General features: G+C 33.7%; 10 protein-coding genes and 1 long non-coding RNA gene across 19 annotated transcripts; 5 read left to right on the top strand and 6 right to left on the bottom strand.

The window, feature by feature from the left end:
* Window positions 1-4255: 4255 nt before the first annotated feature.
* Window positions 4256-5575, bottom strand: LOC113397066 (uncharacterized). The gene is made up of 2 exons (XR_010309438.1): window positions 5432-5575; window positions 4256-4788 (listed from the first exon to the last, which is right to left on the bottom strand). It is a non-coding gene; the product is annotated as an uncharacterized LOC113397066 (long non-coding RNA).
* A 4473-nt stretch (window positions 5576-10048) lies between these two features.
* Window positions 10049-44753, top strand: Bruce (BIR repeat containing ubiquitin-conjugating enzyme). The gene is made up of 59 exons (XM_026635216.2): window positions 10049-10283; window positions 10516-10700; window positions 13390-13518; window positions 13598-13833; window positions 14446-14647; window positions 15423-15660; window positions 15903-18627; window positions 18885-19339; window positions 19603-19787; window positions 19929-20063; window positions 20299-20448; window positions 20738-20896; window positions 21053-21201; window positions 21468-21816; window positions 21907-22103; window positions 24520-24738; window positions 24865-25042; window positions 25170-25403; window positions 25539-25667; window positions 25803-25947; window positions 26163-26249; window positions 26438-26579; window positions 26659-26920; window positions 26998-27161; window positions 27233-27308; window positions 27379-27507; window positions 27612-27876; window positions 28034-28296; window positions 28925-29072; window positions 29569-29652; window positions 30409-30534; window positions 30776-30915; window positions 31327-31489; window positions 31745-31963; window positions 32050-32302; window positions 32442-32677; window positions 33019-33218; window positions 33391-33526; window positions 33615-33699; window positions 33803-33984; window positions 34088-34189; window positions 34492-34642; window positions 34749-34891; window positions 35013-35225; window positions 35357-35620; window positions 35823-35969; window positions 36528-36742; window positions 37007-37223; window positions 37694-37911; window positions 38388-38552; window positions 38763-38943; window positions 39161-39323; window positions 39415-39532; window positions 39643-39760; window positions 41161-41378; window positions 41997-42236; window positions 42924-43112; window positions 43203-43337; window positions 43428-44753. The coding sequence occupies exons 1-59, from the start codon at window positions 10106-10108 to the stop codon at window positions 43665-43667; spliced, it is 13374 nt and encodes a 4457-aa protein (XP_026491001.2). The 5' UTR covers window positions 10049-10105; the 3' UTR covers window positions 43668-44753.
* Window positions 44754-45155: 402 nt separating this feature from the next.
* Window positions 45156-131175, bottom strand: LOC113397040 (papilin). Of its 6 annotated transcripts, XM_064217904.1 has the most exons (56): window positions 131106-131175; window positions 130918-131015; window positions 80268-80343; window positions 75040-75218; window positions 74299-74442; window positions 73919-74069; window positions 73382-73505; window positions 72744-72824; window positions 72019-72194; window positions 71535-71667; window positions 70947-71169; window positions 70539-70671; window positions 70234-70413; window positions 69915-70091; window positions 69021-69206; window positions 68511-68646; window positions 68141-68283; window positions 67968-67998; window positions 67831-67887; window positions 67551-67760; window positions 66817-67455; window positions 65821-66348; window positions 65431-65499; window positions 65205-65348; window positions 64389-64599; window positions 64247-64314; window positions 63923-64087; window positions 63199-63372; window positions 62993-63110; window positions 61905-62191; window positions 61253-61429; window positions 60932-61108; window positions 60420-60599; window positions 59525-59695; window positions 58569-58653; window positions 57837-57997; window positions 57106-57342; window positions 56723-56846; window positions 56496-56595; window positions 56126-56324; window positions 55366-55536; window positions 55109-55232; window positions 54764-54878; window positions 54247-54430; window positions 53990-54163; window positions 53638-53820; window positions 52538-52799; window positions 52320-52441; window positions 52044-52235; window positions 51718-51857; window positions 51240-51387; window positions 48091-48516; window positions 47386-47541; window positions 47053-47163; window positions 46392-46488; window positions 45156-46060 (listed from the first exon to the last, which is right to left on the bottom strand). In XM_064217904.1, the coding sequence occupies exons 2-56, from the start codon at window positions 130935-130937 to the stop codon at window positions 45973-45975; spliced, it is 9267 nt and encodes a 3088-aa protein (XP_064073974.1). In that variant the 5' UTR covers window positions 130938-131015; window positions 131106-131175; the 3' UTR covers window positions 45156-45972. The 6 variants fall into 6 exon arrangements, with proteins under 6 accessions (XP_064073974.1, XP_064073975.1, XP_064073976.1 ...); XM_064217905.1 differs by having other exon boundaries at window positions 70539-70659; window positions 130918-131166; XM_064217906.1 differs by lacking the exon at window positions 59525-59695 and having other exon boundaries at window positions 130918-131166.
* Window positions 131176-136133: 4958 nt separating this feature from the next.
* LOC113397084 (uncharacterized) lies at window positions 136134-142011 on the top strand. Its single transcript, XM_026635239.2, has 5 exons — window positions 136134-136367; window positions 137068-137195; window positions 137333-137488; window positions 141358-141433; window positions 141720-142011. Exons 1-5 carry the CDS (start codon window positions 136220-136222, stop codon window positions 141833-141835), a joined length of 624 nt encoding a protein of 207 aa, XP_026491024.1. The 5' UTR covers window positions 136134-136219; the 3' UTR covers window positions 141836-142011.
* A 235-nt stretch (window positions 142012-142246) lies between these two features.
* Window positions 142247-145104, bottom strand: LOC113397030 (uncharacterized). The gene is made up of 4 exons (XM_026635175.2): window positions 144613-145104; window positions 143648-143818; window positions 143351-143483; window positions 142247-142413 (listed from the first exon to the last, which is right to left on the bottom strand). Exons 1-4 carry the CDS (start codon window positions 144887-144889, stop codon window positions 142293-142295), a joined length of 702 nt encoding a protein of 233 aa, XP_026490960.1. The 5' UTR covers window positions 144890-145104; the 3' UTR covers window positions 142247-142292.
* Window positions 145105-146826: 1722 nt separating this feature from the next.
* Window positions 146827-150848, bottom strand: LOC113397051 (tryptophan--tRNA ligase, cytoplasmic). Its single transcript, XM_026635195.2, has 9 exons — window positions 150676-150848; window positions 150437-150551; window positions 150183-150251; window positions 149881-150040; window positions 149232-149414; window positions 148763-148940; window positions 148143-148349; window positions 147464-147595; window positions 146827-147222 (listed from the first exon to the last, which is right to left on the bottom strand). The coding sequence occupies exons 2-9, from the start codon at window positions 150543-150545 to the stop codon at window positions 147055-147057; spliced, it is 1206 nt and encodes a 401-aa protein (XP_026490980.1). The 5' UTR covers window positions 150546-150551; window positions 150676-150848; the 3' UTR covers window positions 146827-147054.
* Window positions 150849-151403: 555 nt separating this feature from the next.
* LOC113397017 (spastin) lies at window positions 151404-174643 on the top strand. Of its 4 annotated transcripts, none has more exons than XM_026635154.2 (11): window positions 151404-152007; window positions 152183-152353; window positions 152594-152761; window positions 165355-165542; window positions 167986-168189; window positions 168378-168492; window positions 168897-169039; window positions 169858-170048; window positions 171870-172069; window positions 172831-173007; window positions 173840-174643. In XM_026635154.2, exons 1-10 carry the CDS (start codon window positions 151545-151547, stop codon window positions 172992-172994), a joined length of 2007 nt encoding a protein of 668 aa, XP_026490939.1. In that variant the 5' UTR covers window positions 151404-151544; the 3' UTR covers window positions 172995-173007; window positions 173840-174643. The 4 variants fall into 4 exon arrangements, with proteins under 4 accessions (XP_026490939.1, XP_026490941.1, XP_026490942.1 ...); XM_026635156.2 differs by having other exon boundaries at window positions 167998-168189; XM_026635157.2 differs by lacking the exon at window positions 152594-152761.
* A 5006-nt stretch (window positions 174644-179649) lies between these two features.
* Window positions 179650-191505, bottom strand: LOC113397018 (odorant receptor Or1-like). The gene is made up of 16 exons (XM_064217918.1): window positions 191141-191505; window positions 190813-190835; window positions 190604-190741; window positions 189014-189182; window positions 188360-188463; window positions 188019-188118; window positions 187457-187561; window positions 187031-187186; window positions 186265-186311; window positions 184077-184214; window positions 183643-183811; window positions 182545-182657; window positions 181634-181733; window positions 180786-180890; window positions 180474-180629; window positions 179650-179786 (listed from the first exon to the last, which is right to left on the bottom strand). The coding sequence occupies exons 1-16, from the start codon at window positions 191495-191497 to the stop codon at window positions 179730-179732; spliced, it is 2037 nt and encodes a 678-aa protein (XP_064073988.1). The 5' UTR covers window positions 191498-191505; the 3' UTR covers window positions 179650-179729.
* A 2212-nt stretch (window positions 191506-193717) lies between these two features.
* On the top strand, window positions 193718-196615 carry LOC113397019 (conserved oligomeric Golgi complex subunit 2). The gene is made up of 6 exons (XM_026635159.2): window positions 193718-193915; window positions 194002-194229; window positions 194349-195195; window positions 195351-195556; window positions 195793-196238; window positions 196326-196615. Exons 1-6 carry the CDS (start codon window positions 193838-193840, stop codon window positions 196597-196599), a joined length of 2079 nt encoding a protein of 692 aa, XP_026490944.2. The 5' UTR covers window positions 193718-193837; the 3' UTR covers window positions 196600-196615.
* A 48-nt stretch (window positions 196616-196663) lies between these two features.
* On the bottom strand, window positions 196664-198855 carry LOC113397020 (DNA polymerase iota). The gene is made up of 2 exons (XM_026635160.2): window positions 198691-198855; window positions 196664-198593 (listed from the first exon to the last, which is right to left on the bottom strand). The coding sequence occupies exons 1-2, from the start codon at window positions 198699-198701 to the stop codon at window positions 196778-196780; spliced, it is 1827 nt and encodes a 608-aa protein (XP_026490945.1). The 5' UTR covers window positions 198702-198855; the 3' UTR covers window positions 196664-196777.
* Window positions 198856-199418: 563 nt separating this feature from the next.
* LOC113397059 (protein phosphatase 1 regulatory subunit 21) lies at window positions 199419-204382 on the top strand. The gene is made up of 9 exons (XM_064217897.1): window positions 199419-199601; window positions 199673-199867; window positions 200376-200513; window positions 200982-201224; window positions 201349-201432; window positions 201807-201960; window positions 202432-202604; window positions 202829-202924; window positions 203332-204382. The coding sequence occupies exons 1-9, from the start codon at window positions 199536-199538 to the stop codon at window positions 203473-203475; spliced, it is 1293 nt and encodes a 430-aa protein (XP_064073967.1). The 5' UTR covers window positions 199419-199535; the 3' UTR covers window positions 203476-204382.
* Window positions 204383-208651: the final 4269 nt, after the last annotated feature.

Here is a 208651-nt window from a genome sequence, read left to right on the forward strand (position 1 = left end):
TATGTAGTAAGTTATATAACGGGTATAAAATTGACGCCGCTTCTAGACCTTCTTGTTAGACCTAAAAATGATTGTAATTGTGTGACATTTTCTGGTTTGGAAACCTCAAAAATGGCCTTGACCTTATCTGGAGATTTCCGCACTCCGTTCTTATCGATGATGTGACGTAAATAACATAGCTCGTGCTTAAAAAATCACATTTTGAAGCTTGTATATAGTTAACCCTGCGTCTTCTAGACGTTGTAATACAGCTGTTAAACGTTGTTTATGCTGTTCCTCATCTCGTCCGGTACATAAGACGTCGTCAAGTAGGCAGAGGCGGCGTAAGGTGTGGGCGGTGTGGGCCACCGCCCACGGCCTCGCGGTGCAAAGGGCCTCGCGTCTGACAGCCGAAAATAATTCAAGTGATTATTTATTTCATATTCCCTTCTTCTTGCACCACCAAAGGGCCTCGCAAAATATACCTTGCCCACATTAAGTTTAGGTCTTGCGCCGCCACTGCAAATAGGAATACTATGCCTTCTAACCCGGATAATAAACATCCCATCTTCGTCGCCACTGTTATATATGTCAAGGAGTAGGACTGCGTCAATTAAACCACGAGGCTAGTTACACACAGATTTAATAGAACGCCCACACGTAAACGCTTAACTTAACTACATATATAACAAATACAAAATTAAAGTTTAGTGACTGGGATGCTATTGGTAACAGGCAGTCCTCATACTTACGGCATATTAGGTTCTCGAAATACGCGACGTAAATCGAAACGATTTAAGTCGAGACATATTTTTCAGAATATCAGTCGAGACATTCAAAATTAAAAAGATAACTGAATTTATAACAAAGTATATCCATACCTTATTATCTAACTTAACATTATAAAGTAAGAAATAATTATATAATTATGTACTTATGAAATTGCAAGTTATTTCTGGTATTTGAATGTTATTAGTTTTAATACTAATGATAAAACTTTAATAATTAAAATATGTAATGAGAAATAATAAATTAAACTTTTGGCTTAAGAGGACTACATGAGCTAAACGCAAGTTGTATAATACATAAAAGTTTATGATCCAATGCAGTAAACAAAATAAAAAATATATGATAATCTTCAGGATATATGCTAGTTAGATAGTGTTTTGAAAACGTGATATAATTAATTTGATACGATACAAAAAATCACAAAGTTACCTCTAAAAAAATCTTTTAACGAATAAAAACTATTCATACTTTCATACTAATATCCATACTTATATACTTATTTATACTTATTAATATAATAAATGCGAAAGTAACTCTGTCTGTCTGTCTGTCAGTCTCGCTTTCACGCCAAAACTACTGGACCGATTTAAATGAAATTTGGTACACAAATAGTCTAGAGCCCACTAAAACTATAATCGGGTTTCCACCATGCCGTCGAGTGGTGAGGCAACGGGATCGCCAATGGTATACAATCGCGGCCCCACCAGCGGCAGAACGGCTGAATACATGGAACGCGCGCCTAGTGCGCGCATTCCCCCTCATCCTCTATGTTGGAATGTGACGAATTCCCCCGAGTCCGCCACTGGAGGCTGGGCGTCACCGAAGCTGACACCCTGCGGCGGATAAGATGGTTGGCTCCGCCGCTGACCGCCGGTGCAAAACACCTGGGAGGCTTGAGTAGCGAGCCCTCCCACTCCCTCCTAGCCAACGAGGCCACTCACATGATCCGCCCTGCCGAATCAGAGACGTACCAGGAGCAGCCCCGCGGCATCCCTCCGCGCCAGTCTTAGCCGCGGCCGACGAGCAAGCTCAAGCCGGCCCCGTTGCCCAGGGTATACCACCAGGTGACTGACATGTACCCCACATATAATACATCCACAACATCTCGTCACAGTTACAAGTATTTTAAAACGTCATTTTTTGGACTACTAGATATTTTCCGTTTCCCATCCCTAGCCCGTCTGTCAAAAAGATCAAGCTATCTTGTATGGGGTATAATTTATATACAAGCTAACCAAACTAATCTAAATATATCCAGTCTAAGCGGAACCCTATTTAGTATGTCTGACTACATCAATAAGAGCTCAACTTAAATTCTGAATCTTCAAATCTACATTTATTTTAACTTTGTGTCCAACTTAATAATCATCACGGTTTAATAGACTACAGTTAACCAATGTTTCAACCAAATCAATTTGACGATATTATTTTTTTAATAAATATTTAGATGTTGGTTTTTTTTTTTTAAATTTAATATATCTGTTTTCTTTGTGAACCGATATTATTAAAACAAACAATCACTAGGCTATATGTTACCCCAAGGTTACTACAGCACACCCGTGAAAACCGAATCCAAATCGGTTAAGCCGTTTCCGACATTATTGGTAACAAACGAACAGATAAACAGACAAACATTTTAAAAATAATATTTATGTGATCTATTGCGTAAATAAATACCCCCTGTAATATACCAATAAGGTTAAAACTAAATGTCTATTTTTTTTGTATAAAAAATATAAATCATAATAATGTTTAATCGAATCAGTTTTATTTCATAATCATTTTCCATTATGATTGATCTTACTTCGCTCTGTTTGGCGCCAACTATTAGTCAGCCATTAGTGCAAAGGCTTGCCGGTTTTTTCGATTGAGTAAGTGTGTGCGTGCAATTTTCAAGGAAACTTAGCTCTTGTAGTCTTGTAGTAAAGATTTGGCGAAAAAGCCAAATCAGTGGTACGATCCATGGCATCCGTACTAGTAAATGTTTTCAATGAGGGCAAGAAGTGTAACCGACTGAGGGTCGACAAAGCCCTCATGAACGACTTCGGAGCTATAGTAATGGCGTCACGGTTTTCCGGAGCAGGTGAGGCTGTCCTCATTGTAGATATCCACTAGTTGACTTATATCATCGCGTACGCCACTCGCGAGGTCTACCGTAACATTTTCTCCGCTAGCTCCATCATTCACTCCCTCAAAATGGATAGGTTCACTGATGCCAACATACCATCTGACCAAGCCCGATCCATATATCTGATCTATATGCACGAAGAAAATAAACTCCTGATGGACCAGGGATACGGAAAAAGTGAAGGGTCGCGCATCATGACCATCCACGAATCTCAGGGATAAACCTTCGTCAATGTTATCATAATCCAATCGAAGCAGGAGAGGCTCCGTATTTACGAAAGTGTTCTTCACACAGTTTTGGCTAACACTAGACACACGAACACCGGTACTGAAGCCATCGGCAGATTCATCGGTCGAGCAGTGGGTGCCTCAGAAAGGACCATCCTAGAGCTCAGCCTTAGGTCACAAGTCGTCGTTGCGCCTGCAAAAGTCGCCATGTGGTTTTTTTCTTATTTTTAGATTCTTATGCCGTTTTAATCGTTATTTCTTAAATCTATATTTTTTTTATATAATGTGTAAAAATTGTTGTTATTGTGTGTAAAGAGAAAGTAAATTTATATTAAACAAAGAAAAAATAAATATTATAAATGCATATGAATGCATATTTAAAAAAAAATTAAATCAGTGAGGGCCACGTCTTTCAAGGAGAAAGACGAGCCCCAACTTCAGCGAAGATCTGTTGATACTTAGTAAATAAGAAAATATACCAAAAAAATTGTTCACCTAACTAAAATTAAAAAGTGAAAAAATGCACGGGCAACTGAAACCCTGTGGATGATGTTTAACTAAAAAAAAAAACTATATATAGAGTAAATAGTAACTGAACAAGACTAAGAAGTCAAAATTAATAAGTATACGGTCTTAAATTAAATACTTAAAATACCAAAAATGTTTTCATAATATGATTCGATTTGTATAATATAATGGTTGGTCGGTGGAAATTTAAAAGACAAAGTGGTTACTGTGAGTTAGCCTAAGTAGATAGGTACATAGTATACGTTATAGCAGTTTTTTAGAACTTTAACGAGGAACAATTCAGCCATATAGTATGATCGTAGAACAGGGCGTACGCCCTGGAAGTACGCCCTTTTATAAAATTTTATTGCTTTGTTTTGTTTGAACATTTTTATCAATTACTGTAAAATTGTAACATTAACAAAATAGGTACCTATCATTATATCATTGTCAACATTAAATATGCAACAAATCCAGTTTTAGGTATCTTATTAATCAAAAATAAACAATGTAAAATAAATATTTAAGTGAATATTTTTTAAATATTCTACATGTACAGATACGCCAATACCATAGCGTTACCAAAAAAAGCTGGATAGGTATTGTCAATAAATATTTCAGTCGATAAATTAGAATTTGTTTATTTAAATCACCAAGAATGAGCAAAATATAAGCGAATAAGATATAATCGCTTTAAGTAGTGATAACATATACTATCGTAAATTAATTTTGGAAAGTGTTGTTTCTATTCTATGAGAGAAATGAAATAACAATACTGAGTTATGGGCAGCAGTTGTATACGGGTCAACCTCTGTAGTTCAAAGGATAGCATGTTGGTTTTATGTCTTTGATGTGTTTCCAAGGTACTTCATATATTTCTGAATAACACTCTAACAATTCGACTGGATAATTTATGACACATGGGGGATTCACTGGTTTCATTTGTTTATCGACAATACAATTTGTCGCTGCGGCAAGGAAATTTAGTTTTGTTATCAATCCAGCAACAACTTGGGTCCTTACCCTCTGTACTTTCCACACCTTATAAAGCCGATGAGATCCATTGGTTTCTAAATACTTCTTCAGTGATTTTTCAGACATTACTTTGTAATTAGATTTTAGCGGATCCTGTTCAGTATCGCCGCCTACAGAATGTTCCTGAAATTATATATAATAGAACAATCGTATTATAAAATCTTCCGTTCATCAATGTTTGCGATGTTTATGTAATAATAACTTTTTATTTTTATTTTAAATTCATAATTAAATATAACAACAATGAATAAGTTGATATTAATAAAATTCAAAGGGAAAGGAGGCCTTCGATAAGTTGTGGGATATATAAAAGCTGTTATTTTACACAGCCACTGGCTTGCCACATCCAAAATTTACCATTTCTGGTAATAACTACGAAGAGTACCAAGCAACCCCAGAGTGCGAGGAGGTGACTGACATATGGATCCGTCGTGTTATTGGGTGGGTTACCTACTATAAACAAGTGGTCTTTTCAGCTGAAACACTAGCATCTGTGTACCGATATCGGAAAGGCTGTGGTGACTAATTATTATGCGTCATATTCAATCTATTCTCAAAAATATTTTAATTCGAATTGTTCTTGGGAAGGCGACGGTTCTCGGAGTCATGGGATGCACCGATCGTGATTTCGATGATTTCGTGCGTGACATGTCTACCAAAACTTGATACAATTCATTTTTATACGATCAATATGATAATGTTTTTGAGATAAACTAAGTAGTTTATTTCAAACTATACTAACTATATTTACTTTTACATTGCTTACCCTTCTGTTGTTATTATTCCCCAAACAACAATGAATGAGTAAACATTGAATCAATGCAATAAAGACCCTCATATTAAAATATTATGTGCAAGATGCAATATATAGCGTTATTCGGTCAATGCCCGTTCAAAGAATAAAAAATAATTGAAAGATCTACGACTTATATAGATGGATATTTATGCACAAATAAAAAATACCAATATTCATTAATGCGATAAAAATAATATAAATTTCGTAGGCATATAAACTTAATACAGCAAATTGGTCAGGGTATGATTTGGTCTATTTGGGTACATCTACGTAAGTAATTTACTAATTACTTTTTACGACTTTCACACCACCATAAAAGGAATTGATATGTACAATAGTATAAAATAAAAATAGGATATAGTCATTTCACAAGGATTTCACACAAAATATGATAATTAATATGTTAGGGTTATAGCAATTAGTAAAAATAGTATCTATTTAATAGGCTATCATTGTAGTTCGGCGGGAGGTACAATCATAGAATTATAAAAAAAATACTTTTTTGATATTCAATAATATTCGGTTAAATTTACCTGATGCATAAAATATTTATTTGGCTTCTCTTGTCATTGAGTAGGTACCTATTGGTTTCGCAGGTACTTACCGGTTGCTTCGGTAGGTATCTGCACTGGATAGCGAGGCGGTAGGTGACACCCTGCTGCCACGAGTACGGCGAGCCTTCGGACACGGCTCGTCACACGCTGATGAGTGTGCCGCATGGGGGCCTCAGCCTCATTCCCTGGCGGCCAGTGTAGGCAGAGACCTCTCGCTACCGAGCGTGATAAACGCTATGATCGGCAACGAGAGTTGCTAGAAGGAGATGGTCAGAGGAAAATGTCATGTCGCAGAAAGAGGCAGCGGAGCAGAAGCATGAGAACAGTGCTGCTGACTTGCTTTACCGAAGAAGACCGGGGAGAAGACGTCTGCGCTATGCACACCTTCTCCTCCCGCCATAAGTGATCTGTACCCTGAGAACCCCGAGGATTTGGAGGACCGCAGAGTTTATATATTTGCCAGTATGAGTCTATGCCGGTGGACTCTATAATAATAGTTAGTGGATACTGAAATTAGTATATAAATAAGACAATAACATTGAGAACGACCTATACTCAAAAACATCCTCTTGTGACTGGTGCAGTACCTTGCGGTTTCAGAAGTGCCGATACTCGGCACAAGTGGGTACTTTCAAATATACTATCTGTTTCACACCTCTTGCCCCGACCCCTATCATGCGATAGAGACAGTTGCAATACATGTTGGTAAACACCGACATTTCCTTTTTAAAAATTTTCAACCCCTAAACTTCTACGAAATGATACAATTAGGTCTCATTAGATTTAGTACACTATAATCTAATTGTATACGTTTTTATTTTTTTGTAATTAAACTAAACTGTAGTTTAATTTTAAAAAATACAGTCACATTGGTTATGTACAAACCACTTATCAGATATTCTACCGCCAAACAGTAATACTTAATATTGTTCTATTCCGGTTTAAAGGATAAGTGATGCAGTATAACTGCGGGTACAAGGGACATAACATCTTAGCTCCCAAGGTTGATGGCGCATTGGTATGATGTAAGGAATGGGCATTATTTTTTACAGCGCTTATGGGTGCTGGTGACCATTTTCAGGTGGCCCAAGTACTTATGCAACCTACCTATTACATAAAAAGTCCACAATAAAGATATTTAGATGCTAATAACTTATATCGTACCTACTCAACATATTATTATAATAAAATCTTACGTACTCAGTTCTTCATTATATCTACAACATTACATTTATGAAAATTAGACTATATTTACAGAAGTAAAAACTTTATCGCTTTTTGTGTGTAAAGTTACAGCTTCACAATCCGCTTAACTCTCCGGTCATGTCAGATTTGCCGTCCTAAAAGATTATGAGACTGAGGTAAGAGCGAAACCGTTGCGTTTGTGCACTTACCTGTGCACTAAAATGTTAGATCCTGTGCAGTAAGCTAGTCTCACTTGATTTGTATCTCTATATCATCATCGATACAAAGTTTATTTAGTAGACAAACTTGTATATTTTTTTATTAGATATAGTTCTACTGTAAACGATTTCTTTAGTTACACTGGATTAAGAAACAATATAGAATACAGATAAAATAAATCAATTTTCTATACATATTTTTTTCGGTTAAAAGCATAGCATAACATATAAGTATGAATTTTCTTGAAGGCCATAGATAATAGTAGAAATATAGGATATTATACTAATATATTGTTTTATACTAACAGGTTGTTTTTTGTATGTTTTCTTCGGGCTTAACGCAAAAAGTACTTTTATTTATTTATTTTGATAAAGATTATTTACTTTGTGAAAATGTAACTAGAGTAGTTATAGTTATTGTAAATTGTTTTTTTTTTTTTTAAATCAATATGGTTATGTGAGTTATATATCTAATACAGATTGTTATTGAATTCATTGAGCTGTTTCGGAGAACTACATTTTTATTTATTGTTGTTATGAAAGTTTTGACAGCGTTCGCTTTAAAAGGTCTTGAACCCATGTACAAAATATAACAATATTAAAACACTATTTATAGCGTGTCGGTCATTAAACTATATACTGAAATAATATAAGGAGTTTTTGCTTTAAACTGGAAACAGCCCTTTAAAACATACTTGCACTGATTACAGTGCACAAGTCAACGGCGTACTCGCATTTGAGTAATGCTGCTGTGGTCAAAATGTGGCATCAGGATATTATGATATCGTTATAGTTATTAGTTATTATTTTTCCTTTTAATTTTATTCCTTTGTTATCTAGAACTACTTTTATTCACAAGATATGAATTGAATATTATGGCGAAATTTATCATTCCATAACTTCTGCTCCGATACGATCACTCAGAGTCATTATCGTAGCTAGGGACTGACAGATACTTAACTTTCAGAGGACGTACTTCACAGATACATAGTATACAATTAAAAGATTGTACTTATTTAGGATTGTAGGTTTACTCTACTTACGTTTACTAAATTGAGTAATGGCTGGACTTGAAAAAGGAGGTGGACTGGACTCTTTCAGTCTCTCTTCATCCCTCAGGGGGTAAAACGGGGCTAGGAAATTTGTGTTTTATAAATTTCGCGCGATTTCAGCTAGAAATATGTATAAATATAATAAAATGACATTAATTATTATGTGAATAAATAAATAAAAAAAGTAGTTAATATATAATGTGCAATTTATATATGTGAGATATAATATACATATGTACATAATATATCATCAGCCCTGTCTTCTATATATAGCAAACTCCTCATTCGTACCATCATTGCTATTAGAATTGATGTATTATTTTGTGTTATTTACATCTCACCAAAAACATTTTTCTGTAAAATAGCGTTAAGACGAGTACATATTGCTCACACTGTGAAAAAGTTATCAGATCTTATGGAGAGCCAAGCTACTAACTCTACACGCCCTAACCTAAGACTCTCTAACTCTCATCATTGCGTATAGCGTTCTGCGTGAATTAATGTCTTAAGTTAGGTAACTTAAGACTACAATTGTAGCTACAAACCCTATACTTTGGTCAAAATATGTGATGGCTTGACTACAAACAGACTGGTAAATGGTCCACCTGTTGGTAAGTGGTCACTACTGCCCATAGATATTGGTACCGTAAAAATGTTAACCACTCCTTAGATGGCTAATGCGCCACCATCCTTGGAAACTAAAATATTATGTTCCTTTTGTCTGTAGTTATACTAATTCACTTAAAGGTAAGTATTTGTGATTTAAACTTTGCAGGAAATAATCTAACTATGACGATTTATATAAAAAATAATTTAGTTCTAAATGCTTAAAAACCTAAATGCATACCGTTTGCTTTACTGAATGTAAGAAAGTAAAATTTCAGTTAACTTTAGCCATAGTGATCTAAATGTTACAGACACTACAGTGTTTCTAAGAATCACTCTACACCCAAAACTTCAGTGAAATCCTCATATATCGTCCCTAATAGGGAGACTCAGCTCGTCAGCCTATGCGGTTAGAAAAATTAGACAACTGGCTGATGTTGGCATTGGTCAATTTAGTATACTTTGGATACTTTCAGAGTATTATGTCTTACGGCATTTTGCTTTGGGGTAAACCTAAAGATATCGAAACTGTTTTCATTCTGCAAAATAGAGTTGTTAGGTCTATTTATAATTTTTTGGAATTCGAGACTCTCTTCGGGATTTTTTGATAGTGGATATACTTACAGTTGCTTTACAATATGTTTACAATGATATTACCTATATATATTCACATTAATATAAATCTTTTCGAAACATTGACGATCATTGTATACAAACGAGGAGGAAAGGTAAACTAATAACACCTAGTTTCCAACTTCGCAAAGCTAATTTTCTTGCTAAATTAATAGATGTAATATAATTTAATAAAACTTAAAAATAGCTTTTGTCTCTCACATATTTTTTTTTATTTTCAAGATTTATTTTTAGATTCAAAAAATATTCAAATGTATAATAAAATAATTGTTTATGGTAGCCATAACGTTTAATACAAATTTTAAGTCTGGCCACTTTGTGTAAAATATCTGACATAAAAAAAATATAATTACAAATGGCGTTTACGTAGAATAGACAGATGTGTTCACGGCCACGATGGGCGATGATTCTTTGATATTACGAGAAGATGGTTATATACGTATGATCTTTCCTGTTACTTCATTGACGTATCACAGTAATTTAAACATAATAATAGTGACGACTGATGAAGGCCGTGTACACGTTTTGGATGTTAACTCTGGTGTGATTCTTCAATCCTCTTGTCTATCAGCGGGTAAGCTTTCAATATTTTTTCTGTAATACAATTTCTCAATTGCTGTTTTTAAATACTAGTATTCCATAAGAAACAGATGTATAGGGTTTTGTGCTCGGTCTACCTTAATTATCCGTGCCCTACATTGTCTTACTTTGACAGCTCTCAGTAAACAATTCTGATTATATTGGATTGTTGCTTATCGCAAAACACCGGCTATCGGTGGACTAACGTATTTTCGTTATGTTTTTAGACGATGGGGGAATTTTGGGTGTGGAATACGCCTCAGGAGCCGACAGGGTTTTCGTCTGGGACAGTAGTGGGATCGGCGCCAGGACCGACTACAATGGTGTGTTACTCCTCCACACCGCCTTACAACGACCCCTGTTTTCTTCTCAGCCTGATAGCCATGTCAAAATTGAACTTGTCTTATCTGAGGTTGGTACTCCATTTATTTTAAAGATGCTTAAATTACAAAAAAATTGTCTTAATTTTTAGGTAGTTAGTACATATCCTATAAATTCCATTCAATGTTTAAAAGTGAATCATTTAATTAATCTTATTTATAAAATATTTTAACATTGGATAAAAATTCTATGTTAATATTTAACTGTAGTGCTTTGCAGTAATTCTACAAATATTAAAATGAAATTGTGATCAATCATTTTAGCAATGCGAGCATCAAAGAACAAGATTGCTTGTTACACAAATTATTATTTGCATTTACATAAATGGGAGACAATAAATGAGAATTTTGTCATAAAACTAAATGTTAAAGGTTCTAAGATGTTAATATTTGAAATAAGTTGTAATAGATATTGTATATTTTAATTACATCTTAGACTTTAAACACAGAATATGACTGTTAGCATTCGAATAATTATACATTTGCAATTTTTTTTATGTGCTTATATCAACTCTAGTATAGTATATTGCAAACAGCCTGTGCCCATGTATTGTTTAAATCATTACTTAAGAACTTCAAATGGAGCTTATGAAAGGAGTTTTTAAACATGAATTTGATTTATATTCAAGGATGCGACAAAAGATTATTATTTCAAAATATATATAAAATTTTACTAATTTAAAATATTTGAGTGAAGACTGTATGTCTATCAGCTCTTTCTGAACTGCTATTCCCAGAGCTAATTCAAAACTGTATGTCTACAATTAATCTTGGACCAAATATAGTTTTATTATATATTTTCAAATTATGTCTGTATTGAATAAATTTATTGCTATTGCTGAAGAGGAAATATGTTGATTATCTATTTAAAAAAATATTTTAGAAACTAATTCATATTATTTTATTTATTTGATGATCTCTTAATGCATAGCAATTATAACTTAAGTTTACAATTGATTTTGGTGAAATTTAACAATAAATATTCTTTATTATGTTAATTACTGTTTTTATAACTTAACTCTAATATTGTGAATTGTGAGAAATTATATGCCTATATGTATAGTTTTTAAGGAGCACTACAATAAACTTCAGTTTTAATTGTATTACATGACATTTTCTAGTTATAAGATTTTAAATTAACATGGTTATTTTTTTTTTTATTACTATCAGTATTTACAACGGGATATTTTATTTCACGAGAACAAGTCTCGTGAACAAGACATTCGTAGATTATGTCGAAATATCGAGCTCCACCAAATAAAAATAAAAAACATGAAACATATCCCGTTTTAAATACTGATAGAAATTTTCTAGTTATGTTTTAGTAACAATACTATAAATATTACATGCATTTTTAGTGTTAAAAATATTTTAAACTTTAGTATAAATTAAGTGGGTATTTTAACAAAATGTTATTTTTAATGTGTTTGATAGTTTTTATTTAATTTGTTTCAGCTTTACATTATTTAAAGTCAACTTAAGAGCCCGCGCAGGCCACCGACTTTATATCGGCTGATAGTTTGGTCGGGTTGGCCTGCTAGTACGCTCACCGAGCCAATTAAACAGTTCAATCGGTGATGAGTGCGCCAATCATGTGCATCCAACAGTCGGCCGACTATTCTTTAACTATTTCCTAGTTTCTAACCAACTGTTGAAAACAGTGGTCTCATCGTACCGCACAATGAAAATTAATATATTTTATTATTATGCATAGAATTGTTATTATTGCTCTTATACACCGGAGGAGGAAAATTAAAAAGAGAGCCCGAGAGTATTGGGTGGTTTTATCTTGGGCACTAAGTTCATTCCAATCAGGAACAACAGCTTCACAAACTTCCTCCCACAGTTTTTTCTTTACGTTTATGTCACAGTACCATTTGAGGTTTTTTTTATAAAGTGCAGGGCGTTGTTCGACTTCCTCGATCAAAGTTAATATCGAAGATTCCGCAATAAGTGATTGAGAATTGGGCGACGCCATTTTGCAAAACACTCGCCGCGGTCGACCATTCGCTGTCAAAGCTCGGAGCGAAGTGAACTATCGGCTTAGTCGGCCGACTGAAAAATCGTCGTGTGTGCGCGTGTGGTAGGGAGCCAATACTGATTGTACAGTCGGCCGATAGTTTGCCGATAAATTAGTTTGAATTGAATCGGGAAGCCCATCAAACTTGTTTATCGGCCGATACCAAATCGTCGTAGTGTGCGCACTTGCTTACATCTGCGTACTGATTAAGCAAACGACCAAACTATCGGCCGATAAGAAGTCGTTGGTCTGCGGGGGCTCTAATTGATCATGTAGATTATAATAGAGCTTGGATTTTGTTATTGTTAATTAAATTGTATTTGATTATTACATGAATATGCTTAATGAAAACAGTAAATACTGAAATTTATGCAAATTTATTATTGCAATATGACGATACATATGTGTGTAAGAGTTAACTACTTGAGAAAAGTATTGTTTGATATGGAGAGTTAGTCAATATGGTTGTGTCAGAATTTTAATGCATGTGTCCTGATTCCTATTTTGTTTACATTGATAGCTGAACATGAAATTATAAACACAAATGATAGACACTATGAGTGATTGGTGTTTTCCAAGACTTGAAGTTGTGATGTTGTGTATGTTGTGAATAGGCCTATTGAGATCATTTCTTATTTGTAACACATAACATGGTGATCCAATCACATTTAAATGTTAAAAGTATATGCTATTAATTGCAGGCTGTACTCCTCTACCAGTGTGTTCAAAGCCTGGACGCACATTCCATCGAGGGATTAACAGATTTTATAAAGGAACTCAAAAATGCACTAGACTCAAAACCAGTTAGAAAAGGCGTCAAAGCTCAAAAAGTATATTATAAAATTTATTTAAAACTTTTTAAAAATATATCTGTCTTTTACATAGTACTAAATATTAATATGATTGCAGTGGAGCACAGTCACAATGACTCTTTCACAATCAACTCTACGTCTGGTAATGTTTGGTGTGGTCCAAGAATTGAAAGGGCTAAGCAGGCGAGTACCAGCACTCGCTATTGCATCTGCTGTGGGCCAACGGGCTAATGAGCTCATGCCATGTACAAGAGATGAAGAGTCTAGGGCCTTGATGTACTCTGAGGCCGAAAGGAAGGAGACCTTTAAGAGGTGGCCACATATGGACTACAAGTTTGTATTCTGTATTATTTTTAATTTTTTGTATTTATTTCTACATAATACAAGTGAATCACATGTGTTGTGATTCTTAAATAATTCTTGTTTTTTACGGTTAAATGCAAAATGTCTGCTTTGTTAATCTAGTGGCTAGATATTAGGTCACAGATCTCAAGGTCCAGGGATGAAACACCCCAACCCGGGCTGATGAAAGGTTTTGTGTTTTTCAGTTGAAAAATTCTCAGTATTCCCAGGGTTTAGAAGTCATTGGTCCTGCGCTTGAACTTTTTCCGGTATTGTCCAATTTGCCGTCACATAGAATTATGAGAATGAGGAAATAGAGGGTGCGCCCGTGTTTGCACGCACACCTATGCTCTCTAATATGTCCTGCGTAGTTTCGGTCTCCCTTGGTATTGGCTACCGTAGCTGAAATGGTTCAAACCGACATCATAGGCAAATTATCATCAATTTGAACCTCTTCAGACTTTTTATAATAAACTTTATAATCATAAAACTAAAATTAATTTTGAAAAAAAAAGATAATTGTATTTCATATTTTATTTAAGTCAGTCAGTCATTCACAGGCTTGCTCGAGTAAGACCATAATTTAACCTGTATTAAATATAGATGGGCACTACCGGCACGGATGGCGCAGGCGGGCTTCTACCACCAGCCGTCCCCCAGCGGCGACGACCGCGCCATGTGCTTCACGTGCATGGTGTGCCTCGTGTGCTGGGAGAAGTCGGACGAGCCGTGGGTGGAGCACGAGCGACATTCGCCGAACTGCCCCTTCGTCCGCGGCGAGTACACGCACAACGTGCCGATATCGGTGAGTCGGAATATTTTATTTTATTAATGATCAGATCTTCAGGTACAGCCCTCCGTATTCGTGGGCAGTGCAGTTTTGTTGGATTAACGAGCTCCGAATAATTGGTATTGCTGGAGGACTGGTTCGCTATTATTATGAGAAGCTTGAATGCTCGATGATATTAATTTAAAATAGCTTGGCCGTTTTTACTTTGGAGGAACCTCTCACTTTTAATAATAAAGTTTTATTTAGTTTATACCCAAGTATTATAATATTCAACGTTACTGTGTGATTTATTTAAAGGCATGTAATATTCTATACTTAAGTTTTTCTTCTTTAATGATTTTTGTGTTAAATCGTGACAAGTATAGTACTTTAATATTTTATTCTGTTTCCCGTATAGCGGTTTTAAGTTAGTTAATGCGGCTGATCCATATTTTTATTACGAATAAATGATTTAACTATTTTATTTAGGATACAATGTGTTATTTTATGTAGTGTTGATGTAAGTTTTATTAGGACTTTTTCAAGTTTCTAAGTCAATTTATCAATATTGCGAGAGGTTTTTTTAAAAGTTGAACGCTGCATTCATTCGTTATGTACTGTGAGAGGTGTAAAATCTATATTTTTATTTTTTTCCTGCGCGTTTCATAAATCATTTTCATTTGGGTCTAAATAAATCCAGGTCCCTTTGAGTGTCCTTTATAATGTTATTGGGAATTGATTTGTGGAAGCAGTGGTAGCTAGAAACAGTATTATTAATTTAACAAATATTTGTTGTTTTTTTTTTGTGTAGATCACAAATGCAACAGCCTGTGCCGTTCCATGCCCTAACGTCCGTATTGTCTCAAAAGGAAACACAGGCGATTTAATAGCAACGGGAACAGTGGAAGGCAAAGTTAATGTTTGGAAATTCGACTGCGGTCTCAAACTTGTCAAGTTCATTCACCTCTCGCCATATGACTCCATCTTCAGTGGCATCTTGACCACAGATTGCAATAAAGTGTGGTCAGCGAGTTTAGAAAAGGACACTTGTAAGTAACTTTTATATTATTTTATTTATAGGATTCTTTTTTCCGTGTCTAATCTTTGGTTTTTGTCTTATATTATTAAATTTTATTCAGACCATACTTAACTTAAATATGTTCACAGAAAATTCTAATAGCTTGAAACTTGCTTTGAAAAACTTTATACTGATGTATGGATAGTTTTTTTAAATCGTATTTAAGTTATGAATTATGTCTGACGTTTTAAAATTTTTTTTCATTTGTTTTAGCCAACTACGGCATTGAACTTACGGCTATGGCGTTCGTTGGGATGACTTCACAACAGGAGGTTTACCCTCAAGCACAAAACACAGAAAGCACAGAGAAAGAGGCAACTACCAATAAAGCTAAGCCATCTTTAATCTGTGCAGTCACGATCACGCGAACAAATACCACACCCACGAACCAACCTATCAAGGAGGACTCGAGTAAAGCACTCTTCGATTCAGGAGCTCCGGATCGGTCCAAAGAAAGTATTCAGGCCATGAATGACGAGAACGAGGCGAAGAGTAACCTAGCGTCTACAAATAAAATGTTATTCTTGTTAACATATGACATTCACAGCTCCCTAGCTGGATCAATAACAACAGTAGTTCACACGTCAAATAGTAGCGGCAATTCAAAACCGGGGGGTAGTAAGAAAGTCTGCCTAGTAACAAGATCAGATTATGACGATCTTTGCCTTCAGTATTCAGATGAGGACACAGAACTTCCATCACAGTTCACGAACAGCTTAAAATGTATAGATGAACAAATAAGTAATATAATAAATTTGAACGCGTCATCCAGTAAAGAAGATTGTAAGATATGGGAGCCGAAGAAAATTAATTTTAATAAACATTACAAAGTATTACCTCCGCCTCCGCCAACAGCCCTCTTACCTGAGATACCGGAATCAGGGCAAGCTAGTGTCAAGGACGTCGTAAGCAAAATTTCACAACTTAAAAGTTGGAAAAGTGGACATTTGGAATCTGTGGGTACTAAAATCGTTGACCAGACAGATGCTGTTCATGGAGATCCAATAACTCAATACCTAAACATGACTGGAAATGGACCCTTGGAGATATCAGATTTGAAATGGTATGACGGTGGAGAGGGGACGGAAAAAGTTAAAGTGATGAATTTCGGAGAAGTCAAGGTCGGGGCTCAAACGGTCGTTAGTCATAGTAACAATGACGGGTTTGATAGTGATCCACCTCAAGAAGAGGCAGTGACGCAGGGAATAGCTGTTCAGTGCTTAAGTCTTCCATCCAAATTGAATCAAAGAGAAGATTGTAAAGTTACTCATCTGTTGCCAACAGAAGATAAAGAACATTTATTAGTAATCGTATCCAGTATCGATCCCGTTAAAGTCAAAGGCGAAGAGGAAACGGACTGCGATAGTGACTCTAAGATGGACGTTGACGAGGTTTCCGACCAACAAGATAAGACTGACAAATCAGACATTAAAGCTTATTTTATTCTTTATAAAATCAATAATAAGACCTCTATTTTTACATTAGAAGATAATCCTGTATCATTTAAAGAACTACCTTTCAATGAAAGTCCTGTTGATCTTTGTCTCTTGCCGGCTGACAAACATGATCAGTATTCCATCGCCGTGGTCGGTCTTGACGGTGATTTGAGACTCTACGGCTTACCTGACTTCAACATACTCACTGAGAAAAAAGTACCTAAGGGTCAGTTTACGTCAGTCGTATATTGTGCTTCCGTTGAACGCCTCAGTCTCTCGACAAAACATGGCGTTATTTATTTTTATGCATTAAACAATGGCGAGAAAGATTCTGGTAGTGACGGAAACGAAGATGAGTTGGCAAATTTAGACTTTGACATGCTGTCGAAAGCGCCGCGAGACGACGTTTCCGGTCCAGCGTCTCCGCCAGTGATTATAGCAAATAAACCTGAGCTAGATATGACTGATTTGGAAACACTTATGTCTCTCACAGGATTTTACGGTATGAACACTACTGTTCCATACAGTGCTGTAGTACCAGGGTTCTGGTGTGAGCTGTCACCTGCTCAAAGGTCCCGCTCCGAACATCAGAACAATAGGTCATGGCGTCTTCAGAATACATCCTCGACGTGGGACGAACACGTCTTAGAATTGACATTGCCTTACAGTGTATCGTTAGCGCACATTGAGTTCAGCTTCACGTTACATTCGGCGAGCTCTATCAACTTGCCAATAATACAAGTGACGCTATTGAAACAAAACTTGCACGGAATCGGTTACAAAAAGGACGCGTCTTTTGGCCAAAGGTCGGATTCACCTGTATGGTTTCCACCTGTAGACGCAGATATGTCTAATCTCGAGAACCCTATTAACAGTGAGGAATATCTGCAGGCGCATAACGCTGAGATTCTTGCAGGGCCACTCTTTCTATCTTCAGGACTAGATACGACACAACAGTCTGGTACGCTGATACTAACAAGTCCTCGTCTGTATCGAGCAAGAGGAAGAACGTTCTTGATCCACATTAAAACTTTATTTGATCCTGCTAAAGATATGGCTAAGGGTCCTATAAAATCAGGTGAAAGTACATCGAAGAAGTCTAGCTTTATTGGTTGCGATTGGCTCCATCAAATATCTATAACAGTTCGTTCTTGTCCTCATACTGACATACCACTGGAGAGGCAGCAGAGGATAGCGATGCTAGAGTCTAACAGCTTCTTGAATTCACTCTGCGAAATAGCTGTGAGTAAAGCAGATATAGATAAACGAAAAATTGCCCTGGATCTCATTAATTGGGTGATCTCGATTCGGCTTCAGCGTATGCGATTCGCAAAGTCCGAAAAGGCCAAAGACAAGGAAGTCCAGAGTCCGATTGAGACGCAGCAGTTGGAATGTATAGCTGTCATCGAGAAACACACGGATAGTTTAATCAAAAACAGCATTTTGTGCGGGAACAGAAGCTTTGCGAAAAAGTGTGTCAAAATCATGCTGATCACAAGCGAGTAAGTGTTAATATTGTTGAGCTTAACTTTTGTGACATTCCCCTATATTTAAAAGTAATATCTTTTTTCGAAATCAATATCTACACTAATTTCTATATCTTACATTATATCGAATATACGTCTCAGGGAACAAGATACAGTTTTAATAGTTAATTTGGCTCAGCTAAGCAAACCGTTGACGGCCCATAGAAATATTGATTACTAATTATGCTGCGGATGTAATTCTTAATCACGAGCGTCTATTTTCCTGCGAACAGGGGAGTGAAGGAGCTACCGAAACCTTGGAAGTCGATATTCGAGCAGACGCTAATGAGCAGCGTCATAGCTTGCATCCCGCTCGTGGGCGCCTGCGAGTCCCCGGGCGCGCTCAAGTGGCTCATGGCGCTCGCGCAGCACTGCACGTCGCGCGCCTTCGCGCCGGGGCTCGTGGCCAACGCCGTGGCGCTGCTGGAGCGCGCCGCGCGCTGTCTGCGCGCCCGCGCCGACCCCTACCACCACCTGCTGCGCGCCAGGTTCGGCCTGTACGGCCTGCCGCTGGAGCTGCGGCGCTTCGGCGCGGAGGTGCCCGAGCTGTGTCGGGGCGCCGGCGCGGCGCACGCTTCGCCGTGGACGTCGGCCGCCGACGCGCCACCCGGCACCGGCCAGCCCGCGCAGTCCGCACAGCCGCACCACTACCACCTCAAGGATCTGCTCAATTTGCCTCCCGATACAGGTACCACCGTCTCGTTATTTTTGACAATACTTTTTGTACAGTGGCGTTTTCAGTTGGTGCTACCTTCATTATTAACTAAATATTACTTACGTAAGCACTACTTATTATACGTAACGGTAGTATGGTTAACTTTGACTTGAATCAAGTATAGAGTTTCTTCCCTTTGTGTTAATTGCACAATTAGTTACTATAAAAACATAATTTTATCTAACCAAAGGACGATCCAATTAGATTAAATATGAATGACGCCTCGTGTGTCTCAGAGGGCGGCAAGAACGGCGGCGCGTGGAGCGGCGCGGGCGGGTTGGAGGCGGCGGGCGCGGGGCTGGGCGAGGCCACGCCGCTGCACGTGTCGTGCCACCTGGCGTCCGACGGCACCAAGCTGGAGACGGCGGCCGCGCGCCCGCCGCCCGCCGTCGTGGGCGCGCACTCGGCCGACCCGCATCAGGTCAGATTGTATTGCTAACGTGATTTTTGTTTTCGGAGATTTGAAGAGAAATATTTTGGTATCATTATGATATATTTTTGGAGAAGAGCACGGCTCTGCACGAGGAAAAGGTTGTTTATTTATATTATCTTACAATTTCAGCTCTGGACCGTGGTCAAGGAGGGTCAAATGAAACAATTCTCTCAGGACCCAGACTCTTTAGACGACGTCGAGAGTTCTTTGATGGAGTGCGATCCACAAGACAAACAAGAATATACCGATGAAAAATTGTTTAAGGTAATGTAATTTGATTTAAATAAACTAAAACTCAGTAAACATTGACGTTTCCTAAGTTTAATATCTCGAAATGTTACGACAAATATGAAAATTAAATAAAATACATATATAATATTATTATTATACCAGTTATAAAATTGTTTCCCCACATTACCTTCTGTTTTATGAAATTAACATAATGGGATTTTTTAAGAAAATAAAAAAAATATATTTTGATGTTGATGTTTCCGTGCAGGACGGGTCGTCGTGCGCACAGTGCGGCGTGCCGTGGGCCACGCTGGTGACGCGCGCGCCGCAGCACACGCTGGTGGTGGAGCGCATGCACTCGGGCGCGCGGCGCTACATCGTGTTCGACTTCGGCCACCTCGTGCGCCTTACCGACCTGGTAACTACCGCACCCAACTTTGATTTTGATTTGAATGATATGAATGTTAAAGCAGTATATGGCTAAAACCGGACGCTTGACAACCCTACACATGATGAAGCTACTTTTGACTATCTCCATTAATTTGCTTGCGAAAATTACACGGTAGACCAGTCCGTGTGGGTCGGTATTTCAGTACTTCTGCTGGAAATTATATTATATGCGCAAGGGAGGCATTGTCTACGTACATCAAGCCATTGTCTATAGGCTATCCCGTATAGAAGGTTAATTAACTATTAATAATTAACAGATTATCCCAAGTTGTTCTGACCTGGTGACGCTGTGCATCGATATTTGGTCGGTGGGCGAAGAAACCGATTGCGTGAAACTCGCCTTTGCTACTGACATCGCTACCAAGCACCTCGTGCTCACCGATATACAGCCGCCGCCGCTCTGCCGCTATATGAAGGTTTACTCTATTTATATGTAATATATATTGGCATATACCAAAATTTTCTCATATATATGATTGACATGTTATCTTTTATTTTGTTAACAAATAATAGTTCACTTTTAAAATATTATAATACAGAATAAATGCATAAATCAATAATTATCTCAACAGATAACAACAATAGGGCGGTATGGCATGTCGGCCATGAAATGCAAAATTCCTTTAGGCTGGTTTTACGGAGAAATCGCGGAATTTGCTAATGTGCAAGCGTCCATCAATGCGCTCAAGGCGCTCTACGAAGATTTGTCTTGTCGATTTAGGTAAGAAATGCTTAAACATTTTGTTGGTGACCGCTATTTACAATCAATTAGCAAGAGCTAGTTTCAACTTTAGAGACTTTACTTTTAAAATGTCTTAATATGAAAATTAAATGATTACTTATAATATATATAATAACTACTGTAATATGTATTTAGATCGTTACAGAGCAAATTTAATCCATTTTCACATTTTATAATACAGACTTTTTTCAGAAATGTTGTAATTTTTATGTATATTTTGAAATTAAATGTTTTTTTTTTTTTAGATTGGCCACTGGTAAGCTGATGGATTTACTTAATCCATACTTGGACCTTTATAACGGTAACGCGGCTCACATGATGGCTTACCTCAACCAACCTAATGAGTCTGATCCGAAAGTGATCGCCGCTTACCAAGAATGTATGGAACTGCAGCAGCAACTTCACAACTGCACCAATATATTGAAACGATTACAGAATACACCTGAGTTCAACAATAAAGTTTTGGAGGCAATCAAAAAGGGGGTCGTTTCGTCAGAAATGCTATTAGAAAGGGCCGCAACTGATAAGCTTCGAGTAATCATAGAGAATATCATCGACTTGCTATTGTACTTCCTTTTCCAAATGAGTGATGTGGTAAGATACATTTTCATAATTTATATTTTGTTTAACAATCACGTATGTAGTGAATTCGATTTTTATGTAACAACGATGTTGGTATTGCAGCAATACGGCGCAGTGAGCGGCGAGTGGTGCCGCGCCGTGGCGCCGCTGGCGTGGGAGAGCGGCGGCGCGTGCGCGGCGGGCACGGCGGCGCTGCTGGCGCGCGTGTGCGGCGCGTGGCGCTGGTGGGGCGCCCTGCTGGCCGACTCGCTGGCCACCGCCTTCGCACACCGGGACTCGCCGCCGCATCCGCTGGATAGGTGCGGCCTTGCGAGCTTATCCATAATGTTATTTTTTCTTAGAAATACTTAAGAGACTTTTCTTTTCGTTCGTTTAAATCGGTAGTTCCCAAACTTATTTTTCTCGAGGACCACTTTCAAAATTTTACTGGTTTCGGTGGACCCCCAGCTGCTACATTTCTACCACATTCTTAAAGTCACCAAAAATAAAAATTGTGTCGCTTCTGACTTCTGTCCCTATATTCCGATAGGTAAAATAAAAACGAAAAATGGTACATTTTATAACACTTTATTTATTAAAAGAATAGAATTACAAGAAAAAAATAATAAGGTAATAAAGGTTCAGGTCATAATTTCAATTAATGGGAAGGATGTATTTGATGGAGTGTCAGCAAACGATTAATGTTTGGCTTTATTTTTGTGAGCAATAACCGTAAATCGCACCGCTTTTCAATTTCCCAAGAAAAGCCGAAATTATCCCCTTTGTTTTTATTAAATTCAGGCTGTCACCTTGTAACTGCAAGTTAATATCATTAAATTTTTTAAACAAATCTGTCAAATACGCAATGTCTGCTTTAAATTTGATCAAGTTTCCTTTTAAATCTGGATCTCTAATACGGAATCGAAAACAGAGTAAAATCTCGTTAAGCATGCACCTTTCGACAACCAGTGTACTTCAGTATGTAAGAGCAGTCGTGGGAAGTCTTCATCATTTTCGTCGCACAATTGAGCAAATAAACGCGTATTCAATGCATTGCTTCTGATTTTGTTGACAGCTTTTATTACAAAATGAAGAGATTGGTTCAACCTGTCACTTAAATGTTTTTCCACAAGATGTTGTCGGTGGATTACGCAATTAATAGCTGTAAGTCCTGGTATAATTTTTTGAGATGACTTATAAACCCACGATATCGCCCGACCATTGCAGAAGCTCCGTCTGTTGCCATTGAAATCATGTTTGTAAATGAAATTGATACCTATTTTATCAGTATGACACCTTTTTAGATGATCTTCGAGCTTTGATGGTTTCATAGTCATTGCTCAAAACTTCGTTGCATAATAGGCACACGGGCAATTGTTTGTCAGCCACTGATGGAACAAAACCATATTTCAAATAATCGACACTATATTGTCGACATTTTTTCTTTGCTGTAGCCATGTTTCGTGTCAGTTACCTTACCTGTAAAAAAAAAATGTTTTAATAACCAAGATTTTTTCTGAATATAGGTATCACACCGCAGCCTTTGTCATGACGCGGAAATAGAATTACAGCTTGTAAAGGGACCAACTAATAAACCGCTAAGACAAATACAGACCTTTTCACAAAACGGTATCAATTTTAAAGTACCTAATTTACCACTAATTTTTAATAGTACAAATAAAAATTGGTGTACTTAGTATCGAATACTGATCATATTTGTGTGTGAAAAAATAAAAGTCGAAATCCCAAAATTGTCCATAAAAACGATAACTAACATTTCATCAAATCAATGAGTTCACGCACTCCATGTATTTGCGTATTTTTTTGTCTGCGGCTTCATTGTTAAAACGTGACAAACTGGCATCGAAGCTCAAGCCCTGCCCTTTTCCCGTAGCCCGCGCACCGCTCGCTCTTTCCGAAAAGGAATAGTTTTGATAAAATAGTTACTTCAAAATCAATTTAAAATGATTGTGAAATTACTGTTTTATAAAATTAGTAGTTATTTTGCAAGAAAAATTACAAAATTAAATTCGGACTTTTTAGAGAGGTAGTGCTCTCGTGAAAAAACAATAGAATATAACGTGCTGTGTTTGTCTTAAAATCGAAAGAGGACAATTAAAATATCTGTAAGTTACTAAGTTGCCTATCTATACAAACAGTTGTGATCAACCGACTAGTACACGTAAACAAAATACTTGAGTACTATAACAAAAAAAAGGTACGTACTTACTACTTACGGCACTAGCAAACACTGATATAAATTTTCTCACACCTTTTTTTTCAAAATTCCGGAAACAAATAAATGAGTTTGCCTTTGGCATCAAGTATTTATAGTGGTGATCAAGTTCATGTCTGAACAAGCATTAAGCTTTGTCGGGCTGATAGCGCTTTGCAAGTCTGTACACGAAATTGTACGTAATATCGAATACGCAAGTTTGGACAAGTAACAGTCGCTTGCCTTATTAAAATATTATCTGCTTAGTTAGGTACTTAAAACAATGTTGGTAGGTCCTTATAAAAACTATGCTTACATTTTTGCTCTTTACTATCAAAAGCAGATAAATTTTCGTGGACCTCCATTAACATTTTATGGACCCCCATTTTTTATTCACGCCTACGTAGACCCCCAGCAAGTCTCCCGTGGAACCCTGGGGGTCCACCTGGACCACTTTGGGAATCACTGATTTAAATAATCAAATCTCTGATAAACTATTTAAAGTTTTTTTTATTTCGCAGATGTCTAGTGGCAGTGATGTACATGGCTCGAAAGAGTATGTATGCGCACGGCAACAACGGCGGTGGTGTGACACACGCGTTATGCTCGCGTACACTGGAGCTGCTGCGTGGGTCGCGACCTCAGCCGGCGCTTTTGGCGGCGCTGCTGACCGCTATCGCCTCCGTACTAGACGCCGCCGTCGCCGCTACCACGCCACCGCCCACGCAGAGAAATAACCGGTAAGTTTTGCTAATTCAGATATTGGTAACTTTTTAAGAAGAAGTATTCTATTTGTTAAAAGCAATTATAAAGAAGTACTGAATAATTATATATATTTTTTAATATTCTCTGACTATGATTAAAAGGTGGGACTGGGTAGCCGGTGGTAGAGCTCGTCCGACTCCAACAGATAGCACTACACCTTCGCCTCGCGCCGTTGAAGGCAAACTGCATAGGCGCAAGTTGCATAAGAAGCTACTTCATCAGATGCAGGAATTGGAGGCCTCACGCCGAGGAATTCAAGTGGCGCTTGAGGAACAGCAGGTAAGTTTATTAACATAGACCTATATTATCATACAAAGGTCATTTAAAAAAATATTTGAAACTGCGTAATATTAATGTTGTGTCTAAAAAGTATCGATTGCATAATCGAATAAATACATCACTTCAGCGCGCTCGCCTCAGCCTGAAAGCGCGTATGGCAATGATGTGCAAGCGCAGCAGCGGCCCGGAAGGCAGTTCCGGAGCCGGCCCCGGCCTGGCCAGCGCCTGCAACAGTCGGGCGGACGAAGGTGCGCGCCTGCTGAGCCCGGCGCTGGGCGCTGCACTGGCACATGCACTTGTCACGCACATGCTGGCCATGGATTCCACGCTGCTGGCCGACCATCTCCTGCTATGCGCCAAGGTACACGAATTACATTTTATTATAATATTGTTATCATTGTATCATGTCGGATAATCGACCTGCGAATCATTTTGTCGTACGTAAGATATACGTTTTCAGTTAGATAATTCATTTTTCTCATATTCTGGCTTTCAGGTCGTGGGTCGCCTTTGCGCATTGTGTGGCGGTGCAGCGCTGCTGGAGCCTTCGTGTATTTTGGGCCTCGCGCGTCTCGCCGTGACACTTCCGCCCTGGCCGCGTCACGCCGTCACCACTCTGTTACAGGTTAATACCATAGGCAGATATTATATCATATTTTGGTAATATAATATTTATTGTATTACCCCCATTATATCGATTGACCCTAAATACGTCCAATAATTATAATAATGAATATTGATGATGAGTAATCGTTGCCAGGATCTAGTAGAGCACGAGTGCGGCGAGCTGCCGCCCACGCCCAACGAGGAGTGGGGCGGCGCGGGCACGTCGCGCGTAATCCGCGTCGCGCACGACGACGCCAGTTTCGCGAAGACGCCGCCCAAGCGGCTCAGCTCTGTAGCGGGTACTAAGAACCTATATAATATAACATTGCTGTATTGACTGACTTATTGTACTAGTGATCAGTTTGATAATGCGCTTTAAACAAATTTCAATTTTTTTTTTTATGTTGGTAAATATGAGAATTATGAAGGGATATAAAAGCCTATTCGCTAATTTTAATATGTCCGTATTATTTTGTACCTTTGCTAAACTACAACCCCACCACTTTTATTGCAGATGTGTTAGCGGACAGTTTCGGCCTGGCGAAAAGTACAAATTTTACCAAACCTAAAATAAATACCCGAGCTACGCTCGTAGCCTCAAGTAAGAAAAAAAATTTTTGTATAAAAATATCGCGATGATTTTAGTTTGTTAATTCTAACAAGTATTTCATGGCATGATTTACTTTAAAATCTTTCGCTGGTGGATATTGTTACACAAGGTGCATGTTTTTCCAGATTTATTGATAAATATTTTATAAGTTTCTATTGATTTTTTTTTTCGTTTGTCAGGTTTCTTCGAGGACATGGAATGTCAATTGACTCAAGTAGTAGAATCTGATGATTCCGAATCCGAGGACAAACTCGCACAATATTTCTTCGAAGCTGTCAAAAAGGAGACGAGATCGAAACCCGTCGCAGACGGGAGCAATTTGTATGCGGCCTTAATAAACGATCGACATTATGATACATTCGTGGACTCTCCCGAGTTGAACGCAAATGAATCGTTTCAGCCTATCGACGTGCGTGGATGCGCGGCTCGAGAGCGGTGCGGCGGCGGGCGGCGAGGCGTTCGCACAGCGCGTGCTCGTGGCCACGGCCGCCGCGCTGCCGCTGGCGCTGCGTGCGCCTCCCGCGCGCGGCGCGCCCGAGCCCGCGGCGCTGCTCGACGCCGCCTCGCCGCCCGAAGTGCACGACGAGGCGCGCCACAATCCGCCTCTGGCGCACACCCTCTACGATGTCTTCAGGCATCTCGCGTTGGAATTCCATTCTCAGGTACCGTATCCTGTCCGACAAGATTTTCGAACTAAAAATCCATGGCGTGAAGGATACGAATTTCGAATTTGCATCAGATCGACTGCACGCTGATGGAGAACGTGGTGTCGCTGTGGCTGACGCTGAACGGGTCGGCGTGGGGCGGCGCGTGGTCGCTGGGCTCGCTGATGGTGCCGGCCGACGCGCCGCGGGTGCGCCTCGCCTCCGACACCGTCACGGCGCTACTGCGCGCGCTCACGCAGTGAGTATCGAGCCAGCCGCCGCTCTCGATAAGTTGTCGCCGTCGCTCTATTGTTGTATTATCGTTTCCAGATTAGAAAACATATCGTTGAGGTGTTGGGTGCTCTCGATGCAAGCTTTGGCGTGGGTGGCAAGTTTACCATTACTGGTGAGAACGGTTTTGTTCATATGTTTTTATTTGCTCGTGTTTATTTTAATTTTATTATGACATTTTGTAGACTGAGGGCAGCACTCAAACGATGGGACGCGTGATCCTGGAATGCGAATATTTTGTTCCTGCCCTTGTAAAATTCATATCCATTGACGTCACCGCTGATGGAGCGGTTATCTCCTCTGAGCCTTATCTGGTTAGTAAAATTTTACAATATAATATTTTACTTCACTAATATTTTATTTTTTCCACCTTATCCATATTTTACCAGTAAATAATTGTATGAAATACCGCTACCAGGGTGGCGCAAGTATTGGTGCGGGTGCAGGTGCTGCAGCAGCTTTACAGTCGGTTCTCTCTCGAGTGGTGAAAGCACGAGGCGCAGCCGGAGCCCTCGTATCGCTTAAAGTACTTGCAGCGTTGTGGAAACGAGTGCCAAACACTCCGCCCGTATCACATTCTGCACTGGACTTGCACGCTGCACTGCTGCGTGCCGCTCACTCCTTGCTGCCCGCTCTCGCCCCGAAGCACGTCCACCAAGCGCTGCCTCTCATCGAGGCCGTCGGTATGGTCATGATCATCTTATATGCATCCAAGTACAACAATACTAAATTTTCGTTTGCTTTATTTTATCATATTCATCATTTAAATAATCGATTATATTATGTTGTTAAAGGAAGTCATTTTAGTATTCCAAGATGTAATCTCGTTATCGTCTGCAGCGGAACAATGCGGCTGGTGGGTGCGCGAAAGCAGCGGCTGGCGGGCGGAGAACGGCGGCGGCGGCGGCGGCGCGGCGGGCGGCGAGGCGCGCCTGTCGGGGCTGCTGGCCGACGTGCTGGCCGGCAGCACGCGCCGAGCGCCGCTGCGCCGCGCGCTGCTGCAGCAGCTGCTGCACTACGCGCGCAAGCTGCTAGCTCTACCGCTGCCGACGGCGTCTGCCGCCACACCTCCTGCTGCCGCCACGCCCTCCACCAGTCATGCGGTAAGTCTTAAGTCGATAGCAACTACCTATCCTTTTATTTACTGCACCAAATCTTCATTTAGTTTTAATAAGACACTTCATATATAAGTCTTCAGAGATTTATATTTAAGTTTTAAGGAGTCAGATGAATATTCATTGAATATTGACCTTATATTATACAATTTATTCTATAATTACTATAACTTACTCATATTACGAAAATAATTCTCGTGGCTTAGTTTGGCGTATAAACCTTTTCGATGTCATGGCGACTCGATTTTATGTCGCTATTGATAAGTAAAATTATAATGGATTTATGGAGTTGTGTTGTGGTATTATCAATTTACATATTTAACTAAAGGATTTTTTGTCGTACATATTGTAGGTAAAATAAATGTCAATAGCATGCATTATGTAATCATACCTATACATTGATAATATTTTCGAAATAAAGTGTAGTCATTACATCATCAAAGCCCAAATGTATTAAAGCAAACATAATCAGTAAACCAATGTTTAAACGTCAATTAGAGTCGAAAGAGATAAAAAATAGTATTAACATACCATTTCGTTAATGTTCTATTCATTGATCTATTCGTTATTATTAATAATTAGATTAAACGAGTTATGATCAATTTTGCCCAAACAGCCCTCGACCAGCCCCGGCGGTTCAAGTAGCGACATGTCTCAGACGGATGAAAGTAAAGCACAGAACAACGCAGCGCAGGCGGAGGGTACCAACTTGGAAGACGAAAGAAAGCAGCAGGTGCCTAAGATGCCCTGTCTTGCTGATACAGGTAAGAAATTTCATTATACATATGAGACGTATTTAACCCTCATGTTTGACGGTATACATGTGTATAATGTACGTATATGTTTAATAACTAAATAACTAAATGTTTAAAAACGAAAGTCTTCAATCAATGTGTCTAATCTGCCATAAATAAAGGTGAGGAAACATGGACACTAACTCAACTCGCGTGCTATAGTGGCACAAGAACGTTGGTAGATTGGTGTTGTAAGAAATGGTTAATATTTCACGCGATGTGATGGTGACCTCCTACCATCAAGTGGTCTATTTGTCGCCCGACTACTGATGTTATAAAATAAAAAATAATAATAAGAAAACTTGCCTCTACATCAGTATTGCTACAAATCATAATAATAGTTTTGTCTCTCCTCTGGTGCCTAGGTAACAATATAACATATTACGTATCGCAGCTCAAGGCGTAAAATATATTACCGAAGTATACTTAAACTAATCCTAAACTTTATGATTTATTTTATTTTCAGTATTACAACACCACGAAATCATGCAAAAATTCTACAGGACATTATCAATGTGCGACGGAATGAATACGATAATTCTAAACTCAGGTATCACTCAGTATATATATTATATTTTTTACGTTTCGTTTATAAAAATAATAATAATTCGATATCAGTGATGCTGTAATAACACAAGCTGTTACTTCTGAGTAGATAGTCTGAAAATTTTCAGTTGTCTTAAATGTGCCTGTATTGTATAAGATGAGTTCAAAGAAAACTCGATGCATATAAAATGAACAGCTCTTTATTGGACGTGCGTATAGGTTGGGAATTTAAAAGCGTCTGTACAATGACATGGTGAAAAACACGACCTTTTCGTAACAATTACATGTGCATAGCTTGATTATTGTGTGCGTACCGTCTAGAACGGTAACATGTGGTCGCATGCGTATGCAATAGGTGGTAGGTGAATTAGGTTGCTATGCTGTTTATGTCAGGCGCTAACAGCGTCTATTTTTTTCATTATCTATGGCACTATCTTTTCATAAGTTTATAATTAATATTTTAAATTCGATGTTCACGTATTCATGGATATATATTATGACATATATAATAGGTTATTTACTTATAAAATATTTTGAGTGAATCATGATTTTGTAACTGAATTTAATGTTTAACCAAGAGAAATTAATATATAATGCCGAGAATTAAAATTATTATAATATTGTTTTTAATATTCTTTTACTATTTTAATCTGCTCTAGGGATTTTTACATTAAACAGATATTCTTAATTCTATTTTGTAATTTCAGGTTTGTATTAATATCTTAACAATCCATAATAATATTTACTTTTTTTATTACAGGTGTGAACGGCGAGTGTAGTTCCGAACAGTGGTCCCTAAAAGAAGAAGTGTTTTGGTTGGTGGCGCAGCTGCCAGCATTTGCTGCTAACCCTGTGCTGATTCTACCTAGTCTTATGGACTTCCTTAGTGAGTTTCATGCCTAAATAATGTTAGTTCATATTGTACGATGAAAATCTCTGATAATATAAATGAGATGAAACTTTAGACATGCAAAAATAAAAAAATAAAAATAGCTTCATATAAATAAGACATTATAGATCAAAATCTGACATTGCTCATTATAACTAAAATATATTTTAAACTAATAACAATATTATATGTAAGTCGATGTTCCCAGCTTACACAAAAATGTTCAAATTCTGTGCAGGAAAAGAAGAGATGGTAAAGTTATCCCAAGGCATGCAGCAGCTCGTTGTGCGCGTGTTGGACAAACCAGAGGTTCTGGCCGCTTTCGTGGACGCGGGAGGCCTGGAGCTCGCACTGGACAAGCTGTCCGCCTGCCACCAGGTGATTTCCCTGACTTGCCATAATAATAACAGTCGAGATATTCGCAAACGGCGTGACGCTCTTATATGGCAAGTGTGTGCACAAAATGCTAAGCCACTATATATCTATTTTATAAAGAAAAAAAAAATGTTTACTTACAAAGAACCTAATCTATATCAGGCTAGGGAATAAAACCTACTTAATACGTAATGTTAAATTTTTCTCTTATGTTACTTCATATTAATTTATTGTTTTTTTAAATTATAAATTCTTAGTTTGCCGTGACGACCTTATTCTTATACAATAATTTATGACTAAAATATGTCGCCGTCACGAATCAGAAATAGGGAATAGGAAATTATAAATTTTATGTTATATGTTAACGGATGAAATGTATGTTTACTTAAATGTAATAAAAATATCTGCCAAAAGGCCGGGCCGAGCAGCAACCAAGGACTGGTTTCATCTCTCATGAATCATCTTAAACTTCCACCTCAACTGATCAACTTATCGACTCCCGCTTCAGCCGCTAACAAGAAGTCGCAACCGCCTGTTATAGAAACTACTGATGGATTAATTAATATTGCACCTCTTTGTGAGTACTAAGTCACTAAACTTTTGTATACTCTATTTTATATGCTTGACATTTATATTTATTTATATTATAAGTAAACTTGGACGATACTTATGTCGTCCTCCTGAGCAATTTTGGCGACGGGAGTTAAACTCAATGACTAGCCAACTGCGCAGATAAGTATTATGCATTCACAGTTTCGGACGGATGCTTGCACTGAGAATTTGTTGAATCGCATCAGAGGTGGCTCATTTAGAGTATTCGCCGTGTGCGCAGGCACGGTGTCGTGCGGCAACCCCACGGCGCAGGCGGCGGACGTGCTGCTGGGCGGCGGCGGCGGCGCGGGCTCGTGCGCGGCGCGGCGCGTGCGCGCGGCCGCCTGGTCCTACCACTTCTTCAGCGCCGACGACGCGTCGCTGGCGCTCACGCTCACGCTGCCCTACGCCGCCACGCTGCACGAGGTGCACCTGCAGCCGCACCTCACCAGCCTCGCCAGTCAGTACCCGTGTCGTACTCGCGCCGTGGTCGGCGGCGCTGATCGTTTATTGTTCCGATCGTTCAATTGTACTCTGATACTGCAGCTTGCCCGGGGGCGGTGGGCGTGGAAGCGGGATGTGGCGGGACGGTGGCTCCCCTCGGCGCGCCGCAGAGTACGGCCGGCATGACCTTCATCCGACTCGCCCTGGCGCGGCCGTTGGTCGTGACCACGGTTACTCTGCGCCTATATAAGCCACGTGACAGTTCAAACATGGGTCTCTTGCAGCTGCGATTACTTGCTGCTCCCGCCTTCACCACACCCACGGATACGCACCTCGCTGCGCAGGATAATCTCGAGTAAGTTTGATATATTTTTCGACTTATGTTATACACTTTTGATTTTCTTATTTTGACTTTCATCAAGAAATTATACTCAGACTATTTAAAAAAATTAAAATTGTAAGATAAGATAACATTATCCATGGTACTTGTTTAGAAACCGTTGGGCTCGTGTCGTGTGGGCGTGTACTCGCGCCCGTCTGGAGAGCTCCCGCTGGGCGGCACTGGGCAGTGCGGGCGCCGTGAGCGCACTCTGTGCCTGTGTGCTGGCCGGGGGTGCCCAGGCGCAGCATGCTCATCGCGCACTGCTTGCCGCCGCACGCGCCTCGCCTGCTCTGCGCGCACCGCTTCTCACCACTTTACTGCAAATGGATTCGCACGCGCACGCGCATGGTATGTTTGCACAGTGAACAAAAAATTGCTACATTAATTTTAGTAAAACTATGAATCTGAGTTAAGATATTTTAATTGGTAATTTAATATGTGGTGAAAGTCGAAGCTAATTAATAAGCTTATCTTAATCGGAGGTTGCCGATTTTAACCCGTGACAAGTACCATTGAGTGTTTCATATACTCAATTCGTATATAAATATTGCTTGGGATCAGTGGTCAAAAATAATGTTGGTAAAAATCTACCTCATAGTTGAACTGCATAGAGGACAAGCGCCAAATCCTTTTTCTTAATAGAAAAGTCGTTCGGCAATGGGTTGACTGTTTGTTAATATACGCCGCAGCGTTCCAATCTTCGAGCGCAGCTGCGGGCGGCGTCGGCGGCGGAAGCCTCGGCGGGGTGTGCGCGCTCGCCGTAGCGCTGTGTCGCTGGTGCGCGGCGGGCTGCGTGCACGCGTACGTGCAGTGGCTGGCCGAGGCCGCCGAGCGCGCCCTGCGGGACAGCAACCCGCCCTCCGCCGCGCTCGTGCACACGCTCGCCACGGTAACGCTTCTCGCTCGTGCGATGCGCGGCTTTCAAATATTGTAGTAGTATACTATACTCATAGACGAATACTATGATCGAAAATATTTGGAAAAACTAATTCCCATGCAGTCTACCGAAGCAGCTCTATATATCGAAAAGAAGACAATAATAAATATTTTTTGACTCTTAGGTACTATGGACAGCGAAAGAAGAGAGACTTTTAGATGATCTGGAAGAACTTATAACAGACGATTTATTCGAACTCGTGTATACATGGGTTAAGGACGTACCAGAAATGAATTTGCTTAAGAAATCATTAGACGCAGGTATACAATTGATTTATATGAATACCAAGTATACCAGTTTTGATGGGAGCGAATAGATTAAATAGTACTATTTTATTCTTTTTTCCAGTCTTATGCTCAATGTGCTATATAAGGCCTGAATTGTTCCGGCTTTTGTTAGAACAAATGGAAATTCCAATGGATTCAGACGAGAGGTAAAGGAAATATAGAAACATCACAGTCTCCCGTAGTAAAAGACATGCGATCTATCAATAAATCTCTATCACTGATGTCCTACCCTCGAATCGTTCTCGCCAGCATGGAGAGCCAGACCGACGACACGAAGGTGCGGCGGCCGGCGCCGGCGCGCACGGCGGTGGGCGCGGCGCGGCTGCGCGGCTGGCAGCTGCGCACCGTGGCCGCCGCCGCCATGTCGCCCGCCGCCACGCTGGCGCTGCTCAACTGCCCGCTGCCGGCCGCGCTCATGCGCGCCGTCACCGGTGAGTGCGCCTAATATTCTATTGGGTGCCATCATTGCTTTAGATATTTGAATAATACAAATAATTGTGTTTATCTATTGCAACGGCTCGTTTTCGGTTGCAGAATACAGTGAAGCTAAATTAGAATCGATAATGGCGCAGAGTGAGTCTCAGGAGGATGTTAACATGATTGATCCAGGTAGCAGTGAAGATAGTCGATTGAAAGGTATTATCATATAATGCATATTGCTGTCAAAATATAAAAACCATATTTGAATGTGTAACATCCTAAAATAAGGAATCTTAAAAACTATTCTGAATATTTCACATTTAGAAACCGTGTATGAGAAATTTAAAATTCTGTTCATCTTGAAAAGTTTGAGTTAGTCAGATTTATATACATTTGTTGTTTTTTTTTTTTCGTTTATTATTGAATGTTTTTTTATACTTAATAAAGATTTTTTCCTTAAGCTTAGACGTCTATACGGCACTATGAACGACAGTTACTTGAGATATTTCTTTGTACAGATTTGCCGTCGATGCAGAGTATCAGCGAGGTGGTAGAATGGGCGCGGCTGGTGTGTTCGGAACGGCGCGTCAAAGAGTGGCTCGGTGGGTCCGGCTCAGTATTCTGGCGCCCACTGCTGAGGCTGCTGTGTCATCCGCGATCGTACACTGGGTATATCTTCCTAACTGACTTAATTCAGGCTTAATAGACAGGCTAATATAAATAAACATTTGTCATAACTGATTATCTTTGATTTACTTATAAATGAACATTACAGGACTTGGCAAGAGAATGCACAATATGCATTGCTAGAAGAGAATACGATACGGTTGTTCTCCGAGCTAACGGTGTGCCACACTGCCAATCAAAAGCTTTTCGCTTCCACCCTACACAGTATTTTGGAATCCATGCACTGTACCGGTAAGAACAATATCTCTAATCGAGATCGACGACTATATCTATTAGTTTTCGATATCTTTACTCAACGCTAACGAGAAGCTCGGACTCGATGTGTATTTATGAAACGTTACGATATCGGCAGGTCCGGAAGGTCTATCGGGCTTCACGCGCGCCCTGATCCTACGGCTGGTGCTGTCGGGCGAGCGCGCCACGGTGGCGCTGCGCTGGGCGGGCGGCGCGGGCGCGCCCACGCAGACGGGCGCGCCCGCGCACCCGGGCGCCGCCGCGCACGCCACGCTGCACCTGCCGCTGCACACCACCGTGCGCGCGCTGCTACTCGACCACCGCCCGCCCGGTATGCGCATCGACCTCTTATGTTTTCGACTACGTTTTGCATGAAAATTGTAACTGAGGACAGTACGATGTCAGTGAACACTATCGTGATGATTCCGTACCAGGAAAGTCTTTATGCTGTGTTATGTGTAGTGCCCCTATTGGAGGAGGTCCACCGGCTGGTCAGCAGCACCGCAAACGCATCGAGCGCGTGTGGCGCTGGCGCAGTTTTACGCAGTGCGTCCGACACGGCCATCCTCACCGTAGCCGAGGCTTGGGAGCTCTCCCTTGCCGCCGCCAGCGCTTCCAAGGACAAGCGCGTCAAAGATGTTAAGAACATCACGCTCAAACAACAAACTAACAAAAAAAAGCAGACAAAAGCGAATAATGAGAGCAACCCCGTCTCTGTCAGCGGAGGTCAGTGATTTATTTTTAAAGATACAGCAAATCGAACGTGAATTAGTATTATTGCTTAATTATTGTTACTGCAGAACCATACTGGGAGTAAAAAATATTGGTCTAAAATCTAATCCAATATTAAATATGAAATTCATAATCAAGAATCAAATAAAAAAGTAATTATAGATTTTACAAAATTTAATTAGAAAATTCGTTTTAGATTTAATGGAATCGACGGTCCGCGTCCAAGTTGATGGGCTGGAGGGCTATATTCCCACGAACACGACACTGGCTCAGCTTACCGCTGCCGTCCCGCACGTCTTCGGGCCGCACCTCACGCTCAACTTACACATAGCCAGTAATGGAGGTAAAAAAAGACGATTTAAATACAATAAATCACAAGGCTTGTAAATAATTACTAGCTAACTAAATAATAATTAAAAAAAATGTACTAAAACCTAGCTTCTGGCTTTGCAAAGTTAATACATCCTTGTTCAGGCACGGTATTCGTTTCTATAATAAGACTCCATTGTTATTTTTAACTTGCCCTATTAAAAATTATAAATCTCATGCCACAAAAACATTGATAATAGGCATATTACTCAATACAAGATAATATTCATGATAAGAAAGCGTGGACTTATTTTTTGTTGAATTCAAGTCTGATATATATGTACATTTATATCTACTATATTAACATAATATGTAATTAAGATGGTGAAAAGGAGTAACTGCTGAGTTTTTTCTTCGCAAATCTACTTTCTTAACCGATGATAGTTTTACGTTTAATTCAACTCTGTAACATGTCGATGCAAAAGGGCTATTTGTGAGCCTTCTTGAATAAAGAATATACTGTTTCAGTATATAATTGAACCCAAGTGAAATCGTTATAAAGTATTTGTTTTATACAATGATTATTGCTCAGATACTTGGACGGGCCCGATGTGGGAGGGCGGCGGAAGCAGCGACGGGCCCCCGAGCAGCTGCGCGGGCGGCGTGGTGCTGCGCGAGTTCGGCGCGAGCGGCGGGCTGGCGCTGGTGGCGGCGCGTCTGCCGCGCCCGCACGTGGCGCCCGCGCCGCCGCCCGCGCCCGCGCACCACCACGACCTCGACTGGGTGAAGCTGGACGACCCCTACGAGGTGTCTTATCCTTCGTCGCGTCTATAATTTACTCATATTGATGAACTACGATCTGAAACTGACGTGACATTATCATCACTCGTAATTGTCATGGGTAACGGTCGAGAGAAAAGTCCCAATGATCATTTATGAGAGTAAGAGACTAGAGAGTGTACCTCGGTTTGCGCACAAATCAGTGCAATGTTTATCAAATTACCTGTAATTATCGTAGTAGACAGATTAGTATCAATCTTCTTGCCTAACTATTTTAACATTGTTCATCAGGAGATGGTAGAATTGGGTGTGACATCAGCCGGGAACGCTACCACTGGCAACGCCACTGAAGAAACCAGTGGGTGTGCTGGTGTTCCGGCACATGCACTCGTGGCATTGGCATTGCTACTGAAGCTGCCCGGGTACGCAGCCGCTTTGCTGGACGAAGGCGCTCAAGCAGTGCATCTGCTGAGACTGCTCCTCGGTGTCGCACATGATGAGGAAGGCCGTTAGTATAAATTAAAAAGATTTGATATTATAAGGGCCATACTACACTGACAGCGCCTGTAACAACCCACTTAGGTTTCATCCCCATTCCCAGGGATCTCAAGTGAATACATCGGGTCTTTTGCCATTATCAGCACTAATTTCAGAGCGTACAATAAGAACTGAAACATTAATTGTGACAAAGAGCCGTATTTTATTATTTCAAGTGCCTCTCTTATTTTATTATCAAAAATTAATTAATTTGTACCTATGTGCAAAGAACGTTTAAGTGTTAAAATTGATTGCTTAATGGAGGTGACCGTGTTATTCCCGATAAAAATCGTTTTTTATTAAGAATCACACGGTCGGCTCCAGTCCGTTTAATCAGCGTTTATGACGGATTAGCCGTTTTCTCGAATTTTCATAAAGGGATTATGAGACGTTTTTATCTAAAATATTTCAGTATCTATTTAATTGTTGTTGTCGTGTCAGGAAACATAGTGGTGAGCGGCAACAGCAGCGGCAACGGCGGCAACGGCGCTTCGCTGGGCACGCTGCCGTTCCGCGTGGTGGCGCAGCTGCTGGAGGCGGCGCCGCTGTCGTCGCCGGCGGGCCGCGCGCTGCGCGTGGCGCTGCTGCAGCTGGGCGCCGTGCGCCTCGTGCTGGCCTGCCTCGCCGTCTTCACGCACCACCGCCCCGCCAGTGCCCAGGTGCATTTCTGTACTTTAGGATGCTCGTCACCCTTAGACTGGAAGATGTAGACTATTTCAATAGAGATTAGTAATATTTGGAAAGGGGACGAGACATTATTACATTATTACATTAGCAGCCTGTAAATTTCCCACTGCTGGGCTAAAGGCCTCCTCTCCCTTTTGAGGAGAAGGTTTTGGAGCATATTCCACCACGCTGCTCCAATGCGGGTTGGCGGAATACACATGTGGCAGAATTTCGTTGAAATTAGACACATGCAGGTTTCCTCACGATGTTTTCCTTCACCGCCGAGCACGAGATGAATTATAAACACAAATTAAGCACATGAAAATTCAATGGTGCCTGCCTGGGTTTGAACCCGAAATCATGGGTTAAGATGCACGCGTTCTAACCACTGGGCCATCTCGGCTGGGTCGGACGAGACCCGACGGTTAATTTTCAATTTATTGTGATACAATATTTGTCGTGGAAGCAGAACAGTCAAAACTCAAACGGTTCTGGCGGCAAGGAGGAGAAGTCGCAGCTGTACTGGGCCAAGGGCACGGGCTTCGGTACGGGCTCCACGCAGCAGTCGTGGAACGTGGAGCAGGCGCTCGTACGGCAGCGCATCGAGGAGGAACACGTCACGGTGCTCTTGCAGGTAGCTTGTTTATAATATTCTAATTGGTGATTGAATTAAGTCATAAAATTATTATTGAAATGCTTATAAGATTTAATTATCGTATAATTGTCTAATTATTATTTACGAATTAATAAACTATGGATATACGTCAGAATTATCTAACGAAAAACTAAAGATTAGTATAATTTAACTTAATTCTTGTCTCGTCTCTTCGCTATATAATTACAGGTACTAGTTTCATACATGAACCCTTGTGAGAAATGGCCCCCCGAAGAGGGTTCTCAAGAGGAGGAGGACATCGAGGAGAGCGATGAAAGCGAGGCGCACGAATTGCCGTCGGAGTTTATCGACCTCGTGGCTGCCAGCTCGCTCGTGCCCGCTATCTGCTCCTACCTTCGGAACGATTCAGGTAAAAAACTATACTATTGTAGCAGCATGCTAAATGATTCGAATCAAACAGAATTAACATTTAAACAATTACTGTGTGTCTTTCCCATTTTTTTCCGGTGGTAGTGTTTAATTTGACAATCAATATTGCTTCTATATCGAATAAAATATAGAAATTAGATTCGATTCGCTTATTTTTAGAAATGTACGGTAGGCTCAGTATATTATCGTTATCGTAGTGTTGGACATGTCGCGTCACATCCCGCTGTACGTGTGCGTGCTGCGCGCCGTGCGGGCGCTGCGGGCGCTGCGCTGCCGCCGCCTGGCGCCCGCGCTGCGAGCCCTGCCGCGCCTGCTGGCCAGCATGAGCCGCACCACCAACTCCTACGCGACCAAGCTAAGGTGCGGAAGCCGATATCGCTTCCAGCTTATACGTTCTTACCTATACCTGTAATCCGTTCGATTGACTAATTTACCCGGGTTTTTATTCCAGAATGAGTAAAAAGAATATATTCGGAAAGATGACCTACAGCCAAAGATTTAGTACGTCGAGTAATTCAGAACTGTCGGAGGAGGACGAGGGTCTCGCGTTGCTCATTGCCGATATACAGGTATGCGGTGACATATATATTTCGACCGCGACTCATATCGGACTTTCGAAAGATGGCGCTATGTCATCGGAGTGTAAGTGAGCGAGTAAAGTGACCCGAGTTGTGCGCAGGCGACGTCGGCGCTGATGTGCCGCTCGGAGGCCGAGGCGGAGAGCCTGGGCGCGAGACCGCTGCGCGGCGCCACGCGCGAGGCGCGCTACATCGAGCTCATGCGCACCATGCAATTCGGTGAGCACTGCGGCCTGCCTGACACTATTCTTGGAATGTGGCATCGTGCAGGCCCTTCTGGCTACGTGAGAGGGTCTCACGGTTACTCCGTTACCGTTCATCGAAACTTTGCAAGGCTTTCATTTTGAAGGGTGATATAAGCTGATATTATTACAGATACCATTACGTATAACTCTTATTAAAGAGGTACTAGTTACGAGCGCTTATTCCAATTGCCTCTTCCGTACAAATACCGTAGTCGAGCCAATCAATATAAAGCATCGTGATACTAATACATTATTTATTCCGTATATGATTTCGATGTATTTTATTTTCAATTGTTTAGAAAATAAAATAACATACGAATCATAATAATTTACTGAAATAATTATAATATATTGGATATACAGTTCATATATAAGAAATAAAAACTTTGAATAATAAATTAAAATCGATTGTCACTCACAGTAACCGTCGATTTTACGGTGCTTACGATTTCTTCAGTAATTTTGACGTCTAAACTGGTAGTCCAATGAAAATAAAGGTTTAATATAAGTTAAAATAAATACTTCGGATCAAAACTTCTTAGCCGCGTTATGCCTGTACAGAGAGGCAATTTTTGTAGAAAATAGCCACGTGTATGTGTAATGGGAGCACGCGACGACGAGCGATACGTCTTCCTTTTGTGAGCGCTCGGCGTGGTATGCTAGTTTGCGCGATGCGATTCAAAGTTGATTGGTAATTTAAAAAAAAAAATATTAATCTTAATTTAAATATATCTTCTTTCAATAGTTAAAGACTTAAATTTTATAATTGCTTAAATATTGATGTAACGATGTAGTTTTGTAGAAATACCATGAAGTTTGAAGCTTAATATTGTGCATTTAGCCTGGTTTTCATTTCCTTTTTCTCTAAAATTTTGTAGCGATGCTTTTTTTTAATCAAAATATTCTAGAGAAGGTAATTACTCGTTTATGAAGTATTTACAAAAATAACTTTCAACCTTTTTATAGGTGACAGCGTTCAGTTTACAATAAAATGTAGTCATTTTTGAAAACATGCATTTTTAACAAATAATTTGTTAAATAGTAGTTTACTTAGGATTTTTTTCTAAAGATTCTATTAAAAAGAGACTAAACTTTTGTACCGGATTTTTTTTAAGAAACTTGTAGGTCATTTGGCTCACTATCCCTTTCAAAAGTGTCTTGTCGTGGAAACGGCTAATCCGGCATAAGCGCTCCTAACAATTTTTCCCCTGATGAATGAATGATGCTGAAATAAGGTTATTGAGTACCGACGACATACCGACGATAAATATTTATTGTATACCTCGCACTTCTCTCGTTCCTTCCATTCCTCAATTTTATATAATCTTGTAAAGAGTTTGTCGAGCGGCACTGACGCTCCCCTGGTGGCCACAGAGACGTTCGAGATGATGGCGGAGTGCCCCGAGGGCGGCTTCCGGTTCACGGTGCCGTACCACTTCGAGGGCACCGTGCGCGCGGCGGGCGAGCGCGCGCACCCGGCGCGCATGAAGCGCCTCGCGCAGGAGGCCGCCACGCTCGCCACCAGCCTGCCGCTCTCCTACTCCTCGTCCGTCTTCGTGCGCACCGACACCGACCGCCTCGACGTCATGAAGGTCACGCTCTACTCTACTCGTGTCCACGAATAGTCCAGTGCCAAACTCTGACGGAGGGAGAAACTAGAGACATCAATCATTTACGTTTAAAATAAAAGCTTGTTTTTATCGAATTGTAAGCGTACATGCATCGTTTCTAGCATAATGAGTGCTATAAATTGTGAGGAATTTCAGTTAGGATTTTTTTTGTCATCAGCATATTGAATACAAAACCAAGTAGATCTTTAAGGCTGACGATTTTTATTTACTTAAATCGCGATGCATTCCAGCTGTCTAATAGATCATTTCATAATTAATCATTATTTAGTTAAATATGTTAAGCTACATTCAAATTACATACAATGAAAAAAACGTTCATGCGAAACAGATAGTCGGATGACTGGCTGTAATAATCAATTATTAACCTTAACAGTTAAATTATCCAAATCTAAATTACCATGAAGTCCCATTCACTCATCACATATTCTAATGCCAAGCAGCATTGCTTAGTATTTTATGTGTTTCGGTTTGAAGGGTGATCGAATCAGTCTAACGGGGCAGTGGTAACCACTTACCATCAGTGAGCATATTTGCCAGTCATATTTCCGTAAGATATGAAAAAAAGATAAACGATTTTAGGTGCTGATCACCGGTCCATCGGACACGCCGTACGCCAACGGCTGCTTCATACTCGACGTGTACTTCCCGGCGGAGTACCCCGCTGTGCCGATGCTCATCAACCTGGAGACCACGGGCCGACACTCCGTGCGCTTCAACCCGAACCTGTACAACGACGGCAAGGTGTGCCTCTCCGTGCTCAACACGTGGCACGGTCGGCCGGAAGAGAAATGGAATGCACACACTTCTAGCTTTCTCCAGGTACCGCATTACATTACTGTTTTAAAAAATATAAATTGATTCCAATCATTAACTAAATTAGGTACACTTTGTCCTTATTATATATTATAATTCAAAATTTCATGATGATCGGACGAGGAGTCAGAAGTAAAAGCGTAACAAATAAACTCACTTTCGCATCGTTAAAACTTGGTATATATACTTGTGGTACCAAGTAAGCGTCCCTGCCCCGAGAAACGCAATTTTTGCGGAATGAAGACTATTCCTCGATCTTTTGGACCTCCATATTACCTGGAGTTTCCGAAACGCCGATCAAAGTCAGATCAGAAATATATCTCTTTCAAAGTACTAGTACTTCCTATATCTTAAGGAAAGGATTTTCAAACATACGAGATGCATATACCAAAATTGAAACATGTAATAAAATTATACAATATAAACCGCAAACATTGATCAGATAAGTTAACCAAGTTTAAAAGTTCGATGTTCGAAAAAGTGGAATCGAAATTTGCAAAATTGTTCAATTCAATCGCTAGTGTAATAGATAAAATGCCGATATACATCAATATAAATTATGCAATATTTAATGAGTGAGGCTGAGATGAGGCTCTATAATAACTGATTTCATTGCTATTTATCATTAAGTACAATTCAAAATTTAGTTCAAATATACAAACGTATTTCTAGTTATGAATGTATTCCCCGTAGGTACTAGTATCGATTCAATCCCTCATCCTGGTACCGGAGCCCTATTTCAACGAGCCGGGCTACGAGCGCAGTCGCGGCACGCGCGCCGGCAACAGTGCCAGTCTCGAGTACAACTCCAACATCTACCAGGCCTGCGTGCGCTGGGCCATGCTTGACCATCTGCGTTCGCCGGAACCCTGCTTTAAAGAAGTATGTAGTAACTTTTACCATATTCAATCTATATCATTTATTTTGGACGGAAATAAGTTTTCTTAAAATAATAAATTACAATATCTAAAGGTAATCCAAACGCATTTTTGGATGAAACGAAACGAGATAATGCAGACCGTGGCTAACTGGATCACTGAACTGGAGGGTCAGACTGGTGACGAGCGCACACAGCGCAGCATACAGCTCAATCTCATGGCGCTTAAGGTATCACTATGACTGAGTTTATGAAATTATTATCAATTAACTAAATGAGTTAGCCAAATAATTATCAAAATATGACATTGCACTTTAAAGCGTCACTACATGAAACTGCAAGAAGAATTGTCGAGGTTGCCCGTGCCGCCCGGCCTCGAGGAACTGGACGAGCCCTTCCAGCTGCCCGCCGCGCCCGCCTCCCCGCCGCCCGCCGCCCCCGCGCCCGCGGCCCCCGCAGCCGCCGCCCCCGCGCCCGCGCCTCCCTCCCCGCCCGCGCAGCCCTCCTCCGACGAGATAGACCACGACATGGAGAAGATAGTCTCGCAGGTCCTCGATTGAACCGATGGAGCACCTCGGGCCTCTCCCTAGTTTATACGATTACTATGTGTAACCTTGTACAAATAGCTCTGAGTGGACACCGCGCGTCTTCCGGACTACGGGATGCCTACGTTGCGTGCGGACGACAACGCATTTAACTTAGTTTAGACTTTCGATGTCGAACGTACTTTGTTGACCCATTTGTTACTCCGCTCGACGTATGTCGCGTCGTTTGATTTGTTTGTAACGGAATTTCAGTTTTGTATAAATATTTTTTTAGATGTATTACATAGAATTTAGTGGGACCTTTGTTTAGTTTAACATATTGTGATACTATAACGGGCTCACGACCCTGTAAGGTATATAAGGTGAATATTTCCGGCCTCGCGGCTTGACACGCGCATTGTACAGTGGATGAGGTTGTCTACGGCACGCAGCGTGACGTCTCGCTGGAAGTTTCGAAAGCGAACATAGTTTGGTAGGAAACTTTCCTTAATACGGGATGATGCTTATTGTGAGTGCACTAATATATAATTACATATATATAGTGTCGAGTTAATCGTGCTGCCTGCACACATCTGTGTTACCTCTTAAGTGTAAACCAGCATTGTATTCAGACATTACAACTCTGACCTCACGTCTGGACGTGTGTGGTTTCGCCTAAGTGGCGATGTCTATCTGTATGTATATTAAATTATAATTTGATGTATATAAAAACTTTTATTGCGTTTTAATTTTTGTATTTAAGAATATATACGTATCGCGATATACTCTAACGTGGGCGATGCAGCCTACATAACGAAGCTATTGAGCGGAATTATTGTACAGGCCTAGCCGAAACGTTCACATCATTTTACTTGATATTTATTTAGTAAATGAGTTCTGACAATAAAGTTTTATTTTATTGACGTGGTGCTGTACGCACACTTGCGGTCAGTCAGACAGACGACGGACGAAATTGCGAGGTGTGATTGTATATATGAATCATCAGTTCACCACATTGTCTCACTATATTCTAATCGTCAGGTAAGTTGAGTAGGAAGTTTACTTGTTATATACTATTTGACTGTGAAATTCGGGATGTAAATAAAAATTTATGTTATTGCATTTTTTTGTTTTCTTTTTTGTTATTTATTTTTGTTATTTTGTAGTTTTTAATAGAAATAAATGTCTACAGATTAGGGCTCATTAACATTAGTCGATAAGGCGATTTCTATAATACATACCCGCATACCCTTTATATAAGAAAATCCGAAGGTTAAAAAAAATCTCTACATGCATTCGTATTTAAAGTAATGGTAAGTCCTATTGCGCCGCTTGCGTATTGTTCTTGCCTACTAAAATATATGTATTATATATTTTAGTAGCACAATAGTATTTATTTGCGAAGAACTCAAGATAAGCTTTCGTATAATAAATTAAGCCATTTTGATTCCTAACACAATGCTACTTAGGAGTAAGGCTCAAATAATAACTAAGTTAGGAAGGCTTTGCAAGAAAAACCAAGTCACTTGTATACTTTTATTGTAAATATATTTACATTTGTTGATATAAAAATTCACGTACACAAATTATTATGACTCAAAAGTATTCGTAAAAATTACGTTACTATTTTATATTATATTTATTATTATATTCTGAAATAAATAATTATTTATTTTCCAGACTTGATGTATCTGATTCGTTTTATTATTTGTCATAAATTATACAAAAACAATAAAGAGACATTGGTAACGTAAGTTATTACATTTCTCAGCAAAATTATTAGTTTATTTTACTTATATCGAAGGAAATAGTTACCGGTGTAAGAAAAAAAAAAACATTTTTTTATATCAATTTAGTATAATCTATGAGAAAACTAAGTAATTGCGATGTTAAGCCTCTTAACGATAATGGTAATCGTTAATCTTAAAATATTTGTATTTCCATCACAGATGGAATTAACTAATTGTGACATTACAATATTTATTTACACAGATATCATTCTATCTACAAACTATAGTACCTATTTAATCTATTGGTATTTTTTATAAAGTTTTATTTAAAACTCTATGTTTGAAATTTAGATTTTTTTAATATGGCACCACCGAATATTTTTCTTATCCCAACGAAAAAGTATTGTTTATCTAAAATTATAAAGACATTTTAAACTGAAACAATTCATATAAAAATAATTTGAGAAAAAAATATCTATCATTTTTCTTTTTAATTCAGCTTAATTTTTCTCAGCTAAATAATTTTACAAGTAGTTTTATGTAGTAGAATGATTATTTCGACTATCTATTTTTAATGCTAAATTAATAGTTCTAACGAGGCGTGTAGGTAACTACTTCTTCCAAGTCCAGGAGTCCGCCTGCATGCTGAGCTCGCTCGGGTCAAGTTGACCTGCCTCCACACACGACTTGCAGCAAAAACTACGCAGGAAGAATATATCATAAAAATTATATATTTTTAACTAATACAACAATATACATAGACGTATCTTTCAAATTATATACAACATTTAAAAAAGCTCGATAGCCTCGTTGTCCTTAAGCTCAAAACTAAGGCTGGGCGAATACAAATATTGGGTTTTTATGTTGATGCAATCTCAATAAGCAGCCCGGAGTCATAATTTGACAGTATTATTGACAAGTCTTTACGGCTATTTCAATCGATTATATAATATTTCATACATTGAAACAACAGACTATAATTTTAGTAGAGACAGCAATGTATGTAGCAAGCAAGATATGTAGATTATACCCAGAATAATATTTGTGGTGGCAGAATTTGCTCCGGACAATAAGATGACACGTGGCGAAGTATGGGTTATCCTTGCAGTTCGGCGGGATGTACAATCCTAGAATAAAAATTAAATTAAATGGGGTTTTCTTATAAAGCCATTTAATTTGATAAATTTTGGAAAATAACATCAAATTTGTTTAGAACAATATATCTATGTATAGTACACATATCTAAGCATATTAATTATCTAATGCTTAAAAATATTTATTCTACTCTTGATGATGAGCAGAGTACTAGTTTGACTTATGACAACATTATAAATTCTGTTACTGGTACAATAATGATTAAATCGGTTTATAATGTTGTATATGATATTATTAAGAAAACATAGAATAAGAAAAGGCTGCAATTGTCCATGTTTAAATCTTGTTCTATTATATTTGGCAATACGCAAACGCTATCTCCAAGTAGAGTTTATACCCGGACGACTCATTAATAATAATTAATTGGTATATAGTGTAATTACTAATTAGTAGATAAATAGGACAATTACTGAATAGCGATAATAAAACAATATGCAAAGCGCGAGTACACATTTAAGGTATAGCTTAATGTTTTAATTTCGACTATGTTTTCATAACTCAATCATTATACAACGACGGCAAATGTTAAAGTTTACCTTCAACGGTAATGGAGACTGTAGAATAGTGCGAGCTGTAATCGTTAGAAGCATGACATCCGTATACGCCGCTATCGTTCGTATTCGCGTGAAGCACTGTCAGTCGCGCATCTAGAAAAAGTCGCATAATATATTAAATTGTAATTATTGTAATGTCTACATGAATAAATCAGTATTTTAGCTATAAAGCTATAAGGTAAGTAGAAAAATTGTATTAAGTCTGACAACGAATTATTTAAAGAATATTAGAAGAATGTCTAAATATACCTACAACATTTCGGTTGTTAACATTAATTTATAGATTTGAAGTGAGTATATGTATAATTGACTTACCAGTTAGAATGACGCGATCGCTAGAGACGATCGTCATGCCGTCCTTGGTCCAGCGAACGGTTGGTAAGGGGTAGCCATCTACGTCACACGGTAGGTTGATCTCCGCACCCACAGGCACACGTGAGCGCTCCGCAGTCAGTCGAGTGTTCACGGGCACTGTATTTGTGTGTGATGAGATATACAGATAAGTAACACGCGTGATATCCGATGCAATACCAAAAATTTTTTTTAACATTGAATGCCGACTTATAAGTTTAATTTTCAGCGGTATTTATATTGTTTTCTTTTGTCTGCGGATTATATTCGTTTCTGCTAAATAATGATTTTCCAAATATTTGTCGTTAAACATCAAACAACATCGACACTTAAAAGTTACAATTACAATAATCAAAAGTAAACATTCACATAAACACGTGAAAATATTCTCATGATAATAATAATAATTAGGTATTTATAATCAAAGCTCTATAATCACATTTATATAATGAATATATATCTATAATACATGTCGGCGCTGGACATCTATTTGAAGTCATAAGACAAAGTTAAACGCGTCTCTCTGATAAGTCAAAGTTCAAAATCGTTTACAATCTACGTAAACGGCTAATCTGCTCAGAAGATCATGCAAACATGCCACATGCGTCCCAAACCATGCATTACAAAGATTGTAGGCGTGTAAACCCTTAAAGTAAGGGCCGATCTTACCGGTAAACACAGGTATTTCTATATCAGGCACTGTCGGTGTAGTCGTTGCAAGTTGCGGCTCACGAGGCGTCACTACCACCACGTCATCTTCCCGCGGTATCAAGTACGGATGATCTCCGGAACCTTCGGGTTGGTACGCATGAACCACAAAAGCCCAGTCCGCTGGTTTGCCAATTCCATTGTATGCCTGGCAGACGTACTCGCCGAGAGTCTCGACAGTTAGCTTTCGGATCAGGAGCACATAGCCTCGGGCCTCGTAGAGCGGACTACTATAGGGCACCATGGGACCGTTTCGACCTCGGTACCAGTAGATAGCAGGTGCAGGATGTCCGTAGGCGAGACAGCGCACGCTCAGCGGTCGGCCGAGCTCTCCGGCGACCGTGGCGTCGGGTGTACCCGCTATTGCCGCTGGCCTTTCCACCGGATCTAACCACCCCCTTTGTTAGTAACTACTTCTACTGTGGTTTGTGGATGATATTTGATTTAATTTTACAATATTAAGTACCTGTCATTGGCAATGGTTGTGTCGTTTTGAATGAACTATATGTATTTTGTTAACAATAATTAGTAGATGAAGGTCGAGATTTAAAACGTATTGAGAAAATATAGTTATTGTAGATTTAACATCAAATGAGTTTCAATGAGTTCCCGTGTCTTGTTTCATTAAATTATTGTGCTTTGCATCAAAATCATCAAATTATAACAACTTCCACTGCCAATGAAATGCACCAAACACTATTAGTAAATGACCACAGATTTGAAGTAGGCTAGATTAGGCTAGTTGTAGTGAGCCGAGTCAATGAAGAAGATTGATTTTGTCTTGTATCTTATAAAATAAACTAAGACATATAATTCGCATTTGAGTGGATCAAAATATATATTTTACATTACCGTTTCTCTTTTGAAACGACGACGGTTATTGGGCGTTTTGTTTTAACACGGTTAATGTCTAACGAACGCAAAACAATGTTAATTTCATAATAAATATGTTTTACATGTTAATATTAAATAATATTTAGGTTAAAAATTTAACTAGCTATATCGATCGACTTATTTAAATTGTTTAATCTAATTTTAATACATTTATCAAATAATTAATAAAAAAAAGACTACTGAGAGATCTTAACTTGCTTTTGATTTTAATTTTCTCGTGTTATTTTTCCGTCACACATTGACAGACGTATGACGGCTTTGTGTGTGTGTGTATGTTTATGAAAAATAGCAAGCTTAGTTTTCATATTAAGCATACGATATCTTGTCTACACCAAATCTGTGTTTATCAAAAATAATATGAAATGTACTTTCCACAAACTGCACCATCTAATTTAAAAGCGGAAACTAAATAAGATTTAAGTCATCAAGTTTGAAATTTTAGATTTCTTAATTAATTATCTTACTTTTATTTATTTATAATTGAATTAATTTAATAATCATAAAAAATAAATATATCTTCATTCTTAGACGTTACAATTAAATTAAGAAATCCAAAAGTATCAGGCGAGTAAAACCACTGTTAAGAAAAAAAAAACCTATGAGAGTTGCGTGCGCGCACAGCACGGCCAAGCCGGCAATCACTGAGAGCTGTGACAGTATCATCTTTCGAATGCAAGGACACTTCCACTGATACTGAACAGTGAAAATAAACCAACCCGACGGAGACTGACTGCATGTATAGGGTTGCAAACCCTGTTTTCTCAAGAATATTTTAAATTTAAAAAATAATATGTATCGAAACCTTTTTTGACGACAAAGATATCTTTACTAAAAAGGTTAATGATATTTCAGTCATATTTTACTTAAAAATTAAAAAAACAAATAACAAAAATAAAATAATGTAATAATTGCCTACAGTTTATCGCCAAGTGTCAGCCCTAACGAGTACGGAGTTGACAGGCAGTATACTATTTCAAATGTTCGAGGGGCGTTGGTACTGCTGCTGCTTCGATAAGATAAAAGTATGTTGACTGCGAATAATAACGTATATATATGATATAACCAGTATTCAAAATGAAATGTATTAAGTGTTTGGTAATATCAAACTGTAATATCTAAGTTATTAGTGGAACAGCGTGTTAGAATTTTCGGGTAAGGTACATTTACATTTTAGGTACAAGGTATTTGCGTGTACACGTTAAGATGACAGAAATTTAGAAAACTATATGGTTCTTGAGATGACTTCCATGTAAGTTCTCATCGAACATAAGGTTAGATATTATGTTTAATTTCAAAATATTATGTAGAATGTCTAGATTAATAGTTGTAGGTAATAGAAAACGTCTATGTCAAAGGAAAGGTTATCGTAATATTATTTGCTTGTACAAATGTATAAGATTATTTATTTATCTAAAATAAATAGACTAATGAGATCGTCAAGAAAAATAAGTAAGTATGACGAAGTAGATTACGTATATGATGCTAGACATAACGCATCCGCTTCACTAGGCGTTCATTAAATTAGTATAAAATTGTATTATACTAAAAAGTATTCCATGTCAAACTAAACGGCACAATTTGTTGATACCAATTTTTTTTATGGTTCTTCGTCAGAGCTTATTTATTAACAACATCCAAACATGTAAATTTATATATAAATATTACAAATACAAATATATGTAATATTAGTGAAATTAACTTTGTTTGTTCAGCAGGCTTAAAAAAGTTGACGCCAATTACAATTATCTCAATAAATTACAACAATGCATGGGACATTTCCGTCCAATTTTGTTATCTCGTTGAAATTGTGTCAGCTAAAGTGATTGGCATGCGCGTAAATGTCGAAATATTCATATGGTTTACAAGCAAATCAACTTACATTGATAAACGTGTCATAGCTCTCAAAACAGTGCAACAGTTTCGCCGTTGAAAAAGGAATCGATCCAACATTATTACAATAAAGATAGGAAAATGTTAAGGATAGTAAAAGAAAGATCATAAAGCAGGATAGAAAAAGGCGCCAACTATCTACTTTCAACTACCCTTGAATAAAGCTGTTTTTGTATGCTCGTTAGGACGTCCACATTTGTGAAAAATCGGTTTCCCTTAAATTTGTTATATTTGTTTGTGTGATTGCATGATTCCACTTCTCAAATAAGTTCGTCTTCGAGTATACAAAACAGAAGAATTTCCTTTCGAAACAAGCCGCTACTCACCGGCAACCTCGAGGCGTATTTCTTGCGTGGCGCTTCCGATTCCGTTGTCCGCCACGCAAATGTACACGCCCGAGTCGTTGCGATACAACGACACTATCTCCAACGCTCCGTCGGACAGCAGCCTGTACCGACCCATGTCACTCTCGATCTGCGATCATTCATTTGTGTTGTGAATAAGCCGTTAACAATATAAAGCTTATGAAAACAAACCCTATAATTTTTAGATAAAAGGTTTTGAAATCAAAAAAAAAATAGAAACCGAATTATTACGTAAAAATTAGCTGTAGAAAACGTGAACCATAATCGAAGAGTGCGTTCAAACCTATGAAAACTTCGAGAACACGACAAGCGTTGCGCAAGACATTGGTATTAACGGTGTATGGAATACATTATACTTCCTACAGTTCCAATGTCTAAGTGAACACTTATTAGGTGTTCGTGCTCGTCAAGCGAACAAATGGTTTCGTGTAGTACTAACCGTGACAGCTCCTCTACGCCAGGTGATCTTGGGTGGAGGGTTGCCGTGGAACAAGCAGCGAAGCGTTGCCTTGTCGCCCTCGCTTGCCACCAGCTCAGGTTGCGTTTCTTCAACGTTGGCACTCGGTGCTTGCGGTAATTCTACCAGGAATCGAACATTTCAAATCCAGGCTTGTAATAATAATGATGGTAGTTATAGTCATTCTCTCATTAAACTACAGGATTTTTTAACTTATTTAATAACTATTCTATACTAGTATTTGTTAGCTTTATAAAGTTCACTTTGAACTAGATTTCTGTAGTTCCATTACGACATTAGGTACTCACCGGGGGCACGTGTGGTATGGCGAGGCGCGGGGCTGGTGGCAGAGAGTGGCTCGAGGCAGAGTTGGCTGCAGCCACTCGAGCAGCACTTGCCAATGCCTAGGCAGTCCGCATCGTCGTTACATTCTCGTCTGCACTGTCCATCTGCCACCGCAGGTATGACACTTTCCGGTGGACAGGAACCAGTTTTATTCGCTGTTAAAAAAATAATTTAATTAGAAAATGTTATTTATATCATGGAAAATGTTAATATATAATTTGAATTATCTATTGATTTACCGATCCTGCATTCGGCCGCATAACGAGCGTCCTGTGTGATTGGATCTCTGTAAGCTGTCGCTACGCAGCGCTCACCCGCAGGACAGTTCTTGTTTGCGCATGGGTGGTCGATGCATATACATCTGTTGCAAAAATATATTAAGATTTAATTAAAAATTATCTGATATTCATTTTATTTATATTTTTTACCATTAATTATAAATAACACAACGTCGTACCTCTCGCAACCGTCGGGACCGGTAGATCGGTGTATACCGTAGGTGCAACGTAGGCTCTCGCATTCGTGGCGTAATAGCTCGCAGTTAACATCGACGGGCACGCACGAGCAGCGCTCGCAACCTCCAGACGTGCGCGTGCGCTGTACGCCGTATTCGCAGCGCAGTGTCGAGCATTCTTCGTTGTAGCGGTCACAATCTGGCAGAACCTCATTGCCGCCCACATCGGTCTCATGACTGTCGACAGACTCGTTGGGCTCGACCACTGTGGACAAGACGAACTTCAGTCGTCCGGTTCCTGAATACAATCAGTAGTACTAGTAACCAATGAATAATATCCTAAAGTGCATGACTCATAACGCTCATTCAATTGACAAAAAAAAACAAATATTATTCTTCTTATTGCCAAATTTCAAAGTTAAGTATTAAAAATATATATAGACATACATACATATAATACAAGTCTGTGATTTTTTTAAATTATAATTAAACGACACTGAGTAAGAAAGCCGAATGTATATCAAAAAAACTTAATTAGTGGGTTTTCGCAAGTTAGTGTTTTCATGTTTCACGATTGATTGACGGGTTTTCAGTTTTTCACGTTTCTGTCACATTAAATATATTTTGGAAAAGTACAAAATTGATCAGAAGTGCCGAAAAGACTAGAAAAAATATAGTTTTATACGTAATTGTTCGGTCGTAAAGAACTCCCTGATGCTTCGCATAAACGTTAGTCGTGGAAAAACGTTAGGTACTCTTTTTACTTATCCAAGACGCCTTGGATAAGAAAAAAAACAGGGATTATATGCAAACGTACCTTTTGGTAACGACTTGAATAAACCGATTAATTTTAAATTTTATACAAGAAACAAGATGTGCAAATTTCGTGTTATAGAATAAATGTAAGCGTGCAAGCGGTGGGAGATAGCAACAGAAGAATTCGGCGACGACTTCTCACGTCAGTTTACATGCTTAATATTTTAAAAACAAATAAAATTCGATAACGAAAGATATCGCACATACTTAATTATTTTTACACAACAACGACAAAAATACATATTCGGTATGATGCGAGTGCAAAGCGACGATGTGCAGCACTGTACCGGCGGGCGTCCTCTTGCAGAGGAGCGCACACTCTTCGTACGAGAGGAAGTTGTTGTCGTTGCCGCCGCAGCCCGCGTACACGAAGGCCAGGCAGTCCCCGCTGGCGGCGCTGTAGTACCAGCGGCGCGAGGACAGGCCGCAGCCCGCCTCGCCCGACGATACCGCCCGCAGACACGCCGGCTCTGCGCCGCGCCGCGCGTACGCATAGACTAATGTAGTCGACTGCCCAATACTCAGATATGCGACGTGGAAGCCGATTTCGATAGAAGGTTTGTATGGGTGGGGTCAGATCAGAAAATGTGAAGAAATATTGAAGTGAAAGAATCGCAGAGGAACTAAGCATCTACGTACCTGGTCCCGTGCCTCCGCAGACTTCTTCACACTCATCTACGGTGGAGAAGCGATTGGGTCCGCCGAGGCAGCCACCGTATGCATAGTTCAGGCACCGGCCCGATACGGAGTTCCAGTAGACTTTGGTGATTGCGGATATACATGGTCCAGGATCGAGAGGTGAACCACATACGTCTAAGAAAAAATATATAATGAAGTTTAAAAAAAAATATATAAACACTCACTATATATTACACAATAATTTATGTATGACATACCGAGGCCTCTGAATGCACCGCACCTCCTTTCACATTCCTCCTCCGTACGATAACTGTTCGGGTACCGACAAGCACCGAAGTCCCCTGCTAAACATGCTTGAGTCTTCGTGTCGTAGTAATAAATTGTAATGTTTTCGCCGCAAGCTTCCAATGAATGGGGAGTTGCACATTCCAAGTCCGCAGACTACGATAAAATACGAAGCATAACAAAATGTATACCAATTCTGGTAACTGTATTGCATTACAAAAAAAAACTCATTTAATTACTCAAGTAAAAAAAATACAAAACATGAGTGTAGTTTTACACTACACTAAATTTTACGTTATTAAAATTACTGTGAAATGTCAGAAAGTCTAATGCGACATTGACTACAATATTCATAGCTTTTGATACACCCATCAAATTAGTGTATAGAGTAAATAAATTCTGCCTGAATAGTAAGTACTGCAGTAATATACGATTCGTATGAAGTTTTGCATTTTTTTTATTTCATACTAACTTAAATAATACACATACCAGTGTGGTAGGTACAATGTTGGAAATCGTCGGAGTTGTAGTTGCACGGACAGAAGCGACTGTGGTCGTTGAACTCGTTTTGCAACGGCCTTCGCATTCTTCTCGAGTTTCGAACCTTTAGAAAAGAAACAAACATATTTATCTATGTTAAATGTGATTTTCAGATTATTGTTCAAACTTTGATATTAAGTTGTTACAAGGGAATCATATAATATTATTATGAATTTGTGCCATATCTTGAGTTAGAAATAAGATTTCAGAACAAATAAATTGAGCATAAAAATATGCGTCATCATTTGATAATAGAAATCCTTAGAAAATTTAAGTTATTCTTAAATGTCGTACCTATTGTCGTTTCCATTGCAGCCGCCATAAATAAACTGTCCACACTCATCGCGCGCTGAATCGTAGTACCACATGTATAGATTCGCCAAACAGTTGCCAGGCTCTGGATGCTGCCTACAGGGATCTGTTGAAAAACATTTTATAAAACTCAACTCAGTTCAATATGACTCTTGTTTTGGTGAAGATAAATAAACTAAATTCTCTAACTTTATTCAGTACCAATTTTCTCGCTATTGAGATAAATATAAAAAAATTACCTATGTTAGGTCTGCAAACTTGTTCACATTCTGCTATGGTGGAGAAGCGATTCGGACCACCGTGACAGCCACCGTACGTGAACTCCTCGCAGCGTCCTGCCGTGTTGTCGTAGTACACCTTGGCGATGGCCGCGCGGCATGGTCCAGGGTCCACTTGGTACCGACATACATCTGGTAGATATAATTTTGCATATTATATATTATTATGATTAGCGGTGGACACAGAATGCCGCTGATACAGCCAGACTGTTGATACTATTCATTTACCCTACTCATCCAAGCTTTGTGGAATGCTGTTGACATTACATGAAAGAAAGGATTATTATGTTTCTGCCCAAGAAACGATATAATACGTGTGTTATATTTCGTAAATGTTGATAATTTTCTGTATCGAGAATATTTGAAACAGGTGGTATTGTAAAAAATAGGTACCACCCACTCATCAGGTATTCTACCGCCAAACAGCAGTAATCTGTATTGTTTTGAGTGAGCTAGTGTAACTACAGGCACAAGGGACATAACATCTTAGTTCCTAATGTTGGTGGCGCATTGGTTATGTAAGGAATGGTTAATATTTATTTTTATAGCGTCATTGTCTGTGGGTGGTCGTGACCACTTACAATCAGGTGGCCCATTAGCTCGTCCGCCTACTAATATATACATATATATATGTATGTATGCATGTATGTATGTATGCATGTATGTATGTATGCATGTAAGTATGTATGTATGTAAGTATGTATGTAGAAATGATACCCACCGAGATCTCTAAAAGCTCCACAAGATCGCTCGCAGGCCTCTTCTGAACCGAAGACCCCAGTGTGTCTGCATTTTGCACCCGAGCCCTGGTTGTCATGCGCCACACAGGCTCGTTTTCCTAGGTCCAGGAACCAAACCAATCCCTCGCTTCTGCACTCCTCAAGCGTTGGGGACACTTGGCATTCGGTTGGAATGTACTCCTATTAAATAGATTTATACGTCAGTATAACTGAAAACCTAATTGATTCTTTTATTTCTGTTCTGTTTCTTACAATAGATAGGCATCTTAAGATAACATTTTGATTTATGTGGCATAAGTCAAAATTTTTGAAAAACAATTTTTATTATATCTTATAATGTGTTTAGAATACCGGAGCTATGGTTGTAGTCGAAGAAGTAGTCTTCGGGAGAACTTGAGATTTAGGTGGCCCTGATCTGCATCGCCGCTCGCATTCCTCTTGTGTGTTGAATCTATAAAATAATATTTAATTTTTACTTACTTTTCGAATACCGTCTGTAAACATTTTATTTTATAGTTTTGTTACACATATATTTCTTTGACACGTAGAATCAGAATTGTGTCGAAGGAAAGTCTTACCGATTAGCATTGCCTTCACAACCGCCGTAAGTAAACTGGCTACAGGCATCGCTTGCTGCATCGTAGAACCATTGCATTAGTGACTGGTCGCACGGACCCGCCAACATTGGTTGCTGGCAGACATCTGGTAGATCAATGTAGTTATTGTTTAAGAAAAAAATATTTATTTTATTATAAGTGCTTTGAGTTTAAATATGTGGGAGTAATTTCGAATGTATTAATAATGCAGAACAATAAGACCACCAGATCAGGCAAGCTCATGAGAAGGCAAGTACTGGCAAATTGTCCCAAAAGTTGAACAACAGATCTCTAGTGATCTAATAGTCCGACTATCATTCTACTACACATTACAATGATAATATAATATTCCAGTTTATGTTTACCCTGTATGTTCTCGGGGCCATAGCGGTTGTCGAGGATGGGCTGAAGTGTTGTGGTGGTGGCGGGTGCGGGTGCGGGCACACAATAGGAGATGCAGTAATTCTCGTCGGGGAAGTTGTTGCGATTGCCTTCGCAGCCACCGTACTGGAATTGCCTACACGTGCCGGTCGCCGTGTCGAATGCCCAGCGCGTCTGCGGTTGCGTGCACGGCCCCGAATCGATTTCAAAGTAACAGAAGTCTGTAAGGAAATATTAACGGTATTTTTATTTCGTTTCAGATTTTTTTTTCTTTAATGGCAATATCCTAAGTTACCCCTGTATTCAATCGGATACGTGTAAATAGTATTTATTTTCCGTGTCGTAGTATCCACTAGAAAAGAATTATATTTGAAAATTGTTTTGGACTCTAGAGTATTTGACAAAGGTAAAAATCAAACAGTAAAAGATTATTTATCATTTACAAAGCAAGGGCGCCAAATTATATAAAAATCAATCAGTTTATTTATTAAATAAATAAACTTATTACAGAAGTTATTGTCACTACGCCAGGTATGTTGGCTTAAAATGTTTGGCGATAAATTGTGCTGGGAACCAATTCTTATTAAACGTCACATCGATCGATCGATCATTTTGTTCAAATTTCATTAATATTGATCAAAAAATATTAATTTTAAATAATATGGCGAAATTGAAGTCAACAGAAAGTAACCATCGCATGTGTATAATATTATACCTGGTCTTTCGTGTTCATACGGTGAAGGTTGTGATGTTGTTGGTCTTGGTGGACGAAGGGTTGTAATGACCACTTGTTCCATGCAATTGTCCTCACACTCACGTTCTGAATTGAAGTTGTTTTCATTACCTCCGCATCCACCGTAGTAGAACTGACGACATCTAAAATAAATTTTTTTTAGATGAACAATCGATTTCGTCCGGCCAATTTCGGTTACGTTGACCAATCTCATGGGAAACCAACCAACTACATAGGACATATTATATTGCACAAATGTGTGCGCAAACATGAAACGGTCGGAGAGAGTTCAGGCGCAGGACCAACGTCTTTACGTGCTTACCGAGGCACGGTAGTGTACACACAACTTCCAGACTTCAGGGGTTGTTATTGAGAATTTACGACAAAATAACCAAATAGCTTTTTACGTGCCTGACCTGCTAAAATGTTTTGAACGAGAACCTTGGGATCTATGGCCTAATATCAAGCCTTCAGATCAACGAGGCAGATAAGTAAATGAAGATAGTATATATCGTAGATAGTCATATAGATTTAAAGACATGATAAAAATTTGAATGAATTAATTGATACCATTTACTAGAGCTAGACATAAAAACACTAACGTAAATAATAAAAGATTTATAGATATAATTTTTGGATTACAGAAAATATTAGTGATGTATTTTAATAGATGAAATATCTACATAAATTTATTTTTGTACGAAAGTATCTTACCTTCTGTTTTTAGTGTCGTAAAACCATCTCTGTGTATAGTCGGCACAGTCGCCGGTCAAAGCCGGCAGTGTACATGTTTCTTTTTCTGTAACGTTCCGTCTTATTTTAATATACAATACAATATTTGCCATTAAAATGATTGTTAATTACAAATCAAATAAAAAAAATATTTTTTTCAAGTGGTTTTTTTTTTACATTAGCAGCCTGTAAATTTCCCACTGCTGGGCTAAGGCCTCCTCTACCATGAGAAGAATGTTTTGGAGCATATTCCACCACGCTGCTCAGATGCGAGTTGGTGGAATACACATGTGGCAGAATTTCGTTGAAATTAGACACATGTTAATATCCTCACGATGTTTTCCTTCACGCCGAGCACGAGATGAATTATAAACACAAATTAAGCACATGAAAATTCAGTGGTGCCTGCCTGGGTTTGAACCCGAAATCATCGGTTAAGATGCAAGCGTTCTAACCACTGGACCATCTCGGCTCTTCTTTCAAGTATTGGATCGTTATTTTAATGGATTAACTTAAACACACCACATGCGATAAAATTATTTTGAAACTAAATACCTTTGTTAGTGTTAGACATTCATCAGGCAATACAAGGTTAAGATGTTACTTTTCTACTTTCTATTTATTTTATATGCTGAGTAAAGACAAATAGGTCAGTGATAAATAAATACAAATCTTACAGACGTTAGATAAGCTAAACTTTTGATTTTGTTGATTGACTATTTATAGACGTACGAAGTACTCGTATTTCTAAATTGTAAACTCCTGGCATCCTACAGAGACATAATTTATTTAGACAATAACAAATTCTGCTGTGTAAAGTTTAATATAAATATCTGCAGCGTCTCGGTGACAATTACTTAATTTAATGAACACTTAATTCGATATAACTTACCTTTATAAATTATTTAAGTGTTTTTTTTTTATCAAGACGAACTTACCGTAAGCACTTGGACAAGCATCAATACAAGACCGCTCGTCGTTGAAACGATTATCATTTCCACCGCAGCCAGAATAATAGAAGGGTAGGCAGCGGTTTTCGGTGGCACTAAATGACCAGGCGGGATGCTTCTCAGTGCAATTGCCTGCCTCTTTTGGTAGCGAACATGCCTCTGTATCGTGCAACCAGGTTAGTTTATTTTCCCATTGACGTGTCAAAAGATCCTTTGTTCTCTTTATAAATGTTCTTAACTTTAGTCAGTCACGAATAAGGATCACGAGTTTGACATATCAATGAAGAATTATTATACATAATTGGTCAGTACTAACTACTTTAATTAAATACAGTGCAACTACCACCAGATCGATCTAAATGATTTAAGGCTAAAAAACTAAATGAGAACTGATTTTAGCACAAATGTGTCTTACGCCATTTCGAGATTCACAATCCATTTCCAAATCAAATTATACCGATTAGTATTTCATGCTTTTTCGTGTTTCTAAACTATATTATTTATGGATAGCATTGCACGTGGCTTTGATAAAATATTTGGTGTATTTGCAATAATGTATATATATATATATATATAATATATCCATTTAATTAAAATATTCGAAAATATTTGGTTATTCACGAAACAATGAATGCAATAGCGTGGCAATGCTGGCAGTCAGAGTGAACCAAACGTAAATAAGCAAACATCCTTTCCCAAACGATGTACCACCGTAAAATATGTGCCAAAACTATAAAGCAGGTTTAATAAAAAAGTGCTAGATATTTTGAAAATTGTTAGAAATCCCCATAATTAAATGACCACATTTATTTTACGTTCATCATTCGAAGTAACGTAGAAATAAATATTGTAGATAATTTAGCACATGGGTGACAGTACTTACGCTGTGGCGCGCCGGGCGGGTCGCAGCGTAACAAGCAGGCGGCCTCGGAGCTGAAGCGGTTGTCATTACCGCCGCAACCACCCCACACAAACTGCTCGCATCGTCGCCGTTCGCTGTTGAAGCCCCAGCGTTGGAAGTTGCCGGCACATGGGCCGCGTTCGATTTCAAGATTGCATTGGTCTTTCGGGGAAAATATATATTTATTAATATTAATTAAGTATTTTTTATATTATGCATCGTACCTTACCTAACCTAACTTTAACCATCTTGTGGTCTCAGACGATTTTATTTTTACATTTAACGTATATCAATACACTATATTAAAACATGGTGTCCTAATAAATCGGAAGCGGGAAAATACAGCCACTTGCACCAGCAAAAGCATTTGCAAGGAGTGTCAGCGTCTAGTTGTAAAAAAGCTTACCAGAAAAGAAAAGTAATTTCTTGCAGTGTCATAAAAACCCCTTTTTGATTAGATTGATATACTTTGAATTTATATTTATTTTAACTACCTTTACTCCTCTGTGGTTCGCAGCGTTGTTGACAGAGTTCCTGGGAGTCGAAATTGTTGGCATTTCCGAGACAGCCACCGTAAACAAACTGAGAGCATTGTTCGCGAGCAGAGTCATAGTACCAGCGGACGTGGTAACCGGAGCATGCCCCCTTCACTTTCGGTAGATTGCAGGCTTCTGTAGGTGGATCAAATTGAATTACTGTTATGAGCGAACGTAGGCGATTAAAAAAATATTTTTAAGAGACATCAAATTCTTAAACCGAAATTGTGTTTTTTTGATTTTTAATATTTAAAGTAATTAATGATTAAGCAGTCGTACCCTTTGGCTTTGGTCGCACACAAATGTCTTCGCACTCATCATTGTTAACGAATCTGTTTTCATTGCCCTCACAGCCGCCGTACCAAAACCGAGAACAGCCTCCGTATGTCATATCGTAGTACCAATACACGGAGAAGTTTCGGCAAGAACCTCGGTCGCTTGCAAATGCACATGCGGCTGAAAATACAGAATTATTAATATTATATATGTACGAATTACTCGCCCCTAATTTCACAGGTATATAATTAAATAGACATCTTATTACAATCAATGTCGAACAAAGCTGTCTATCTGACCGTACTTTACCATCGCAAAACGCACGCTCGACAAAACTAAAGTACTTGTCCATAATTCAAAAGATTAAATGATTATTTTTAATGTACTTTATTTAAAGTTTCATATCTATGAAACGCTTTTTTTAAAGTATTCAATTTAAGTATAAATTGACAAAAAAACTATAGTTTAAAAACAATTAAACCTATCAACATACTATTTGTAAATATCCATCCTAAGAATATTAGGCTATTATAAAAGTTAAACATTAATCGGAGGAACAGTTTTCAAATGATGAATTTGCTTGTAAATGTTTATTTATTAACTGAGTGAGTAAAATTTTAAAGTTTTTATTCTTACTACGAAAGATATTTATTACCTTGTCGGTTATGGGGAACGTCAGTGCAGTTTAAGAAGTTCTTGCCCTTCGCCTCAGTGATTCCATCAGGGCAACAACCATATTTGCTGTTGGAACAGTCGCAACCATCCATATTGGGACCTCTAGCGGCTGTAATCTCGTCTCCGCAACATCCGTACTTGGACTCACGACATAAACAACCTTGTTGGTTCGGGCCGGTGACGACCGTGACACCATCATCACAGCAACCAAATTGGTATGTGTGGCAGCCACACCCGTCGAATTCGGGACCCTTGGCTTCTGTGTGTCTGTGGGGTTAAGATAATTAATAAAAATAAAATATACAATGTGTTAAGCATTTAATAAAATAAAATAAGATGTATGCTGAGTTTACCTAAAAGTAATTGTTACACATTACCTAAGATAATAAAATTGTAATGCGTCAATTATTTAATATATTTAGACCAATGATTATTGGTGACCTGTTAACTAATAAATAAATGAGACATTAAACGACTTCAATTATTAGTTGTCTTCCACAACTAATAATTTAATGAGAGCTTTAACTAGCCTTTTAAAAATAGTAACGGATTGAGCACATCTTATATCATGTAAAAAAAAAACAATTATGAACTGACAGTACAGAGAAAGATTTAGTATTAAAAATATTTAATGGTGAGTGTGAGGTGAGATAAGATTTTATTTAAATCGAAGGTTTGCTAACCGTGTAAGGTGTAATAAGCAATATTGAAACAGCGTTAAGATAACGAGAAATATTAGTATAGAATAAAATAGATAATATTAATAATTTGATTATTCTTTCTTAAGCCGATTAAAACGCAACAGAACTTTATGCAAAACATGGGAATATCATAGACGTATGACATGCAGACATCTAATATTGCTCCGTTGTAGATCTAATAAATTAATATGCCTGAAATATTTCAACCATTATTCGATAAATAACGTTAGTACAAGAATCGAACGGAATACCTAATATTAATTTTATAATTATTTACGGTTTATTCGCGTAACATTTAAACTTACTTTATTATACGTGAAATTTAAACAGTTGCATATAGTTTATATATGTATGTTTGTTGACTTACCCATCTGGACAGCATCTATATTGAGAGTACTGACAACCACAGCCTTCACCATTCGGTCCTCGTGCGACGGTAATATTGTCCGGGCAGCATCCATAATGGGCATATTCGCAGCCACATCCTATTTTGTAGAAAACATTATGTATTTTTCAAAATACTATCGATAAATAAACATGATAGATACTATTTTGAAAAATATTATGATTTACCTTCCAAATGTGGGCCCTCAGCCGGCTTGTAATTATCAGGACAACACCCGAACGCGTACTGCAAGCAGCAACCCTCATATTCTAATCCATGCGCCGGGGTCTCCCCGTCGGGGCAGCAGCCGTAAGCTGAGGTATTGCAAGACATTACGCAACCTTCCAAATTGATGCCTCGAGCTGAAAATAAGAATATTTGATATTTATATATGTGGGCGGGAAACCAATAATTTAAAAAACCCCGTGTCCGGAAATGATAATTTTAATTATTTTAATAATTTAAAACTATTTGATTATTAAATTAATAATATTTAGTTAATTTTGAGATGTTAAATGAGTCTGAATCATGAGACCCATAAATAGGTTTTATATTGAGTGAATAGTACCGCCACTCAATTTTGTTATAAAAGGCCGAGCGCCCACCGGTATCGAGAGGCTTATTCGAGCCGTCGAAGCGATCGGACCTTCTCAGCTTGGAATAAATCAACGAAGAACATTTCCTGCGTTTTATTTCATAGCTTAGAGGATGGATAGAAATCCAAACCCTGACATTCGTGACGTCAGCAATGCTGACGTCATGTAATTTAAACAACAAGCTGAGACAACCCACTTCGTCATATATATTTTAGAATAAATACTTTTACATTAGTATTTTCCCCCTTCTAAAAGTATTCAGCTCTTCTTAGGAGTTAGTACAACGTTATCCCCTGATGTCAGATGTGGAATTTACCTGTTGAAACACCATCAGGACAGCAACCGAATTCAGAAATACTGCACGGACAACCTTCTCCATTTGGTCCCGAAGCATCCGTCTCGTTGTCATAACAACATCCGAATTCCGAGCCAGCACATCCTCCTTCGGATTCTGTAGTATCTGGTTTTTCAGTCTCTGCAACTTAATTGTTGTATCCATAATTAGTGCTTATAATATTTTGATAAAAAAGTTATCGTTAGCTCTGGTGGAGTTTCAATATTTAAATTAGGTATCCGTTACATTCTTTTAATGTTATGTATTTAGTATGTACAATATTAGACCGCTAATTTAGCTGCTTACCTGTTTCTGGACAGCCTTGTTTGTGTGGACCCTTTGGCTCTGTTTTTTCATCTTTGCAACAACCATATCTGAAGTATCACAATTTTATTAAAAAATAAACATATTAATATTACAATTAATTTATGTTTGTATGATTCCTTACTTCGAATGATGACAGGGTGGCAGTGGTGCCGGACATCCTTGTTGATCGTTACCTTCGGCTGCTGTAATGTTGTCCGATTTACAACATCCATATAAAGTTTCATTACATGGAGTGACTGGACAGCCGGCTGCGCGAAGACCGGCTGCAGGCGACACTCCGTCGGGACAGCAACCAAATTTGGAATCCTTGCAGGTCTCCGGGTTCGGACAACCTTAAAACCATTTATTTTTTAAAGATTTTTGCATAACAGAATTTATCGAATTAAAATTTGAAATAAAAATTTGGAATAACTGTTGTTCATTTATAATTTATAATTGTTGTCTTGTATAGACAGGTTATTGATATATTAAATGAAGAACAGTAATTCCAAGTTATAACTTAAATACGGACATACGCTCATACACGCATCATTCTAGTTTGGACGCTTGGTGTTCCACTATTATAATAATAATCATATTAAACATGCATAAATAAGTAGTAGATATATGTGTATTGTATGTATGTGTATATATGTATATGTGTTTATTTGTACTCGTATATTGAACAAAATATTTATATTTAAATATATATATTTTTTCTCTTTTTTTCTTTAAAATTACTGTCTTCATCTGCCATATCTTTTCACTATAAAGATTAAATGTGTTGTTTGAATTTGTTAATATTTAATTCTTAGACAGGTTCATCATTTTTACTTTGTTATGTATAATGTGACCATCGTTGTTGAGTTTACAATAACTGATATGTACTATTTAAGCTATAAGAAATGATAATTGTAAACTTGTTTGGGAGTAAAAAAAAAAAAAATTTGCAACGCACCTTCATCGAATGGCCCAGCAGCAGGCGTTCTTTTGTCAGGGCAGCAACCAAACTTGCTTCGAATACACTTAGCTTTCTTCTTTTTGGCTTTGCAGCGTTCTTTGTTAGGTGAGCTGACAACAACGGTCGTCCAAGTCCATGATGCTGGAGAAACCAACACAATTATGTGATGAAACAACTTTATGTAATTATTTTATTACTTTATTTATTTTTAATTTATACGCACTCGATTGTTCTGTTGTTGACATGTCTTCCAGGGACGTTGAACTACCAACTGTAGTACTTCCCGTGCTCTCTATAAACAAAGTCATGTTCATTAAAATTTTGAATCATTAGTAGTATTTTTTTAATTTGGTAAGTCCAACTATTTGGGTATATCTGGTATTTAATTTTTTTTTTAAATGAACAATATTATGTTACTTTATTTTGCTGAATTATGTACTACGTACATTATACGTACTATGTACTACATGCTTATATCCATTTTATAAGAAAATAGTAAATTTGTGCAATATGGGAAATTACGAATATACCTATATTTCTAATGAAAATTGTGTCAAAACTAAGTTTGTTTAACTATTTTTTTTTAAATTTAATAATTTGCTATAAAAGTTACCTTCGACGGTGGAACTCTCACTACTACTAACAGATTCAGTAGTTCCTGTCGATTCCACAGTAGTACTTAAATCAGGTGCTTGTGTAGTACTTTCGTCGGTAAACTCTGTTACGGATGATTCAGTGGTTGCCGCATTTTCTGTACTTGATTCAGTACCCTCTGTATTTGATTCAGTACCCTCTGTATTTGATTCAGTACCCTCTGTACTTGAATCAGTACCCTCTGTACTTGATTCAGTACCCTCTGTACTTGATTCAGTACCCTCTGTACTTGATTCAGTACCCTCTGTAGCTGATTCAGTACCCTCTGTACTTGATTCAGTACCCTCTGTAGTGCTTACTTCAGTTGTCTCCAATGTTGAACTTATTGTTGAAACAGTATCAAAGCTAGTTGTAGATTCACTTAATTCTTTATCGGTCGAAGAAGTACTACTTTCGGCTTCTGTAGTTATTGTTGATTTTTCCTCGGTTGTACTGATGCCAGTATCACTAGTGGTTCCTTCAGTCGAAGTAATTTCTATGTCAGAACCTTAATATAAGATATTATTGTTGTAAATAATTGGTTAGCAGTAATCAACAAAAAATAATATACTTATATTCTAAATATAGTATTTGCATTCTGATTAAAGATCTTGTAACAACACAAGCTAGCGACAGAATAGAGACCTGTAAAGTATGTAAATTCCTGCTATAACACTACCAACAAATAGGTAAAGACTCTATTAATGTATTGTCAAGCGTGACTACAAAGAGTATAAAAATATTTCTTCACATCCATCCATGGCTGCCATGAAAATAATTAAAATATTTCTCTTAAGCCACCCATAAAGATGGGATGGCAAGCAGTACTCTTGAATACTAACATTGAGGGAATAGCAACCAAAACGGTAATACATATTAAGAAAACAACAGCAAAATCAGTAACCAATGATTTTTTACACTTATCAATATAAGATTTATTTAGTTATACAATTTAGTATTTCAATTGTGCACTTACTTGAGGTCTCACTGATTATAGTAGTACTACTGTCTGTTGTGCTTATTTCTTCTTCGGTTACATCCGTAGATACCGTATCCGAAGTTTCGGTCTCTCTGTCTGTCGTTATTGTTAAATCTATAACTGACGTAGAACTAGCTTCTGTTGTATCTGTTAAATCAGAAGTTGTTGTTTCAGTAGACCCGGTCTCCTTTTCTATTGTAGTATCGGTAACGGAAATATCTGTAGAATCAGATTCCGTTTCTTTTGTCAAGTCCGTAACTGTAGATTCGGTAGACATTGTCGATTCACTTTCTGTAGTGTCAGATGTTTCAGTACCTTCAGTAGATGTTACTGTCGAGTCGAAAGTTGTAGTTTCCGTAGAATCCTTTTCAGTCGTTTCAGTTGAATCAATATCTTTAGTTGTGGTAGAAATATCAACCGTTGAAACCGAACTAATATCAGTAGTTTCTGTAGAAACTGTAGTTTCTATTGAATCAATCTCAGTAGCTTCTTTTGATTCAGTGCCTGTAACTTCAGTAGATCCTGCTTCAGTTGTTATTGTGATATCGCTAGATTCTGTTGAATATGAACTGACTGTCGTTAAGTCCGAATCGCTCAGCGTGGTCGACTCTGCGGAGTCTGTTGTTATTACTGCTTCTGTAAATTAGGGATATGTTAGTTTATTACTACCAAATATTTACATTTTTATGCGAATTATGTATTCGTATTTTCATTGAGTATACTTTCACTACCTTCAGTCATACTTGTATCTGTTTCATCTTCGATAATTTTTTCTGTACTTGTGGTACTTTCTGATGTATCATCTTTTATTGTTGATTCATCTACAGGAGTAGACTCAGATGAACTTGTGCTTAATATAATCGTACTTTCGGTGAATGTTTCCGTTACATCTGTACTTCCTGTTTCTGATTCTGTAGTACTATCATCATCCTCAGTCTCTCCTAAAACAAACATTATTTGTTATGCCGCATGTTTTATATGTAATATAATACAAAAGCTATGAGTTATTACCTGAGCCGGATCCATAGTATGTATCATATTCACTGGGGGACGTATAACCGGATCCTTCTGTAAAAATGTAAGAAGGGCTTGAGTAACATTTCAACATTAATTATATAATATCTGATTTATTACATTTGTAAACATACCAGTAACTTTATCTCGTCCGAAGTCAGGAACCTGTAATAGAATGGAAGAATTATAAGGTCTCACACTCCATAACGCTTTTTTTTGTCTAAATTAAACTATTTGAGATCCTGTGACTATATAAGATCCTGTACTGTGGCCTAGCCTAGGAGGTCAATATCACGTTACTACTCACCAATGATATACCAATATCTTCAGAGCTAGTTTCGATAGCTTCAGCGTTTTCCTCGGGATATTCTTCCTCTTCCTCAATGCAATCTTCATATTCATAATCGTCCATTATTGGAGTTGATTTTGAATCAAGTGGCAACATTTCATCTATAATGTGTTAAAAAAATAACTTAACTATTTCTAATATCCAAAATATTCGTTTGTATTACAATAAATCAAAAATATAAGTTGTATAAAGCAATTAAACTGCAATTTTTAATATATATTTCTATACCAGTCCATATTATATACGTGGACTAACGTTATTTTACTAATATTAAAATGTAATAATTTTGAGAAATTTGGATGATTTAAATTAGACGCGTGAAACTCACCTATGCCACAAGGATTTGTGTTACAGGATTGACTGGAGTCGAGCACTTCGACTTCGCTACACTCCATAACTTCGCGTCCTCCACTCAGGCACATTACGCGACGGTATTGTTCCCCTCCATCACATTTTTTGGTACACTATCAACAACAAAAATAACTAAGTTCTATTTATTTATTTTTTATAATTTTGTAAACAATTTCATCATCAAGATAAAACTTAGCCTTGCTCACAGTCATTTTTCATTCTGTGAGCGTGAAGTTTTATTAAATAAAAACTCGTTTTATGCTTGTAATAAAAATTTGGTCTATATTTTATCGAGGAATGCATACCAAGATAAAATTATTTAAATAATATAATATTTTAGTTCAATATATATATCAATAATATTTTCATTATGAACCAAAATACTTTAGCTTCTAAATTATTTTTCTCAGACGATTTAGACCAAAAGAAGCAAATTTGCGAATGAGATTTTGAAAATTGCAAAGAAACAAATAATTTACGCTCTCACCTCAGACCAGGGTCCAGCAAACCATTTGGCAGGACATTTTTCCTTTGGCACTTCGCATTCTTTAGTATCTCTGTACTTTGAGCTTGATTCACAGCGGTCGTCGTCCACTTTTGTCACTGCGACTCCATCAAATAATCCACAGAAAACTCGACGAGTTTGGTTCCCTTTTCCGCATTTTGCTGAACACTATGGAAATATTTCGTAATGTTTATAGATAGTTCTACACTATTGAAAATGAGCCAAGGTGGCCTAATTAACACGTGAATCCACACTGAATTTTCATGTGCTTAATTTGTACTTATAATTCATCTCGGGCTCATCGACGGAGAAAACTTCGTCAGAAAATCTCCATGGGTCGAATGAAAATTTGCGACGTATGTGTCCACTAACCCGCATAGTAGCAGCGTGATGGAATAAGCTACAAACCTTCGACCCAAAAGTAAAAGAGGCCCTAGCCCTACAGTGGGACATTTACAGACTCTTACTTTAATTTTATTAAGAATATATAATCTGTATCTTCACTATACATTGACATGACTATATGTATGTATGTATTTATTTTTAATTTTCAATAGCAGCTCGGAGTTTGAAAGTTGCTACTATTAGTCCCGTGCAAAACACGAAAAACTGTTACTCATGTGCGTGAACTCTCTGCGAATAGCTGGATTGTTATACTGGACGCTTGCTATTCTCAGTTAAAAATGGCCACTGCGACCGAAGTCGGTCTGGGAACCATCAACATTACCTAAACGAATGACGTATGGAAGTATTTATAAAACATCAGTATTATTATTTTTCTTTCTTATTTGCGTATAGTTGTTGGTTTAATTAATGAACAAAGAAATAAAATATTTCTTACTAGAAATAAAAATAACAAACACTTATTTTTCTTACCTCGCTCCACTGCGTTGCGTACCACAACGTTTGACAGGCTGGCAATTCGGTACGGTCACAGCTCTCCTCGAGAGTTGGCGGCGTGTGGTATGCACAAAGCTTTGCGTCTACCACCTTGTGGTCCTTGGTAGCGCAGTGTGCAGAACGAGTGCGCATCGTTGACAAACATGTATCACACTAATGAAAGCATACAGATTCAATACATTAATATTATCAAAATGGTTATGTGTTTTGGGTTTTTGAGGTACTTTATTCTATAAGGTTTATCTTGAAATGGATATTTAATGTTTTAATTCTGCAAAGAGTTATGATAACTTACACCAGTCCATTCAGTGAGAACCCAATCAACGCCGTCGCAAGGATGCAATATACATGTCTGTTCTACGATTGGTTTTTCTTCCGTACAGACACTGTCGTCGTATACTTCCACTCGCCCGTTCATTTTTTGGTGGCAAACTACTTGACGTGTCTGTTTGCCCTCTCCGCAAAGTTTGTTACACTAAGTTATAAAAGACATTTGGATTAAAAATTATACGGATTTTTTTTTACATATTCTGATAGAATTATGCGTTAAATGTAATAAAACATATATTTACTTTTGCCATTGTATTAAACTATACTTACAGGTTTCCAGGGTCCGGTAAACCAAGTAGGGCATGTAGCGTTTTTATTACATTCCTGGTAAAGTTCTGGTTTAGGTCCTAGAAGGTCAAAGCACTCTTTATCCGATACTATCGATGGGAACCTGAAAGTTATTCTAAAATTATAAAATAACGTTTAATATTTCGAAACTAAAATATTAAAAAATATATATATTATTTTAGCAAAAACGCAAAAAACACAAAATTCACGCTTATCAGGTCAATAGATAAATTTAAAGGTGGTGAAACTACGAAGCGCAACTAATTTTGTAATAATTTTATATATTAAAACCTTCTTCGAAACTTGTTGTATCTTCTAATATAACTTTTATGTATATTAATTTAGTAGTTTTTTCAGTTACACGTTACAAAATGACAATTTCCTATTTACCCATTTGTGATGATTTTCTCGCAGTGAACTTGTCGCGATCTAGTGCCTCCATCTCCGCAAGGTTTAGAGCATGGACTCCAAGGACCCTCCACCCATCGTGCAGGGCAGGATTCGGTATTACAGCTCTGGTTAGTTGGGGGTTTTAGGCCTTCATCACAAAGAGTGTCATTAACTACTTCTAGTTCTTCGCGTGATCGGCATGTGACTTGGCGAGTTTGATAACCTGATTAAATAAAGTTTTGTTACTTATATAAATCTAAAATACATGAAAAATCTTATTGAAAAAAAAAGAGAATTATCAGTGAGTATTTTATAATTTTAACGAAATACAATTATCATCAATTAATAGGTCCCACTCATCTACATTTTACCGCCAGTAATATTCAGTTGTTGTGTTCCGGTGTGAAGAGTTGGTGAGCTAGTGTAAATTCAGGTACATGGGACATAAGATCTTAGGTCCCAAAGGCGTTTTTTTAAGGAATGGTTAATATTTTCTACGGCGCTGATATCTATGGGCGATGATGACCACTTACCATACGGTGGGCCATGTGCCCGTGTGCTTACATATACCATAAAAACATTGCTCACCTCCACCACAAGATGCACTGCATGCAGAAAACTCTTCATGAACCCAATTATACTGCTGGTTTGGAGGTGGCGCTAGAGCAGAAGGTACGCTGTATTCATAACTAATGCCCACGTTTTGATCTTGCAATAGGAGCTGAAATTTTATGACCATATAATAAGTAGATCATAATTTTTTTCATTTTCATGATCCGCCGAAATTACGGAACATACGAATGACTTTAAAATAAAATATTTATAGTAACTCTGGGTTACCAAGGTATCAAATAATTTGCATGCATATATGTACATATATCACTTACAGTAACGATCGAGCTTTGCTTGACTGTAATAATCATTTTTTATATTTATTTTATTAAGCTTGCGTTATTCAGGCATCTCATTTAAAAACAAAATACTTGAAAGTTAATTTTACTAAACTTTAAATATTTAAGATAAATGATTTTTGAAGGACTGTTACAGGTTATCATCATTTGAGATGTCTCACCGAAAGATAAAGGGGTTCGTTGGTGGGTCCGAGACATCGCAACTTGTCCGGAGCGGCGAAACCTTGCTGGCTGCGCTCGTAATGCCACAGCGCACCCGCGATCATTAAGCTTCGAGGAAAGTCGATGTGGTATTCGCCGTTCAGATAATATACGTTGTCGTATTTCGCTCTTAGCGCTAGAAAAGTTAGAGATAAATTTAAATGGAACCTTAAATCTCAACTCACAAAAAAAGCAAACTTAACTAAAAGTGGTTTAAGATAACAAAAATATTTTACCATTTCTTTTTTTTTTTTTTTTTACAATATGAGATTATTATTTACTATGACAGTCAATAAGAAGGAAAAACAAACTACCACTTTTTATAAAATGCTAATGTGTGTTAGATTGTATCCCTCTACTGCTAAACATTGAAATTTTTAATGTATATAATTAGTAATTGAATCATGCTAATTTGACTCTTGATATAAAAATTAAAGCTAGATGTTATCAAGCCAACCGTAATATACAATTTTAAAACTTGCTATTTAATTTGCAGCACTTTACATAAAATCATTTAAATTTTTTTTACTTTAATTTGAAACATAACAATTTCTAGCGTTTAATCTGTAGTAATGATGGCTTTATTTAAGATTGTTGTGTTTTCGATAGCAGGGTTCCAAAAATAAAAAACATAAAATTTTAAAACCTTTTTCTTATTCAGTGGTTAAATTAATTAATAACTCACCTAAATAATTATTCGATGCCTTCCTCTCCTCTATAAATATATTCGTAGCTCCTTGGGGTATCAGGAGTATGTCGTTATAACCTAAACACGAAACAAAAAAATAAATATAAATGATAACATGCAGGTTTTTCGCTGTTTACATTCCAAATTTAAAAACAATTAATAAAATAATTTACTACGTAAAATATTAACCGAGCATTGTTGGATTTAAACTCAGGCAAGCATCACTCAGACATCACAGCATTTGAATATGCTTAGTTTTAGATCAACACGGTTTTTTCACGGTGCAAAACATTTTTCAACCCACAGACACTCTAAAAGTTATAAAGATTTAAATGTGAAATCCATTGTTCTAATGATTTTTGCAGTCACCGTGTTAAATAATACTCTGCATATTTTTTTTAAAGATATTTCATAACAAGGTCCAATTCATCTCAGAAAATATCCTAAGGAAACCTGGATGTATCGGATGAAATTCGCCACAAGTGCCGTCGCATTCAAGACTCGTCGTGGAATAAGTTCTAAACCTGCTCCTCAAGAGGAGAGGAGACTTTAATAGTGGGAGATTTACTGGCTACTACTTGAGTATCATCATATAAGTGCGGTATGTTTTTTTTAATGTCAAGCGTTTACCGTACCTTTCCTAAAGTCTTGAGAGTCCAGTATGCCGCTGGTAGTGTGACAGTTAGTGCCATTTCCACGACATTGCCGGCATTTGTCTTCGCGCGCGTTTGAGCCTAACATCATATCACAACCGACGGGCTACAAATAAGATGAAATATAATTTTAATAATTTACATGTAGTTTTTACTAATATTATAAATGGGAATGTAACCCTTTCTGTTACCTCTTCACGCTTAAACCGATGAACTTATTTAGATGCAGTTTGGTATGGAGATAGTTTAAGTCCCGGGGAAGGAAAAGGCTATTTTTTTTAATTTATCCTTCGGGGGTAAAGATGGGGGTAACGGTTTATAATTTTTGGCGGGAAAGAGTCGCAGGTTCAGTTAGTAATAAATAAATCTTTTATGGTGTTTTTATAATAACTCTTTAGGGACAATTTAAATATTTTATAAGGTTACAAATAAGTCTCTTCCACAACGCCTTACTCAAAAATTTATAATTAAAAAAAAATGACACTTAGTTTTATATACTAAAGAATTGACAAATCTTACCTGACAAACACCATCTACACACACATCGAAGGACTCGTCGCTACATCGCGTACCGTCGATCACTTTAGTCTTTTGGCGATAGTAAAAACGTTCCCCGCGAGGCATACAGTTAAGCTCGCACGGGTTTGGTCCTTTCGTGTACGGCACCCAGCTGGAAATTTTATGAATGAATTTTATATTTACAAAATTAACCCAAACACTCAAGTTTATTATATAAGAAGTCATGCCAAAAATATAGCATTTGTTCTTAGATTTAAATTATTTCTTCCTTGTAGAGCCGTTCAAAATGTAGGTTCCGAACTAACTACCTTAGTTGAAGAGAGTATATTTGATTAAATAATACTTTATTTATAAAAATAAATTGATTTAAAAAATCTTACTGATATTTCTGGTCCCTGAAGCTCTTGTCATCATATTCAGCGCACTGTTCAGCTCTGAAATCTTTGGAGCCTTCTGGGCAATCTTGTGTTTGACACGAAAAGTACTTCGTGTCGCCCCCCGTGCACTGTGGTCGACCATCTGACCTGAATGAGAAAATATTATTTAGGAAAACAAGCGTTCAAATTAACTTAAAACTTATTTCGCAATGTGTATTTTATTACAAGTATCCATACAAGTATATTACGTATATCCAATACGAGTATATACAAAAAATCTCGAAATATTTTATTTTATAACCACTTCATTGGACCATGTTGTGAGAAAGGTTTTGAGAATGGATGTGGATGGATATAGGGTAGGGGACGACCCAAGAAACGATGGATGGATTGTGTGAAAGACGATATGGTTAGAAAGAATATTACTTGTGAGATGACGTCCGACAAAGAAGTATGGAAGAAGAAGACATGCTGCCCCGACCCCAAGTAAAATTGGGATAAGGGCAGGAGGATGATGATTCATATGAAAGAATTTCAGTTTTTTTTTTCTTTTTTTATATGACTGGGTTTTTCTGCATTGTTTTTCGAATGCTTAGTTATACGTGAATATCATTACTATGCTCCTCTGTTACTCCGTGAAAGAAGAATAATAAGCTGGATTCAATCATTGTTATGTAGTCTGCGTGTAACATAAAATGATGATTGCATTGAGGGAAACCCAAATCGAATCGATTCTAAACTTACGCTATTTCGAGACATATTCTTTTCTGGCTGGCAACACCTCCGCCGCATGTCCGAGAGCATGGGGATACTTCACTCCACTCTCCCCAAGCCCCACGCCCCTCTCCACCAGGTATTATGTATGAAGCTGATAAAAAGAGACCGGCTCCTTGCCTTCTATGTCTGCTGCGGTGTCCATTTACCTATAAAAGTAATTATTTTATTTTATTTTGCGAATATGAGCTTTATTTATTAAGCAAATGAGCAACCTGGTGGTAAGTGATACTTTTGCCTTTACCTATAGATATTGGTATTGTAAGAAATATTAACAATTATTTACAAAAATCTTTATTCAACATGAAAACTAGTATATTTCTTGTTGATTGGTAAAATTCTACCACGAGATCAAAAAGATACACGTCAGACCTGAGAAGAACCGACGAAAGAAACTCAACGTAACATGTGACCATTTATTTTTGAAAAGCAAAATTTTGCAACTTTTTAATTTCCATTAATGTTTTAAGAACCATTGCATTTTTTTGTGAAATGTATTCGTAAGCGTTTACGGCGTCTCGCAGATCAAGTGAGCAAATGCTGATATAGAACTCGTATAAATTAAATCTAAAGTTAGACATTAGAAACAATTGATTAAATTTTCATTATATCATTTCACTAGCTTTTCATGCAATTTAAATGAACTTCAGTTCACTTCTTTGTTATTTAGATGAAAATAAAAGAATTGACCACTAAGCTGATTACGACGATGAAAAGACGTTAACTGTTTGATTAAAAATTTCAAAGCAAAATTTAAAAAACATTACATGAACTTTAAACAATTAAAATTTTTCATTTTCGATTAAATGATATTTATAAGAGTTTAGTGCAATGTTTTAGTATTGCTCTCTCTTTCACTCCTGTATATATACATATGTCTATACTAATGCAGTAGGAATGGTAGGGATGAGTTTCATTTCTTCATTGAGTTAGTTGAATGCAGCTTTAATCCGTCCGATGATTGCGTTCAGCTTTCGAAATGCTATAAACTTATGCCTGTAGAAATATGAAGTGTCCCATTATGTTGGACTGTGTGTATTTTAGGGGTTTCCTGACGTAGCGTTTCCATTTTATCGTAACTAGTAAGTGTTAAGGCCACCGCAGCAAAAACGAAATTCAACGAATGCGCCAATATATTTTTTATGTATTATAAATAAATAAATAACACCTAACGTATCTTATATTGACGCAATATCAGAATGTTTTATTTGGAGCGGTGGCGTTAATACGTAAGTAGTGGATATAAAATAACGTTACGAAAAAAAAAAAAGTAGAAAACCTGATAACATAAACGTTATTAATAAAATTTAATATGAAAATGATCTCTGTAAAAGCCCTTATATTTATAATGCAGATCACCGCGGGAACCATCCGTTCGTCGTGTTAAATGTTATGACGATAAACAACTTGTATGGGCACATTACGGACGCAGCGAGATTGCTGCGCGTAGGCACTTGAGCACGAGTGTTTGCGCATGCGCAACGAGGGCGACATTTTATTTGCTTACCTTAAGAAGTGCAGCACCTGTCCTGGATTAGACAAATTGTTGACAGTAAGATATTTATGTTTAATTTAAAAGAGTTAATGTTAAAGAGTATTGTGAAATTGTTATTAATTATTATTTTGACTAATTGCAAAAGCAATGTTAATACATAAATATATCTATACTATTAAACAAAAATTAAAGTGTTTGTCTGTGTTAACAAAATAACTGCCATTTTTAAAATGGCTAGTCGCAAGTTAGCGTAAAAAAAGTTGTTATTTTTTATTGTTACCTGTCTCTCTATCTTTTTACTTTATGTTTGTCCGATGTAATCTTTATGTTCAATAAAATTACAAATGTAAATAATTAGATTTTATTATCGGAAGCATTCTAAAGACTTTAAAAAATTATAATAACTTAGTATATGTACACATTTATTTAATGTAAAATACAAATAGAAAACTATGAAAATCGCGGGTCAACATTTTTTTCTAATACTTGTTAAATCGTTGAGTGTTTTTTAATAGCATTTATTATGTAAACATTATACAGCTACCACATGATACTCCTTACTAATAAACGTATTAAACGTATATACGCATAATCGCACAATGCCTGTCTTTGTCTGACATATATCAAATTACTGATAAGAGAAAGAGATATTATAGATTATAAACACCGTTTATTAGTAAGGTTATAAATATGGGAATTGAACTATGAGAAAACTTTTCATACAAACAAGACATTCGCCTTAATATGAATATAGTCGGCGGTTAGTGCTATGCTTTAATTTTAAGATAATGTTAGTTTTGTAAACTCTGTAAATAACTTCACTAGTCAGTATTTATTCGATACAAGAACCTATGCCTACAACCTTGTTTTGTTAGATCATCGCTTCTCAAACTCTCATGGTGTAACCCCCTTTATCATAAAAATAATAAATGAAAAGATTTACTTCAAAATTTTTAAGCGCTATTAAAAATCGTCAAAGCTAACATATTATATAAATAATTAATTATTAATTAGAACAACTATCTATTTTATACAAAGATACATATGTAGATTGCCAATGACCACATATATTTTGTGACTGAAATTGGTTAGCCTATGCGCATCGATTGTGTTTATTAAAATATATATAATATACCTACATATTATTGATAAAAAAATAATAATATATAAGCCAACTAAATCACGACGTTTAAGTTAGCAGGACTAAAATAAATTAATATAATAAAAAAATAAAATTAAAAGTGTCATTATAAACATACGTAAACTTAAAGTAATTTAAAAAAAGATATCCATATTGTTTTAAAATGTATTTGAACTGTTTTTAACGTTTATTTTATTATCATTCACTTATGATCTTAACTCGGTTTTTAATTTTAATTTGATGCTCTATAATTGTTACTACACAATTTGCATTTCCTTACCCTTTTGAAATTCAATCAAAATGTATATATTTTTTAATACTGGCTGAAAACAGATTTCATATTTAGATTTAATTGCTTGTTTGATTGGATCAAGAATACGCATTTTTTTTTGTGATTTGTACTGTTTGCATGACAAGTGCTCAAACAATTCATCATGAAAATGAATTCGTGTCAACAACCGTGAACCAAGCATAGACCAAAAATAGTGTGTTAGATGACCTGATACTGTACGTCACGCGGAGCTAACAAACCCATCAATTGTGGCGCCTTCTCATTAAATTTACGAGTTCCCATAGTTTTCTTAATGGTCAGTTAGGGTTATCAAAAATAGTCCATTAAAATAACACTAATATTTTAATTAAAAAAAAAAACATTATATTTGTCTTTATCTTTGCGACGTATGTTAATATTAAATCTTGTTTAACCTTGAAATTATTATGATGGTTTGATGACAATTTCCGACTATAGCCACCATACACAACGGAGATAAGTTAACTGCGCAGGATTTGTGTGGGCAAACACGAGTGCACTTTCAAGTGTACTTTCAAGTAAGTACACTTAATCTTAAAATGTGATGGGACTGCAATCCGACACGACTCTAGGCGTTCAGACGAACACTTTCTAGAGTGTTCAGACGAAACGAACAAACTGTAAGCACTACTCAGCTAACTTGGGTACTCCGGATTACTGATAATTTCAATTTTTATTTTCGAATTTGATATTCGTAAAGTTAGAATATAATAGTTACCATGAAAACAAGAGGAACATCAATCAAATGATTATATTATGATAATTAAAAAAATATATTTTACGCTAAGCTTTTGGCAAAGTTCCAAAGATCTTATTTATATATAAATATATAAAAAAGATATAGGTAGGCAGTATAAATGGGTCTGATGAAATATAAACCATTCCTTACATCACCAGTACACCAGCAATCTTGGGAGCCATGATGTTATGTCCATTGTGCCTGTAATTACACTGGCTCACTCACGCTTCAAACCGGAATACAACAATACTACCTATTGCTGCTTGGCGGTAAAATATTGGATGAGTGGATGGTACCTACCTAGACGAGCTTGCACAAAACCCTACCACCAAATATTGTGCTTGTTCTTAATAAGCCAGAATTTATTGCGAAATGATTAAATACAATTCAAATCAATAGAATTACATCGAACTAACCGAATACGTCTAACAACCTATTGATATAATTTCAAATGGTTTACGACAATCATATACAATAGAAACCGATGGGCAATTTTTATTGTCGCATAGAATGAGAACTTTCAAGTTATATGAGAATTTATTGCGTTCAAAGTCAAGGCCGTGTCGGTCAGTCACGGTGGTCAATGAACCTTGTCGAAATTAGGTATCAAAATCAAAATACAATCACGAGTATGTTCCTACGAGCACTTATAAACCGTTTACAAGGTTAATTTTAACATTGAGATATCATCTGTGTGTAATGTTGATTTAACCGACCGACAAGAAAGTCGGAAGTTACTTTTTTTCATCTAATAAAAAGTAACATGATAGTAATTAATAAAATTATATTTATGTAATATTATAACATAGAAATAATTTCCCACTGATATCTACTAGTATTATAGCTTTGAGTATTATTTTTTAATAACGTTTTAATCTTCTGTTAAGAGAGACGCAAACGTACAGACTTGTATTCACGCAGACGTACACACGATGTAATGAAAGCCTACGTCTCTAGATATCAAACGTCAAACATCAAAACTACGAGTAGGTATGCTGTGTTTTGATTTTTTCGGAACCAGTGTATTGTATACCATGCATACTACACACGTAAGTATAATTCTTATAGCATTTGTGTTTATGGACGAGAGCAGCCACTTGCAAATCCAAATTTCCCATGTGCCAAGAAATATTATATATAAATAAATTAAAGTCTATTAATCGACAGTGAAGTGGAATATAAAATATGGACGTTGCGAGTGCTTTCGGATCGAGTATTCATATAAAGTGTCTGGTGTGGTCGTATCAACAGTATGTACTATTATTGTATTTACTCCGCTGGTTTAAATTAATTTAAAGGGTATCTCCCTTGAATAGTATTGTGTTTATGAAATCAAATGAATTAAATATACAGTGCTGACAATTGCATCATTTTTTTTAGACTTATGAAATATTCACGGTTATAAAGTATGAGTTGATTCATTCTAAATTATATTATTAGATGAAATACTACAAGCATTTCACATCACATTCGACTTTTCTGACAGCATATAAATATCGTATGGTGAACTTACATTGTGCGTGTAGTGATGTCTGGAGGCGGTCCACGTGATACAATTACTTAAAACGATGGCTGCCAAAAGCAACGATCTGTAACAAAATAAAGTTTTGTATATTAACTGTCAGTTTCTTCTTCGGCTATTTAGTATGTAGCAGGTATAATCGTCGTACTTCCTTTTTAATAGTTATTATGACTCGGAAACTCTGAGCTCCTTTCGCCAAACCACATTGTACGTGTAATTTATATTGGCATTATTTGTTAGTTTCGTAGAGCATGGCAATTGAAAAAGTTTCTTCCTTACTTTCTATAAAAGACTGACTGACTTGTTGGTTTAGTGTCGGCCCGGGTTCGATCCCAGGTCGGTTCAATAAAAAGTTACTGGGTTTACAGTTGAAAGTGTATATTCTCCCGTGCCTCGGAGAGCAAGTAAAGTCGTTGGTCCTGCGCGTGAACTACTCATATCGGATTTGCCATCCCGTTCGATACTGAGAGTGCGGGATAGTGCCCCTATTTTTGCGCACATACTAGTGCGTCATAAATTATAGGATATTAGTCCTGTATAGTTAGTTAGTCTCACTTGAGAATGGCTGATGTAGCCGAAATCGGTCGGGAAGACATCATCGTCATATAGGAATAATATTATTTTATACAGATAATATACATCAAAAATGCAAATAGTATTACCGACTGTACTTACTTATTTGACTATATATTTTGTTTCTCATTTATACTGTTTCCTTACGAGTTCTGCCGTGCAAACTATACAAACATTTTAGATTGCAGGTATGTTATATATATGTTAATTTTTATTCTACTTCTATTCTTCAAACTTAAGCCAAAAATGATTACTCATTTAACCAAAAATACATTTATCGTTCTTAAACTGTCAGCATATTAATATAAATTAGTATTAAACAGTCTCAATCTCGGTTTAATCAAAGAAATGTATTATTAATATTATTTTATATAAGTTACCAATTTTGTTAGCTTAATATCGCCGAACAACGGTGCTTTAAACGAAACGAGAAATTGAAGATTATTTGAATGAGATAAACGTCAATATTATCTGTTCTCGAACGTCTGACAACACTTTAGAAATCCAATTACATCGTAATAGTGGACATAAAATTTTAAATCGATATATATCTATCTGTAGTCCTTATCGATTTTGAAATATCGATAGATTATCGATAAAGGATTCTCGATACTTAACTGTAAACCCGTGCCTGTGCTGATGATATCATCATTAGATAGTGGGTTGAGTGATAGACAATCAAATCGTTAAAAAAGGTCTACAAAAATCGCATCAAACAATAGAAAATCTGTTTACATAGATAATGCCATAAAAATTACAAATAGGTTTTATTGTTTTTGCGGAATAAAAAACAACATAAAATGAGTATAGAAGTATATACTTAATGCCAAGTTAATTAAAGTAACACAAATAGGGTTTTAAATCCTTAACGATACATATTGAAAATATTATACGCTTGGTTTGAGACGGTGCTTTTTAAATTTTAAAATCACACACACACAGTCACATAATCGTTCTATTAAGACGGGAAATACAGCGTGAAAGTATTTGATAGTAGACTGCTAGTAGATATCGAAAATACCGAAATATAAGATACTTGTATTCTTCCACATCAAATTGATGAGCTCTTTAGATGCAAGAGTAATTCTGCTTGCGTTAGTTGCTTTCCGAGAGACGGGAATGTGATCCCACCGATGTAGTAGCTAACAATTTAAATACTCATAATATAAATGACACATAATTCACTTGATGCAGAGTATATTATTAACACTGCAGTAAAATGTATTTAACCGAATCTTTCAGCCGTTACGGAGGCCTTGACGCCAACTCTTACGGAAATTCTTCTAATTTATTAATGAATGCGAATTTGTTTCCTTAGTCAGCTCTTACGACATCCACGGATTCGATATATTCTACTGTACTGGCTAAATTTTAACTAGTCATGACTCACACGTATTAATACACAACACTTCATACTTATATTAAACATCCTGGCGATACATAAGGACCTAGGTCATGATTTAGGTAACCTGCATAATTTACATATAATGAATTTGATTGTTAATCGCATCAGCCTGCGACGAATTTTATATATTATTATAAACGATGATGCAATATGATTGACGGACGTCCCATATGATATTAAAATTCAGGTTAAACCGTTACTTCAAAACAATAGTATTAATTACTAGTTGTCGCCCGCGACTTGAATCGCCTTTTAGGGGTTTTTCGTCAGGTGTTACAAAATAGCCTATATCCGTCAATAAATAATAACGAGTTCAAGCTTGCTTCATGCGATCGTAAAAGAGCTATAGACAGACAGACAGTTGCTTTAACATTTATAATAATGTTATAGGTTTGAGTGAATGTAATAATTTTAAATGACTTCAAAGACACGGATACAGTCCAAAAAAATGCGATAATCTTTGCAATAAAATTGATATTCGATCATCAATCTTAAAGGTTTTAAAGTTGGTGACTATATACATAAATGACTCGCCTAAATCCCAATTAAAGGGATTAATTAAAATGTTGAAACCCGACTCGCGTTTAAACTCTATTTTGATACGTGTGTCCGTTAAATGATTGCTGTGCTTAAGTTATTATATAGCCAATGTATTTGCGTATCACTTTCTGACATTTCCAAATCGTTTGCTACATTGAGCTTTGAGTTAGTTCTTACAGGGTATCTCTACTGTTTCAGGAGCCTTCAGTTCACATACATGCACTGAATATTTGAAAATCGAATCGAAAAATTTAATAAATTAATATACGCTTAAATAATAGTTAAATTTAGAATTGTTATACTGAAACGTAACTCTCGTATCAAAAAGTAACGTTGGAAGAAAAAGAAACTATGTAAAGTTTTCCAAATAGCCGGATACTAGAGAATAAAGTTCATTATTCTTAAAATAAAGATTTTTTTTAGTTTTACCTTGAAGCGGTGAATTTCAACATAATTACATAAACAAAGATTGTATGTATATAATTTCAAAGGGAGTTCGTCGTGATAGATGAGCAAAGTTGCCAATAAACACACGGAGGGAACTGATGTTAATAAATGTTTGCATAGCTAAAAATACAGTTTCACCTGTGTAGGTTTAACGGGCCTGAGGTTTGTACGAAACATCGTACATACTTGTATAACGTAAATATTCTGGCAAGAAATAGGAGTTAAGGTACTTTTTTGGATTTGATGTTTGGTTTTCTCGTTCACTTGTTTCACGTGCTTCTATCATAAAACTTATTTTCTGTAACTTTGAAAAGTTTGTTTATGATGCAAAAATATAGAGTAATATCATAGGAGTAAAGAAACTCTACACTTGTGATAATGTTATACAGTTGACTTAATGTATATAATTGGAGGTAGGACTTTGTGCAAGTCCGCCTGGGTGGGTACCACCCACTCATCAGATATAGTGTTCAAGTTTGAAGGGTGAGTAAGTCAGTGTAACTGCTGGTATAATGGATATCACATCTTAGCTGCCAAGGTTGCTGGTTGGTGTGATATAAAGAATGGTTAACATTTCTTGCAGCGCCAACGTCTATGGGAGATGAGGACCACTTACCACCAAGGTGACCCATTTGTCCGTCCTTTACATAAAAATAAAATAACATTTTATTTGAAGAATAATCAATAAAAGTTTTTAATAAAAAAATTTGCTTTCATCATTTTTCAATATTTATTCAAATCTTGTATGGGTACAAATAGTTATATTGATATAAATACACCGGATCCGCCTCTGAGCGAACACTATCAATATTTGTTCTTCATAGTACCCATCTCTGTGTCTACTTTGTTACTTAACAAATGCGTATGGATTTTAAGAGAATAAAGACAGTATTGTATTACACAAGCGTTCAGTAGCTTTAAGATATCTTTTAATTTATTTTAATTATTAGTTTACACAAATAAAAACACAAAGCGTTCTTTACACGCCGAAGTTGCTAGAAAGTTGCGAGATTCTAATTTAACGTTCATTGTTTTTATTATTAAATACTTAATATAAAAATATATTAATCTTAAAAGACAAACATAAATTTAAATAGATTATATTAACTTGATATTTCTGATTAGAAAACTTCATAATACTGTAATTGATATGTGATAATGATTTTAATGCAAAACGTCGTAACGTCTATCGTTTTATTAAACATAACGTCGTAACCAGTTTTTCGCGAATTGTTTCTTAGTATGATATTACAGCGGGAAGATTGAGGCCAAATTTCAAATATCTTTTGGGAGTACGCCGAATTTGTTAATTAATTAAAAAATAAACATGCAACGACTTTAATATGTAATACATATTTTGACAATACACCAAAGACTATATGTAAGTGAAGTGTATGACGGTGCCCTTACAATAATAAATATTTATATGAAGTATTAAATAATCAAGATAAGAGGCTTAGTGTAATGTTAATACTGTATCTATGTAGGATTTTTTGGGCTTCGGATTGTATGTCAATCTGGAAAACATATCGATTGGAAAAGAGATCAAAGAATGTTTTGTTAATATGACACTCGCTGCAACAAGATACACCAAAACAACGCTTTAATTGAATGCCATTGCCGCTGTAATGAACTTGGCATTACAAATGGCAGTTCCGCAGGATGGCAACTCGACACCCGACGTAACGGATCCTACCATCCGACTCGCCTGTCAATTAGCGGGCTCCGGACAAGGGCTGATTTATATACTGTGGGTATTATGATTCATTTTTTATCTTTTTGGTCATTTTACAAAGGAGAGAGAGATAGTGGTTTAGTTTTTATACCGTCTGAATTTTTCATAAGTTAAGTGAAGTTTAGAATATTCTTCAAATGTATATCGAATAATAAAAGACGACGACGTAGATCTGATGATAATATTAACAACGCGATTTCAAATTTGAACAAGAGCCACTGAGAATTCACTTGTCTTTTTTCCGCATGCAATCGACTTCTAAAAAGGAGGTTCTGTATTCGACCCGTATGTTTGCACAAACTTGCATTTGTGATTCAAACCTTCACTTTGATGTAACTGTAATAAAATATTAGGTATGTTTAGTGTGTTAATAGTTCTGTAATGAAAGTGGATTGCATGATTCAACTTCATTATAGTCGAAATTTCATTAAAGTAAATTATAATAAATAAAACTAGCCATTTATTTGTCTTCCTTGTACGTTCTTTGATGTAACAATACTTTATTCTATCAAGGATCGTTTTGTGGACGCGGTAACTATAAAAATGCTTTAAACATCATATTCAAATAGGAAACGATTCAGTTCAAACAAAACGTCTCGAAATGATATCACTTTATTATGACAGTAGGCGTAATAATAGAATATCATAAATTTCATCGGACGACTCACGACTCGCCCGTCGAATACTAATTGTGAATATTGAAAAGGCAACAAGTTGTATTATTTATTATAGCGATGTTTATAATGATACTTTTCTTATTTATTTACATAAGAATTATTTACATCGAAGACTTAACTAAATGTAATATATATACATAAATATGTATGTAAGAGTATTTGTGAGTTTCAATTAGGTATAAAAAGGTATAAAAATTAAATGAAATTTGTTATTTTTAATAATATTTTTCTAATCAATATAATAACTGAACTAAATAGCATATTTATTAAAAGAACATTTAGAAGAAAAAACAGCAAAATGTAGCATTCAAGTAATTAAGATCTGTTAAATTAACATATATAATAATTTTGCATTAGGGAATTTAAAGTTTAAGAAAGAGATTTACTTTCTCTTTAAATTACCTATTGTTGTTTTGTAACCTAAACTTTTTTATTTTTAAAAATAAATCCTAATCTTCATCAAGTATGTTAGTTATATTTTTTATTTCATTTTAGAAACAGTGAATAAGGCGTTTTGGTTAAGAGAAATCAACGAAACGGTTCGTTTTCTTTGGACAACAGAAACTTAAGATTGCCCGTCAAGCGGATAATTACAATAATTTTAAATTCAAAGCGAGGTACGAGTTGGATTCGTGACCTGAAGCTAATTGATCCAGCTAACGAGAAAGGGTTTGAAATATATTAAAGGTATGAACAATCTTGGGTTTTATTGCTATGGTTTATATTAAATGTTAATATCAGTCGTGCTCATTATTTGAACTAACTTAAAAACGCAAATCCAAGAACTTGTTTATACCACACGGATAAATAAACTCCAAACCTCCTCTTTAGGACAGGGGGTGGCTTTCTTCTTCCCTTCTGGATAACTATATTTAAAGTAATATAGTGTATATGTTTAGTAAGTGAAATATAATAAATAGTTGCGGTATCTATTCAGCTCGCGAGCACCGCTTCCGACGGTGACGCCGATGCGTCTGCGCGCGCAGATTAGCAATCGTCGTTAACATATTGTTTGTTCTAAAAATATACACCACGCACTTCTGTTTTATATTCTGTAAAGTAAGTCTTGGTATTTATAACTGTGATTTTAAATTGAATTTTCTATAACTGACGATTCTGTGCATTAAGTATATCGTTGTTACTTCGAGTTTCGTTCGACTATTTTGGAATTGTATCTGTCTAGTATGTGTATGCAGGCTGGCTATCAAGTATTGGCCTTCATGAATTTCTGTTTTGCCTTAAGTAGCAAATGCCTGTTACCCTTTTGTTCCAACTACTTATTATACTTATTAGTTCGTTGTGGTTGTCAATAAACTAATTTAATTAATTAAATATTGACTGACTCGAGATAAACTTATCTAACTAAATCATTAAAATCTATTTAGTTTTTAGTCTATTGTAATATATAATAATATATCCGAATGAAAAATATTTGGTGCGCTTTATGCAAGGCCTGGGTAGGTTGATCACAGAAGCCCAGATTTGCACGATGCGTTGAGTACCCACTCAGTGCTTTGCTCTTGCGTTTGTTCATAATCTATTCTACGTCTAAATATAATTATTTAGTATTGTTACGATCCGGTTTGAAGCGGGAATTAGGTCGATGTTGTGCCTGTATAAGGGAATGAAGTGTTGCTTCCCAAGGTTTTGGGTTAATATTTCATACAGAGACAATGTCTATGGTCTTTAACGGCAACGCCAGTGTCTATGGACGATAGTGATACATAGGTACCTATTACAAATAAATAATAACAATAACTCTTTAGAAGTATTACAATTTTGTCATAGGCTAGTTGTTAAAGTGAAATGTCACACGGTAGATTTTTATATGCTAACATAAAATATCTCCTACATATAGGTTATAATAAATTTAATATCAGTGTAAACGTTTTTGGTATTAAGGCATGACATTAAGTATTTATGATGCATCCATTAGCAGAATATAGTCGACTAATTTATTCAAATAACGGTGTATGATTGCGTAATAGAAAGATTTTTAAGTTTTTCTTGTTCTAATAAATACTAAAACCTAACCTTATATTTATTATAAAATATCTTAAAAATGAAAACATAATAAATGTTATTTGATAGACTCGTAGCGATAAACGTAAAATGTTCTGGATCAGATTTTGACTTTTAAGACCTTTTAAGAGTAAAGCGTAAAAAAGTAAAAAATTATATATTATGATTTGCATTGTTCATTATCAGCCACAGTTTCGCATGGGGCTCACTAGATAATTATATATATAACAGATATTTTGATACGAACATATCCACCGTACATTACAATCATGCCATATTTTCCATGAATAGGTACATACATCGCATGTTCAAGCTCTCAGGCGTCCGATGTTTTTGAGTTTTATTAACAACTAAGACAAATAAAGTTAAGTAAATTTGCACAAAATATTAGTAAATTAAATACCTAAGCCTTACTCGTGAACGTGAACAACGTATCTCGGCAATTTCTAAGTATGAACAGAAAGACGTGTAAGATTAAAAAAGTATCTTAAAAAACTTATTCTTTAACTCCAAATATTTAAATTAAAATCATCCGAGCTTCTAATATATCTTACCAGGGCCACAGATTAATTAAGGAGATACATTTTCGTCATATCTGGCGCCGAATTAACAAGCGCTTATATTTGGTGGTGACAGAATGAGATGTCTCGACAATGTATGTAGGTCTTCCTAACAATTAGAACACTCGCTTGCTCACTTTAAGCTCAAGGATTAAGACTACGTTTTGGACGCACCAATAAATCTAGTAAGACAATTTGAAGCACTTTAATATATCGCGTATTTAATTTCAAATTCACGAAATAAATTTTATCTTTCAAAACTTGTTATTATTCCAGAAAGAGTTTGCCTCAGTACAAAGACGACCGACTGCTTCCTATCAGGTTGCATACCGTGATATTTAATATCTCATTAACATTAAAATTCATCAATTAGTTTTGACAGTTCAGGTAAGTTCTCGACACTAACTATGCATAAAGAGATTTACTGCCGGGATATAAAAAATTGCACGCTTTAATAGTCGGAGAGTTATTAATTCGATGTAACAGTTAATTATTATAATCTGATTAGCGTCAAATATCGATATGAGTCCAACAGTCATGATCGTTGAAATGTCAACAGATTAAAATTGTAATAACAAAAGAAAATTAATTTGTTAATAATATAGTTGTTTCCACCTTGCCTATAGGTTAAAGCATGGCACTCGCGTTTCTTACTGTACGTTGATTTCAACGTAAAGTATCAAGAAGTTAGTTAGTAGTGCTGTAGTTTATTTTTTAAATATATAGACGGACGTGCAAATGGACCACCGTAAAGTAAGGTCACCACTGCCCATGGACATTGGGGTTGAAAGAGATATTAAGCATTCCTTAATTCTCCAGTGCGTAACCAATCTTGGAAACTAAGTTGACAAATCATGAGGTCTTGGGTCTTGTCCGCAAAGCCGTTGGGCCTGCGCCCGATACGAGTATCTTTAGGGTCATGTCCGAGCAAAGGAACAAAGGAGAATGAGTGTCTGTGGCAATAATTGATCTACACAACATAATTATGTGTTCTTATTTTTAATAGACAAACAACTTAAGTTTCGTCGTCCATTCTGAAAAAAAAAAACGTATCGTTGTTTTATTTTATTTAATGTAATTGTTAGTATTTTAAATACACCGCCTTAAATTTCGACGTACGAGTGGTTTCAGCGAGTTAAAATTAGTGACTCAGATAATCAAGGTCTTCGTATGATAATTTTGCAAATCTATGTGATCGTTTTTGTCCACATCACGTAAGTAGAGGCGTCACAATAAAAACCGTTTCGCAGGTTTAAAAGTGTGTGTGTTTTTTTTTATCATGACCGGGGATATATCAGGTGGAGTGGAGTCATATGTCTATATGTCTATGGTATATATCTGATGGTAAGTGGAAGTGGAGTCCAAACGCGAAGACGACTGGTACAGTTAGCTAGAAAGTGCTGCACCAGTCACCCTCGCCATGCCAGCCCGCAAGATGCCTCTTCACGCCTCGTTTGAGGCACCCAGGTTATAAGAGGAGGGGAACACGTGTGCTGGTAAAGAGTTCCATTTTTAAACTGTGAGGAATATAATCGATTTTAACGACTCGTTAATAACTCGAAAATGATCGTTTACTCATGTACAATAACGATACGTTAAATATAGAAATGGTGTACTCGAATACGGAAACCCTGTCCTCAAGCCACTCGATCGCAGCCGTAGTCCGTAGACACTTGTTGAGAGAAAATGTAAATAAATTCTGCCTTGAGTCACGCATCGATCTTCAGATTTAGTTTACTGAGTGCGAAAGTTTTTAGGCTTATTGTTAGTCGTGATTGATGGTATAAAACTAGAATTTTAGTGTTCCTACGCGTTCGCCCACGAGGCTACTAGCGAGGTTAACGGCTCGAATGAGTCGATAGTAGTTCTATGACTTGCCTAGTTTTTAATAAAAAAATTAAATAAAATTAATTTGTAATAAAGAGTACCTTATTGATCCGATTTTTTTGCATTAGATTGTTCGTTTATTGAGGTAGTTTATATGCTTATTCTATGTCAATTACGCAATGGTTTGAGGGCCGCCTAGCGATGTAAAGAGTCGCAGAATCGAACCTGACCTCTTGGACAATTCTCGTACTCAATCCTAACACAAGTGTTAGGATTAAATGGAGGGTAAATAGGAATATTAGTAATTCCTTATAATGGGACATTGCGTTAATATTGAAAAAATATATATATCAACCAATCTGTTAATCACTATCCCAGCAGTGGACAGCCAAGCTGTCAGAACTAACTCTGTCCCTCATTCTTGAAATATTGTAAATTGACTTACGGGGATACGCTATTTTGATCAGTGTATCATTTAAGTAATTATTTAATTATAATTATTACAGTCAAATTCGAATATCACTTTCTCACATTTCACGATCATGTTCTGCGGTGAATTTTGAATTTCAATTATTAGAGAATAGCACTGTCCTCATTGTGTATAAAACAGATAGTTGACTGCGAAAAAACTGTGTATCACGGCTAGTTACTGTATAATATGGTATACGAATAGGAATACGATAAATTGTATACATTTATATAAATTACTATTTGTATTATGAATTGATTATATTCATTAAACAAATTCACAGGAAACGTCTAGATGCTTTTTTTTATAATAATTGCAAATTATGCTAAGTTACATAAAAAACTCCAGTCTATTAACAGATTCTGATAACTGAAGTGTAAATATAAAAGCAGTATTTAAAATTCGTGGAAAATGTTCAAAGCGAACCGCAGCATCTCGATCGTTACGCGGGATCTTTACTCGCATAAACGGTTTTAGCAACAATAAAGCAATGTCCGTTCGAGCCAACGATAATAAGGCGATGACTCGGTACGTTTGACGCCAGCGTAGACCAGGAGCAACGAACTGTTTAGATTATAAATTGTAATACCAGTGACGCCATATGTCATTCGTACAAAAAGTATTGCTATCTAAATGATAAAGTGCATTTAGATACGGCGGCCATAGTTGTTGCGCCAAAGTTAGCGCATGCGCAAAGGACTGACTGTCAATTTATGTGATTTAAATGAATCGATAAATCCAAATGGAATATTTCTGTGAAAAAAAAATTGGAGCATAAATTATTTTCTTGTAGGTTATTTTTTTTTCTTTTCGAAATGTGTACAATATCAGATGTATCTGATGTAATTAAGATTAAAGTACGCATAATTACGCTTATAGTGTAATTTGGTATCGATATAGTAGGCTTGTAAAAATAAGTAGAACACGGAAATAATTTATAAAGAATTGAAAATAATAATTATAAATAGTAAAAAATTAAATTAATTGAGATTTGCAATTAAAATTATTAGATAATTTATCTTAAGGAACTGTACAAATTACAATAATGTGTTATCGTTTAAAATAAATTACATTCATATTTTTCGTTCGTATTTTATTTTCAATCAAAGGTCATAATTAAGTATTAAAATTGCATATGTTAAAGTTTTCTAAAATTGTTATATATTAGCTTAGATTTTAATTGAATAGAAGGCTGTCTCTAATTCGTTCTTCTGTATTCTGTATAATAAAATAGCTGATATAAAAAAATATATAACAGTGATTAGAATACTTGACTCGACTGTTCGGTTGTAGGCGTTGACTATTCAATCGAACGAGAGCTCATTTGTGAATTTGGCATTGACAAAGTAATGTTTTTCATTGTATTAACTGGAAATACGTTAAGGATTATTCATAGAAAGAAACCGTTGATTTCTTAACTACATTCGAATTTCAAATACAATACAAATTCAAAACTAGATTTGAATAATACCTTTACTGAGTTTACTGATTATAATTGCTACAAAGATACAAGTAAGAGTTAATGAAGTTCTGATATATTACAATTTGTATCCATAAACTATATGTTTACCAGAGATAGAAGACGAATTTTAATATAGCTTAAAAATATCTGTAATATTTTTTTTCAATAGTTCCATAGGTAATTCGTAACAAACGTTAACAAATCGTTGAAAGCGACCTAAGATGACAATGCGTGGCTGTAAATTAATTTAATTTTAATCACGTGGGTTGGCTCCTATTGTATTTATTTAACTCTACATATCTGTTTTGTCTATTATTTTGATGTTTATTTTATTCTACCGTAACAAAAGAATTACACAAGATTTTATTTAAATTTAGTTCGCTACTATGTAATAAATAGGTAACAAAATGTGTCTGGGTACAAAACTTCATTAGATTTTTTTTATAACCAGTTGTGCCAAACGGTTTCGTCCTAAACATTTTTTGTTTCAATCTGTTTCACTTGATGACTACTTTTCAACTGCTTGACAGATTAATTGAAGTTACTTTAGTGCTTAGGTTGCAAGCAATATACTTATTCCTATATCTTACTCTAAGAACTACATAAAGATTTTTTTTATTGAGATGTATCTCTACCTTATTTTCTAAATTTATAATATAAGCTTATGAGAAATTCTTGCTTTATAGATTTTATTAAATCACTTTATAATATAGAAAGCCGGACGAGCAAATGATCCACCTGAAGGAAAGTTGTAGCGGCCGCCTATAGACATTGGCGTTATAAAAAATTTAAACATTCCTTATAAGGCCAATGCGCGATGGCGCCAATCAACCTTGGGAGCTAAAATGCTATGTTTCTTGTGCCTGTAGTAACACTCACTCACTATTCAAACCGAAACACAACAATACTTACAATTTGTTTGTCCATAGAATATGTTATGTGTTGGTCATACTCATACATATATGGGTAGCCACAAAGAAACGGGTTTGCACGAAACCCAACAACCATACAAAATTATTTTTATATGATATTTTTTTTAAACAATTTAGAACCTTCATATAAATAAATATATAAAGGTTATCACTCTGCTTTCCTTAAAATATATATTTTTTAACATACTTTTAAAAATACATGATCTGATGACTATGCTAACGAGAGCGTCTTAAAAGGAACTTTCAAATAAGTACATTAATGTAGCACCAATGCAAAACCAGGGCAGATCTTTAGTTTTAGATCAAAGTTCTTTTGACTAGGTTCAATGATTGTGAAGCAAGATGCCCCATTTAGTTCCGTGAAACTATTTAGACGTTTTCTAAATTAGGACTATGAAACATAGTCGGGATGGCTTTAAACTAGTTAAACTATTTAGGTTAAATAAATATCCCTTTAGATTATTGTACCACAAAGCTCTTATAAGACCTAATTTTTTTAAGTAAGAAATTTGCTGTGCATTTCACTTGAGAACCGAATCAGAGAATCATTGTATTCAAGTAAGTTAGTTTAGTTTATAATTAAAATTAGTTAGTTGGTTTTATGAATGTTTTGAATTAAATTTGTGAAAACAAGGGAATTTAAAATAAAATCAAATCATAATATTATTTATTGAAGATAGACCACAGAGACCATAATAATTATATTAGCGTATAGTTATTTAAAGGGTTGTAACTATAGTTCGGTTATTATACTCAAATAACGATTCGTTTCCCTTACGGATAGAAAAATTTTTTTGTTTATATTTACAGTTTTTATCGAAAAAACTGTTACCTACTATCTGTTATTTGTAGCCTTCAGTAGTGTGATTCTGTAAGAATTAACTTCTTATCTCACTCGTGAAATGAGACAACCGACTTTCGGTGTTACGCCATTCTGGTACGTGTGTCCTATAACTTTCATAATGATTACAGTCAAAGTCGCATATTAAATTCCTTCATTTCAGTTTCGTGTTCTACGGTGAGTTTTATCTTATGCAATACCGATCAATGGTAGCTTCTGAATTACGCCTCGTATGTTAACATTTAACCAAATGCGTAAGGCGATTTATAACTGCATATAAGCGTCCTTCAACCCGGGCCGAGTTTGAGTAGTTTACAGCTTCCAAAGTTAGAATTTGGCCGTAAGCTTTGTTAAAAAAATGTATAATGTGTTTTGAAAGTCGAGTTTGAAAGAGATCCAGCATAGAGAATATTTTAAATGTACCGCCGTTTTTTTAAGATAACTTTTATTAACCTTTGATAATTTGAACAATATTAAGAATAAAGGCAAGTATTTTATTATAATATTTACTCGCTAATTGCCATTCTTTCTTTCATTGTACTTCTCTTTACATTTAAAATATGAAAACGTATATACTTACATCACAAATTTTAACAATGTCTTTAACATAACTCTCATTAGTTAGTTATTGATATAAATATTTTGCAATACATATAATAAATATTATCATTTATATATAACACCTCGCCTAATTGCCTCTACTAGGGACGGGAGGGCTTGGTTTGTTTTTTGGCCTGAGGATCCGAATTGCGATTCAACGGGGAAATACTGCTAGCGCTCTTGCCAGCATTCCACGCGGTCGATTATGAATTATAAAGTATTTAACTCTTATTTGTTTATCTTTAAGGACTTAGTGGTAATAATTATTTTATTTTAAAAAAATGTATTGATTAATATATTGTTGATATTTGTGTAAATATTATTTTTTGTTATCGTTTTAAAGTCGTTTTATACTTATATGATTAAGACATAATTGAAAATAATATTTCATATCATTTAACTACTAGTTAAACAAAAAAAACACAGTCCCTGCTTGGGCGCCATTTGAAATAAATATATTTTAGTCACAAGGATTTACTTACATAGCCTAAATATATACAGTATCCTATATGAATATACAATATTATACATATATAATAATATATGTATAATATTTATAGGCTTACCCCGGATAAAATTAAAAACAATTATATAAAAAGCTCGTGATTTAAATGAGATGCTGAAATGTATGCTTTACTCTCGTTTAAAAACCCTGTCTAATTGACATGATCTATGTAGATAGGTCATGGGTGGGATCTAGATAAATTTGAACGCAGTAATCAATTAGTACCGCGCCGTTTTAGTTGACTGGCTCGGACGTCGAACCCGGGATCAAACGGCAGTGTTTTAAGACATTATATTTAATAGTTCGTTGACTTTCAGAAAATTCAAAGTTTAGATCTAGTTAACACTACATTTTGAATGATATCATCTAACAAAAATAAATATTGCTCATAATATTACTTTAGTATTGAGTACATATAGTCCAATAAAGCCCAACTAAAAATATAAAAAAAATAACAATATTTTTTTACCATATAGTAGTTTTACTAAATGAAATCAAAATGAAATTTATTTTATGTTTAACGTTTTGTCCTTTATGTAATATACTCGTAATTCAATGTTATTTATTAATTTGTATTTAAATAATTCATTTGAATCGATAAAACCGATTTGATTAACTGATGTCTCATTGATTTAAATGGACATGACATGCTCTTGTACCCGTATGTATGTATCATAGTATGATGAAATGCTAAATTGAGTTTGTTTATTTATTATGCTTTTAGGTCTCAACTTGTAATCTCCCATCCGATTTTGGATACACAGTATTTGGGCTATAGAAAAGGACATAGAGCTCCTAGAACTAGCTATAATTAAAATCCACTTAAGGTTCACGATATCGTGAAAATTCAACGACGGTCGTGACACTCACGACGCATAAGCAGCTGTTCACACGGACACATTTTTTAAACAAAAATTCTTACAAATGATAAATTTATATTTGGATTTTAGGTAAAATAGAAAGTAATATGATAATGATGACTTTGGTCTCGCCAATGATGGTATATGAGATTGTTGACTTATGATTTAACTATTATAATGATAGACTTTATAATATTGGTTTTTAATTATTGCTTTATAAATAATGCTATTTTTTTCAATATTACTGTAAGAAAACCTTTCGATATTAATGTGTAGATAAATTACACTTAGTAAATAAGAAAACCTACTTACTTTTTATTTAACATGAAATACAAATTTAAAATTTGAAGTTTGATAATCATTCTATGCATATCAATCAGATATCGTTTGTTAATTATAGTTTAATTAATGTTATTAATTTCAAACAAATCCAGCTTGTCGAATTAATCCTGAGCGAATTATGCGACAGCCGTTTCAAATCATCCAATTCTGATACGGAATGCTAATGAAATACATGCTCTCCTAAGCTAAAGTTTTCTATCATGTTACGAAAGTACTCATTATTTAATTTCTGTACTATTTTCTAGCTTATATTTTTTTATTACAGATATATTCTCATCCTCTTTGAATACAACCTTCTCTTCATAATAGAGTCCATTTCGGCTTGACAAAAACTTGATAAATATTGGGCTTGAAATCCTATTCAACTGTTAACATGTCAAGGTAGGGGTCAGCGAGGTCAACGTGATAGAGCCCTATCACCTGTTATTTGGGAGCGTACCTGTGGCAAGATGCCAGCCTAGTACTAGGCTACCAGGAACTATTAGGAGGCTTACCGCACTCACCTGACGCATGCGTTCTACCTGTTCTACCTGTTTATCGTGACCAGTTTATCGAGGTATCCACGGGGTGCAATATCACGCTCATTCTAGTTTCAAAATAATAAGTAGAACGAGACATGAGAGCTCCTACTTAAGTGGTAGGGGTGTTCCTCACGCATGCGCTCTTATACACCTGTTCACAGGCCCATTTGTGTATTTTATGATTGGCACGTGACGGTGCGGTCGTCGTCTAATAAGCAAAGGTTTTGCCCTAAATTGTATCCCGTTAGTGTTTATGTTATTTTACAACTCCACAACAAATACTATGCTACAACTAATACTAACAATGGATTGAGATCCTATATTATGTAGAAATCTATTTAATATTAATTAACTAATTTAATGTTCAAAAGAAAATGGTATATCATGAAGTAGATCTCTTAAGATGTAAAGTTTATTAGTGACAAGCGAATAACTTTATCAGTCAATTCTACGAAAATTAAAAATATTGAGCTGCAAGCTCATTACCTTATAAATATTTGCATTCATATAAGGTTTCAAAAATTTTCAGAATTACACACACACATATAAGTATTGTATGTATTTTTTTTTTAATTTTATTTTAGTGACAAAAGAATCACGCTTGAACGCTCGAGTATAATTTAGCAATTAGACGGTGATTGACCCAAAAACATCGCTACGCAATTAGTCGCGGTATATATATGTATGACTGTAAGCTAATATTTACTACCGGCCATTGTTTGATGTTAAGATATTTTGAAGAAGGTTTGTATTTGACGAGAGATTTCATATTGGAATTTCAAGACTAAACTGCCTTAGGGCTATGCTAGCCTGGTGTCTCAAATGCGTTAACGTGCCTTACTAAAACAAATCGCATCACAAATATGTAATTAATTAATTTATTTATTTTATAAACGATTTATTTTAACTTAATCTTTCCTAATGATTATTTTATATTATTATTATTTATATTTTTATTTCTTGCTCTTATTAGATTCATTTTCATTTTCTGTATTAGTAAATATAATTAACAAAACTATAATTTAAGATATACCTAAAACATGTTATGAATGAAGGAATTTAAGTTTGAAACCAACATGACACATTACTGTCGCAGGATGAAAGAACATCGTGGTTGATCACTTCCTCTCCAGAAGCCCTTCAAGATCGGAAAGGATATTAATGGATTTTTTACTAATCTTTTGAAGTTAGAGTAACCGAAGACAGGTTTTATATTCTACGTCCATATGTCGGGTTATTTTCTTCCTCTTCTACATTCAATACGTATTCATACTTTATATTGTTTTAAAGAATTACAGGTACGTTAAGATTCATATTGTTAATATGGTTTTGCATTTTATATATTAATTCATTGTTTTAATAAAAAAATCCTTTAAGCATTTTCAACATATTAAGATGTCTTGTAGCTTACAGATAAGAGCAATGAATTAAGTAACAAGCACGAGATCAATTTTATTATAAAAACAAAGGAACATATTAAGCAACTAAACACTTAGCGACGCGACACGAAAAGTTACACCATAAGCACATATTAAATAATTTTAGACAATATCATATCTAGCCATTTTAAACAATACCAAATCGTTTGGGAAATTAATTAATTTATGTTAATTTACAATAAAATTACATGTTTTGTTTTCACGTCGAACAACAAAATAGCAATGTGTTTACATTAAATATATGTGTCAACCGATAAAAGTAATAGTGAAGTGAGACCCTGACTCTGCGGACAACGTGGGCGGCGGAAGGGCTATATCGTTCGTCCGCTCCATATCGCGATGTATCATTGTTTGAAGCTACTTCTTCAGTTTTATGTCTTTCTGGTACATTTTTGGCGCAAGCGGGGTTTCAAGTCAATCTCGTTATATTTTTTGTGAATTTGTTTTTCAATTTAACACAGCCAGGTTTCATTTGATATACAAACGCTTTTGAGTCTCTTGTGCAGGGTAAACACTCACTTGATCAGTAAATCTACCGACAAACTTTTGCTTACTTTACCTTACATACTTTTTGCATTACTGTGCTCTGATTTAAAAGGGCGAGTGTCGGTAGGACAATACAAATTACAGGGCGGCACAAAGGATGTGACATCTTAATCTCAGGTTGGTAGCACATAGACAACATAAGGAGTAGGCATATATTTATTGTAATGCCAGTTTAAGAATGTTAACTGAAGTGGATATGGCCAGCCTTTCTATTTGTATTTTAGTTCTAGTTTATTTCTAATTTCCTATGCCGATATCAATACGATCTGGTCCTTTAGAAAAAGGCTTTTATATTTGTCTGGCCTGATCCTTTATAGTTTCTTTAAGAAAAATGTTATAAATATTTAACTGTCTCCCTCAACGTATAAATATAATGTAATGTATGTTCGTATAAACATGGTCGATTTTCTTTGAAAATCATAGATCAACATTCCTTTTTTAACATGATACCGGAATTAATTTAAAAATATCAGTTAGTGAATTTAAAAAAAAGAGTTGTTTCGTGCTAAAGCAATTTTTAGCAATTTTAGAAAATAATATTATACGTCACTTAAAAATAAATTAAGAGTGAATAAAAGTACGTAACAACTATAAAGTAATTATAAATATTTTAGAAAATTCATAAAACGTTTTTTGTAACACTTTAAGAGCGTTCATATTCGTCGTTTAAACGAATTATCTAAAATTCTACATGAGTTTTGTTTAAAAATAAACATGTATAATTAATTAATAATACAAAAATAATAATTTAATCAAAATGTATGCTTTCAAGATGCAACAATGACGCATCTTATAAGCATGCATATTATAAAAACTGGATCTATTTAATTTGAAAGCATTATTAAAATCGCTTTAAAATTGGAGATGGGAGCATAATATAAGATATTAATAAAGTTAAAAAAACGTAGACCCGACACAAAGCAAAGAATTGACTTAGCCTGGATTAAAATGATTTATATCTATAGGTGGAGTGGCTTATAATCCCTGCATCTATGACTAGATATTACCTGAAAGAAAAAAAAGTTATTATTAGTTTATCTGCTTTGAATTAACATCTATCATATGATCTGACATCTTTATAAATTTACTATTAATATTTTAAATGTATGATCATTACAAATTCGTTTAAATATAACTAAAAAATAAATTTATTATATATATATATATATATATATTTTAATTCACAAATAATAAAGTTAAAGTTTTTATCAATCACAGTTATAATTAACTTTTAGATTAATGTTTAATCTAAACATTAAGGAAATACGGTACAAGTAAAGTTTACATTTTAGTTAATTTTGCTGATTAGAATACATTTTTTTATGAAAAGAATAGTTTTTTAGACAATTAGAGTGTGTGTTTTTGCAAAATACTTGTCTGAGACAGGATAAAATACGCGTAATGAGTGATATACAAATAGGATGAAGTCAGTCGTGAAATATCTGACCGGTATAACTGGAAAAAGTGACCTTGTTTGCATGTTTTAAAATGTTTGGCCGTAAATAAACATGAGTGCATGTCACACATCGTCGCCAATCAAGTGATAAAATAACGTAGGAAGACTCACACAAACTTTATTCGGTAAAAGAAAACTTTCGTTTCGAAAATCTTTATAAAATGTTTGCATTGTTGACCACGTGTTATGATAAGCGTATGGATTTAAGAAATCGTTGCGTTTGACGAATGCACGTCATTTATAAAAAGCGCTTTACGGCATAGTGTAGTATAATAATTATTGTAATCACTTTTTAAAATAAAAACAAAAATATGCAATATTTTGCTAGTTCATTATTATGCAATCAAACGAGTATTTTAAAGATAAAAAAAATGTGTGATGATCGAAATTCACTATGAAGTAGAATCTTTACTGTCTAATATATGAATAATTAACAGTATTAATATTTTTTTCACATATCATCAAAATCATATTAACCTAAACTAATTTCAAGAATAATACTGAGCTAAATGTATTTTTTTTTTTTGTAGGATATAGAAACGTAAACGTCTGTATCCCTAAATGTCTACACTTTGTACCTATATGAAATATAATATGATTTTTTTAATTATTACTTAGTACGAGGATTACTTTTAAGCAAATCTTTAAATTAATTTATAATGATATCTAAGATAATTAATATAAATTACAATAAGAAAAACTAAAGCTAATCATTTAACTGTTCAGAGAAAGGCGTTATGTTTATTTTAATTTAATCAATTGGCTCGTCAAAACTCACATCACACCATATTAAGGACGTGGATAATTTATCTACGTGTGTGTTCCCGGGAACAGGATACGTATATGTACGAGTACAGCCTTCTCGCTCTTCCGTAAGCGCGCCATCGACAGCATACGTTCCTGAATGTTTAGAAAAATGGTCGGAATTGTTGTCGATTAAGAGAAATAAAAAACGAATCAAAAAATTTTGTTAGAAATCTAACATTAAACTCATATGTGGGAGGATGTGTTAGAAAAAAACAGCGTTTGCTTAGCAAATTCTAATCTGTACACATACTCGGGAACCAGGATAACATAAGGGAGTAGGAAGTCGTCTCACGTATGCCTCCGTGTGGAACATAACACACGCCATAGGCACACACGCAGCCCATATCCAAGGGGTTGTCATAAATGCCCCCTAACCTACGTCAATCACACACCCGAGGGGGTTCGTGTAGCTACCCTATCTAAGCAAGGGGGAAAGAGATAAAATTACAAGTCGCAGGACATGCGTTAGAGGGAGTTAGATATGTCACTCTGCTTGCGGTGCTTACCAAGACAAGTTCGAGCCTGCGCATCTTAACTTTGCTCTAAGGGTCGCGCCAGTTAACTGTTCATAAGATCTGGCTGCCTGGTAGTTGTTTTCCATTTTAGGACAAAACTTGATAAAAAAGGGCGTTCGGGAGTGGGGAACCCATGGGGATTTTATTAATGACGCCTTGGCGTATAAGGGTGCGTAGGGTTTAGGCTGAGCTGTGTGTAAAGAGTGCGTAAACGTACAATGTAAATGTGTGAGTAAGGAGGAACAAAATCTCATGTTTTATAATTATCGCAAGTATTTTTTTTTATTTATTTTAATCAAATTTGTTTTCATAATCAAATTGAAAGCGCTGAAAAGTTACAAAATAATACACAAAACAAGTTTTATTCAAACAAATTAACTAATAACTTAAAAGAAGAGCTAATTTTGCTACGAAATAGTTTAGTTCTGTTTAAAAATAAGAAAAAAAACCTTGTTATACGTCGACGTTAATTAAATTAACCCATCATAAATGTAATTACAATTATTTTTACGAAACTCATTCACAGTTACCTTGATTTCGTTGAATGTGATTCAAATTAGACAAAAGTATACAACTGTGTCCGATCGAGCACACGCCTCATCTAAAGCTATTGTGAGGCAATGGGGACGAACCAACCGACCGCGAAATACGGCCATTAGATGAACAATTCCACTCGGCCATTAGTACACTTCGAATGACTCTATTTATATGCCTACTACTACTATGCAGATTGAAGTATCGTGTGACACATATTAAATTTACATATCTATTTAAGTTGAATATTGATAACGAAGATAATTTTTTGCTCATAAAAATATTATTTTTTTATAAATATTTATAACAACTAAAAGGAAATTTAAAAAAAATGCATCAGTATAAATTAATTAAATATTTACAAATGATAAAACTTAACTAATCATAACCATGCTTAGTTTTATTGACGTTATAATACATAGGTACAATGTAATATTGACAAATTATGAATCAATCTGGATTGCGTAAAATAATTCAGAAATTAATATCTAATCATATCAAATATTATCAATAATAAATCTTATCGGAATGTTAATGTTTTATATTGATAAAAAAGAATAATATCCAAAAGATACAAACTTTTTTATAACTTCAAAACGTATTGAAAGTTATCGTCTAACTGCACATTGCTCTATTTCCGTTTCTGTTTGAGTATTTTCTGATTCCAATAAATTCCTCCGTGCCCTTGCAATGCTTGATAAAATGCAAAATTAACACTTCATTCTCTCACTTCCGCACCGCATTACTTTTGTGTATTCAAATACATTCCGTTACTGTTCGACGATAAAGCCACTTTAAAATTACGCACATATTTCGTATGGAAAATATTGCCTGAAATATTATTATTTTCATCTGATCATAACGACGACGTCGCGTGAACTAACTAGTTGGTTATTAGTTAATTATTAATTAAATCAAACTTAAGGAAAAGATAAACAATGAACTTATCGACAATAATATTTAAAAAGTCTGTTAATTCTTTATGTATTTTGACTGTATTTATTGTATTTAATATACTTTATAATTATCATTAATAATATTAACAAAAGAACGCAACACACAACAACACTCAGCCAATGTTTTAATCTTCGTGCGTTATTTAGATAACTAGTTGTCGCCTGGCTTCACTCGCAGTTTAAGGTTTGGCTGTCAGGTGTTAGATATAATAAAAGTAGCCTATGTCGTTTCTTGGAGTTCAAGCTTGCTTCATACGATTCAATACTGTTAATATTTTTAGAATTCTTTATTCAATGTTAATATTTTTGTGAAAATTAATAAAGAAAACGATGTCAGTTTTATGACATAAAATTATATATTAAAATAACATTTTTAAATTTTGACAGATGAAGAATATTTTTTAAAATATAAATTCTAAAATAAAAATAAATCAATGCAATGAACCTCCTTCTAAAATTTTGACAAGTTAATAGCAATAAAAATAGTTTTAACTAAACAAATACAATTTCATCAAATTTGGTCCAGTGTTTTGGCCTTGAAAGTACAACAGTTATTTTCGCATTTTTAATATAAGTATAGATATGTGTGCAGCTAGTTCTTGTTGACGTTCATGCATAAAAATTGTATTTTATTGACATAATATTTTCTTTCAAATAGAAAAGAGTAACTTCAGAGTTCCTTGCTAGTTCTTCTCGGTAGAATTTTCATTCCGAACCTGTGGTGGATTTACATTTAAGATAGTTCTGTAAAATAACTATTTAAAAGTGCTTGTAAAAGCCTACCTGAATAACGTATATTTGATTTTGATTATTGTCCTAATTATGGTCAATATTATATACATATATATGCAATCATTTCTAAGTAACTTTTAATATATTCATAATATTATGTTTAATTAGAAGTGGCCCATGTTAATACTGTAACTTAAGGTAATACCTACTTAAATTAATTACTCCATCAACCATCCTTGATTCTCGTTCGAATAAAAAGGGTCATTAAATATTGTACGATTAATTAACATTGTTGTTTTATAACGTAATTTGTATATTTATATATAGTACACATAAAATTATTCACAGAAAACTAATACTAAGTGTTACGTATTTTGTAAATTTTACATTCAACAATTGAATAATTCAAAATGTGGTCAAGTACTACACTTAGCTCCAGAACATCTTAACGTCATGTGTTCATAGCGGTTCATTTGGACCCTGTTTTTTTAAAAAAAACAATATTCAAAATGAAAAGTGAAGTAAATGTTTGAACATAGCTATAGAGTATGTACCAAAAATTTTCTTTAATGTACACGAAAAAAAAACCTTTTTACGTTTTTTAACGCTTTTTAAGTTTTTTTATTTTAAGATAAATAGCTTTGCGATAAATATATATGTACAAATAAGTTAATATCTATATACAAGGTTCATCGTTGTATGCTCTGGGTGCGTTTGACTCAATGTGAACTCAAAAACGTCTCCGCGCGGTCATGTTTACTTAACTGTGCATGTTCATACAACATTGATGTAACTGCAAAAGTTTGAAAAGTAAGTCGGGAATTTTAAAAAAATACCAATTTTTTCAACTTTCAGGTCTAGTTTTAGCAGCGATTAAAGCCGCAACATATAAATATATAAAGTCTTCTGCGGGTGATATATATGTTAACAAAATAAAAATAAAATGGTCTTTCACTTTATGAGCTGTTAGCAATATATCACGCCGAGATATCTTATTATAATAATTAATACGATTCACAAAATTTTAATAAGAGGGTTAAAAAGTCTCCCTTTCGTTGGAATGCCCGACGAACTAGTCCCGAAGGAATGCAGCACTATCCCTTTCATATTATCTGTCCTTTTCTGGCTCGTGGCGGCCTGTCAAAACTGGTTAGCTTTGATTAATGGCTTATTTTTTATACAAAATGTATTCTTCATCTGAGATTTTTGTGTTATGCAATTAACTTTAAATGAGTACGTTACTTATGATTAAAAAGTCGTAGAGACACGTCGGGAGAGGTGTACTAATATTCCCACGGAGATAGAGCTCGCTCAGCTTTTTGAATTAACTTCGTGTTACTTATGTTCGCCTGGTACTTGGGGTAAGAGAGGTATTACGTCATATCCAAGCGCTTGATAAAACTTATCGCTTGATAATCAAATAAAACCTTATTCGTTAGAACTCCGAACATTAAATCTAAAAACAAGTTTATTTATAAGTCATATATAATAATTATTATAATGCAGAACTTCGTTAAGTAGAAGAATTTTATTTATCCTATACTATGTATTTGATTATTTTAATATGGTTTACATTTAAAACAAAACTTGCTAAAGTTATTTTTGAAATTATGCTTAACAACATTTTACCGGCTCGGAGTGTATTTAATATGCTGCACAAATTCCTAAGATAGATGATAAACAAATCTATAAGCAAACTTCCGATCTAGTTAACAATTTAGCGCGCAAACGAGGTTTGTATAAGCAACTATCAAGTGGCGAAGATTCATTCGAACGTGGGCGAAGTAGTGTCTTGAGTGCTGTTAAACAGATATTGTGAAAAAACATATTAACAATTTTTCATAGAAATGCCTTGACAATCGATATATTCGTCGATATGAGAATAACTTCTTACTATTCTTTAACTAGTTGATGAATCTGTTCGATTTTATTTTCTTACTCATAATTTTATAAAAAAAATATCAATATTCTATTTATTTTAAATTATTTTTGCGATTATAACATTTATTGTAAACGACTAAATTATATAGTTTTTAATGATTATAAACGAGATTAATATTCTATGAGTATTGATCTCGTAGTATTCGTATTCGCAAATCGTCTGTTCGATCACGGACCTTTCAGGAACGCATCCTATCAGCTACCGGACATCAATAAAATTAATCCAATTCGATATACGTAGTTCAAATACAATCGTAGCTTATAAGATATATCTGAATATATTCAATTTCAACATTCTAGACATGAAGCTAAGCAGAATATACCTTATGACCTACTTCCAGATACCGTTTACGTAAGGCAGGTTATATGTTTGTTTATGTAAGAAAAAGCTTTGAGCGTCTTACGGAATTCTGCAAGTGAAACACGTGTTTCGTTCTTTTGTTCTGGGAATACACATAAAATATATTCTTTATTGGTTATAATAGTGTTCTGGTTACGAAAAGCGAAACACAATGAAAAAGTATTTAACTGAACAGATATTACGAAAAAAATAGCTTTTTTTATTAAAAACTATGTGTGCTTGGACTGCGTTAAAAGGTTATATTTCTCAATTCAAGATAAGTTGAACGAAAGTCGTATCTGGTGGAGAGCAATAATTAGATCTGCTATGAGTATATTTATCTTTCTTGAAGGCACCGAATTTATACGTAGAAGAGAACACAAATGCTGTAAGAATGTAACTTAACGAAGCGAGTCTTATTAGATATATTGCTAAGAAATGTGTCGCGAGATTAGAAATATATACGTACCCTTAAACCTGATTTACAGACGATAATAATATCACCGTGTCCTTCCCATTTCTAGCTTCACGTACATGCCTACTGTTTGCTAGATTTGATTGTGTTTATTTAAGGTTGCTGTTTAGCTCATAGCACCAAAGTAACCTAACCTATCTCAATAAAAAGCCTATATAATGTGAGATTTTTTTTCAAATCGAACTACTAGGTAGAGTAGTGTTTTAATACACTGGACAAACATATAACTCTACAGTTATAAACAATTAATAAAGGCGGATAGAAGTTCTACATAAAAAATATGCTTAATCAAATATAGATTAAAAGTGAACTAAAAGCAACTTATTTTCCCATGGCTAAGCAAACACCTCCTTTCCTTTTAAAAGGAAAATTGGATCTTATTTCACCGACCACCACGCTACACTCAGCATATTTTCCTGTACCACCGAGCACAAAACGTAAACACAAATTAAGCAAATGTTAACTCAATGCAGCTTGCCCGGATATGAACCCGCGACCTTCAAATAAGCGTCACGCGTTCGCCACGCTGGCTTCTCTTGGCTCTTATGCCAATATCTTAATTGACAATGATTCTGTCTTGCAATGGCCATTATGAAACACATGTATTTTATCTATCACTCGAAGGTTCACTACGACTGACCCTTGGAATACCTTTTAGAGTTGTGCAACAATACCTAATTTTATCAATATTTCGACTAATAACGATTATAGCCCATTAGACATAGAAATTTCGTTGCTCGATTAACGAACACGTGTCGATAAAAAAAAATTAATGCTTCTTTTTTTAGAAGCTTTCTTAATTTCATTATTTTTAATAGTTTTAGATACAAAATCTCACTTTAAAAAGTGCTGTATCGAATATATTTAGATATTTGAAAATTATATTCAAATATATTTTTAAATACCTTATAAAATGGTATGATAAGAAAATGTTTATTGATGAATTATTTTTATATTTATTTTTATTTCGGGATTTTAATGTCCCGAAATTATTCGGAACATTAAAATCCCATTCACGGACCAAATATCCCGTTTGATTGAGAGTAATATTAATCATTTGGAAAAATAAATTCTAAGACAATACCCTAAAGTTTTATTTTATACGTATCCCGAATAGCGGGATCTTTCTTTTGATCAGACACGCCAAAAACGATCTAAGCCGACGAAGGACAAAAGGTCTTTTGCGTTTTTGGTTGTAAATCATATAGATTTTATATCGTAGACACATATTTATGTTATTACATACATTATAATTACTTACCACTTATTAAATAATCTTAATAAAGAATTAATAAGTAATTAACTATTAAAAAAATTAAAATTTAAAAAGTTAGAAAGCAATTTAAGAATTCCTCAGTATCAGAAGTGTGTGTTTTTATACGATATGAATAGCAGTATCCTAACTAATAGATTTTATCAAGCCATACCATATACTATAAAAATAAGACTCTAAAGATCTGTGTAAAGATAAATTATAGAGCACTTACAAAATATTTTACGAATATTTAGGGAAAGCATCGATGCACTCTTCAGCTTTACCCAATTGATTCGTTAAAAGATTGATTATTTTTTGTACACGTACAGTTCTATAATACGTATAAAATACATCTACGTTTATACCTATACTAATATATAAAACTGTAGAGTCTGTCTGTACACTAATTTTTTTTGTCGAATTTCGTCATCATTTTTCGTTTTATGAGGCACTGACATCAGTTTTACCATTTTTGAAATTTTTGTCTGTCTGTCTGTTTGTCCCGCTATAACTCAAGAACGGTTGAAATGATCTTTATAGAAATTGGTATATAGTAAGAACATGTGATTGCGCAAATGATAGGCTATATATAATAGCAAACATTTTAATCATTAATTTTGTATTAATTATCTATATATATAAGCGAAGCGTATTAATTAATACTAGAACTAACAACGAAACGAATGAGCCTGGTCACGTCACAGGGAATCCTAGTGTGAGTTTCAGGAATCAAAGCATTGTATGTAATTTCTAAAACAAAAACAGAAGCGAGCGGGTAACAGCCAGTATATTATATGATTTATAAAATACATGATAATCACGCTTGTAACAAAAACATGTGACATTGTAAAGCGAACTGTTTATATAATATTATTTGATACCAAAACCTCCTCCGAGGCGTTGCATGTTCTTATATAAGTTTTACGCATATTGGTTTAGTATTTGTTTTTCAATTATAAAAAAACGTCCATCCGTTTGTTAGTATAGTAATAATGACATTAAATTCAATATTTAGAATAAACTGCTTATATATAATTTTTTTTTATTTATGTCGTCAAGGTAAAACGTTATCGGGTCTATTATAAAAAACACAACCCAATCCCTCGTCCTTATCTTAAAGAGTATTTATCTTAGTAATTTAATTAGAGAAATTTTCTGAGAATCCCTTCCGAGACGGCCAATTTAAGGGGGCGGTTTCTTATAGAGGTTAATGATAAGCTTTGTTGCCTCAGAGCTCTATTATTGTTATAGAATGTTAAATAATAATTTTAATGACAATAGAAATGTTGTTTTTTTTTTAATTGTCTTGTTGCTAGTTAAAAGTAGAAAGAGATTTTGTAATCAATTGTAGTTGTAGTATTTCTTCTATATCTATAACACGAATATTGTTATATTATAAATGCGAAAGTAAGTCTGTCTGTTACCTCTTCAGACTTAAGCCGCTGGACCGATTTACATGAAATTTCGTTTGGAGATAGTTTGATTACCAAGGAAGGCCATAGGCTACTTTTTTTAATTCACCCATCGAGCGAGTTAAATGGCGTCATAGATCCTGAGGTCCTTGATTTAAAATCGATACGGTTAATAAACAAGTTAGGTGAAATTTGATTTTTCAATCGATATTCATAGAAGCAACTCGTATTCTGAAAGTCAATTGTGTTTCCAATCCCATAACTCGAAACGTACGTAATTTTTTTTGTTTCTGCGCATAAACTTTATCCGGTCGTGTTGTGTGTGTGGACGAACCATTCACTTACCTGTAGATTGGTCACCAAAATCAAATCAGGAAGACACTATCCTTGCTCTAAAATATAATACGAATAAATTGATAAACGGATACGTAGTTGAGTTTTATGACCTCAAAATAAATATCTATATATATAAGAGTAATTCTGTGAAGAAAATAAGATCTCAAAAGTACTAATTGTTATGGATGTAAGGCGCTTAAACATTTATGATATGATAAAACATTTATGGGTATAACAATAGTTATGTTGAGTTAGTAACAAAAGTCTAGGCTGTAAATTCGATTGGTGCCGGCAATGAGCCCCCGGTGTATAACGGCTGTGGTGTAAGATGGAAGATAGAAGCGTTCGTTTTAATTGGCTTATCTTTATTATTTATGATCACAACTAATGAAAGTTTAAAAATAGTCCAGTTCGAGTCGGACTCGTGTCGGGAATGTTCCGTACAATTACGTTCCCGTGGGAATTTAGAGATTTAGGATTTTCGTTTAGATTTTCTTTTAATTTAAGAATACGGTACCGTTTAAGATTTTACGTGTTTTTTATTATTTTAAGCTTTTTATTTCGAAGAACCTGGTGTGAATACTTGGTGTAGGTATATGTTTTTAAATATGTTTTTAAAGCGAGTTTTAAATTCTATTCATCAGCCAAAACTGCCAATGCCAATGCTCATGGAAACATTTTTCTTTTGAATATTATTATTTGCACTTTAAAAGCAACAATTGTTTATATTTACGCTGTACATTTAGAACTGGAGCATCTAATTCTGTGCGAGTACCAAGAATAAAAATATATCGCGTAGATTTAAAAAAAAAAACAGACACGATCAAAGATCAAAAACAAAAGAGTTATAACATATAATTAAATAAGTATATATTTTAAGAGATCCCATGATTCTTTAATCCAACAGCAATTCTATGTATTTTTCATTTATCAAAATAATTTCGCATTGCAAATGCATCAATGCAAAGAATATAATCTAACATCTAATTCAGATTACATAATACTGCACTTGAATTGCGCAAGATGGATGTGAGATCTCTGTTAGCTATGGTCTTCAAAAAAGAATAATGATCAAATTATACTTCTTCCTCCAGTGTTCACATGATTAATCTTACATTTACGTTAACTGTTAACCATAGCCTTAAGAGTTGATGGACTCAATTAATAATTTCATATCTATTTGTAATTTATTTCCGTCTTTTATAAGACTTGTAATAACGGACCGTGGGAGCTTCAGCTAAAAGCAAGCGACTGAAAAGTAATGTTCAATTTTCAATGAACATTTCAAAACAGATAATAAAAGTGCAGCTCATCAAAGGGCTCAATGTACGATAAATAATATGATTATTCAATAAAATTTGTAGATACGTCGGTATATTTAAAAGTACGTCACGGCGTGCAGGCGTCTGTCGGGGTATGGCGCGTCACAGATCATTAAGATAGGAGAGACGTACAAAAAGTCAAAAATGAATTTGGTAGTTGGAATCTTCGGATATTTTGTAACGCGATTGATCGACTGCGGTTTCCTTTGACGTTTATTTCCTCGATCTCGAGATATACTTGAGCTTAGACAGATTGACTTCCAATAAGATTTTACTTTTTATATGTATATACCATTATTAAAAAAAGAAAAAATATTAAAAAGAATATGCATTTTATATTGAAATTATTTTTAGAGTAACTTCTTTTTGTAAAAGAGTATACCTACTTAGACTCTAATTTGGATAAAAGATTTATATTAAAAACAGTGAAGTGAAGAAAGTCATCGTTTTGAAACCTACATGTGTCGTATGGAACTCTGCATCAATGCAATCACCCACGAGCCCATAGCATGGTTACACCATTTAAAAGTCTTTGAAAGAAAAAAAAGTCTTTGACTAGCGGTCGGATATTAAGAAGGACGTTACGTATGTTATATTATTGTAAAGTAAAACCTTTTTTTAATATTGAAATATGACAAGATAGCTAATATATGTTCTTCTTAAAACAAAAAAAAATGTTTGTAGTTTTCTTCTCTGATTAAAAGATCTTTATTCTCATACGAATTACATTCTGTTACTGAGAACACAAAATTTATAACAGTTTAAGTGAGCACACAAAAGTATAAACAATTGTGTTGAAAAAGAATAAGAAATAAATATTTTATTAAAAAAATAAAATTGTGGGTACTGTCAAAACAAATTAAGAGAGGCGACAAACAAAACTTCAAATAAGGTATGACAATCGATTACCTCGTATAATAAAAATATATATAATCTCACGTGACATTGGCGAAATAATCTGTACACAGAATAAAAGCTCCAATTAAAAAAATTAAATTTATAATATATAAGAATAATTATTTATATATTTCACAAAAAATATTCGAACGTTGAATGTACGTTTATCAACGGGAAGTTATATTCAAATACTTAAGTATACTTATTTTTTTCAAGACATGACTAAAACATAAGATACGACGTACGCTTCACGCTAAAATTATTATCCCCCCTCGGATCTTAGATGATCTAAATACTAAATAGGTTTAGTTCTCGTTAATTTGTCCACCACATGTTATGTGATGCATTGTCTTCCGGTCTCTCATGCTTTTTGAAGCATAAGATCAATTCAATTATAACTTTTTATGCTTATGTTAATCATTATTATCATTTCAACATGTAACAGACTCCCGTGGAGATCAAGGAAGACCTATTAAATCTACACGCCATGTTTGAGACCTAATCACAAGTACTAAATGATACTAAATTTAAATAATTTATTGTTTTCGTTATATCGCCTATATTTTACACTAATTATATACTTCAAACTAACTAGTACTGTTTCTCGTAATCCGTCCGCTTCAAATGATTTCTCGCGTCCATTCCAAATGTATACGCCTGTGTTCTAATCCAGGTACCAGACTACATGTATGTCAAATTTAATTACTACCAGTTCAATGGTTTAGCTGTGGACTGGTAACAAATAGACGGACGTACTCTTTTGTTATTGTTTTAATCAGATATACAATAAATCATAACGTTCACCACAACATAAAGTATTACAGAAAAAATATAAAATAATACCTAATTCGATAACTTAGGCGGTAACAAAAATGTAGAATCTGCCTTTGTCTATTTGGATAGGTAATCTTCCATTCTCTATTTAGTTATTCTCTATTCATTATAAAATAATAATAACTTAAGAATTAGGCTAATGCTGGAAACTGTTAGGTAGAGATTTATAATAATATTACCATCAAATAGGTCACCTTTTAGGGGTAATATGAAACAGATAAACAAACATACACGCAACGAGCATTCATATTTTAAGAAATTTGACCCAGATATCTATTTACGCTGCAAACTAAAAAAACGTTGTAATGGTAGACGTTGCATTCACGTGCAGTCGATAAAATACAGATTAATAAATAAATGTAGTTTCATAAGTTCCATTCAAAAAAGTTTTTTGTCATTTTTATATAAGTATTTTAGTTATTGGTACATTCTTTATTTAAAAAATAGCTAGCGATAAAAGGGTTGGATAATATTACTTAGTACCGATGTCTATAGACGGTAGTGACCACTGACCATCACTTATCATTATTAGCTTGCAAGTTTATATGCATGAATATAAATAAAAAATAAAGCTCTAAATCAAATTTCTGTTTCAATATTTCATGAGTCATAAAATGGCGCCTAAAACTAATAAAGTGGGTTGCACTCTATATTTTTTTTTATTGTCTTCGCTCGGCCGCTCGCAAAGGAGCACCCTATTTTAATAAAACTATAAGAAAATAAACAAATCCATCACGTTCATACTGTTAACAGATGCATCCATAACCCAATAAGTATAGAGATTACGAAAATAAATTTGGTAAAACATAAATAAAATCAATGTAAATTATTAGTATTTTCAACAATATGTGTGTGTATTTTAACGTTATATAAAATAATTCATATTTAATGTTAAACCTTTCGTGAGATTGATAGTTGATAATTAAGACTGCTTATATATATACACGAAGTCTTCAAATAATAATAAAGGAGTTATCATGGACAATTAATTTGACCTTTGACACAGATCCAGATCATTTTCTGTTTTATTTTTTCTATATTTTATTTTATATTTCTAGCAGTGTTGCCATAATCTCGAACATTTACTAAAACATATCGCTAACAATAAATACAGTTTTACGTTTTCGTGCACGAGTGTTAATTATTATCATATTGTTAATAACAAGTGGCTTTTATAAGTAGATCAAGATTCTAGACAAACAAGGTCGCTAAAATACAGCGTTACATATGCTTAGTTTTGGAGAACAATGATGTAATAGGATTACGTGGTATGCGTCATGATAGAGGCATCTTTCCAGGGTTGACTATTTTCCTAAAAGTTAATAATACTAACTATATTTTGAAATCAAATCTACTTTCCTTTCAATATTGTAATGCAATAATAATAGGTCAATGACCTTTCAGAACATTACAAATGTGTTTCAATTTATTTTCGTTTTTCATCGAATGTGTACAGGTATTATATAACATTTAATGATAATTATTAAAAGACGATCATTCAAGATATTGAAATGGATTTCGGAATTTTCGAGCCGAGATCGCCTAATAGGAACACTATGAATTAACTTAAGATTGCAGGTTTAAATATAAGTGCTAGTGAGTTTTCGTCAACTTAATAAATAAATTAGGTAATAATTCATTTACTAACTATACTATTACCTAGTAAAGTAAAATAATCTGATATAGCAAAAAGTCCCTTAAGCTTTTATGTATATCGGGTGTCCATAAATATTAAAAAAAAGTTTCTCAGCCATCGCTAGAAGCCTTATATAAATGCGTCTTGGCTTACCAAATCGACATAAATTCACATCGATTACTATTTATATAATGTACAATACATAATGGCAATGTACTATCTTTAAATAAACAATTAAATAGGTCAATTCGTACCTGTTTAGTAGTGTAGTATAATTTATTTGTTTACAATAAATTAAGAAATATTTATGCACGTCGCTCTTAATGCGCATAGACATACGTATAATAAATACGTAACAACTCCGAATGTGTCTTTAACAACGTTATGCTCTCATTCTAGTGAGTTTAAATGTACTAAACAGATTGCATTTAGCACTTTATAATTCGTATAACTTGACATTATAATGTAGCATATGTGTAAGTTTAATAGAAACAAGTTTCTGTATGATATGAATGGCCTTGGACCTTAATAAAATAATAAACATCAAATAAATAAACGCTCTAAATAGATATTTATTTATTTTACAAGCAAATTCCTTCTATATGTTGATGCCCAGACCGATTTCGGATACAGCTGGCATTCTCAAGGTACAAGCCAACTCCGCTAGACATAATAAAGAAATGCAGAAATATGTGCGCAAACTGAATGTAAGTACTGAGTGTACTCTATTCTTCATTCTTATAATCGGATGGAAATCTAACACGACCGAAAAGAGTTCAGACGCGGAACTAACAGTGTCACGCACTTTGCACGTGTCAATACTGTCAGCTTTAAATTCCTGATGCTACTGAGAATTATTCGATAGAAAAACCCTTTTAAATCAGAGAATAAAAGTCTTATTATATTTTTAAAACGTTTTACAAGCTTAGTATCGATCGAAAACCGCTTTACCATTATACCGATAATAACCCAATAAAAGTTGAATTGCTTTTTAACTGTGCACGTATATTTTAAAATTAATATCGTAATAATGATTAAATTATAGTACATTAAATTACCGAAGACATGCTCTGCAACATATTTCATGTAAAAATATTATATAAAAATTTAAAAGATATGTTTTATCTTGTTAAATGTAGAGATAAACTTTATTTTCTATAAACTATACGTGTCAAAGAAATCAAACATAAATATTTTCAGAACAATCGTCACAAATTAAATTTTATATCAGCAAAGTCCGTTGTATTAAATATATTTAGTTCTTTTTCCAAGTACTGTTAAAATTGGGTGTGACAAAGGACTGATCGCTTGGTCTGCTGAATCGTTTACCATTACACTTTAGGTATATAACATTAGAAAACCTTCCATAAATATAAAATCTTCATCGTGATTTTGTATAAATACATATTGCTTTAGAGATTTCTACGAGATTTAGATTAAAAAAAAATGTAGTTACTCATTGAACAAACAGTTAACAAGAATTTTAAACAACGAATTTTTTTACTTTAAAATGCATTTTATACAATCATAATTCTTCATTTTCATTTTGAAGTGGACTCTACGCGTTAATATTATCCCACGATTATCAACTCGTGTTCATCTTTTTACACTAAATATAAACATAAATATAAGACGTTTGATTGCAGTGTAAGTACTCGTACCGTGTATTGTGATGAAACCGCCTCATCAATCTTAACGGGAAGATCTTTAATAAATCCAATAGAAAATATATAAAGGAACATCTTCACTGTAGATCAATGTGTCTTATTATACAAAAATAATATATTTGCTAACATACGGAACTATTGATATATTTTTCTAGTATTATTTATTGTAATTATAAAACCAGTTTATAGTTTGTAAAGGTACTTCAACCATATACATTTTTAATATATATTTTTGTTTATTATCTAAATTTGATATTGTGTTCTTTTAAATAAGGAAACCAACGATGCCTTTTCCCTTGAATGTAATAAAACCTAACTCAACCAAAATCGATTAATTACGATATTTACTTGTAAATTATTTATAATGATGAATGAATAGTCGCCCTAATAATATACTCGTAACATCTGTAGTCCATTTAAGGTGACTGTAACATCAGAATGCATTTTAGAAGCTACGAAAGACGCTGTCTTAATGTTTAACCATTTTAGGTTATAAATCTTTTCACAATTTTGCTATTTTTAGTAACAGTTAGTTAACTTCAAAAGGGTTGCTCCTTGTTAATATAAATCTATGTTTCTTGTTATAGCATGTACTTATATTTACAAAATTAAATCCCGCACTCAAGCACAAACAAATACTTCAACAGGCGTAAGCATGTTGGTACATCACTATATATAAACATAAGCCGGTACATAAATTTTTAAGACCTTTAACAAGAATTATGAAGCTTTTGATAATTCTGATATCCGTGTAGTGTATATCGATAACATAAACAATAAATTAATTAATCGTATGTTGTTATGGAAACCGGCTCGCATCGAATAGTCGATAAATATTAACGAAAGCTTCGCGTGTCTATGTAATCCTGGTACCGATGTTGATATTACCGATATTTGACATTCTCGACGTACCTTATTCGACTATTCTGCGATTTCTTTTTAAACAAAAACATGTTTTTAAATTATCTATATGTTACCTTTTTGAATTTTTAGAAATTTATTTTTTGTCTACATATGAGATATATTTTTGCGGCTTAAATATATATAAGTATAATTGATGAAAAACTATCTAACTTATTTATTTATATCACTTACAATATTTATATTATACTTTGAATATTTTTTGAAAGGATGAATTGTCGATTTATATATACGGTCCAGGATCGGCCTTGCTCTTGCCTAATGAACATGAATGCCTCAGTTCGTGGTCACGAACGAATATATTCACGCAATGAGATTGCTCTAAATAGTTACAAATAAAATATTCTTGGAAAAAATATTTTTCTTCAAAATCTGTTTTAAAATTAAGAAGAATTTCCATGATGAAACTTTGTTTTGTTTACTTTTAGTAATTCGTATTTTATTAAGTACGAAGATTTTTATTTTAAATAAGTAATTTGTATGCTGCCTGCAAGCATCTGTTTTACTATCTATGTATATATTTAAATTAATGCTTAACGCACATGAAATACAATATATTATTAAATAATATAGAAATACCGTTACATTATTGAGTGAGTACAAAACGGAAGTCTGCATTTAAAAATATTTAATGATTGCAATGAAATAAATTTCGATTATTTCTTTTACACGTTTTTACAGCGCTTCCCGTCGCCCCAGATGCGTGAACGCGCGCAACCAAAGTAATCATTTACGAATTATATATGTGTATGCGCATCCATACCGATAGCTAAAACGTTGCAAGGAATTAATTGCACCAAAAATAGTTTGGGTACAAAGTCTTCCGTGTCCATTACCAATGCGCGAAGGAAGGAAGTGAAATGCTCCCGAAAGGACTCATAAAAGGCGAAACATGTTTGACATTCATATTATTTAATACCATCGTCTATCTTGAGAGACAATTTATTAATAAACACTGCTGTTTACGTATAAACATTGTCATTATTTTTTATTTGATTGTATCTTTGATAAAAATCCAAATATTAAAAAGAACTGTTCAAAAATACATTTTCTTACCCGACTACGGCAAAGTATAAAGGAGTGTTATGATTTTGACCTGTGTGTATGGATGTACGCATGTACATCTATTCTCTCATAACTTCTAAACTTATTTAGAATATGCAAAATTAGTTTTGGCAACAAATACTGCCAAAATATTTTTGTCGTGGCACGAACAACACTAAACAATAGCTCATCATTCGGTCAATGTCGTTAGCATAATATATAGCACGTTAATACATAAGACAATGTGTATTTATTCATGTAATCGCATTCGATAGCCATCCTTATATTACACGCGCTTACTACCTACTTAAATTTGTTGAAACCTTTTTGCAGAGGATAGTGCTAACTTTTTTTTTACGGTCCTTCATATGCGTTGCCAAATACATAACTATAATGATATTTTATTAATATACATAATATGTTATTTAATTTAAAATGACGATTCGTAAGTGCTTGTAAAAGTCAATTTGAATAATGTGAATTTTGATTTGATTCAATTTTACATTCTCATATTATAAGAAGAACGGCTTAGTTTGTTAGGCACACCATATTAAAATTGGTTTGAATGAAATAACCACTTTTATGACTATGCTATCGATTAGGAAAACTTAGTACAAATAACCTCGCGGTCGACATCGATATTACTGGTTGTATTACATTTAATACATATAACAATATACATACATCACTATTTTATATAAAAAAAATATCTTGGTACACCTAAATATTCGATGGAATATAAGACTGTTCATATAAAAACAAACAACGCATTTAGCGATAAATTGTACAATAGTTGAAAGAACATACTTAATCTAAATTAGGTATATCATACCTCGTGTATGATTAAATTTCCAATGCTCAATAAATTCAAATCAGCTGCGTTAGTTTTACGAATGAATTCGTAAATTTTGTTCCTAATATTTTCTTTTTAATTACAACCAGTTTCGAGACAGAAACGCTAATTTGACAAACAGCGTCTAACGTCCTAACATCGTGTTTTTCGAAGCAATTACACCTCTTAGAACGGTTCAGTTACAAGTATGTAGGTGAAATGTTGAACCCTTTAGTTACAAAGTTTACGCAACGTGTCTGTTTGGGTATCAATGTTTTGACAGATGCAACATAAAGTTTGAAATATTCACGTTCGAGTTATAGCGAACTATAAATACGAAGGAAACGACCAAAAAATTTTTACGATTGGCCCCTTTTAAAAGTTTGCTTAGTTGCATAATATAGGTACGCAAAATCTAGATGTTCGGTACGATTTGTTTTCTATGAATAATATTTTAAATAGCTTACAAATAATTGTTTATGCATAATTTATTATTAAATTGTGTTTTTATCAAAGTGGAAGATTTATCGTATTATTTCCTACTGTGTTTGTATTTATTTTAGTTAAACAGCGGAAATACGTACAAGGCTAGAACAATGGGTATCTTGTTTTGGTTGATCATTCGTCACAAAGTTTATAATATAATGGTCGGTCGTTGTCTGTCGAGGTGTCCGTCAATCTGTTTCCCAGGATATGACTCAGAGGCGACGACGTGATCATTATTGTAGTATTTTTTTACATTGATGTACTTTAAAATTTCATTCACGACATAATTATGATAGAGAAATGATTTTGAAAATGTTTTATATGCAAAAAACTTTTATATACAAATAATTTTATTTGTATATAAAATCAATGATATTCCCAGGGCATCATATAATAATTAAAACACAACTAGCAAGCAATTCATCGACATTAGCACGCATACCGTTATGACTTTTTAAATATAACGCATTATGGCATGATCGGATATATCTTGTCTCATCTATGAAGGAATCATCTGTGAAATTCTTCTCCCGTGTAATCCTGTGGTTTAGATACTGTTAAATAACATAATTAGTCACTAAGAAGCGGTTGACTTTGGCATGTTAAGCAAACCACAAAAACGGGATAATTTATAACGGGTCTTATTAAGTATTTCTTGATATAATTTTTACACTAAAGAAAAAAATTGTTATCAAATCTGCAATAAGCCATCGTATCAATCGATATTAAATATATTGAGAATTTAATTATGTACGTTAAATAAAAATACGCAACATTGACTATTGAGTTAAAATCTAATGAAGCTAGTGGTATTAGAAGCGCAAGTGTGTGTGTATCACACAAAACGATTGTTGTATGCATGCACATGCATGCACTGCGCATGTGAGCGCGGTGCGGGCGTGCGGTGCTCCAACGCCCGGCAATTACCAGGCCAACAGAACTACAGAGAAGGAAACTAAACGACTTGTCGTAGTGTGAAAGAGATAGACTATTAATCAATGTAGTCGCGTCGCGGTAAAGTTTAAGTGGGAAAGTTAACATCTACGGTGGGTGCAAAAGTTTGCAATCGATAGAAAAACAGAGATGCAAACTTATCTTTGAACTTTTAAAATATCTTAAAAAATTGTTTTATAATTTTGTAAAGTTATAAGACATATTTAATGGTTCATATGATCTATTTTAAAATTTGTACTTCTCACATCAAAATATTTAAAGTACAATTACAAAAATAACAGGAAGCCGTATTTGATTCTATAATTAAGACAAGCAAGTGAATTAGACCTATAAGGGTATCCACATACACTATACTGAATACATGATAAAATAATGGGAGTCATTATATTCTGAAATACACGTGTATACAAATAAACAAGCGCTATTTGTGAAAGCATTATGGTACCGACAAGTTAAACGCAAGCAGACTTTCAAAGGAAAGTTGCATAAATTGTATTCACTGCATGATGTCACGTGTCGTAAAGAATTCTATGTGTTATTGGACTTCCTAGAGTTGTGTATCGTATGAGTCTTAAATTTACTTGGTCATAAAATTATATTTGAACTACAACGTGGATAACAATTAATATTATAAATACAACTAAAACTAGTAATAGTATCCTTGTTTAACTTCTTCATAGATTTTTTTTTTCATTCTACATACATATATCTACTACTATTAATAATTGCAAATTTTTACTCTCAGTAATAATTAAAATGAGGATTTAACATGTAACGTGCTGTACTCTCAAATTCCGTATATCATATTTTTGGCATTAAAAAAGTACCAATCTCTATACAAGTTTTGTGTTCAAAGTCTAAATGAAAAACAAATATTAAAAATGAAAAATATTATTTCTATTGGGAGTTTTTAGCGTTCTTCTAATATTTCTGAACTAAAATTTGCTACAGTTGCAATTGTTTAGGAATGGTAAGTTACTTCCTTCGGTTCAATTCATTTTTGTTTACTAATAATTAAAATTTGATACCTTTTCAATTTTCGACTCGTAGTGAATCCAAAACCAATACCATACACAAGGGATTGCGCAAAATATGGTTTCAAAACTATTTAAAAAAATAATCAAATAGGTAATGACGTTCAAATTAGGGATCCCGGATTTTATTATATAACGAAAGTGGTTTAGTTACTTAAAAATATAATTTTAGACTAGGTCACTCACAACTATTTAACATAATTTTAAGCGACAGATAGAATACTTGACGTGTGTTAAACGAATTTTAAAAATAAAAAATATTACTTCTATCGGGCCTTTTTTTACGTGTGTTACTTATTGTGTGTGTGTGTGTGTGTATGTGTGTGTGTGTGAGTATTTGTTACTTTATGTATTCTAATTTGGCGAAGGTGCATATTATATTTCTAGTTTCAGTGGCGTGTTATGTATTTGTTGTGATACGAGTGCTGGGTATTCTAGATGTGGTGAAAGTGATGATTGGTTGTGGTGATGGAAGATGATCTTAATTTCCAATGATAGCTTCAAATAAAATATTTGATATTTAATGCTCTACCACACTTTGAGCATAGGTTGATTTCAAGGCTACTATTTTTGTTTCAACATGTTCCCAAAATATAGTCAATCTATTTCGAGGTGTGTTCGTTTGAGATTAATTTAATGTATTTATAATACTAGTATTCTTGTCATTGGTCAAAATTAAAAATATTCCTTTTTGAAGCTTTCATATTTTTTCTAATATCCATTGTTGAAAATCGTGGTTGTGGATCTGAATGTGTATATATCGCAGTTTTCTATTATTTACTTTATACCTACTTCCATATTACGATACTTATTATATGAACGTTGGCTGCTAGGCACGTTAAAGTAATTTAAAACACACACTTACTTATAAATATTTTATTACAAACGAAACGCAAAACGTCACTGTCAAACAAAAGAAATATTTTTATTTTTATACGTCATACATTTTTATATATCGCTATAAATCTATTAACATTTCTGTTAATTCATTCGTCCACATAAAAGACATGTTTCTGTTTTCAACCGATGTTTAGCAACTGATCAAGCACACTCAAAATAGGTTACCAACTTTTTTTTTGTGGAGAACTTCTCCAGCTTTAGAACAAAGGACCTTGTAATACATCTTGTAAATGTTACCAGGATATCATAATTATAGTAGAGTCATGCGCCGAGGCGTCGCAAGTCGCAACACCAAAAGCGTAAAAATAATATTATAGACCATCCTTTGCGTGACCTTTTCTCAGACTGCGAAAATTATTTTTTTGTTTGTAATCCCCTATATAAAGGCTACAATAAAGTGGTTCATAGCGATAAAGGGACAGCCTTTGATGTTCAGGGTACGTTAACTTCATCGCGTGACTACTTAGTGATTTAAGTCAAGCTATTTTATTTATAAAAGAGTAAAATAAAATTACGTATGTGTCTTACAGTTCCAACAAATATTTTTATAATAAAGAAATACGTCTTTTTTATATTTTATACTCTATGGTATTCATGCACAAAGAGATCGTTATCGTTACGCTTCAACTTGAATTGACGATAAGTGGAAATTCACTGGCTTATTTTCTTCTTATCTCGTAACTTAAACCTCTAATTACAAACACTTTGTAACAGAAAACTAACCTAAGTTTGTTTTATGTGAACTGCAGCGATAATCATTTTGGCAATATTTCATTTTCCAAGGACCTATAATTATAGAATTTGCTGATCGTTGTGTAATAGCGTACTCGTTTTATGTAATTATTTTAGAAAATAAAGTATTTTAACCTAGACATTTTTTTAGTTTTATCCCTAAACTTTTTATGTAAGAATTATTCTAAATCTTCTACCATTGATTACAGCAGACAAAGCCCATAATTTTCCTAGAACAACAACGAAAAACAGGAAACCCTGCATAGAAGAAAATACATTAGGTTAATAAAATAAATGTCTCTCCTCTCTACTTACTCTCTTCCCAATTCTTTCTTTCCCTCATTTTGCGAGAAATCTTAAACTTTTTCTGACGATAGTACCAGGAAAACAGAATAGCTATGAAGGTTGACGTTCAGAGATTAAGCTTCATTGGTAGCATAGGAATGTCGAGAAATGGAAGAGCCAGGAAGACATCAATGTTTTGTCATAAAACGTAAAGCGGCTTGTCAAAGCGCACGCCTGCTCGTATGCACTCTGCGGGTGATTTAGCGCGCATTGTCGATAAACTGAGGTAGGGTTGTCCCATTATGTCGACTTTAATTAACTAATTCTATTCAAACAACCAAAACATCACAATAGGGCTTTTTTCGATACCTTCTATTATATTATATGATATAAATTAAAATATCGATTGAATTACTTTAAATTAAAATATTGTCAAAACACCTACCTTCGATGAATCGTTTACGTCTTAGTTACACTACTGTTTAAAAATCTATATTTTTATTTGATACACATCATATTACTTAATAATAATGAAATATATTTATCAGATACTCTTTGTATATGCATATATGTAAAAATTGTACTTAAAACAAAATAATAAAAAATTAACACGTTTTAAATTGTGTCACTTTCTCCAAACGTTCGTCCTACAGAGTGCATGTGACCACCCCCCAGACGACACACGTGTTGGCCGGCTGTGTCGAACACACTTTCCCATGTCTAAGTTTGACACTACTCTTCAATTTTAATTATTTCTTAATTGGATTATTAAGTTACATATTTATAGACTGAATAATTATTTCACTCAATTTAATGAAATTATTATTTGTAAAGATTTTATCGTAATTCCTAGGAATTATATTTGCCTTGAAAATTAATTAATAATTTATATATAATAGATCGATTTACATTGATTAGTTATAATTGAGATACGAAATAATTTAGATAGAGTTTTTGTTACTAATAGAACTCCTCTGTTTATTATTAAAATATTTTTCTCGAATCGGTCTCATACATATATTGGAAAGTATAGCTTCAGTAACAAATGGCTTTATCATCATTATCATTTTAAATTAAGTTTCTTGGTTTTGTACATCCAAATCATGATCATATATTTCATGGATCAGAAGTAACGTATTTTGTTTTTTCTTTTATAAACTGAATTTGAATAAGTAAGTAAGTAAAAATATTAATAAACTTATCTAAGAAATATATAAAAACTGTTTGCAATTGATTCCTTCTTATTTTAAAAGGAAACTACGTTTAAAAATATTTTTGTACATACAAGATAATTTTATTTTATTAAATTCATATGTCTCAGAATATCTAGTATTATTTATCTTTTGAAATATGAAATACCAAAAGTTTTTAAACAAAAATATTTGAATATCGAACGTCCATCAATCCAACTTATTATTATTATTGATTCTTTTAATAAAGTTCAATAGATTCATATCTAAATATTAGAATCTTATGAACTCTGTATTTGTCATTCAGGCAATAAAGTTTAGGTTAGTAGTTAAATTTAAGGACTGACGATCATAAAACATATTTTTAAATATAAAAATGCTAATCAATATTGTATAATATGTCGGTGTGGTTATCCGATCTATAGTAAAGTAGAAGCATTCATGGAAATTTATGTACGTAAGTCTCATTTATTATGCATTTAATATTTTAATTTGTTTTTTTTTTAAAACGCACCTTTTTTATTTATATTTTGTCAAAGCTCTGGAAATATCAGTACAAACAGGTTAGAAATATTTGAAAACTTTTTTATGTACGTTAAGTACATACGTAATATTCAATGCTGAAATGCTTTATGTACAACGATCTAATTGAAATACGTTAGTTATTTTCTTCTTGAATTTAAATATTATAAATAAGTTTTTGATACTTCCTTCAGATTGAAATACATAGAATAGAGAAATACACGCTACATCTACCTTCGATACTCAAAGTTATCGAAAATAAAAATAAAAAATACATTTTTATTATTTATAGCAACTTACTTAACAAATAGAAATATTATTTGAGTATATTTAATTAATGTTACATAATTTCAATATACAATTACGTGACGTTAATGCGAGCAACGCCGGACTCAACTGAGTCTGGATTTTTATTGTCTATCTGTCTGTGTATTTTATATCAATAAAATGAAACAAGTTAGTTTACCAACGAAGTGTAACTTATTTTTCGGGTTACGTATGTTCAGATTACAAAACAAAAGACAAGTGGAGCGCCTGGAACATTAAAGTGGAGCAACAATTGTTTTTCTCTTTATCTTGTATTCGCTTAATACAAGATAAAAAGAAAGACAAATTTCCAGTAGACTGTTGCAGTAATTAACTACTTATTAATACATTAATAATTAAAGTAACTGCACTTTTGCAGCATTAAAAACTTTTTCATCTTCATCTAAAATGTTAATTACACTAATAATCAATTATTCAAAACTGATGTTTAAAATCCATGAACCCAAATAACCCATTATCCATGGTATTTAATCCATTAACTCCCACGCAATGCCACACACCCTGTAATGCGCCCACAGGCTATTCCTAATAGTCCAATTTATGTATAAACATTACGAATAGCCTTGACCAAATTAACCTATATTTACACAGTTCTGATTCCCTATTACCTGTGCACTTAGATTAAATATTTCATACATACGTAGTAAATGACATGCTTTATTTCAAAATTTAATGATCAAACAAAACTTATTTTGCGCATTTATAAATAAATATAATGTGATGTATATTATGGAAAATGTCATGTCGATGCATTGCTCTGTAAAAAACAAACATACCATGGTAACCGTACTTTTTTCCGGGATAAAAAGTAACCTATGTGCTATTCCAGACTATAATCGAACTCTGTGCTCTATTATTAAGATCCGTTCAAGCTTTCTGGCGTGACTGAGTATGAAGCACCCATTCATAAAATAATATTATTATAAGGTATATCTATTTTTTTAATATTATTTTAGCAATCTTTAATAACCAGAGATTTTTACACGATGTATACAAAATATAGATAGATATATTAAAAAAAGAAGTCGGTTGCAACGAATCATTTGATTGATCTGTTCAAAAATTTTACATGCAGCAGACGCGGTCCCGTTAAAGTTTTATTACATTATACCTCACACCTAGTTAGTGATTGATATTTTTTAGACGATTTAGAAATGTATGGTGTTTGGAATTCTTATCTATCTTGTAAATCAAAATAATGATTGACTTAAGCGACATTTAATTGGTAAATGTAACATATCAACAGGATGAAGCGTTTTTATTTAACATGTAGTTTTAGGGTAGCGTTTGTGTGATAAAAAAGGCACATATTACCGCAAAAATAAACAAATTACATTTAGGCGGCGAAGTAGATAATTAAAAATAAAATCAAGTGTACCAACCATCATTACAACTCGTGTGACATGTTAAATGAGAGGACTTGATGACGAAAGTAACAGATACATAATTTTTATTATTAAAAAACATAATTTACGTATATTAAGAAAATATTCAAAACTCAAACTAAAATTACTCAGAAATTGATCTTAAAAGATTTTACAAATTGAAAAATACTACGACTACGGGAAACTAATTACTTCGGAGCCTTCTTCGGACTCGCACTTGCTCGTTTTTCTAATTAACAGTTACTGGCAGACTAAAAACTACTAAGCAAAGAAAAAAAATATTAATTTAATTAGAGGTATAGCAAAGAAATATTTTGGATATACTTTTGACATTGATGACTAATTGCCATAAAAATTGAAAATACGTTTAAATGGAATTAACCAAATTTTAATCACAATCGGATGAATGGTTGCGTACGCATAGAGTACAAATATACGTTTTTATTTATTAGAAAAAAAGAAAAAAACAATTTATTTCAATTCTAAATGTTCTGTTGAAATTGTTCTTTTTGAAATTTCATGAACAGATGTGTGAGCATTTTATTTCAACACTTATTTATATACATATAACATATTACGTTAGGTATTAAAATAAATATGTTTTTATCAATCAAATTATAAAATTGTTCCTCATAATTTTAACCACATTATCGAAGTTTTACCAGAAATTGACTCTAATCCTAATTCATGAGCGGTACCGGGAAACGAACCGGAAAACCGTTAGACACATACTTTACTGGTTGTGAGAAAGTTGATTCAGTGCATCCTGAATATTTTTCGAAGAAATTGAAAACCGATTTGAATAAAATAAAAAATAACTATCTTTGAATTTATTTTTAATTTAATTAATTGTTATTCACATAAAATAAAACCAAATAATATAATTATTAATTATTCAAAGTTAAATTATAACTTAAAGTTAGCGAAATAAAAATATTAAAAATGTTTAAAAAATAACACTATCACAAAATATTCACAAACAGGCGGGGTATATCAAGAATATTATTAAACCAACGCTGTGTATGACTCAACGTCTACGCCACGTCTAAAGTCTAGACCTAGGTCTTATTTTGTACCTACAAGTACCAGGGGTACATAAAACGCCGAGAGCTTCACAAGCACTAGATTCGCCTTCAGGCGCTCGATTATACATCTCAGTCTAGGTCTTATTCGTTAGATGAGCGTTTCTTTAAATGTTAGTGCAAACTCATTATTCTAAGATCCCACGGTATTCATTTCTGAGCTAGCCAATTACTATTTGTATTTAGGCCTCTGTTTAGTTAATTTAGCTAAACGTTTGCTTCACTTTAAAACGCCATTTGGTCTAGGTTATACAACAGTCATAAACTATGGTTGAAAAGCATTGTTTGTCGTGAAGAATGACCTAATTCCGCTTAATGAGGGCTCTCGAAATATTTGAAATACTGAGAATAGGGGCTCATAGTGAGTTATTGTTTTACATTTTTTTATTTATAATAAAATGTCTGTAAAAAGAATTATATTTTTGGATATAAATACTAAAATATACTTATGTATTACATTTATTAAAAAATATGTTTTTAGAGATATATACAGATACGGTATAGAAATTTATTTGCAGGGATAAAATGAAATATTATTAAAATGATTTATAGATAGCCCGATCGAGCATTCTTCACTTATTTAGCCACCAAATTGTCTGTATTATTGTTGTAAACATTTTGTATTACTGTTTGGATGTATTAAAAGGGTAAGTAAGATGAAGGTAAAATTGCCGACATAAGGGAACTAATATATTAGCTACCATGATTACAGACGAATTGTCAGTAAAACAGACATAAGATTTTTTAAATATTTCTTGAAGAGTAAGTCGTCGAACGAGCTTTAGCCGAAGGTTAACACTTACCATTTTTGGATATAAATGACTTATTCCTTCTAGCAAAAAATAATCTATAAAACATACGAATTCCATTACATTTATAATACAATTTCAGGCATATTCAACTTTTGATAAAAAATATTATTTCTTAGAATAAAATATACATTTAAATAATATCACAATAAGAAAAACAAAAACATTATAATACTTCGAGTACTTTATATCCTTTTATGTATATGTGTATTCACAGTGAATGATGTTTTACGTACATACGTACGTAATGTAGTCATAACAATGAGTGTATATACATATACCAGATGAGGATACATTTGGTAAAATATTTGTTTCGGTATTTAGGCTTAAAAGATTAAAAAGATAGAATATTAAGTACGCTTCAACTCCAAATAACAACGGCCGGAATTATCAAACTGGACACGCAAAAAAGAAAACTCGCCAAATCTTTAAGCGGAGTTTCAAAGAAATCGCGTGCGCAAAATCCTAACGCTAGCCTCCAAAATCATCCATTGACATTTGTTTTCGTTCAATTAAATTCCCTATTCAAAAGGAGTAGTCGTTAGATTGCTTTAAAGAGTTTTTCATCCCTTATCTAAATCTGCTAACCGTTTAATTATACGAGACTGCAGAACAGAACCGGCAATGAATTTATGCATGAAGCGGTAGGGAATTTCACTCTGTCGGAAGGCGCGGGATAAAAGGAACAATAGGCTTAGTTTTAATCTCGCCTCCTTTTTTTAAGTGGACGGAGATCCAGTTCGCGTGCGGGCGGCCCCCTCCCCGATCTTTCCACCGCAAACGCAGCCGATTGACATGACAGGCGCTCCAATTTGCGAGCTTTTTGGACTCCTTATAACTTAGTCATACTAATTCAAGGAATCTATTATAAATTATATGATATACAATTTTGTTTATCGATAACATCTGATATAATCACTCTTTGATCATCTTTTTGCAAGATTAATTAAAAGAAAATCGAAATCTAGATACTGCTGAGATTAACCAACCAAATACAGTAGGTAGTATTTATCTATATAAGGATATTAAATGAATTATTATAATATACTTAATTTATATCTATTTATTTAACTATATTTTTTTTAAATCATTTCATGGGTGACTAGCGGAAAAATATCATCATACATAATTCTTTTACAAATTCTCCTGCTATATTGTGTTAAATGTCAGCATTTATTTGTATTTTTTTTATCATAATTTATCTTTACATTAGCCGACCATTGGCTATTTCCATAATGCGTTTAAATATGGTAATACAGTAAAATTACTCTCGGCATTATTAAGGGCATGGTTAGTTCATTGACATCTCATTAAATTATTAATCTGGAGTTAGTACAGATTGAAAAAAAATACATTAAAAAAGCATATAATAATAGTCGTAAAGATATACGCCAGTCTTGTTTTAAACAGACTAAAAATATAACGTCTTTATTATTTTTATTAAGCGTACTGTTCTATGTTGTTTAGACGTTTATGTTTTACATAATTTCATTAATATTTACTCGCTGATGCATATTTATTTGGCTATTAAAACAGCACACCATTTAAATATTTAAATTCCTTCGTTATCCATTCTTACTAATAACACATATGTATTTAGTTTTTACCATAGAGACAGTGAGCTACGAGTATTAGGCTTCTTTTACTTATATATAATAAAATTGTATTAGGCTTAAAAAATATTTACTCCGAAATAATTAGTGATTAATTTATATTATTTTCACTCGTCACTGTTGTATATTAACTTTGTATCAATAAGCAAATATGAAACTCAAGTCTTTACGTAATGATGTCCTTAATGGGATGAAAAAAATATCGGAGTCCTTACCATTAAAAAGCTTATTATAAGCACTAATTAGTATAAGAAATCGATGCCATTTTCAAGTGCTTATCATTGAGAAATAAAATTTATATTTATTTCAAATTGAAATATGTAGTTGGGTGACCCACGTGTTTTGAATTTAAATTTCAATAAATTGCAAATTCCAAATGCTAATTGAAACAATATTTTCAATTCATTCCAGCTCAGACATGCGAACATTTTAAGAAAAATAATAATTATGATATATAATAACGTTTCAGTAAGGTGATATACTTGAATAATGATTTATGTTAAATAAATTAACAAACGCCTAACCATTATTTAATAGCAAAAACTTTATCTCCTGTTTGTGGAACGAGAAGAATATTATTTCACAGGAGCTAAAATAATAATATTCAAATTATAGTAAGATAATAACTTTACGTATATCTTTGATAATATTTTTGGTTAAGTTAGTAAATACATATAAAATAATGAAATAGTTATTAATAGAGTTATTTTCAATAAATCGTCGAAATGTATGTAGATATTATAATTTAAGAAAAAAAATGTTATTTAAAGTACACGAGCTTGTTAAAAAAAAACCTTTTCGCATAATTTTATGATTAATAATTCAAATGTTAGTCTTTCGTTATTTTAAAATTAAAATAGGTTTCGTATCGCCTGTTAAAATGTTAAAAGTTTGTTTCAATATTATACAATATTGTTAAATTTTAATATTAGGTACCTATAGACATTATTATACACAAATGCTTTAAATTCTAATAAGATTATTCTTAGGATTTGAAAGAAATCTTTACAAACTAAATCTTTCACAGTTATTTTGCAAGAAGTTTATAGTAAGTATAATATATTATGATCATTTTAAAAATATAAATATTGTAATATTTAAATTTACCTTAAGCTCGATATCCCCATCTTACAGCATGCCCGAAATATCACCTAGAAATCCGCAACTCACAAAACTGACACCACAAGATGGCATACACAGTCTATCTGTACGCAAGAAAAAAAAATTAAGAAATCATCAATAAATTGACAATATTGAATTTTAAAAAAGGAACAATTTGAATTTCCCGCACTCACTCGCAGCGTTATGCGCGAGGTCCACCCAGACGCGGTTGCTTCCACTGGACTGTCAGACAGCCTCCGGCGCGGGCGCAGCGCACGTAAAGCTTAGCGCCCCCACCACGACGCCATTCATGAAAACCGTCGCTCAATGAAGACTTAGAAGCTTCTGCGGGAGCTTTTTGTTCTAAGACCCTTTAATGATGTTTGCATTGTTTAATGAATTTAGTTTTATACATATTGTTTTATAAATTTAATATTATTAATAATTCCATTATTATTCTAACCTCCATAATAATAGGTAATAGTAATAATAAATTATAATTCACCACACCATATTTAGGTAATGATAAGGAATCCTAAAGTGACACAAATACACATTAAAAATTCACATTTTATCGTAGGCATGATAATATGAAATATGTTTTAATAATTATGAAAATTCGCTTAATTTGTTTTTGCGATTTTAAACTGGGTATAGAGATATAATTATTTTATTTATTTATAAAAGTTTTTTGTTGTTCCGTTTTAAATATTTATCATGTATGACGTAAGACGAGTATGAGTGTATAGTTGTATACATAATATTACATATTTTTTTATGTTTAAGTATTCAACTATATTAAAAAAAACAATAAATCAAAATTGAAAGTAGTAATAATCATTTTACGACTATCAATAAAAAATATAGTTACCATTTCTGCGTTTTATGAAACAACTTTCTTTTATTGTGTTTTGTACGTTTAAAAATGGAACGTTTAAATGATCCCAAGATACAAAATCTATTTAATATAAGCGAAGTTTGTAAATTATGTTACAAGCTTGAGACATAATGAGTACTTTTTGAAAACATAAAAAATACGTTTAATTTAAAATCCCAAGATAATTTGAAAAAAGTAACTTTAAGTGCTAGCTTGTTTATATTATTCTACAGTGTCTATTTAGCGATTAACGTCTCCAGAGATTATCATCACAGTCATAAGAAATATGAAAACAAGTCTAAAGCAATAAAAAACCTTTTAAAGCTGCAAACTCATTTTCTTTTTTATAAAGAGATTGTTTCTTGGCTGAAAAAGTTCTACTTCAAAAATACTTACTATACGTATGTATAATTTTATATTAGACTAGCTGTGCCCATGACTTCGCTTCGTTTGAATTTAACTCTTAAAAAAACTTAATTATTATTTTATATATAATTCTAAAATAAAAGTAGCCTATTCCGTATTACATCTGCCAGTGAAAGACACGTCAAACAGACAGACAGACACATAAAAATTGTAAAAAATATTATTTTGGTATATATGTACCGTGTATATGCGTTTAGTAAAAAACGGTTATTTTAATATTACAAACAGACACTCAATTTTTTTTATATGTATAAATATAGCGTTTGTTTAGCCTTTGTTCTATTTTGAAAGACATAATAAATAGTAAAAGCAGGTGTTATAATAAAAGAAAAGAAAATGTTTTTTTAAATACGAATACATTTATTTATTCATTAATATTTTATTAAATACATAAAATAACCAGTATAAAACGTACTCGTCTACAGTTAGCAGAGTATATTGGAACAATCTTGATTTTATAGGATCAGTGTTGAATAAGATGTTAAATTTAAGTAGAAGATTATCTGTTTAAATTCATAACATGTGTTTTAAATATTATACCAGCCCTAGATGTAAACAAGATAGAAATATTGTAAATTTGACAATACAACATTGATAAAAAAAATTGTACAATAATATTAACAAGGTATTTTTTCTAAATTGGTAATTAGTCTAATTTAATAAGTTTGAACTAAGCATACATACCCGGCGGGCCTGCACAAAACCTTGCCACCCGTAAAACTATTTAAAGTAAATAATCCGAATAGCAAATACCATAAAATGATAATTTATTGGTATCACAAATTCTGTCATATTTATGTTTCTGACATATGAATTATAATGCCTGATACGTACCGAGCACGTCAGGGGATGTAGGAGATAAGTGGCCTGCGAGATCATCAAGTCAAAATTACCATTAATTATAAGATACGACTTGGAATATTAATACTGCTTGCAAATAGTAAAACTATGTATATTATTGAATGACTAATATTAAACTGAGACAAATCCAAATACATTAAAGATTAAGAACATCCTTTTATATTCGCAGAAATATGTTCTTTTATACTATTCTGATCATTCCTCTTCTACGTTCTCCTTACTTCATTAATCTAAGGAAAATTAAATTGGGTATTTAAAACGATTTGAGACTAATAATTGTCGTAAGATTTCTTAGTAGAGTGTAGGATTTTTGTCTTTTTCATCAAATATAAGCCGGAATTTCTCTGTTGAAACTGAATAGGTATGCAATTAAAATCGATTTAATGTTTAAATAATCTCGTAAGATACTAAAAATTGGGCAAAATTTCGCAATTTATAACGTTATCTAGGATAGCGAAGTACGGAAGCACTCGCTTTGCGCAACAAACGGATGCGGTGCGCGTGGGCATATCACGCTTACATCCGTCCACGAGTTACTGCGTGCTTACGTTACTATTTGATTTTTTTTATTAGTAACCCAATGATATTTATTCCTAATTATGGTGAAATATACCTAAAGGGAATAACCCAAATCTTTTTTATTCAATTTATACAATACTTACAATATAACGTACCATGTTGCAACAGCTTAATAGAAATTATGTTTCTCGGACAAAACATAGATTATGCTTGTTTCCCATATATGTTAACTTGATAACCAGTTTCGATTGCAGTGCAGCATTTAAATTGTTCCTAACTACGCAGGAAATACTACTGGGACTTTGAGTCTCCTAATCCAACAGGGCGGCAATCTGCTGCGACCGGAACAATTCAGAGTTCAGGCTCCGAAACAACGCATTCACGTACTTTTTCAAGCACTAGAAAAAGCACTGTCATCTATGAAACTTTTGGGGTACTAATGAGAATTTATTGACGGAAAAACCAAATATCTTTTTATTAAATAAACCTCATAATCCGGAGCTTCAATACTCATGGGTACATATATCATACAGGAATAGTCTTATTAAGCTAGCTATTTTTTTTTTAACGGAAACCCTCGGAATATTTGTATCCACTCCTGTGCTGTGCTCTGCTACGTGGCTCAGCAGATTTCTCCTCGAAGTCGAGAGTAAAGCCTCCGTCACTCCCACGAAGCGAGTCCGGCCCTTTTTCAATCGCTTAGCCGTCTTCTTCACGACCGTGGCGGTCACACAGAAAGAAGAGCCTCCAAACAGACTTCTTACGGAGCATAGCCAACATAATTCATCGCAATAAAACTTGACTCATATAAAAACCTTTTTTATATTTTGCAAAGTTAATTGAAGACAAGGACTTTTATATTTTATGGTGTCATTTTTAATTTAATAGCTACGGACAGGATTGTGTTATTTTACAGCCTGGGCTAATTTCGAGAAGTGTACAATGGCATATTTTAAACTGTTTTCACTTATTTAAAGTAATTATAATTTGGTTATAAGCAGATTTATGTAGCAATTAAAACTCCGTCCTGTACTTGCCTAATTAAGTTAACATTTAATATTATCTTCGATACAGAAATTTAAATTGTATTTTTCTTTTTCAACTACTTCTAATATTAGCAATTTAAAGACTTAAAATATTCATTAATAGCAATTTAATATAAAAATTAACATATTATTGTCTTCGATCAGTAGTAGATGGATCAAATGAATTATGATAATTTTATAGCCCTGCTTATAAAGTATCTACTTGAAGTTGATTGCAGATAATGTCATTCGATATATCTTCTGTAATAATAAGAATGACAAGGATGCATTTTGTTATTTATACATTTTCAAATAAGGAAACAATTTATGGTGAGATTTTTTATTGAAGTGTGGAGACCACCTACGCCCCATACCTTGGCACTATAAGAAATATTAACAATCCTTACATCGTCAACACGTTACCTGGGGATATTATGTTGCGTGCTGTTACACTGGTTCACTCAAACTGGAATATAATAATACTAAGTATTGTAGTTCCCTGACGGGTTGGCAGTAAGCTCGTTTACCCTTATCATTAACCATGGATATATGCAGTCGTGGACTTCTGTAGTCTACCCAAACCTTAAATGTGTACTCTCATTAATGTAGGCAACACAAACCTTAGATACAAGTGTTCTCGTATAAGTAATGGTTTTGATTCCGTGTAGCTTTGAAAACACCCGGTAAATCAACAAAGAAATTAAACTTACTTCTTTAATACATTAGTAAGACTGCATTCAATTTTCATTATTATGTAGAGTATAGTAGGGTATATACAGAACGGGTCGAGACGGTTACAATACGAAGCAACTGCGATCTTTTCGCAGGAGCGTTTTGTGTCCTTAATTTTATTAAAATATGGTTTTTCAATCAAATTAATACTCGGATGTGATGGAAAACAACGTATTGATATACAGATTTCAGTACGTTAATTACAGAATTTTCGAATGAAATTAAAGCACGTTTATCCACCGACCCGCACTGAAAGAGCGAGATCGAATCAGCTTTTAATCCATCTCCTTAAAGAAGAGGATACCGTCGCTCAGTAACATAAAAATAAAAATCTGTCCCTCTGAGTTTATATTATCAACGCACAGCTTAAAACATAAAACCTATATACTTGACATTTGGAGAAGACCTTGGTTCTATTACGTAAAGGTGCACTAAGCTGTGCTCTTCTTAAGTCCAACAACCATCATCTTTTATCTGTCATTCCTTTCCAGCTCACCAAGGCAAATAAATATGACCATACGTGTACGTTTTGAGATAAGGCAAAATTATTAGGTTTGACAATTTACATATATTACTAAGTTTTATACGTCGAGTATACCACGTACAAGTTCAATAAAAACCTAAATTATACGTAAATTATCATAACTATAAATATATTTTTTGCGCGTAATCGCAACTATCGCAGTTTTATTATAGATAAATATATATAGATAAATAAAACCTTTTTCATAATCTCAGCTTTACAAAATTCTCTTCTAAATTAAAAAGAAAAATATTCTGTCAAATAATTACTTTACAATAAAAAATTGTGCTGTCTTTTAAATTCTTAGTATTTTTACAATTTCATTTCTTAGAAAAATTGTTAACAATGTGTGAAAATTTAAGCCCGGATCGCATAAGATGCGAGGCATGCCGAACCATTAACCTAGCGAAGCATATAAACCATCCCAAACCAGACATGCAAATCTACGATAAATGTAGTCCAATACAAAAAATAGAATGTTCTCGTGTTACGGGTAATGTTATTTATTAGCTTCTTTTATTTCCTGCATTCCTAGTTACCAAAACTCATTCGACATTCGGATTGTTTTTTTTTTCTTTGTCGTTACCTTTATCTATACGTAATGGGTAAACGATTAATTTGACGGTCTCCATTATATATATAAAATCTACCTATAATAAATTTGAATACTGCATAATGCTTATTTAATGTTCGTTTATCGCATAACATTATAATAATAATAAATTTAAAAAATAAAAACACTACTACTATAATATAATTTAACGAATTATTATATTTTATATATTTAAAACTACAGTAATTTATTATTATCAAAGAGAGGAAAAAATCTCTTGAATAGCTGTAAGAGAATTCCTTGCTAGTAGCACTCTATCTCTTTCTTCCATCTTAACTTGTACGAAAATCCAAGCTATATTGTAACTTACACGTACATTGTACAATCTCCCTCACGTCGCTGTTATCCTAGTCATTATTACAAATTATGTAACAATTCGTGTTCCAAAATTGACTGATTGACTGACACCTTTTTGCCATATTACGTTTAATATCGTAAGGTATTTTAATAAAATACTTATGAAGAATTTTATTTATTTGGTAAAATACATAATTATAGAAATATTATAATATTTTACAGATAAGTTGGGTTAATTATTCTATTTAATATAATTAATTAATTATAAAAAAACTTTATACAGAACTTCCTTTACATCCGACATGCATTAAAGTTTGCACAAAGGAAGAATACAACTTAAGAAAAAGTGGAAAGAAACCAGCATTGCCAAAAATGCCTTATGCACATGGCAAACTAATGTACGCTGTTAAAGTAAGTAACAAAAAATATTAAAAATACAAAAAACTTATGCGGAATCATTTCCCAATTGAAAATAATGAATACCTCCTTAGCATTTCGTAGCTATTAGTAACCATTTAAGTAATAGTGAATTATAACTTCATCCGTAGGCTGGTATCCTGGTAGGCGCTGTTTACTTTACGCATACACAAGGAGTATGGGGCGATCAACGAGACGTAACAGAATGCATTCGACGTTGGCAGGAATACATTCGCAGTATCAACACTAGGCGTCCGCCCACTTTCGACCAGTGTGGTAACGTCATAGTACGTAAAAAATATTATTTGAAAATAAAGTCTACTTATCTAGAGCATAAAATTCAATATACAGCGTGCGCTTAGTTCTGTGTGAGTCTTTGTAGCGACACAATGTTGATAAGTCTACCTGTTTTGAACTCATGTAATCCTAGTATTCATGGTTACGTCACCAGTTGTTTCAGTTTAAAAACCGGCATAGCGTCGTCATAGCAATCCCGCAAACAAGGTTAAAAATAACACTTGATAATTTTATCAATTTTGTCCTTTTAAAACAATATTATGATTATTTTAACTGAAGTATTATTTTTCATGCATTGAATATAAGATAATCTTTAGCTCATGTTACCACCAAGTATTAAATTATTACGTATATTATTAATAATTATGTTAATTAGTGAAAAAATTAAACTAGAGAGTTCCTTGTCGCTTCTCGTAGGTAGACTACTTTCTACTTATTTTGATTTGGTTTCATTTGAAATGGATATCAGTTAAATTTTTTTATATTAACTTTTTAAACCTTACGTATAATTATAGAAACGAAAGAAAGATTTTTAATATAATCTTCGTCCAGGATAAAAAAAAATAATAAGTCCTTGACCTCTGTAGAGCAATATTTGTGCTGATTTTGATAGCCCATTTCCTGGTAAATTGCCAATTTTCCTACTTATTATATAAGTTCAGTATTTGCGTGGTACTAGAGCGTGATCAAGCAATAGTAATAATATATTTAATATTTTAGGGAGAGGGAGAAATGTGCTTAAAAACGTACATAGAGAAATTACTTTAAGGCTGTCATATTTATTTATTACATGTCCATAAAACCTGCCTAATACAAATATAATAATATTATTTTAATTACAAAACGTAATAATATTGGAAGTGACTGAAGGTACCACATTTCGTTGGTACTTTCTGAAAGTTACAGTTTACGGTATGGCCTTCAAAGATATATCCCATGTAATTTTTTTAATTTTATGTTTAAGGAGAAGCAAATTTTAAGGAGATAGTTTTTTTAAATTTAAATACGAAGAAACCAGTTTTACATTCGATGTAATTTAGATTAATTTCCTTTAACGCGTCTTTTCGCACTCGTATATTATTAATTCAGATTATGTATACATACGGTAGAGACGCAAGTCGAATCTTCTAAGATTGCAGTAATCGTTTCTTGTTATTTAAAAATAATGGGTTTATATTACTAAAATACCGTTTGGGTATTTTTATAATATAAGACCTAAAATAACGTGAAAATCGTGATGAGTAGATACAGAATTACTATTGAAATTAATCGACGACGACGAGTTCGTGGAATATATTAACTAAACCAAGGACCATTAACGTTAAAATCCACCTGAATTATCAGTGACCTGAACTGAAGGCAAAATTTAAAGGCAAAGCAACGGCAAAGGGTAAACATGATTATTTGTACAATGAGAAGGAGGAGCGATGAAATGATTGATGTCATGCATTGGCAAGGAAGGAGGTTCACAGTAACACAGTAAAAGCCTGTAAATTTCCCACTGCTGGACTAAGGCCTCTCCCTTTAAGGAGATGGCTTGGAGTATATTCTACCACGCTGCTCCAATGCGGGTTGGTGGATACACATGTGGCAGAATTTCTAATAATCTTAAAATTTAGAAATGTGATTGTAAGAACTGAATAGATCTATACAGAGCAACTAACAATAAAGTCCAAGATTTATATACTTGAGCATAAACAATCACATTGCTCTATATGGCTCTAGCAGACTTATTAATATATTATGGTATTTCAAGCTTCACTAGAATATTCTAATATTACTGTACATTGCTATTGCAATACAATATCATTACAATACGCAAAATTAAAAAAAAAAGTCTTTCTTCAGGCTGACCGAAACTCTCTTGTAAACGTGTTAATCTATTGCTCTTTTTATATTTTGCTCATTATAGATTCTTCTAAATGACTTTTCATTCGAGTAGCATATACTTAGCATAATAAATTCAACTAAAATTAAAATATAAAAATATTCTGAAATAATTCCATATTCCATAAAATTAGTCTTTATTTTTTCTATTACATAATGTATTTAAATATGGAGTATATTTGAAATTATATTTTCATAGAGATAAGATTATAAATTACATTAGAAATTATCTTAAAACATTGTTTAAAAGTAACAAATCTCCGAAATACAAAGTATTAATGACATATCAAAAGAGAATTATAATAACCTCCAAACTACCTATGTTTTCCTAGTACTTTGAATCCCTTTCTGTCCAATGTCGAACTCGTCGTGTACAGTGCTGCCTAGCGTAATACGTCCATCCCCGACTACAAGCCATGGGCCGAATGGCTGAATGATACGACTACTCCCTAGCTCTGTAATCCTAGTATCTAGTAACTCTGTATGACCAACGTTGATATTTCGTATTGTACCAGATACAACTCGATAACGTCCTACCCCAGAAAGAGCGCCTGGGCGAATGGTTTTATAACGTTGTTGAAATTGTTATATTCTACTCGAAACTGCACGTTCATTCTGAATTCCTAGTTGGTACATGCCGCACTGAATCGATGATATTTAACTTTTCGTAGAACATCTCTTGTGATAACAATGTCTCTACATTTTATATGATGCCCTAGTAAGTTCGCGCAGGCTACATACGAGGGACGTCATTCCCTGCATTTGTAGTATTCGTTCACTCCTTACTTGCCTATTACCAGTCGGCTCTATCTATCCTCTTCTTTGTTGTAAACAAAATGATTGTTTATAAATATCGCTTCCAATACTAATCACTTTTTGAAGTGATATTTTCTAAAATATTGTATTAGTATGAATTTTTAAATAATATAAATTTTATTTTGAAGCTTAGAAAATCTACATTTTACCTTGAACATGCAACCTACAAATTTGAATCCAATGCCAGAGCTATAATTTGTACACATACATGCGACGCAAACCCTTGAATACAGGAAGGGACTTCCTTGACGTTGATAACTCCCTAGTATAAATGGGTCATATCATTGACAATGTCGTGCACAAAAAAACCGCAATGTTCGTATTTGCTAAGTTTATTATTTAATTATTACTATTTATAAATTATATGTATTTTTAGATTTACGCAACAGTTTTTTTTTACATTTCGGTGTAGGTTTTAATAATACATGAAAAAATTTGCCGACGGTTTGCATTAATAAATTAATGACAAAAAAAATGTTGAAATAATCAAATCTACATCATCATATCTATTGAAAGGTAGTTAAATAGTTTATAAGTAGTAACTTTATAAGTAATGATTACAAAAATAGTTCATAAGATTATTTGCACTTTAATCTCGTGGCGAGTTTCTAAATAAGAATAGCGAATTTTCGGAGCGGCTTTTCATGGGTGGAATTTCTTCTATTTTACCTTATTTAATTTAATAAAGTATATTATATCAATGTTATATTTTTAGTTTTTTTAATATTTTTTTTATATATCCATTCAGTAGAATCTTTAAGGGGCACTTTTTGGCTCTGCTAATATAGTATGTGTCTGCCTACTACACCGTACTGGGAACGTGTCAGACAAAAAAATAATATCTGTATTAAGAAGATCTGCATATCAGCTTGAAGAACGTACAGATTTCCATTTATTTATTTCCCTTTCCCATTTAAGAACAAAAAATATTTATTAGTTACTGTTAAATAAGTTTGTTAAATATATTTAAATACCTACCAAAACCCTCCTTACAGATAGCTTGATATTGGCAATATATTTTCAATATTATTTTTACATTGACGCTTTTAACCTATTTTACCCTTTAATTCATCTTGCACTTCAATTTTTAAACCATGTGTGCATAAAATAATAAATGAACTTGTTCGTTTTATGCATAAATATATGTTGTTTCCAGAGAAAAGAATCTTCGGAGAGTCTTCTGGCACCACTGTACGCTTTGTACAAAAGTTTTGTTACAACGTGTTTTTCAGGTAAAACAACCCTTATCCCATAATCTTCATTTTAAGGTAAAAACACTCAACTTATTGCAATTCCTTTTTATTTTTCTCATAAGTATTACCTTAATTACATTTTCATTAATTCGCTTTGGAAAGTTTGTTTACGTAAATTAAATAAAAACTCATATTAGATTTTAAGAGGTCAATTGTATAGTTGAAGATGTAGTCAGGCCCAAAAATTGAAAGTATATTTTTCTAAATACGTATTTTTTATTTATAAAAAGTTTATACAAAATATTATAATAATATTATTTTATAGGTGTCGTAAAAGTACCTTTGATAATCAAATGTGCATACATTGATTATCTTAAAGCTCTAGAAAGACGACAGGCTGAACTGGATAAAGAACGAAAAATTAGGAAAAAATCCGGTTGAAAATAAGTGATTTTGTAAGATATAAATGACAATATAATATAAAATATTTTGAAATATGTACGTTTTGCTATGAAATATGTGTAACAATTTTTTAAGATTTTTTTTTAAATATATTATGATAAATGTCGTAACTTGACTATTGTGTAAGAATAAATTTGAATTGAGTTTTGACAGCAGTCTAAAGGATTTTGCTTTTGATATACCACTTGTATTTGTCGGTCGGTTGTTAAAATAATGAATATTTATTTTATTTATCCAAAACTACTAATCACCTTGCCTATGGTCGAAAAAGTTTTCATATCGACTGAGCCGATAAATAAAAAGGAAAACGTCATAAATTACTATTAGTGTATTTTTGTGGATAACTTAATAATTTTTTTTCACTTTTTAAAAATATATTCTAAACAACCATTTTATAAACAATATTTTATTCGAAACGCAAAATAATATCTATTAGTCAAAATCTTTGATGTCTTTGCCTCTCCTCGATGACTTGGGGATCGAAAAAAGTAGAGTTTTCTTCTGGACATCCGCCAGCTAGCATGTATTCTAAATGACGGATATAACATATTGCTATCCTGAAAATATGTAACCTTGATTAAAGTATACAGTTAAAAAATGCGTAATTTTTAGATTGAGAGGCTTACAAAATAAAATTTATCAATCAGCAACTCAAAACAGTCATTTTTAAATTTATATTATTCAAGTGGACAAATGGGTCCCCTGTTGGTAAATAGTCGACACCGCCCGTAGACACATACGAGCTATAAATAATATAAAGTATTCCTTAAATCAGCAATGGGCCTTGGGAACCAAGATGTTATATCTTTTGTGACTGTACCCCCCTTCAAATCGGTGCACAAAAATACTAAATATTACTGTTTGGCTATAGAACATGTGAAGAGTTGGTAGCACCCAGGCGGGCTTGCACGAAGCCCAACCATCAAGTAAAATAATTAAATAAACAACTCCTTAATTAGCGAGGAAAAGTAAAAACTGTATATATGTGTGTATTACTCACAAAATGTACTCTGCTGAAGACCACGACTATAAATCACTTAAAGCTTTCATTATTTTTAATTACCGACTCATACATTTTGTTAAATAAATTTATTTTGTAATGTATACAAATTATGAGTTTTTTTGCCTTAAGTGTAGTAAGTAGCGAGAGCAGATTTTCTTTTTTTATCAATTACTTGGTGGCAGGCCTTGTACAAGCTCGTCTGGGTAGGTACAACCCAATCAACAAGTATTCTGCCGTTGGCAATACCTGGTACATATATACTTGGTATCGTTGTGTTCCGGTTTTAAGTGTGAGTGACCCAGTGTTACTGTTACAGGCACAAGGGACATAACGTCTTGGTTCCCAAGGTTGGTGGCGCATTGGCGATGTTGGTAATGGTTAATATTTCTAACAGCGCCAATGTCTATGTACGTCTACCTATTACATAAAATTAAAAAAAAATGATAATTTAATAAAAAAACCCCCATGAAACCTTTAACAGAGATGCTCACCGAAGACATTCAATTTTAGAGTACTTCTTTTTTGAAGGCTTCGTTATTGGCAACTTTGAACGAAGCAAATCAAATGCGCGATTCATATCTCTCATTCGCGTCCTCTCTCTATCACACGCTGTCTTCTTGTATTCTGTAATGATTTAAAAGTCGAAATAAATTTTGATAAGCAGTTACGTTATAGTATAAATAGTATTTAACAATTCAGTGGTAAATACATATATTCATGAATAACGAAAACAATAGGTAATTGAATGAAAGTACAATGTTTCATAACAGTTCCTTAAATAAACAAACCTTTCTCTAGCTGCATTGCCCGCTCTTTCCAATTCAAAATGGCGTCTTGCTGATCATCAGAAAGTCTACCATTATCGTGCGATTCGTGTGAGAAGTCAATAGAAGATTTAGAACTAGCTGCATCTATCATGTTGACATCCCTGTATTCTTCGTGCTCTATGTATCTTAGACCTAAAATTGTTACAATAATACATTGCGTTCTTAAAAAACATAAATAAATAAGGCATATTATTCAACACATGATTATTGGTGATAAAAAAGCGAGGACCTAATACTTCTTAACTTGCAGGCGGAATATATTATATATAATTGAATTTTACCATCTCAAATGTTGGAAAAGAGTAATCTGATTTACTTGTAACTAGCAAGTTCTTCAAACTTCTTGATAGAATCTATATTCCGAATAGGTGGTAGTTGTGTTAAATGACGAATAAACAGTGCTTGTAAAAGCCTACTGGAATTAAGTATATTTTGATTTTGACTTACAAATTAACACGAAAATAAAAAGACTGAAATCGTTTGTATTACTAAGGACAGTTACTTTTGAATATTTAGAAACGGTGTTATGCAGATTTTTTTAATTGCTGAGATTAGATAACTAAATATTTAAAAAAAATAAGATTCATATTAATAACGAACTCATATTTAATCTGAATCTAAAACGAATTATATTTAGTAAGTATAATATAATATTATACTTCTAAAAATGTGTAAGATTTCAGATCCGTCAGGTGGGTAAAACTAATTTAAAATGTATTTGAACCGCACACATAATAAAAACCTTTAATAATTTGTTTTCATTTTTTCTATTTCAACCTGTATGTGACCAAACGAAATAAACATGAATATTATAATTATAAATGATAAAAAGTTTTAAATTGAAGTCGTAAAACTAAGTGGGGCACATAAAATAGAGTCATCTAACACGAATCTTATATGAATATTAAAGTTAATGCTTTACTTACTTTCATGGGAAGATTGTTCCAATTCATGAGGCCTAAAATACGTAATCCTTCTCGGTTCTGAGTAATCTTCCAAAATATATGACCTGTGATGCGAAATCGTCTTATCATATTTCTTATGAGAAAAAGTGAGTTCTTCTTTGGGCTTATCATCTTGTCTTCCAATTTCAAGAATAACACGATCTTCTGTCTCTCTCTTATCTTCTATTGCCGCCTCCTTAATAACTGTGTAATTCGCTATTAATGGCAACGGCGAGTCTTCGTATGCTTGACTGTACATTTCTTTAACTATCGTTAAACTTTAAAGTAATACAGTCATTGGCAGAAGTGTGAATTAACCGGATTGTTCACAATGCCTGTGGTAGTACATGAGGTGATTGAAGTATAATTTTAATCTATCAAATTATAAGTCTGGGTTTAAAAAATATCACAAATTTCGTCCACCAGTTACCTGTTGTGAGGTGTAACTGTGTCATCCACTCTGCTGTTCTATTGTCATGTATATTCGATCAAAGTCGGTATTGTGTACACAAGTGTTGTGGTACGCTTCTTAGTGTTCAGAAAGGTTTTGTCTTTTCGTATTGTTATGTTTGCTTCGTTCTCACTCTCACACACAAGAATTCTTTATCGTTTTTGTAAACCGATGTCATTTTTAAATTAGTTGTATCAATTATTATTTTTGTAATTGAAAACCTATTTTTTCAGGTATTCTCAATGTTTTTTACTAAGATACAAATGATTTCATTGTTTAATGTTATTTACCTCTAGTAAATATAATTGTTTTTTATTAACTGTTGATAGTCTACCTGTATGTATGCTCTTTGGATAGGCACCACCCATTCGTCAATTATTCTATAGTTTTAAATTTTATAAATAAACAAAGAGTTATTTTATGAAAATAAAACAAAATCAAAATAATTGATTCGTAGTTTATTTCTCTGCAAAAAATAAATTCTTTACGCTTTAACCACAGCCAAATAAACAAGGCCTTACAGAAGTGGACATATATATACATACATACAAAGGAAATTTAGCATGAAATATAATCGGGTTTACATTGTGAATAAGTCATGTTTACATCATTAAGTTATTATTAATTTTAACGCGTATTGTCTCAAATAAAAAAGTATAAAGGCAAATCAATCCAAAGTGCAGGAGGAGCAAAAAACCCGGGCGCCACGCCTCGCCTTACTATCCTCATAATATGGTCAAGTCATGGAACATTGAAATATTTTTGAGCACATGTTATACTCGACAAAGATTATCTGAAGAAAACTATTTAAAAAAAAACTTGTCAAAAAAACCGAAAAATATACACTTAGAAATTTTAGCCTCGATAATAAAAAAATATTTGTTTTAAATTTAACATTACGAATATATAATAGAATAAATTAACTTTTATTAACAAATTATTTATTAATATATAAATTACGATATCGGAAAAAAACTAACAAAAAAGTACATTTTGAATTTTAAATAAAGAATATTATGACATAATACACTCGTTTAATGAAGAACATTATTTTTACAAAAAAAGCAAAGACACAAATAAAAAAAACACATGTTCATATAACAATTTTAAATACTGAGGAATTTAAATGCTCTTTTATGTTATGACAACATATTGAATTTATTAAGTAACATATTTAAATTAGGTGTCCTTAAATAAATATAAGATTATTTTTTATATTCAAAATATATCTTATAATAACTAAGTCTCAGTTTATTTTGATACCGTATTATAGTACAAAAGTATTACGTTAAGTATTAATTTAGAAAAAAATATTGGAACTTGTACTATTAAAATATTTTTGAAAATGTTCGCAAATTATAGTAACAAAGCCGACAGTTTAGTACACCGGGAGCACGCCACACTAAGTTTATTGCTATTGTAAAAAAATTAAAGTTACAAGTAAGCCAGTAAATGCTGGGCTAAGGCCTCTTTCAGCTGCAAATTTTCCAAGAATTTAGAACTGACTCCACCACACCGCACATGCAAATTCCCTTAGGATGTTTTCTTTCATCCCTTAACATTATAAGATAAATAAAATGATGAAAATAGATGAATTTTAAACACAAATTAAGCACGTGAGACTTCAGACCACTGCTTTCTCGGGTTTGAACTGCGAAACATCGGTTAAGATTCATGTCTTCAAACTTCTATTGCACTCTTATTTTTATTATTATAAGGAGAAATTTAAATAAATATTTGTTTGTGATATTGCCGTCTTCTTAATAATAACTCAATATTATATATAAATACCTTTATACAATTATAAGATAAAACTGAGTATTTGTCTTGTGTACCTCCGGTGTACTGAACCTTGAAATGTTATCCACAGAGCAACGCGTTAATAATAGTTTAACAATATCGATTTAATTTATTTATTGAATATTCGGACATTTTTTTAATATGCATTTTGTAATATAAAATCATAAGTTATTTCACAATTGGAAATTTAATTTCCGTATAGCAAAGAATTCTTTCATAACTTCGTCCGTGACCTTGGCCCTTCGCGCTTGATAGTCTTGTATGATGGGTGTGATGGTGTCTATGGCTATTTTCTTCAATTCTCCAGTTAACATTTGACCCGATTCGTATAATTTTTTAATCTGTAAAATAGAAGTAAAATATTGTAACTTTTAAAGAATATGTAAATAATTAATAAAATGATGTAAATGTATTTTTTGTTTTACTTCAAAATATAAAAAAGTAAATATTTAACAATTTTTATAAATAAAGTTTTACACATAAGCCCTTTTAAATTAACCATCACTAACATAAATGTTCCTTTTTTAAAAAAAAAAGTTTCGAGATTTTGTGACATAGCATAATTGTGTTAAAGAATGTTACCTCAGCTAATCTGTCATCATCTTCCAGGAAAAAAGTTAGGTATTTGAATGATATATCTACTTCTGAGTTACCACCCTTCTCTCTGTGCTCCTCGACAGTTGGTTGACCGCCCGAGAAAGCATATTTATTTATCTGTGAAATGCCATTTAAAATTAATAATACTGATTAAATTCTAATTTCATGTAAGATCAATTTCAAAAGTTAATGTTTTAAAATCTGACATTTAATTTGAAACTTTATTACCTACTGTTATATAAGTAAAAGTAAAATTGGAAGATACATACAAATTGAATCAAGAAAAAATAAATTAAAGAAATCAATATATTGTCCTTTTTTTTTTCTCGCTGGAAAAACGCATTACGCGCTTCCCCCACGTGATGGAAGGTGGGGGTTTGTGTAGGGACTCCCCGGAACCCTGGCCGCCGAGTGCGCTCAGGTACGCCGGGTATTACCCACTAAAAAACCAGCGGTACCCTCTCCGTCTTTCGGCGGGCGCCACGGGATTGCTTGCGCATGCTACCGTGACGCCCTGACGAAATATATTTGTCCTACTAAAATATTAATTTTAGTAAAATTCTGTCTTAATAGCGTTTTCGTTACTCAATAACTTTTAATATTTGCTTTTGCGAATGTCAATAAATATATAATATAATAGGATGATGTCATTAGTAAATATTACCTTGTTCTTGATCTGCTTGGGCGTGTCGTTGAGAAAGATGGAGGCGTTGGGGTCGCTGGCGGACATCTTGTGCTGCGCGCCCTGCAGCGCCGGCAGGAACGTGGCGTGCAGCAGCGACGGCTTGGGCAGCTTCAGGCGCGCCGCCACGTCGCGGGTCATGCGGAAGTACGGGTCCTGGTCGATGGCGCACGGGACGAGGCAAGGAACCTGGAATGAGTTCGATTACAGACGCGATTTATAAGACTTTTACTTACATACAGTATGTACCAACTGATGCATAATAATTAATTTATAGTTTAGTTGTAGAAGTGTTCACTTAGTTAATTTCTTCTGTTTGTGGATGATGTTACTAAGGTAATTTCAAATATATAAAATGTTCACTACATGCTTTTAGGGAGCTATGTCTTGGCAACGGTATAAGATCCATCAAATGAATAATATACCAGAATAACATTTTATATCTACCTTTATAGATAACTAACATTGGCCATGTTTGATTTTTAAATAAGATAGAATAAAATAAATGACAAAAAGAATCATGACAACATTAATTTTAAGAATTAATTATAATGGATCGGATCTGGTGTTACAAAAAAAGTATTTAAAATCATGCTACTTACTACTTTATTGCCGAAAATAAAGGGAAATGTTGTTGAGAATGCTGGAGCAGCTTCTATCGAGGGAAAAGTAATTTTTCCGATGATATCAGAGTCCCCAAAACCAAATATACCCTTCACTTGGTTGAAAGTAACACATTTCTGTATTCTTAGCATGTTCTGGTAAAATGCTGGACACTGTCTGAAAAAGATAATGCCACAGTAGAAAAATCTAATTTTAATAATTTAATAATTAATAAAAATTTATTACCTGTTTCAACTTCTAATTTAAAGTAAAAGAAAACGTAATTGATTATTTGTAAATAATTTTACATTTATTTTCTAACCAAACAACATTTGTAACTAAACTATAAGAATTAAGAAAAAAGGATCTTGCGAAACATGCTAGTGGCAACAATGATAAAAAAAATAATAAGCATACCATGTTCCTCCTAAATAAAGATTATTAATATTATTAAACAATTTTACTTACCCAATAAAATCTAGATCATTAAAGATGAAAGTGTTGGAAGGATCAAAACCAACTGCTATAATGTCCTTGGCATTAGAGTGAGCCATTTGCCGAGCATCTTCAACCTTAATATCCCTCCACAGAATTTTCTCATCATCAGTGAGTTGAATAATTAAAGGAACATCAAATACTTCTTGTAACCATCTGTTTAGAAATAATTAACAATTAAAGATTCATACATTGTTCAGATAAAAAAAAGTAAGTGTATCAAAATTAGGAAAGATTTTAAAATTCAATATTGAATAAATAATGGGTAGAATTTAAGAGTGTGAAATAGGGCATGAAAGTTTGTATGGCAGTTTATCATTTTTAAGTTAGAAACATGAAACTATTTTTTTGGGATCCTGATTAAAAATGAGTATATAAATTTTTAAGCGTTTCTGGATATTCTATTCCTAAGGGGGTGAAATACACAGCAATTTGGTATACAATGAGGCCTTAAATTAACATAATACTTTAAGTTAATCTGTAAATATATTCAACTTCCACGCAACAGCAGCAGCTAATACAATATATAATCTACCACACAATTTATAAATAAGCCACTAAAATCAATACCCAAAAAAAAAATATATAAACATATAATATTGGTTTTGATTCAAAAACTTACTTCGTAAACATAAATGGAATCATGTGCCCAATGTGCATACTGTCTGAGGAAGGTCCTCTACCTGTGTATAGGTAGAACTTCTTGCCAGACTCGAAGAGATTCAAAATACTGTGTATATCTCTGTGGGAGAAGAATATGCCTCGCCTTAAAAAGTGATGCGCTGAAAATTGTTTTGAAACTATTTATCACACATGCACTTTGACGAAGCAACCATAAGAATGATTACACAATTTTATCTTCAGATTGACCCTAGTTATCTACCAATGTTACTAATTTATGTAAAAATTACATATGTTATGTACCTCTTTTTCCTGTTACTTTTTCAAATCTCGCAATAACTTCCTCATCAATTTTCTGACTGCCAAATCTTTCTGAAAATAAAAATTTATCACATTATTATTACTTTTTTATTTTTATATATTATAGATAATTAACTTTTTTTAATTTTTTCAGTTTATACTTTTATAAAAAAATAGTCAGTTACTTATTACTTTATTAATATGCTATAAATTAAACTTAACTACATTATCAAAGGAATTATTTATTGAATACTCACTGATCAACTTATCATAATCAATTCCGGTTTGAGATTTCCCAGCTACATTCCATGGATCCACCACATCATCCTCATTAAGAGATAAGTCATTTATCTGCTCCTCTGTCATGGTTAACTACAAGAACAAAATCAGAATAATTTGAAAAAAAAGTTAATAATTTATTTAGGATAATTCACACAGACATATACTATATTTATATATTTGTTATAATTATTCATTAAATTACAATGCGACTTACCTTAATGATAAATTGTACCTAATATTATTGAAATACTTAGTAAATTAATACTAAAAGCGAATTAATGCAATTATATTTCATCAATACTTTCACGAGGTTATCGGCAATTTCTGCCAAAGTTGAAGTTTAAAGTGCCAAATACCCAAATAGTTGATTTGTCAAAAATCAAAATTAATGTCAAAAAGAGACATTTAAAATAATCGAATCTCGTAACTCTATACTCGATATAAAGTGTAAAAAGTTTATTATTTTTTTTTAAATGTTATAAGCGTTAAATTACTAAAATTTTACATTTTCTACGATACCATTAAGTAAACTCATATGTATTCGTCGCTGTTATTTTTTTTACATTTTTAATATGTATAAATTGATGTAAGAATTATTTTAAATATAATTCGTACAGTAGTTATTTAATTTTGTTTTTATGCACTAGAATTCTTTTATGTACCAGAAATGTTTAATTTATACATTATAAAATGCTCTATGAGTGTTTAGATGGAATTGATATACGAGTTGTAAGATTACGAGTTTGAGGTTTACATATTGTCCACTAAAATTATATTTTGTTTCTTTTTTTGCCGAAAAAGTTTGGTAACATAAAACAGAATTTATTTTCTCTTTAAAAAATATATAATTGTAAAACTCGTTACATAAACGTAGTTCATTTTTGATCTAGTAATACTATTTTTGTTTTTTTTTTTACTGCTGACCATTGACCATCGTAATTGTCAAAAATGTCAATAACTCTTCAGTCATCACCATGTACTCTTGCTGTTTTTAGATTAATAAGTAGAATAATAACCGTGCGTGTCTTTGTTATAAAGTATATGGCTATTTGGTGTTAAACCGACGGGACTTAAGTGTTCTTGATGGTTTCCGGTGACGATTTCAATGGTGGTCGTTTACCGCGAAAAACTACTAGGTCGCCGAACCGAAAATCTAAGAAGACTGATGCAGACATAGCGAAGGGATCAGCGTTGCGAAATGACTCGCAACCTTCTGTTCATAAAAGGAATCTTTATGTGGTTTCGTTCCCTATCATTATCCTATTTAATTTACTAAGGTCCATTTTGTATCAGTTATTTATTATTTTCAAATATTTGTACTCGGCGTCGCATCGTTTCATTCATAGGCCTCGTAAAAACGGTGAATGTAATTTAGAAGTGGTTGTAAAAGACGGTATAGTGTCGACTGAGATCGCGCACAGTGAAGAGATGTCGTATATAAACAATGTGGGGCCAGGAGACCCCCTTCTGGCGAAACAAAAACATCATCATAGGAAAGCTTTCGAGTATATATCGAAAGCACTTAAAATTGATGAAGAGAATGAAGGTAAGATACTTAGTAATTTAATGTAGCAAATGCTTTAGACAATTTATTAGAATATTAGTTATTCTAGTTTTGGTTTGCCTTTGATATAATAGTCAGCATTGAAAGGAAGTTAAATGTTAGTTAAGTTATTAGCTATTAGGGTATTAGGTTCAGTATGATTTATTTTTTAATACAGGACAAAAAGAATTAGCTATAGAGCTGTACAAGAAGGGTATATATGAGCTCGAGAGAGGCATAGCAGTGGACTGCTGGGGGGGTCGAGGAGATGCTTGGCAGCGAGCACAGCGCCTCCATGATAAAATGAAAACCAATCTAGGGATGGCGAAGGACCGATTACATTTCCTAGGTAATCATTATATTTATATATATATATATAACTAGTTATTATGTGTTTATTGTAATACACCGCTACCTTTTATTTTATGCCATTATTAGTTAATGTATTATTTAGTTAAATAAATGAACTTGGCTGTTTATTGCATGGTCAGCTTCTTATATATTTTCTGTTGTGATATATATTCATATATCCACACCATACTCGTGTAATATCAACGTTTAATAAAGCAAATGTTGTCCCCCAATGTAGCCAACCTAGTCGCTCTCAGTAAGTTGGGCGTAGAGAGTGAGCCCGACCGGAATGACAAAAAACCTACGGAGTCACCTCTTAAGGGGCGAAGGCAATTAGAGAAGTCCAAGACAACGCTACTAGCACATACAGAAAGTAACAGTGGTCAAACGAAGCCACCAAACGAAGGTAGAATACCACAAATTGTTTTGCTTCGTTTGACATAACCTACTGCAAAGTTTTGAAAATCTCTCACGAGTTTCACATAACCCCCCTGACATGATATAACCAGAAACATTAAATTGAAACAATTGGTACATTTTATTTAAAGCAATGTTTGCATGTGGGTTCACTGTGCTTACAATATATTTTTTCCGCTTTCCGTGTGACACAATTATTAATTTCATTATTTTTAATTAATATATTATATTAATAGTAAGTTCATGACTTTGTAAGATTTTATTTTAAAAACATTGTATATACAAACAAAAGCGTATTGTGTAATGCGAACGGCAATAGAAAATTTCGTGTTAGAAGCTTAATTTCACTCAACTGTTTAACGGATTTCGTCTGAAATGTTTTTAGAGATTTTTTTTAAATTATATATTAGCGTAAAAATTTCTTTTTGATAAAAAAACCGTGGGAATCATTTAAGCACTTAAATAAAGAAATCATTTAATGATAAAAAACGTCTGCGAAATCTAAATTGCTAGCTTTTGTATCTAAAACAAAAGAGATACTCATTGAAATTGCAGATGCGTCATTTTATAGTCGGTTTGGCATGCAGAGTTAGTTGTTTGCAGCCTTGTTTTATGAATGCCAGACGCGTATTGTACGACAATTATTGTTTAACATGGACGAGGAATTGCTACGGTTCCTATCTATATATCTAAACTATATATATTTCTACATAAACTCTTAAACGTTTAAACAACTCTATTTGAACTATGCGTCATAAAATTTTATCAATTAGTATTGTGTGCTGGGGTTAATCAACTTTTGCCAATTGAAAATTATTTCTATCTTACTCAGTTGCATTTACTGCTACGAAACTCAATCGAGCCTTCATGACTTGATAACTTATAACTAATTTACCAATTCATATTTTTATGATATCATGGATTGTTGCAATATACGAACAAGATTGAAAATAGTTTTTCGTTTAAAGCACTTGAGTAATAAATTTTCGATTCTGGATCCCGAATGGTAATTTTATTGCAGGTTGCACTCGATAACTGTCTAAGTTTACAACATTTTAATAAATACAAATGTCTGTGACGAGATACAAAGATAAATTTAAAAGTTAACTTTGAGGGAATCGATTTTTTTTTAAATTTTATATCGATAAAATACAGCAGGAGCATGTCTCTCGATGTATATAATATAATTCGTTAGAGCTTTTATCAACGTATCTAAATATTGTTAATCGAGATAATCGAATTTGAAATTGCGTATACTTCTTAGTAATACTGTCAAAAAAAAACTGAAACTGCTACCAATAATATTCTAACATTAGGATGTTGTTATACTACAGTTCGATAAAGTCGATCCAAACAATAACACAAGTCATCAATTAACAGCTAAAATTAGCCATCTTTGTAACAGTCTAGCTTACTCAAGTTTCAGTCATACGTATCAGTTTACGACTCATATTCTAAGTATAGCGACGGCCCATTTCTCTTTTGCAGAATAAAAAGACCTTTCGGCTATGAAAAGATATTTAGAACATGATTCAACATGGTTTATTCTCGGGTTAAGTATAAGTGGAATTAAAAAAAATTCTATGCGAAACTCATGTTTTCCCCGCGTATTATACGTTTTAAATTAAGAGTCAAGTTTTACGGGTTGAGTATATTAAACTTTACAGGGCGTTTGCTCTTTTATACGTCGTGTTTACCATAATTACGGTGTATATTTTTAATTTTTAACAATGGTATAAATTAAACTTTCTTTTATTGTGTAAAATAATACACAAAAATCTACTTTCCTAATATACTTTAAACACGACTCTCGACGAATTATTATTGTGTACATTGTCTAGTCTCGAGTGGCACGGTTGAAACATCTATATAAATAAAAATGTTGAGTTAACTAATCCCATGATGGGCACAAAATATCGAATCAAAGTAATTAAAGTCCAACAGTTTGTTAATTTCATCACGTACTTTACTATACTTAGTAATTCTGTTATATATTTTTATCGCTATTTTGAGATCACAGGCTTTCTAGTGCTTTGAAAAAAATAACCTATAGCAATATAGGGTCCGGAGAAAGCGATGAAGCGGATACACAGTCGCCTGCTCATTTCCGTTTGACTTGTATTTCCACAATGGGATCACGTTACGGATGGTCAGGCGCCACCCAGCTGGCTCACTTGACGACAACGGTTGCCTGCACATGTACAGGCCCTTTCAATAGTATTTGTATAACAGAACTAAAACTATGAAATCGTTAACGATGAGAATATAGAATCAATTTAATATTATTAAAAATAGTTTTTGTCGAATTTGATGGTTCAGAAATGTGAATTTTATGTTGCGTATTCTGTGTCTTACATACATACATACATACGATTCTATGAAAATATTTCTATAACAGTATCAACTGTGCAATCAATTCAAAGAATTTAACATATTATATTTATACATATAAATGTAGTATTGAAAACAAAACACGTTCGAAAGGTTATATTAGGTACCTATCCATCTATCCATGTTTCCATGAAATCATCACCATCCATCAACGTTTGTTAATATTATGCACATCGTCGGTTAAATATTGAATGACCTGAGGATTTTTTGCTCTATATTTTATTTATTTTTATAATTCATAGAACACGCCCAAAACTACCGTCAATATAATTCTTTTAACTACTCACAAGTGTAGGCTACCTCAAAATACATTTGAAAAACACGGAAACCTTTACGGTTTCGAACTTAACGTCTTACAACATTACAATATACAAGTTAGTTCCTTTATTTAGAGCCTTCGAGATCTTATCGACCAAAATTTAAGTGACCGTTGTCCAATTCGTTTCATAATATAATAAGCCTTTTGCTAAGAAATGTTTTGTTATACAGAAAAACTCCCAACACTATGCTACACTGCCCATAGTCGGCGCTACGTTATTCTTATTTTTTCTCTATGAAAATGGACTTATTATGTTGAGAAAAATAATTTACTCCTTCTTTAGTATCGCTTATAGCCTATAGTATCATGCGGTGTCGTGTTAATGAGCCTAACAAAATTGAAAATTAATAAATTGTTAATAAATTAACCACTATTAATTATACATGATTAGATTTAAGCGTTGGTCATAATTTTGCTCTAATATGATCGCTTATTTGTCCTCTATCGTGTCATCGGGCAAAGGCTGCATAGAATATATATTTTTAACTCAAATATAAACTTTGGGTAAACGAGATGTGTTTCAGTACTTCGACCGAATTTTATCAATACCTACTTTATCCTGTGTGTGTGTGTGTGTGTATTAAAGGATAAAGTTAAGTAAACAGAGGGAATTAAAAGTTTAATTACAGCCACAGAGCATAATATATTTATGTTATACCTAAATTAACAATTTCTCAAACGGAAAGGATAAACGTGCTTTCAATACTAAGTCTAAAAGACTAAGTATCATTGGGTTGCCTTTATACTATGGAATAAAAAAATGCAATCCTGTTAGTTAACGAAACAGTGATAATTAAAGAAGTAACGTAATGTTTGATAAACGAATAATAATATTTACGTGCCTTTTAAAATCGACAAACCGCCATATTATGTTTCACACGACTTCGTATGGCCTGTAACGTTTGGGTAAATTCTACGAATTCAACGATACCTCATTAGAATCGATTCAGGTGTCTAGACATTTTTGCAATGCAATTGAACAATATAATTTCCTATATGCTTTAATAATGCAGGATAGATATTCTTTTGATTTCAAATTTCGAATCAATACAGTACTGCAGGAAGATGTTTCCTTGTTAGTTTTGGTCGATAAGGTCGCGAAGACTCTAAATAATGCTTCTAAATGAAGGTCGGTTAATTACCCAAGTAATCATAAGTCTAAAGAAGAAAAATTCATAAATTGCAAGTTCCAAACACTGGAAAGAACTGTGTGTTTTTCATGTATTTGTAATTTGCCGTTCTATTCTTAATAAAATTGTAAATATTTTAAGGTAACCCAAAAAAATCTCTGAGTCGGTTCCATTGTGCAACAATGTGTATTAATCGCTAAATCCTGAACAGGAGACCTTTGGCCCTTGTAGAAAAACTAGTGCGTGGGTCGCACCTACGCTAGCTCATATACCTAGCTCATCGTAACTACCGGGCCTTCACAAAGTTCTCCCATCGATAAATAACATTCTGCTCGTAAAACTCATATTAATTTGACGAAAATGTTGATCCTTTTTAAGATTATTATTAACGATATAAAGATTGACATATATGTCGTATCTCGCGACTTAATTAACCTTACGGTATTACAAGGCATGTAATAATTTATTATTTTACATTATGTAAAATTGCGTATGAATTCCGTTTTGCATAATATTTTGTCCATTGCCATCGTCTTTAATTATAAAACTGATCAAGTAACACGAGTTTATAGTTAAAAAATGATTAATTCTTTTTGACATTTTAAGAATATGTAATTTTGTATCTGTAGAGGAAACTTGATTCTACAATATTACGGGCCCTATTATATATATTATATATATATTAGCAGGCTGTCTTTAGGGTTTGTTAAACAGTGACATCTCTCTTTCTGTCATTTTGGATTTGAAATGCGAATGAAGAAGACACATCTAGTTTAACTGATGACGTCTTCTTAACCGATTTCAGTCACGGCGACCAATCTCAAAGGAGGCCAACCAACTACATATAAAAATAGTGCACAAGTTTGTGCGCAAACGAATGTGCACTCTCTTTTCTCCCACTCTTATAATCAGATGGGACGGCAAATCCGCCACGACCGGAATTAATTCAGGCGCAGAATAAACGCCCTTACGTGCTTTCTGAGTTACGACAGTGCAAACACTTCAAATTTCCAGACTCCGATCTCTATAACTGAGATTTTTTTGACAGAAAAACTGAATCAAACAACATTTGTAGATAGAACCGTATATGATTACATCTTATATGTTACAAATGACATTTCTTTTTTTTTTTCTTAAATTCCAAAGAGCGTTGTACGGATAAAGGCTTAGCTTTAAAATAATGCTGACTGTCTGGATGAACAAAGGATAAAGTTTAAAGACCCGTCTATGGCTATATGCTTTGATGTTGGGAATCTTGTCTATGAATTCACAATTCGTTATATAAAATTAAACGATTCATTTACCTGTAATATTTATAATGTGATATTGAATGCAACGTTTATATTTGTAATGTTTAAATAGAACGGTTCCAAAGCAAAAACTAATAAGTTTCAACCGTTTCTTTTTTTTTATAATTAAAGTAATTAGTCCGTCTGCAAGCGATACTAGTGGGTCGATTTTTATGAATCACGGTATGGTGAAAGTTAAACGTCATTAAAAGGTTACAGGGGGTATCACCATAAACAAGTCCACGCCTACAAAGTACTGGCAGAACGAATATTTAAACATAGCAACACTATGCTTTTAAAATATTCGTATATTATCTAGATAGTTTCTTAGTTACACTTATGTTGATATATGACGAAAAATTTGTAAAAATTAAAGAGAAATCTATAATTATATTTGTCGTAAAGTAATATATTTTGACTTATATTCACGAACATAATTAAACTGTACTACATTTTAACATTAAATAATACATAGAAATATTTATTGTGAGAATGAGAGATCGTAAAATTAAATCGTTACATTAATTGATATTTATTAACAGTTATTTGATTCTGTTATGATAATGAGTTTAAAAGGTGTGAAGGTCGCAAACTACTACAATTAAGTTTGGTCTTGAATTTGATCTCTGCTCTTGAAAATATCAATTCTGTAGTTCTACGCTATCGAATCTCTGAAAATACCCAAACTTATGTTATATAATATTTTCATTTATTAAGTAATACTCACACAACGCTGTAAGAAATTTCATATCGAGATAAGCCTTTGTACTACAATTCTCTTATATTCAATGTTCCTAAGGATATTATTGGTATATACTATAATTAAATATTAGTATGTTTAATAACAAGTAAGCAATAAGTAATACGAGCTTAGTGTACTAAGGTAACTTATAACGTTGAAGGCAACACTTGCCTTCGCGTCTATTCAATGTAGTTATTTAAATCTGCCATCTACTAATACAGCGTGAATACTCGGACGCGCTAAATTAAACAAATCTAGTTGAAAATTGCGCTCGCTTTGTCCGCTCACCACAAAGAGCTGGAAACAAGCGTATGTGATCGACTTATTTAATATTTTGATTAAAAGACTCGTCTGTATCTACTGCAATTATTTGTTACAGTACTGCTCGAAAATTTTCCTTTAACTTTATGTAACTTATATCGACATATTTGAGTGACGCCTTGACAAGATTATTCCAAGAACTATTTAATAAAGTTATACTGTTTCATATAAAACCTCCAGCCTCATCATTCTGCTGATTGTCCAATGACAAGATGTAATGAATGTTAAACACAATTGTGATGACGTCACAAGACACATGCGTACACACATTTATATAGTTACACAAGCAATTTATTTAATTTACACCTACGAATTTTAATAATGAACTTCATCGATGTAATTTTTTTTAAATTCTAAATTCTGTATACAAATATGATTTCGGTACACAATCAATTGTAACGTTTAAATAATGATTAACATTATATTATTCTAATTCCATTTAGTAGGTTTAAATCAAAGAGCGACTTCACAAACAATTAATGAAATTTTAGTTCCGTATATAATAAAGCTGCCGCGATCTGAATAAAGGATAAATATGAATACAAGTATTATTAAGTCTATGGCATTTCAAACAATAGACTACTAAGACTCGCAATACTTTTTAAATTTTCTGCTTTCGACGATCGTACATTTGAAATCCTTCGCTACAACTTTTTTTATAATTAAAAAATGAATGATAATATGGTGTTATTGTAAATCGAGATTTGAGTAATATCTCAATAATTACGACTTAATATATTGTCGAACGAAAACATAAATCATCGTTGGTGGCTTTTATACTGGTAATTTAGGTCTCGGGCGATTTATTTTTTAATCTTTTAAAATTGAACCAAGGTGTGTCAATTTGCGTCCCAATTTCACAACACTTACGACCGGTCCGTTTTTGCATTATTTGATCGTGCTGTATAGATAACGCCTACGAGGTGACGGAAAGTATATTATTTAAAAATGCTTGTATTGCTTGAATTTGATTCCAAGTGTTTGCTCTACCTATAACTCGACATATAACTATTTTAAAACGGAGAACAAATATTCATTAAATAATAATTTTGAAGATTATTAATATCGATAATATCAAATGTTTATGAATTAATAACTAACATACAAACATAAAATGTATACTAGTTTATCTATCGTTATAGAAATTCTATCAATATGATATTCAAAATACCTCCGTCTGTATCCACGACTAGACGAAGACGTGGACACGATTCATAATAATTTATAAACTTTATGCTGTTAACCGCTCGCTTCGCTGGGCGCAAAAAAAAAATATATAATCATCTTTTTAGCCCACTTATAAAAGGAGGTTATCATTTCGGTTTTATTTTTTTTTAATTTTAAGATCGTCTCCATATCTCGTTCATCATTACGTAAGCTTAAGCTTTGCCAATGTTAAACCGATTGTGATCATCCTTTTTTTTTTAAATAATAATTTATTTTATGAATAAAATTTTGAAATAAATGATTAAGTTAATAAATAATATAAATTTATTAATTTCATTGAAAACTAGAATAAGAGTGAATAATTAGGCGTCGTGTGTTATACGCGATATCTTCGCCGAATCTTTCTTAGTTTTAATGAATGGATTATATAATAGACTGTTAACTGACTAAAAAATCCGAATCCGGATAAGAATGGAAAACTAGCTATGTTTCTGTCTCATATGCAGAGCGAATTTAGTAATGTACACAAGAGTCATTTTTGTTATAATATCTATCAACGTAACTAAAAAATGAATATAATTATAAACAATTTATCAATTTGATAATTATAATGTTACTTATGAATGTCATGTTATAAAATACTTAATTAAATATTATCGTCAATATAATTTTGCCCTTCATTTATTTGGCGTTGTGATGAACTTAATGAAAATACGGAATTTAGTGAACTTTCGCGATGCCTCCTTCAGAATGTCTGCTAGCATTTTCGCTAGTGCTCTCGTACACAATAGACATATCTTTTTCCCTTAATAAAGTCTTAAGGTAGCCACGGATTTGAGGCGGAGTATCTGCCTCCTTCATTACCAGAAAACGGTCCTGGCCTTATTAAATTTATACAAGTAAAATGAACAAACCACGATGATAATTGACAATAATGGCTTGAAAATGAAGATATTTAAGACATTTACCTGACTAAACATTCTCAACTCGTAGGATAATAAGAAGAAGAAAATTTCCTTACCTCGGAAAAACTTGCAGACGGAGTCTCGAGTGAACTTGACAACGTCTCCAACTTGACATGATGGCACTTCAGCGCCCTTACATACGTACTTAAATTCGATGCTTAAACCTCTCACGTGGTTCACGAGGATCGAAGAATACCAAGCTGAACCGGGTATTTCGATGTATAAATCCTTATTGGTTAATTACAGTGTATTTGTACGTTATGTCAAAATGAGGTTGTTAATAAAGTTTCAATAGGTCATAGCTGTGTCTACAGGCCTGGCTGTGTCTCCTAGCGTGTTCAAAGTCATTATTTGGTGTAATGGTTAACCCCATCTTTTTTTAATTAATGATATTATTTTCCACTTAAACCCCAACGATGTCTCTAATACGGAACATAGTGGCCGCAAGAACGTCTTCATATAACGAATCTCCGCCTACGTGCTGATGCCCCGTCCGCAACTCGGCGAAGCTCGCAAGGAAATAATGTATATCCCCCATCCTTCGTCTATGCTATCATATAATACCGGATGCCATCCCCCTGAAAAGATCCTATGTTTTATGCCCCGGGATATGAGTTAATGAGGGCTCCGAAGGGTTAAGATACTATTTATTACACTTCTATTTCAAGTTTAAAACTTGGAGTAATGAGGGAGGGTTGCTTAGGAATATTCGAAAAGCTTTGTTTTCATGATAAAAAAAATATCTTTGAATTTCTAATATTTAAGTCCAACACAGTGCTAACAGCCTTAAATCTACTAGGCTAATAGCATAAACTAAGTACTTCGAAATATTATTAATGATAATTAAAATATTATGTAAAACTAAAAAAAGAGTGACACACTCTCGGCAAACAAAGGTGGAAGTGACTACTAGTAGGCTAAAAAGAAATATTAAAAATAAAATCGTGACTTCGTACCACTAACAGATCGGAAATATCTAAGTCACTAGCACTTTTATTGTGAGGATCGCTCGCTTTTCTATGAGTCGTGAAAAAAAGTCTCAATAAGGCTTTCACCGTAATGCATGTTTGAGTGTAGATTGAAACGTAGCCTACTCTCGATTGCGAGACATTGAAAACTGCGCTACAAAGTTAAGCGCGTGGGAGAACCGCAAGGTCTTAATATACTTATGTAAACCTAATTATATACATTATACACGCATTAAAATTATATGTCTATAATTCTTTGTTATTAATATCTGTTTATACAAAAATGTGATTTTTTTTTAGAGATTTTATAGTCCTTCAAAGTAGAGTTTTATGGGATTTACTAAAAATAAATTAAGTAGTTAATTGCTTGTTTAACCGCTTCGTCTGAATTTTATATTACAAACATTTTGTTTACTATTTTGTGATAGCTTTACATTTAACTCAACACTGCGACGTGACGATTCAAAAGTGCTTCTATGAGCCGACTTGAATAAAGAATATGTCGATTTTTATTTTATATTATAAAAGTAATTATAAAAATGCAAGTACTAAGAAAACAAATGAAACAACTATTTTATGTAGATAATACATTCATAATCGTATCGTAAAATGGTAACCTTGCAAATGGTCATTATAATTTAATATTTCGATTCGCCCTATTTGTTCTGACCGAAATGTTAAACTCGAACGAATCGTCTGAAACAAATTAAGAAATTCCTAATAGCATGAATAAATAAAAGTAAAAGCTACTTTCAACAACAAGTAGAGTGAAGAGTTTACTTGTTTTAGGTAGGAGGGCTTTGTGTAATCCCGTCTGGGTAGGTACCACATAATCATCACTTACTCTACCGGTAAACGGTTCTACGTAGTATTGTTGTGTTCCGGTTTGAAGGGTGAGTGAGTCAGTATCTTTATAGGCACCAGGGAAATGAGGTCTTGAGTTCCCAAGGTTGATGAGATGCTATGGCGACGTGAGGAATAGTTAAAGCATCAATGTCTTTATGCGGGGGTGACCACTCCCAATTAGAAAAAAATGGCTAAAACACATTCTACGGACCTTTCTGGCTTCGTATTTTGTAGGACTGTGGGAAGCCCTTGCCCTTGTCCTACTAGTAAGAATTTAAGAGCATTGTATATTAAATTACTATGACAAAATTATTTTTCAAAATTGTACTTTATTTCTATAACTAGGTAGTTATAGTGATAAGTGAGAAGTCGTGTGAAGTCGGGGTGGCTAGCTAGCCAAAATAAAGGTGCCTTTATAATTTTTCCTTGAATGTTTGTTACATTCAAGGAAAATTCTTGTTTTGGAAAGATAAAATTATCAGCTTTTCTCTAGCTTAAAATGCATTTACATACAAACGTTCCTCTTAAATCACCCTGTATATTGATGAAAACCGCATTAAAATCCGTTGCGTAATTTATAATATCTAAACGTAGGTAAGGTATGGCGGGGAGCGACTTTCATTATACTATAAGAGAAGAGCCTTGCAAAGTTGTTGGAAATAATTTGAAAAAAGTGTATCGTGTTTCTTACAGTACCTAATAATAAAGCACTTCCTCCTTCCTCCACTTCGTATTTAAGAAAAATAATACAAGCAAGTCGCTAAAATAAATATATGGTCTCGTATATTAAAACGGAAAGGTTAGGCTTGTTACTCTACCGTTGGAAGCCATGAAAATTCCTAAAACTAAAACAATTAAACTTTTTAGATATATGTCGTTTGTGTGATGCAAAGATTAACTTTTGTTTCGCCGGTAGTCTTTCTTACCGTGGCCCGTGAGCCACGTTACTGGAACAACTGCAATAAATGTCGGAGTCGGAAATAGAAGTGATCTTGGCTCTGCTAATCTCGCGTACATATTACTAATATTATTTAAAGATGACATTTAAGCTTATTAGAATAACATTATAAAGAATAACAATATATACGCACAGGACGACTGTAGGTAAAGAAACAACATGGAATTAAAGTGATATCATTGGTCGATATCTTGAATAATCTATGAAATTTATTATGAATTCGCGAAATGATTCGCTTTAATTGACTGCGAATATATCAGAAATTTAGAAGTAACATTAAAGTAATTATAAGTATTTATAAATAAAGATACATATATTAATGTGTAGAGCTACTATTTGCATGTTATATGTTAATCTGTGGTTTGTTTTTCCTTCTTCGATTCTACTTTTTAGTAAGAAAATCGTTATGTTACGTTAGTTTAAACATATAAAACTCTAAGTAAAACATACATTAATATATTATTTAGTAATTATGTAATGTCATAGAGTATAAAATAAATTGCATTATATCACATTTGAATAAATGAAGGGAACTATTTTATATATTATTTAACAATATGCTCCGCTACCTAGTCGTATAGTTATGTTGTTAGTCTATGACCTCAATAAATGGACTATCTACTGAAATATTTTTAACAAATCGAACTATCGAACCGAATCTTGATAGTTTAGAGATAAATGCGTTCAAATAAACAACTACAGCTTTTCTACTTCTATATCTTAGATTATTTATGTATTTAGATAGAGTTTCGCACTACATAATAACTAAAACACCGAGCCAACTTTAATATCTTAGTGTGTGTGATAAGTACGCTTAACACTCGAAAAAGGACATACTATTTTAGAAGTGTGCGTGTACTCAGTGGCCAATAGCTGGTCACTATTTTTTCGACGCGTTCTCAGCTTAAACAGTCTATACATATATAAATAATCAAAGATTAGTATTTATATGTCGAATTAGAATGTTGCGAGGATTAAGTGGTTAAAGCACACGCAACACTTTCGTTACTCAGATGTGCGAGAAGGTTGTTAACGTTTATTAAACATTATATTATACTAATACTTTGCCCATAACATTATGTCTAACGCATGCTTCATGCATGTAGAATTAACACATAATCTCACTAATATAATACATAAAATAACATTAATGTGGACCATGTTCTGCTTATAATAAACTTTCTACTCCATTAATATAATTAGACCAAATGTATTCCGACAAAGATCATTCGCTATTTTAATTCTGATCTAATTATATTGATTATAAAGTTATAGAACAGACGGTGAGATAGAAATGCTTTTAAACCAAATCAGCCACTTTTGGAATACAAAATTATTTTTGATATTATTACTGAAAGTTATGTAAAGTCACACCAATGCTACAAACAAAAAGCATGATACCATTTATACTAAACCATTTGTTTAATGTTTTAAATACTTTGTGTGCAGAATCTATTGACACTGTTTTACAAAAAACATCCAACAGTCGCAGGCCGCAAGCTCACTACCGCCGGCCGGCGCTTGCCCAGCGGCGGTGGACCGCTGATGAAGTCTCAAACACTTCCTCGGTCTATGGGACGATCCTCGTCGCAGCCGAACAGCTCCAATGGAGGCTATAGCAGATACCCTGTGAAGCCGGCTTCAACACCACCGGCTGTGAAGCGACAGTTATCCGTAAGTGGTTATGAGAGAAATTGAATATTTATTGAGACAAATTCCTATGATCGTGCGCCGCATTCGAATTTTAGTGACGTCATAACATAGGAAAGTTTTCGACGGGGGTGTTTTCGAGTGATATAAATTATGCATATTTCTAGCGAATATTATCAACGTATTATTACGTATTTCGAACGTAAGCCTTGATAGTAATTAAATTATTGACATAAGTGTATACGTAAGTGAGATCGAAAATAGCCTTATCATCTTATGACATTTTTGGATTGACGGAATAATTTATATAAAGAATAAAATATATCCTCGAAAGTAAACTAGTAATAGTAATTGTCCAATAGAAATAGAAATAGCCTTACGGAAAAAAGGATAGTATTATATATATATATATATATATATATATATATATATATATATATATATATATTTTACTTTTCATGCAAGACTAAAGGATAACGTTACAGTACCTTTTCTATGAAATTCGCATCGGGTTCCTTCCTTCTTTCTAGACAGCTATAAAATGCCACTCATAAATAAATACGACTAGATAGATAGTCGTATTTATTTATTGATGTAACGGTAAATTTCACTTTCTAGATATGAACTGTCTTGCTTGCTAAGATTCGCAAACAAATCCTTATCATTATAAGTCAAATAATAGCGTACGTAATACAAATAACATTACGTACTATGTGTGTAAACCAATTTCAAATATACAGGTTATGTTATCAACAAGATAGTCTTCTGAATATATATGCAAATAGGAAAGTGAAAATAAAACGAAATTTATAATGATTTTTTTCGGTCAGACAACCAGTGACGTATTCCTAAATAAGAAATCGTCCAGGAAGGTTCTAGAATTGTAGATGTTTCTTATTTGATACTGTAGCAAGTTTCGTATATACTGACTGACTGAACTGAAGCGAAAATTTAAGAAAAAATCCTTTGACGCGGCTACTTTTCATTGATTAAAGGCTGTGCTTTTTACTTAAGTGCATTGCTGTGGATATAAAATGTCTAATCTGAGACTTATGCAAAACAGGAAGTTTTGACAGTCTTGCGATGATTATTGTGTCTTGTGGACACGGTGCAATGTTTGCTTGAATATTATAAAATAACAATAGAAAATTCTTCATTTAAAAGAGCGTTTAGCTTCGTGGTGCGCTGTGTTGATCACTTATAACTCAATTTAAATTAATACATTTATATATATGTTCTGGCGAGCCAAGAAAAGATCCATTTTTCAGCATATTCTACAATTATCGCTTTTTTAGCCGAGCACTATTATGCAAAATATTTTCACGGTATGGGGTATCCCATTTTAGTGTTTATAATAAATGTATTGTCCCTGTGGCGACCTTGCCAAGTTGTATAGCGATTGACGAAACCAGTCAGTCGCTATCGAAAAGTGACACACTTTGAAACACCCAACAAAGTTACAGACTTTGTTTTAACCGCTCGAGTTTTACCGTCATCATACATAACAAAGTTAGAGCATGCGAGACTTCAGCTTTGCTGAAATTTCTCATATGTTGTTAACACGGAAATATTAAAGTTTATGTGCATAGGCATTTAAACCAACACAAAGAGAGAAAGAAGGAGGAACTTAACACTAGAAATAGTACATGCTTAAACTCTTAACATCAACCTGCATTGAGATAGCGTGATGATATTCTTTGCAGCAGTTGGCCCAGCTGTGGGAAGTTACTTACAAAAACTTTTTTTTTTTCATATTATTTTAAATATGTCCCTGTGTGTACATAATGGTTTTAATATAATCCGAACTATATATAGATCTATCTATATACAAAATCATTTTCGTCCTGTTTTGCTTTTGGTGCCATCCAACCGTGTGATGATTTATTCAAAGTATTTTTTTTAGAGTGTCTCGTAGTTTTGCTCGCTTAACTACAATATTTTATAGTATTACATGATTAATGTTATTTTTTTTTACATTTATGCGAAAAACCTTATGCATGATATAAAGTTTAAAACAATTTGTGTTATTGTACATTTACATGATAAGCCTTGTATAAAAGGTTTGAAAAAAAGAACCTTCATGAAAATTTTGAATCTGTATTTTTTTTTGTTACCGAATTGGCATGTCATTCATCCTCCATCAACAAATAACATACGAAAAGCTTTAAATAAAACAAATAAAAGCTTACTAAATCATAAACCATTGTAAAATTATTTGTAATAATCAATAATAATATTCTTGGGCTGAAATAGAACTCAGTTCATTTTAGTACAAAATTTTGTACGTGAAGAAAAAATTAAAATCTGTGTTTCTAACACTGTATATAAAATTTCTTAAATGTAGTCTAATTATTACTATTAACAATACTAAATGATTACTAGAGGGAATTTCAATTTTAATTGCTAATCTATCTGCCTCACTAACCATCTCATCACCATTAACAAAAACGACTTTTCTCACGTATAGAGCGCATACCAGGTGCCAGTAAACGGTTCGCCAGTGAGACGAGCCGTAGGGGGAGGCTCTCAGCGCGGGACACCCACTCGGAGCAGAACCCCACAGCCAACGTTGGCGGTACGAGGTGTAGACCCGAAGTTAGTCCAACTAATACTGGACGAGATAGTTGAAGGTGGCCCGAAGGTTCATTGGGAGGACATCGCTGGTCAAGAGGTAAGTCAGAACTTACCAGCATTGGAGAAAAACCTCCTACAAAAATATATTCTGGAGCCCCTTAGCGTACTATTCTTATCAAAAAGAATCCATTTAAAATCATGAGTCACAATTTGCTGCATATCAAAACAATGTATTTTATCCAAAAAATATTTTTGACGACCTTACTTTATTAATAATTATTTTAGGCAGCAAAACAGGCCCTGCAAGAAATGGTAGTGTTGCCATCTCTGAGGCCCGAACTCTTCACGGGACTTAGATCACCGGCTAAAGGGTTGCTACTATTCGGACCTCCTGGAAATGGTAATTTTAAACATAGCACAAACTCGTATTTATGAAAATAGATGACTTACATTTTGTATAACAATAATATCGTATTTTTAAAAAACAATATTCCAAAATGTGTTGCTTTACAGCACAAAATATATAATAATAAAATTTATATTTATATAAATAATCTGAATTATTAAATATAATAATTATTAAGTATTCTATGTCTTTAATGTATTTTTTAATCGCTCAAATATGATGATAATAATTTATTTCAATAGCAAAATAAAGTAAGTAATCGCGTTGTAGAAAAAAATTTATATTTTCTTGTAATTTACCAATTGCGTTTATATTATATAAATAATTTCGTAAATTAAATATTTTATTTAAATATACGACCAAGTTCGGTTCAAATAATTCGTTTGTTCTATCGCCAGGTAAAACGTTGCTAGCCCGATGTGTGGCGGCGGAGTGTTCCGCGACATTCTTCTCGATATCGGCGGCGACCCTCACCAGCAAGTACGTGGGTGACGGGGAGAAGATGGTTCGTGCACTGTTCCAAGTAGCCAGGGAACTACAGGTACGAGAGATTTGAACACTAGTTAATATTTTTTTTTCTATTTCTTTGTAATTCGTTAAAAAACAGTAAACAATAAAAGCTAGCTGAGAACTTGCGACGGATACAATCGGTTAGCACCTCAAAAGTCAACTATATGCTCCATAACATGTATATCTCAAAGTCAAAGTCAAAAATCTTTATTCAATATAAAAGCATTACTTGCTTATTAAGTCAAAATTTTACCACCGTATCGGATACAAGCACCACTTGACAAGGAAATCGGGTTATTTTTTTTTAATATCATATTTTACAATTATTCTTTTCATACAATGAGAGATTTAGTAGTCGAAATCGTAATGTAAGCAAAAACATTTACAAAAAAATATTATCAATAGATAAACTGAAGTAAGAGATGCTATTTTTGATTCTAAAAATACAATACAAAATCTATTTTTATTATTTTTTTGTTTTTTATATTATAGACGAGCATATGGGCCACCTGGTGGTAAGTGGTCACCGCCCATAGACAATAGCGCTGTAAGAAATATTAACCATCAATTACTTCGCCAATGCGCCACCAACCTTGGGAACTAAAATGTTATGTCCCTTGTGCCTATAGTTACACTGGCTCACTAACCCTTAAAACCAGAACACAACAATACTGAATATCTGATGGTGGTACCTACCCAGACGGGCTTGCACAAGGCCCTAGCACTAAGTAAATCTATAAACCTGCAGAATACAACAGCGTTACCAGGTAGTAGACCAACGACTTCCTCGTAGTTGTCGGTTCCCCAGACGTCAAAAGCAAAGTTTAAAGTAGGCCCGTAACACCGCAGCCGGCGATAATCTTCGTGGACGAGGTGGACTCGCTGCTGTGCGAGCGCTCGTCGGGCGAGCACGAGGCGTCTCGTCGCCTGAAGACGGAATTCCTGGTGGAGTTCGACGGGCTGCCGGCCGCCGGCGCCGACCGGCTCATCGTGATGGCGGCCACCAACCGGCCGCAGGAGCTCGACGAGGCCGCGCTCAGGTACTGCATTCTATCCCGCATTCACTCCAGATTCATTCTTCGAATTTTCGTCATTTGAAATCGGAAACTAAAAGAAATATCTAAAATTGCACTTTTACAAGTCTGCTTTCCTAGTCGGAAGAGCCTTTAATTGTCAAAAAATGCGTCCTTATTTTGCGGAAATCGTTGATAGGACCCAAATTCTGATGAGTAATGTTAAACGAAAAAACTAAAAAAAATTATAATTTTTAACAAACTGATTTATTATACTTTATGGTTACTTTGTTGGCACTTTATGGCTATAGTGATAGCGAACAATATACGTATATATGGTGATAATTATTAATTAATTATATTGTACTTCAAAAGCAGCGCCACTACCGTATTATTATTATTATTAGTTATTGCCATATTGAAAATTTATGGCATTGACAATATATTAATAACCACTGTACTATCCATTAGGATATTGACTATTATTTCGATCGATTGATTTCATAATAGGTTTTCATTTTTATGTTTTAGTTTTTAATAAATCGTACTAAGCTTCCAGTAATTATTTTAATGTGATTTCATAAACAACGAAGTTATTTTACTTTTCCTTCCTGCTTTTAAATTATTCAGATCGTGGCCAGCAGCCAACATATAAACATACTTGTTTAAAATTTTATAATACATAATAATTTCGTTTTGATGGAAGATTTTTTTGTCAAATTTAATTTTATGTTTCAACACTTGAGTATATATTTTTTTAAATAACAATCTTTCGGGTGGGTCATGTGCCCCGTCTTGGCTTGGAGGATCGACTTCAAAACCTTTTTTATAAGTGCCTCCATCTCAGTAAGTTCTTCAAGAACTTTTTTGGAAGGAGAATAATTTGCGCATACTGTCAGAGTTAAAGCGTCAATGGCAATTGTTGTTAGTTTTGTTTAAAGATTCCCTCTGGCCGTATCATTCGGCAACTCTAAGTTTATCGTAAGCGCAGTATAACTTATATTATGGATCGTGATTTGACATTTTGAGACAATATGAAAACTTATCATAATTTAAAAAACTTTATCTCAAATGAGTTTATCGCTTTGCAAATTTCATGAAATTTAATATGTTTTGGCGAATCCTAACGAAAAAACGAAATTTAACTGTCTACGTTTATGCTATATAAAAATCTCTAACTTAATACGTTTGTGACGTCAACGAACACCATGTACATCCGACGTTATATTTTTATTATATGTATTTATTTGAAAGGAATATCGAAAGTTGCTACAATCAAGTTTCGACTCGGGTGGTCACTTGAAAAAAAATGTTTTAGTCATCATTGAAAGAATATATTTGCAGTGTCTGACAGTAATGCCATAATTATGATAATTTTATACTTATATAATCATAATTATATCGATTTTTGAGCATAGTGGTCATTTTTATCGAAAGTTATTTTAAGTTTTGTTATGATCATTTCATTGTATTTGCATACTAATCCAGCAGCTTCGTTGCGGTTTTTAATTCACTAGTCGTCAGTCGCGGGTTTGTTCGCGTTTGGGTGGGTCGTCAGGTATTAAGCATAAAAAAATAAATCTATGAGTGAAAGCTTGCGTCATACCAAATTTCATCAAATTCAGTGATTTAGCTATGAAATAGCAACAGACAGACAGACAGAGTTACTACTTCCGTATTTATAATATATATATATATAGTAACATGTTATATTTTTGTAAAATTCTTTAGTACAGAAAACAGAAATATCGAACGTTCAGAAAGACATGGTAATTTAAATAATGTTTGCGGTCGCTCCAACCGTAACGCAAACGCTAACGCTAACTGTAACGCGTCGCGCGCCCGCAGGCGGTTCCCCAAGCGCGTGTACGTGTCGCTGCCGGACGCGCGCACGCGCGGCGCGCTGCTGCGCGGGGTGCTGGCGCGCGGCGCCGCCGCGTCCGAGCTCAGCGACGACGAGCTGGCGCGCCTCGCCGCGCTCACCGACGGCTACTCCGGCAGCGACCTCACCGCGCTGTGCCGCGACGCCGCGCTCGGGCCCATCAGAGGTTTGCTGTTCTCTTCATTGTTACGGTTTCAGGGGAGATCGGCCGACTATGCAGGACAATAGTGCAGGACGTGCGCGCAGACCCAAGTGCGCTATCTAATTCCTCACTCTTAATCCGATGGGGAATGGGGATGGGATGGGATCGGACACTACTGGAAAGAGTTCAGGCGCAGGTCTAACGGCTTTGCGCGCCTACCGAGGCACGGGATGTTATACACTTCCAGCTTCCAGTCTTGGTCGTTTCGGAGATTTTTTTCAACAGAATAACCCAATAAACCTTTGCTCGTCCTATCTGGCTGGAACTTGAACTCATAACCTCGAAATCTGTGGCCTTATATTTGGCCGCTAGACCAACGAGACATTCAACTGCGTCTCTGTACAGTACACGTGAACACCTTCAATCGTATCCAAGGAGAGACCTAGTGCTATTTCGTATTTATCATGTACAAAAGCACACTAATTTCTAAATAGCATCTCTTCCAATCGACATTGGAGTACTGGTAGGATAGTATGAGGTGGTCGATATTTTTTCATAAAAAAGGAGAACCAATGGTGAGACCAAACAATAATTACCGACTAATCTCACTTACTCAACATGCCGAACAGCCTGATATTTAATTTATCTTGTCAAGGTCAAAAACAACTCAAAGGCCATAAGAGCTGAAAAAAGTGTCTCTCATTTATATGATTAAAAATATATTTAACTTTAAAAATATATAATAAATTATATATGGAAGACTAACATTATCCGCCTGGTTACAGAACTGGACCCAGAGGAGGTGAAGTGTCTAGACCTGTCTCTGGTTAGGAGTATAACGTTCCAAGACTTCATGGATGCACTAAAAAGGATCCGGCCGTCCGTGTCGCCGCTCAGTATCGTCGCCTATGAGAAGTGGTCCGTGCAATATGGCGAGCAAGGAGTTTGAACTTTATGTACAGGTAATTAGGTGTATTTAATATAAGCAAGACCGCAGAATCGTGAATATTCCTAATTCCTCCTCCCAGGCATCCCCCTTATTTGACCTTATATACAATTTTAATTAATAATCTCAACCACATCCAAGTAGATCATTATTGTCTCGTATTTTCTTGTTTTCTCTCCATGCGAGATTATAGCTTAAATACTGTTAAGTTATATTTAACTCTGCCGTTTCATAAATTCAAATCATTTGTAAAAAATACATTGGTAAAGGAATCATATTATTCGATACAAGATTATATAGATGATAAAAAAGCGTGGAGTTAATGCTCGTTGACTTCCAGGCAGGAGACATAACATACATATTATATAATTGTATTTAACTAACATGACTGTATTTTTAGATGTTGAAAATGAGTAACTACTGAGTTTCTTGCCGGTTCTTCTCAGTATAATCTACATTCCGAACCGGCGGTAGCTTTACTTAAAATAGTTTGTTAAATGACGATTTAAAAGTGCTTGTAAGAGCCTACTTGAATAAAGTATATTTTGATTTTTTGAAATCCGAGGGATGCTTACCTGGTAATTTTTAATACACGTCTTTGTGTATAATAGACACTAGGTCCAATCATACACGTGACTTTAAACTGTTCTTTAATATTTATTAATGCACTTGTAGTAATGTTTTATTGTCACTATTGTAACATGGAGGACAATTAAATAAAGATTATTATTATTTATATAATAAGTGTTGTTTGTGTCCATGAGTTTATTGTTCTTGATTTGTGTTTTTTCACATTTGATATATTGTTTTGGTAATTTTAATAATTACTTTATTTGCTAATTCCCCAGGTACTGGATTACAATAATACGAGGTGAGTCAATACTTTTAAGGCAATATTGTTATTGCAATGGACATGCGCCGGAACGATTGAATTTTTAATTGTAATGAATTTATTCCAGAATTTTATATATCGCTCAAATTTTAAGAATCTCCAAACTTTTCCCTCGTAAAATTCCAATGAACTAACCGAATAATTTATTTTAAATTTATCAATATAATTTGTTTTGTTGTAAAGTAATGTAGGAATGAAAATAATTTTAACTCCTCTAGTCAAACAACCAGGTTTTGACTGTAGTTGCCAAGCGTATGGCCATATTAAGTCATAGAAAAAAAATGAAAAAATTGATCTCTAAGTCCTGCCTTATTCATGGCAAATGTAATCCGGATCAATGAAGAAGTAGCTTTCAATGTTTCTAGATGTAAAGAAGTCGCTTTCAATATCTACACTTCTTTATTGAGTCGTGTTACATTATAATGTAAACCCGTCCAGTCAAAAGGAAACCATTCAAAAATAAACCGTATGTCAAATAAAATGCGACATTTATTTAGATCTCGCTTATCCTTTTGGCACTATCGGACTGATTTTATTCAAACAGCAGGCTATTTATGTGCACGCAATTTTAAACCCTCTGGTGTATGCTTTTAGAATATAAAATTGTAGAATTTCATTTTAAATTTATATTGTTTTTGCAAGAATCTGTGAAACACTTAGCCTTACATAGGCATAATATGTGTGAAAACGGTAAAGGTGTGTTTACATTAGTCGTATGTCGCTAATTAAACTGGGACTGTTTTTTGTAAACTTGAATAAAGATATTTTTTATGACAATGTAAACGCACCTTTATGTAAGATTTAAATTTATTTAGCTATACCAGTGAATAATCGAAGGGACTGTTGTACAAAATGTGTTAACCGTTTATACGTAGTACCTCATCACTTTGTATATTTGGATGTAATGATGTATGAATATGTTGCAATTGAACGTAGCTTAAAGATTTTTTTTTTTTTAATTTTATTAGTATTTATTTATTTTAAGCACACGTCTACAATCCAATAATTATATAATAACTATACTATCATTTTGAAATAACGCAAAAAGCACTTCAGTAAACTTAATAAATAACGATTTTTATATGGAAATATTAACGACTATAGATATTCTTATAAAAATAACATTAACGTTGATCTTATATTATCTTGATCTAATATAATATTATCTACCATATACAGTATTGATTTTTATTATATGAAATGGTAACTTTAACCTCAAATGATAAAAACTTTTCTATTCTATGTATGAAACACTGAAAAAAGTTATAAAAATGTCGCTGATTCTGCTGAACAAGGTCTGTTTAGTTTAGACTAATTTCATAAGGCGAGTGACTTGCTATCCTTTTCTAACCAGAGAGAAATAATATTTTATAAGGAATATATTTTTCAGTCCTCTCAAATTATGCTGGTTTAAGGAATGTTTACAATTTAATTAAATTTCGAAATAAAATTGTTTACTTTTTGTTTTAGTGCAAGTTTTAACAGCAAGGCACAGATTATTTCGTCAATGTTTAAATATAACTGTCAAAAGAATGGCGATCTGTCAATGTCAAATTATTCATTGTTTTTTTATATGAGTATTGGATTGTCAACTGTTATTTTGTTGGATGTAGTTAAATGAATTCTGCATAGTGCAGACGATATCATGATCTAATAGGAAATTTATTTATGAAAAGTCGCGTCTTTATAAACAAGTGAAAAAATCTTGATGTTTACAAAGAATACGGTAGATCGATCGTTTTTGTATTTATCATATTCTTAGCTCTTCGAATACCATCGCGCGACTATGATTCAATAAAAAAAAAAATACAAAATTTGTTGTTGTTATTGTACTTATTCTAATTCTGTTGATTATTAATTATTATTATTATTTTTTAATTTAAATAGAATTCTTGCCCTAATTATGTTAACGTTTTAAAATGATGCTGCAAATCTTATGAATAGATGAGTCATTTAATACGAAAGACATGAATAACGAATAAATAAACGGTATATAGCTTCCATTTAGCCGAAAACGATAATAATTTGCTCAAAAGTGGTGACATGTAAATGTGAAAAAAAAATGAGCGTAATTGTGAAGAAAATCATATATTTTCATAGTTTATTATAAAAATCGACTATATCTTCGTATTTTAATGTATTTATTGGGCTATTATCGAATACAGGACCATGCAATTATTATATCTCGATATAGTGTACCATTTAACGAGCAGGACGGTTACTATTCCGCTCCCCATAGATTAAAGATGATGTTTGTTCTGCTACGGTACTTTTCTTTAATCTATGGTACAGTTTGAGGCCTTGGAGAGGGATAATAGAACATTTATATTTGAAACATTAAATATCATGTACATCACTATGTCCTTTAACAATGGTTTCCGTTGTAATAAAGCTTAATAATCGCTAGTAAATAAAGTAAAACGAATGACTAATTTCATCTCCCCAAGGGCTCACTCTCAACGTAGGACTAAATAGTAAATGGCCGCTGCCCGCTTATAAAGTGACCTTCTATTTCTACTGTATGACAAGACAGGTCATAAAAAATGTACTTGGTAAATTAATTATATTTATCTATCTCTTTAATTATGTCGTATATACGTAGTCATATGAAATAGTTTCATAGCTAATACTATTTAGTCTTACGTAGACTGTTCCGCACGCTAGCCAATATTAGTCTTCTATTCTCAATCAAAATTATTTATTATCTGTAGCCGTGTTACCTTGAAAAACAGCGACGTAAATATTAGCGCAGTTCTAAGTAGACGTAATATATTTTTACTATAGCTTTCTCAGTCGACCGGTGCTACACATTCGCACAATCATTTGTTAATAAAACGAATATCACGTACGTTGAAAAATTTATGACATATGTGACCGCTGATCTTTTTTGGACTTCGTCGAATGTGTGGCACCGGCATTATTTCTAGGAAAATACGCCTATCGTATATGTTTAAGCAATAGACATGTGCAGGCAAATCTTAGCTTTACAACATTAATTTAGATTCAATTTTTATTTTAACCGCAAAGGTATAAAGGTAGCCACGTCTTGTGATCAATCAATTGAAAAATAGCAGCATTTGTTGATATTTTAAGGTGTTTTTATAAATAGCATCATATGAGACGCATTTCTCGGTTATTTCTTAAACATAGCATTCGATCTAACCTTAAATGACTGAAATAGAATCAAAAGTATAATTTGACTTATGTCCTTAGCAGTTCCGACAGGTAGAATTAAAGTCCAAATATTATATACGTAATGAAATCTTCACAGAACAAACTTAGCTGAACTATTTGATCATTGCATATTAATTTCACGTTTAACTATAGATAAAAAAAAAATATATTCAAACTAGTTTTAATATAACGGTTCATAGTTTTATTCCTTGAATCAGTCTACATTATTTTTCTACAAACATGCCTATATGCCATTCTATATCCGCCATGTCTCATTTTATTTACGAAATTAATCAAAGACATAGAAGATCAGTGTTGCCAGTATAAAATTTCTAAAGTAACAGTATTTGTTAATTGTGATCAAAATCTTCTAAATAATAATTAGGTTGTGCCTCGATCTAATAGATACCGCTTTCTTAAGAGTTAGTTCACATTTTGGTCGGACCGACAATTTTAGTCTCTGGCCGACTATAGGACTTTGCACTTATCAAGATCGTATTTACTATTTGTGACTCATTAAAAAATAATTAATTAATATCCGATTACGTAGTTAAATTATAGTTAGAACATTCGGGAAATGTGTCATATCCGGTCGTTTTATCGCCAATATGAATTTGAAATAAAACTCTAATATTAAACGACAATAATTATTGTCATGGCGATAAATATATCGGTCCTATCTAATGTAAACTAGTTCTTACATGTTTTGAATTTTTTAAATATTTGCATAAACTTGTATGGTTGTTAATGGTTTTAGAATGAATTTTCACTTTTAATAAATTATATGTAAATTATTTTTACGAAATAGATTTTTTTTCTTATCGCTATTATTCGTATTTAATATGTTATATACGTAAATGTCAATCAAAAATGTCGTTTTGAAATTTAATTGTATGTTAATTGGTTTGTTTATTACGTTCGCTTAAACATTTTACATAATTATTTACATCAGAAATGTGTGTATCTTTATCATGAAATAATTAGAAAAAAATGTTTTAATATATTATCGTTTAAATATAGTTTTACAAATAATTGGCTCTGTTTATCGTAAAAATAATTAATGAACTGTACTGAAATCTATATCTCAAAGGCATTGCATCGCTGTGATATAGATAATAATAAACCATGTCTTATTATTAACGCATTTTTGCATCAGACAACATTGTTAAATCGAATAAACGACCGCCGTAACACTGTAACAGTGCTTTAAAGTTTTGATATTCATAACAATAAAATTACGCTTTTCATTTTACTTTTATTCTCAATACATTCGGTGTTATGGACGGCCAATATCATTTTATCAGAGCTTCTTAAGAAATAAGTGACGATATGCGACTGATTGTTACCATATTAAAATATTTCAATGAACGTTCAAAAGGATTATTTGTCTAAGGTAAATTTCGAATACATATGTGTAATGGTGTCGGATAAGGTATTTTAGGCGCTCTTTAGATTCTTTGATAATGTTACAGACCAATTTATCTCTTAAGCATAAAACATAGAGACTGAATTGGCGTAACGTTATTTCGAAGACGGGAACGATTTATCGGTATTGTTAAGTGGTTGTATTCAAATTTTGATAAAACAATATCAGTGCGAATGTTTCGATTGTTTTTTAATGTAATCTTGTTTAAGTTCGCTTCGAGACCTTTTTATGCTACAATTACAATAGCATCTTTAAAGTAGTTCGTCAAGTGTGGCTGTGAGTAAAATTATCGGGCTGTGAATTAAATTTGAATGCAAACTTCCCCTTTAGCTTCGTTCTGCAGCTTTCGAAAAGTTGATTTCCCGAAACACCGTTGGTTGTAGCATAAAACTGGTATCATTGTGAGATATGAATGTATGTTTCGAAATGCGGTTGTTATTACTTTACACGCTCGCCTTTGTTTAATTTAAGCGCACGAATTTACTGACTTGACTAAAAAGTTTTTATTAGTTAAGCGTCGTTGAGTGTTACAAAAAGGTGTATTTTTTCATAATTTTTCATAAAACTAAGCACATTTTTGCCTAAAATGTCGTGAATGTACACAACGCATATGTGATACACGGTTTACCTATTAATAAAACAATTAATTTGTGACTCAGGATGTTTTATTTACCTTTACCTCATTTATCCATTAAACTAAACTAGGGATTTCCAAATCGTAATCGTAAGGTTGAACTTGACGTGCAAATTTCTCACTGTCGGTAGTTCAAAGTTTTATATATATTTTTTATCTTGCTAATAAAAAACTAGTTAACTAGAATATTTTTTGACAGTCCATCTTTTAAGTATTGCCAGTATACAAGGTTTAATTGGTGGTAGGGCGTTGTGAAAGTCCGTTTGGATAAGTACCACCCACTCACCAGATATTCTACCGCCAAACAACAGCAGTCAGTATATCAAAAGGAACATAACATCTTAGCGCATCGGCGATGTAAGGAATGGTTTGTATTTCTTACAGCGCTATTGTCTATGGGCGGTACTAATCCCTTACAATTAAGATGGCCCATCTGCTCATACGCCTATATAATAAAGAAAAGGAAAACCGATTAATTTTATATTTGTTTTTAATATTATGAATAAAGGATTATACACTAATAAAAAAAAACTGTTATTAATAATTTATTTCATCTACATTCTACAACATTTAATGAATATTGTTATTTGGACCCGTTTAAGCCTCATAGAGCTATTTATTATTGGCTTGATTCAAAACAGCGAAATACGAATAAGATGTTCGTAGAATCTGCAAAAGTTTTATGAAAATTGTGTTACGTTTTTTAATATTATTATTTGTAAAACTAAATCCTCGCAGCTGAAGTTTAACATACATAATATATTATTTCTATCTTCTCTATCGAGAAGCACTATTCTTCTGTTAGTTGTGTAACTTAGGAGCTCTAAAGTGGGATAGGATTAACAGGACAACTCAGCGCTTTGGGTAAAGAGCGACTTACAGGACACTTAAAGCACTTCCTTGTCATGAAATTATGCGTCCGGTAATCTTATCAGAGATGTCGACTCTGCTCCTCTAATACAGGAGTGGCTTCCTTAATGTCAGTTCAATGTCCTTTACCGCATCTCCACCTCAGCCACCGCCTCCACGAGTTGTATTATGATGCGAATTTATTTGTTGAAAAATTACATTAATCTCTTCAAGTCGAATAAAAATTTAAGAAATTTTAGTGTTCCGTACACCTAACAGTTACATGCACAAGAGCAAAGTAATGAAGAAAATAATTTTCATCAACGTGCAATGTAGTTAGACATTGAAAAGAATAGCGTTCTTTTACGCTAGCTAAGCTACAACTAAATAGAAAATTTAAAGGAACCCCCATAGAAAGACGGAAAACAAATAGCCCTTTCCTACACTATGAGAGCCTACGAGTTTCAATCCAATAATATAGTTCAACAAATGTCATGGTATACTTACAGATACAAAAGTAGGCCGCGAAAGGGGAATGTAATGACCGGCTTTAAAGATAATTGGTCTTTTCATTGTCTCCATCGCAATGAGAAGAGATCTTCTGAACTTTGCATCCTTTTCGTACCATGGACATTGGTACAAACATTCGCGCAACTTTTCGCTCTGAAAATTCAATTAAAAGAACAACAAGTAATACAGCATAAAACTAAAATGTTGCAACATATAAAAATACACAACACAGACATTTTTTTATAAGAGACATATGTATCTCTCATTTATCAAATCAAATCTTTAAATACTAATGGGACATGTTTTTACTGTAGTTGTGAGTTCGCTTCCGCACCAGCAGTAGAGCAGTAACTGGGACAGCATGGTGACCATGTAGACCAACATCGAGTAAAACTGCAAGCTGCTTGTTTCTGCCTATTGATAAATTACAAAAAATATATAATATACTAATGATATAATTATAACTTTGTTATACGATGTCGAACGTAATATAAAAACCGAAACAAAAACTTAAGTAAGTAAAGAGTCATACGAAAATTTTGATCTATTCACTCGAAGGCGCTCTTCTTCATATTAAATTATTATTATAGGAATTAGTATACGTGAGTGTCGTTCCTGCTTACAAGATGTCTTAGTGTGTGTGACACAACTAAGAGTAAATTCAGGAAAAAATACAAATTACATTACATTTTAAGTCTATTTGATTGCTTGACAAATAATTAATTAATTAAATTTGGTGATGCGCGCTTTCCTGAGTGAATAGGTCTGTAAATTTATGTCAAGTCAACTTTTAACTGTATTACAGTGCCTATGTGTAAACTTTTAATGTGCTGGTTGCCTTTAGATCTAAATTTCCTTATATCTATAATGACTGAGTAGGGCTACCACACAGAAACATGACACAACTCATAACAAATTCGTACTATGTGCAATGTCGATTTTCACTCTTACCGCAACGTGGCACGTTACGACGTTATAATATATTTATGCGTGGTAGCTCTGACTAGTTTTCGTTCCGAAGCTTCCGGACAGCTGTAGAAAGCACATTCATGTGTAGTGGTAGAATAACCAATGAGTAGGCTTGCAATACCTACAAGTAGGCTTGCACAAAAACCTACGACTATAGACTAAAATATTTATCATTAATAATTACTTACAATAGTAATACAGAGCCCTATGACACAGATTATAATAACTGTACCGCTTAATTGGAAAAAAATGTTCGCGTGATATGTGTTTTCCAATAATTCAATGAATCTGAAACAAAGTATTTTAATTACTACATTTATTTTGAAAATAATACAAATATGTATGCAATAAACTCTAGATAATCATCATGATGTTGACCGATATCTACAACGATCAACGTCATATTTTATCAAAATCTAATGAATTATACGCCTCTTGTAAAACGTTTGAAAATCCATTCGTTAGTTTTAGAGATAATTGCAATCAGATAGACAGACAGACCGACATGGCAGGGCACTTTGGTTTAATAATATATATTGATTTTCATATGTCAGATTGAAGAGGTAAAACTAAAAAAAAAAAATTGTAAGAATCACTACAAAGTATGAGGATCACGGGGTCTGTAATGTCTTTAGTTTTTTTTTATCTAATATAATAATCACCACCGCCCTTAGACATTGACGGTATAAGAAATAATAACCTTTCCGTACATTACACCAATGCGCCACCAACCTTGGGAGCTAAGGTGCCTGTAGTTACACTGGCTCACTACCCTTCAAACCGAACACAACAATACTAAGTATTGTTTGACGGTAGAATATCTGATGAAAAGGTGGTACCGACCCAGACGGGCTTGCACAAAGCCCTTCCACCAAGTAAAAATTGCATTAAACGAATTATTTTCAGCTTAAAGTCAGTTTGTGGAAACTTTAAATATTTACTACCTGTTTGTTTTGTTATTGAATACTTGGTCTGAACGCTTTACGTCATATAATTATGATACCTAGGGAGTATTATTACAAATTGTAATTGTTCGAAAATAGAAAGAAGCAACCGAGTAACTAGTGAATCCTCAGAATTAAGATATAAAATATGAAACCTTATAACAGCCTGGTGCTGGCGAATACATTCAACAAATAACTTATTATTGCCTTCGATTATTTCACTATATTCCTCTTTTTTCAATTTCGCCGAAATTGGTGCATTTTGTATCTGTAAAATATGGAATAGAGAAATGTAAAAAACCAGATTAGAAAGAATATTGAATTGAATTTACCTTATATGCTAATAATGATAAATAGATCCGTGGGGCTATTACGGTTAGAGCATAGCAACTGTTGCTATCAAATTTTTGTTGTGGATTTATAAATGTTGCAGTCGATAAATCAGTATTATGGAGTATTATATTATATAGAGTAGTATTATACTAATTTATATATTTTGGTTTGTTTTGATATCAATCGGCAACAAATATTTGATAGCAACAGTTGCTATGCTCTAACCGTAATAGGCCCAATGATCAATCCTAAAATGACTTAAACTGAACAGAATATATAATAGTTGCGTGTACAGTCTCTCATCAACTTTTGTTGGGATGGCAATCCGGCACGATCGTTAACAAATCATGCGCAGGATTGAAAGCTTTATCTGTTCTTTTTTTTTTTATCGCTGAATTTAGAAGTAGGAACAACGGCTTAACGAACTTTCCGAGCCACGTGAATACTTTAAACTTCTACATTCCAAGCGATCTCTGACAGTTTTTCGACTGAAAACCCTAATAACATTTTATCGGCCTGACCTAGAATTTGTACCCTGGACCTTGGGATCTGCTGCCTTATATTTAGTCAATACAACAACGGCAGTCTAAAACTATGGAACTTTCAAAGAAAAAAGTGAATGAGTCGAAAGCATTTTTGTTATCTTCTAATAGACTTTTTTAAACTAATCAACTAAATAATGTATTGAAAATGTTTATAAATAAAAAAAAATATTTGCAAATACTTTATAACAGATATTTATTACAGATATAATACCAATCTCAACATTTATTTATTATTATTTAAAATCCTTACCAACTTGCATTGACAAACAATATAAGAACTGAATCCATAATCATCCTGAAAGAACACCTCAGCATGAATGGTATATGTCTAATACAATACAGTACCAATTTTGTATTGAGAATAATATCACATACCTTTTGTATTTTATTTATAATGATTTCTATTTGTGCGCAGCCGAACATGATCATGGAGAGGCTGATGCTATCAACGGAGAAGAATAGCAAGGCGCTGATGTAGATACTAATCACTTGATATAGATAGCCCATTATAAACTCCGAAAACTTCAATGGGTCTAGAGGCATCCTGGATATGTATTAAAAGTATTCTAAAATATGTACACTAAAAACCATACACTATAATTCATCAAGGATTAACGAGCCGCTGAAATAATTTTCACAAAATTTTACGTTACAACAATGTAATTTTTGAATCACTCTTCGTAGACAAAACCGATTGTAAGAAAAATACTATAAACAAATAACTGGGCATAAATCATTGAGTTATAAGTAGACTAATATAGGTAGTATAATATGTTCCATATTAAAAGTTGACTATGTATTAAATTTACCAAATCTTAAAAGGAAAACTCCTGATTTCCGGGCTGTCGAACCAGGGCATGATGGTCCACAGTGTGCAAGATATTAATGCATTAACTAAGAAAATGTTGCATAATTTTTTCACTTTGCCAGCTTTCGTTAACAGCAATCTGTAATATTAATTCATAGAAGTACATAAAAAAACAAAGAATACTGCGTTAGCAAAACAACGAAACTAAATTTGACTAAGGTGGTCGTCAATGTTACAATGCGAAGTTCCTAACTCTGGGCTAGTTTTTACTGAAAATTACGTGATTTGATTAATTTTTGGGTAAGAACACCGGTTTCTCCAATGAAACTTTCATTGGAGAAACCGGTATTGGATAAGAGTAAAAATTATAAATCACCGAAATTGAATTGAAACCATAATAACCGCCGCGAATTTGGGGAAATCAGCAGCCAAAATATAAAGTCCTCAAATATTATTATGAAGAAAGCGCAGCATCGAATACGGATCGTGGGTTGAATCCCTGTTAGAGATTTTTTTTAAAATACGCAAATGTGAAATTATTTTCGCCAAAATAAGGGTTTCTTAAGTTTTACAATGAATTAAATAAATTAATTTTGTGTTCATTGAAATTTTAAAATAACAAATCGTAATAAAAATCATAAAAGATCTTGTAAAATTCATAAACTTCACGTTGATTTAAATAAGTATATCTAAAGGGCATTATTAGTAATAAATAAAAAAAAATTACTTGTCATGAAAAGAAGATTGCGATTCGAAGATATCAACTACCATAGAATCCAGTAACTTTATTAAATTTCTTTTATTGTTAATAAATACTGCGATTTTGTAGCACACCGCGGCCTGAGTGAAAAGCAAATTTGAAGCCTCGGAGACCTCATTTAGATCTCCCCAAACCAACAAAATATATACTATTTCGAGTAGTAAAAAAGAATACTGCGTTAGCAAAACAACGAATCTGACCACATAGAACGAAAGAGCGTTTTTTGTAGGCGGCAACCAAATTGATAAAATCATAAGAATTTTTTTAGATCTTGAGAGAAACATGTCCATATTATTATTGGTCATCTTTCGCGATTTTGAAATACAAAAGCGGCAATAATTCACCTTTGTCAAAAGTGGTCTTATATTTATATGCTGACACTGTGTCGGTATATGTATACTGCCTGTAGTTTATTACTTACATTTGGGCTGTTCTTTTTAATAAGCTTTTATTTAACTTGCAATGTTGATTCAGTTCCGATGACATTTCATTTTTAGGGTTAACATGACATCATTCTAGGATATTTTTTTGGATTCTTTGGATTCTAAGATTGATTAAAAACAAAGGAACTCCTCAACGCTCAACACCATAGACACGAACTTTTTATATTAATTGAATGATTAATTGATGATTATAATAAACAAGAGTAAAAATGAGTTGTTGATGAGTTTGTAGTAAAAATGAGTATTGATTGTAACATTATATAGATACATGTTATGATACTTTTCACCCACGTTAGACTAAATTTCACTTTGTTTGTCTGTTTTGAATCTACGGGTCCCTGGGCTGAAGCCAAGCCATACAGTAGAGCCGGCCCTATTAGAAGTAGCCTGTACAAAGGACATACGCCTATAAATGATGAAAAAAACGTAGTCGACGTAAAAATTAAGTTACGCGGTCAGGAAACAAAATAGGTCAGCTATAAGGCCGTCCACGCACCTGCAAGGCCCCGGTGTTGCAGATGTCCATGGGCGGTGGTAGTCACTTTCCATCAGGTGAGCCTCCTGCTCGTTTGCCAGCTATGACATATAGAAAAAAAAAACAAAATATAAAAGCAGATCGCTATTGGTGTCATTTGAACAAACATTTAACGTGAAATTCCTCATTTCTTATCGAGTATAAACACTATTTACCATCCAAATTTTTAATAACTTTTCAATAATAATAATGTAGATATCGTAACATGCTGTATAACTGACATTCATGTAAACTATTGATTGACAACAATTAACAATAAACTGTAATAATCTTTGTTTACAAACTTATACTAAGGTAGAAATTAAAACGGGTGAAATAATTGCTAAGAACAACTTTAAAACTTAAATTGTATTTAATAGTAATAAAGGTATCGTGATATTCTATTATTTATTTATATGTTACAAGCTAAATAAATACGTGCAGAATTGTTCGCAGTTTTCTATTATTTTACATTGTTTGATTTAAAACAGCGAAGTACGAGTAGGACATTCGTAGAATCTGAAAACAATATTTAGTAATTATAATATATTGCGTAAAGCGGTATTTGACAAATATATATAGATAAATACATAACTTACAATATAGCCTATTCCAATTGAACAAGGAACGACGATAAACAAACCTTACTTACGTTTTTCATGCGATTTGCTAATATGTCATTTATATTTTGCACAACAGTTCGTAATTAATATATTTTTATTTATAAAAAATATTCTACTAAACTACTAAAGTCCCAATACCTTCGTCGGCTTTCAAAATACAAAAATCAAATTTTTTTGCAAATCCATAATGAATGTTATAGATTGTTAAATCTCACGACCAATGATATTGCGTCAATTCAATATTGTTTATTTGGCTTTTGTCATCTTGTCGTTGGAATAGATTATATTTACTTTGACTGAGTTCAAAAACATCAATATAATATATTATTGACCCTGACCACTATCTGACCACTATCACCAAGGTCCCAGCCCTAATATATTTTCCTTCAAGCCAGAATACAGAAATACAAATATTGCTACTTGGCGATAAATTAAATACTAAGTATTTTGCCCACCCATGCGGGTTTATATATTGACCTACCTATAAATCTCACGGTCGCTCTTTACGACACCAATGAATTGATATAAAGTGACTGTATCCTGCTTCAGCGAAATTATTTGACATTTATTATATCGAATCTTAACTTAAAATATCAACACTAAAATAAAACTTACAGACACAAACGTCTGCCTCGACAAGCTGATGTAATGACCAGCGCGCAAAACTATTGGGTGGCTCATACGCATCATGGCAAAACAAAGCATTCGCTTGAACTTCATGTCCTGCTCGTACCAGATACAGTGGTATAGAACTATGTGAAGATTTTCACTCTAGAAACAAAACAGGAACATTTAAGATTATGATGACTCGACTAGTTAACAATACGCCAGATTTAGCTTACCCTAAAGTATTTACTGGAAAAGTGGGCTCATTACGAGATGGAAAAAAGCCTTTAGGGTCTTGGAAATAGTTCCATTTCCCACCAATTTTACTTTTGCATAAAGATAAAAGTTAAAAGTACTCAAATTATAACAGCAAGATTATCTACTCGTATATAGAAACAGAAACAGAAACAATATTAAAAATGTACAAACGCTTACTGTTGCCGTCAGTTCGTGTCCACACCAGCAGCACACGAACAACTGACTGATCATGACCGACAAATAAGTCAAAATTGAAAAGAATTGCATGCTCTGCCAGTCCTCCTATTTAACACAATGAAACGAGACACATTAAGTACATATGTACATAAAACAATTAATTTTACAAGTGACTCGAAGAGCGCTTGGTTTTTCCTTTTTCCTGTTACAGATTTCTGAAGTATCAACGGATTTAGCCTAACAGCAAATATACCAAAAGTTAAAATATAACCCATAACCAATTGTCATTATCGACAAATTACAGTTATCAAGATTCAAGAATTAGCGCTTCTCTAGAAAAGACTGACGCGCATTCAAAAGCTCCAGCATTTTGGGTGACAAACTGAAACAGCGTACCAATTGAGTATTCTGTTTTATAGTTCATGTATTTTACCATAATTGTTATAAAATATTTTATTTATAAGACATAAATTGTCATTGGTTTTACAATATCTCCACGCTTCTGACTTGCATATCCATTTATTTTGTTAATTTTTCAATTTCCGAACTAATTATTACGTACCACTAGAATCCGTAATGCAGACATACAAATAAGTCCAACACTTCCAACGAGTTGAAAAAATAAAAACGTATGGTATGTATTTTCCACAAGTTCTGTAAACCTAAAAAAGGAGGAATTTTACGGCTATAATTATATAAATCAGAATGTAACCTATTACAAATATAAATGTTAACCGATTGGATTCGTGGCAAAAAAGTAACAGCAATTTTTCACTGAATCACTATTCCGATTCTGTGGGAAAAATTCAACAGCCTTCATAAACTAAAATTTACATAATATACAATAACAAAAATTATATATATAATATAAAAAATGGAGCTATTAGATATGTTCGTCCTTACGAAACGACGGCCTGGTGTTGCTTTATACACTCAATTAATTTTCTATTATTTTCAGCTATAATTGCAATTCTTTCTTTCTTACTGCCAAATTGTATGGGTTTAATCTGTGAAAAAAATAACACTATATATTAAAAAAAGTAGATATATATAGTTATTCTTATTTGTACTTACACGTGCATTTTTACAAATGATCTGAACAATGAATAGGAAAAATAACCTAACATGTGCACATAAACTTTTTTTTATATGATCGCTTCATACTTACACACAGTTTCAAAAAGGAATAGATTCGTTTTGAAAAAGTCCGTGTCACAGTTATCTTATTTTTAACACAGTTCAAAACAGAATGAGTTTAATGAATGAGTGAGTGTATCAATTCGATTGTACTTTTTTAAAGTTTTTTTACCTCAGAACTGTCATTTATGAACCGATTTGGAAAATTCTTAATAAAATAGTTATGGATAAGTATTATGTCTCATGTAAATTTGAAGAAATACATTGAAGTTGGTTATATTTTTGTTAAATTTTAGATATTTTACCAACCTGATTTTATTTAATTAAAATAGACTAGTAATATTTATACAAAGAGAAAACGATATAATCAAATATCAAAAATCATACTGTTCACATATTATAAGATTATTAATTTATTACACTCAAAATCTTATCCTTGATGATATCCAGCTGTGCACAGGCAAATATGACCATGCTGAGCGTGACGCTGTCCACTCCGAAGTACATGTAGGCGCTCATGCAAATTGTAAGCAGCTGAAAGGCGTAACCAAGTTCGTACTGCGGTGAAAATTCTGGTTTCACAGGCATCCTGTTTGAAAACAATTTGTTTAGGTTAAATGTAAATGTAGGTAATAAAAAAGTTTTCAAAAGTTTCATTCTACTTTTATTTTTAAATAAATGACATCGTAATGTTTATTTATTCATCCTACCTGCTTTTATGGTAAAGACTGTGCGAGTTAATAAGTCATGCTGACAAGAGACCGGATGGACCAACGATGGTTCTCTGAGAACGGCGACGGGCCCTAATGTGGGACGCTACATGCGTTAATAAACTGGCCCTGTGTCATATCAAGGTGTTAAAAGTACTGAAGCAAACAAATGTTGCAATTATTCGTATCTTATTTCAAGTTATGTATTTGTTCCAATTGCAGTTGAAAAACTTGAACCTTGGAGTTATAGTGCAAAAATCTTTTTTAAAAGTACAACTTGCGTCTTATTGCCATCACTGGTAACAGGAGCTTTGATTCCCTTTTGACCAGAGGAACGTATTTGCGACAACGGGGAGTTCCAATTGTCTAGCGCAACGATTCGTGACAACACTTGAGTACAGTTTATATACGTGGATCATGGATCAGGATCAAGAGTAAGTAGTTGGTGTGTATGTATAGGTCTGTAGATTTTAAGAAATCACTGGTAAGGGGGAGGTGTTTCGCACTATTTGTCCAATATTAAGTACAAATATTTGCTGGTCCCAGCATGTTGTTTTTTTATCAATACTTCGATTTGTATCACGACAAATCAATTTTCAACATTCAATATATTTTATTTAGAACTTTGAGCAGCTAATTTGTGATCTTTCGGGTTTGAAGTCAATATTTAGATGGCCTTGAAGAAGACGGTGATAACCTCTAGTGTTAACCCTATTAATCACTGAAACATCTTTAAATGACTGGTTTTGCTCGTTCCTTGACGTGTTATCTGTCTCTAGAGCTTCTATTGAAATAAATAATTCGTTTCGAAAAAGTTTACCGGCATTTGACCTCTGCGAGTGCTTTGAAATCTTCTAATTTTACTTCTTCGCCTATATTTAAAAAGCTTTTTTCTCAAAAAGCCTGTAAATCCATCAGATTATTTTAGAGCTTGACCAACAATGCGTTTTTTTAATAAATTTAAGGCCAAAGTTTTTTATTTATTAGTAGTCCTCCCATAACAACATTTCTTTATACGTAGCTTATACCACATTTTCAGAGGGTACTTAGGCACATTTGCCAAGAGAAGTATTCGCCATATTCACCGCACTTTTTGTGCACTGAGGTTTTTATCGGAGGAGACGCTACTAACCATAGCCACTAATTGTCTTGATCTCGTAGTCGCCTCGCACGACACTCTTTGAAAAGATAGCAGAGTGCTATTGTAACCCTGTAGTCTGGCACATTAATCATTAAAACTCAACACATTAATCAAACCAAGAGGGCAATTATAGGTATTATTTTTGTAAACTTATCTTACCACATATCAAACGGGAACTTGCGACTACCAACATCATCAAAAAGTGGTTTTAAGGCCCACAGACCGCAAGTTGTTTGCGAACTGATCATGAAAGCCAATAACAACCGTTTAATTTTTTTAGCCTGCATCTTCAAGATTCTGTTGAAAGACTTACCATTAAAAATAAAACAAAATCTGTTTAATATGATGAACGCTTCTACCTATAAAACTGAAGATAAACTAAATATATGTTCTTACGGCATTTTATTCTTTATATAATGTTCCGAATGTTATTTAATCCTTATAATGTAACTTTTAGGTGGGACATACATATATTGAATTATCAAAGAAATCCCAAACGACCAAAAATAAAAAAGACAACTGTTTTAGCAAAGAACAGATTGAGGTTAAGGCAAACAGTCTGAAAAGCTGTATAAAGATCCGAAATAGGCCATAAGAGTCATTTTTTTAACTCTAGCCTAGAAATGAAAATATGAACTCCTACATCGTCAGCACTAATAAAACATACTAGGAGCTTAAATGAAATGTTTATATAACTTCTTTTAGTATATACCTCTCATGTTCGTTCGATTGCGGCAAGAATATTTCATGGTTCATTCTTTTTAGCAAATCTTTAAGCGAACTAATATTTATTTGTAAGACGGTAACTTTAAAACATAAACAGGCCTGAGTAAACAACAAGTAGGAAGATTGGGATACAGCCTCCAAGTCCCCCCAAACCTGTCCGATGAATATAATTTGGAAAAATAAAAATATATACTGCAAGGACATCATGAATATTCGATATGCTTTATGTATTGCAGTTTCGTCTGATGGCGGCACCCAAACTCCCAAGTATTTCATTACAAATTTGGCCCTGTTCAAATATAAGTCTTCTGATTTTATTGCTTTCATTGTTGAGTAATATTTCCAGTGAGAGTTTTATGGACGATTATTTCTAGTATAATGAGCGAAAACATAATAAGCTATGGCAACAAGAGACTTGATAAGGTATGATTATGTCATTAGGATAATTTTGTAAATAATACCCTAATTGATATCGTTGATATGTTCTTGGGTGGTAATTTTCACTTTATCAATGTAAAATGCGTTCGTAACAATTTTGTACTTTAGATTAAATTGTTGTCAATTATTATTTTGTCCATACAAAATACAAGCACAGGATCCGTGGATTCGCTTGCATAGGTATATTTCTATTACCTATATCTTCATTTCGTATACATTTTCCATATTTACATTTATCATACATTATATTATTCATTATATATATAAAACAAAGTCGCTTACCGTTGTCTGTCCTTGTGTATGTTTTAATCTTTAAAACTACACAACGGTTTTTGATGCGACTTGTTTTAATAGATAGATTGATTCAAGAGGAAGGTTTAAGTGTGTAATACATGCACAATATAGTAGAGAAACACTGATTATTTTAGAGGTTTCCAAAGCGATGTCGTAAGTAAACATATTTTTTGAGCTTACATTGCAAAAGCTGGCTGAACCCTACGAGATAGTTTAAAATAATGTAGTACAGTATTGTACACCTTAAAAGGATCTTCAAAAAAGTCCGAGAAGGTATATCTTAGGGATAACCCACAATAACCATTTTTTATCCTTTACTTTTTACGGGAAAAAATGGCTTATTTTCGAAGCGATTTTAAGCAATACAGCATCCTTATTCAATTAAATACATTCTGCATTTAATATAGATCAATATGGCACTTTACAGCTTATAATTTAAATTAATATTTTCGAAGATATTATAGATTTAAAACGCAAGGACATAGCGGTTTGTATTGACTAACGGCTGAAAAACTGTGAACATTATAAGACAATGTGTAGTATATTTAGTATCAGCATTGACCCGTGCGGAGCCGGGGCGGGTCCCCACTATTACATATATTTCTTCAACTATTATTATTAAATTTTAGTTTCGACTTTTTTATTTCCTTTTAAACAGGGTTAATGTTACTATTGCGCCAAGGCCAAGACCAAGCGTGATAACTTTATAAATCATAAATTGACAACTGCGATGTCAATTTAAGATTTATACGAAGAACTTTCGAGTCAGACGTGTGGTGCTTAGTAAGACTGCTTTATTAGACTTCACATAACTGGTATTTATAGTACGTGACTTCATTTGCTATGATTTTTATTGATCGGCTAGATTTTGGTGAACTATTGCTGCTACTTGATCATTCCTGTGCTTGTAATCAGTTTTGATGATTTATTTGCAAGCACCGGTTATATGCTGAATTGTTTCTGGACTGCTGAGGTAACACCTACATAGATATGTGGATAAATTGTGTATGCGAACAATATGTTTCTGATAATTACGGCCGAATTAAAAATGTCATTACTAAGAATTCAATAGATATAATAATACAATGATTATTATATATATATTCAATTATGGTATATAATAAACAACATTTAAACTGAAAACAACTGAATACTAAATTTTATATCTGGAAATCGATTTAAAAACCTGTTTAGATAAATGATAAATATATGACAAAATTTATCTAAATTCGTCAAGTAGTAAACCCGTAACTGAAAGTGGTATTTTTCTTTTTTGGAAAGTCGTTCTTTTAAGGAAAAACGTTATAGGCGACTTTCCCCAAAAAATATTGGGAAAACACTTTCTCTCTTTTTTTATAAACGATTTTATTTAAACATTTTTTTAGTTATTTTTATATATCTATGAACATTTAAAATAGAGAGAGTGCCGAAAAGCCTTTTTTTTCCGAGCAGGTTTACGGGGCCATGTTCAACATCCAACGGCCAAATGATGAACTCCCGATATTAAAATGGCCATATTGCCACCTGGCACTGAAGCTACTGAAGTAAAAATTAGATACTGGCAATTGGCAAACAATAATTTTTTGTAGCCTAACTTTTCACATATGATATTCAATATAGTTGGGTATCGAAAATATTGCAGTAAAATATTGCAATAATAATAATATGCAGCGTTGTTATTTATTATCAAATATAAGAATTATGTTATTTAATCAATGTTATTATTTTTATCATTATTTTATTAATTCATATTTTAGAATCTTACTTAAAGTAGTAATTGCATCCGAATTTCGAACTATTCCTGACGTGTTAAATGTCAGGCTGACGTCAGTGTACGTCAAAATGATTCTTGAGTGCAGGGGCGATTTCAATAGATAAATAATTTGTTAACCCGTTCCTAATAATAATGGTGCCTTAAAAAAGATATACACGGACATGGATAACGATAGTAATGATTTTACATTACCACCGGCCCCGAGGGGCTTATGTTTTGATCGTAATGACTTCGTCAAGGTATTTCCCTTTTATTACTGATTTAGACCTCAAAAACAATTATTTACTTCATGAAACTATGATTTATATGATAAAATAAATTTCAGACGAGCTTTTCGGTGGATAATTTCCTCTCAGACCACCAAGATGTTGCATCCTTGGAGACGATGCGAGATGACCTAGGTGTCTACTTAAAAGTACTTAGGCTAGCAATGATTGAACTTATTAATAAGGACTATGCAAATTTCGTGAACTTGTGTGCTACACTAATTGGCTTCGATAAAGCTATTGTAAAAATACAAGTGCCATTGGGTCAATTGAATGAAGAAGTTATAGTAAGTTATTTTCGAACCTTACATATTTTTAATAAAACAATATTAACTTATGGTAAAAATATTAGTATCTATAATTATATACATTGTATGCAACATTAATAGAATGATTTTGATTGCAGAATGTAAAACAAAGTTTGGAGGATGCTATGAAAGAATTGTCATTGTGGCTAAGCCAACGTCATGGCTTGATAAAAAAAAAACAGCTACTTAAATATTACAGTCAGACTTTAAACTGCCTTACAATATTAGAAAACATTTTGCATGAAATTTCTGATAAAAGAAAATATGAACAAATAATCATTGCTGACAGGGCTGCAATGCAATACAACCAACTAAAGTATTCAATATCAAAATGTGACAGTCTCGTTAAACCTGAGCAAAAGAAGCAGTATAATGAAGTGGGAAGAAAACTGGTTCAAATCCTAAATGATTTGCTTTTTCAATTTTGGAATGACAATAATGAAGAATATTTACTTAGAACACTATTGACTTTAACATCCTTAGATAGAGTCACTGAAACAGAAATGCTAATAAGAAAACAAGCAGTGGCTCCACTTTTACAAGACATAATAAATGAACCTGCATTACAAAGAAGTAAAGATGGCTTACAAGGAGTATATAAAAGTATATTGTCATTATTAGACAGTAAATTAAATTTATTCATTGTTGTCACTCAACATTCCAAATTAACATTTCTTGCAAAAAAATATAAATTTTTAGTAAATTGTTTTTGGTGTGAAGTAGAAAACCGCTTAGAAGTTAATTTAGCGTCAATTTTCGCACCTGGTAACCCTCAGCTCTTCTATAGGAGATATAGTGAAAGTATGCATTTTATAACACTGTTAGAGGAATACTGTTCTACAAAAGAAATGATTCAACTGCTGCATGAAACGGCAGAGTATAAAAGTTTTGTTAGGAGGTGGAATTTGCCAGTATATTTCCAGATTCGATTTCAGGAAATAGCAGGTATCTATTAAATTTATAATACTTTTTTTTTTGGTAAATTTTATTAGTAAAACTAACACTTCCAATTCAAAATAACATAATATTTGTTTTACTGTTAACATCATTTTAAGATAAATAAAAGCAGATTTAAAAAAATATAAAATATGTATTAACAGGTAGTTTTGAAGCATCACTAAAATCAAGTCCAACATTACAAAATAATGATGACTTCATTTTACTTGAAACGTACAAGTGTTGGAAAGCTCTCCAAGACTGCTGGTCAGATGGTATCTACATCGAGGCTTTAGCACACAAGTTCTGGAAGCTATCACTTCAATTGTTGTGCAGATATACTACATGGATAACTAGTATTTGTTCTGAAGTAAGTTTAAATTAAAAAAATTTAATCATGTGGAATTTATATCAATTGATTTTTTTTTATTGTGAACTGGTCCATTTGTTTTCATCTAAATTACCTACCCAGAGTTTGTAGAGGTTATCTAGTTTAAAAACATGCTTGTTTTTTTTTTAAAACAAAATTATTTTTTAAATTAGTAGGTAGTTCCTGGAACAAACTTTACAATGTTAGTGTATGTAAATAATGTTTAACCTTTTCAGCAAACTGCCTCTCCTAAGTTGGAATCAACAGGTATTAACAAAAATTTAATTGACAACTGTATATTCTTATATCTCGATAGTTCAACATTGGCACAACAATTAACTAAATTGTTAATCACTGTTGAAAGCAAAACGCCAAATAAAAGTAGAGAATTAATAAGAGAAAGCTTAAAACCCACTGAAGAATTGTTACAAGGAACAAAAGTTAAAATAAGCGAATGTATAGTTAATGAATTATTTGAGTATTTCAATGTACAGTTAAAACAAGTAAGTGACATACCAAGATTATATAGAAAGACAAACCGTAGCATACCAACGAAGCCCTGTAATTATATAGATGTTATAGCAAGATCAATGCAAGAATTCAGTGAAGATGCTACTAAGAGACTTGATAAATCATTTTTAGTTGAACTATATAATATGTTATTCAATGTTATGACTATTTCGTAAGTATCTTATTATTTATAAAAACATAAATCAGTCTCACTTTTATTAATTCCACATAATAATTGCTATCTTAATTATATTTTCAGATATTATAAATATGTTGAAGATGTGTTAGTGTCTGTGCAAAGAACTGAAGAATCTTTAAGAAGACTAAAGCAAATTCGAGATATGGCTTCTCCTCAGAGTAATGACAGCTCAGGCATCACAGATGGCGACAAGATTAGATTACAACTGAATGTGGATGTTGTTTCATATACTAAGTTGGCAGAAACCCTTCTGGTAGATGTAAATAGTGTGCACAAATTAGCCGATTTATCTTCTATGGTTACAGATGCTGTAAAAAATATAAATATTAAATGATATGCCCAGTTGTATACTCATGCTTTTAACTTAATATCCTATAAATAAGGTATAAATAAAAATATTTTTATAACATAAACATGTATTTGATCAGTTTAATAAAAATTGTATGATTTGAAAAAATAGAAACCATTCACTTATCACTTAAAATAATTAACAAGATAAAATCTTACTAATACTATTTGTGTGGAACAAAATATTTCAAGAGTGTGTTAGGCTTTGCTTTATTTACATTTCTAGGGCTACTTCTGGGCACCTCTGAGCTCGAGGGATTTTTCCACATGGCTTTTAGTTCCTGTTGCATTTCATCAGGAAGAGCACTAAATACTTCTTTATCAACATAACTTGGACAGTCATCACAATTAGCTCCTTCTGCCACATCTTTCATAGTATCTGAGGTGTCTGAGAGATTATCTTTTGCTGGGCTTGCTCGAGGTGTGAGAGACCTGTCCCTAGAACTTAACCGGAGTTCTGATACTTTTTCCAGCTCCTTTGAATTAAGCCTGAGCTCACCAACTTTCAACTTACTGGGGGATGCAACCTCTTCTTTTGACAAACACCTTCTCTTTGCTATCCAATTGACTTTTTTGGGCTTTTTAGGTGACGGTTCCACTTCACCATCTGAAAGATCAGTTGTTGTACTACTACTAGGTGATGCAGCGGAGTAATCCATTGAGGAGGCTGATGTGTCACAATCATTCTGTATATTGAGAACTGACTGGACAGATATGTCATTCATTAAATAGTTGACAATTGAACTTCTACCAGTCATACGCTCTTGGAATTTTGTAAACGCCAGTCCTACTAAAGTTAAATGGAATGGTTTAGATAAGTCAATGAGCTTATTGAATAGTCTCATTATCATGCTCATCAGTTTTTGTTGGCCGGCTTCAGTTACTGTCAATGTCCCACTGTTTATTGTAAAGATCGAGGGAGACACTTGACATTGTCTGGACTCTCTGTGACTACTCAACCTTTTTACATCTTTCTTTCGTAATGTTACTCTAAGTGAAACTGGAATGCGTCCATCTTCCCTTACTAATATTAGCAATCTCTGTAACAATGCCCCAAATTTCTCTTCAACTTCACTTTTTACACTGACAGTCTTAAAGCTATCTTCTAAACCTATACTCTGTGGTCTACCTGATTGCTTCACTGGAGTATTATCTTCGCCTGCGCTTAAACTTTTCAATCTAACTGCCATGTCACCACTGAAATGCTTCTTCAGAACATCTAAAGATACTTCTTGTAGGTCACTTACTGTAATTATTTTTTGAGAAATGAGAGCTTCGGCAGTCTTTGAACCAATACTTGGTATTGAACGAACACTTTGAAATGTAGTCATAAAAGTGGCCCCATGTTCAGGAAATACAGTTGTTTGGTCATTTGGCTTTTTGAATGGACAAACTAGTTTAGCCAAAAGTTTGTTGTGAGCTATTCCAGCACAAGTTGTAAAACCTAACTCATCATATATTTTATGTCTCATTTCATTGGCTATTTGTGATGCTACTTTTAATCTCCTATGGCAGCCACAGAGACACTCTGAGCTTGACTCAGAGAAAACATGACCAGATAGTGTGATGCTTGTTACATTTAAAGTTTTTAATTTTTCCTGTACTAAATTTGTGACGTCAATAAAATTTTCGTCCATGCCTAGTTTTTCAACTGGACATTTCCAACTCTGAAGTAAAGTAAATATTTTATTCGAGGCGGCCCTGTAGTCGTGCAAGTCCTCACCACTGACTAACTTTAAGTTTGGACATACTTTCAACGCGTCTGAAACGAGCATGCATTTTCGTATACCGAACTTCCTAGCTTCATAATTGCTGGTCACTACGATGTTTTTCTGTTGAATTCCTAGTGGAAGGGATCGCAATTCTGGTTTCCGCACCATCTCTACTTGAGCGTAAAAACAATCGACATCTATATGTATAATACTCTTGGAATGGTCGCTTGAGACTTCAGTAAAAGTAGAGCTGCTCGTTTCCATGTTCCTGTGGATTATTCACACAGTTTCATCATAATTTACTTTGTTCCGACTTAAGTTTTACCTGTTGCGATAGAATGTTATATTGTGAGTCAGAACCTTACCTGTCGTCCATGCTTTGACATAAATTTATAAAATAAGTTAAATAGTAAATAAGTACAGAATATAACTAGGTAATTATTATTTTTCTTTCATAAATTCCAAAATATTGATATTTTAGATCGGACAATCACGACACATCAACAGAGACAATGTTGCCAAGTAATTGTATTTAATAGTGCTGCCAATGATATTGCTTACAATCAGTTGCACTCATCATTCAACTAGAATTCTCAAAATTCCCCGTTTGATACTTGCTACCCTTTCTCGATATAACCAAAAAGTTGTTTATCAAAATGCAGTAATCATAAAAATATTACGTATATCAATTTATACTTTATATATTTACGTTTTTAATCAAAAATATTAAACCTCAAAAATATAGAATTAAATAACAAGTGCTGCGTATTATAAGTATCAATCTTAATATTTAGTTCATGATTTTATTGATGACGGAATTATTAGATAAAAAATTTAAAAATATATATAAACATATATTGTTTTAACTTTCTAATAAAATGATTTATCCCAAAAATATGACTATTAGATTGTAATATATATGTATGGCTATGTCAATACTCTAAATTATATATTTAGAGAGAAAAATGATGATAATATGAAATTAATTAATATTACTTTTAAACAATTTAAATATTTATTTATAAAACGCGGTTTACAGTTGTAATACGCTACAATTATCCAAACATTGTTTTTTTTTATTAAACGTCATTTATTTGTCAAATTCGACTGTCATTTTCACACGAAAGTGGGTGTTCGATACGGTACTAGATTTACCAAATAAACAATTAAAGTGTAACGAGAAAGAGTTATGACCTCTTGAAACCTAGTCATGGAGGGGCTGCCTTCTGGTGATGTTCAAGCCAAATATCAAAAATTAGCAGCAGAGTATTCTAAGGTATAGTACTTATTTATACAGCGGACTACTGGTATCGGCAATTGGTGTAAATTTACTGTTTCCGTTCACAGTTGAGGGTTCACGTGAAAGTATTAAAGAAGGGTGTCCTAGATGAACAAGCAAAGTCAAATGAATTACGGGAAGTATTAAAAGATAAAGAGAAATCGTTAAGAAAAGGAGAATTAGAGATAGATTCATTAACGTTTAGAAACCAGCAATTGACGCGGCGCGTTTCCGTCCTTCAAGATGAACTTGATCTTCTTCAGGTAAACTCTATGAACAATATAACAATAGAAAATGTATATTAATCATATAATGAAATGTGTCTGACGAAATATTTTGATTAATATATTAATAATTGTGTATAAATAAATGATACAAACTATTCTAAGTGTACTTTTGTGTTGTTCCATTTGTTTGTTACCATCTTTATGATTTAGGATTAAATCATCATATTATGCAAATATTTATAAATATAATCTGTTTAAGTAATGGAGTTTTAATAAGAGAGATCTTTTATTGAATTTCGTTTTTAAAGAATTACTATAACATCAGAAGCTCAACTAAAAGATTGCATATAATAAATCAAATACTTCAGCTCCATTCCCACACAGCTGTAGATAGCAGTAGACTTTATATTAAGTCAAATCATAGTCTTCTTAGTCCATTCTGGCGTCATAGGGCACACAAAGTCTTTTCTTAATATAATCTTTTAGGGACCTTCATGGTAATGGTACTGTTTCACATGTTCTATTGAAAATTATGTTTTTATAGAATAAGTTAACAAAGAAATCTAAAAGTAAAGGAGACGAGAAGCAAGCATCAACAAGCCAAGCACCCTCACTTGACTCAGGCCTCCTGCAAGAAGAGCTTCAGAAAAAGATAATTGAAAATGCACAGTATGCATCACAGGTACAGAGATTTTGTACATATTTAAACCAAAAGAAATTAATAAAAATATTAGTAAAATATTTTCTATCAAAAACTATAAAACATTTTTATACATTTTATTAAGTGGTTATTTATTGGTTCCAATGGAAGGAGTAAAGATGATAGAGGAGAAAGTAGATTAAAGTCCATACTCTTCTTGTAATTGGAATGGGCTACAGATTAAACTTGTATATTATAGAGAAGCTATACACAATGCCTCCTACATACACCTTCCTTATTAATAGGTTAAAATGACTATCTACAAGTGATATTATATAATAATAATTTGGATTAGATGTTGCACAAATTTTATTTGCTGTGTTGTCTTTCAAATGTCAAATATTGATAAAAAATAGAAAAATTGTGTAGCTGACCTCCTCTAAACAATGGCTATAAGTAAGGGTATGAGATTTAAAAAAAATTTGAATGAAAAACACACTCTGTTAACAGCTTTCAGATAAGACATTTGAAGTGTCTCAACTCCAAGCTTCAATCGAAGACTACCAGAAGCATATAAGTGAAAGTGAAAGCAAATATAAGTGTGAGATTGCTAAATTGAAGAATAAAAACCAGGAACTCCAGTTTGCATTGGAAGATGCTCAAAAGGACAGATTAGGTGTGATCGCCAAGCCACAAACTAGCAGTCAAGCAGCAAGTTGTAATGGAGATTTTCTGTCAGAAGGTGGAAGCTTGGTTAGTTCGGTTTATTTATTTTATAATCATATATATTTTATTTAAGGTGGCTCTTACATGTACAATCCATATCACTCGTATATATTGAAAGTAATGTTATAAAAAGCGTCTGTGATATTTTCAGGTGGGAAGTGAAGATGCACTTAGTTCCGTAGATGATTTGAATATTAACGATCAACTGAGTACAAAAGCTCATACTTTAGAACAGGTAATAATTATATTTAGTTAACGAAAAACTGTAATTTAATTAAACTATTTAAATAATAAAACATTTTTAAACACTCCTATCACACACTTATCTCAGATATGGAGACAATGAAGCGTAATTTAATTTACATTTAATAATAATTTATTTCAAACTATTAGTTGCATATTACAACAGTGCAAATCTGATTTCTATGCAAGTGTTAACCGTGCGTCAGAAGTGATTTAATTGTAATGTAAACTGTTTTTATCATTACTAAATTTTTATTTTTTATCTATAATTTTCAAATTGTAATTTAATATGGTTATTATTAGACTAATTTAATATAGACATTAATGTAACTATTCTATTGTTGATGTAATATTTTATATTTGCAGGAAAATCAAAAACTTCGTATGGAATATGAATTGCTTGAAATGGAGAATGAAAGCCTTAAACTAGAGATAAGTAAACACGTATCCGCCGCCCAGAAGAGGAGAGGGGAGACGCACGACTCGGGCGACTTTAATAGCTTCAGTGAGACCTCTGTCGGTGAGTTTCTTAATATTTTATCTTAAGATAGTTCATCCGGTAACATATACTTAAGTACATGTTACCGGATGGTTGAAAGAACCGTTAGTTTGTATAAAATTATGTAAAATCTAGCTAATTAGTAAAATTTTTTACATTATAAAGTGCATATGGCTTCTTTTATCTCACTGGAAAAATGTGTTACGCGTTTCCTCCACATGAAGTGAGAGGTATGTGGTACTCGCCGGTGCCCAGGATGCCTATTTCACCGGAATACCACAAAAAAACCTACCGGTACCCTTTCCGCCTCCTCGGCTATAACTATAAAAATTTTAACTGTGTCAGTGTAAATTGAAACCAACAAATTTTCAATATTTTACTATCTGTCTATAGTCAATTACTTTTCGACTATATTAATAGCAGAGTCTGGGCTCTGTCTGGGCGCCATAGGGCGTAGCGTAGCGTAATAGGGATGCGCCGTGACGTGTGCAGACGCGGGCGGCGTGGTGTCGGGGCTGCTGGGCGCGCTGGCGTGCCCGCTGCTGCTGGCGCGCGAGCTGCAGCAGCGCGAGGAGCGCGTGGCGACGCACTTCCGGCGCCGCCTCGCCGCCGCCGCCGCGCGCGCCGACCTGCTGCAGGGCAAGACCGACCACTACCTGCAGGAGGTAGCTGTGCTGCTTTTGCTGGCGTCATTCATTACTTCGATATTGAGTTGTAGTACATGAAAACATTGTTTTGTGGCTGTGCAAGCTTTCATATTTTTTTCATTTTTTTCATACCCTCCCAAAGAGGCTCCCAGGAAGCTTCGCTTTTGCCGATTGTCTCACGACTTACCGTCAGTCATTATTGGACGGACGGATGTATGACGTGATTTTTATTTATTGTATAGTGCGAAATACTTCGACTACGGTTCGATGTGATGGAGCGTGAAAAGGAGGAAGCTGCGCATACGTTACAAGAAAAACACAACACTATCAGCAGGCTGGTGAGTTGTTATCTATTCACATAGTGACTCACGGTCGGTGCTAACATTAGCGCGAAAAATAGTCACGTTTATTTGTCAAACATTACGGTTCGTTAATTGGTGGTTAGTAAAATATAATTTACTTGGTGGTAGGGCTTTGTGCAAAGTCGTTTGGGTAGGTACCGCACACTAATCATAACTACCGCGAAACAGCAATACTTCGTACTATTGTATTCCGGTTTGAAACTACAGGCATAAGGTATAGCAAGTCTTAGTTTTCAAAATTAGTGTATTATCATTCAGATGTTGGCAATATTTACACCCCCGTGCTCTTGTGTACTCTTCTACGTGGTCGGCTAGTCTCTTTCGAGAAATCGGTCAGCAGGACATCAAAATATACAGCATAAGACAATTTGATTTCCTCACAGGAAGAGGAGCTGCAGTCGACGTCTCGCAACTACGAGCAGCAGCTGGGCGTGCTGACCGAGCACGTGGCCGCGCTCAACGAGCACATCGCGCGCCAGCACGACCGCCTGCAGCAGCTGCAGCGCTCCAGGGAACGCCGCAAGTAGCGGCGCTCGGCCCTCTGTGGCGCTGCAGCGCTCACGTGACGCCGCGTCGGGCGTCGTTACAGCGCTCGCGGACATTAAGCTGCCGCTGTATTGGGTCACGTGTGCCGTACGATCACCATTCATTCGGTCACCCCTCAGTCCACATTTAAACGAAAGTACGGTCAGCGTGCGCGCACCGGTAATATTCCCCGCTAGATGATTCTAGTTTGTAACTCTAAACCATCACTGGTGTAGTGGTAGTCATTATACTTCGAATGGTGTAATGTGTCGGCAACTACACTGTAAATCTTAACCTCCATCGAAGATGACTTTCGGGTAGCTAGTGGACTTTTTATCGTTATGTCATGGTTTATCGTCGCAAAGAATATTTAAATTTATAAACGAATTATAATGCTGCTATCTCTAATACTATCCTATAGCCAAAAATCATCTTTATTTTCTCAAAAACAATACATCTACTGTATTTATCCTTCTATTATTTTGTTTTAGATTACATAGATATACGTATGTCCTTGTTATTAGCACAGACATTTTCAAATGTTTCGTTTAAAAACACATACACGAAGACCGTTTGAATCCATTCATTTATTAAATATTAGTAAGACGCAGAATATTCAGACTTCTTAAAAAAAAAAGTAAAACAGCTATTTTTTTAAAATAGGAACAATAACGAAAGCAAAGGTCATATATATATATTAAACAAAGATTTAATATAAGAATTATAGAAAAAAAAAAATCGTATGTCCAGTCGTAGATAAGATATTATAATAATTGAATTGTTCATGCATGTACATAAAGTGATACGACTATATTATTAATATAAAAAGTTAGGTTTATTGGCACTTTTATACTTGAAAATATAATAGTGATTTAAGATTATTATCGAGGAAATGAAATGAACTTTATCATATAAATATATAATACGCTACTGGATTTACGTATTTCAAATGAATTAAATCACATTCAGCTCTGTATTAACAAATATATACATAAATTATGATTAAACGACGTATTGTGTAAGGATTGAACTTAAATTATATGATAACTTTATAAATGAATTTCTCACACAATACGAAATGAAAAATGTAAGACTTATTATTATTAAATTTAATTAAATATGTATTTGTTGTTAATATCGAAAGGAACACATTTTATATAATGATTTTATCTTAATTTATTTACTATTATTTTATTATTAATTTTTAGCATTCCTATCGAATATTCGAGGCCTAATTAGGTATTGTCTATTTCAATATAATTTGTACGAAACAGAATTTGAAAAAATAAACAAATTTAAAAAATAACTTTTATTTAGCAATTATTTTTAAAAGTTGTGTCGTAATAGATAATCTGAAATAATGATAATGTTTGTTACTTATCTGATTAAATACTGAGCGCTCATTGGTCGCTTGTTTCGTCATCAGTTGCTATCGACCAATTACAATTCAGTATAAAGTCAAATTAGTAAATCGTCTTTGGTTAAGGTGTGTAATGATGTGCCTGCAAGATTAAACCCACGTACAGCCACAACCCACGTTCTGGCAGGTTTAATTCAGGCTATAAATACAAAAAGCTTGGAAAAAATTATAAATTTAACAAGTTGTAAAAAAATTGTAAATAAAATCATTTCTCACAACTATGGAAAGAATATTTATAAAAAAATGTTACGATTGTTTAATATATCGTCAGTATATACACGATAGACAACAGAGAATAGAGAAAGAAATAGAGTATGACGCCTAGCTAATTGATTTGGAATATTTGTTTCTGATTATAAAGTAAATTGTTTACGTTTCATACAAATTCAATTGAAGTACGAGTGTGTTGCTATTGTCAGTACAAAAGGCCGTTTGTATTGTTTTATTAAGGAATGTATACAACAAGAAAGGACTGGATTTTATTAAAACATATTTATTTATTAATGAATTGCTGTTTATAGATTTATTCAGGAAGGCGCGCCCCGCGTAAAGCTCGTGTTTGCAATTCAACTTAGTGTACGTGATACGACGAAGAGTAAAGTTTATCAAAAACGAAATCATTTACCATGGAAGGCGCGCCTTTTTGAGCGAATAGACCTGTAGCGGTGTGTAGTTAAACACAGAGAATAGAGGTATCTCTTTCTGTCAATATTGATTTTACATTCGAAAGAAGAAGATAGAAAGATTTCAATAAAAACCCTCTAAATATTTGTTGGTTGTCGGTACTTTTTTATAATTGACGTAACATATTACGTAACATATGACGTAACATATTAGTAACTAAAAGATCAGAAGAAATATATTCATATCACATGATAAACCGGCTTTTTTATTTGCGGTAATTATTTACGTACTAAATTTAACACGAGATTATTAGATTGTGAATTCTATGAGGATTGTAGCTGAATAAAAACAAAAATGAAGGAAGTAATCAGTTTGTATGTAGTATTTATGTTCAAGGACACAATATATACATACGACCTTTTGTAGTTGGACTAACAGCAGCGATGCCTTTTGTATCGGCTAGTGATTGGTTTCCTCTAGTTGTGAGGTTTTAAATGCAATAATAAGGCTTCATAAATTCGTCACGATATATTTTTAGTTTTATCTGAAATGCTTAGATACATATAAAATTTCGATTTGTGATCTGACAAGTATTCATATTTATTCAGAGATTCTATGGAAGAATATTGTTAATTCTATATTAGTAAAAAATATGTAATATTGGAACAATTTCAAATGATAAGAAGCGTGCGAACTTGAAAAGTGATTTCAATCATAGTTTAATCAAAATTAATAATATGTAGTATGAAATAAATCGAATTCCAATTCAATATTTGTATCAACTGCGTACATTATTTTCTTGCTTAAAAAATCAGTAAACCGAATTATTTTTCGTATTCATTGAGAAATTATAATAATTTATTGTAAAAAAGGAAACCTACTTTTTTATTATATATGTTACTGTAAATCTTAAGATGTTCCAGTAAAACCTAAGATTTACCGACATGAGTTGGTAAATGTAAGTATTTATTATAAAGGGACGCCTTTTTCGGACTTTTAGCATTCCAATCTAACCTAACCTACCATGTAAATCCTAAGATTTACCAAGTGAATGGTAAAAGTTCGAATCCCAATTTTATGGACATTTACCATTCATAATCAGTAAATCTTAGGTTTTACTGGAAAATCTTAAGATTTACCGTAGTTCGAACTTTTACAGTAACATATATATAATAATCTGTTTTTCTGACTTTTATGTCAGCTCGCTACCACGACAGATCCAATTCTAAACGCCGGTTTAATCTAATAAAAGTATGTTCGCGGTTAAAACGAGAAAATAATATATCAAATGGATAACATATGTCGCCGTAAAATTGAAACTGTTGCTGTTGATTATAATCTATCTTGCGAGATTAACCGTAGGATGATTCGAATTGAAATCATAAAAACTCGAATTTCAAAATTTAATACTAAAAAGATTTTATACCTTTTATTGTAAATTGAATCACCGTAAATAATCTCTAGAAAAATTAGTACGAGATAGGTAATCTGTTATAATCTAACGGTATTTGAAATTTTACAGTAATATCTACATTTCAAAAATTTAAAGTACATTTCTTTTTCAAGCTGACAGTGACTCAGTAAATTTATATTGCGACCTACTTTGGTGAAACTGGCATGTATGATACTCTATAATGTTTGTATGTTAAATACCCGTTGAAACATAAACCTTTTTTATATCTTTGGCAGAAGTTATCAGAATTAGAAATTATTGAAAAGCTATGAACTAAAATAAAAAATACTAAACGCAGTGATGATCTCTGTCAAAAGTAGGAGACGGGATTGGAAAGGAAGCTCCAATATACTATGTAAAAACTATTGAATTGAATTATTAATACAACTATACCTCATTCTAAGAGTCGTAAATTGTTAATATGTTTATAGTTTTTTTTTTTAAATTATGGTGCTTAATTCGTAATTTATTCCTTATTAATATTAGTGTTTCGTTTTTATTTTAGTGAAAATTTATTTTTAATGAAATTATACAATTTATACTAAAACTTTATTAGAATGAGGTTAAATTAAATTAGTTGTTTTGAAATGACATTCATAATAATTTCTGAGGCGTAAGTGACCATTGGGATATAGAGTATAGCACTCTACTGATACTTAAACTCACTAAGAGCATTCGCGTGTAATTTAACGAATAGGAAATGTAAGCTACATTACCGCTGTAATACGAATAGCGCTACGCAGCGTTGCTAATTCGTGCATTACATAACACGTAATGTATTTAACTCATAGGTGAACATTCGTATTCATAATCTTTCGGGCGAAATATACTTTAATGTTTATAAAAATCAAAGTAAGCATAAGTATTGGTCGTGGAAAGATTATTAATTATAATCTCTTGTTACATACAAAGCTTGAGAACAATCTCGAGTGACTGTGGATGTTTTTATTGAGAATCAAGTCGAAGAAACATCCACATATTGAAGGAATGTAAATTTCACACATAAGTGCAGATATACAAAAAGTCTTTCGCGCCAATTTACATAGGTATATTAATCAAAAACTACTAAATGGTAATTACTGAGACTATCAATATTTACGATATATTACAAGCGGGCGCACTAACGCGTTCACTGTACTGTTCAAAGTTGTAACTTTACAAGTGCGCCCACTACATTGCTCGTGAAGTGTTCACTTATCTATCGCTCGTTTGTGACGTTACCTACACGCGAATGATCTTGATGGAGTCTCCGTAATTATAGTAAATTATTATGATATGAAACAATTTGTCGCTTGTCAATCTATGACGAATTACCAATTCCCGCGGGACAAATCAATAGCAGAAACAATTCAGATCATCTATTAAATATATGTATAAAATGTGGAATACAATGTGTATTTATATATAAATAAATAGTTTTATCAGGCATGTTTTTTTTTCTTTTCCACATAACACAGTATATCTAGAACTCATATATCGTCTAAATCATTAATAATGGAGTCGCATATTAATTACTTGTGTATAGAAATATATCATACTAGGACAACATAAAGAGGACAGATCATCTGTGCAGACACTAGGCTGTTTGATTATTTATATCGGATAGACTGTCAAAGCTAAGAACGCGTCGAAGGAATAGTGGCCAACCGTTGACCACAATTACACGCGCACAGTAAATTGG

This window comes from Vanessa tameamea, chromosome 19, assembly GCF_037043105.1.
Source record: "Vanessa tameamea isolate UH-Manoa-2023 chromosome 19, ilVanTame1 primary haplotype, whole genome shotgun sequence".
Classification (NCBI taxonomy): Eukaryota; Metazoa; Arthropoda; class Insecta; order Lepidoptera; family Nymphalidae; genus Vanessa; species Vanessa tameamea.

Bases quoted from the DNA above. Each gene is read 5' to 3' on its own strand.
- LOC113397040 (XM_064217904.1), bottom strand. From the start codon at position 130,937: ATGGGGATATCGAGCTTAAG. The intron at 61,430-61,904 runs GTAATAAATATC...CTGTATTTTCAG, and splicing joins CGTTCCCCATAACCGACAAG to CCGCATGTGCATTTGCAAGC. The intron at 47,164-47,385 runs GTAAGTCAATTA...GACTTTTTCTAG, and splicing joins CGATCGCGTCATTCTAACTG to ATGCGCGACTGACAGTGCTT.
- LOC113397084 (XM_026635239.2), top strand. From the start codon at position 136,220: ATGTGTGAAAATTTAAGCCCGGATCGCATAAGATGCGAGGCATGCCGA. The intron at 137,196-137,332 runs GTAAGTAACAAA...CTTCATCCGTAG, and splicing joins AACTAATGTACGCTGTTAAA to GCTGGTATCCTGGTAGGCGC. The intron at 137,489-141,357 runs GTACGTAAAAAA...TGTTGTTTCCAG, and splicing joins ACCAGTGTGGTAACGTCATA to AGAAAAGAATCTTCGGAGAG.
- LOC113397051 (XM_026635195.2), bottom strand. From the start codon at position 150,545: ATGACAGAGGAGCAGATAAATGACTTATCTCTTAATGAGGATGATGTG. The intron at 149,415-149,880 runs GTAAGTTTTTGA...ATTTCTAAACAG, and splicing joins ATTCCATTTATGTTTACGAA to ATGGTTACAAGAAGTATTTG. The intron at 148,941-149,231 runs GTAAGTAAAATT...TATCTTTTTCAG, and splicing joins AATGATCTAGATTTTATTGG to ACAGTGTCCAGCATTTTACC.
- LOC113397030 (XM_026635175.2), bottom strand. From the start codon at position 144,889: ATGTACAGTCAAGCATACGAAGACTCGCCGTTGCCATTAATAGCGAAT. The intron at 143,484-143,647 runs GTTTGTTTATTT...AAATCATTACAG, and splicing joins GGCAATGCAGCTAGAGAAAG to AATACAAGAAGACAGCGTGT. The intron at 142,414-143,350 runs GTGAGCATCTCT...ACATATTTTCAG, and splicing joins TCTAAAATTGAATGTCTTCG to GATAGCAATATGTTATATCC.
- Bruce (XM_026635216.2), top strand. From the start codon at position 10,106: ATGGGCGATGATTCTTTGATATTACGAGAAGATGGTTATATACGTATG. The intron at 31,490-31,744 runs GTGAGTACTAAG...CCGTGTGCGCAG, and splicing joins AATTAATATTGCACCTCTTT to GCACGGTGTCGTGCGGCAAC. The intron at 41,379-41,996 runs GTCACGCTCTAC...AAACGATTTTAG, and splicing joins ACCGCCTCGACGTCATGAAG to GTGCTGATCACCGGTCCATC.
- LOC113397018 (XM_064217918.1), bottom strand. From the start codon at position 191,497: ATGAAAGCAATAAAATCAGAAGACTTATATTTGAACAGGGCCAAATTT. The intron at 184,215-186,264 runs GTAAAATAATAG...TTAATATTACAG, and splicing joins GCTGTTTTAAATCAAACAAT to ATTGCTGTTAACGAAAGCTG. The intron at 183,812-184,076 runs GTAAATTTAATA...ATACATATCCAG, and splicing joins AGTTTTCCTTTTAAGATTTG to GATGCCTCTAGACCCATTGA.
- LOC113397059 (XM_064217897.1), top strand. From the start codon at position 199,536: ATGGAGGGGCTGCCTTCTGGTGATGTTCAAGCCAAATATCAAAAATTA. The intron at 199,868-200,375 runs GTAAACTCTATG...ATGTTTTTATAG, and splicing joins ATGAACTTGATCTTCTTCAG to AATAAGTTAACAAAGAAATC. The intron at 201,961-202,431 runs GTGAGTTTCTTA...TGACGTGTGCAG, and splicing joins CTTCAGTGAGACCTCTGTCG to ACGCGGGCGGCGTGGTGTCG.
- LOC113397019 (XM_026635159.2), top strand. From the start codon at position 193,838: ATGGATAACGATAGTAATGATTTTACATTACCACCGGCCCCGAGGGGC. The intron at 193,916-194,001 runs GTATTTCCCTTT...AATAAATTTCAG, and splicing joins ATCGTAATGACTTCGTCAAG to ACGAGCTTTTCGGTGGATAA. The intron at 195,557-195,792 runs GTAAGTTTAAAT...TAACCTTTTCAG, and splicing joins TAACTAGTATTTGTTCTGAA to CAAACTGCCTCTCCTAAGTT.
- LOC113397017 (XM_026635154.2), top strand. From the start codon at position 151,545: ATGGTTTCCGGTGACGATTTCAATGGTGGTCGTTTACCGCGAAAAACT. The intron at 168,190-168,377 runs GTAAGTCAGAAC...TAATTATTTTAG, and splicing joins AGGACATCGCTGGTCAAGAG to GCAGCAAAACAGGCCCTGCA. The intron at 168,493-168,896 runs GTAATTTTAAAC...TTCTATCGCCAG, and splicing joins ATTCGGACCTCCTGGAAATG to GTAAAACGTTGCTAGCCCGA.